The sequence below is a fragment of the Giraffa tippelskirchi genome, chromosome 8, assembly GCF_054371585.1.
Source record: "Giraffa tippelskirchi isolate mGirTip1 chromosome 8, T2T-mGirTip1v1.2.pri, whole genome shotgun sequence".
NCBI classification, from domain to species: domain Eukaryota; kingdom Metazoa; phylum Chordata; class Mammalia; order Artiodactyla; family Giraffidae; genus Giraffa; species Giraffa tippelskirchi.
Window position 1 is genome coordinate 124,373,485 of NC_137282.1, and position 275,713 is coordinate 124,649,197.

General features: G+C 53.6%; 7 protein-coding genes, 6 long non-coding RNA genes and 1 other non-coding gene across 27 annotated transcripts; 8 read left to right on the forward strand and 6 right to left on the reverse strand.

Annotated features, from left to right (window-relative positions):
- Positions 1-30,919: 30,919 nt before the first annotated feature.
- Positions 30,920-35,155, forward strand: LOC145517477 (uncharacterized). Its single transcript, XR_014062057.1, has 5 exons — positions 30,920-31,087; positions 31,246-31,359; positions 31,982-32,167; positions 32,373-32,691; positions 34,943-35,155. It is a non-coding gene; the product is annotated as an uncharacterized LOC145517477 (long non-coding RNA).
- Positions 35,156-55,353: 20,198 nt separating this feature from the next.
- BAK1 (BCL2 antagonist/killer 1) lies at positions 55,354-78,534 on the reverse strand. 6 transcript variants are annotated; one of them, XM_081519998.1, is made up of 10 exons: positions 77,966-78,534; positions 77,288-77,365; positions 75,233-75,351; positions 69,237-72,126; positions 65,794-66,890; positions 59,538-59,617; positions 58,524-58,659; positions 58,061-58,204; positions 56,794-56,974; positions 55,354-56,663 (listed from the first exon to the last, which is right to left on the reverse strand). In XM_081519998.1, the coding sequence occupies exons 6-10, from the start codon at positions 59,605-59,607 to the stop codon at positions 56,559-56,561; spliced, it is 636 nt and encodes a 211-aa protein (XP_081376124.1). In that variant the 5' UTR covers positions 59,608-59,617; positions 65,794-66,890; positions 69,237-72,126; positions 75,233-75,351; positions 77,288-77,365; positions 77,966-78,534; the 3' UTR covers positions 55,354-56,558. The 6 variants fall into 6 exon arrangements, with proteins under 6 accessions (XP_081376124.1, XP_081376126.1, XP_081376122.1 ...); XM_081520000.1 differs by lacking the exons at positions 65,794-66,890; positions 69,237-72,126; positions 75,233-75,351; positions 77,288-77,365; positions 77,966-78,534 and adding an exon at positions 64,909-65,157; XM_081519996.1 differs by lacking the exons at positions 65,794-66,890; positions 69,237-72,126; positions 75,233-75,351; positions 77,288-77,365; positions 77,966-78,534 and adding an exon at positions 62,378-62,726.
- On the forward strand, positions 62,816-68,020 carry LOC145517469 (gametogenetin-binding protein 1-like). 3 transcript variants are annotated; one of them, XM_081519983.1, is made up of 7 exons: positions 62,816-63,340; positions 64,184-64,296; positions 64,677-64,771; positions 64,930-65,074; positions 66,008-66,147; positions 67,364-67,510; positions 67,768-68,020. In XM_081519983.1, exons 1-7 carry the CDS (start codon positions 62,883-62,885, stop codon positions 67,816-67,818), a joined length of 1,149 nt encoding a protein of 382 aa, XP_081376109.1. In that variant the 5' UTR covers positions 62,816-62,882; the 3' UTR covers positions 67,819-68,020. The 3 variants fall into 3 exon arrangements, with proteins under 3 accessions (XP_081376109.1, XP_081376110.1, XP_081376111.1); XM_081519984.1 differs by lacking the exon at positions 67,364-67,510; XM_081519985.1 differs by lacking the exon at positions 67,364-67,510 and having other exon boundaries at positions 64,942-65,074.
- Positions 74,085-85,435, forward strand: LOC145517480 (uncharacterized). The gene is made up of 6 exons (XR_014062060.1): positions 74,085-74,135; positions 78,016-78,290; positions 78,539-78,738; positions 78,879-78,932; positions 84,173-84,311; positions 85,075-85,435. It is a non-coding gene; the product is annotated as an uncharacterized LOC145517480 (long non-coding RNA).
- A 1,282-nt stretch (positions 85,436-86,717) lies between these two features.
- Positions 86,718-154,624, forward strand: ITPR3 (inositol 1,4,5-trisphosphate receptor type 3). Of its 2 annotated transcripts, XM_081519912.1 has the most exons (58): positions 86,718-87,197; positions 101,457-101,527; positions 113,762-113,883; positions 115,657-115,743; positions 116,225-116,383; positions 116,568-116,666; positions 117,471-117,554; positions 118,118-118,264; positions 118,461-118,556; positions 119,084-119,134; positions 119,328-119,470; positions 120,364-120,463; positions 120,552-120,712; positions 121,310-121,451; positions 122,998-123,159; positions 125,230-125,402; positions 125,912-126,031; positions 126,404-126,586; positions 127,246-127,497; positions 127,587-127,731; positions 128,227-128,368; positions 129,028-129,227; positions 131,282-131,411; positions 131,921-131,978; positions 133,159-133,324; positions 134,561-134,725; positions 134,801-134,875; positions 135,265-135,390; positions 136,455-136,577; positions 136,657-136,857; positions 137,814-138,065; positions 138,327-138,452; positions 138,566-138,691; positions 139,982-140,102; positions 140,599-140,789; positions 141,339-141,487; positions 141,623-141,731; positions 141,855-141,945; positions 142,051-142,220; positions 143,400-143,574; positions 143,727-143,911; positions 144,274-144,474; positions 144,620-144,730; positions 145,162-145,257; positions 145,379-145,480; positions 145,558-145,644; positions 146,144-146,254; positions 146,460-146,652; positions 146,873-146,998; positions 147,378-147,550; positions 148,386-148,550; positions 149,200-149,392; positions 149,829-149,933; positions 150,020-150,147; positions 150,818-150,983; positions 151,610-151,770; positions 153,063-153,224; positions 153,847-154,624. In XM_081519912.1, the coding sequence occupies exons 1-58, from the start codon at positions 86,797-86,799 to the stop codon at positions 153,913-153,915; spliced, it is 8,328 nt and encodes a 2,775-aa protein (XP_081376038.1). In that variant the 5' UTR covers positions 86,718-86,796; the 3' UTR covers positions 153,916-154,624. The 2 variants fall into 2 exon arrangements, with proteins under 2 accessions (XP_081376038.1, XP_081376037.1); XM_081519911.1 differs by having other exon boundaries at positions 134,561-134,875.
- An 893-nt stretch (positions 154,625-155,517) lies between these two features.
- UQCC2 (ubiquinol-cytochrome c reductase complex assembly factor 2) lies at positions 155,518-181,637 on the reverse strand. Its single transcript, XM_081520003.1, has 4 exons — positions 181,480-181,637; positions 159,748-159,822; positions 158,839-158,908; positions 155,518-155,696 (listed from the first exon to the last, which is right to left on the reverse strand). Exons 1-4 carry the CDS (start codon positions 181,615-181,617, stop codon positions 155,569-155,571), a joined length of 411 nt encoding a protein of 136 aa, XP_081376129.1. The 5' UTR covers positions 181,618-181,637; the 3' UTR covers positions 155,518-155,568.
- Positions 181,638-192,476: 10,839 nt separating this feature from the next.
- IP6K3 (inositol hexakisphosphate kinase 3) lies at positions 192,477-216,607 on the reverse strand. 4 transcript variants are annotated; one of them, XM_081519978.1, is made up of 7 exons: positions 216,434-216,607; positions 206,446-206,818; positions 199,844-199,984; positions 199,171-199,378; positions 197,972-198,147; positions 196,515-196,690; positions 192,477-193,852 (listed from the first exon to the last, which is right to left on the reverse strand). In XM_081519978.1, the coding sequence occupies exons 2-7, from the start codon at positions 206,630-206,632 to the stop codon at positions 193,433-193,435; spliced, it is 1,308 nt and encodes a 435-aa protein (XP_081376104.1). In that variant the 5' UTR covers positions 206,633-206,818; positions 216,434-216,607; the 3' UTR covers positions 192,477-193,432. The 4 variants fall into 4 exon arrangements, with proteins under 4 accessions (XP_081376104.1, XP_081376105.1, XP_081376106.1 ...); XM_081519979.1 differs by lacking the exon at positions 199,844-199,984; XM_081519980.1 differs by lacking the exons at positions 199,844-199,984; positions 216,434-216,607 and adding an exon at positions 213,517-213,715.
- Positions 216,608-217,082: 475 nt separating this feature from the next.
- On the forward strand, positions 217,083-226,840 carry LOC145517479 (uncharacterized). Its single transcript, XR_014062059.1, has 2 exons — positions 217,083-217,124; positions 223,564-226,840. It is a non-coding gene; the product is annotated as an uncharacterized LOC145517479 (long non-coding RNA).
- Positions 226,841-237,591: 10,751 nt separating this feature from the next.
- Positions 237,592-254,238, reverse strand: LEMD2 (LEM domain nuclear envelope protein 2). 3 transcript variants are annotated; one of them, XM_081520013.1, is made up of 9 exons: positions 253,887-254,238; position 252,884; positions 248,590-248,665; positions 245,480-245,556; positions 244,478-244,557; positions 242,654-242,799; positions 241,577-241,678; positions 241,397-241,499; positions 237,592-238,943 (listed from the first exon to the last, which is right to left on the reverse strand). In XM_081520013.1, exons 1-9 carry the CDS (start codon positions 254,210-254,212, stop codon positions 238,793-238,795), a joined length of 1,062 nt encoding a protein of 353 aa, XP_081376139.1. In that variant the 5' UTR covers positions 254,213-254,238; the 3' UTR covers positions 237,592-238,792. The 3 variants fall into 3 exon arrangements, with proteins under 3 accessions (XP_081376139.1, XP_081376137.1, XP_081376136.1); XM_081520011.1 differs by lacking the exon at position 252,884 and adding an exon at positions 251,792-251,832 and having other exon boundaries at positions 253,879-254,238; XM_081520010.1 differs by lacking the exon at position 252,884 and adding an exon at positions 251,792-251,832 and having other exon boundaries at positions 253,501-254,238.
- On the forward strand, positions 247,684-250,932 carry LOC145517482 (uncharacterized). The gene is made up of 2 exons (XR_014062061.1): positions 247,684-247,766; positions 248,549-250,932. It is a non-coding gene; the product is annotated as an uncharacterized LOC145517482 (long non-coding RNA).
- Positions 253,904-261,183, forward strand: LOC145517484 (uncharacterized). Its single transcript, XR_014062063.1, has 2 exons — positions 253,904-254,307; positions 258,652-261,183. It is a non-coding gene; the product is annotated as an uncharacterized LOC145517484 (long non-coding RNA).
- On the reverse strand, positions 255,137-259,873 carry LOC145517483 (uncharacterized). Its single transcript, XR_014062062.1, has 3 exons — positions 258,449-259,873; positions 257,829-258,007; positions 255,137-255,249 (listed from the first exon to the last, which is right to left on the reverse strand). It is a non-coding gene; the product is annotated as an uncharacterized LOC145517483 (long non-coding RNA).
- A 614-nt stretch (positions 261,184-261,797) lies between the features above and the next one.
- On the reverse strand, positions 261,798-267,017 carry MLN (motilin). The gene is made up of 5 exons (XM_081524257.1): positions 266,965-267,017; positions 266,156-266,279; positions 263,570-263,707; positions 262,134-262,257; positions 261,798-261,811 (listed from the first exon to the last, which is right to left on the reverse strand). The coding sequence occupies exons 2-5, from the start codon at positions 266,270-266,272 to the stop codon at positions 261,798-261,800; spliced, it is 393 nt and encodes a 130-aa protein (XP_081380383.1). The 5' UTR covers positions 266,273-266,279; positions 266,965-267,017.
- On the forward strand, positions 264,963-265,035 carry TRNAD-GUC (transfer RNA aspartic acid (anticodon GUC)). Its single transcript has one exon. It is a non-coding gene; the product is annotated as a tRNA-Asp (tRNA).
- Positions 267,018-275,713: the final 8,696 nt, after the last annotated feature.

Here is a 275,713-nt window from a genome sequence, read left to right on the forward strand (position 1 = left end):
TAGTATATCTTGAGACTTATTTCCTGAGACTGAGAGAGAATTCTTGTCCAAAATCAGTTCTGGATGATGATCAATCATGATCTGTTCTCATCATCTCATTATCTGTTTTAAGAGCCTAAAATAGTGCTGGCACGTATTAGGTGCTTATAAATAGTTGTCGAATGCATTTGTAAATAAGTAGCATTTTTCTCCACTCCCCCTCATTCTCTCTATTCTCTCCCGCTCCAAATTTTTTCAGATATTTGTTAGAACATTTCATTCTATCCACCGTGCCTCTTCCTCTCCTTTACACATTTTTCATCTCTTTATCTTTTTTGTCTACATTTTAGATACTTTTGTCGGATTTATGTTATAGTGCCCAATTCTAACCTCAGCTACTTCTAACCTGTTTAACCCATCCATTGAGTTTATATTTATATGTTGAATTATATTAGTTATTTGTAATCATTGATACATAGCTAAACTTTTTCTAACATTCTGTTTATTCCATGCGTTTAATTTCTCTGTTTCATGACCAATCATTTTTATCATACTTATAGCTTGAATCTTGTAACTATTGTCTGTACTTTGAGAGTCTAATCCTGCTGTTTGTTATGTAGGGAAACTCTTATTCATTGTGGATTATTTCCTTGTGGGTTTTATAATTTTGGATTGTGAGCTCATGGTGATGGCCTTGAGACAGACCTTCAAAGGCTATTGTGAAGATTGGATAAATTAACTCATATGATGGTATGTCTCAAGTGCAGGTGAAAATGAAATCATGTTGAAAAGAGTAGATTGAAGGGCCAGAATGATCCACCAGGTCATGCTGTGTAAAAATAAACAAACAAAATAAAAAACCCACTAGAGTCACATGCTTAAGCCATCAAACCCTGGCAAGAATGACACAAGGGAATAATATCAAAAACTCTCAGACACCAAGCACTTTACTCACATTAGCTTTACACTTTATAACAACTGTAAGGATGGTGATATTCCATTTTATGGAACAGAAACAGCAAGAGGGTCATTAATTTATATCTAATTGGGGAACCCCAGTTAAGACCCAGGTCGGACTGATTGTAAAGTTCACGCTCTTTTAAATTCACTCCATTATTTCTCAAAACAATTTTTAGGGAAAAGAATAATCACTTGTACTACATATGTATTTTTTTTTGCCAGTTTCAACTTAAGTTCAGGCCAATTACCCCCATGGATCATTAAATGTGTTAAATAATTAATGAAAAGGGGAAAAGACTACATAAAACTACAAAATAATTACATTTTAAGTAGAAAAAATTTAGTTTTCATTTTTCCAATTTGGGATTTCATTTATGTACAAAAAAGGCAATCAACAAGAAGTTTACTTATGAGAAATACCTACAGCTCCCAGAATCTAATAAAAAGATAGCTGAGCTGAGCATTCCAAAACCAACAAAGCAAACAAGTGTAAATTTAATTCCTGAATAAGGAATTTCCAACATAGCCTCAACATAGATAGTTTTACATCAACAAGCCAGGCAGTTAAAGCCGATTGGTGCCAACATATTTCAGTGTTTGTTACTCAGCCCCAGACAGGCTGATGGGAATTGCCCACTGGGAACATTAGGTTCTGGGTCTGCCCATCTTGTCTGTCAAGCTCTTTCCAGGATCATCTTCCAAGGAAAAGGCAGGATGTTCAGGAATTATCAACTGTTTTAAATATTGTCAACATTCAGCAATACGTGAACCGTGAACTTCCAGATGTTCAAGCTGGTTTGAGAAAAGGCAGAGGAACCAGAGATCAAATTGCCAATATCCGCTGGATCATCAAAAAAGCAAGCAAGTTCCAGAAAAACATCTATTTCTGCTTTATTGACTATGCCAAAGCCTTTGACTGTGTGGATCACAATAAACTGTGGAAAATTCTGAAAGAGATGGGAATACCAGACCATCTGACCTGTCTCTTGAGAAACCTGTATGCAGGTCAGGAAGCAACAGTTAGAACTGGACATGGAACAACAGACTGGTTCTAAATAGGAAAAGGAGTACGTCAAGGCTGTATATTGTCACCCTGCTTATTTAACTTATATGCAGAACACATCATGAGAAACGCTGGGCTGGAAGAAACACAAGCTGGAATCAAGATTGCTGGGAGAAATATCAATAACCTCAGATATGCAGATGACACCACCCTTATGGCAGAAAGTGAAGAAGAACTAAAGAGCCTCTTGATGAAAGTGAAAGAGAGGAGTGAAAAAGTTGGCTTAAAGCTCAACTTTCGGAAAACTAAGGTCATGGAATCTGGTCCCATCACTTCATGGGAAATAGATGGGGAAACAGTGGAAACAGTGTCAGACTTTATTTTTTTGGGCTCCAGAATCACTGCAGATGGTGATTGCAGCCATGAAATTAAAAGACGCTTACTCCTTGGAAGGAAGGTTATGGCCAACCTAGATAGCATATTTAAAAGCAGAGACATTACTTTGCCAACGAAAGTCCGTCTAGTCAAGGCTATGGTTTTTCCAGTGGTCATGTATGGATGTGAGAGTTGGACAGTGAAGAAAGCTGAGCGCCATAGAATTGATTCTTTTGAACTGTGGTGTTGGAGAAGACTCTTAAGAGTCCCTTGGACTGCAAGGAGATCCAATCAATCCATCCTAAAAGAGATCAATCCTGGGTGTTCATTGGAAGGACTGATGTTGAAGCTGAAACTCCCAATACTTTGGCCACCTCATGTGAAGAGTTGACTTGTTGGAAAAGACCGTAATGCTGGGTAGGATTGGGGGCGGGAGGAGAAGGGGACGACAGAGGATGAGATGGTTGGATGGCATCACCGACTCGATGGACATGAGTTTGGGTAGACTCCAGGAGTTGGTGATGGACAGAGAGGCCTGGTGTGCTGCAATTCATGGGGTCGCAAAGAGTCGGACACGACTGAGTGACTGAACTGAACTGAACTGAAAGTGCACCAAGCATTTGGAGTTAGGCGATTTGATTTTAATAAGGTAGACTCAATTCACTATTTAAAATATGTGGTATGAGTTTATTTAAGGTACTAGTCTTGGTCTCTTGATTTAATCAACCATCCACCGACTGATTATTTGTCACCAGTTAGTACTTGTCATTTGATATAAACTTGATTCAGGGACTTCTCTGGTGGTCCAGTGGTTAAGAGACTGTGCTTCCACTGCAAGGGGCACAGGTTCAATCCCTGGTTTAGGAATTAAGATCCAATATGCTGTGCAACCAAAAAAAAGTTAAAAAAAATTTAATATGTAATCTTCACATCTCAGATTTGGCTGTAGGTTACATTTTATTGTAAGGACTTTAAAATGTATAATGCTGTTAAATAATTAACTAAGTAATTAAAGTTAATCATTAACTTTGCAAATGTATACACAGAAGAATGGAAAGATGATTTTGTTAATGTATTTAGCAAAAACAGATGATGCAAATAAGTGGAGTCTTGGGAGGTTAACTCTCTCGAACTAATTGGTCAGATTTCCATTTTGGCTATGAGTTTATTTTTGCCAGACTCTGAGAAGATCAACCACCATTACAACAAAAAAAATACTGACATTATAAAAGGATTTTGTTTTTCTAAAACAGCCATGCCATATAATCTGGATTATTTTTTCTATAACAAATGCGTACTGACCTTAACAAAACAAATTAGATGATTTTAATACTATGACAGCAATACAAATAAAATATTTTTTAAATTGAATTTTGTAATCATCTCAATTAAAAAAGTCACCTTAGAATCCCTTAAAGATAAGCCTTCTTGGGACTCTTCTGGTGGTCCAGTGCTTAGACTGCATTTCTAAGGCAAGGGGCCTGGGTTTGATCCTTGGTCTGTGAACTAAGATCCCACATGCCATGTGGCATGGGAAAAAAAAAAAACCTTCCTTTTTCAATGTCTACAGGCTATAGTACAAATTATCCCAAATGAAAACCTGCTTTCCACTTCTGCCTTAATAAAGCCACTGCCAGTTGCGTGAGGGCCACATCCCAGCTGTTTGCATCCCGTGTGAGGCTGGGATGGTGGTCCTCAAAGTCATTTCCACACTGGCCTGTGCAAGGGTTTCTCTGAGCTCTGACCCCAGGGTCAGGACTGTTAGGTGACAGGGCATATGTGTGCCACTGCACAAAGTATTCCAGGTGCCTCTCCAGAAGATAGTTTTCTATTCATATCTGCAAGCGCTGGCCAAGGATCTCAGTTCCCCAAATCCTAGCCAGTGTTGAATATTTCCTTCCCGTCTGACTTCTCTCTTTATGATTGGTATAGTGGTTATCTCACTGGAATGATTTCTAATTTCATTTACTGCATTTATCATTTCTAGAAGTCCTACTTGGTTCTTTTTCAAACCCGCCATATCGCTTTTTCTAGTTTTCTATTTCTCGCAGATGTATTCAACCTATTTCTTTAAGATCATACACTTCAGTATTTTATAGTCTGTATAAGATAGTTTCAGTGTCTAAAGTCTTTGCATGGGGCTGCCCCTAGGCCACAGGACACCTTTAAGCAAATTAGAAAAAGTGGCCCTTCAAGCACATGGTCCTCATGGCTCATGTGGTAAGGATTCTGCCTGCAGTGCAGGAGACCCTGGCTCAATTCCTGGGTTGGGAAGATCCCCTGAAGAAGGAAATGGCAACCCACTCCAGTATTCTTGCCTGGAGAATTCCATGGACAGAGGAGCCTGGTGGGCTACAGTCCATGGGGTTGCAAAGAGTCAGACACGACTGAGTGACTAACACTTTCACTTTTCTTCAAGCACAGTTTTGGAAAAGTTAGAAGATTATCAGAAAACCTGACCAGCTCTGCCAGGTAGAACTTTCCTGCACTCTGTGGCATACACATGCACCCACACTGTCACCCCCTCGCCAGTCCCTGGGTTCTGGACACATTTGCTGATGGCCAAGCACTCCATGCCACCTGTGCCCCAAGGTGGCAGGTTTGGAGTCTAGCAGAATATGGGCTTCTGGGGCAACAGGCTGGAGCCTGATTTCCTTGTGCCCTAAGTTATTTTTGACTATATGCTAGTCATTGGATTGGAAAAATTGTTTGTAGGGATAATTTGAGCACCAGGATGAAGGTAATTTCCTCCATAGAGAATTTGTTTTGCTTCTTCCAGGAGCCTGGGTACCTTGTCAATACTGAGCCACACAAAGTCAAGGCTTGGGATATCCTGGGTAACCCAGGTAAACAGAACCAGGCTGTCTTTCTGGCAGGTTGGTCCACTTCTAAATAGTTTACCCTCATCCTGCCTTACTAGGGGGAAAGGGTCTCCTGTTTGACTTCCTACCAGGCAGGCCCTGGGCTGTGATGGAGACCCATTCTTCTCAAGATGCCACCAGAAAGGAAGGTCAGCCCTCCCTCTAGTGGACAAAGCCCCTTCCTTAGTGGGACGGCAGCCTCTGGGCTGCTCCTACCTTGGTGCTGGTGACCTACAGATTGATGCTGTCTGCCTTGTCAGTTCTTTACAGAGGATGTTTTTAACATCTTATCCAGCTTACTTAGTTGTTTTCAGCAAGAGGAGAGTGTTATCCTGCTATTACCAGAAAGAGAAGTCCTGTTGCTCTAATTTGCATTTCTTTGATTAGCGGTGGATCCCATCCTCTCTTCTGAAGCTGGTAGCAGTTCGTTTCTTCTTCTGTGAAATGCCCTCTTTTCTCTCGGCCTCCTGCCTTTCTCTTGTTGATTCACAATTACGTGTTCCTTAAATACTCTAGATGTTCATCCCATGCTCATTTAATATATGTTTTCCTTGTCTGCCCTCCATCTAGTCAGTACCTTGATGGTGTCCTCCACTAAACAAAATCTTGGATTTTGACGTGGGCAAATTTTCTGTACTGTCTACCTCTAGAATTGTGTCAGTCTCATCCTTCATGACTGTTTAGACCAAGCCGGTTCTTCCAGCCGCCTTTGACCTGCACCAGGTAGTGTTCACCAAGCTGAGTCTGCAGTGTCAGCAACCACACTGCGTTGCTGCTTCATTTGTTAGCTTCCCATAAACCCCCCATGTCCCTCACATGTGTTGCTGTTAAACCAGATCCTGGGTTTAGGAAGTTAAGTTTTAGACCTTCAGGCAGAATGCAGATCTCTATTATTTTTCATCCTGATTCAGCCCACCATTCCAGGCTGCTGAGTTATTTTTGGGCCCTGATTCTGTCATCCGGTGCTTTGGCTGTCCCAGTTTCGTGCCACCTGAAACTTTGATAAATATGTCATCCATTCCCACGTCCAAGTAACTGGTGAGAATGTAGAACATGAGAGGATTCGGGCCAGAGCCCTGGACCATGTCCCTGGAGTTCTCTTTCAGGCAGCTATTGATCAATTGATGGTCACATTCCACCAAGAATGACTGAGAAGCATCTAAATGCCTGAGCCTGCTCTTTAAAAAAAGAGTGGATATATGTATATGTATAACTAACTCACTTTGCTGTCCAGCAGAAACTAACACAACATTGTAAATCAACTATATTTTAAAAATTAATATAAATAAATAAACGAATGCCTGAGCCTGGGCAATACAAAGGTGAGACTACAAAGGTGGCAAATGACATAAGTTTTCCACTCTCAGAGGGTTCACATTCCAGTGGAGGAGACAGATGTATTTAAATATGATATAAATTCTGGGCATCCCTGGTGGCTCAGTGGTAAAGAATCCGCCTGCCAATGCAGGAGACTTGGGTTCGATCCCTGGTCTGGGAAGATCCCACCTGCCGCAGAACAGCTAAGCCCGTGGGCCATAGCTATTGAGCCTGTGCTTTGGAGCCCGGGAGCCACAGCTACTGGCCCACAATTACTGAAGCCTGCGTGCCTAGAGCCCGTGCTCGGCAACGAGAGACGCCGCCGGAATGAGAAGCCCACGCATCACAGCAAAGAGGAACCCCTCACTTGCCACAACTAGAGAAAAGCCCATGTAACGACAAAGACCCAGCACAGCCAAAAATAAACACAGAAATAAAACTTTTTAAAAAAATAAAAAAATATAAATTCTAACACACTTGTTTGGTACTTTTGATTTTACATAGAACTCCCTTCAAGGGCTATCTCTTTTGAGACCTGTTTGGGATAGGCAGCCAACTGGGAATAAATGTATTTGTGTATTAAAAGATTTTTTTTTTAATTTTTTGTTTTATTTTTAAATATAATTTTATTTATTTATTTCCGGCTATGCTGGGTCTTCGTTGCTGCACAGGCTTTTCTCTGGTTGCCGCGAGTGGGGGCTACTCTAGTTGCGGTGCCCGGGCCTCTCACCGCAGGGGCTTCCCTTGTCGCGGAGCACGGTCTCTGGGGCGCTTGGGCTGCAGTAGCTGTGGCTCCCGGGCTCTAGAGCACAGGCTCAGCAGTTGTGGAGCTTGGGCTTAGTTGCTCTGCGGCATGTCGGATCTTCCTAGATCAGGGGTTCAACCTGTGTCTCCTGCAGGCGCATTCCCCGCCACTGAGCCACCAGAAAAGCCTGATTTTATTTATTTTTTAAAAAAATATTTATTTACTGGGATGACCCAGAGGGATGGGATGAGGAGGGAGGTGGGAGGGGGGTTCAGGATGGGGAACACATGTATACCCATGGCGGATTCGTGTCAATGTATGGCAAAACCAATACAATATTGTAAAGAAAAAAAAATAATAAGAAATAAAACTGAAAAAAAATTTATTTATTTGGCTGCGCCGGGTGTTCATTGTGGCATTCAGGATCTTTTAGTTGTGGCATGAGGGGTCTAGTTCCCCGACCCAGGGTCACTCCTGGGGCCCCTGCATTAGGAGCACAGAGTCTTAGCGACTAGACCTCCAGGGGAATCCAGCCATCCCACATTTCTCATGTTCTCCTGAGGGCTGTTAGGATATTAGTCCAACGCTCTGCTGAAGTTCAGGTGTCTACAGTAACAGCAGAAGTATTTCCACCAGGACAGAGACCTGTTCCTTGTGAATGTATGCAGTGCCCCTTTCTAAGTGCTTATTAATGACTTGTTCGTAATCCACTGCCAGTTTCGTTCGTGGCACTTCCTCCAAGATCTCTGAGGCAGTTCTCTCACTCTGCTGGGATGTAATTCATCAGGGCCAGAAGATTCAAGAAGACCTACAGTCCTCACTGTTTATCTGAGGAGGGCATTTACCCTTCAGACCAGCAATCGGTAGCCTGGCAAAGCCCTCTTCAGAGTCCAGTCCAGCCCCTCTGCTGCTGGGAGGCAGTAACACAGTGTTTCCCCAGCGGGAGTGGCGGGCAGGAGGGGTGTCCCTGCGCCTTTAATGAATTATGAAACTCATTAAAGCAGGTCGGGACCAGTGTTTCCTTTTACATAAAATGGAATGGATAGAAAGAATCAGAGAGCACTGTAGCTAGCAGGGGTACATGTTTTATAAAATTTCCTTTCAGTTATATGTATGTGCTCTGGATCTAAAATACATCTCTTACTGAAGGTCAGCCCAAAAAGTTTAAAAGTTACTGGCATAGTGATTAAATCGGCCCTCTCAAGTCAGCCAGGCGACTCTGGGCAAATTACTCAACGTAAGAGAATTTCCTCATCGATTAAACAAGATTGGGGCACCCATCTCCTTGGGTTGTTATGAGGATTAAATGACATAAGAAGTGAAAATTGCTTAGTTCAGCACCCGGAATGGAATGTGTACAGAAAGAAGATACTTTAAAGACAAGCGCGCCTGGCCTTGTTTCTCATTCCCAGCGCTGTTAATTTCACTTCCTACTTTCTATTTTCGGCAGTCTGGAGAAGAAAGTCTGCGACTTTCCAGCAATCCTGGATTTTATGGATATTGTCTCATCTCAGAGGGTTTCAAGGCTCATAAACCTGCTTCTTCCGCGGCTCGAGGCTGGCGCCGCCGGCACTTTAGGGGCGGTCTGGCGCGTCCCGGCCCACCGTCCGCGGTTGGGGATCAGCCTTCCGGGGCCCCTCTGGTTACGGGCTGATGATGAGTGCCTCGTTTCAAACCTAGGTTTTCTCCTTCCTTTCCCTCTGAGGGAAGCCCTTCCTCGCATCCTTGTAAGCTTCCTCCCGACTCCTCGGGTTCAAGGTGGTTCTTTCTCCTCCCAGCATCCCAGCCCCCTGGCGGGGGTGGGTGGTGGGGCAGGGGGGCGGGCTGAAGTGCGCCCCGCCCATCGCCCCGCCTCGATTCAGGCGCCGCCCTCACTGCTGTGGGGCCGGGGGTGCTGGAGGGCGCCCAGCGGTAACCCCTCTCCCGGCCCGGCCGAGGCAGGACGGTCTAACTACCTAGCCCACCTCCTCCCAGGAGCAGGCACCTGGTTGGTGCTTTCTGGCCCACGTGAAAGCTCCGCTTGCCCGGCTCATTCAGCCCCTCATTCAATCAGGGACTTCACATGAAGTGCTGAGGATACGAGATGACTAAGGATGGATTCCTGCTTTCAAAAAACTCAGTCTTTAATGCCACCCCTCAAAATATTTAAGCAGCTGGTGTGGTGGATACGGGCTTCTCAGCCTGCCAATGCAGGAGACGTGGGTTCTGTCCCTGGGCTGGGAAGATCACCTGGAGAAGGAATGGCTACTCACTCCAGCACTCCTGCCTGGAGAGTTCTATGGACAGAAGAGCCTGGTGGGCTACAGTCCATGGGTGGCAAAGACTGAGCGACTAACACACATGATAAACCATAACGAAAAAGAATATTTTTAAAAAGAATGTATAGGAATTTCCATGGTGGTCCCGTGGCTAAGACTTCTTGTTCCTAATGCAGAGGCCTAGGTTCCATGCCTGGTCAGGGAACTGGATCCCACATACCATAACAGAAGGTTCTGCATGCCACTACAAAGAGCCAACACAGCCAAATAAATAAACATTAAAAAAAAATTTTTTCTTTAAAAAGAAGGTATATATAACTGAATCACTTTGCTATACATCAGTAATTAACAGCATTATAAATCAAATATACTTCAATTAAAAATTTAAAAAATCAAATATGTCAGCGTTTATAAAGTAAGGAACAGAATCAGGATCAAAGAAATTTAAGGGGCAAAGTTTGATTTTTAAAAGGACTGGCCCCATTTCAAGGATTTTCCTCTTAAATTGTTTATAAAACAGGAACCATCCTTGTTTTTATTTTCAGATTACATATTTGGTACCACGTGTTGAGAGGGTCACAGGATGCTGGGGCATCCCTTGGAGGCCATGCTGAATGCAGCATCGTACCAACAAAGCCCTGCCTTAGAACCAAGTCCACGCCACTTCTGGAGACAGGTCCCTAAAAGTGACTGTGGGACTTTCTCTTCTCTCCACAACTAGCAAAGGAACATCACTTTGAAAAAAACTCTGCAATTGGTACATCAGTCAGCAGTGAAATGTATACTTCTCAAATATTCCAAGGCTATACACCAACTCAAAAAAAAACAAACCATGTAATAATAAAAGTTTTAATTAAACAGGTATTGTAAGCCTTTTTAGTTTTTGCTAAATGATGGATGTGCTTTTGTATCTCGTAATCTTACTTTGTATTTCCTTAATTACTAAAGATTTCAGCATCTTTCTTTTTTTTATGCTTATTGGCCACTTTTCTTTTTTTTTTAATAAAGGTCTGATCAAGTCTTTTTAGGGCTTCCCAAGTGGCTCTATTGGCACTTCATGGCAAATAGATGGGGAAACAATGGAAACAGTGGCAGATTTTATATTCTTGGGCTCCAAAATCACTGTGGATGGTGACTGCAGCCATGAAATTAAAAGACACTTGCTCCTTGGAAGAAAAGCTATGACAAACCTGGGCAGCATATTAAAAAGCAGAGACATTACTTTCCAACAAAGGTCTGTCTAGTCAAAGCTATGGTTTTTCCAGTAGTCATGTATGGTTGTGCGAATTGGACCATAAAGAAGGCTGAGCTCCGAAGAACTGATGCTTTTGAACTGTGGTGTTGGAGAAGACTCTTGAGAGTCCCTAGGACTGCAAGGAGATCCAACCAGTCAATCCTAAAGACAATCAGTCCTGAAAATTCATTGAAAGGACTGATGCTGAAGCTGAAACTCCAATACTTTGGCCACCTGATGCGAAGAACTAGCTCCTTGGAAAGGCCCTGATGCTGGGAAAGATTGAAGGCAGGAGAAGAAGAGGACGACAGAGGATGAGACGGTTGGATGGCATCTCTGACTCAATGGATGTGGGTTTGGGTAAACTCAGGGAGATGGTGAAGGACAGGGAGGCCTGGCGTGCTGCGGTCCGTGGGTCTCAGAGAGCCGGACATGACTGAGCGACTGAACAGCAAGGTGGCCCTAGCGGTAACGCAGTTTCCCTGGTGGCTCAGCTGGTAAAGAATCCGCCCATATTGCAGGAGGCATCAGTTAGATTCCTGGGTCGGGAAGACCCCCTGGAGAAGGGATAGGCTACCCACTCCAGGATTCTTAGGCTTCCCTGATGGCTCAGTGGGTAAAGAATCCACTTGCAATGCAGGAGACCTGGGTTTGATCCCTGGATCTGAAAGATCCCCTGGAGAAGGAAATGACAACCCACTCCTGTATTCTTGCCTGGGAAATCCCATCAACAGAGGAGTTTGGTGGGCTACAGTCCATGGGGTCGCAGAAGAGTCAGATACGACTTAGTGACTTAACAATAACAACAAATTATTTACTCTTTAACTTATTGGAGCTCTTTACATATTCTGGATTCCCGTTCTTTATTACATGAATTGCAATTGTCTTTTCTCATTTGTGGCTTCTCTTCTCTTTTTCTTTTTGGTTTCATATAGAAATTCTTTACTTTAACATAGTCTAATTCATCAGTTTTTCCCTTTATGGTTATGCTTTTATGTGAATTTTTAGATGAATCCTTCTTCCTAGATCATAAGCATATTCTCTTATATTGTCTTCTAAAACACTTATAGGTTTGCTTTTCATCCTTGGATTAAAAATCCTTAGATTTTTAGTGTACCTGGAATTAATTCTGAGTTTGGTGTGGGGTAGAGGTTCATTTTAAGTTATTTTTATGTGAATCCATTCTTCCCTACACTATTTACTAAAACATTCACCTTTTCTCAATTCTCTGCAGTACCACCTCTGATATCAGTCGTTCATACGTGTGGATCTGTATCTATGGCCGCTTGTCTCTGTACCAGTTCAACATTGTCTGCATTTTGTAGCTTCATGAAAAGTCTTGATATCTGATAGGCCAACTGTCCTCTCATTGTTTTTCTTCTCAAATGACGTGGTTAGAGCTGGGCTTTAATCTTTATAAAATAACTATTTGATTCGATATTTATCTAATAAAAATAGATATTTTTCTACAACCTTTCTTTAGCCAAAAATAGGTTATACATTTTTAAAAAATCTGTGCTTTACCGATCATGTGGACTTTGCGTGTCACATTCAGTTCCAAAAGAAGTTGATGTTCATTATGCGAAGAGTAGCTGAGCAGAGACCTAACGCTCTGCTCAAACATTAGGGTTGAGTGCCTGGCCCATCTTATCCTCAGTAAGAAGTGTATAAAGCACGATATTGACTTTAAAAATAGTCACAACCTGAATGTTGAGAGTTACGTTTTATTCAGTGGGGATTTTTAGGACTTCAAGCCCAGGAGACAGCATATCAAGTAACCCTGAGAGAACTGCTCCCAGGAGACCAGGGGAGGAATCAGGTTTTTTAGAAGTTTGTTACAAAGGGCAGGTAGTCTGAACATCAAAAGCATTTTTATGAATTAAAGAAAACCAGATACCTCAAGTTAAGGAATTTAACATTTTTCTATATATGGGAAGTTGCAAGAGTCTGGGCTCACTGAATTCATTCCTTTCACATGCATCTCAGCTATCTGGGGCCAGTATCCTGTGATTTTTCACATCCTGAGTTCCTCAGTGCTCACCTTAGGGAGTGGCAGCAGCTGATGGCTGCTAGATCACACAGGTATTCTTCTCCTTCCTGAGTGCCCTGGAGGGCTGGAATCGCTGATGACGGTGACATCCCTGTTTACTGCTATGGCAAGAAATATTCCACTTCTTAATAAGTAGAAATGTTTGCATCCATCTTGTGGCGTAAAGTATATCTGAAGACGGGAGGATGGAAGGAGGTCGTGGGGCTGGCGCTGGTACTGGAGGTGACATGCCACCAGCTCCTGCAGCATTTCTTCAGCTCGGGCTGGCTGAAAGGGACAGAAGAGAAAACTGAGGGGAGGGGACTCAAAGGACACCCTTCAGTTTGGCATCCCTCTCAGTCTGGGAATGAGGACAGAGAAGGGGAAGAGCTGGGAGGTGGCAAGCGATGGCTGGGGATGGTAGAAACCGGCAAAGCAAACCTATGGTGGGAAGGTAGCATGCAGTCCATCATCAGAGAGCCCAAGAGGGCCAGACACCCTCTGTCTGCATCTCCCCACCCCTGCCCAGTGCTGTGCAGGGGCCAGAGCTCACAGGACAGCTCCTGCAGCTAGCAGGTGGCAGTGATTCTCCTAGACATCACCTAGCAACTGCTCAGAACAAAGATGCAGAAGGCAGCTGGTTATTTCTCCCTTCCTTTCTCCTCCAGTTTGTTCCATCAGCTGTGTTAGACAGGATGGTGGCCAATCCTTGCCATCATGGAGTTACATTCATAGCCTGATGATGGGCCCCAAACAAGTGAACTGAAAGAACAAGGTACCTGACTTACTTGGGGGTGTGCCTCAGAAAACCTTTTTGAAAAAATTACATTTCAGCTAACCTGAAATACATCCTCCCCCACAAGCCATTTTCCTCCAGGTGCTATCCCTTTTCAGTGAGTCATTTCATCCTGGCATCACCATCTTTGTCTGCACATCGCAACCTGGCCTACTCTGGCCAAGACCCCTTCCTAAGACCTGCTGTTCTCCTCTGTTCAAGGCTGAGAGTCATGCTACCACTCCCCAAAGGGCACCACTGTTTGAGTCCCTGTCTAAGCAATCCTGTGCAAAAGAGCCGGGGTGGGCTTTTACCACTGGATATCTGGACACTGGCCTGAATGCCAAACCTACTGTAGATGTCCTGCAGGTAAGACCATCTCTTTCTCCTGGAAGCTAGGGAAGTGGGTGTAGTCTTGGAGGACAAGTCTCTGGCTGCAGGAGGACATGCAATCAGTACCAAAGGCAGTGCAGTCTCTGCAAGCCTTCAGCATAGCCTTCAGGGCTTCCCGAGGTGCTCACAGGAGCTCCGGCCATTATGTTTGTTCTCTTCTAGCTCCTCCCCACCTGCCCTGGCAACGCTGTCTCCCCCACCCCCAGCCAAGCTCGTGTGGCTTCCAGGCATCTAGAGACCTGATGCCCACTACAGTGGCTGATTCCAGAAAGGCCACAGCTATGCAACGGGAATACCGTGATACAACTGCCTCCCTGCCGCCTCCTTCTCCTCCTTCTGAGAACGTGTGTGTGTGTGGGTGCCGCATCCGACACGGAGAGGTGGGTGAGACAGGATCCTTGCTTTCATCAGGCAGGCATGACTCAGTCTTAGCCTCTAGCTCTACACACGCTCGCCGTCTGCACTCCCTCTGCCCCCGTTCTCTCTGGAACAGCTCACATGCTTCACTACCATCCTTGCACTGACACAGCCTGTAGTGAGTGGGTTGAATGGTGCCCTGCAAAAGATGCCTCCACATGCCAACCCCAGAAACCGACGAATGGTAACTAATTTGGGGGGGAAAAAAGGGTGTTTGCAGATGTATTAAGAATCTTGAGATTGTCCTGGATTATTGGGTGATCTCTGAATCCAATGGTGAGTGTCCTGAGAGACACATGAGAGACACAGGCAGAAGAAAGGGCCTTGTGGGGACTTCTCTGGGGGTTCAGTGGTTAAGAATCCCCCTGCCAATGCAGGGGACACAGGCTCCATCCCTGGTCTGGGAAGATCTCATGTGCAGGGCAACTAAGCCTGCGCCCCACAACTACTGAGCCTGAGTACCCTAGAACCCACGCTCTGTAACTAAAGAGGAGCCCCTGCTCACCCCGACTAGAGGAAGCTGGTGCACAGTCACAAAGACCCAGCGCAGCCAAAAATAAATTTAAAGAAAAGAAAGAAAGACTAGATGGCCGTGTGAAGGAGGAGGAGGAGAATGGAACTCTACAGCCACAAACCAAGGAACATCTGGAGCCTCCAGGTGCAGAAGGAGGCAAAGGGAGATCCCTTAGAGCCTCTGCAGGAGCCAGCCCTGCTGGCACCTTGGTCTTGGGCATCTGGCCTCCAGATGGTAATGATAAATTCCCATTGTTTTAAGACACCAGCTGGTAGTGATCTGTCATGGTGGCCCCAGGGAACTAATACACTACCCTTCAACAAAGCCGGACCCCAGTCCACGTACTGCTCTGAGCCGCCCAATGGCAGCGCTTGGGGGTGAGCGTTCCAGCCTCCAGACGCTCCCTTCACTCTGCTTCCCGTCTCTGCAGGACACTTGCAGGTCTTTCATGCTGGGTCCCTCATTCCTCACCCTGACTTCTAAATGCTGGAGGCCCTCAGCTCAGCTTTCACGCATCCCTTCGGTGAGAGACTTCCCTGGTGGTCCAGTGGCTAAGACTCTGCACTCCCAATGCAGGAGGCCAGGGTTTGATGCTTGGTCATGGAATTAGATCCCACATGCTGCAACAAAGATCTGGCACAGCCAAATAAATAGTATAAATAATATTTTTAAAATCCCCTTGGTGAAAGCACCCAGTCCATGACTCTAAACCATCTGCACAACAACTCTTCCGAACTTACCTCGGCAGGAACTTGACTTGGCACAAAGTAGAGGCTCAAAAACTACTTGTGGGGAGTAACCTGGTGGCTTAGTGGTTAGGATTCTGGGCTTTCACTACCATTGCTCGGGTTCAATCCCTGGTCAGGGGACTAAGACTTTGCAAGACTGTACGTATTGCAGCAAAAAATAAATAAATAAAAAATCCAAAAAATAAACAAAGCTGAAAAAAAAGAAAAATCCTTGAAGAGTGGGTCTTTTCACATAAATCGCCATTTTTATGTGTTTACCACATTCACTTTGAAAGCACTTTTAGATATCCTGTCTTGCTCTTCTCTGACAAGCCCTTGGGCACCAGCCCTTTAGCGATTTTGTGGGAGAACCCAGGTGGTGGGATCATCCACATGTGGCCTGCTGACCCCGAACCCCCTCTAGGAAGGTTCAGCTCCGCTGATGAGGCTCTTCTAGGACTTCTCTGCAGAAGGAACCAGTCAAGCGTGACCTCACCTTTGGATCATTAAGGCTGCTAAGAGGCTTTCTCTACAGCACGAGGTGGCAAAGTCTGACCTGTGGGCCATCTGGCTTGCCGCCCGTTCCTGCAGTTTTCCTGGAACGCGGCCACATTCATCCGTGTACTGACTGTCTGGCGGCTCCCACTCTCCAATGGCGGCGCCCACAGGCCTAGCGCGCTCGCTCGCTGGCCCTTTACTGAGCTTGCTGGCCTGCTCTGGGACAGATGAGCCACAGTGAAGGCTTTCCACTCCTTGTTCTGTCTGTCCTTCCGTCTCCGACATCAGTTCTTGGTTAGAGGAAGGTTCAATGTTCTTCCGCTTCCCTGCTAATCACCCTTGTGGGATTTGAACTCATGAGAGACGTGACTCCTGCTGTGTCAGTGAAGGTCTCCATGATAACTGACGACCTTCCCACCCTCCTCCCTCCTGGCCGATGCCTCTCCCCAGAGTGGAGTCTTGGATGATCCAGCAGGCGGGTGTCCGTCCATGTCTGCTCGCCCAGGATTCCCTCCTGGTGGACTCTTTGATGGGCCCCGAGAGTCCAGTTTTGGCTGAGGGCTTTTCTACACCATTCTTAAGACTTCCTTATAGTATAAATTCTCTGATGGGCAATGCCATGGGGTCGATCCCCAAAGGGCTTTCCCTACTCACTATGCGTGCAAGGCTTTCGTCAGAGTGAACACTCAGAAAAACAAAGCATTGGGAGCTTTTGCACTCAGGGGGCTTCTGTCTCCTGTGAACTCTGCGGTGACCAGAGCTTAACATGATACACATGATAGCTCTTCCACACTTGTGATGTGCACGTGGCCTACTTGGGGTGTGAACGTGGGTATGTGATGAGATGTGATCTCTCTCCGAAATCTCTCCTACACTATTTATGTTCTGTTCAGCTTCTCTCTCATGTGGACTGTTTGACCAACAATTAAAGCGATCTCCTGAGGAAAGGCCTTCCTGGCAGATATATTCCTTCCCAGAAGGCTGAGCAGCAAAGAAGTGATGCTTTTGAACTGTGGTGCTGGAGAAGACTCTTGAGAGTTCCTTAGATCAAAGCAGTCAATCCTAAAGGAAATCAACCCTGAATCTTCATTGGAAGGACTGATGCTGAAGCTGAAACTCGAATACTTTGGCCACCTGATGCGAAGAACTGACTCCTTGGAAAAGACCCTGATGCTGGGAAAGATAGAAGGTGGGAGGAGAAGAGGGTGACGGAGGATTAGATGGTTGGATGGCATCATTGACTCAATGGATATAAGTTTGAACAAACTCTGGGAGATAGTGAAGGACAGGGAAGCCTGGTGAGCGGCAGTCCATGGGGTCGCAAAGAGTTGGACACGACTGAGTGACTGAACAATAATCCTGTGTGCTTGTTGATGAGAAGAAAGGCCCTCATGTCTGAGAAGGTTCTTGCACACTTGTGACACCCGTGGAGCTTTCTCTATTGTGAAGCACGGATGGGCAGCTTGAGCGGTGGCTTTTGATGCTTTCTCCACACCCTCAGCGCTCAGACTTGTCCCCATGCAGTGTAGGCTGGGGACCAGGCCTAAGGCTCTGGCACAGTACTCGTGCTCTCAGGCCTTCCCTCTGCCGGGGACCATCACAGCACTAGCCTGAAAGCATTCCCCACACGGCTGCAGGTGTGGTTTCCCTCTGGCGGATTGTAAGAACACATGTCTGTTTCTCAGTGCTTTCTCACACCCCTCACATCTACAGGACTCTCTGCCAGTGGAAGTCCTCCGGGCTGCAGGAACGGGTGCAAGCAAACCTCTCTCCACTGAAGCTCCTCTGCCAGGCAGCAAGAGGTGACTTCCTAGTGGATCCCTTACTGTACACACTGTACTTGCAGAATCCTTTCTTCTAAGACCATTTGTGGTTCCTTGGGATCCATGAGATTCTACAAAATTAGTTCTCTGGGGCCTAACTTTTAGGGGTCCTCCCAATGCCTTCCCTCCATACCTTGTGTCCTCAGAAACACCCTGCCTTATTAAATTGATTCCTGGTCTGCTCTCACCATCTGACAAATAACACGTGACTTGATCCTGATCCTGAGCAAAAATCAACCTGAGAAGAACAGAATAATCAAGTACAACCAAGAGAGAATGACAGCTTCAGCACGCATCTTCACAACCCTGACTAGTAAGGACAGGGAATGGGGCCAAAATGGAAACCTCCAACCTCCAGACAGAGTGTAGTGGTGCTACGCGAAGAATAAGAGGGAGGAGACAGGACAGGATGAAACACATGGGGAAGAAACAGGGATGTTAGCGGATGTGCAGAAATCAAGTCCACCCCCAGCAGGAAAGGAGACTGGCTGGGAGCCAAAGGTCCTTGGCGTCTTCACCACCTGCAGACTGACCAGGCCTCAGGCCGCTGTCCCCTCTGCGCAGGCAGCTAAACCCGAGGAGGGGAACGCATGGCGAGCTGTGTCTGTGGAGGTGTCCGTCAGATTCCCACCTGCTGGCTTAGAGACCTGATCGGAGACAGACTCATCTAAATTAGCACTCCACGCTGGGTTCCTCAACATTGTAAATGGCACAAGGGAAGGAGCTGCCACAAGGTGGGGGGGGGGCTAGCAGACTCCCCCCTCACCTGTGAGTGAGGCTTTCCGTCCTCAGCTGCCTGCACGTGTAGCACCCAGGGTGCTTCCCCTTCTCCCAGGAGGAGGATCAGTTTAGGTTGGAAAAAAATGAAATTCCATTGCCGGAGTCCAGCTCCAGCAGGTCCAGGGGTTCCCTCAGGATGGACGGCGTCGGCGATACGAATGAGAGAGAAGACACAGCGAGTCTCAGTGTTTCCAAGTGTCTCCCAACTTTATTATTTTTAAGACAGCTTTATATTTTTTGTGGTATATAGAAACAAATGTAAAGCATAGAGTCATACCAATTCAGCTTAGTGGGCATACCAATTTAGCTTAAATGGGCATATGAATTCAGCTTAATGGGCCTATCAGTTCAGCTTAATAAGCCAGCAGTTTTGACCTTCATCGAAACCGTTTGCATGTTTTTAGTTACCAAAAAGCCTCATTTTGTTTACATCATCTTCTGGCCTGGGAGCCTGCTAACATCTTGTGACTCTCCATTGATAAGGGTTGATCAGTCAGAACACTTTTGTATCAGGCACAGCAGGAAAGAATTCATCAATAGAAAGTGTCAAGGTAAAACCTGTTTTCGGTAATTTACTCTACACCTTGAGCTTAACAGAAAAGAATGTGGTCCCATAAAGTCATAGAAGAGCAAGCTGAAGGTCAGCTCTAAGTAAGAATCATCAGTTAAATCTACAATTGTCTTATTATTTGTATTAAAGCCAAACTTTTGTAAATTTTTAACTATTATGCTTTCATTATATAGGCTAAATACGTTAAGAGTAAAGACATAGTGAGTAAATATAGACTAAGTAACAGTTTCATAAAGCAATATTTCTTATATTTCCTAACAAGCCTTTTTTCCTGCGAAGGGTTTTGTGCCCATAGGGGCTTTCTGTGCGGAGGCTCTCAATGCTGTTTTATTATTAAGGAGCAGTCATGTATATTAGCTCTAAAGGCACAGGCTTATTTATTAAACAAACTAATATGTTAGCAAAAGGAATTTAGATCAGCATACTCTATATCCCAGATAATTTTATTTAGGGTGCTACCATTCAGGGGCCTTGTTGATTTGAGGTTTCAGAATGATCTATTTTAGAAAGGAATCAGGAAAGGCCTTTTGCCTAAGTCATAGAAAATAAGAAGAGGTTTTTTATAGTAAACATCAGAAAGACAGATATCTTTAAGGTGAGCGCTGAGGCAGCCTTCCGAGAATCCCTGAGGCCTGAGAAGCCGTGCTCAATCATTCCTCTTTCCCATGACTCTGTCATGGGTGGGATCTCGTGGGCTGGCTCCCAGCATTCCATTCATAGCACTGAAAACAGGAACGGGGAGATAACTGATCATAACCAGCCTTAACCCTTCTGTCAATGGGAACCTGATGTGTCTGGAGGAGCCAACAGAAGTAAGACTCCCAGGGGCAGGGTCTTCAATACAAAGGCTGATGACATGAGTGCCAGGGAGGTGAGAGCAGACTCAGCACAGGAAAGCTGCCCACTGCCAGTGAGGAAAATCTCAGAACTGAACATGAGGGAGCAGCAGAAATAGCCCACCTCCATCAGAAGGGACCATACCGCTTGCAAGGATTCAGAAACTAAAACCAGCTAAACCGACACTTCAGACCACATCACTGACACATGGGTGGCAGCAAAGGCTTGGTTAGCAAGGGATGAACTGAGTCAGACCACGTTGCCCTGAGTCTCCATAACATCCTAATGGAGATTCTTCTCAGAGGGGTCAGTGCCCGTCCTCATGAGTGGAGGGTTATGGCCACGGCCTCATTTCCTCAAAGATGATCCTGAAGCACGTGGTTTCTTCCGTGCCAGGGGATTGATGCCTGAGGGGCACACCCAGATGCAGCAGAGTAAGGGGAGGCACTGAGTCTTGTGCTTATGTCTGATGAGCAAGAAGAACTCGGCTACAGAAAGCCTGGGCTCATGTCTAGGAAGACTCTTCCACAGAGAGGGCCATGGTCAGATCTGTGCGGTCAGCAAACGTCCCAGCAAAGGAAGGTCACGGCAAAAATTCTGTTTTCCTTCTCTATTCTCAACACTTCTGGTCACCAGGTGTGTGATGGGGTGGGGGTGGAGTGGGGTGTTCCTGCGTCAAGCAGTTCTCACCCCACAATTTATCTCAGTTCTGACACTGCCTCTACTTGGGACAGGTCAAGGGCTCTGTCCCAGAAGACTGCCTCCTCTTCCAACACCAGTCTCAAGTCCAAGCTCTCTGTCATCGGCGCTTCCCATTGAATAGCGATAAACCTGAGCTTCCCACGAACCCCGCCTCAGGTTGGGTTAATTTGCTTGAGCAGTTCTTGGAACTCAGAAAAGCAGTAAAGAGCCTTAAAAGATCAGAGAGAAGATACACAGGCAGAGCGCAGGCGCTTCTGCCCCGCGTAGACCTCAGCCGAGCCACCCTCCCGGCACGTGGGTGCATTCTTGTTCACCAGCCCCGAAGAGCTCATCACGTCTCACTGTCCAAGAGTTTTGAATGAGGCCTAAAATCCAGCACCACCCCCTTCTCAGAGATGTGACTGAAGGCTCCAGTCCTCTAACCACGCGGCCTTTCTGGGATCTAGCCTCATCCTGAGGCCACCTAGGGACCCCACCCTAAGTCACCTCATTAGCATAAACTCCAGTATGCTCAAAAGGGGCTCCTTCAAGCTAACAGAAGATACTCCTATCAATCAGGAAATTCCAGGGGCTTGGGGATTTCTCTGCTAGGAACCGGGCACAAAAGCCAAATATATTCTAACCGCAGGCAGGAATGCAAACCTTGTTTGAGTGGCATGGCAGGGTTTGGGGTAAAAAACCCCAGAGACAAAGCTTCCCAGACCCAAGTGCTAGGGTGGGAGCTGCCATGACCAGAGGGTGAGTACTCTGGGGTCACGACTGGCAGAGGCAAAAGTTTGGATGAAACCAAAAAAAAAGCGCTGCTTTGTACACCGACCAACTCCCATGTCCAGGGAGGGGTCACACGCACAAAGCAGAAATATTTACGGGGGTGAGGGTGGGGGTGGGGGGAAGGAGTGTGCACAGCCCCACTGTTCCGAACCTGCACCCAAACCGACTTCAGAAACCAAACTCTGAGGGTGACCACGCATCCCACCTCCCTCAAGGGGGAGTAAGACAGGCTTCACTCTTTAAGAATTTTAAAATCTACCTGTATACGCCCTAATCAGCCTCACTTGGACACTAAACAAGTAAACAAAAGTATCACAAAGGATAAATCTCTATTGGTCAAATAGATACAGCACATCTACATAGTGAAATACCACGCATTATGAAGAGAATGAGGCAGATCTCTACAGATACAGCATATCTACATGGTGAAACACCCTGCATTATGAAGAGAATGAGGCGGATTTCTATGGAAAGACTTGGAATGTTCTCATGATGCAGGAAGTTGCTGCAAGTGGAAAAGCAAGGTTCAAGTTGGTCCTTCTGCAAAATATATATTCATACATAAAATCTGGACGAATTTATTCTAAACTCCTGAAAAAAAGGATTGAGAGAAGTATTCACTTTCAACATTTTTTTTTTTTAAAACACAAAGAACCTGTACTATTTTCATGGAGATTCTCCGGCGGTCCAGTAGGTAGAACTTGGCGTTTTCACTGCTGAAGGCTCAGGTTCAGTATCTGGTTGAGGAACTAAGATTCCACAAGCCACATGGCTTGGCAAAATTTAAAAAAAAAGAAGCACCTGTATTACTATCATTAAAAAAAAAGTTTTGTTTCAAATACTTTTATTGTAGTAAAATAAAAACATTGGGATTTCCCTGGTGGTCCAGTGGCTAAGACTCCGAGCTCCCAACGCAGAGGGCCCAGGGTATGGTCCCTGGTCAGGAAACTAGACCCCACGTGCTATAACAAATGACCCAGTGCAGCCAAATAAATAATAAATATTTTTGAAAATGTTTAAAAATATAACATGAAATATATTTACTTTTTTTTTTTTTTTTTTAGATTCTGTGTTGTTTATTACTGTCCAAATACATGAAGTTCTGATGAAATAAAATCATATGGTACAGATAAAAACAGGCCATGAGAGCCCATATATTTACTTTTTAAACGGCAGCAAAGATTGATTTTTTTCACTCATGTCACGTGAGGGCTGTAATTGGCTATGGCTTTGCCCCATGGCACCCAGGCCGAGAGAACAATCTCAAAGAAGGCTTTCTCATGGTTGAACCCAAGCAGTGATCACTCTTTTTTTAAAAGTTGTGGCAAAATGTATTTACCATTTTAATGATGTGTAAGTGTACAGTTCAGTGGCATCGGGAGCATTCGCACTGCTATAGAACCATCACCACCATCCGAACTCTATAGAATTTTTTTCATCTTCCCAAACTGAAACTCCTTACTCATTAAGCAATAACTCCTCATCCCTTTTGCTTCTTGAAACTGATTGGGTGTCATTTGGGGGGGCTTTGAAGAGCTCCAGTACCATAGTCCTTTATGTCTCAGGGCAGAAAAGAAGTAAGTGAGCGGCAGAGTCGTAGATAAGAAGTGATTTATTAGAATAGGACACTGGTGAGGCTTACAAGCTGGCTGGTAGAACTTACTGGGCTACAGTTTTGTAATCAAAGGAAAAGTGGAGTGGAGGAGAAGAACTTCTTTGCCTTTCTTGAGTAGATATCATGCTTCCATCATCAGCTCCTCCTCCAGATTGGGCAGGGAAATTTTCTTGTCCCTACATGATTAAGCTAGATCCACAAATTATTGTTTTTTAGTGTATGCAGGGAGCGTGTCCTAGGATCATTAACTTACTGAGCTCACTGGGCAGCATGTAGGTCTCATATCACCAATGTTTTATTGTTTTGGTGCATATCTCATGCTTCTGTCACACGGTTTTGTTGCTAAGCAAGCCTGTATGGTTTTGTGGTTAAGCAGACCTGATTTCTTGAGTAATCATTAACTTATAGGGGTATCCCATATTTTTTCTACTTACAATCCCCTAGTGAGATTAACTAATCTTAATCACCTATTTGTCCCTGTCATTCTGAGTCCCTGGTAACCACCATTCTGTTGCAGGAAGGGGGACCCCTTCCAGGGCCTGAAACTGGGCTCTTGTCTAACACTCGGAAATGAATTGTCCGAGGAGACACATGAGCTGACAAAGCAAGAGACTTCATCGGAAAGGGGCGCCCGGGCAGAGAGCGGTGGGGTAAGGGGGCCCAGGAGGACTGCTGTGCCACTGGCTCGCAGTCTCGGGTGTCATGGTGACAGGGTTAGTTCCCAGGTTGTCTTCAGCCAGTCATTCTGAGTCAGAGTCCTTCCTGGTGGTGCACGCCTTGTTCAGCTGAGATGGATGCCAGAGAGGAGGATTCTGGGAGGTGGCTGGACATATGGTGTCTCCTTTAGACTTTTCCCGAACTCTTCCAGCTGGTGGTGGCTTATTAGTTCCGTGTTCCTTACCAGGATCTCCTGTTGTAAAGCAACTCATGCAAATGGTTACTAGGGTGTCTGGCTAGGGTGGGTGGGTGGAAGCCTGTGTGCTTCCCCTAACGATTGTATGTTCTGTCTCAAAAAATTTGATTCCTCTAGGTACCTCATATCAGTTCAGTTCAGTTGCTCAGTCGTGTCCGCCTCTTTGTGACCCCATGAATTGCAGCACGCCAGGCCTCCCTGTCCATCTCCAACTCCCGGAGTCTACCCAAACCCATGTCCATCGAGTCGGTGATGCCATCCAGCCATCTCATCCTTTGTCATCCCCTTCTCCTCTTGCCCCCAATCCTTCCCAGCATCAGGGTCTTTTCAAATGAGTCAACTCTTCTCATGAGATGGCCAAAGTATTGGAGTTTCAGCTTCAACATCAGTCCTTCCAATGAACACCCAGGACTGATCTCCTTTAGGATGGACTGGCTGGATCTCCTTGCAGTCCAAGGGACTCTCAAGAGTCTTCTCCAACACCACAGTTCAAAAGAATCAATTCTTCAGCACTCTGCTTTCTTCACCGTCCAACTCTCACATCCATACATGACCACTGGAAAAACCATAGCCTTGACTAGACGGACCTTTGTTGGCAAAGTAATGTCTCTGCTTTTTAATATGCTATCCAGGTTCATCATAACTTTCCTTCCAAGGAGTAAGCGTCTTTTAATTTCATGGCCTCATATAAGTGGAATCAAACAGGATTTGTCCTTTTGTGATTGTCTTATTTCAAGAGCATAATGTCCTCAAGGTTCATCCATGTTGTAGCATGTATCACAATTTCCTTCATTTTTAAGCCCAAATAACGTTCCATTTTTTTTGTTTGTTTGTTTATACATATATATATCACATTGTTTATCCAGTCATCTATTGACTACCTGGGTTGCTTTCACCTTTTGGCTATTGTTAAAATGATGTTATGAACATGGGTGTGCAATTCTCTACTGGAACCCCTGTTTTCAGTTCTTTTGGGTATCTACCAAGAAGTAGAATTGCTGGATCATATGGTAGTTCTATCTTTAATTTTTTAGAAGAACTGCCATACCATTTTCCACAGCAGCTGCACTAGCCCTGCACAGGGTTCCAATTTCTCCACAGCCTCGCCACCATTAGCTATTTTCTGTTTTTTTCATAATAGCCATCCTAATGGATGTGAAGTGGTATCTCATTGTGGTTTTGATTTGCATTCCCCTAATGATTAGTGATGTTTAGCTTCTTTTCATGTGCTTATTAGTTATTTGCATATCTTCTTTTGGAGAAATGTTTATTGGAGTCCTTTATCCATTTTTTTAATGGAGCTTTTTTGTTGTTGAATTGTTGGAGTACTTTATATGTTCTGAATATCTTTCAATTTTTAAAAACTTCTTAAAAAGAGTTTTGCATGGAAAATTTAACTGCAGCAGTAAACATTCTGCCATTCTAATTTCATTTACCAGGTCTTTCTCTCTTTTTTTGGCATGTGGGATCTTAGTTCCCTAATGAGAGACTGAACCTGTGCCTCCTGCATTGGAAGTGCGGTGCCTCAACCACTGGACCACTGGGGTGGTCCCCATCTACCAGATCTTGGTGACTGAGAATATCTCAAAAAGATTTCCTACAGCTGGATCAGGATCTTGGAGATTTTTTTTTTTGCTCTTTATATTGACCTAGTGATAAACCTACAAAGTATTAGATCTTCATATCTGGAGTTAAAACAGCATCACAGGAAATTCCCTGGTGGTCCAGTGGTTAGGACTCCATGCTTCCACTGTCGGGGGCACATGTTCAATCCCTGGTCAGGGAACTAAAATCCTGGGAGCTGTGAGATGCCGTGAAAAAAAATAGAATAAATAAAGCATCCAGGTGAGTTTTAAAAAAGAAAAATAACATTACAGGCTGAATGTAAAAGGAAAGCATATAAGCAAAGTCTAGCAGGAGAGCTGGTCTCTCTTAGCTCATCTTGGCCCCTCCTAAAGGCCACTTTTTTCACAAATCAGAATAGGAAACCATAGGAAAGAGACTTTGTTGCCAGGGAGAGTGCCAAGGTCCATCACTTCATAATATTACAGTTATTTTGGTTTCATGGAAAACATCCTTGGGAAAATATTTCTAGAGTGGAAAGGCAGTGGAAATTGCACTTTCTACCAAAAATGAACTGCAACTATTAATGGGACAAATTTTTTTAAGTTTCCAATGTGATCTGAGTCACCTACTGATACCACTCTCTCCTTTCACACTAACAGAAACACATTGCATTCAGGGCGAGCAAGTGCTCGCCTAACAAGACCACATCTGGGACTTTCCCGGCGGTCCGGTGGTTAGGAATCCACCTGCCAATGCAGCGGACCTGGGTTTGCTCGTGCAACACAGCTGCTGCAACCTACATGTGCTGGAGCCCGCGCTCCACAGAGCCCCCGCAGTGAGCAGCCCGCACACCGCAGCTGGAGGGCAGCCCCTGCTGCGAGCAGAAACTAAGTACATAAATAAATAAATCATTTTTTAAAATAAAAAGACCATATCTCCCAGTCTCGCTCGTGTCAGAGCTGGTTCCAGGGTATGGTTCTGGCCATGGAATGAAAGCAGGCGTCACCGGACACAACTTGTGCGGAAAGCTCTTCAAAGCTTTTGAAACGTGATACTTTGTTAGAAATACAGAATCCTAGGGAAAATGCTGGCTCTTCACCTGGAAACCGTCTACTTATATAGAAGGAAGACAAACGCCTGTGTACTAGTCAACAAAGGTATGGATGAGGAGTCCCTGACATCCACGGTCTTTGATGTAGCTTGGAAGGCTACAGTGTAGACAGTCTTATCCAAACAGGTATTTAACAGGCTACCACCTGGCTTGCTGACCCTGCTTATTAAGGTCAAAGCCCCCTTTCTGAATTCAGTGATATAGTTTGATTTCCCACATACTTTCTTAGAGGGAAAAGATGTGTGACCAACTTGCAGAAATAGTCTTGTTTGCTTGCCAGATATATTTCTCATTGTAAATCTGCAAGTTGGTTAACTATAACAGCTTGGAAGTTACATAAATGTCCAACAATAGGGAATCAGTTAAGAACAAAATTCATTATAGTGCATATATATAAGGCAATGCAGGCATTAAAAAACATGACGTAAAAGAGTAGATACTGCCATGGGAAAATGTTCACGAATGGGGATGTTTAGAAAATCAGGTTATAAAACAGATGTACCAAATGATCCCAGCTATGTTTAAAAATATATATACTCAGGGAGGAAAAAACCTGGTAGAACCTTACTAAACATGGGGTTATGTCTCGGGGTGCAGTTAGAGATGATTCGTGTCATTTTGTAATTTTATAAATTTATGTCTTTGTTTATTTTCCACATTTTCTGTCATGAACAAGAATTACTTCTACAATCGGAAAAGAAGCAATGATGTTTTTAAAAATTATCACTTGGATGACTTTAGGCAAGATAATCAACCTCCCCGTGCCAATTATTTTAACTGTAAAATAGGGATAAAAGCACTCCCCCCTTAAGGTTACCCAGACAGGTAAATGCTTCACTTACAGCAGCCCAGGCAGGCGGGCATTGCTCAGCGATGGTTAGAGGGTAGCGCCGAAATGAACACAGCGTAGTTTTGCGGATATGCCAGTCTATCTCACCTGGGGGGACCCAGCTTGTCAAACCGGCCAAGAGACCAGCAGGCTTCTCCCGCCTGTGAACAAAAGGTAACAAAGACAGAAAAGGGAGCTTGGAGCTGAACTGACAAATTCGCAGTTCTTTAGGCTGTAAAGGTGAATGTGAGTGAAGCAGCTGGAATTGGACAAATAGGTGGGGGGTTATGGCTCCCTGGAGACGGGGGACTGCCCAGAAGTACCTCAATTCAATTTACTTATTGATTGATTGGTTGATGTATAGTTGATTTACAATGGTGTGTTATAATTCAACTCATTTTACTTCTTCATTTCTGTGAATTAACCCACTTACTGGCTGCGCGGGGTCACTGCCGCTGCTCGCAGGCTTTCTCCAGCTGCAGTGAGCTGGATCTACCCTTGGTTGTAGAGCTCAGGTTTCTCATCACAGTGGTTTCTCTTGTGGAGCATGGGCTTTAGGGCACTGGGGCTTCAGTGGTTTTGGCGCATGGGCTTAGCCCTGTGGCATGTGGGATCCTCCTGGACCAGGAATCGAACCTGGGTCCCCTGCATTGGCAGGCATATTCTTTACCAAAACTGTCTACTTAGGTGGCAGAAAGAGTTCTCTTCAAAGCACTGGGTCTTAAGTAAATAACTCGGAAAACCTATTTCAAAGTCTGAGTGCACACAAGTTTGGGATCTCCCTCTCTGGACACCCTGGACAGAAAGGAAAGGCAGCAGAGATGAATTGATCTCTGACTCTCAGTCTCTTGGTCCCTCCTGAGATTCCTGACCCCATACCAGCCTGGGGGAGGGCAGGAGAGGGTCTGAGCAGAAGCTCTACATGGACTCAGCGGGTCAAGGGCCACCCCATGAGCCAGCCTCTGCTCCCCTTTCCTCACTAGACCCCAGGGGTTATGGGTCAGCCACTGGCTCAAAACCCACTGGTCCAGCAGTGACAGAAGAGGTCATGATTACAGACCTAAAGAGCTTATGAGTGGCTGGGATCAGCTGGGGCTTAAGATTGATGTGTGTTCTACCTGACAAGAATCCGCCACATTTGACAGATGGAAAACAGGATTCCATTGCATCCCCACGTTCCGTTTGATAATTTTCCTATTCAGCCCTTTTCCTTTCTTGGTTGTGAAGTTTGAGCTTCCCAGATTTGCCTCTTTTCCCTACTCCTGTCCTAACTACCAGAACTAGCGCAGAATTGCAAGTCTGACTTTGCTGGTGAAATAGTCTCAGCAAGGGGAAAAAGTTTCTCTGTTCTCCTATAGCTGCTGAAAAGCAAATACTATTCAGTATTGTAAAGCTGCTCTTGCCAAGGTTATTGTTAAGTAGTTTTTCAAGACCCCTGGACTTCAGAGATTGTTACTATTACTATATCCTGGGAAAGTGATCTTTAACTTTTAAAGTCTCTGCTTCTGATTGGTTACTTAATAATTTGTAGTCCTGAAGTCTCTAGTTAAACAGATATACAAGGTTTTCTGGAAGGTGTGATTTTTCATTCTTAAGCCAGATAATGGTCAGTGTTGGCAACCTCCTCTACTCATAAGACCGTGGAGACACAAATTAATAAAAACAATGACTTTATTGGATTTAGCTGTTAAACAAAAGTCTAGTCACTTTTTAAAAATATTTGTTTTTACTTATTTATTTGGCTGCTCCAGGTCTCAGTTGCGGCACACAGAATCTTTGATCTTCCAGCTGTGGCACATGGAATCTTTAGCTGCAGCGTGCAAACTGTTAGTTGGGGCTTGTGGAATCTAGTTCTCTGACCAGGGATCGAACCCAGGCCCCCTGCACTGGGAGTGGGAGTCTTAGTGACTGGGCCACCAGGGAAGTCCCGGAAGTCTAATCAATGTAAGTCTAATGTTTAGGTTAACCTTATCAGCAATAAAGCTACAACTGTTAAATGTCTAGTGGTTGAAGTTGTCCTTTCACCTTTAGGAAACCTGTGGAGAGTGTGAACCCAAGTTGTCTCTCTCGCACAGGAGCACATCTGTTCTGCACTACGGCCAGGGCCAATTCCTCAGCAACCAGGAGCGCCTTAAACAGCCGTGGGCTCTTGATCCTCCACGAAGCCAGGGAAGGTCTCCATCTTCAAAGGCCAAAACAGCCTTTCCTGTTGAGAGAACTCTCCAGTCCTCTTCCCATTCCCCTGGAAACAGGATTTCGGTTACTGGTCAGAGATTGACGTCAGGCTGCGGCAGTGAGAGTGACAAATCCTAATCAGGAGACCACAAGGGACCAGTGGCCAGTGACAAGGCCGTGACCCATCAACTGTGTAGAAATGAATTTTCACAGGGGTGGAAAGTACGGGTAGATAGACACGTGGGTCGGCTAAGAGAGAAAGAGACATGCCCTCATGGCTGTTTGAATCACTTCTATGGGGCATTTCTTCCAGGTTTCTTTTGGCCGATCATCTTGCTTTGCCTGGTTCTGAGTCCATATTTGGCATATCTCAGGGGCCTTCCGTATGTGCACACTCATCTCAGCCCAGGTGGATTCCAGTGGAGAGGCCTAGGAGTAGGTTGACATCACTTACTACAAGGCGACGCTCTCTCCCTTTTTGACCGTCAAGTAGCCTTTCTGCGCATGTGTAGTCAGGAAGGTCTCCTTGGCGTCAAGAATGAGGACTATGTGGCCTTTCATCTCTTAACTGGGCAGGGCTGAGCTCTTCTCTCGCTCCTGCTATTTTGGAATATCTGTTCACAAACTGTGGCTGCCCAGGCGGGGGTCCACCTATCTTCTGCCTCAGCTTCACCAAGAGGATGGAGGTGAGGAGTGTTAGAGGTCCCGTCACCATCACCCAGACAACTTTTCTCAGTCCAGGGTCAGAACAGAGACCACTGGATTCAGAACCAGCAGATTATTTGAACATGGAGGTTCTGAAAATGTGGGGATTCTTGATCCAAGACCCATTCTCAACTCTGCTTCCATTTCCAAAGGAAGCTGATGATGCAATTTCTAAACAGAGCACACAAAAACTCTAAATGCTACACTCTGCTCACCTAGAAATCCTAAGTCCACTGGGCCCTGATGAAGGTGTTAAGAGACCACCCCCCTTGAGTCTTCCTTCATAGGAACCGTGAACCAGAGTGAGACCCGAGAGAAAAAGGCTGGATAATCACTGGCAATCGTAAGATCAACCAGGAGGATCCTATGTTCTTAGAATGAGCCTATGTTCTTAACAACGGAACTCATAATGCTTTGGAATTACTTACTATAATCAGTACGAGTTGAAGGCAGGGCAAGCCAGTGGCCCCAAGACCTTCCTGCGCTCACCCATCTGGCACAGGTTTTTTGTCCAGCCCAGACACACAAGGCCTCCCCTTTTTCCAAATGGCTTAACACTTCAAGTTTATAAACTGAAAACCTTCTTTGTGAGCAAGGAAAAGGGTCAGTATGTCAAGAAATCAGGGTATCAGGGCAACTCTGCTGGGGAGCCCCCTGATCCCAGGGCCTCCATTAAGAAGACTGTCCTCTTTGTCCCTGCCGCTGGCTCCTTCCTGCAGGCTCTAGATACTCATTTCCTTCCTTCTGTCCTTTCTCCCCAGGACAAGCTGAAGACTTTCCAGATTTTTGCTTTTCTGCAGTCCATTCTCACCTAAAAAATCTTCTTAGATAAAAAATTTTCTGCTGGTCACTATGGAAATACAGACAACGGGGAGGTAAAGTCTTGTCTATATGGTTGACCCTTGCATATGGGGTTAGGGGCACCAATTCTCTGAGAGTTAAAAAATCCCCCTATAAACGTACAGTGAGCCCATACTACCCATGGTTCTGCATCTGGATATTCAACCAACAACTGATCAAGTAGTACTGCAAGACGTATTTAGGGGAAGAACTGGCTTATAAATGAATCTGTTCAAACCCATGTTGTTCAAAGGTCTACGGTATTTCTGGCTTTCATTTGTTATTTATTTGGCTGCCCCGGGTCTTAGTTGTGGCATGTGGGATCTAGTTCCCTGATCAGAGATCAAACCCAGGCCCCGTGCATTGGGAGCTCAGAGTCTTAGCCACTGGACCACCAGGGAAGTCCCTGGTTTCCCTTTTTTAGATGCTATCCTGGGCACCTCTTATCACCCATACTAAGGGTAGAGTTCATCAACCCCACTCCATTCTTAACTACTCTCTCCAACTCCTGGCGTGGGAACTCACAGTAAAAGGGGCTGGCAAAGGAGTCCTCCACCTTAATGTCCCCCCAGTCTAATCTAATTAAATCATTCTGTAACATGATTACAGTAACATAAGGCACTAAGGACCCTTTTCTTTTTTGGCTATGCCACACAGCTTGCAGGATCTTAGTTTCCTGACCAGTGATCGAACCTGTGCCCCCTGCAGTGGAAGCACAGAGTCCTAAACGGTGGACTGCCGAGGAATTCCCAGCATACATTCCTTATATTTTGGTACTCTGGAGAAATATGCTCTCTCTGGGGGCTCAGAATATACTGAGGCCGGGAAAGCAGTGTGGTCCTGGTAAGCACATCTTTTTTGTATGACTGTGTGCAAGCACGTTCAGTAGCTCAGCTGTGACCAACTTGTTTCAACTCTAAGGACTGTAGCCCACAAGGCTCCTCTGTCCTTGGGATTCTCCAGGCGAGAATACTGGAATGGATTGCCATGCCCTCCTTCAGGGGATCTTCCCGACCCAGGGATCGAACCTGCATCTCCTGCATTGCAGGTGGATTCTTTACCCACTGAGCCACCTGGGAAGCCCTTGGTGTGCTTGGGATGACATGAAAGACAACAGCAGTGGACGCCACCCGAGAACCTACCAGCTGGTCCCAGGCCTGGGATCCTGTTTATAAAGAACTGCAGGTATAAGAGAGGCAGCAACTGAGGATGCTTAAAGACTGCACACTTTCAACAGAGAAGAATCTGGAGACATGAGTCGAGGAGTAGAAATATCTTGCCTCAGGGCCAAGGAGCCCCTCAGTGGTTTCTGTCATTCCCGGGGGATCAACAAATGTGCGGCTTCAGCCAGCAGCACTCTCACCAGAGTAAGTATGTGTGCGTGCTCAGTGGTGAAGCCGGCTGCCATTTCCTACTCCAGGGAATCTTCCCGACCCAGTGATCAAACCCACCTCTCTTGCATTGGCAGGCAGATTCTTTCCCACTGAGCCACCAGGGAAGCCCTTATACCAATAAGTGAAAGTCAAAATCACTCAGTTGTGACATTCTGAAGTGAGTGGGTAGCCATTCCCTTCTCCAGGGGATCTTCCCTGACTCAGGGATCGAACCCTGGTCTCCTGCATTGCATGCAGACTCTTTACTGTCTGAACCACCAGGAAAGTCAATAAGAGACACTGGCAAATTCCAAGCCTTTTGCCTGACATAAAAATAAGTAATGCAGAAAAGAAATACAGACAGAAAAAGCAAATGCAGACCAAAAAAAAAAAAAATTAGAAACTTAAGCTCAGAGGTCTACTTAGACAAATTCTGGAAGCTCCCCAGTCCCTGAAACATTTCACAACACAGGAGGCGGGGAGGCAGAAGGAAGATCCGTTAGAAAGAAAGCACAGTTAAGCCTTCCTGTTAGAGCAATTGTGGGTCAGAGGAAAGTCCTTACTCAGTGTGATAACAATTCCAAAATTCTTGGGCATCAAGTCTATGTAGAGGGCCTCTTGAGGGGAGTCTAGACGCTTCCACTCTTTGTATCTGAAGCCCATGGCCACATCATCCAAGGTCAGGCTCCTGGAACTGGAGGTTTGTCCAGTATGGCCCAGGGTCATCCCATCACCTGCTCCGCCAAGGATCAGCAGGGTTGGAAACTTGAGAAGTGGGAGATAGACAGGGGCCACCGAAGAGGGCAGAGCCCCCAGCGACCCCAAGCACCCACTGTGAGGTGGGGCGCGGGCAGCATTGGGCGGCAAGGTCAAGGGGAGCGTGGCACGGGGGTAGAACGCAGCCAGCCTGTCCTCCTCTGCACGGATTCTATCAATGCCTGTCCAGCTGTGAAAGGCGGTGCCACCAGCGGATCGCCTCGGGCTCCGCCCGCAGCCGACTTGCGGTCCTCTCTGGGGTGCGTGGAAGACCCTGAGTGTCTGTGGGCGGTGTGGGATGCGTGGGTACCGCGGGTCTGGGCTTTAATCTGCAACGTGCTGCCCGGACGCTGCTGCAAGGCTTGGCCTAGTCACATTTTAAGTAAGTCATCTTTCAGAATACTCTTACCCATTGTAATCCCCACTGGACACCTAAAAAATAATAATAGAAACAAAAACAGCAATGATATCGCTAACATAAGGAAATAACGAGTTAACATTTTAGTGAATTTTACTCTGATGATATTCTACACATAGTTTGATGTTTTTGTGTTTTTGTCATCTCTAGTTTTCCTGATGAATTCTTTCACAGGAGCACTCCTTCTCCGCACCCATTACTGTGATCCATGTTATAACTGCCCATTTACTGGATCATCGTCCTTTATTTACTCATTCTATGTCAGATCCCCTGGATTGATCTGGGAGTGCCAGCCTTCTTCAGAGTGGCGGCACCGAGTTTGTTTACCTGTCCTGCGGGATGTGCTGAAGCTCCTTATCGTGTGTTCTCTCCATAAAGCTCTTGAGGATGGTGCTGGTTCCTACTCGGCCTCTCTGTACTCAAAGGTGGACTTCTTATTATCTATCTTTCCAGAAGAGTTTAATTTTCCTAAAGCAATTTGTTAGTTTTGGACACGTGGATCCTTTGGGTTTTAAATTTGAGTCACACTGGCTAGTAGAAAGCTTAAAGCAAGTCTTCTGGATCAAGGATATACGACTTTAGCACGTGTATTTTTTTGTACTGCTGGTGGTAGTCTTAGCCCCTCTCCCACTTTGCGGTTTTTGTTTTTTATCCTTTTGCCTTATACTTCATATTTGTTTTAAGCGGTTTTATGTTTTTTTAATTTCTAAAAAAATTATTTATTACTAATGTTTGGCTGCACTGGGTCTTCATTGCTCCCCACAGGCTTTCTCTAGTTGCAGCGAGCAGGGGTTACTCTTCCTAGAAGTGTGCACGCTTATAGCAGTGGCTTCTCTTGCTGTGCAGCAGAGGCTCCAGGTGTATGGGCTTCAGTAGTTGATGTATGCAGGCTCAGGACTTTTGGCTCCCAGGCTCTAGAGCACAGGCTCAACAGTTGTGGCCTACGGGCTTATTTACCACATGGCATCTTCCCCAACCAGGGATCCCATCTCCTGCATTGGCAGATGGATTCTTTACCACTGAGGCACCAGGAAAGACCTTAAGCATATTTTACCTTTTTCTTTGGTTTAGGCCGCTGTGCGCCCTTTTGAAACAAGGTGGTGTATAAAGGGGAGAAGGAAATGGCAACCCACTCCAGTATTCTTGCCTGGAGAATCCTGCGGACAGAGAAGCCTGGTGGGCTGCTGTCCATAGCAGCAGCAGCAGTATATAAAGCAATAAATAAAAATGCTCAACAATTCCCTAGTGTTGAAATAAACAGTTCTAATACTCCGCTCTTTGAAATTTTGTCACAGATGAACGTTTTTGACCATAAAGTGCTTTTTCTACTAAGGTTTTTTGTAAGCCAAACTCTTAGAAGATGCTGCATCAAAGTAAAGGATATTCAATGAGTATTTCTTTTTTTTAAACTAAATTTTAAAATTATTTATTTATTTATTCATGTATTTTTGGTGGTGCTGGGTCTTTGTTGCTGAGCACAGTCTTTCTCTAGTTGTGCTAAGCAGGGCCTACTCTCCAGTTGCAATCTGTGGGCTTATTATTGCAGTGGCTTCTCTTGTTGGGGAGTATGGGCTCTAGATGCCCGGGCGTCAGTAGTGGCAGCTCTTGGGCCCTAGAACACAGGCTCAGTACTTTTGGCACTCGGGCTTAGTTGCCATGTGGCATGTGGGATCTTCCCGGACCAGGGAAGGAACCCATGTCCCCTGCATTGGCAGGTGGATTCTTAACCACTGGACCCCCAGGGAAGTCCTCAACGAGTATTTCTTGAGGCTTGTGGATGCTGCCGGATAGAGAGATGATGAAGGTGAGGGGGAGATGTAACATTTTTTGAGAGTTTATTCCATGTTGGGTGCTTGCCAAACTCCTCACGTTAGTCCTGCTCTCAAAATGTATGAATATGCATTCCGATAAAAGTTACATAACCATAAAAGACAGGGCCCAGGGAAAGAGTTCCTGTTAATAAGGGCTGTCACAGATCAGGGGAAGGGTAACACTGCTAGATGGAGGTAGTCAAGTGCCAAGGAGGCAGGTATCTTAGGGACACATCTGAGAGCAGAAAAGACCATTTGTAGTTGCTTCTGTTTAAATTAATTTTTAATTAATTAAAGTTGTAAATATACAAACAAATTTTCTTTAAGTTTAACTTACCTAACTTTGATGTTCTATTTAGAAATATTATAATTTTTGTGTAAAAATTAGAGCAATAACTTGCTCCTTGATTAATGTTCAATTAGTCAGTGGGTTTGACATATTAGATTTTGCTTGAACATTACTCATGCCATTTACAAAGTTAATTAGCTTCTCTTGCATATTTAAACTACATTTACATATTTAATATACTTGCTTTTTTTCAAGCACTTCAAATGCCTCATAGGACAGATTTACAAGTCAAACAAGAAAAAAATCTTCTTAATCATGTAATAATTCCCCAAACCTATTAATTCAAGAGTCTACATGTGGAAAATCAAATTATCGTCAAGATTTCAATGCCGTTTACAAGTTTAATCAAATTATCTGATAACTTCCAGCTTCAAATCACAAGTCTAAGATAAAGTTTTGTTGTTGTTCCACTGCTAAGTCATGTCCACCCCAAGCTCCTCTGTCCTCTGCTATCTCCTGGAGCTTACTCAAATTCATGTTCATTGAGTCAGTGATGCTATCTAACCATCTCATCCTCTGCTACCCCCTTCTCCTTTTGCCTTCAATCTTTCCCAGCATCAGGGGCTTTTCCAATGAGGTGGATTTGAGATATGAGGCTCTTCAAATCAGGTGGCCAAAGTATTAGAGCTTCAGCTTCAGCATCATTCCTTTCAATGAAAATTCAGGGTTGATTTCCTTTAGAATTGACTACTTTGATTTCCTTGCAGTCCAAGGGACTCTCAGGAGTCCTCTCCAGCACCATAGTTTAAAAGCATCAATTCTTTGGTGCTCAGCCTTCTTTATGGTCCAACTCTCATATCCAAATAAGACTACTGGAAAAACTATAGCTTTGACTATACTGACTCTTGACAGCAAAGTGATGATTCTGGTTTTTAATACACTGTCTAGATTTGTCATAGCTTTCCTTCCAAAGAGCAAGTATCTTTTAATTTAATGGCTGCAGTCCCTGTGATCAGTGATTTTGGAACTCAAGAAAATAAAATCTGTCACTACTTTCACTTTTTCCCCTTATATTTGCCATAAAGTGATGGGACTGGATGCCATGATCTTAGTTTTTTCATACTGAGTTTCAAGCCATTTTTTTCACTTTCTTCTTTCACCCTCATCAAGAGGCTCTTTAGTTACTCTTCACTTTTTGTCATTAGAGTGGTATCATCTACATATCTGAGGTTGTTGATATTTCCCCCAGCAATCTTGATTCCAGCTTGTGGTTCATCCAGCCTGGCATTTTACATGATGTCAGTTCAGATCAGTTCAGTTGCTCAGTCGTGTCTGATTCTCTGCGACCCCCTGGCAGCACACCAGGCCTCCCTGTCCATCACCAACTCCTGGAGTCTACTCAAACTCATGTCCATTGAGTCGGTGATGTCATCCAGCCATCTCATTTTCTGTTGTCCCCTTCTCCTCCTGCCCTCAATCTTTCCCAGAATCAGAGTCTTTTCCAATGAGTCAGTTCTTTGAATCAGGTGGCCAAAGTATTGGAGTTTCAGCTTCAGCATCGGTCCTTCCAATGAATATTCAAGACAGATTTCCTTTAGGATGGACTGGTTTGATCTCCTTGCAGTCCAAGGGACTCTCAAGAGTCTTCTCCAACACCACAGTTCAAAAGCATCAATTCTTTAGCGCTCAGCTCTCTTTATAGTCCAACTCTCACATCCACACATGACTACTGGAAAAACCATAGCCTTGACTAGGTGGACTTTTGTTGGCAAACTAATGTCTCTGCTTTTTAATATGCTATCTAGGTTGGTCATAGCTTTTCTTTCAAGGAGCAAGCGTCTTTTAATTTCATGGCTGCAGTCACCATCTGCAGTGATTTTGGAGCCAAAGAAAATAAAGTCTCCTACTGTTTCCACTGTTTCCCCATCTATTTCCCATGAAGTGATTGGACCGGATGCCATGATCTTCGTTTTCTGAATGTTGAGCTTTAAGCCAACATTTTCACGCTCCTCTTTCACTTTCATCAAAAGGCTCTTCAGTTCTTCTTCGCTTTCTACCATAAGGGTGGTGTCATCTGCATATCTGAGGTTATTGATATTTCTCCCAGCAATCTTGATTCCAGCTTGTGCTTCATCCAGCCCAGCATTTCTCATAATGTACTCTGCATATAAGTTAAATAAGCAGGGTGACAATATACAGCCTTGACATACTCCTTTTCCTATTTGGACCCAGTCTGTTGTTTCATGTCCATTTCTAACTGTTGCTTCCTGACCTGCATACAGGTTTCTCAAGAGGCAGGTCAAGTATTCCCATCTCTTGAAGAATTTTCCACAGTTTGTGGTGATCCACACAGTCAAAGGCTTTGGCATAGTCAATAAAGTAGAAATAGATGTTTTTCTGGAACTCTCTTGCTTTTTCCATGATCCAGCGGACATTGGCAATTTGATCTCTGGTTCCTCTGCCTTTTCTAAAACCAGCTTGAACATCTGGAAGTTCACGGTTCACATATTGCTGAAGCCTGGCTTGGAGAATTTTGAGCATTACTTTATTAGCGTGTGAGATGAGTGCAATTGTGCAGTCGTTTGAGCATTCTTTGGCATTGCCTTTCTTTGGGATTGGAATGAAAACTGACCTTTCCAGTCCCGTGGCCACTGCTGAGTTTTCCAAATTTGCTAACATATTGAGTGTGGCACTTCAACAGCATCATCTTTTAAGATTTTAATAGCTCAGCCCAAAATAAATTTTAAAAAAAGGAAAAACATAGCTCAGCTAGAATTCCATCACCTCTGTTAAATTTATTTGTAGTAATGCTTCCTAAGGCCCACTTAACTTCACACTCTACGATGTCTGACTCTAAGTGAGTAACCACACCATCTTGGTTGTCTAGTTCATTAAGACCTTTTTTGTATAGTTCTGTGTATCCTGGATCTCTTCTTAATCTCTTCTGCTTCTTCTAGGTCCTTACCGATTCTGTCCTTTATTGTGCCCATCCTTGCATGAAATATTCCCTTTGTATCTCTAATTTTCTTGAAGAGATCGCTAGTCTTTCCCATTCTATTCTTTCCCTCTATTTTTTTGCACTGTTCCTTTAGGAAGGCCTTCTTATCTCTCTTGGCTATTCTCTGGAACTCTGCATTCAGTTGGGTATATCTTTCCCTTTCTTCGTTGCCTTTCACTTCCTTTCTTTCCTCAGCTGTTTCTAAAGCCTCCTCAGACAACCACTTTGCCTTCTTAAATTTCTTTTTATTTGGGATGGTTTAGGTGTTGCCTCCTGCACAATATTATGAACCTCCATCCATAGTTCTTCAGGCATTCTGTCTACCAGATCTAATCCCTTGAATCTATTGGTCACCTCCACTGTATAATCATAGGGATTTGATTGAGGTCATCCCTGAATGGTCTAGTGGTTTTCCCTACTTTCTTCAATTGAAGCCTGAATTTTGCAATAAGGAGCTCATGATCTGAGCCACAGTCAACTCCAGGTCTTGTTTCTGCTGACTGTATGGAGCGTCTCCATCTTTGACTCAAAGAACATAATCAATCTGATTTTGGTATTGACCATCTGGTGATGTCCATGTGTAGAGTCATCTCTTTTGTTATTGAAAAGCATGTTCGCTATGACCTTTGTGTTCTCTTGGCAAAACTCTGTTAGTCTTTGCCCTGCTTCATTTTGTACTCCAAGGCCCAAATTACCTGTTATTCCAGGTATCTCTTGACTTCTTACTTTTGCATTTCAACCCCCTATGATGAAAAGGACATCTTTTTTGGGTATTAGTTCTAGAAGGTGTTGTAGGTCTTCACAGAACCAATCAACTGCAGTTTCTTTGGCATCAATGGTTGGGGCACAGATTTGGATTACTGTGCTGTTGAATGGTTTGCCTTGAAAATGAACTGAGATCATTCTGTCATTTTTGAGATTTTATCCAAGGACCGTATTTTGAACTCTTGTTGACTACGGGGTCCACTCTATTTCTTCTAAGGGATTCTTGCCCACAGTAGCAGATATATTGGTTGTCTGAATTAAATTCGCCCATTCTCATCCATTTTAGCTCACTGATTCTTAAGAAGCCGATGTTCATTCCTGCCATTTCCTGCTTAACAACATCCAATTTCCCCTTTATGGATCACAGTCTTGTCGTGGCAACGGGGCTTGCATAACTCAATGAAGCTATGAACCATAACCTGCAGGGCCACCCAAGGTGAATCACAGTGAAGAGTTCTGACAAAGTGTGGTCCCCTGGAGGAGGAAATGGCAACCCACTCCAGTATTCTTGCTTAGAGAACCCCATGGACAGTATGAAAAGGTAAAAAGATATTACACTGGAAAATGAGCACCCCAGGTTGGAAGGTGTCCAATATGCTACTGGGAAAGAGTGTAGAGCAATTTTTAATGGTTCCAGAAACAATGTATCAACTGGGCCAAAGTGGAAACGATGCTCTTTTGTGGATATGTCTGGTGGTGAAAGTAAAGCCCAATGCTCTCAAGAACAGAAGAATTCAAGAAAGGTCAGAAGGAGAGAGGAGACTCTAGTCCATATGTCTTACCAAATTCCCAGAATCATTCTCACTGGAATCCATCCTGGATGAGTGATGTGTGCCATCAGGAAGGACCCTGAGTTGGAGTCATTGGCCAGAGACAACCCAGAAACTGAAACCATATACCTCAGATTGGGACTTGAGCCTTTGTGCTGGGACTCAAACCCAGCCAAAACCCATGGTACCTGGTTTCAGGCCCTAATGAAGCCCAGGTTCTTGATGTCTCGTCACAGAAAGAATTCAGTGAGAGACAAAGTGATAGGTAAGAAGTGGGTTTATTCAGATGCAGAGAGAAGCACACTCCACAGACAGCGTGTGGGCCATTGCTGAGGGCGAGTGAAGCCGCAGAATGTGGCCTGGTTAGTTTTCACGGACTAATTGATTGCATCTGCTAATAAGTGGGAGGATTATTCCAACTATTTTGGAGAAGGGGTGGAGATTCCCAGTAATTGGGCCACTGTCTACTCCTTGGTCTTTTGACAGTGCCTTGGAACTGTCATAGGGCTTCCCTGATAGCTCATCTGGTAAAGAATCCACCTGCAATGCAGGAGACCCTGGTTTGATTCCTGGGTCGGGAAGATCCACTGGAGAAGGGATAGGTTACCAACTCCACTATCCTTGGGCTTCCCTGGTGGCTCAGATGGTCAAGAACCCACCTACAATGCAGGAGACTTGGGTTTGATCCCCAGGTTGGGAAGATCCCCTGGAGAAGGGAATGGCTTCCCACTCCAGTATTCTGGCCTGGAGAATTCCATGGTGTAGTCCATGGACCACAGAGAGTTGGATACGACTTTCACTTTCACTTCTGGAGCTGTCATGGCACCTCTGGCGTGTCAGTTAGCTTGCCAATTGAGGTTCAAAGACCTGTCTGCCATCTTGGACTCATCTGATTCTAATCGGTTGATGCAGTGTCCCTGGGCTATGTCATTCTTTCCAAAGTTGTGCCTTGCCCTTTTCTCTCCTGTTACAAAGCCAGCCCCACCACCATAAAACCCAAGACTGTGAGCCACGTGGCAGAGCAGTTCTCCTGGGTCCCCTCACCCTGCTGCTCTCTGCCCGGGCACCCCTTCGCAATAAAATCTTTTGCTTTGTCAGCATGTCTTTTGATTGTTAGACAAGAGGCCATTCTTAGGCCCTGGAGGGAGTTCCCTTCCTGCAACAGACTGAGGAGCCACTCTGAAGGAGAAAAACCAGGTCTCCTCAAGGAACATTCCCCATCCCCGGAGAAGGGGGACCTGGCTGGATGTGCCTAGCTGATTTTGTTACCAAGTCCAAGGTCACTCTGCTCACTGCCCAACAGGCCAATGAATCTGAGAGATGAGGTGTTTGGGACAGAAAATGATTTTATTCAAAAAGTCAGCTGACATAAAGATGGCAGGCTAATGTCTCAAAATAACCATCTTGTCGGGGTCTGGATGCCAGTTTCTGTTATAGAACAGAGAGGGGAAGGAGTTGAGGAAGTAAAGTTAAAAGGCCATTATCTTGCAAGTATCTCTTGGAATCCTGTGTGGATCACAACACACTGTGGAAAATTCTTAGACGGGAATACCAGACCACCTTACCTGCCTCCTGAGACACCTGTGTGCAGGTCAAGAAGCAACAGTTAGAACCTGACATGGGACAACAGACTGGTTCCAAATCAGGAAAGGAGTACATCAAGGCTGTATGTGGTCACCCTGCTTATTTAACTTATATGTAGAGTACATTATGCGAAATTCCAGGATGGATGAAGCACAAGCTGAACTCAAGACTGCCGGGAGAAATATCAATAACCTCAGATATGCAGATGACACCACTCTTATGGCAGAAAGTGAAGAACTGAAGAGCCTCTTGATGAAAGTGAAAGAGGAGAGTGAAAAAGCTGGCTTAAAGCTCAACATTCAAAAAACAAAGATCATGGCATCCAGTCTCATCATTTCACGGCAAATAGATGGGGAAACAATGGAAACAGTGACAGACTTTATTTTCTCAGGCTCCAAAATCACTGCAGATGGTGACTGCAGCCATGAAATTAAAAAACACTTGCTCCTTGAAAGAAAAGCTATGACAAACCTAGACAGCATATTAAAAAGCAGAGACATTACTTTGCCAACAAAGGTCCATCTAGTCAAAGCTATGGTTTTTCCAGTAGTCATGTATGGATGTGAGAGCTGGACGATAAAGATGGCTGAGCACCAAAGAACTGATGCTTGTGGTGTTGGAGAAGACTCTTGAGAATCCCTTGGACTGCAAGGAGATCAAATAAGTCAGTCCTAAAGGAAATCAGTCCTGAATATTCATTGGAAGGACTGATGCTGAAGCTGATGAAGAAGGAATTCATAGGGCCTGGACTCCATCTTAGGCCTGTTTGTGCTAATCATGTTCGGCCACTTTTCTAATGGATTCTGAACTCTGTGCTTAGTGCCTGTGGAAACGACAATAGGTTTTTTCTGTAACCTCGGGCTTATTGATTATTGACTGTTTGGAATGTAACCTCGGGCTTATTGATTATTGATTGTTTGAACACATAACACATGAATGATAGGGTTATTGTGATTGTATTTACCTTTCCTTTGTTCATGTAAGTCACAAGGAAATTGGGTGGTGGGTTCAGACACGTACACATGGGGTATAAAAGATTTTCACAAATGCTGGTCGGGGTCCTTGGCTAAGAGGAGACTCTGCCTTGGGCCCGCCGGTGTAATAAACTGCACTTCACTATCTGCATCGTCCTTCTGAGTGAGCTTGTTTCCCGGAATGCATGGCTATAACACTGAAACTCCAATACTTTGGCCACCTGATTCGAAGAGCTAACTCATTTGAAAAGACTCGGATCCTGGGAAAGATTGAAGGCAAGAGGAGAAGGGCACGACAGAGGATGAGATGGTTGGATGGCATCACCGACTCGATGGACATGAGTTTGAGCAAGCTCGGGGAGTTGGTGGTGGGCAGGGAGTGCTGCAGTCCATGGGGTCACAAAGACTGAACTGATCTCTTGGAATGTTTAACCTCAAGGAGGGGATGTGTTAATCTCTTCATTCTTGTAGCCATTCACAGGTGGGCACCTGTCAGATTATCTCCCTGTGAGCTGAACAAAGGCACTTGTAGTTTAACAGTCAGGCAGAGGGGCAGGATTCCCTGAGGCAGTCCATTATGTATGATTGTAATAACAAAAGCACCAAAGGAAAAAAAAAAAGATTAAAGTTAAAGAAACAGATCCACCCTGGAGTCAGAATTGGCTCTTTCTTGCAACAATTTCACAGGTGTTCTGGACCAATGACTTCTGTATGCCAACTATTCTTCCTTATTCTTCTTCAGAGGAGTGTCTATTGTGATTATTCTGGCCCAGACTCACTATGGTATTTTGGGTGTGTATGAGATAAATAACTTGCCTTTTTAGATCATAGGCATTCCATTCAAGAGCTGCATTCAGACCTGATATAGATCACAAGATCCTGGACCTTGGGCTTAAAGTCATGATGGATGCCTCTTTATGGCCTCCTGATGAGCATACTTTGCCTGGAGGGAGAACAGAAATAATTGTAGTTGGAGGACAGATGGTAGGTTGATTTAACTGATGGCTCCAACTCATCACCCTTCCCTAAAGCCACATCCTTTGTCCTGTAAATTTGCGGTTTCTTGTGATAGCTTATGGTGAACGTTGTTGGACTCGTAATCTAGGAAGATTTAGCTTCAGGACCAGAGGACAGGCTTGATCACTCAAAAGCTTTTGGATAACAGTTTTATTAAAGTGAAAAAGGACCAAGAAAGCTTCTGATATAGACATCAGAAGGGGGCCAGAGAGTGCCCCCCTTGATAGTCTTATCAAGGCCTTATATGCTTTTATCAGACCCACTCCCACAACATAGGTCTTGACATAACAAGACTAGTCAGAAGGTTCTTGTTAAGGAGAAACATGTCCTCAAGCAAGATACATTATTATTGTATAATCATTAGTACAGAACTTAAGGAAAAACATGCCCTTGAGAAAGATGAGTTTTGTTGTGTAATCATTAGCTCTGGGCTTAAAGAAAATAATGTCTTACGTGACTAAGACAAAGCAATGCAGAAAAAAAGTTTGTCCTTTTCTCCTCCTCGAGAGCCCAGGACCCCTTTCTACTTCTCAAGAGTCCAGGACTCCTTCTCAACCTAAGAATTAACTCTCTGATTGGCACAACAGAAGCAGAGTCAATTTCCCCACCCTCTTTTTTGAAAATATTTATTTATTTGACTGCACTTTTATTTAAAATATGTATTTTATATAAAATATATATTATATATTTATAAAAATATATTAAATAAATAATATTTATTTATTTGACAGGCCTTATTTGTTGTACTCAGGATCTTTGATCTTTGTTGTGGCGTGTGAGACCTTTAGTTGCAGCATGCAAGATCTAGTTCCCTGATCAGGGATCGAACCCTTACCCCCCGTACTATGAGTGTGGAGTCTTAGCCAGGGGACCGCCAGGGAAGTCCCTCCCCAACCTCTTGAAGAATTAGAATTTAGCCATGTGACCTGCTTTGGCCATTGTAGTAATGTTAGCCGACTTGACATAAGTAGAGGCTAGAAAAAGTGTGATTCTGCTACTTCTCTTGCCCCTCTGTGATTGCCATGAGAACATGTGAACGTGAGGTCTTGCCAAGCTTAAGCGGCCAGAGGGACATGAATGACGCGTGAAGGAAACCGAGTTGCCCTGGCTGAGGTTATCTTAGACAAGCCAGACCTCAGCAGAACTGCCAGTTGATGGCATAAATGTATCCAACTAAGAACAGCTAAGCCTGGCCCGGATCAGCAGAATTGTCCACTTCAACTATAATCTGTGGAAAATGATAAATATTTCCCACAGACATAATAGATGATTTTTGTTTTAAGTTGCTAAGCTTTGGGATAGTTTTGTTACATAGCAATAACTAACTGATACATGGTTATTGATTATGGATGTACATTTTTAAAAGATTGGGAAAGGACTAGACAAATGTTAAGAAAAATGAATTATGGTTGATTTTTAGTTTTTTCTTCTATTATCCCTAATAACTATGTTTCCCAGTTATAATAAAAAGAAAGCAAAATAACATAATGGTAAAGATCATAGACCTCAGAAAAATCTTAGGTTCTAATATGTTGACTAAAAAAGGAGCACAACGTAAGAGTTACAAGTTAAGTTTTATTTGGTTCAAAATGAGAACTGCAGCCCAGGAGACAGCACCTCAGATAGCTCTGAGAAACTGCTCCAAAGAGGTAGTGACGGATAGGCAATGTATATGATTTTGGTGAAGGGGGAGTTCAATACAATCAAGTACTTATTTTATTAATACAAAAAGTTATCTGCTAGTCATGAGGAGCTGATGTCATCATGAAGGGCTTTAGTGCTTCTCCAAATATGAGGAGATGTAAGAGGGTCACGAAATCAGGGCCTGAAAATATGGTGGTGGTTTAGTCCCTAAGTCCTGTCTGACTCTTGGACTCTTGCGACCCCATTGCCCGTAGCCTGCCCGGCTCCTCTGTCTGTGGGATTCTCTAGGGAAGAATACTGGAGTGGGTTGCCATTTCCTTCTCCAGGGGATCTTCCCGACCCAGGGATCAAACCCGGGTCTCCTGCACTGCAGGCAGATTCTTCACCAACTGAGCCATGAGGGAAGCCCAAGTGAGGAGATGCAAGGGGAAATCAGTTCCTGAAAATATATAACTATCTGAAGTCCTGTTGCACCAATTTCTCTGGAGCACAAAGTGCCTCACTCTCCACACTGAACTCCCTTCAGGGTGTCGAAAGTCAACAGCCGCAGCAGCACAGGATTCAACCTCTGCAGAGGCAGATGACAAATGCCCTTATTGTTCAGTCACTGGCAAACACCCTTGGCAAGTGCTAGTTTGTAGTTGACAATTACAAAACAGATTTGGGTTTTACTTACACTTCTCTTTTTTCACTTAGACTCTGGAAGAGTGACTTAGTCATCCTAAACCTCAATTTCTTTATCTGCTAAATGGGCATATTTCATAAAGTTGTGAAAATTAAACAAGATAAATATAGAGTATAGTATGTACCATACATATAATATGTATTTTTGGCCCCATCACTTCATGGCAAATAGAAAGGGAAAAAGTGAAAGCAGTGACAGATTATATTTTCTTGGGCTCCAAAATCACTGTGAACAGTGACTGCAGACATGAAATTGAAAGACATTTGCTCCTTGGAAGGAAAGCTATGGCAAACCTAGACAGAGTATTAAAAAGCAGAGACATCACTTGGCTGACAAGGGTCTGTATAGTCAAAGCTATGGTTTTTCCAGTAGTTGTGTATGGATGTGAGAGTTGGACCATAAAGAAGGCTGAGCGCCGAAGAATTGATGTTTTTGAACCGTGGTGCTGGAGAAGACTTGAGAGTCCCTTGGACTACAAGGAGATCCAACCAGTCAATCCAAAAGGAAATCAACCCTGAATAGTCACTGAAAGGGCTGATGCTGAAGCTGAAGCTTCAGTACTTTGGCCACCTGATGTGAAGAGCTGTCTCATTGGAAAAGCCCCTGACACTGGGAAAGATTGAAGGCAAAAGGAGAAGAGGGTGGCAGAGGATAAGATGGTTGGATAGCATCACAGACTCAACGAACATGAATTTGAGCAAAGTCCAGGACAGAGTAGAGGACAGAGAAGCCTGGCCTGCTGCAGTCCATGGGGTTGCAAAGAGTTGGACACAACTTAGCGACTGAGCAACAACAGCAATGTATCGGACACGTAATAAAAACTCAGATTTTATTATTAGTAATAGAATATTTTTGAGGATTACAATGAGGTCCTATTTTTTGATTAGCAGTATTGACGAAATTCAGTAGCTTCAACTCAGAGTTTCTACCCTTAAATCATATACATGACAAGACAAATACAAATGCTCGAGCTAAACTCTAAGACATTCCATTCCATTTTGGTTTATAGAGCCTTCATGGTACTCAGTAAGTGTTTGTTGGGTGAGTGAAAGAAAGCATGAGTTCTTACTTGGTTTCATATTTATAGGGACTGGCCCAAAATCTATGTAAGAGGCAGACTGAAGACTTATTATACCCAGGTCCCAAAACTTAAAATGAAATGCTTTTCCTAACTAGTGGTTAAAAACCTAATGGTTAAAACCATTAACCATAAGATCCGAAGAACTGGAGATCTATATATACCCCTTATATACCTGAGAGATACCCAAGGAAAAATGAGTAACTTCCTGATGTAGTTTACAATTCAGGATTAAATACCATCTTGTAAATTGATTTACAATTTTTTTAAATTAATTTATTTCTTTGGCTGTGTCAGTTCTTAGTTTCGGCATGCTGGAATTTCGATCTTGGTTGTGGCATGTAGGATTTAGTTCTCTGACCAGGGATGAAACCTGGGCCCCCTGCACTGTGGCTCAGAGTCCTGGCCACTGGACCACCAGGGAAGTCCCTAAATACCATCTTAATAGGGGAAGAGGAGGGCTTATATAGGACTCTCAGGGGAGAGTAAATGACTTTTAAGGAAGATGAACGGGTCCTTAGGAGAAGAGATGGGAGATATGACAGTTTGTGACAAAGTTTGTCTGATACAACATGGACTTCGAGTCTCCTTTTTGAAGATAAAATAAGTCTTCTCTGGTTGATGAAACTCCTGGGGAGGGGAATCTATGACAATTCATCTAAAGAAGGATCTGTCTTTAGACAAATGGGAGGGATTCAGAGAAAGCCTTTCCCTGCATTTGCAGTTTTTCAAATGCCTACAGCTCAAAATATACCAAAGCGTCATATTTTGAAGTGGCATATTCTGCTGCCCTCCTGATGTCCAAGTATGAAGAAGCATGTTGAAACAAAGACAGGAGGAGGGTGGGGAACAGATCTGGTGAAATGTGGATTGGGGGACAGGGAGGAAGTGGGAGGGGCTCTGAAGACCACAGCACTGGGACCATCAGGTAGGAGGCAGGGGAAAGCCAAGGTCTCAAACGCCTGTCTGTTCCCACCTCTGAGAAGCCTCCTTGGCTCACCCCCAGACCTGGCTTGATGCATCTCCTCCGGGACCCCACGGCCCTGCCCTGCCCTGACACTTCTCACCTGAGTCATCATCACTGCTTGGCGCCTCCTCCTTTGTGTGGAAGCTCCTGAGGAAAGACATTGACTTCCCAGTGCCTCCACCAGGTATCAGCAACGAGGAGGCCAGTGTGATGAGCAGAGTGGATCTAGTGGATTTGAAATGGGGATTCGACGTGGTGAAGACAGTGTTTCGTGAAGTGCGGTGGTGGGATTGAGCGGGGCAGGACCCAAGGAAGGGCCACTAGTCAACCTGGAACATGGAGGATACACCCCGGGCCGTGGCAGTGCGAATGGGGAGGCAGACACAGGGTGGTGAGGAGCGGAGATGCTCCAGGCGCAGTGCTGACTCAGGGCAGCCATGGGCACAGGGGGGCTCCCGCACTCGAAGCTGTGTGCCTGGAGGGCCCTGGGCAGCAGGGAAGAGGCGGCTCCCATGGACAAAATCCTTCTAGGTCTCCCCCTGACAGGCACCGAGGCCAAGACAAATCCCATAGCATCACAGTGTGGAAACTGGCTTTCTGATATTGTGATTTATAATAAAAAATACATCTTTGGTTTTTGTCCTTATTCCTGGCACTGAACTCCTAAAATCTTTGAAATTTCCTAAGTGGTATAAGACCTATATATTAAGGTGCATTTTTTCAAATGTGCATTTTGTTATTCCTAACAAGGCCCTTTCAGCCACATCTGAGTTTATGTTAATGAGGTGACTTTTGGAAAGCCCCTACAGATGGGGGCATGTTGCCAGGGGAACCAACCTTGATTGGAGAGTTGCAACTTTCAGCCCTGTCCTCCCGCCTCTGGACAAGGGGAGAGGGGTTGGAGGTTAAATGAGTCACTAGTAGTCATGTAATGAAGCTTCCATAAGAATTTCTGAGCCATGAGGTTTGGGAGAGCTTCCTGCTTGGTGAACACCTGCCAGGTATGCCTCCACCTACCAGCAGGGTGAACACCCAAAACTCCATGGGGATAGAAGCTCTTCTAGACCTGGCCCCAAGTATCTCTTCATCTGCTTGTTCACTTGTATCTTTTATTTTTAAATATTTACTTATTTGGCTGCGCCGGGACTTATTTGCAGGAGGCGGGATCTTCCATCTTAGTGGCAGCCTGTGGGATCTAGTTCCCAGACCAGGGACTGAAGCCAGACACTCTGCATTAGGAGTGTGGCATCTTAGTCACTGGGCCACCAGGAAATTCCTCATTTGTATCTTCTAATATTCTTTGTAATAAACTAGGAATCCATTTTTTAAAATGAATTCTTTTTTAAAGAAGCATGTATTTATTGGACTGCCCCCAGTCTTAGTTACTGCATAATTTAGGTAAGGTATATGAATTCTTAGTTGTGGCACGCGGAATCTAGTTCCCTGACCGGGGATTGAACCTCGGCCTCCTGCTTTGGGAGTCCGGTGTCTTAGCCACAGGAGCACCACAGAAGTCCCTAACCTAATTAATCTAGTAAGCAAGCTCTTCTCTGAACCATTCTAGCAAATGGATCGAACCAGAGAAAGGGGTTGTTGGAACTTCTGATCTATAGCTGGTCTGTCAGAGGCATCTGAACTTGCAGTTGGCGTTTGAGGTGGGGGTCGGAGTAGTCTCCAGGGACTGAGCCCTTAACTCGTGGGATGTGATGCTATCTCCAGGTAGACAAGTGCCAGATTTGAATTAAACGGCAGGACACACAGCTTTGCCGGGGAAAGAGAAAACAAGGTCAATAAGAGAAGCCGCCACGCCCCCCGACCCTCACCTCATCCAGAGGAGGTGAGCCAGGCTGGGGGTCGCTGGTCCTGCTTTACACTGCACACTCCAGCCAAAGGGCTTCACACCATCTCTCTGCCTTTTTACGGAGCTGGCATGGGAAAGCAGCCTTGTCGATGAAGGAACACCAGGCTGCTTGGCACCAAACACAATCTAGATTCAGGGGGCCGGCCCATTACAGAAATTGTCTGAGGATGCCGGTAACTGGATACCTCTGGCCTGTGAATATTACCATGTCCCTAACCAGCCAAGGAGGGGAGCACAGAGTACTCCGATTAACCCCCAGTGCAGTGGTCAGCTGAGGTTGGGTGTGGCTCCTGTCACTGGCAGAAGGAAGGAGGGGGTTAATTCTAGCCAGTTCCATTGTTCAGGCCAGCCAAGGTCATGTGAAAATAATCTTGTCCATTACACTACACATCACAACCAGTGGACTCCCCCACCTCACCAGGATTGGATTTGGATTTAGCCTGCACTCAGCCCTTCTCGGAGAAGGCAATGGCGACCCACTCCAGTACTCTTGCCTGAAAAATCCCATGGAGAGAGAAGCCTGATAGGCTGCAGTCCATGGGGTCGCTAAGAGTTGGACACGACTGAGCGACTTCACTTTCACTTTTCACTTTCATGCATTGGAGAAGGAAATGGCAACCCACTCCAGTGTTCTTGCCTGGAGAATCCCAGGGATGGGGGAGTCTGGCGGGCTGCCGTCTTTGGGGTTGCACAGGGTTGGACACGACTGAAGCGACTTAGCAGCAGCAGCAGCAACCCTTCTCACACACAGCCCACTAGCTGTGTTACTCAGGTTCTTGGAAATCTTCTTTTTCAGTAGACATGGGAACCCACATCCCAGAGCCCAGCCCACTGCTGCCTGTGCACTGATTCACGACATCCACAGTTCAGAGATGCTGGCCATGCCAGATTCAGCTGGTGGAGTCCTCCTGGAGATTAAACAAGAAAATGTTCTCACCCTTGAGGAAGCCTAACCATCTGCTAGAAATGATTTGGAGAAATTGCTCTCCGTAGGGTCAGAGGTCAGGTCAGAGAGGGGTCAAGTCAAAATATGAGAAGGCTGGTGAGTCCAGCTTCCATGCAGCCAATCATCACAAGTGATGTGATGGAGCAGAAAACTTTGAAGAACTGTGTTCTTAGCCAAACTGCAAAAAAACCTCAGGCACTGGGCACCAGGAATGATTCCAAGACTGCAAAGGAAGAGTTGGTTAAGTGGAGCTGAGTGATATATTCATTTCCATGTTGATTTCAACATGGATGCCCACTCCGGTGTTACCCTGCCCCAAAGCGCAGAAGCACACTCACATACTCATAGGCATCCACTAGTAACTGCTTACATCTGTTGCCAAATCCCACCCTCCCGGTGGAAGGGGATTCTGTGGCTTTTGTCTCTTCAGCTATTGACTTTTTCAGAAAAGTCCAATTTCTGCCCATCACTTGATCTTGGTCTTGTGAGGCTACTCTTCTTTTGATTCATTTATACACTTTGCCAGGGATCTGCTTCTGGTCAAGGGCTCAATAGCCCAGACTACTTTTTGTTCTTAATACCTGGTAGACTGAATCCCTCATCTTCCCCCATCTTTTATACCCCAGTAGTCAGGCAGAGGAATCAGAGATCAAATTGCCAACATCTGCTGGATCATCGAAAAAGCAAGAGAGTTACAGAAAAATATCTATTTCTGCTTTATTGACCATGCCAAAGCCTTTGACTGTGTGGATCACAATAAACTGTGGGAAATTCTGAAAGAGATGGGAATACCAGACCATCTGACCTGTCTCTTGAGAAACCTGTATGCAGGTCAGGAAGCAACAGTTAGAACTGGACATGGAACAACAGACTAGGTCCAAATAGGAAAAGGAGTACATCAAAGCTGTATATTGTCACCCTGCTTATTTAACTTATATGCAGAACACATCATGAGAAACGCTGGGCTGGAAGAAACACAAGCTGGAATCAAGATTGCTGGAAGAAATATCAATAACCTCAGATATGCAGATGACACCATCCTTATAAGAGGAAAGTGAAAAAGTTGGCTTAAAGCTCAACATTCAGAAAACTAGGATCATGGCATCTGGTCCCATCACTTCATGGGAAATAGATGGGGAAACAGTGGAAACAGTGTCAGACTTTATTTTTGGGGGCTCCAAAATCATGCTGATGGTGATTGCAGCCATGAAATTAAAAGATGCTTACTCCTTGGAAGGAAGGTTATGACCAACCTAGATAGCATATCTAAAAGCAGAGACATTACTTTGCAACAAAGGTCCGTCTAGTCAAGGCTATGGTTTTTCCAGTGGTCATGTATGGATGTGAGAGTTGGACAGTGAACAAAGCTGAGCGCCAAAGAATTGATGCTTTCGAACTGTGGTGTTGGAGAAGACTCTTGAGAGTCCCTTGGACTGCAAGGAGATCCAACCAGTCCATCCTAAAGGTGATCAGTCTTGGGTGTTCATTGGAAGGACTGATGTTGAAGCTGAAACTCCAATACTTTGGCCACCTCATGCAAAGAGTTGACTCATTGGAAAAGACCCTAATGCTGGGGAGGGTTGGGGGCAGGAGGAGAAGGGGACGACAGAGGATGAGATGGTTGGATGGCATCACCGACTCGATGGACATGGGTTTGGGTAAACTCCAGGAGTTGGTGATGGACAGGGAGGCCTGGCGTGCTGCGATTCACGGGGTCGCAAAGAGTCGGACACGACTGAGCAACTGAACTGAACTGAACTGAGTCTGGTGTTCACCTTTCTAATGTGTTTGGCAATTGGTTATCACATCCCATAACCTGGGTTGTGCTGATTTTTTGGTCCTGGACATTTAAAAACCTCTGGCAATCTCACATAATGTCATTCTCTGACACACACACACACACACACAATCTGTTCTGCTTAGATTGAACTAAATCAGATTTTACAAGTGTCTTTAATCTGGGCCTCTACATCTTCAGTGTGCACAACTAGAGCAGGATATGGTTGTTTTATTTATTTTAATTAACTAATGAATTAATTTTAATTAATTTTAATGCCATTCAGATGGTTGGGCTTCTCTGGTGGATCAGAGGGTAAAGAATCCTCCTGCAATGCAGGAGACCTGGGTTGTATCTATTCCTGGGTTGGGAAAATCCCCTGGAGGAGGGCATGGCAACCTACTCCAGTATTCTTGCCTGGAGAACTCCATGGACAGAGGAGCCTGGCGGGCTGCAGTCCATCGGGCTGCAAAGAGTCCGACACGACTGAGCAACTAAGCGCGCGCGCGCGCACACCCACACACAGATGGTTAGGTCATAAAAACTTGTTCAAACAACGTACCGAGTGGTTTGAGCAAAGGAAGGATTTTCTCATCTGGGTGGACAGCCAGTGACGTAAACTAAACTTTCTAAAGAGAAGGTAAACTAGCAAACTCATGAAGGCACGCTGCGGGATGAGGGCGGGGCGGGAATTTACATTGAACCTGCGCAGCTAAGCAGGCGACAGTGTTTCCTCCCGCGGGCAGGCTGCACTGCCTCATCTCAGTGGTACCACAGACAGAGGAGTCTAGACCTCTCCGGAGGAGACGAAGCAATAATTTCAGAAGAACCACAAATCTTGAGAAGAATTTAACTTCCTTAATACTTACAAAGCCCATCTGCTCCCTGTACCCCCAGAACCCCCCCCCCAAGAATGTATTTATATTTCTCTTTTGGCAACTTCATCTTTACAGAATAAGGGGGGGGGAGTGGAAGCCTAGACACAGGCCAAAACCTTTTGGGGCTGCTCCCCAGGCCTTTCAGGAGGGCGTCGAGACCACGCAGCCGCCGCCACCACCCACCCTTAGTCCAGCTTTCAGCCGGGATTGGGCGGGCGGTGCGCCCCGAGACCCCGCCCATGAGAGGGCGCGCTAGCGCGCCCGAGGCGGCGGCGGCCATCTTTAATCCGGGCAGTCCGCTTACCTCCCGGAGTTCTCAGAGCGGTCGCGTGGTTCCCGCTCGCGCGGCGGGTAGGCGATCCCTGCCTCCCCACCTCGCCCCGTGGCTGACCTGTGCTCGAGACCAACGGCCCCAGCCCCAACCCCTCCAGGCTCCACGTGAAACCTCGAGCCAGTGTCCTGGTGACCAATGCCAGCTCCCCGCCCTCTCTACCCGGTGACTCTGGGCAGGTGCCTCAGTTTCCTTATCTGTAAAATGGGAGTTTAACAACCCTCCCCGCCACAGCTATACCTGCTGGTTGTTGGGCACATATGATAAATTCTCAGCATAAAGCTCCACAGAGTGTGTTCCATAAAAACTGTCTACGAGCTTTTCCTGCAGGAAATTTCAAGGGGCCTTGTTGCCACCACCCTTCCAGCCCCCACAGCTTGTAGGGGTCCCCTCTCAACGACTACACTCAGGACGTGGACTCTTTGAAGACCAAGTCAGAGGGCCCAGGGGATAGGCAAGATGCCCTCGGGGAAGCGAGAGAGAAGCCCGAGTCCTTTAGGACTTGCATGTGACCACTTTTGGAAAGGTGTCAGAAAACAGACCAGGGTGCCCGGGACTGGAAAGACTCCGTCGGTTTTGGAACATTTAAACGCCTCCGTGCTTGTTATTTTTATCACCCCTGGCTGCCTCCCCATAGGGACTCCCATGCAGCAGAGAACTCCTAGAATGAAAAGCCTTGTTTGCGTGCGAGCTGTGGGGGACATGGCGAAGGGGGAGCCGGGACGCTGCGTCCCAGGTGGAGCCAAGCGTGGGTGGTGGCCCCCGGAAGGGAGAATTCAGACCAGGCCTGTGGGGGTCCCCAGGCAAGGGCTGCTGTTCCACCAGCTCTGCAGCCCGAGCCTAGCAGTTTGGGGACCCCTGACCCTGTGGGAATGGGAAGCTTGCCTGGAACCCCAAGAAATGAGTAAAGTTCCTGGAGAAGGGGCTAGCGTGGGAAGGGGCCAAGGCCTTCTAGAGGGCTGGAGAAATGCAGCCAGCCCTCCACAGGATCTTGGAGGCTCCAGAGGAGACCCGTCAGTAAAAGCAGGTGAAAGTCGCTCACGCCCAGGTTCCCCCAGTCAGCCTGATGAAGAGAGGGGTAGAGGAGAAAACAAAAGGGATCAAGTCTGAGTGGGGGTTGCAGTTTATTTTCAGATACACTCAGAGGGTGGGAGGTGGCCAGCCGGCTCCCTCTACGTCCCCTCCCTGCATTTGGTTTAATCAAGAACTCCTCTCCCCTGACCTCTGAATCCCTCAGCTGTGCAAGACAGACGAGGCACTTGACCCCACCATCAGGAGGGGCTCAGGCAGGTGTGGGGTGCGGAGGGTAGAGGTTGGGGGCGGAATTCAAGTATTCACAGTTCCTGTGCATACCCCCGGATTACACTGTGCCCAGGCCAGAAGGGAGGCCCCCCGTCCTGGGGTTCCTAGTGGTGTTTCTAGCCCTTCTCTTACTCGGAAACTTCAAGATGCGCTCCCTACTCCTCCTTCCTTCCCTGACAATGACAAACCACAGTCCTAAACCCTGTAGTCCAGGCGAGGCGGGGGCCCCTCCCTTCCTCCCCTGGAGTAGGGGGCTGTGGCGAGCTCTGCTTGTAGTGACGGGTGGGAGCAAGGGGTAACACGTGGGAGGAAGAGGCCCTCAGGAGCTCTGGCCTGCACCCCACCCCACCCCGAATCCCTGAGAGTCCACCTGCAAAGTCAGTATGGGCGGGGGCGGGGGGCTGGGGGTGGGAACAGGGGCTGGGGGGAGCCGAGCAGTACCTCATCCCACCCCCTGCTCCCCCAGTCCTGTTCCCAGGGAATGTGATGCTTAGGAAGGTCCAGGACTGGGCTCCACGCCCAGCTTTCAAGCTCAACCTTCCAGAGCTGCTGAATCTGGGGAAGGGTAGAGCTACTAACCCCCATAGCCCAGATGTCCTGGCTTTGGGCAGAGTGGTGGGAAGGGAGGGGTGCCCTCCCAAGGGTATTATAAAAAGCTAAAACTGTTAATGACAACTTGGGAGAAGTGGTTCCCAGCCTCTAGCTTCCCCAAGTTATCAGTCTCCCCAGCACCAAGCAGACAGGGCTGAGGGGGTCCCAGAGAGCTAAGGGAGAGGCCACCGCCCCCCTCTGAGAGGGGGCCCGTTAGCACCATGCAGTGTTGGAACACCCGGCAGTCTGATGGATGCCCCTGGGCAAGGGCCCTCCAAAGCTGGAGTGCTCACTTAACTAAAGCTTCTGTGCTCTTAATGGGGGGCAGGGGGACACCCCTGCTGGAGGGGAGGTGAGGGGAGAAGCCAGGGCCAAAGTCCACACAGGGGTCTCAGGACCCCAAAGGGCCCCTCCAGGAGTCATGACTTGAAGAATCTTCGTACCACAAACTGGCCCAACAAAACCACAGCCAGAACTATGACTACGTTCTTGATGGGGCCGTTCCCCAAGTCCAGGGCTGCCACCTGCCAGGAGAGACAGAAGGGTCACGGGAGGAGGTGGCTGGTGGGGGCTGGTGGCTCCCGGGGCCCGGGGTAGGGCTGGGAGGGGCGGCTCCTGCAGCAGGGAGGGGGTGGCCAATGCTCAGGCACTCACCCAGCCACCCCTCTGCGCGATCCACCGGGCGATGCAGCGACGCAGCATGAAGTCGGCCACGAAGCGGGTCACCTGGCCCAGGAAGCCGGTCAGGCCGCGCTGGTAGACGTGGAGGGCCAGGCGGTAGCCGAAGCCCAGCAGAGCCACCACGCGGCCCCAGTTGATGCCGCTCTCAAACAGGCTGCGGGCAGGGGAGACGGCGTCGCTGGAGACCCCCGGGGGGCCCTTCATCCTGCTTTCCCTCTCCCATCCCTTTGGACCCCCCACCCCCATCCCCTCCCTGCTGGAAAGCAAAATGGCTTAGCTGTGAACTGGGTGGGGCAGAAGCTGCCCCAGCCTGGCCTCGATCTGGGAAGAGCCCGCGTCCCTGTGAAAGGAGAAAGCTCGGAGGGCAGATGAGTGGGGCGCTGCTGCTGGGGCTGTGGCCCCGTGCCGGGGGCGCAAAGGCACACAGGGCGTGGAGGGCAGAGCAGGCGGGTGGAGGCAGCGGGGAGATTACCTGTGGGTGCTGCTGCTGGCCTGGCAGCCCGGGACGGCAGAGAGAAAAGGACAGAAGAGGAGGTTAGGACAGTCTTGGAATCACAGCGGAGTGGGTGGTGGCCTCTAAGGACACAGGCAGGGTGTTCAGCTCTGATCGCTGATTCCATCTCCTGCTGCTGCCTTCACCCTCAGCCTCAAATCTACCCCGAGACTGACTTCCTTAACCCAGATGGTGACATCGGCTAACACCTCTAAGTGTGGACGCGGTCCTAAGCATATTTCTCCTAGTTTACGGACCAGGAAACTGAAGGCTAGGATGTGTCACGAAGCCAGTAAATGTGAAGCTAGGATTCGCCCAGGCTGCTGGTCTCTTGAGGCCAGATCACAGCATCAGGAAGTCATCTTCAGGACCCGGTGGGCTGAAGCCAGGTCCAGCAACCATCTTTGGTGTGAAATGTGGTTCCAAATCAGAACGACAGCTGTGTCCCAGCAGTGCTGGGGAGCTCTGGAGACACCCCCACTGCGAGCCCCCCCTACTACAGTCCTGATCTATCAGCTCACGTCCTCAGTCTCAGGGCTCACGAAGGCTGTGCCCTTGTGTACCAAAGATGAGGAGCCTGGGCTTAGAAAGAGAAAGACGGGGGCCCGACGCCACGCGTGAGTTAACAGCAGAGGCAGGGACAGGAAACACATCTCCCGACAGCAGCAGAGAAGCTCGCCTCCTGTCTCACAGGCAGGGCCTGGTGCGGCGGGGACAGCGCCGTGGAGGGGCGGTGGCTGGGGCTACCTGGAAGCGATCTTGGTGAAATACTCATAGGCATTGTCTGCTGTCGGCTGTAGGTGCTGCAGCATGGCCTGGAACTCCGTGTCGTAGCGCCGGTTGATGTCGTCCCCGATGATGGCGAGCTGGCGACCCACCTGCCCCATGGTGCTGGAGGAGCGGGAGGCGGCCAGTGAGTTAGGGCCCGGGCTGGCAGCGACCAGCTCCTGCCCGAGATATCCTGGCCTGGGGCACCCCTCCTGGGAAGTCCTAACCATGTTCTCAGACACGAGGGCTGGCCCCGGGGACAAAGAGCAGGCCGTGCTGAAAAGGGTGCCGGTTCTGGGAGGGGAGCAGTGACCCAAATGAAAAAGGGCAGCAGCGGGAGAAGCCCCTAGGCTTGCTCAGCTCCCAGGACCCGCACGGTGACCCTGCGTAAGCCTCCGCTTCTCTCAGCACGTCCCTGTGGGCCCAGGGGGCCGCAGCTCACCTGCTGGGTTCTGGGTGCAAGGTGACCATCTCTGGGTCAGTAGGCGCAGCTGCCCCCTCAGCCTCCTGCTCTTGCTGATGGCGGTAAAAGACATAGCTGCGGAAGACCTCCTCCGTGTCCCGGGCTACCTGCTCCTCTGGGGACCAAAGCGAGGAGTCAGGGAGGAAGTGCTCTGGGGAGGAGGATTCCCTCTGCCTGGGGACACACCTGTCCCTCCTCTAGCCCTCAGGTGACACCTAGGGCTGACTCCGAGTAGAGCTGTCTTCGCACAGCAGCCTCATGGGAGGAGGCAACCCCCCTGTTTACAGATGGGGAAACTGAGGCACGGTGTTTATGTAACTTGTGCGAGGTCATGTGCCTGGAGTGAACAGTGTGGTCAGGATAGACTCCTGGGCGTTTGGGCCTCTGACTTTTAGTGTCCAAGCTACCCGGCCGTAAGGCTTGGCTTAGGGAATATGGGAAACAGAGTTTGAAATTGCAGCCCAGGAGAGTCACATTGGGAAATAGTGACCGGCCTGGGACTGAACCCAAAGTCCAGGAAGCAGTCTGTGCTGAGTGGCGGAGCTGCCAGCCTTCCGGGTGGTCCCCTTGGAAGAGGGCACTCTCTTCCTTCCTCCCCAGAGTCTAACGGCCCTGACCAGGTGATAAGCCGCCTCACTTCCTTATTTCTCCAGCTGGGATAAGACAGCCACGCCCCACGCCTTCCCTCCGGCTGACCTATCCCGCCTGGCTGCCCTGCCTGGCTGCCCTGGGAGGGCAGGGTGTTCTCAGGCCCACCGCCCCCTCCCTCGGCCTCCACGCGTCCTTCCCCGTGCCGCTCCTGGGGCTCGGTCCTGCCTGCACCCCGGCTGCTGAGCCGGCGGGCCGCCTGTCCTGGCTGCGGAGGGGCTTTTCTCCTTTGCACAAGGCGGGTAAACTGAGGCGGGCCCCTGGGACTGTCCAGGTCTGCTCTCGCCAACCTCCTAGCTGGCCCTGGTGATTGTGGGGTGGGTGAGGGGGCAGACAGACCCTTACCCGAGGTGGAGGAGGGGTCAGGCTCGTCGCAGCCCTGCTCGGGGGGACCTGGGCCTTGTCCGGAAGCCATTCCTCAGCTCCTGGGGAGAAGAGCAGCGTCAGACTGTTGGGCGCAGATTAAGAAAGCAGAGATGGGACCAGGGGCTCTGGTGGTCCATGGAGGTGGGGAGGGCCCACTCCCGAAAGACCCACTGACCCAAGAACTTACTACTTCTTCAAGGAAGACTGGGGCTGAGAAAGGCCAGGCAGCCATGACTCCCCCTGCCGGGGACCAGCCTAGGCCCCGGGGTGGGGAGGCCACAGAGGTGCCCAAGCAGCTATCTAGTCACCTCTTAACCCCACTCCCGGGCCGGGCAGGTGAGTTTCAGAGGCGGGGTTTCCTTCCGCTGCCGCTGGGGCCCTCTGTACCCTCTCCAGTCCACGTTCACCGCAGACTCGCTACCTTCCAGCCAGTGACCCGTGAAGGCCGTCCCCGAAGATCCCACTTCCCCTCGGCTGGTCAGAGCACACCTGTTTTCCAACTCGGGCCTGTTAGCTGCACACATTTCCTGAGTGCCTGTGGTGTACTCCTCACACATGTGGGAGGAAGTGTGGGACGCGGCCGGAGCGAGGTAGCATGGCAGGGTAGGCACCATCATGCCCACTGCACAGGTGGGAAAACTGAGGCACAAGGAATGCCCCGGGCCACAGGGCTAGTCAAGCCTTCAGGGTGATCTGAATTTCCACACGTGTCCATTCTCTCCTCGGCGCTCATGTCAGGTTTGCTTCCCAGTCTGTGGAACCTCAGAGCGGCTGCTTTCCAGGGCCACCTTCCCTGCCGGGGTAGGCCTGTGCCCTTGCCCTGCCTGCCTAGCAGGTGGCCGAGGAAACCACACGTGCCCCTCGCCCTCCTGTCTCCAGCCGCCGTTTTCCTCCTTTGCCAGGTTCTGGCCACAGCCCCCGTCGGCTCAGTGAACCCTGGGCGGAGCGAGTATTTCCTGGACATAAGCTGTTTCACTTTCAGTTTGCACCCTCCTCATTTCCCCACACCCCAAAGCTGCCTCCCTCACCCAGGCGGAAAGCTCCCCTCCTCCCAGAACTCACTAGGAAGGGCCCAGCCCAGGCCCAACACACACAGCTGCCCTCTCCTCCCTGGGAGGGCCTGTGTACCATATTCCGCCCCACCCCCACAGTCAGGCCTGGGGCCATTTTCCAAAGTGCCTCAGGAGAAGGGTGGGGAGGGTCTGGCCACCTGTGCGCCCCACACCTTCACTGTCAAAGGGGCAGGGACAGGGAGAAGGGACTCACCCCTCCTGCAGCCCTTGGTCCCCTGCCTGCTTAAGACAGACCTTTGCCTGGAACCCCGCATCCTAGAAGCTGCTTCCCAAACAAGGCGCCTTTCTCCCTCCCTTGGTACCCAAATGTGGTGCCCCCCAGGACATCAGGGCTGAAGGATGCTAACTGCATCCCCACTCCCACTACCCCTCCCTCTCCCACTACCCCTGGGGCTCACTGCTGGGGATGAGGTGGAGCCTTTGAACCCGCCTCAGGGCCAGAGGCCTGAGCCGACCTGGGACTTCCTCTGCCTCCATCCAAGTGGCCAGACTTCCTGGTGGGGAGAGTCCACTGTGCCCTACCTTTTGGGTTTGCCAGGCCCAGGATGCTGCTGGGGTTGCGGGGGAGGGGGCAGATCCCGACCTAGTCTTAGGACTCCCGGGGCAGCGGGAAGCACTGTGAACGGTCTCCCGCTGCCCTTGACCTTGACTCTGACCTCCACTCCCATCCTCTGGACTGCTAAAGAACCTGGCTCTTTGGCACTCAATTCTGGGGCAGCCAGGGCCGGGGCAAGAGGGAACGCCACCTGAGGGGCAGCCCAAGGGAGCCCCGGCTGGATCGGGCCACCATCGAGGTTGCTGGAGCTGCCCCGGCAAGCTTCACGGCAGCATGCCCCTCCCCGGCGGGCTCCCCAGGGGCTCCCTGCCTCACCCCCGGCCTGGGGCTGCCCAGGGAGGGGGCACAGGCAGGACTCTCCCGGCTTACCTTCCCGGACCCTGACCCTGGCCCAGGCCCGGGATGGCCCAGCGGGGCGGAGGCCAGAGGTCGTGAGGGGCCAGGGGCTGCTCCCAGGGTCGGGTCCCCAGGCCTCGCTTCCAGGAAGGGATGTCAGTGGATCCCCGGTGTCTGGAGTGCAGCCTCTGCCGGTCCCAGCGCGGCCCTAGGGACCCGCGGGGCTGTGGCGATCATAGAGGCGCCGGCAGCTCGCGGCTCCCGTCAGCTCCCTCTAGAGGAAGTCGCTCGGCGGCCGCCGGATGCGAAGCCACAGCCTGTGGCCTGAGGCGGGTCTGGGCTTGGCGGGAGAAAGCGGCTTCCCCCCTCCTACCTTCCCCGCCCCCGGCTTTCCCCCACCCTGACTCCCAGTCCTCCTCCTTGCTCTGTCCCCTGCTCCATCAGAGTCTGTACCACAGCCAGGATGGGGAGGTTCCTTGAGCCCCACTGTGCGCCAGCCACTTTAAAAAGCCCTTTGGAGGGACTTCCCTGGTGGTCCAGTGGCTAAGACTGTCCTCCCACCGCTGGGAGGTCTGAGTTCGATCCCTGGTCAGGGAACCAGAGCCCACATGTAGCAGCTAAGAGTTCACGTGCTGCGACCGGGACGTGGTGCAGCCAAATATATAAATATGAAAAATAAATAAATAAGACCACTTTGGAACAACCCTGGGAAGCTGGCCCAGCAGAGGAACAGAGACTCGGCTGGTTTAAGGAACCTCTCCCAAGGTCACTGAGATAGGTTTATAATCAGGTGTCCAGGAATAATACTAAATTGAGATTCAGCATGCAGTTAAGACTGTACACCAGGCACCTACCTTGGTGGTCTCCACAGAGAAAAAACCCTGAATGTGACGGGCAGGTACCCAGAAAGGAGGGCACAGTGGGTCTGTGCTGCCACCTGGGCCCGTGCCAGCTGGACACTGAGAAGGGAGGGAAGCGGGAGGCAGCCGCCCGGCCGCGGGGAATGAGTGCTTCCCAAGGACAGCAGCGGCCGCAGGGGAGGACAGGCCGGGAGGAGAGAGCCCTGGGCCGCCCCCCATTCTCAGAGCTGGGGTTCCTCTGGACTCCTCTGCCTGCACCCCACTGTCTCCTGGGGCCTCCCCACCCCCCCCAAGTCCCCCACCCCAGCTGGCTCCCCAGGTCTCCTCAAACCCCTGCCCTCTCTGCGCCCAACGAATCCCCCCTCCCCCCTCTGCCTTCTAGAACTCCCGCAAGTTTCCAACTGGAGGTTTTCAATTTGAAAACTCCCTTCTGTTCTTAAGCAGTTGGTCCTGCGGTGGCTGCTGCGGCCCCTCCCTCTGAGTCAAGGACCCTCTCAGGATGGAGGCCCCCACTTCAAGGCCTCGACCCCGAATTTTGGGCCGCTCCTCCATGTTCTGCTTTTTCCGGAGCTTGGTGGGCAGCAAGCGCAGCCCAAAGAGCTCAGACAAGGCCCTGCGGAGGGGCCGGTCATGGCCCCTGAGGGGGCAGGACGCCGTCCCCTTGATGACCAACGGTCAGGGACTAGCCGGGAAGAAGGAGTCCAGGCCTCCCGCCACGCTGCCCTGCGCCCTCCCTGTGGCCCTGCCGCGGCCCAGCCCCTTGGGGCTGGAGATAGGGGACAAGGGGGCCCAGACCTCCCCCGCCAAGGAGGTCCTGAGGGTTGTGGCTCAGGGCGTAGAGGTGAAGCCAGTTCTGCCCAGAGGAGGCCAGGAGGTGCTGGGCCACCTGTCTGAGCTGGAGGAGAGGGATGAGGCAGCCGCAGGGGAGGCCTCAGGGAATACGGGGACCTCAGAAAGGTGAGGGGCTGGGGGCTGTGGATGGAGTAACTGTGGGGAAGCCAGGGTGTAAGGAGGGAGAAGGATGGGGCCTGAAGTTTGAGGACCCAAATTGGGGAGGGACCAGGGGCTTCCCTGGTAGCTCAGCTGCTAAAGAATCCACCTGCAAGGCAGGGGACCCCAGTCTGATTCCTGGGTCGGGAAGATCCGCTGGAGAAGGGGTAGGCTACCCACTCCAGTATTCTTGGGCTTCCCTGGTGGCTCAGCCGGTAAAGAATCCGCCTGCCATGTGGGAGACCTGGGTTCGAGCCCTGTGTTGGGAAGATCCCCTGGAGAAGGGAAAGGCTACCCACTCCAGTATTCTGGCCTGGAGAATTCCATGGACTGTAAAGTCCATGGGTTTGCTAAGAGTTGGACACGACTGAGCTACTTTCACTATCAGGAAGGACTCCTTGGGTGGGCACAGGACTGGGTGGCATGGTCCTTCACATCAAGGGTGGAGCGGAACCTGAAGGTGGCAGAGGGAGGCAGAGACAGGGGTCCTCCTGCAAGTGAGGGGTTGTGGATAGGAGCCCCAAAAGGACAACGGTACAGGCCAGGGACTAGAAAGGGTGCATGTGGGGTGAGCTGGGCCTCCCATCACTTCCTAGCTCCTTGCTGGGCCCCTCCCCTCCTCACCCCCCTCTCACCCTACTTTTGGGGGGAATCATCCCTTTCTGTGATGAAGACCGCAGAGAGCAGTGGGGAGCAGGAGGGTGGAGGAGCTGAGAGGGGGTTTGGGACCCCTTGGCAGGGGTTTGGGACCTTCACCACCACCTCTCGGGCCCCGCCTGCCATGCCCATCTGACTGTGCTCTGGGGTCAGGGGCCACTCTGCCCAGGCCTTGGCAGTGGAGCCGGGACACGTGCCAAGGGCCGTGGGGCCGCTGGAGTTCAGCCCCGAGGCCTTCACCAAGGAGGAGGAGTGTCTGCTTGATGGTGAGTGTGGTGGCCGCAGGCCCCAGGGATGGCCGGGGCGTCGGGCCACGGAGGACGTGGGGCAGTCTGAGCGGAGCTGGATCCCAGCTCCACTCGGCACAGGCGGTGTGAGGGCAAAAGTCGCTCAGCCTTTGTGCATCTCAGTTTCCCCATCTGCAGAATGGGAGCGTGATAGCACCTCTCTCAGAGGGCATTAGCAAGGATTAAGTGAGACGTTCTCTCTTTGTGAAGTGCCTAGAACTGTGCCTGGCACATAGCAGGTGTTTGCCAAAGGACACAAGGAAACCCGGCCCCAGCTCAGCCCTCCCGAGGGACCCGTCCTCCTCAGGCTGGGCCTCCACCCTTTGCCGTGGGCTCCCAGTGACCACTGCCCTCCACAGGTGACCTAAGGCTGGCCTCCTCCAAGGTGGGGGCAGCTCCCTGGAACCGCCTCCTCGGCTTGTACAAGCGGCTCCAGAAAGGGGCCATGGCCAAGGTCCGTGGGGCCCCGGCGCGCGGAGGCGGGCGGAGCCGGGGAGGGCCCGGGAGAGCCGGGCGGTCTCACGCCCCTCCTGCTTTCTGCTTGGGGGTCGGGGTCGGGGTGGGGGCCCAGGCTCGGGCCGCCCTCCTTACCTGCGGGGGTCACACCCTCAGTTCCCTCCCAAGGAAGGCCCGCCCCAAGAGGAGCCAGGCGAGGAGGCGGAGGAGGAGGAAGACAGCGCCCTCAAGCTCTGCGTCCCAGGCATCGTCACCCTCCCGTCGCCGCTGCATAAGGCCTTCAGGTCAACGGACACAGTAGGTGGGTGTGCTGCGCGCACCCCTCACCCCGCCTCCAGCCCCACTTGGATGGAGCGGCTCTCGGATGCGACTCCGGTTAATACCACCAGGGGGAGCCACAGGACCTGAAATGATCGCCCGGGCCGGCTGACCCGCGGGCGGCCAGTCCCCCAGACGGAGCTGGGTGTGGGCCTGGGAGGCGCGGGAGGCTTGAGGGGTGGGGGGCGGGTTACGACCGGGACTGTGGCTCCCCGAGCAGCACCCTTTCCCAGCCCAGGCCCCCCTGCACCCCCAGTTTTCCGGTCCGGTGTGCACTTGCTGTGATGGTGCCCAGGGGACCCCATCTCCCATCGCAGCCACTTCGCCTCCTGGTGTGGCGAGCAGATGGCTTAGGGGTAATGACAGCCTCCAGTAGGGTCGCCGTTGACATTTTACTCACCATGGGCCAAACCCCCTCCTGGGCACTTTTCATGAAATACTGCATTCTGACTCTGGGGTCGGTCCTGTTATATCCTGTCCACTTCCCTGTGAGATCACTGGGGCCCAGAGAGGTTAAGTAATTTGTCCACGATCACCCCGCTGGTCAGTGGCAGAGCTGGGGCTTGAACCCCCGTGGTTTGGGTTACCCCGGATTGGCACCCTGGATTTGGGGGCTGGAGGAGGCGGGGCAGGGTGGAGCACATGTCTGCCCCTCGAATGAACGCTGTCCCCCGGGAGACAGGTAAAGAAGTTCACACTCACAATGGGAGCAGGCAGCCCGGTGAGCGTCCTGGGACAGGCTGGGCGGTGGGGAGGTGGAGTCTCGTGGGCTGCAGGGGCCTGACTGGGGGTGATCAGGGGCCATGCAGGGCAAGGAAAGGTTTGGAGAGCTGGGGCCACTTTGTCTCCCTCAGATCCCTGGCAGGCTGTAGGTACCTCCTTCTGCCTGTCCCATGCCCGTCTCTCTGGCTTTCAGGTTTTGTGGAGGCGGAGCTAAAGAAGCTTCTGGTCGTTCAGCGGGAGTCCCGCCTCTGGAAGATGGGCGGCTACGACGGCCGGGAGCTGCTGACCCAGCCAGAGATCACCCTTGAGGAGGCGGGCGTCGTGGACGGCCAGGTACGCCCCCCTACCCACCACAACTCCCCGCCTGCGGGTGCCCGGGAGCCTGGGGCTGGCTGGAGACCTCCCCTCTTCATAGGCTGCTGGCCTAGGCTCCAGCCACCCCCGCCCACTGCTGGGCAGGAAGGGCATAAGTCCTTCTCCATGGTGGTATCTCCGGGAGCAGGACCCCGACCTCCTAAACACATGCTTCTCCATCTGGCTCGCTCTCACTTAGCCCAGAGTCCGTTGCTAAGGCGTCACTGCCATGCACTTGCTGCGTGGTTTGGGGCCAGTCCCTTCCCTTCTCTGGGACTCCATTTCCTCGTCTCCACAAGGAGGGAGTTTATCAGGCGGCTTGACGGCTTTCCTGCGCCTCTGTCATTCACATAATGTCGCTGTTTTTCCGTCTTCCACTCACATCCACACCTCCTCCCACAAACACACACTGGCGGCAGGGGAGTTGCCAGGGGTAACCATGGGCACCAGCCCCAGCCCACCCTCTGTGACGCTGGCCTTAAAGTTAGGCCTGTCCAGGCTTCTCTGAGTGCACACAGATAGATGTGTTGATGAAAAAAATGTGTCGATTTCCTTTCTGGGTTAATTTCCATTCATTCATCAGCTCATGCTTTCCTTCAGCGGACATCTGCCCCGCTACAGTCTGTGTAGTTTACAAAAGGAAGGAGCAAAGCCTGTAGTCGAAGTCTCTGCTGTGGCCTGACTTGCTCTGTGACTTTGAATATGGGCTTTGGTGTCTTCACCTGGAAAGGGGGCCATTGGAAGAGCAGATGAACTGAAGAGTGTGTAGCATGCGGTCAACTGCAAAGGGCACCCCGGCGTCAGGGATTATGACTCACCCCTCGAGGGTCACGGATACCAGGAATCCTCGCCTACCCCTCGTCCTGAGCCTTAGGCCATGCCACAGGGTGCCCTTGGGTGCTCTGGGGAGCCTCACCCGAAACCACACAAGTCCTGGCTCTGGTAGGGCCCCTGTTTTGGCCTTTTCCTGCTGAAGGGACCTCTTCTCCCCTGCCCCGTTCAGGGCTGCCCCCTGAGCTGGCCTGCCCCGTCCCGGGGCCTGAGCACACCGCGGGCCACCAGGGACTTTCTGGATGGTGGTGGCAAGAGTGGCCAGCACCTCACCTGGGGACCGGGCAGCCTCGGGAAGAGCTTCCTGCTGGGGGCGTGTCGGGCGTGTCCTCATCACCACCCCCCTCTCCTTGTCTGCCCTCAGGGACACCAAGCTGAGGGGGAAGGAAGCCGAGCCCCAGCCTTTGGGGAATGCTGGGGCCCTGGGGGAGGGGCGCTGAGGCCGCAGAAGCAGCACCCCGGGCTGGAGGGAAGGGTGCAGAGCCCCCTCGGTGTGGTGTCCAGGACAGAGGTGAGGGAGGGCACAGGCTGGCCGGGGGCCTGCTCCCCCCCAGGCCGGAGGGAGAAGGGCACCTCCCTTCTGTGGAGGGAGGCGGCTCCAGGCTGGTGGGCCTGGGCCAGCTGCAGGCCCCTGGGGGAGGCTTCGGAAAGGTGGCCTTGGGGTGCTCGTCTCTGGGGGTGCAGGTGGGACGTTCTGGGGGCGCCGAGCAGGGAGAGGAGAGCCCAAAGACCCCAAGACCTCTGCTTTCACCCACTTGCGCCCCCCAGCACCTGCTTCTGGAGGAGATGGATGAGATGGGAAACTGGCCTCCAGAGTGAAGCTGGCGCCGCCCGGGGTCCCTGCAGGCGTGGAGGGACGGAGCCCCGCTTCTCAGGGCACCTCAAGGAGCCCCTGGGGCCAAGGGGTCTCAAGATAACCACTGTCCGTGTATCTGCAGGGTGGGCCTGCCCGGCAGACTGCTCCCGCTCTTCAAAGTCAGGCCTGTCACATTACTAATAAAGCTCAGTTTGGCTCCATGGCCATCTGTCTGCGGAGCCCGCCCCTCGTCCTACACCAGGAACAAGCCCAGTGTACCCGGGGTCTCGGTCTCCTTCTCATCGGTGCCCAAAGGCCCCAGGCCACCCCAGCTGCAGAGCCCCGGGCCCCATCTGAGCTGGAAAACAGCGGGTCTGGTGCACCTGAGCGGGTGGGGAAGGACCTGGGGCCACAAGACCTACAGACCCTGACTTCCCTTCCTCTTGAGTTCCCAGGCCCAGCGTGGGGCCTCCTGGGAGGATCCGGGAATTCTCCAGCAGGAAGTCCCTGCCCAGCCAGCACAGGAACAAAGCCAGGAAAGCAGACGGTGGGGACCTGCCCCAGGGGCCGGGATGGGGGCAGTTGAGGGGCCCCTGGGCAAGCGGAGGTGTGCCATGGGGTGGGGGGCCAGGCCCCACCCTGCTGCCCTGGTCGGGGCCCACTCTGCCAAGCGGAGTGCTGGGCACCTCCGGGGACCCTGGGTGCAGGAAGGTCCAGACATCTAGAAGAAGACATTCCTCCGGCTCTACCGAATTCCAGAAGCGAGGGTGGGGTTGAGTTACTGGTCGTGGGAGGCACACCTTCGTCCCTGGATTCGTGGGCATCCAGCGGGAGGGAGGGCTAGGCGCAGTTTGGACACCAGGAGGTGCCGTTTGCCGGGAGGGCCGGCTGGCTCCCGGTGTCCCGGTGGGAGGCTCGCTCAGTCCCTCCCGTTCGGTCCCGGCTCTGAGCCCCCAGCGTACACGTGAGAGATCGCTCACACCGCCCCAACGCTTGTCGACACCACTGCTGTTTACAGACACACGTCTGGCCTTCTCCACGGGGCTCCCACTGGGTCTAGCCCGAGGCCTGTACAGAGCTGAAGCTGAGTGTCAGGACTCGGCAGCCGCTTGAATAATTATTGTGATTGATAACAGCAGCTGTCTGTCAGACAGATGCCAGTGCTGGGGGTGGGTAGGGGGCAGCCAGCAACCTGACCTCCCGCCCAGCCCCGCCCAGTCCAGCGAAGGTGAGCACCCTGCCTCCCACCCCCCAGCCGGGGCTCAGAGGGGAGCTTGAAGGCAAGATGGCTAGTGATTCACCAGTGGGCGGGGGCTTCCCAGCCAGGCTGCCCACCCCCTGGCATCCTTGACTCAGGCCCTGAGCTGGGGCCGGTGGAAGGGCCCATGCAGACTGTCCCCCTGAGTCAGCTGAGAGGCGGCCTCGTGATCAGATGACTCACCTGGGCCCTGATTCCTTCTTCCAGGGCGCTGGCTGGTGGGAAGCATGGGGGCCTCGGAGGGCGGTCTGTGGTTCCCCGGTGTCGTGCATGTGGACGCAGCACTCCTCACGGACCCCACGAAGAGGGTGCTTCTCTGCCTTCCCCCTTCCTGGGAGGCCCCAAACCTGGGCCGCCCTGCCCCCTTTCCTGGTGTCTTTGGGTAGGACCAGTGGCCCCTGGGCACAGGCGAGCACCACAGTGGGTCAGGGTAGGCTGGGCCCTGCGGGCAGCTCAGGCTCCATGGCTGCTCACGTGAGCCAAGTGGCCTGCGAGGGACCTCCCCAACTGGACCTCTGTTCTTGGGGAGCGTCTCAGCCTTGGACCCCCCCCTCCCTGCTCCTCTCTTTCCCTCTCTGTCAAGTGAGGGTCCTGGCACCGTGTGGTCCACCCGCCTCCCTGGGTTCCTGTGAACCCCAGAGAGGAGGGTCAGTGAGGCTGGGAGCAGAAACGGGGTCTGAGTCAACGCAGGCTTGAGGGCCCCTCCCCGGTCCCAGACGGTCCTTGGCCGGTTTCTGTGGGCAGGCCTGGCTTTATGCTCATGAGCGGGAAAGGCGAGGGTGACAAGGCCCAGGGACCTGCTGTGGCGGAAGGCCTGGGGAGGTGCGTGCAGAGGGCTGGGCCCACCCTGTAAGGGGCCAGGGGCCAGGCAGGTGTGTGCAAAAGGCTTTGGGGAAACGCTGCCAGTGCATCTGTGGGTCTGACCTGAGGCCTGGGTGGCACTGAAAGTCGTCTTCCCAGGACTTACCTGGAGGTCCAGTGTTTAAGACACTGCGCTTCCACTGCAGGGGGCACAGGTTCAATCCCTGGTCAGGGGATTAAGACCCGGCCTGCTGTCCCTGGTGTGCAGACAGCGAGGGGAGGGCGGTTGCGCACTGCTTGCAGGTTGGGTCCTGTACCAGGGGGCTTGGCTTGGGGGCGAGGGGCTCTGAAACCCCAAGAGCTGCCTCTTTCTCATATGCGCAAAGGGACCAGTCAGGCTGCTGGTGCCCTAGTCAGGTCCAAGTCGAACTGCTACGTCAGAACTTACCAGCCGCTGCCCCGTCCCGATGTCTCTCTCCTCCACCCCTCATCTTCCGCCACCTCTCACTGTTGGTAGCTGCACGTGGGCCTCTGTTTCTCTCTCTCTTACTATATATCTGGGGGGGGAAGGAGGGGGACAGAGGTGAGAAACAGCCCCTGGATCCATTCTGAGGGTACATGGGGGATGGTAGGGGCTTAAAGGAAGGCAGTAGGTGGTGGTGGGGGCAATAGGGTGGACGGAAAGGTGGGCAGGGTGAAAGGCAGGCCTGCCTGCCTGGGGAGACGGCGGGTGGGGCTCCTGGGCAGGGCCTTTGAGGAAAATGCCACCTCAAGCCCTGGTGGCAATGGTGGTCAGGATTGCCTCTTCCGGGGCAAGGGAAGGGCAGCGTCCCCTGGGGTGTTTTCCAGGTGGGAAAGGAGCTGCGGGAGCAGAGGGGAGAGGCTCCGCCAGGTGGCAGCCAAAGCTCCAGCTTGACAAGCTCACGTGACTGCAGGCAGGCCCCTGACCTCCCTGAGCCTCAGTTTTCACATCCTGGAAATGGGCGAATCACAGGCTTCCCGTGCAGGCTGAGTAAAGTGCTGTCTGGCAGGGATCAAATATCAATATTGATTAAGCACCCACCACATCCTGTTCTAGGCACCGGGGTGGGGGCGGGGAGCCGTGAACAAGACACTCTGAACCTGCACTTTTTGAGCAGTTAGGATTGCTAGTAGGATAAACAGTGAACAGAGACTGGATCCGGGGGTGGCAGGTGCTGTGAGGAAGCTGCTGGGCGGCTGTCTCAGAGGGTGGGACGGGGAGGCCTCTCTGAGAAGGTCCTGTGGACGCAGGGACCACCAAGAAGGGAGGGCAGGGACCGCGGGGAGCATCAGGGAAGGGCTTGGGGGCCCGGGGAGAAGCAGGGGCCGGCCTGGGGCGTGTGAGGAACCGGAAGTAGACCTGCTGGCCAGAGCGGAAGTGAGATCAAGAAGGAAGGAGGAAGTGACATTCTTTACTGATCTGGGTTTTGAGAGTTTATTTTTATTTATCTTAAATTTGTCTTTATCTGTCTGTGGCAGGTCTTAGCTGCAGCAGGCAGGGTCTTTAATTGCAGTTTGCAGGATCTAGTTCCCTGACCAGGGATCGAACCCCGGCTCCCTGCATTGGGAGTCTTCCCTCAGGGAAGTCCCTTGAGGGGTTTAAGCTTATCAGACCGAGTGACCAGCGGTTAACATTTTAAAAGGCCCCCTTGGCGGCTGCATAGGGAGGAGACAGTAGGGGTGAGCGGGGTGAGGCGAGGGGCCGCGCAGGAGGTTGCTGGAGTCCGGGGTGAGTTCCTCGCCGGCTGCTGCTGTTAGGAGGGCGGTGGGCGCGGCGTTGAAAGGGGCAGTGAGGAGTACCGGAGGGGCTCCACCACCAGGGGGCGACCGCGGCCCTCGCCGCGCGGAATCTCTCGGCCGCGCCCCCGCCACCGCCTCCGGGTGGGCAGGGTCGGCCTCGGGGTGTGCAGTCGGAGGAGGGCCTGCCGGCCACCGCGGGCGACGGCGACCGGGGCAGCCGCTTGGCCTCAGCAGGGCCTGTGCGCGCTCAGGCCCCTCAAATGCGTCCTGGCCTCGACGGCCCCGCCATCCGAGGCTGCCCCTGCCCCGTGAAGGTGCGCTCCTGGGCCAGATGCCCAAGGGTGGGTATTTCCATGTCCCCCTCACCCCCCACCCCCGGGTCCCCGGGTCGCGAAGGGCTGGGGCTTCCCTGCTGAAGGCAGTTCGATTTAACCTGTCCGGAGACCACGCAGAAATGACTGCCTTCCTGTCCTTGTGAAATCCACAGTGGGCACGTGGGGTCAGGGCAACCCTGCAATAAAAATCAGAGCAGGGTGTTGCTATAACACAGGTTTGGAAAGCAGAGGAAGGAGCTAGTGATTCCATCAGGGCCTAGACAGCCTCAAAGAGGAGGAGGCACCCTCTGTGACTTGGGCTTGCAAGAGCAGGAGGGATTTGACAGGTGAAGTAAGGGGAGAGAGCATGCCTGCCAGGGGGACCCGCCAGGGATGGGGGGAGCGTCCAGTCGGCACCGGGGCCCCACTGTCTGCCTCTCGGACCCAGACGGAACCGCCCTGGCCTCCCCTATCCCAGGTCTCCCTGTTTAGTCCGCAGGTATGTGAACTCGGCCCTTGGCTCCCTGCCAACCATCTCTGTACAGGTGCGATCTCGTGCCTTGGCTGGGCCCCGGATCACAGCCACACTTCCCGAGCCCCTCACAGGTGCTGCCCCCAGATCGTCCCCGCTCCTTCTCACAGCCCTGCCCATCCTATACAGCTCGACTCTGGCACCTGCTCTTCTAGGGCCCTCACAGCTCCCTGGCTATGGAACTAACAGGATCCACGTGTTCCCCTGCTCTTCCCTCCCCTGGACAGACACATCGTGAAGGCAGGCCCTGGGAGGCTTTGTCCCCAGGTCTGCGTGCCCAGCACGGTGGCTGGCACAGAGCGGGCTCAGCTCAAGGTACCAGACTGAGAGAGGGAAGGAGGGCAGCAGCAGGAGGGCCTCGAGGACAGAGCTGGAGCTGTAGGGGCCGGGTTACATGGGGCCACTCTGCCAACCTCAGCGGCTTGCTGTGTATCCTCAGGGCGGTGGGAGCCGTCGAGGGCTATCGAGCTGGGGGAGCGGCTCTATCGTGGCATCTAGGATGAGACACGCGGTGGAGGAGGCAGTGGAGGGGGGGCAGGTAGGGGGCTGTTAACACTTGTTATAGTGAGAGGTGCGGGGCTGAGCTGGGACAGAGGCAGGCAGGGTGGCCGGGCGGACCCTGGGGCAGTGCTTCTCATCCAGGGCCATTCCGTCTGCCCAGGGACATTCGGCAGTGTCTGGAGACATTTTTGGTCTGTCACAACCTGGGACAGGGTGCTACCAGCATCTCGTGGTGGAGACCTCCCTAGTATCAGTAGTATCCCTAGTATCATCTTTAAAGAAGATTATTGGGAAGACAAAATGCATTAATACACGTTCATTGTTTAGAAAAGTCGCTGATACGTATTAAGCACTAGGTAAGGTGAGTTACTGTTGCTTTTTTCTTTTTAGCCACACTGTGCGGCTTGCAGAATCTTATTTCCCGATCAGGTCAGATTGAACCTGGGCCCCAGCAGTGAAATCACTGAGTCCTAACCCTTGGACTTTCAGTGAATTCCTGAGCTACTGTTATTTTAAAACATAAACACTTAAAAAATACTAAAAAAAAAAAATAATAAAGTTAAAAAAAACACAACTAAACAGTTAATAATAAATAAGCCCTCTGTTGAAAGCCCTACACTGAATCTCCATCACCCAAGTGAGAGCCAAGTCCTTCCAAGGCCCTCTCTGTCTCCAACCTCATCTGTCTGCCCTCCTGTCTCTGTGCGTTCCGGCCATGCTGGCCTCTGCGGTTTTCTGCACACACTCAGCCCACTCCTGCCTCAGGGCCTTTGCACTTGCTGTTCCCACTGTGTTGCCAGCTCTGCTCCTAGGAATTTACATGTTTCACTTCCTTACCTACCTGATGTCTTTCCTTTGCTGTCATCGGTCACCTTCTTAATCACTCCGTATAAAGAAAAAACATCACTCTCCTCCAGCCCTCTCTGTGCCCCTCCCCTGCTTCATGTTTCTTCAGAGCACTTCCACCATCTGACACATCATATATTTAGTTTGTTTATGTGCTTGTGGCCTCTCAACTGGAACGTGAGCTCCACGAGGGCAGGCACCGTTGCCTGTTTTGTTTACTGCTCTGTCCCCAGAGTCTAGAGCCTTACTAGTACCTTCCAAATACCCTTACACGTTGCTTAAATGAATGAATGGAGTGAATGCAAAGCTCCTCCAGGACTCAGAGAGGTAGGACGGGAATGGAGGGAAGGTGGGACTGTGAAGGGCAAAGGGGGGGGCCGAATGCATCTCTGGAAGGGCCAAGGTCCTGGCACCACCTGGAGCGTGGAGCCGGCGCATCCGGCCTCCCCAGACCTCCCGCCCTAGCCCGCTGGCTGAGACCCTCCCACTGCCAGTGCCCTGCCCTACCCTCCAGACCCGAACATGCCACCTCCAGTCTGGGCGAGTGACCAGGCCTGAATAAAGTGTCCCTTCCCCTTTGATAAGCTGCCTCCTTCCAGGGGCACTCAGGCCAGGATATGTCCTGCTGCTCAGGAAGTGCCTGAGGGCCTGGGTGGGCCCCTGGAGTGGGCACTGGCTGCTGGCAGCAGCCACCCTGCCCAGAGGCCCAGCAGAGGAGCGAGGGCAGTGGCCGGGGGACCCCTGCCCACAACCAGCCCCAGCACGCACCCGCGCCTCGTTCCTTCAGCGGAAGTCTCTTGCAAGCCTGTTGGGTGCACGGCTGTGAACAGGTGGCCCTGGTGGGGATGGGCAAGGGAGGGCAGAGGCTGGGTAACAGGCTGTCACACGTGGGGTGCTGGCCTGCCTGGGGCACTTTTCCCTGGGGCCTGTGGGGACAGGCGGGGTGCTGGGGGGACATTTTACCTCTTGACTCAGGGAGGAGCTGGAGATGACGTGTTTATCTGGCTTCCCTGACCCCCACGCCCCCTCCCCCGTCTCTGCAGGTGTTTCTGTGGTTGACTGTGTCACCAGGAAGCTGTCCATGCTTTCTGGTGATTGTCCCCCTCTGCTTGAGAGCCCTGAACCCCGAGACCCCAGCATCAGACTCCCAGCCCACAGGCTTCCTTCTCGCTCAGCCCCTCCCCCCTAAAGCCCTGTCCTCCCCATGGTGCTGCCTTGACTTCCCCGTCATCCCCTGCAGAACCCTGGTCCTCAGGGAGGGGAGGACCTGGGTCCTTGGTGAAGGAGCACAATTTCTTCCAGGGAGTGGAGTAACCCTCCCACCTCCAGCCACATGCATGAATCCTTGCAGGCACACACGCTCGCACTCAAACGCCCCTGGGGCACTTGTACCCCACCCACACATACCTCTCCAGGTTACTCACCCATCCTGGGGCTCAGGGCCCGAGGGCTCCTTGGCCTTCACTGTCACAGATGGGCAGGATGGAGCTGAGGCAGGTGCAGAGGCCCAGGCTGTACACTCTCAGGGCCCCAGTCTTTGAACCTGTAGGGTGGATGCCGCCTTGAGGTCTCCTGGTGTCCCCCAGGGCCTGTAAACTGTGAGATCCCAGGTAGCACAGGGAGAGAGCCCTGTTCTGAGACATCACCTGAGCTCAGTCTAAAACATGGGCCCAACACCCTTTGCCTGTCTTCCCAGGGAGAGAGGGTCTGTGTCCTTCTCCCCTTGGCTCTGGAAGGGCCGTGACTGCCTCCATCATCAGGTACCGTGGGAGTGATGCTCTGTGACTGCTGAGGCTGAGTTAGAGAAGAGCACCCAGGTCCCACCTGCTTCCCTCTGGGATAAAGCAGCCTCCCTGTAAGAAGTCAGAAGCCACGCGGGGGTCCCATCTGCAGCGCAGGGGCGCTCCCCCTGCAACAGCACCACCTGCTGGCTGTGCCGGGAGCAGCTGTCGTGCACCCCCAGCCCAGCGGAGCCTTCCGATGACTCCAGCCCCAGCTGGCATCTTTCGGCAATTACACGGCAGACCCCCAGCAAGACCCACCTTCGGGAAGCCAGGCCCTTCCCGAATCCTGACTCACAGAACTTTGAGCAAAATGAAATGGCCGTTGTTTCACACGACCAGGTTTTGGAGAATTTGTTAGGTAGCAGTAGTCATTAGAACATTGTCCCCAGATATTTCTCGATTCTTCCCTTAGTCCTCTCCCCAGCTGTCTCTCAGGCTGAACCTGCCTGGACACTGGACTCAGAGCCCTCAGAGATGGCGGCCTGGGGTCTGAGAATGCAGGGGGGAGCTGGGTCAGGCTGCCCACCCTCCCCACGGGAGGACTTCCCGTATCTGATGGCAGTGACCTGCCAAGATCTGACAGTGAGTCTCCGGGCGGCATCTCCACTGGGTCCCTCCTGTTTGGCCAGGACAAGGGCTTCCCTCGTGGCTCAGACGGTAAAGAATCCGCCTGCAATGCAGGAGACATGGGTTCGATCCCTGGGTTGGGAAGATTCCCTGAAGGAAGGCATGGCAACCCACTCCAGTATTCATGCCTGGAGAATCCCATGGACAGAGGGGGATTCAGAGCCCCCGTGGAATCTGCGGGCTCCAGTCCATGGGGTCTCAAAGAGTCGGACACGACTGAGCGACTAAGCACATTCCCATACATAGGGTGTTCTTGATGCCTATCTCTGTGCCCATGCTGGCTCTCAACCAGGCTCAGCCCTCAGCCTCTGGCACCCCTGTCTCCAAGCCCTGGCCTCCTGTCCCAGTCTGTTAGCTGAACAAGGCAGGAGCCCAGGGTGGCCCATCAGCAGGGCTCAGAGCTGCAGGAACCTGGGGCCTGCAGGACCCCACGTCCTCTGGCCCCCAATTCCCGAATCTCCCATTCCTGACAACCTGGAAGTCCTCCCTGCTGTCTAACCTCTTTCGCTCCTGCTGTACATTTTGTCTGTTGGGACAAGGGGGAGCTAATGAATCATGGTGGTTGGCGCTGGAATCTGCTGGAATCAGGGCAGGTGCAGCCTGTGTGTGGCCCGCAGATGGTGGTGCCCAGAGGCAGCCTGTCCTGGGTGCGGAGGCCCAACTGGCTCAGGATAGAGGGAGCCAGGCCGGGCCCCCTGGAAGGCAGAGTCAGAGGTAAGAACTAGGTGGCAGCCGGAGGTGGAGGCACAGGCCTTGGTGGGTCCCTGTCCCAACTGCAAGGGTCCCCCCGGCTACCACTGAGGAGGGATTTGGGGCAGGGTCTGCGAGGGCAGAGGAGCCACCCTCTGCCAGGAATTTTCCAGTGAACAGAGTCCTTCCAGGTTCCCTCTCTGGGGCCCTCTGCAGCCTGAAGATGAAGCCGTAGGCTCTGGGGCCAGGTTGGTCTGAGTGCGAACCCCACCTCTGTCACTTGCTAGCTGTGTGACTTTGGGTGGATCTCATCACCTCCCTGAACTTTCTTCCTCTGAAAAATGGAGACACCTTAGTGGCTGTGCAACTTTTACCGACCTGTTCAGTAAAGCAATTTCCCCTCTCCGTCCATCAGCTATTTGTCTCCTTGGCTACAGTAAGCCGCAGCTTCCTCACCTGTAAAAGGAGGATGGCAGGCTAAGAAGGGAATGGCAACCCACTCCAGTCTTCTTGCTTGGAGAATCCCATGGACAGAGAGGCCTGGAGGGCTACAGCTCATGGGGTCGCAAACGCGCGCACACAGGCCAAGTGCACTAATGCAGCCAGAGCGCCACCTAGCGGTGGACGTGAGGTGTCAGCCTCGGGTTGCGGTTTTGTTTTCCTTTCTGCCCCCCACCCCCCCATCCCCGCTCCTGTTCCTCCTGCTCCAAGAGCCTGGCCTTGGGGGGCCTTCCTCTCTGCGCCCCCAGCCAACCCTGGACAAGGGCTGAGGGCTGGCTGAGGTGCTGGGGACACTTCTGGGAGTGGCTACGTTTACAAAGAGGGTGCAGAACAGCAGCAGCGCCAGGCCGAGAGGGAGCTGCTGGGCTTGGTTCTGCGGGGCCCAGCCCTTTGTCCAGGGTCTGCTGGGGGCCAGGGGCTGGGCAGGAGCCGGGCGCCGGGTGACCAGGCTTCTCAGGCCCTCAGGGAGCCCTCACTCTCCTGCCCTGTGCAGGGCCCTGCACGCAGCACAGATTTCATCAGTGTTTGTCAGGTCCCGGACTTAACCCTCCTCACCGGAATGCTGCTCAGAAGGCCCGAGGCTGGGTTTATTCACTCCCAACCAGGTGACTGGCTGCCAACGCAGGAGATGCAGGTTCGATCCCTGGGTCCGGGAGATCCCCTGGAGGAGGGCGTGGCAACTCGCTCCAGTATTCTTGCCTGGAGAATCCCATGGACAGAGGAGCCTGGGGGGCTACAGTCCACGGGGTCGCAAAGAGTCGGACACGATGAGCACAGACCAGGAGAGCCCCTTCCAGAGAGAAGCCTGCCCAGCGTCAACGGCCCAAATCTGGGGAGTTTGTGCAGTGTTGGGGCCTCAGCCCCAGAGCTGCCTTTGGAGGTTCTATATCGGGGTGGGAGTGGGGGCTGCCCTTCCCTGGGTCTCAGGCAGGCCAGGGAGCTGGGTGGGGGGTGGGAGGAAGAGGCTGATAGCTGGGCCTGGAGTCCCTCCTCCCCTCCCCCACCCCCGCCCCAGCCTCCGGCCGCTCTCCATCTGGCCAGCAGCTCCCCCGCTGCCCCCAAACAAGGGCCCCAGTGTCTGCTCCCTTCCTGGGCAAACAGCAAGCCTTTCTCTCCCTCTCCCCCTAGAGCGGAGTGCCTCTACATTGACCCCTCCCCGCCCCCTCAGAGGGCATGGCACACCCCTCGCTGAGCGACCTCTTCTGAATGCTCCAGAGACAAAGGCTGGCAAGCTGGGTGCAGGAGTGGGTCCTGTCTGCCAGGTGCAGCCTGCGGCCGTTCGGAGCTGCGGCAGGCAGCCCCGGCCCCCAGGCCTCTGTCCTGCCGAGGTGGGTGTGGGGCGCAGCTGGAGGCAGGGCCCAGCCCAGGTGGACTTGAGGTCACCCCGCTCGTCTCCTGCCAGACAAAGGCTGCTCCTGCCTGGACCTGGTCCCCGGAGGGTTTTCACGCTGGTCTTCTTTCTCAACAGGCTCACGGCATTGATGTGAGCTCACTCCTCCAAACCTGCTTCCCTTGCTGGCAGGTGAGGTGTAGGGGCCTGGACAGTTCCCCTCACGGGCCAGGGCCCCCCCTCCCCAAGCCTGGAAAGATGCAGAATTGCCAGAGGCCTCCCTCTTCTCCGGGGCTCCTGCCAAGGTCCTGACCCGGGCACCGGGATAGGGTAACCTCAGAGGGTAACGGGGAGCTGTAATCAGACAGCCTCCCCTGGAGCCTCCACCCCTCCCCCAGTTCTGACTCAGAATGGGTAGGGGGCGAGTGCAGCCCATCCTTCTGGCCAGTGGCTACTCAACAGCTGATTATTCTACTGAGGAGGAGACGCGGAGGTCTGCTTTGTGGATAAAATCCTCTGTCTCATAAACGTCTCTCCCCTCAAAAATTCACGTGGATCCATGGTGTGGGTGCGTGCTCAGTCGCTTCAGACATGTCCAGCTGTGTGCGACCCCAGGGACTGTAGCCCACCAGGCTTCTCTGTCCATGGCATTCTCCACGCAAGAATGCTGGAGTGGGTTGCCATGCCCTCCTCCAGGGGATCTTCTTAACTCAGGGATCGAACCTGCATCTATTACATCTCTTGCATTGGCAGGCGTGTTCTTTACCACTAGTGCCTCCTGGGAAGCCCTGATGTGTGGCAGAAACCACCAACTAAAAATAAATACATTTTTTTTTAAAGTCCCTTCTTTGGCCATCCTATAAAACAAAATTCCACTATTAGGTTGTCATTTCTTTAGATTTACCAGTATTTCTCTTTATTGAGAACCCTGAGGACTATGCCAACAAGAACAATTATAGAGATATTTGCTGCTTGAGCTAAAGGTTTTACAAAGTAGTTACTTATGTTATCAACAGATACTCTCCATTCATTGCCCTGCTCCAGATCCACTGTCCACTGTTCCGTGCTTGCTCTGTGTGCTGGGTGGCTGGCCTTGATGGCCTGAGTTACCCAGGCTCCCTTGTCCTCTGAGCCAGTGGGAGGCACAGGAAAGAGACCAGAGCACTGGAAGGGGAGAGGGCCAGTGATTGCTCCACTGGCTGCTTTCCAGGCCCGGACTCACCCTGGTCACTAGCTCCCGGGAGCTGCACCACCTCTGGCTGAGCCCTGAACCCTGCCCACACCTCTGCAAGTCCGTCCATTCATTAACCTCTCTTTAATCACCCACTGGGGACGTGGTGCCAGTTTTCTGCCAGGATCTCACGAACACAGCTCTGTATTCTTACGCCACATGCAGGGACACTGAGGTCCAGAGAGGCAGGCCAGCTTCTCTGCAGAGCGCTGCTTGGAGCCAGGACTCTGTGGTTGTGCTCTAGGACTTCTGCTTTTCACAGTTTGCCCAGGGAGGGGTCGCCTTATCTGCTGGCGACCCCTCAAGGCAGAGGAGGAGGAAAAATCAGGAGTCGGGCCCCTTGGATTCAGGACTTCAGAACCAGGGGCTTCGCTCTCAAGAGGTCACTGAGCGGAAGGAGGGGATCACTCTCTCTTCTGGGACCAGGGGGACCGGTAGCCACAGACTCTTTGATCTCTTTCTTCCCCAGGCGGGGACCGCGTGTTCGGGTTAGCTGACTGCATTCCTCTGTCCATTTCCTCTCTGTTTCCTCTTGCATGTGGTCAGTGGTCAGCGAATGTCTGAAATGAATGGATATGACATTGAAGGATGGGGGGTGGGGGTGGGGGGTGACCAACAGAACAAGTTCTGTCTCCTTCCAGGTTCCCTGGGAGGGTGAGTGTACGTGTGTGTGTGTGTGTGTGTATGTGTGAATGTGTGTGTGTGAATGTGTGTGTTTGTGTGTGAAGTTTGGCGGGACGGGCAACCCTGGCTGTGGCTAAGTGGTTGCTGAGGGCCGGGGTGCCCGCCCAGGGCAGCTTATGGCATGGGGAAGGAATTCTCTGGGAACCCCGGCAGGCGGTGGGTGGGGTGCCCGGCTGACTGGGCAGGGTGGCTGCTGCACTGAGTCAGCTCTTCTGGCTCAAATCTGCCTCCCCTCCCGGCCTGGCTGCTTCGTCAGGAGTGAGGGCCCGAGGAAGCCCTGCAAACAGCCTCTTAACGGCCCCAAACCCTGAGATGGCACTGCCAGTATGGGGGTGGCAGTCCTGCCCCTCGCAGGCCCTGTCAAGGAGGACCAGGAAAAGCTCCAAGAACAGTCAACACCAAAGGTGAAGTCTGGGAAGGTGCTGTGAACTTTGGTTACAAGAAGGAACCCGAGACTCACAGAGGTCTGGACCCTCTGCAGAGGCCCACAGCAGAGCTGGGGAGAAGTCTAGAAAGGCAGGTGTGGTGGTGGGGAGGCGGGGGGCACGCTGGCAACAGGGCCTGGAGTCAGAACTGGTGGCCCCTTCCCTCAGCACACGCCCCGAATTCCTTCTGAGTCCGGGGTTGGGGGGAGGGCTGAGCACCACCCCTTGGCTTCCCTCGACTCCTCAAGTCCGGATTGGACAGAGGATGGAGGTGGGTTCCTGGAGGTCTTTCTGAGGGCGCATGGAGCTTGCAACTTGGGGGGTAAGAATTTGAGCATCTTTAGTTTTGATTATAGGTTAAAGATCCACATGGTCCAAAATTCAAAAGGTTAAAAAAAGAGATATGGTGAGAAGGAATTCCCCCCCAATCCAGGCCCAGCGCCTCAGTTTCCCCTCCTGGATGTGCCTGCACTCACTGGCTCCCTGTGAATCCTGAGTTTGGGCTGTCTGACCCGACTGTCCCGTCCTCTCTGTTTTCCTTCTAGAAGAGGCCCCCTTGGGAGGTGGTGCTGGAGGAACCCAGCCATGGAGGTTAGGGCCTGAACCAGGTAAACCAGTTGCCATGAGGATGGAGGTAGCCTCCTTCCTGGGCTTGATCTTTGCCCCAGCTTCAGGTCATCCCACTGAAGCCTCTCAGGAGGGGTCAGGCCCGTCAGTTCTCCTTTCCAACCACTTAGAGCATCCCTGGAAGCTCCCACCTCCTGCCTGGGGACCCGGGGGTCTGATACCCTGAGCCAGGGCTCCCACAGTCTCCTATTATTTCTCAGGATTATTTATTTATTTAAAAGTTCTTATTTATTCAGTCTACACTGGGTCTTCTTTGCTGTGAGTGGGCTTTCTCTGGCTGTGGAGAGCAGGGGCTCCTCTTCCTTGCAGTGCTTGGGCTTCTCCCTGCGGTGGCATCTCTCGTTGCACAGCCTCTAGTTGCTGCAGTGCATGGGCTCAGCAGTTGCAGTTCCCGGGCTCTAGGGCACAGGCTCAATAATTGTGGCACACGGGCTTTGTTGCTCCACGGCACATAGGATCTTCCTGGACCAGGGATCGAATCCGTGTCTTCCTCAACGGCAGGCAGATTCTTTACCACTGAGCCACCGGAGAAGCCCTCCTGGAATAATTTTTATACTCTCCCCATCCTCCTCCTCTTTGAGAGCTCAATTCTGCACAGATTTTGTGAACACTTGCTATGTGCCAGGCCCGGTGGAGACACAAATTAACGCAGACACAACCTCCTCTATCTGGGAACTCATGGTCTAACGGGGGAGGCCAAAAAGGAGAGAGAGCATTACAATTCAGGATGGCCCCTATCTGTTCTCTAAGAGTGGGGAAACAAAGAAATTTCCGGCTAAGAAAGCCTGACAGTAGTAAGTGTTGGTGGGGGCATGGTTCAGCGGACATAGTTCTAGTGACCCATGAGAGGGTGACTCAGAAAGGCCACTTTGGAACGTAATTCATCAATTCCTAGGAGGTCGAACTGCACCTTTCCTGAGATCCAGCAAGTTCACCTTCTAAGTTCTCACTCCGGAATAGAGTTTTTAAATCCCTTTTGAACAGGTATCCTCAATAGGCCCACAGTGAGATCCAGAATATACATGCCACTCACGACACGTGACTTCCACCCTAATGGTGACCCCGAAGACATGTGACGCTGGTTACCTCCTAATCAATTCTGAGTTTTAAAAAGTGCTGATCTTTATCCTTTCAGCTGATTTCAGGACTCATGAGTATGTCTGAGTCCATAATTTGAACCAACTGCCCTAGAGACACTCACGTGTTTGCACAAGCAGACGAGAATGTTCACTGCAACATGGCTGTAATAGCGAAAACCTAGACAGGGCTTTCATGGTCACCCACCAACAGATAAACAAATTGTGATGTGGTCAGGAAGTGGGCTGTCACTCTGCTCCTTGTGCCAGAGGATACACGCGGGGCGACACCGTTCATTCAAAGTGTAAAGCCCTGCGGAGAGAGAGCGTACATTGTTTATGGATACATCTGTACGTTTTCAAGCATAAAAACTGCAGGAAACAATATTCCCAAATCAGGGTTCTCTCTGCAGGGGTAAGGGAGAGCTGGGGCAGGGTCCAGGGTAGGTGTGGAGGTGTATGTAGGGACAGAGGAGCCTGACCAGCTAGTCCATGGGGTCGCAAAGAGCCGGACACAACTGAAGCAACTTAGCATGCATGCACCCATGTAAGGAACCTCAACTGAATTTTTTTTTCATTTTTTTTTTTCTCATTTTTTAGTTTAAAAAAATATATGTTGGAACTAAACTTGCAAAATATGAAGATTTGACAAAGTTGGAGGATTGTAAGGTAGCATTTAACCAGAGGCTACCTGTAATGCTGTTTTCAGTCTTGCGCAAATCCTTTTGTTCCTTAACAGCCCCTGAATACAGGTGTGAGAAGAGCTGGCAAGCCAGCTCTCAGGAATAATAGGAATTTATGTATCTCATAAGCAGCCATTTACAACTCTCTTCCCTTCTGATATGGAAAGTAACTTTTACAATCCCCTCTCTTGAAAATGATTCTAGCCTCCAGCTTCCTGAATAACTTGTAAGATTTTTTATCCCTATCTCTGCTAAAAAGGGCTATCTTGTAAGAGAGTATATATATGCCCACAATATGTTAAATAAATGCCTTTGTTCCACCAGAGCACTGGTCCCTGTGTCTCTCTCTCTCTCCCTGTCCCCTTCAGGCTGCTCAGCTTCTTTTCTTCCTTCTTTACTTTCTTATCGGTCGACTCTGTACCCCCAAGTTCCGGTCCATTAAAGGACCACAACAGAGGATAGGTATAGGGCACTAACTCTCTTTTTGATCTATTATTTTAAATGTAATCTTATTTCTGAAAATACTTCATAATAAGACTTAAAAGATTGCTGCTCCGGGCATCCAGAGTTCCTTCTGACCATGGGACTAGAAAGTGGGGAGTGGTGGAGTGGGAGTGCATGTGGTCCTGGGGAAACGAGGTCGAACGTACTCGGTCCTTCTTAACCGGGGGAGGCCGTGCTGATGGCTTTATCCCACTGCCCGCAGGTGTTGGTATGGTAGCCACCCCATTTAACGGATGGAAAAGGAGGCTGGGAGAAAGGCCTCTGGAAAAGCGGCAGAGCTGGGCCTCGATCCCAGGCCAATGAGAATCAGCCTGCGCAGTTCACAGCACCATTCTGGAGCGGTAACCTTTGTGCCTGCCAAGGGGTGGGTGGGGAGACAGGGTCTGGTGTGCTGAGCTAAGTCCTGTAGATTTGATCATGTGGGTGATGAGGAAACACAAGCGGGGCATGAACTCACTGCAGCTGTATCATCAGTTTCTTACATTTTATTATTTTTTAACCAGCTGAACCTTTCTGTAAACAAACTCTACGTCAGAACCCAGATGCATAAAAGTGCTTCCAGTGGAGGTGATTTCTAAGAGGCAGCTGACAGGGGGTCTGGAGCCCAGGGGAGTCTCCTCTGGGAACGCGGGATGGGTACCGTGGTCCAGAGGAGCACCTCGAGGCAGTGTGTGTGTGGCAGGAGGCTGCCGGGCATCCCTCCCAGGGCTTCTCAGCCAGATGAAGGTTGCTCTCCCCACCTCTGAGTGCTCCTGGTTGGTGGAGGGACAGAGGCTCACAGCACTCCTGACCTGGGGGTGAAAGGGGGACCAGCGGGAGGTGCTTTGGGCAAGATAGGCCTGATCTCCACTTCCTGGCTGTCAGCCCTTGGCTGAGTTATGGAACCCTCCGTTTGAATCTTAGGAGAGGAAGGACATGACCCTTGGATGTGGATAGGGCAAGGAAGGCACACGTCCAGAGTGAAGCCGCTGGAGGGGGTGTTTCCAGCACATTCCTCTTCATCATCACTGTCTGGGGCAGGGGACCAGGCAACCGGCCAGGCACATAGTGGGCCCTTGATAAATGCTTGTGGAACAAATGCATATGTTTCCTCTCTGTCTGCAGGAAACACAGTGGAGTCCTGACTTCTGGGAGCAAGTGAAGCTGTTTCAGAGGCTTGCCCTTCCCAGCTGGGCTCCGGGGACAGACAGCTGAGGCTCCAGTGTAGTGCGAGGCCCTGGAGAGAGTACTGGGCAGGGGGTCAGGAGCTGGGGGTCAAGGGCTGGGCTTCTGGTTCCAGTTGCCATGTACAGGGCTGTGTGACCGAGAGGTTTGGTTCTCCTTCTCCGGGATTTGCTCATCTCTTTTTGGCAGAGTGGCCAGGGTGAGGTCTTTCCAACTGCAATTTGCAACTCATTTGGTACATTTAACAGAGCAATTTAGTGGTTCACAATCAGTATTAAAAAACAAAATGAAACAAAACAAATAGAACAGAAAATATCAGAGTGCAATCACAGGTCATAAGGGTAAGTATTGTTTTGTGAAACTATTGTTTTGCTTATATATAGATGAAGGTGCCGACAGGCCTGAGGTAAAATTGATTTGCTATTGTGGGGTCCTGGTGAAAAGACTGGAAAACGCAATCCTGGAGGCGTCCTCCTCTCTCACATTCTCGAGGTCTTTGTGGAAAAGCCACAGGCCCAGGAGTTCCTCACTCTCTCCCCCTGGGTCAGCAGCTGTCTCTGGGATCCTCGTGGCCTCATCCCTCCGGGGTCTTTCCCTCCCTCCCCCACCCCGCCCCCAGCTTCGATCCTCAGTCCCCTCCTCCCTTTCTCCCAGGGATAAGCCTTCCCCTTCCCAGGAAGGCAGAGTGGGGGTGTCGGAAGGGGGTAAACGTGATCGAATGGGTGGCACTGGGCACTCTATCCCAGAAGCTAAAATAAAAGGACTAGGAAGCAAACACCGCAGCGCCCCGGGACAGAACAGAAAGCAGGCGAGCTGGGTTCGTGCGTTTGAGGGGAGGACTTCGTGAACACAAGTTCAGCGGCAACACCGCAGCGGGTCACTCCCGGGGTGGGGGTGGGGGGCTGGCCCTGGTCCGGTCCTCGCTGGTGCTCGGGTGCGCAATTAACCAGCGAAGGTAGTTTTCACTCCTGCCCCCTTCCTTCCCCCCTTAAAAGAAAAGAAAGACAGAAGAAGCCAGGAGTTTCGGAGCCAACTCCTGGAGAGGGAGCGGCTGAACTGATTCGGAAGTTGGATCTCTTTGCACACAGGAATGCGGCGAGAAAAAAACAAAACCCACGCCATTGCTTCATTTCCCCTCCAAGCCCTAGCACTTTCTATTGTGCAATGAAAAGGCTTTTTACGTTGAGAAAAATGAATCCCGATGTGCGCTGCGAAGGAATGAGTGCGCCTCTCCACGCAAGACGGCTCTCAGCTGGGAGCGGAGTCGACGCGGTGGCCACAGGGCGGCCGCAGCCAGGGCGCTCCGGGGCACATCCTCCGGGCGCGGCTCAAGGGAGCGCCCGCTGAGGAGCCCGGGCTCCCCCTTCTGCGGCCGCCCGCCCAGCTCTCAGCGACTCGAGGGCCGAGTAGACGTTTCGGGGAACCTCGAGGGCTGAGAGCTCCCGCTGGGCCTCCTGGGGATGGCGGCTCCGCGAGTCTGGCTGGGGACCCGCCGGAGCTGGAAATCTGTCCCGGGAGCCGTCGGGATCGCGCGGGGCCGGCGTCCGGGAGGCTGGACCGGTACGCGCGAGGGGCGCGGGAGGCGGGCCGGCGCACGTGGGTGCCGGCGGGCGGGCCGTGGGGGGCGGGGTGTGGCTTCCCCGCCTCCCGGGCGAGATTTGCATGTGTGTGTGGCCACCCCAGACTTCCTGCTCCTCCGCGCCGCAGGTACGCGCGGGCCGGGCCGGGCGGGCGGGAGGCGGGTGTGCCGAGACGCGGGCACCTCCTCACCCGGACGCCACCTCCGGCTCCCGGGCCGCGCCGCGCTGCCTTCCGCTCCGGGGGCCGCCAGCCCGCCCCGGCCGCGCCGAGCGCCCGGCTCCGAGGTGCGGGCGCGCCCCGCTCGGCCTCGCGGGTCGTCTCCGCCTTCCGCACCGCGCCTGGCCGCGCGCCCCTGGGCGCCCCCACCGCCCCGCTCCCCCAGCGGGCGCAGCCATGAGCGAGATGTCCAGCTTCCTCCACATCGGGGACATCGTCTCCCTGTACGCCGAGGGCTCCGTCAACGGCTTCATCAGCACTCTGGGGTGAGCGAGCCGAGTTCGAGGGGGGCGCGGGCGGGGAGGGGGCGCAGTGGGCCCCGGTGCCGTTTGCGTGCGTTCTGCTGCCTCCCGCCGTCAGGGGACCTGTTCGTCCCCCAGCTTCAAGGAAGAGGGGAGCGGCTCGCCTCCTTCTTTTAGAGAAAGGAAGTGAAATATTTGCCCAGGTAGGAGTCGGGCGCCCCGCCTGTGTTGGCAGGAGGCGCCCCCTTCGCGAAGCCTCCACCCTCGCATGCTCGCCTTTCTTCCCCAGAGGCGGGGGGAAGGGGGGGCGGGCTGGGACTTCCTCTGCAGGTGGTCCCTGTGCGGGGGGCAGGTGGGTGGCTGTGGCGTTAGTCGGGGACAGGCATCCGGGCCTGGACGTGGCTGACTCTGGAGTGGGGCGGAATCGTGATGGTGGTGATGGTGAGCGGGTGGACCAAGAGCCCGGGGCCCTCTAGTTACGGACCTGCCGCACCTTCGGGGGGTCGCACCTCTCTCCTGCCCTGTTCCCTGTCTCTACGAGTGTCTTCGCCACTCTTTTTCCAGGCGTCCCAGGTCCCTCCAGGCGGCCCCTTCTCCCCGCCTCTCCCTGGCAATTTCCTGCGCAGCTCATCTGGCGCCCCTGGGTCCCTGGTCCCAGGCTCTCGGGAGCACTTTGCAAACATTAATTAATTCTGGCCGCCACCCCACAGGGTCTGGATGAGCAAGGAATCCGTTCACGTCCCTTGAGAGGGCCAGGCCCGGAGCTGGCATAGGGCAAGGAAAGAATTAGAGGAAATGGGTTTATCTTCTTAAGGGCAGTTGAGTGAGTCGCTGGGATTGAGGGGAGTGGTTCCTGCACCTCTCCAGCCCCGGGGTGGGGCCTGTTACCTGTGTCACGTTTTACAGTCTGCGGACTTGTGTTAAATGGTCTCACCTGCCCCACCACACCCAGCGCAGTTCTTTAGGATGAACCCACCCTCTTCTGCTGACCCGACTCATCTGGACGCCAACTGGCTACAAGGTGCCTTCTCCCCGGGGGTTTTTGAGGACAGCCTTGGCACCCTCAGCCCAGGGCGAGCTGACTGACCCTGAGCTCAGGAGGTGGGAGTCACCTGGCTCCCTCGGCGTCTTGTTGGGAGTTGAGCTTTAGTCGTGTGGGAAAGATCTCGCGGGCTGGAGGGCTGAGTCAGCCAACAGGGGGCGCGGACTGGAAACTCCAGCATACCTCGCGCCTTATCTCAGCACCTCCAGGCCTTCCCAGCCCCCTCCCCGCTCAAAGGCGGACTCCCCAGCCGTTCGTCCACTTCTCGCTAGGCTGCCTTCTCTTAGTCGGTTTCCCAGAGGATGGGAGTGGGTGAGCGCTCGGTGAGCTGACCTCCCCCAGAGATCAACGCCCCACGGACTGCCCCTCTGGCCAGACTGCCCGGCTGGCACGGAGTCAACACCTCTGATAACGCCGAGGGAAGGAGCAGAGGGTGTGGGGGGCTCTCGGGGGCAGATGGTGGAAGCCTCCTTTCTGCTGTCTGGACAGGGCTGGGGGCTTTGGGGAGATGACCATCTTCTCTGTTGCTCAGTGTTGGGGCGAGGCACCCATGAAGCACCTGTGAGATCTAACAGAATCAAGGAAAATGTTTGGCGGGGCCGCACTGTCTGGCAGGTGGGATCTTAGTTCCCTGAGCAGGGACTCAACCCACGCGCCCTGCAGTGAAAGCGGGGAGTCCCAGGCACTGGACCTCCTCCTGCCTTTCACACAGGCCTCATCCCCTTGCCAGGGATTCCCTCTATTGCTTCCTAACACAGCTCCCTCCCGCCCCGGCCCTTCCTGCCCCAGGAAGCGGCCTCCTGCTTGCCAATCTGATTCTGAGGCTGGGCCTGTGACTGCCAGAGCCCTTCTGCTCCAGGGGCTGGTTCCCAGAGCTCCCAACTTGCTGCCGACCACGCCCACCTTCCCAGACGGCATTCTAGCACCGGCTTGTGCTGGCCCCAAATTGTCTTTTTTTTTCACCTCCTCTTCACACCCCCCGATGCACCACCTGGATTGACATTCCTGGAACCTTGTCCTGTCTCTTTACCTTTGTTCCTGTATCGCCCCCGCCTTTCAGTCAGTCTCCACCTGGGTAAATCTGACCCACCCTCTCAGACCTGGTGCAGAGCGCCTCCTTTGTGAGATCCAGCCCCCCACCCCAACCCCCCCGACCAGGGCAGAATTAACCCCTTTTCCTGTGTGCTTCGAGCTACTTTGTACAAGTTCCTCTCTGATGTTAATTGTATTGTTTGACACTTTATGATTAGTTGGAGGTTTCTCTGTAGGGCCTTCTAATGCTGGGCGCTCTGCCAGGACTGACTGATGAATTACCCTGTTCATCCACTCCTGCACTGTTCTGGGCACATGCTCAGAGCACATGCTAAAGGGAGGAATGATTTCTGAACACCATGAAGCGTGGCCACTCGAAGTGTGGTCCTTGGCCCAGCAGCATCAGCATCCCAGAGAAGTTTGTTAGAAAATACATACTCTCACACCCAAGCCTGTCCTACTGAATCATAATCTGCATTTTGAGCCCCAGGGGATTTGGTGTCTAAAAGAGAAGCTCTCTGGGATTCTCCCTCTGCTCCATCCTCGCCGGAATCTTTTTGCCTCCATCCTCAGCTCTGGTCCCCCTTTACCTTCACCCTGGCTGTTGGTGCCCATGTCTGTGAACCCTGGAGGGTGATTTGATTGAGTTTCCAGGCGATCCCAATGCTCGGTGCCCAAGAGGTGCCCAGTGAGGGCTAGAGGAAATGAATTTGGTGAGGACAAGGGCAGCCTTGGTGGCCAGTGAGGCTGCTCAGCTGGGAGATGGGAAGTGCGGGCACTGGTGGAGGAGGGAGTCTGGGGCAGCCTTCAGATTCCAGCCGGGATCTGCGGGATCTGCGAGCCAAGTGGAGGAGGCCAATTAGAGCCGCCTGGGTAATTAGAGCTCCCGGTGATGATTGTACATTAACTTTAACTCTGGGTTGGAAGGACGGGAGGGGTCTGGGGAGTGGATCCCGGAGCAGGCTGAGACCTCTGGTGGGAAGGGAGAGCAGGCCCATGCATGTCCTTGGCAGGAGTGCATGGCCGGGACACTGCCTCGTCCTCCCCACCCCCTCCCACCCCGGGTGGGAGGCAGCAGAGGCGGAGGGGGGCCACTGCAGGTGAAGGATTTACTATGGCTTCTGGCCAGTGGCTGTGGGGAACTGGCCCCGAGTGCAGGATGGGGCCCTTGGGTCTCACATGCAGTTCCCTGAAGGTCTCTTTTGAGTGCCCAGAGGAGCGGCCCCCAGACCCCGTTGGTAAGCTGGGGAGTGTGGGTGGACTAGGTTGTGCAGTTGAGCTCCCAGGATGGGTCAGATTGCCTCTGACTGCCTGTGGCTGGCCCTTGGAGCACCATTTGCGGTCAGGGCCTCTGGACGTGTCACTCAAGGCTCAGTGATCACAGGGGGTGTGATCTGCTTTTCCAAGAGGGTGGGCCTTGGTGGTCAGGACCCAGGGAACGTGGAGGTCAATGTGGAGGAAGCCCCGGGTCTCAGGGTCAGGACCTCCTTTGTCACTAACTGGAGGGGTGATTTTGGCAAGGCCCTGCCTCTCAGAGTGTGTTTCTATCACCTGGGTTGTCCTCTAAGGTGCTCTGTGGCATCTGAGAATCCCTGTGTGTCTTTAAAAAAAACTCCAGTTCCATCATCCCATGTCAGACCAACTGTATTAACACTTGTAGGGGTAGGGTCTGAGGCCTACTCCTTGGTTCAGAAAGCCCATCTCTTAGCTTTCATCAGACTTCATTAAGTCATTCAGCAAACATTTAGTGGGCACCTACTATGTGCCAGACACTGTTCTAGTCACTGGGGAATCAGTGGTAACCAAGACAGAGTCCAGCCTATTCCAGTCTGTACAGTGGAGAGCTGGGAGAAATGGTCCGAAAGGGCCCTTTGAGTCTTAAGTCTCTGAGACGCCGGTAATTCCAGGAGCGGGCGCTGGCCCTCCTGTGCAGACCGAATTCCGTGGGCAGATGTCCGCACTGCCCTTGCCTTTCATTTAATTGTGATTTCACTGGAATGAGACGTTGGACTTACCCCTGTCCTGGGCCCTAAGGTAGGCTCTCAGCCTCCCCTAGGCCAATCCATACAACTCGCTGTTTTTTGGAAAATACATATATATTTTTTTTCTTTCTTAATTAAAATTTTTTTGTTTTTGTTGTGCTCCATGGCTTTCAGGATCTTATTTCCCCTACCAGGGATTGAACCCCAGGCCCCGGCAGTGAAAGCCCCAAGTCCTAACCACTGGACTGCCAGGGGATTCCCATACTGTTTTTTCCTGATTAAAAAATAATATAGGCTCCATGGAGAAAACTTGAAAAGCTAAAACAAAAAGTTATCTGTAATACCACTGTGATTATCTTGACAGCCTCTATATGGACTTTCTAGCTTTTTATGCACCCACAAATAAACATGTACAAAATGGTCAAACTGCACATCTAGCTTTATGCTGGCTTTTGGGGGAGAATGCATTAAGCTGTGTTTTTCCCATGCGTGCCGGCCCAGGAGTGTTGTGGTCGCAGAGGGCCCCACGGTATGATGTACCTCACTTATTTAAGCAACTGTAGTCTTGGGCATTCAGCTTACCTGTACATTTCTTGCTGTTCTACACAATCTACACGGAACATCCTAGTCCATACATGCCCGAACACCAACTTGTCCAGTTACCCTCTTGGGATGGGTTCCCCGAAGTGGAAGTCCAGGATCAAAGGGAAGGTGCATCTTTTTTTTTTTTTTTTCCCCTGTTCTGAGTGGCTTGTAGGATCTTACTTCCCTGACCAGGGATTGAACCCAGGCCCTCAGCAAGTGAGAGTGTGGAGTCCTTACCTCTGGACCACCAGGGAATGCCCAGGCACATCTTTTCCCTTGCTGGCTCTAACTGGCGGCCAGGCTATTCTGGCTGCCGGGAGGAGACGGAGGAGGAGGAGGGGGAGGAGGGGGAAGCAGGGGCCCATTGCCCCAGGGATGGTCACTTCACATCACCAGTCTGAGAGGACTGCCCTAGGGGTGTGGGGAATAGGACCAGTCTCTGCCCTCCAGGCTGGGCCAGGTTGGGCGTGGTGGCCAAGACAGGGAGGGTTGCAGTGGAGACAGCATCAGTGTGGGGGTTGCCCAAGGACAGAATCAGCTCCAGGGTCCCGCCGCCGGGCGGGGGGGGGGGGGGGGACGGGGGGGACGGACACGACTCCAGGGACCCAGCTGCCTGCTCCTCCTGGGCCCTAAAAGAATCCTGCTGTAGCCAGCTGCCCCTGCTCTGCCCTGCCCTACATTCCTGACCCACGTCCCCTCCCCTCCCCTCCCCTGCTTGGCCCCGTGAGGCTGTGGGTGGGTGGGGCAGAGGCTTGGGCTGGGGGTGGGGTGATTTGCTGGATTGCAGGGTGGGGTCACGGCAGCTTTTTGCCCTTCATTTGCGGGGAGGCGTCTGTGTTTCGATTACTCCTGAGTAGGTATCTCCTGCAGTCCACCCCCAGGCCTGCTCCCCACACTTCACCCGGTGTGGAGCTGGGGGCTCCTTCCTGGAAGTGGGGGCTGTGAGAGAGGAGGGAGGGAGGTCTACGAGGGGAGAGGAGGAGAGCAGAGCCCAGATCTCCAGTAGGTTCATCACAGGCCTCAGCTCCGAGCCCAGGGTGGCGGTGGTTCCCAGCATTTGTACCTGCAGCCTCCTGCATGGTGGACCTCTGGGGAAGTGGGGGTGACCCAGCAGCAGTCCACCATGACTGCTGGAGAAGAAGCTGCAGGATTTTCCACACCAGAGCAGAAAGGAGGCTGGGCATTGACAGCACAGTGGACCTGGGGTGTGGTGGGACTGGGGCTTGAAGAAAGAAAGTGAAAGTGAAGTCGCTCAGTCGTGTCCGACTCTTTGCGACCCTGTGAACTGTAGCCTACCAGGCTCCTCGGTCCATGGGATTTTCCAAGCAAGAGTACTGGAGTGGGTTGCTATTTCCTTCTCCAGAGGATCTTCCTGGCCCAGGGATCAAACCCAGATCTCCCATATTGTAGGCAGACGCTTTACCATCTGAGCCACTAGGGGGCTTGAAGAGGGGGACACATTGCAGAGGGGTTTCCACTCGGGGAGATAGACTGTGGGGACTCTTGGCTGGGGACTGAGTAGGGGAGTGAAATGATCACAGTGCGTGTAAAGGTTCATATTTGTTTGGCTGGCAGGTGGGCAGAGCCAGAAGAGACAGCGAACATAAATCTTAGCCTGGGGCAGCTGCAGGTGTTTGAGGCATACACCTGTGCATATTTGGTTCACAAATCCCTCTCCCATCACTCAGCCAGCCAGCCAGCCAGCCGGCCAGCCAGCCATCACCCCCTTTCTCCAGCCTGCAGGAGAGCCAGCTTTCAGGATCTGAGTCTAGAAATAGGGTGACAGGTCGTGAGAGGGAGAATTCGGTTTGTGTCTCAGAGATGCTGCTGCTGCTGGCAATGGGTGGACTTTCCCGAGTATTTACAGCTCTGGTCTGTGCTGTCCCTTTGACCCCTTACCACCAACTGGAGGCATATATATAATTTATAACAGCAGGGAAAGGGCCTTCCCTAGTGGTCTAGTGATTAAGACTCCACACTCCAGTGTAGGGGGCACAGGTTTGATGCCTGGTTGGGCAACTAAGGTCCCGCATGTCTCGCAGTGCTGAAAAAAAAAAAAGAGAATCATTTAGAACACTTATATATCCACCACCTAGACCTAGTCATTATTTACATTTTGCCATATTTACTGTGCTTATTTTTTTGTTGAAGTATTTCATGGTAAATTACATGCAGTGCATGTTTTTGCCTCTACATCCTTCATTTTACATTCCTAAGAAATAGGCTGTGTTCCTGTGTAACCACAGTACTGTCATCACACCAGTTAGTAATTTCCGAATAGCATCCAATGCCGGATCCATAGTCCAATCCATTCCATTGTTCTCAGTCTGGCCTTGACCGCTGGTGTCTTTAAATTAGGATCTGATCAAGGTCCATGTGTTAATTTGATTCCTAATGCTTCCTGAGTCTCCTTTAATCTGAAGCAGCGCCTGCCCCCACTACTTTCTTCCTCATCTTGATGGGGAGGCTGTAGAGGGCTCCCTTTGTGGAGTCATCAGGGCTGCCCTTGCTGCTCTGTTTCTCAGGGAGCCCCTCAGGGTCTGAAGCTGGGTGGCCTAGGCCTCAGGGATGCCCTGCGGAGGCCCCTCCAGCCTCAGTTGCTAGGTAGGTTGGACAGGCTCAGAGCCCACGCCCTGGATGGAGCGCAGGAGAGAGGCCTGGGGGTGGGCTGGTTGGCCCAGGGTGGCCCCTCTTCTGTGCCTTTTCTCAGCTCTCTTGTCTCTCCTGCTCCCCGTCCCTCTTCTCCTTGGCCTAATAGAGACCCCAGGACTTGCCAGAGCCCACCCAGCCCTGAGAGCCAGAAACCCAGGCCTGTGGGCAGAGGCAGTGCTCTGAAAGCTTGTGCCCTGGCCAAGAGTCTTTATTTCCATCTGGTCGAGTTTAATCACATTTGCTGCCTCTGTTCCTCGCTGGGGAGACTCTTGGGGTTCCCCGAGTGCCTGAGTGTCCTTTCTAGACTTAAGCTCTCTGAAAGGATGAGCCATGCTTATTTTAAAGTCCATATACACTGGTCCCTTCGGTGGCTCAGGGTGGATCCTTGGTAAAGAAAGACGTGTAGAGGTCAGGTTTATGGGTGTTTTTCTGCAGGGATGCAGAAGTGGACTGCTTTTCTCTGATGAGCCAGGGATTCCAGCCAATGAACCTGGGTTCCTTGCCCAGCATTCTTCCCCACCCCCACCAGTGGATGTGACTGAGTATTTGGGGAGGGGGAATCCAAGGCCTCCATCCACCACCAGCCTATCCCTGTGTGCTGACAGTGCTTGCTTTGGGAGTGGCCTTCCGTGGGTCTGGCCTAGATCTGTGGGGTGGTGGCCAGTGCCCTGCGCTGGGAGTCAGGAGATCTGGGGTCTGGAACTGGCTGTTCCTTTAACTGTGCGGCCTGAGCTCCTTGGTCTCCCCCTGCACCTCTCTTTCTCAGGCTAGATCAGGGAGGGGCTGTCTGGGGACCGTCCGGGGTCTCCCCAGTCTGCAGGCCTCCTTCGGCTGCTCCTCTGATAGTCGCTTGCACCACTTGGAGCTCCCTTCTTCCTCCTCCTTATCTAATCTTTCCTGGCAGCACTGACCCGCCCCACTGCCTTTTCCATGGCTTCCACCTGATCTCAAAGTCCACCCCAGGCAGAATGGGGCCAGCTAGGCCTCTGGATGCATCTGCCTTTCTCTCTTCCTTCCCAGGGTCTTGGGGTGCAGGCCCTGGGGCATTTTCAGGACAGAGCCCTCCACATCCTTCTAGAGCAGAGGGGTCCACCAACTCCTGTTCAGAGGGTCCAGGGCAGGCCTCCCCACCAACTTGCTGCCGGACCCTCCCTCTCCTCTCACCCCCTCCCCTTGCCCACCCTGCTGATCCCTCCTGGGCCCTTCACAGTGCAGGCTCAGACCCATCTTGTGTCTCCCACTGTCCTCAGTTGGCGAGAGGGTAGGACGGAGCTCCTGTATTCACAGGACTCAGCATGGTGGACAGGAGCTTCCAGAGGGTGGGGACCACACCCAGCACATCATCCCTTCGCAGTAAAGTTTTGTGGGACCAATGGAGACCTAGACTGTACGAGTGCCATCAGCTACCAGCTGCGTGGTCCAGGTGGTTCCTTTTACTCTGTGAACTTCACTGGACTGTTGTAAGAATGGGATGAGGTCTGGATGTAAAAACGATTTATAAAGTAAACGTGTTCTGCATAGTGGAGCGTCGGTTCTTCTAAGGTGATCTTGGCTGGGGCGCCCTCCTACCTTTAGTTGGTGGGGACAGACAGGGAACTCGCAGGAGCGGACGTGCGGCCGGCCTTGAATGTGGCAGGACGCAGGCGGTACAGAGATAACAGGGCTGGCTGAGCGCGGGCGGGAGTAGGCCATTCCCCAGCCCTTGGACGGAGGTGGAGGCGCTCGGGCGGGGAGGGGGACGGGGAGGCGAGGGGCAGCTTCTCCCAGGAGAGCCCGGCTCTGGTTACAGCGCCAGGTGCGCATCGGAAGCCGGACACCTGTGACCAGGCTAGTACAGCCCACACAGATGCCCCGACCTTGAGGAGAATGGGGGGGTACGGCCGGGATGTGGGTGCCAGCAGTGGGAAGGGCTCCCCCGGGGCCGCCCCCCGCGGGCTCCCGGGCTGGGGAGGAAAGCGCGGGCGCTGGCGGCTCGTCCCCGCCCCTTCGCGCCAGCCTCCTGCCGCCCCCGGGAGCGCCTGGCCCGGGCCCAGCGTCCTGGCGGCGGCTTGCAGTGGGAGGCAGGCCGGGGCGAGGCTGCGCTCTCATTCCCTGCGCGACGCGGCTGGGGCGACGGCCGCACGCGGGGAGTCGAGTTTCGCTCTGCGGCTGGGGCAGGGCCTGGGCTGGCAGGGACCGCTCTGCGGCCCCCGCGAGTGGGCGGGGCCTCGGCGGGCCGGGGGCGGGGGCGGGGGCGGGGCTTCAGGGGGCCTCGGCAGGGCGTTGGGCGACCACCTCTCCGCCTCTCGCTCTATCCACAGGCTCGGAAGTCCCGGCCGCGCCCCCTGCGGCTCCCCCTCAGTCGAAACGCAGCCGTCGGAAGTTCAGGCCCTCGTGCCTCCCTCTGGCCTCGGGTCTCCCTCTCAGCAGCCCGTCCGATAAGGGGTTTCCCGCTTATCTGTTAATGGCTTCACGGGACACCCCTCCCTTCCGCGCCCGCCCGATAGCACCTTCTTGGGATGCCTCAGTCTTGAGGAGGAGCTTCTGAGAGACGGAGGGGAGACTTCCGCGGGGGCACTGCGGGGCCATTTGGGACTTCCTAAACACCCTGCCGCTAGCTGCCTTCTTTGCCTACGGGCTTGGTGGAGGGCTGCCCTCCAGATGGGGAATAAAATGATGGGAGGGCGAGGTGCCATCCCTCAGAGGCTGCAGGGGAGGATCCAGAGTGTTCCCAGACTATGTTGAGTTTGCTCATCCAGGACCCGCACTTGGAGAAGTGAGGGAGTGGAATGTCGGATCCAAGAGGAAGTTCTGAAAGCCCCATCTTCCTGAGTCTTTTCCTGATGCCTTCCAGGAGCCCCTGCCTTTTTTTTTAATTTCATGGTCCGCACGGCTTGCTTCTCTGTTCTGGTCGCCCATACAGACCATTCCTGTCCCCTCTTGGCTGCCAATCTGGGATGTTTTCCTTTCTGACCTTGCTTGCAGTTCTCCTCCCCAGGCCACGCACCCCTCCTGACCAACCCTCCCCTTCTCTTAAGTGGCTTCAGCTTGCACTCCCCAAATGTGCCCTGCCCTGTAAACCACTGGGCATTGGGGAAGGGCTCAGTTGGAGACAGCAGGGCTTCAGAAGCTGTGCCAGAGTGGGCGGGGACAGAAGGACATCCACATAATGACCAGGCACGTTCGTGCCAGGGGGATTAGGAAAAGCACACCAGGCATCCAAACTTGCATGTCTTTTTTTCTGCACGTGTGACCCAGGCAAAGAGTTCCCAGGGAAGGGATGGAGGGTTTCTGAGGTGAGGGTGGGTTTTCCTCAGACTGGGAGGCTCTGGGGAGATGGCCTCTACAGGGCCTTATGCACTGGTCAAGATGGAGGCTGTGGGGGTACCCCAGCCTCTCTCAGTTGCCCTGACTTCCATAATGCCCTATGGCTATCCAGTACCCCCAGCAGTGCCAGGACCCAGCCCCGCCCCGGCTTCCTCCCCTCCCCTACCAAAACATACCCATCTTGCAACCCTGCCTCTCAAGGCTTTGCCAAGAGACAGCCAGCTAATCTGATTCACTAATGTCTTACAGGAAATTCTATGAATTATTCAAGGCACTGCACAGCTCTTGCCTCTTCTCTCACACCTTCTCTGATTGGCCAAGCTCTGGCCTCTCCCTTTCCTGGACAAAATCCACAGCTGGTACTATCAGTTGGCACCCATGCATATTCCTTATATCATGAACTCTTCTGAGTCTGTGACTTGTCTTCCCAGTGCGGTTTTGAACTCCCTGAGGCAGAGACCTTATCTTTTGCTTTTCGTGTGGTTCCCTCAGTAGCTAGTAAAATGATTAATTCACTCAGTATGTATTTCGAGTATGCCACTCCACACCAGACAGGTGGTCCAGGTGCTGGGGATACAGGAGGAAGCAATACAGGCACATCCCTGTCCTCATGAACCTTCCATCTCAGGTCGGGGAGGAATAGGACCCAAAATAAACTCTGTAGCAGGCCTGGTGGTAATATGGAGAACAGTGAGGCCGGCAGGGGGATGAGAAGTGTGAGAGAGAGCAGTCCACAGTTTTTAAAAGGATGGAGAGGGAGCCTGGCCAGAGGAGTGGGTCATCTGAGCCGAGATCTGAAGGAGATGAGGGAGGGGTGGAGCCAGGAAGGTGTCTAGGGTAGAGAGTGCCAGGCAGAGGGAAGAGCCGGGGTCAAATCTCCTGGAAGGTTAGAGGAGCCTGGAGGAGGGCGGTGGGCTGGAGCAGAGTGGGCAAGGGGCGGGGGATGGGGAGGAGATGAGGTGTGAGAGGTGAAGGGGTCTTGTGAGTTCTTGCCTTACCCTCTGAGATGAGTGGTTTTGGAGGTTCCCAGCAGAGCACTGCCCTGATTTGACTGACCTTTTAAAGGAATCCCTTTGCTGCTATGTGGAGGACAGGCTGTAGAGGTGAGAGGGGTGTCAGGAGACCAATGGGGAGGCAGTGATGTCCAGGTGAGAGCTGTGGGGGGCCTGGACCAAGTGGTGTTGGCATGATGAAAAGAAGTCAGATTCTGTACATATTTAAAAAATTTTTTATTGAAGTACAATTGATTTACAATATTGTGTTAACTTCTGCTGTACAGCAAAGTGACTCATTTATACATACATATTATCTTCCATTATGATTTCATCACATGATATTGAATATAGTTCCCTGAGCTCTACAGTAGGCCCTTGTTGTTTGTCCCTCCTTATATAATAGTTTGCATCTGCTCATCCCAAACTCCAGTCTCTCCATCCCTCCCTGATGCCCCCCACCCGCCCCGCAGCAACCACAAGCCTGTTCTCTATGTCTGTGAGTCTGTTTCTGTTGCATAGATAGGTTCATTTTTGTTGTATTTTAGATTCAGATTCCATACATATTTTAACGATAAAGCCCACAGCGTTTCCTCACAGATTAGCTGTGAGAGGTGAGTTAGAGGACCAGGCAATTGGAAGGAGGGATTAGCTAGATGGAGAGAGGGCTTCAAGAGCAGGAGCTCCACGTTGGGAACGTGCTGAGTTTGCAATTCCTGTGGCCATCCAAGTGGAGGTACGGAGTGGGCGGTTAGATTACAAATCTGGAATTTGGGGGAAGAGGGACAGGGGAGGTGGAGGCGGAAGTTATCAGTGAACTTACATGCGGGTGGCCAAGATGACCAAGGGCCTGAGTGCTGGTGGAGGAGGAGAGAGGATGGAGCTGGAGGCTGGGGATGAGGGAGCAGTCTGAGTGGGTCCTCACAGCAGGCCCTTCTTTCCCCTTCCTGAGGCTGCACCATTGCCTTCAAAGCCCAGCTCTGCTCCTTGCTGGCTGTGTGTCCTTGGCCGGATCATTTGCCCTCTCCATAACTCCTGCAAAATGGAAGTAATAACAGGGGAGACTTAGAAAATTAAATAATATATGAAAACATTAGAAGCAAAAGCCTGCTCGCTGTCATTATTGTTACTGTGGACTGTGTCATGATGGTGATTCCGAAGGGGAGACCGCAGGCTCCTGTCCTCAGGGAGCTCATGGTATAGACACCGCAAGGAGCCTCAGAGGAGACATGCCCGCGGGAGAGGCCAGGACCAGCTGCTGTGGGAACACGGGGCTGGGTGGGTAGGGGGACACGGAAGGAGGGAGGGCTCTGGCCAAGGAAGGCTTCACCGAGTAGCAGGGGCTGAGGATAAAAGAAGGAAAGAATGGAGGGGCTTGGAGGGGAGCGGTAGAGCGGCTTCTGGGACCACTCTGTAAGATGAGAGTTCCAGGGACCTTGGGACCAACCAGAGGTTTAGCACAGCTGGGGCAAGGAGGTTGTGAGGCAGGCTAGAGAGTGGGTGGCGGTCAGATCACAAAAGGCCTTGTTGGCCAATCCAAGGAGGGGAGGAGCAAGAGGAGGCTTTGGAATTAGCTCTGTGACTTGAGACAAATTAATGTTCAAACCCAGTTTCCCCCTCTATAAAATAGTGCTCATGACTAGCCCCCTGCGGGGAGTTGGTGAGAATTCAGAGGGGGAGGTTGTAAAGTGCTGAGATAGAGCTGGCCTCTGAAATGGTGGGTCGTCATCATCACCATCATTGTGTTAGACGCTTGTGTGGCGATGAAGAATGTTAAATGTGGGAATGGATGGATGGTTGGGTGGGTGTCCTCCAGAGACTCAGGATTAACCCCAGCCAGGACGGAAGGGAGGAACTTCAGGCCCAGGGTGACCACAGCAGAGGGTGTGGAATGGGCCTGACGGAGGCTGGGAAGGTGCAAGGTCTGTTGTCTTGTCTTGGAGCCCCAGAGGCTGTCCCCCCAGTTTGGTGTCTCATAAGTGTTTCTCACTGGGTTGTTTCTAGTCTCTCTCTGCCTGTTTCTTATCTTGTTTATCTTTCTAATTCTGTCTTTTCTGTCTCTCTGTGCCTCTCCGAGTCTCTGTCTCTTGGTCCCCTTCTGTCTACCTCCTCCATCAGCAGTTGCCTTTTCAGGTCTGGGTGGGGTCTCAGGGCCTTGACAGGAGTTACCTGGGCGGTGTGTAACAGCCCAGACTGGCCGCAGACCCCCCAGGACGCAGCTCCAGCTCCAGCCCCAGCCGGGGGGAGGGCGGTGGCAGACTGCATGTGCCTCTGTGCTTTTTGGGGGGGCTCCCCCACCCCCCCAGGGGACCTCGCCTTTTAACAGTGGCACCCGGAAAGGGGGTGACTTGATGGTATGGGATTGTCAGTGATGGAGAGAGAGGTTTCTTTCTTTTTTTTGTAGTTGATTTACAGTGTTGTGTTGATTACTGCTGTACAGCAAGGTGATTCAGTTTTACATGCATACATTCTTTATTTTTTTTTTACATTCTTTTCCATTCCAGTAATTGGATATTGAATGTAGTTCTCTGTGCTCTACAGTAAGACCATGTTGCTTATCCATTCCATATATAAAAGTTTACATCCGCTAACCCCAACTTTCCAGCGGTTTCTCTGGAGGCCTTCCTGGTGCCCTGGGCCGCCTGGGGAGGCGGGCGTCTTCTTTCTGCTGACTCTCTGCCTCGTCCCGCAGGTTGGTGGATGACCGCTGTGTGGTGGAGCCTGCGGCTGGGGACCTGGACAACCCCCCTAAGAAGTTCCGAGGTGAGTCCTCTGCGCCCCCGCCGAGTGCTGGGCGCGGACACAGCCCGGGCCCCGCGGGTGGGTTAGGCTGGGCGCCCGCGGCCCTCACGTGGTTGTCTGTGGAGCCCCCGTCGGCTGAAGGACGCCATCTTGTCAGGGTGGCCTCTCTCTTCACTTTTGTGCCGCCTGGTGAGGGGACTGGACCCCACGGTCCCCCCGGTCCCTCCTCCCAGCCCCGGTCGTGACCATGTCCCCGGCCGAGGTGGCACGGGGGCCTCCTGCCCGAGGGGGCTTGTGCTGCGGGCTCCCTCCAGCTCTGCCGTGTGACTCCGGGCGTCTGCCTCCCCGCTCTGTGCGCCCTGCGGTCCGTGGGCTCCTCCGCCCGCCCCGCAGGCCTGGGCCCTCGTGAGGGTGGGCAGATACCCTGCTGTCCCTGCGCACAGCAGGGGAAGGTGTCATTGTGGCGACTCCCTGTGAGGCTGAGACAGGCAGACGGGTCCTGGGTGTGGTGGGCAGGGTGGCAGCGGGCCAGGACGCGCCGGGCCGTGCCGCCTGTCTGCCCACGAGGCTGCTCCTTGGGGAGAGGTCAGCTGGGATTGTCCCGAGAGGGATGCGGTTCAGGGAGGGAGGGAGCAGGATTCAAGAGGGCCCTGCGGCCTCCTGGGCTGTCTCACTGCCCGCCTCGCCTCTCTGTCGGAGGCGGCAGAAGGGGTCCTCCCAGGCCGCTGGGGGCCCACATCTGCTGTTCTGCTTCCCTCGCATGCCTGCGTGGGGTCTTAGGTCCCCTTTGTCTGGCCCCATCTGGCCACGCTCCCTCACCTTTTCCCGGACCCCCCGGCCCCTCCCTGGTTCCCACCAGCACTGCCGGTGTTCCTCATCTTGATGAAGGTGGAGGTCTCAGGGTGCTCCTGCACGCCACCTGCTTGGACCCGCCCCCGTCCTGAAGTGGGGGGCAGTGACAATCAGGGTGAGGGCGGCTGCACAGCTGGCGCTTTCCTGGAGCCAGAAAGAGGAGAGCTTGCACTTCTGCTCTGGCTGAGTTCTTAGGAAGAGTTTAGGACTGGAGGGCATGGTGAGGGTCCCGAGGCTGGGCCGTGCGGGGTTGGGGAGGGGTCTGGGGCCGACCGGAGGAAGAGAAGGTGGCAGCTTGTCGCTGTGTGGAGTCAGCTGTGCGGCGTGCGGGGTGGTGGTGACGGATAGTGGGGTGTGGTGGACCGGCTTGCCCTGGAGTTCCGGGAGACAGAGTTTGGGCCCAGTTTTTGACAACAAAACCTCTACTTAGCAGAACAAGTGCTCCTTTGACTTCTTGCCCTCCTCCCGCCCCCTCCTTTCTCTTCCTCCTTATTGTCCCAAAGCCCTTGAGCAGGGCCCCCCCCAGCCTCGGGGGCTGCCCCGTGATCCCCGGAGACTCCCGGGGCGCTCAGCCTCCAGCCTCCTTCCTGCCCCCTCTGCCCTTGGCCTGGGTGTCGGGATGAGGCGGGCAGAGGCCCCTCTGGGCCCCCTGGGGCCCTGTGTGGATCTGAGAAGAGCCCACCCTCTGGGACAGGACAGGAGTCCGTGTGACCCCCTGGCTGGCCAGTGTTCGCCAGAGTGTGAGAACCTGGGGTGAGAGACGTGGGTGCAGACCTTTCCAGCTTCGGGACCAGAGTCCCCCCCCACCCAACCCTGGAGCCTGGTCTCTCACTGTTCCCTGTTTCTCCTGCAAACAGCCCTGGAGGGAGACCCCCTCCAGGGTGCGGGGGCCACGGCAGGCATCTAGAACTTGGCCAGAGCTCTCAGGGACGCCGTGTCCTGAGGCCGCCCAGGGGGTGCCTCTCCATGGCTGGGAGCTGCAGTCTCGCCCTCTCTCCCCACGGGGCAGGCACCGCCTTCCCCTGCTGACCCTGGTGGTCCCCAGGCGGGGCGGCCAAGCCCGTGAAGCCCCCACCCGGCCTCCATGGGCCTCTGGTTAGCTCCCTGCTTGTGATCTCAGCTCCGGTACCTTTCAGGGCCGTCCCAAGCCCCGACATGCTCAGGGAATTCTTTCCAGAGCAGGCAGGGCCCCAGGAGGCCCAGGCTGCCGGCGCCGCAGTGTGTCGGGCACCACACACAAGCCCGGCCTCCCTGACCTTCGTCTTGCTGCGGGGGCCTTGGGTTACAGCTCCCCTGAGTCCTGCTCTCCCAGCCGAGGCCGGGTCTGGGCAAGGCCCGTCCCACAGCCCTCTCCTCCTCCATGCTAGGCACGGGAGGCCTAGTGCAGAAGGACGCCTCCCCGTCTCCCTGGGAAGCTCCACGCTCACATCCCCGGCTATGGACAACCCCATGAAGAGTGTAGGGGTCACCTACCGCATCCAGTGGGGGGCAGGTGCTGGGGTGGGGCTAGATGAGGGCACTGCCCTGTGCCTCACACTGGGTGCCCTCCGCCCCCAGGCTCAGGCCTCTGCTCTCCCTGCCCATCTTCCAAGCCCGATTCATTGTTACTTGTATTATGATTAAGGTTCATTTCAGCCACTAAAAAGAAAACGTAAAGAGAAAAACCACACACACCCGCGTGCCCATGGCTGAGCTCAGTCAATCCTTTCTGCCGTGGTGATTTCAGGCCCTCTTCATTTTTTAAAGAGACAGCATCTTATGCCGAAGCCCCCTGCATCTTCCCCGACTTCTCCCCCTCCCCCCACACCAGAAGCAGACCCTCTCAGAAAATGGGGTACCTCATCCAGGGGCCTGTTTTTATGCTTTTGCTGCTTATATGTAGAGACATTTGTACGAGTTATATAGGGTATTCTTTTCCAGTTTTCCGACCCCATATGTTAACAGTAGCCGTCTGTACAAATCTTTCTGCAGTTTTTTCGTGCTGCACTGTTTTGGGGATTCATCTGTATTGATCCCTGTGGCTGTAGTTCATCTGTTTAATTGCTGTGTAATACTCCACTGGAGGAGTCAGCTGCAGTCCTTTATTCGGTTCTGTGTGGTGAACCTTTACTTCCTTTGCATTTTTGGCAGTTGCCAACAATGCTGCAGTGGGCACCCGCGCACACATGTCTCCCTGAGCTCGCAGGCAAGGCTTTCTCGGATGTGTTCCGAGGTGGGGTGACCCCGGTGGGTGGCATCTCTTCTGTCTCTCTAGGAACGGCCCCTGCTGCCTTCCTTGGGGGCTGTGGGCGTCCGCCCCACTCACCCTCAACACACCGTGGGTGCCCTTGCTGCAGCCCCATCCTGGTTTTGTCCTGCTTAAATGTCTTCCAGCCCGCTGGGTGTGAAATGACATCTCACTGTGGTTTTAATTTGCATTCCTCTGACTACTAGTGAGACAGAACATCTTTTCATATGTTTATGGGGTACTTAAAACTTTATTCTTCATCTTTTCTTTTTTTCCTTTTTATAAAAAGGATACAAATACTGACTCTAGGATCCAAATGAGAGCACTGGTGCCCTCTCCTGTCCCCATTTCCAGGGACAGCCCTACTGGCGAATCCAACTAGGTAATTTATTTGCCTGGTTACACCTCAGAACATCGTGCGAACATCCATCAGGAACTTGCTCTCACGCCCTCTCCCATCTCCGTTGTTCCTCTAGGTAACCACTTTCTTCAGTTTCTTCACATCCTCCTGTGGTTCTTCTTGCAAATGCAAACATATATTTAGACTCCTCCCCTTTTTCACACTGAGGTAGCATTGTTTTGGGGGGCCATACCCACAAGGCATTGGTATCCTAGTTCCTCAGCCAGGGATCGGGGTCAAAGCCGTGTCCCTTGCAGTCAAACACTGACCACCAGGGAAGTCCCTGGGGTAGTATTCTATATACTCTGTTCTATATCTTTGCTCTTTTTACTTTGTGAGTCTTGCTGTGGATAGATCCTACTGGAGACCTTTCTATATTAGTAATAGAGATCTTGAACTCTCTTTCCCTTTTTTTTTCCCTTTAAAAACTCATTTGTATCCATATTCCTGGACAACTGTGAAAACTGTTCCTACAGATGATCTAGTTTTAAGCATTTCAAAAATATTTATTTTTTAATTGTGGTGAATAGCTACACAAACTTTACCATCTTATTCAATTTTAAGTGTATTGTGTATTGTACTGTTCAGTCACTAAGTTGTGTCTGATGGACTACAGCACGCCAGGCTTCCCTGTCCTTCACTATCTCCTGGAGTTTGCTCAGTCTCATGTTCATTTAGGCGGTGATGCCATCAAGCCATCTCAATCTCTGTTGTCCCCGTCTCCTTCTGCCTTCAATCTTTCCCAGCATCAGCGTCTTTTCCAATGAGTTGCCTCTTCACATCAGGTGGCCAAATCATTTGGAGCGTTAGCTTCAGCATCAGTCCTTCCAATGAATATTCAGGGTTGATTTCCTTTAAGATTGACTGGTTTGATCTCCTTGCAGTCCAGGAGACTTTCACGAGTCTTCTCCAGCACCACAATTTGAAAGCATCAGTTCTTCGGCACTCAGCCTTCTTTATGGTCCAACTCACATTCATACATGACTACTGAAAAGACCATAGCTTTGACTATGTGGACCTTTGTTGACAAAGTGTACAGGTCATAGAAATTCCATGGCAGTTCAGTGGTTAGGATGCTGTGCTTTTATTGCTGAGGGCCCCTGTTCAATATCTGGTTGGGAAACTAAGATCCTGCAAGTTGCATCGCCTGGCCAGAAAAAAAAAAAAATGGTGTATAGGTGTACAGGTCAGTGGCATTAAGCACTCTCTCATCAGCCATCACCACTGTCCATCTACAGAACTGCTTTTCCTTTGGTAAAAATGAAGCTCTATATCCATTAAATAATAACTCCCCCTTTACACCCCATTCCCCCCCCACCATCTGACTTCCTGTCTCTATGAATCTGATTAGTATGAGTACTTCACATGAGCAGAATCATATAGTATTTGTTCTTTGGGGACTGGCATATCTCACTTAGCCTAATTGCTCCAAGGTTTACCCAGGTTGCAGCCTGGACTTCTGACCCTCCCCCGCCACAGCTCACATAGCTGTCCCTCATGTGGCTCCATTGTAATTTATTTAACCAGTCCCCTTCGATGGGCATATGGCCTGTTTCCAATCTTCAATCTTTACCATTCTCGTCAGTGTTGCTGCTGCAAGACGCTTGTCTCTCGTCACGTTTTTTAAAACTGAGGCTTATGTATTTATTTATTTTTGGCTGTGCTGGATCTTGCTGCTGCACACGGACTTTCCTCCAGTGGCAACACGGGGGTTCTCGTTGTGGTGGCTTCCTTGCTGCGGAACAGAGGCTCAAGGGAGCCCAGGCTTCAGTGGTTGTGGCACACGGGCTCTGTTGCCCCATGGCATGTGGGATCTTCCCAGACCAGGGATCAAACCCGCGTCGCCTGCGTTGGCAGGCAGATTCCTAACCTCTGGACCACCAGGGAAGTCCTCTTGTCGTTTTGTACAAATGTGACTGTGCTGCAGGAATGAAGGTGGGGGTGGTTGTTTTTTAATGAAGGACCAGTGGCGAAATTGCCGAGTCCAAGGGAAGGGACGTCTGTGGGTTCTGATCCAGACCGCAAATTTGCTCTCTGCTGGGGTGGTCCCGTTTAGTGCCTCCCCCAGCAGTGTAACCAGAGAAGGCAAACCCATTCACCCTTTCCATCATTTCTTCTGCTTGCTACCCCAGGCCACCAAATGCTGTGCTTATTCCAGGAGAGTTTTGCTCACTTGGCCCATCCCTCCACTTTCTCCCCTCCCCCAGCCCCAGCAGCATCCTGCGGCTGGTGTAGATTCTCCACTGTCACCTCTATAAGCCACGGTCACACCTTTATTTCTCATCCCATCAGCTCCTACAGTGCTTGCCTGGTATGCACCTTCTACCAGCCACGCACCCTTTAAGTTTTACATTGTTAAGGCTGAATAAGCTTTGCATTCTCTGCTGTAACCACAGTGGAGTGTTCTATAAGTTGAGTCTAAATGTTAAAGATTAGAAACAGGTGTTGACGTGATTTATACAGAGCGTATGCATAATTGTGGCTGCGTAACTATTCCCTGTGCTCTGTTCTCGTCTCGAATCCCCTGCTAGTGCTTTTCAACCTTGGCTGAGCAGAAGAACCATTTGGGATTGGGGGTGCCGGTGGGGTGTGTCTTTAAAAATGCATTTCTCTAGGCTTCACCCACTGCCCAGATCTGTGGGGGACCTGAGAGTTTGTGTTTTTTAAATCTCCCAACTCCCCAGGATGATTCTACGCAGTGGTTTTTGGAGTGTTACATACCATAGTCAGGAGGAGAAGGGGACGACAGAGAACAAGATGGTTGGATGGCATCACCGACTCAGTGGACATGAGTTTGAGCAAGCTCCAGGAGATAGTGAAGGACAGGGAAGCCCAGCGTGCTGCAGTTCATGGGGTCGCAAAGAGTCAGACACGACTGAGTGACTAAACAACAACAGTCAGTTTCCGGGAATGTCAGTTGATTTTATTTAATAAATGAATATCCTCTTGTCTGTAACCTCACCAGCCCTAGGCCCGGCACCCCTGGTCCATGCCCAAGCACACAGTCCTTACTGTAGGAAACCTCCCTGGACCCTGACTTTTCTTTGGCCTTTGATGCTGCTGCTCCTGTGAGGGTCCAGTCCCCTGCTGCCCTTACACCTTTCCTTCTCTCCGCCCTTCTGCCCTGCAGTCTGGTGAAAAGGAGGGTTCTGGCCCCTCCTGGGTTTGGGCAGGGCCACCTCTGGGCAAAGAGCGGAGCAGAGTGAAAGCATGGAGATGTGCGTAGGGGTGAACCTCAGCATTAATTTATTTATTCATTTTACCTTTTGCTCTGCGGGGTCTTTGTTGCTGTACACGGGCTTTCTCTAGTTGTGGTCAGTGGGGGCTACTCTCTAGTTGCAGAGCACAGGCTCTCGGGCATGTGGGCTTTATTAATTGCGACTCAAGGGCTCAGTAGTTGTGGTGCCTGGGCTTAGTTGCCCCGCGGCATATGTAATCTTCCTGGACCAGGAATCGAACCCGTGTCCCCTGCATTGGCAGTCAGATTCTCAACAGCTGGACCACCAGGGAAGTCTCCCACAAACATTTTAGTGGGCTCAAGTCATTCATTCATTCAATAAGCATTTTTTTTTAATTTGCATTTCTCCTCTGTTTTTTAAACCATTTAAAAAATTGATGTATAGTTAGTTTACAATGTTGTGATAGTTTCAGATGTATAGCAAAGTGATTCAGTTATATATACATATGTATGTGTATATATGGGTTTCCCTGGTGGCTCAGACAGCAAAGAATCTGCCTGCAATGTAGGAGACCTGGGTTCGACCCTGTGTGGGGAAGATCCCCTGGAGAAGGGCATGGCAACCCACTCCAGTTTTCTTGCCTGGAGAATTCCATGGACAGAGGAACTTGATGGGCTAAAGTCCATGGGGTCGCAGAGTCGGACACAACTGAGCGACTAACACGATACACTATGTGTATGTATATATATTCTTTTTCAGATTCTTTTCCATTATAGACTATTGTAAGCTATTGAATATAGGTCCCTGTGCTTTTACAGTAGATCCTTGTTATTTGTCTTCTTTGTGTATAGTAGTGTGTGTATGTTAATCCCAGTCTCCTAGTTTGTCTCTCCTCCCACCCCAGTCATCACTAACCTCACTAACCCCTTCTGGTAACCTTCACTTTGTTTTCTGTATCTGTGGATCTCTTTCTGTTTTATAAATAAGTTCATCTACATCACTTTTTTAGATCTGTATATGTGATATCATATGGTATTTATATTTCTCTTTCTGACTTCACTTCAATATGATAATCTCTAAGTCCATCCATGTTGCTGTAAATGGCATTTTTTTAAATTGCTGACTGATATTCCATTGTGTATATATACCACACCTTCTTTAGCCATTCATGTGTAGATGGACATTTAGGTTGATTCCATGTCTTGGCTATTGTAAATAATGCTGCTGTGAACATTGGGTGCATATATCTTTTTGAATTAGAGTTTTCTCCTAAATATGCCCAGGAGTGGGATCAACAAGCATTATATGTTATGTATTGTGGGCAAGGCTCTAAGGGAGGATCTGTGTAAGAGAAAAAGACAAATTTGACAAGTACTAGGTAGCAAGTTTCCAGGAAAGATAAAGAGGAATCGGGAGCAGGGAGGGATCACTTCTGGCGTCAAGTCTCCACTGGGATGCTCCAGGGCAGCCTGTGTTCTTCAGATCCAGGTTCTGACGCCTTGTGGGCCGTTAAGTCCCTGTCATGGGGTCAACCATCCTTCAAAGAATGGGATAGAATAGCATTAGGATGCATCTCTTGATTCATCCAGTGAGTTTTAAATGTGAAGCTTTTTTATTTCTAGAAATTCTATCTGGTTCTTTTTCTGCTGTGTCACATTTTATCAGTTCAGTTTAGTTCAGTCACTCAGTCGTGTCCAACTCTTTGCGACCCCATGAACCACAGCACGCCAGGCCTCCCTGTCCATCACCAACTCCCGGATGCCACCCAAACCCATGTCCACTGAGTCGGTGATGCCATCCAACCATCTCATCCTCTGTCATCCCCTTCTCCTCCTGCCCTCAATCTTTCCCAGCATCAGGGTCTTTTCAAATGAGTCAGCTCTTCGCATCAGGTGGCCAAAGTATTGGAGTTTCAGCTTCAACATCAGTCCTTCCAATGAACACCCAGGACTGATCTCCTTTAGGATGGACTGGTTGGATCTCCCTGCAGTCCAAGGGACTCTCAAGAGTCTTCTCCAACACTACAGTTCAAAAGCATCAATTCTTTGGTGCTCAGCTTTCTTTATAGTCCAACTCTCACATCCATACATGACCACTGGAAAAACCATAGCCTTGACTAGACGGACCTTTGTTGGCAAAGTAATGTCTCTGCTTTTTAATATGCTGTCTAGGTTGGTCACATTTTATAGTTTCCTGTTTCTCTACGGAGATCCTCACGCTTTCCTTGATTGATTTAAGCAGAGTTTTACAGATGATGGCTCTGTCTGAAGTCTGTTTCTAGTGTCTTGTTTTGTGGGTTTGTTTTCTCTCGTGGCGTCTGGCTCCCAGGAATTCCTGGTATCTTTGACTGTATATGGGTCATTGCATTTGAACATCTGGTCTGAGGGGTTGTGGACTAGGATGACGGTATCTTCTTCCCGAGAGGGCATGGATATCCTGTCCCCAGATTCCTGGGGACACTGCCTGTCCAAGACTCAAGCCTGAAGCCAAGCTTGAGTTTGGGGTTCCTGGCACCATCCAAGGGACTCCGTGGGGCCCTAGTTCTGGGAAGGAGCTGTTCTCTGGGGTCAACCCATGCTGGGGGTGTAGCCCTGTGAGGTTCCAGCTTTTAAAGGGAGGGTCTCCTGTTATACTTCCCACCTTCCCTGGGCCTGGGCTTGAATATCTGTCTTGTCACCTGGCAAAGCCGTCCAGGTAAGAGTTCGTGTTCTCTGGACTCAACAAATGCCCAGTAAAGTTGCTTGGGTGTTTACATACCTCCTTGGTTTCCCTTTTGATCTTCTGTTCTGGCTGGACGACCCCTCACTCAGTTCTTGGCATGTGCTAAGTTGCTTCAGTCGTGTCCGACTCTTTGTGACCCTGCAGACCATAGCCTGCCAGGCTCCTCTGTTCATGGGGTTCTCTGGGCAAGAATACTGCAGTGGGTTGCCATGCCCTCCTCTGGCGATCTTCCCCACCCAGGGATCGAACCTGCATCTCTTATGTCTCCTGCATTGGCAGGCAGCTTCTTTACCACTGAACCACCAGGGAAGCCCCTCTCAGTTCTTTAAGAAGTCTTAAAATAACACACATTTGAAAAATCTGGTTGCTTTCATCGTTTTCTGGTGAGGTGGGTCCAGAATGGATTATAACCAGGGTTCTCTGCCCTGTCAGGCCTAGAGCCTACTCATCACCTCCAGGGACAGGAAGTCCTCATTTGTTTCTTGAAACGGTGACCCCTCAATCTCTTTCCTCGGTGAGTCGGGTCAGAAGAGTGAGATCTCTCCCTTCAGGCGCCTGGGGCAGTGTCCGTCTCCCCTCCTTTTCTCCCCTGTGCTTTGGGTGTGGCGGGGGTCAGCTGGGTGGGGAGGGGCGGGTTGCACCCCATCACCAGGGCCGTGGGCTTGCGGCCCTCCCCGGCTCCAGGCTCACTCAGGGACTGGACTGCCCCCTCCTGTCTAAGCAGACCAGCCAGCCAGACTCAGAGCCTCCCTTTAATATTATAAAGTGGAATTAAAAAACAAGACAATCTATTCATATGCATATTTATGTAATATAAAATGGGGGGCGTCTAGGGCCAGGATCTGAGTGAGCCTGGAGCCCGGGGCGGGGGGGAGGTTTGCGGGTAGGGAACAGGGACAGTGTAATGCCCCAAGCATGACAAGAGAAAAAGAAGGACAACAATGATAAGCAAGTAATACACAGATTTTAGAAGGAAATCTTGAGCACAACTAGAAGACTCGAGGCAGCAGTCAGAGCTGGCCTCTGAAGCACGAGTACTGTGGCCGCAAATGCAGATGGTGGGTGCAGCCATATGATACCTTCTCTGAAACAGCACAAATTTCCCTGTGAGGTTTGAACAACACAGAGGACAACACAGATCCCTGTTTGTATCAGAGTTGCATTCCTGGAAAAGTCAGTGTTTGCTAAAAGCATGCAAAAAAGACTGTTTCTGCACACCACGCTGGGCCCAGAGCGCGCCTGCAGCCGTCCTCCTGTGAGTGGGTGGGACCCCTGTGTGTTAGGGCGCTGGCGCCTAGCATTCCTGTCCTGCCCACTACAGGCTAGCTGTGACCTCACTGATTGGGACAATAAAAATCTCCACCTCCCATTTCTAAAACACCCCACCCCCCCAACTCCTACTGGGAACTATAATGTGGTGACCAGGGGACAGGAGCCCTGAAAATTCCCATTTAGCCTGGAGAAGCAGGAGGACTTCCTGGAGGAGGTGACACCCCAGCTTCTTGAAGGTTGGGCAGAACCCTGTGAAGACATACTCTGTGCAAAGAACTGAGTGTTTCTGAAGTGACGCCCTCTCATGCTGGTGGTACCAGGGTGGGCGAGTGAGGGCAGCCCTTGGTGGCTCCATCTGCCTGTGGAATTGTCCTTTTTCCCTGCTGTCAAGGAAGTTCTGTGTTCTCTGAACTTTGCCTCACTTGGTTTCCCTTCCTGATGACCAGGGGGCTCTGCCTGCTTGTGGGCTAGGTGGAAAAAACCCAGTTTTGCTTTTAGTTTCCGGGGGCTGTAGGACTAGCTTTGACCAGAGTGGGGACATAGCCTTCCCTTAGAGGGTAGCGGGAGGGGCCTGACGGTGGGGGCACCCCGTCTCTGTGATCTGCCTCCCCGGGGGTCCTGTCTGGGTTCCCAGCATAACCGTCTTCCTCCTATATTGCTGCCGATCGGGGAGGTACAGCACTGCAGCCTGAGAGGGGTCTTAGAGGCCATGAGCTCGATTCTGTGCTTTCCTGGGACTCCCTCCTGTGATGGAGAGCTCACTGCCTCACAGCATGGCCTATGGTATTGTCAGACAGGCCCTGTCCCCATGCCAGCGTTTCATAGCACCCCAAATCCTTCCGTCTCTTCCCACCACACTTTAGGGTTTTCCAACTCATGCCTCCTTTCCATAGGTAGGAAAATCTTAACATTCTTTCTGGAGTTTGGGCTTATGAAAATCATTGACGTATCTAGTTCCAAAATAAAAACCAGCTAATAAAGAACATATTTCTGGAATTTTAACTGGCTCTGTCCTAGGTTGAATTCGCTAGAAGCAGAGCCTACAGTGGGAGATTTATGAAGAAGGGGTCCCAGGTGGAGTATCAGGGAGCCTCGCTGCTACAGGGCCGGGACCAGCCGAGCAAGGAGGTGGTTTCAGGAGAAGAGAGGCCTCAGGTTGATCCCACAGGGATCAACAGACAGTCTCCTCCTCCTACCGTGGCGTGGAGGCCACCTCTGGGATGGGGGATGTATTGATAACTTCCCAGGCAACTGTGGGGGCCAGAGAGGGATGCTGCTGTGAACTGTCAGCCGCCAGAGTACAAAACCTGGACCCAGACCTAAGGGCTTCTGATAAACCTCCCGTGGGGAAGAGGGCATGCGTCCGCCCCCAGGTGAGGTCCTGTTCTCAGACCTGCTTCCTGGTCCCTCCATTCTACTCAGCACGATCCGGGATGTTTCGGGTTCTCCAGGGGTCTTCTGACACTGCCTCTTCACCCCAGTGGGGCCAGGGGCAGTGGTGGGGGGCAGAGCAGAGGCGGGATTTGCGGGCAGGGCTGCTGGCTGGAGTCTTCCCGGAGCCCCGCGTGAACCGATCTCCCTCCTTCTGCCCCCCACCCCGCCAGACTGCCTCTTCAAGGTGTGTCCCATGAACCGCTACTCGGCCCAGAAGCAGTACTGGAAGGCCAAGCAGACCAAGCAGGACAAGGAGAAGATTGCTGACGTAGTGCTGCTGCAGAAGTTACAGGTCTGAGCGTGAGGGTGTCCACTTGCCCGTGTGTCTCACAAACCCAGGCACATGCACAGGGCTGCCGCTCACCAGAGCCGACAGGGCCTAGTGGCCGAGTCCTGTGGTTTGACCCATTCGGCCAGAGACTGGTGTGTGTCGCTGCGAGGGAGGTGGGGGGTCTGAGCCCTGCCAGAGGCCCACTCATCCACCCCTCTGTGCCAGTTAGAGGCAGGCGTCTCCTCCTCCAGGCCGGTGCAGCCCTGTCCCAGGACCCGTGGCTCAGTGAGCTGTGGACTGCCTTCAGCGGGTCTTAGCTAGGTCTTCAGCGGGACATCGTAGTGCAGTGAGAAACCTGGGCATCTGTGCATGGAGTTACTGGGCTTCTAGAGAAGTGGTTTCAGCAAACCTGATTTGAGAACTCAGTCTTAACCTCTCCCCTCATTCTGTAGAGTTGGAGCCTGGGGCCCTTCAGGGGACTAGGCCGTTGTGGCCATCCTACGAGTTGGCACAGGGCTTAGATGGTCCCTGAGTCTCTGGCTGATGATGTTGTATGGTGTGAGGGCCTGGTGGTGGCTCTCAGGCCTCTCAGTTCATATCCTGGGTGTTCTCTCCAGACCAAGCTCAGGGCCCTCAGGGCAGTCCCCATGGAAGCGAGTGTGGGAGGTTTAACCGTGGTCAGCAAGGTTGTAGCATGCTGATGGGACCCTCCCCTGGGCCTGGGGTCCCACCCCCTCCTACCACCAGGCCGGCCTTGTTTCTAGTATCCCCTTCCCCCAGGAGGTGGGTGTGGAATGGGAAAAGAGAGGGCCTGCCCCACAGCTGTGAGCCGTGCTGGAAAGAGGGGGCTGGGTGAGCTCTGTTTTACGCAAGACCATCTTCACCCCCTCTGGGGGCTGTGGCAGGCTTTTTACCTGCTGCTGCCGCAGGCCCAGGCTAGGCTGTGGGTCTGGCAGGGTGTGCGGCATTCACGCATGTGCAGATCCTCAGCACCGCATGTGGTCACACACCCAGGCACTGAGGTTTGTGCAAAGTCACGTGGTACCTGGCACGGCACCCCTGCAGCCACCCTCCCACCAGGCCTGAGGCCCAGATAACGGGACTGAGGAGATGGAAGGGGCAGAGGGACCACTGCTTTCAGAGAGAGCTGGTCTGATGGAGGAGATAGCGCCCCCCCGACAGGACCCCCCCCCCCAGTCTGATGGAGGAGGCAGCTTCCAGGCAAATGGGATAGAAGAGCCTAAAAAGGTGTCCTTAATGGGAGGCAAACCAAATCCTGGAGGACTGGAGCTGGATCCTTCAGAGTTGGATGTGGCCCGTCAGGGAAGGCTCCCTGGAGGCGGTGGGCTGGGAGCACATGCAGTGCTGGGGAGGGAGAGTCTCAGAGGAGAGGGAGGAGGAGAAGGACGTGGTGCCCAGCACACCTGCAGGGCTGGGCCAGGGGTCCTGAGTTGGGGCCCCAGGACTCTGGTGTGACGGGGAGGAGGCCCAGCCTTAGGTTATCTGCTGGGGGTGTGGGGACTGTAGGGGGCTCAGTGGTCTGTTGGCTGCCCCCCGCCAGAATGAGGTGGTGGGAAGGGGGCAGAGAGGAGGGACCTAGTGCCCTGGGCTGCCTGCTGTGTGCCCAGGCTGCCCCTCTGCACTCTGAGCCTCATTCTCCCATAGGCAGCGGGAGGAACAGGGCAGATGGCCCTGGGCGGGCAGGGTGCAGTGGCAGGACCTGTGGGTGAGGGGAGTCGTGCCCCTCCAGAGCGGGCTTCCGGGCCTGCCCTCCACCGTGGCGTGTGTCTGCAGCACGCGGCCCAGATGGAGCAGAAGCAGAACGACACGGAGAACAAGAAGGTGCACGGGGACGTCGTGAAATATGGCAGCGTCATCCAGGTGCGGGGCGGGCAGGTGTGGGCGGAGGGGCGCCACCCGGCCGGCCTGTGGGACCGACTGCCTGCCGCCTCTGCGTTTGCCGGTGCTTGTAAGCCGTGTCCACAGATGTGTGTGTGTGTGTTCAGCACGGTGGTCACCAGCGCAGGGTCTGGAGCGCCAGGGGCCGGGCTCACGTCGTGGGTCTGTGGCCTGGGCGAGTTGCTTCCCCTCCCTGGACCTCTGTTTTCCCCATCCGGATGATCAGGCCAGCGATAGTCAATACTTTTCTCTACTTGTTACAGGATTATGGGAGCTAATACGAGTACGGTGTCTAGAGCAGCGCTTTTATGTGTGATCACCTGGGTGCCAGACTGGGTGTGGTGTGTGTGCGCATGCAGTCGTGTTTGTGTGTTTGCGTCCTGTGTGTCCAAGGGTCCTGTGCACCCCCTGCTCTGATGGGCCGGCCTCCTGGGGTGACCTCACCCCCTCCCTGCCCCCCCAGCTCCTGCACATGAAGAGTAACAAGTACCTGACTGTCAACAAGCGGTTGCCGGCCCTGCTGGAGAAGAACGCCATGCGGGTGACACTGGACGCCACGGGCAACGAGGGCTCCTGGCTCTTCATCCAGCCCTTCTGGAAGCTGCGGAGCAACGGGGACAATGTGAGGATGGCCTGGGGGGCGGGCCTTGCTGGAGGCCACAGGCTGCAGCTCTGGGGGTCTTCTACAGGGTCCTTGGCGGGGGGCTGCACGAGCCCAGGCCCGTTTCTTAGGGGGCAGAGTGACCAGAGAGAAGCCCGGGGGCCCGGCCTTCCGCACCCTCACCCTGCTCCATCGGTCCCCGTAGGTGGTTGTGGGGGACAAGGTGATCCTGAACCCTGTCAACGCCGGGCAGCCTCTGCATGCCAGCAATTACGAGCTCAGCGACAATGCGGGCTGCAAGGAGGTGAGCGGGGAGGGGGAGAGAGAGGTGGGCTGAGGTAGGCTGGGACCTGGGACGTATTACAGGAGGGCCTGCACCTGACCACACATCTCTCCAGCAACAAAATCTAAACTATGAGACTAAGCGTAACAGCATGCATTCACAGTGGGGGCAATTAAGAATGGTAGGATGCAAAAAGGCCAAGAACCCACTGCTGTTTCTGAGATAGTGGGAGCGAAAGCCAGGTACTGTGCGTGATTGCTGCACGAGGCACCACCAGGGGGGCGGGCAGGCCGCCTAAGCCACGCCTCTGGCTCGGCCCCTGGAGCCACCCCCACTGTCACCCTTTAAAAGAAGAGCTAGCAGGGCACCTGGGGCTTGCTTTTGCTCCCTAGGGCTGCAACGTGAATCCTGCTAAAGCCTTGTCTGAACTGGTTGTCTGGCCTCTTATTAATTTCTGTTGATTAAAGAGTCCAAGCACCCTGGTTGGTAGTCCCGTTGGGCTGACCCCCGCAGTGGAGGAGTGTCTACACCCCCTCCCCGCAGGGTTGCTCCCTCTGGTCCTGTCTACCGCTGGAGGGGCTGGGTGGGCCTCCCCGACCCCCTTGCTGTCTCCCAGCGTCTGCCCACATTCTCCACCCCACAGGGTGGCCGCCCCAGGGCAGTGGGGCTGGGGTCTGGGGGCCCTGGCTGGGAGCAGACACCCCCTCACTGCGCTCATTACTGGGGGCTGGGCTGGTCTCCCCTCCCCCGCTCTGGGCCTTCAGCCCCGGCCCCTCCCCAGGGGCTGGGGGCCTGCCCGGGTCATAGGTCTCTCTGCTTCCTCAGGTCAACTCTGTGAACTGCAACACCAGCTGGAAGATCAACCTGTTCATGCAGTTCCGGGACCACCTGGAGGAGGTGCTGAAAGGGGTAAGGACTGGGGACACCCCTTCCCCTGCTGCCCCGCCCGCCCTGGGTCCCCCTGCCTGCACCCGCCTGCCAGGCACCCGGCTCTGCTCCCTGTCTGGCCCCCGCTCCACGCACCCCCTTCTCTGGCTCCACAGCCCCTCCAGCCCCCCACCCCGCAGGGTCGTCCCCAGCCGCCCTGGCTGACCTCTTCTCCGTCTCTGGCCTCGCACCCCCTGCTCCATCCTCTCCCAGTCCTGGCTGTGCTCACTTTGTTTTCTGGGAAGGGGGTGGGGGTGCAGTCCTCTGAGCGCTCTACACCCTCACCCACGCCTCTCCACAGTTCTGGCCCAGGCCCCCTACCCTCTGCCCCGCGCCCTCTCTGGCAAGGACGCCAGGCTGCCCGGTCAGGGCCTGTGCCTGCCAGGGTGGGCGCTCGGACACGCAGGGTTCCCCTGGCCGTGGCCGCCCTCTGCGGGGGTGGGCTGGGGCTCCGTGTGCCTGCTGGCTCTGGAAGGCATCGGAGACGGGTGGGCTCGCCCGCCGGGAGGGTCCCTGGCCGCCCTGAGCCCACGGCCCGCCTGCAGGGAGATGTGGTGCGGCTGTTCCACGCGGAGCAGGAGAAGTTCCTGACGTGCGACGAATATAAGGGCAAGCTGCAGGTGTTCCTGCGTACCACGCTGCGCCAGTCAGCCACCTCGGCCACAAGCTCCAACGCCCTCTGGGAGGTGGAGGTCAGAGCCCCACTTCCGGCCCTGGGCTCTCTGCCCCAGCCGGGTGGGAGGTCACCCCCCCACACACACACTCAGCGTCTGTGTCTCCTCTGAGCCCCTCCGCAGCCAAGGGGCCAGAGAGGATCACAGAGCCACCCACCCAGAGCCCTCCAGGCCTGCAGTGTTCTTCCCACCCATTTCTTCCTGCCTCACCCAGGTGGTCCACCATGACCCGTGCCGTGGAGGAGCTGGCCACTGGAACGGCCTCTACCGCTTCAAGCACCTGGCCACGGGCAACTACCTGGCTGCTGAGGTGGGTGGGGAGGCATAGGGCATCCTGGGAGCCCTGGCCTAGCATGCACGAGCGTGTGTGCCTGGCACATGCCTACACGCAGACACACGTGTGTCTGTGGACCCTGGTGTATTTGTGCTCATTTATCTGTTTAACCAGTATTTGTAGTCATGCACGGGTGATGATAAGTCTCACGGGTAGGATGAGGCCCCTGGTCTGTGCTAGCAGCTGTTCTAGGTCCTGGGGCTACAGCAGTGAGCCCGACCCCCAGCCCTGGTGGAGCTTACATCCCACATCCGTCTGTCCGTCACGCACGGGCTTGTGTGTATCGGGAGGGGTGTGTGTGTGTACGTCCATCTGTCCAGCTGTGGGTCTCTGGAGGGCAGTGATCTTGTTGGTGCATCTTCCAGGACTGGCATGAGTCCTGAGGTTGGGCTGGGCACCCCTGGGAGGGTAGGGGCTGCCTGCCCCAAACCCAGGGTCATATGTGGACATTGTTTTGGAACGGAGATCATGTGGATAGCTCCCCATCTTGAATCTCTGAGCAGGAGAACCCCAGCTACAAGGGTGACACCTCTGATCCCAAGACAGCAGGCACGGTGAGGACCGGAGGAGGGTTCAGGGGCCGGGGAAGGGTGACCGTGCGCGGCTCCGGGGTGAGAGGGTCAGGAGGCCATGAGACCCTGGGAAGTGGGCTGGAGGGAGAAGCCCTCTCGGGTGGGATCCTGAGTGGTTTCCGGGGGCCTGAGAGGAGGGAAGAGCTCCTGCCTGAGTCGAGGTCCCTGCCCCCAGGGCACCCAGGGCCGCACAGGTCGCCGGAACGCTGGGGAGAAGATCAAGTACCGCCTGGTGGCCGTGCCCCACGGCAATGACATCGCTTCCCTCTTCGAGCTGGACCCCACCACGCTGCAGAAGACCGACTCTTTCGTGCCCCGGTGGGTGGGCGCTGTGTGCCTGGGGTTGGGGAGTGTTGCCTGGGCTGGTATCTGGACCCCCAGTACCCCCTGCTCCTCTGTCCTTCCTTGCATGACCCGTCCCTCTGGAGATCCAGATCCGAGGCAGCTGTAGGCAGCTCACCACTGCCGAACTTGGCATGTGCCAGGCCGAGGACCCGCACCCTGGGTGCTGCCTTCTCTCCAGCGTTCTTTACAGCCAGTCGGCCTGGGGCTCAGGACACATTGGGTGCAGAGGATGGACTCCCTGACCTTTAAGGTCCTCCAACCTGGAGATTTTAGGATGGAACATCAGGAAGCTTCCTGGATGTCAGTCAGGCTTTAACATTGACCTCAGGCAGCTGACTCAGTCACTTGGCCCCGACATCCTCACCTGTGTAGTGGGATTATCGAGTTACCCATCAAAGGGCTGATGAGAGGATTAACCAATCCTTATCTGCAACTTGAGGCCAGATGTATTTGGAGGTTTAGATTGTTTTTCATTTTGAAAGGTAATTGTGTTTCACAATCAAAGACATGACTATTTCTGATGCGAGACGCAGGCATGTTGACACTGAATGGGATAAATAGTGTAAATAACCTCATGTGTCCAAATGAATCTGGGTCCTGAGCTTGCACGCGTACCTGGGCTCTTGGAACATTTGGGTCTGGGGAGAGCGGGCGAGGTGTGAGGGCCTGGGAACTCACGGCAGTTAGTGCAGGGCCTGGGGTCTCTCTCCTCTGGCTCCCCACCTGGGGGGCCGGGCGTCCCTGGCCCGCGGCCACTGGCTGTGGAGGCAGGAGGAAGACGCAGGGCAGCGAGGGCTAGAGCCAGCAGACGGCCGGGAGGAGGAGCTGCGACCCGCTCCCTGTGCTCGGCCCCGTCCCCCTTGCAGGAACTCTTACGTCCGGCTGCGGCATCTCTGTACCAACACCTGGATCCAGAGCACCAACGTGCCCATTGATGTCGAGGAGGAGCGGCCCATCCGGCTCATGGTGTGGGCTCTGGGGGCAGGCTGGGGCCAGGGGCCGGGCTGGGGCCCAGGGTGGTCCCTGGAGGCCCTGCTGACCTGTGTCCCTGCAGCTGGGCACCTGCCCCACCAAGGAGGACAAGGAAGCCTTTGCCATCGTGTCGGTTCCTGTGTCCGAGATCCGAGACCTGGACTTCGCCAACGACGCCAGCTCCATGCTGGCCAGCGCCGTGGAGAAGCTGCATGAGGGCTTCATCAGCCAGAATGACCGCAGGTGGGCCGTAGGGACAGGGTTCCAGGGGTTCCCCAAGAGCCTTCGTCCTCCTGGGGTCGACATCTCATGGACGAAGGCGTCAAAGCAGAAGCCGGACAGGGTGGCGGGGTGACGGGCGGGGACCTGCCGGGCGCTGGCTGACTTTGGGCTGCAGGCTCACTGCTCACATACTCTGTAAGAACCAGCTCTGTGCGGGAGTCTTCATTCCCCCTGTTTCACCCATGGTGGGATTGAGGCGCAGAGAGGTTCAGAGACTTGACCGTGGTCACACAGCTAGTCAGTGGCAGGCAGGATGGAAATGCAGAGCCCTTTGTACCCACGTGTGCCCTGCTGGTTTTTCTCCAGGTTGGAGTGTCCTGGGATTCTCTGTCTAGAGGGCACTTTGGAATCCAGGGTGGATGGGGGCAGGGGTGTGCGTGGACAGCAGCTCAGGGTGAGACTGGGAGAGAAGTGAAAGGCAGGTGTCAGGCTGTGTGCTGTGATGGCAGGGCTGGCATGTGGGGAAGGGCTGGTGGCCCCCAGGGGCATGTCAGGGGGTCCTCGGGGTGCCCAGGCTCAGCCCTTCACACTCCTCTTGCCTGGTGTCCCTTTGTGAAGGTTTGTTATCCAGCTGCTGGAGGACCTGGTGTTTTTCGTCAGTGATGTCCCCAACAATGGGCAGAACGTGCTGGACATCATGGTCGCCAAGCCCAACCGCGAGCGGCAGAAGCTGATGAGAGAGCAGAACATCCTCAAACAGGTGGCCGAGCACGCGTGGGGCTGGGCGGGCTTGGGGAGGGCCGGTGGCCAGTGAGCAGGACGTCTTTTTTTTTTTTTTTTTTTTTAATATATGTGTGTATTCTCTTTGTTTTTGGTGGTGCTGGGTCTTTGCTGCTGTGCATGGGCTTCTCCTCGGGCTGGCTTCCCTTGTCGCGGAGCACGGGCTCTGGGGCGTGCGGGCCTCAGTGGTTGCAGCTCCTGGGCTCTAGAGCACAGGCTCAATGGTTGCGGCGCACGGGCTTAGCTGCTCCACAGCATGTGGGGTCTTCCCAGATCAGGGATCATACCCGTGTCTCCTGCATTGGTAGGCAGACTCTTTACCACCAAGCCACCAGGGAAGCCCCCCAGGACATCTTTTTGACATGAGCTTGCCTTTTCACGTCTCCAGCTGAGCTGTGGTCTCCCTGCTGTTTTCTCATCACTTCTTTAAACATTTAAAAAAAATTATTATTATTTTTTAAAAAATTTGAGGTGTGGTTGATCTCCTCACCTCTTAAAATAAGTATTTATTGCACTCTTAACCATGTGCCAGGCTCCACCCTTAGTGCCCTGCATGAATCACCTCATTTAATCCTCCCAACCCGGGGGAAGTCTTATTAATGATTATCCCCATTTTACCCTCGAGGCATACAGAGGTTGGAGTCACTTGACGGAGTCCACAGCTATGAAGCAGTAGGGCCAGGATTTTCATGCAGATGTCAGATTGAGAACTTGTGCTTTAAACAGATCTTTTTTTCCAGATTTTTATTATGAAAAATTTCAAATGTTGAGCAAATTTTGAAAGAACAGTACAGTGAACACGCATTCGTTACCACTTTGCCAGTCTGGCTTTCTATAACTCTACATCTCCACATCACCCCTGTGTCCACGCATCTCAAAAGAGGGGGCATCTCACCTATAAACGTTTCAGTGTGTGCATCTCCTAAGGATGCAAGCATTGTTCTCTATAAGCAGAGTCTCATTACCACACCTAAGAAAACTAGCAAGAATACCCCATCCAGATCAACTTTCTGTACCTTTGCCCAGATGCCCCTTTAAAGCTCCTTTTTAGGGGGGGAATCAGGATCCGACTAAGATTTTCTCATTCCGTGTGATTCTGGCTCTTTGGTTTCTGTTCTATTACAGTTTTTCACCCACACCCAGTCCCTGAGTTAAACTTGTTTTTGGACAAGGCAGGCCTGCGTCTGATCTCTTGAGCTCTGGCCGCACTGCTTTGGCCTGCCTTTTTTCTTAGCCTCAGACCCCTGAGCTCGGCCACCCTCAGCTCTTCTCGCTGAGGCTGAGCCAGGCCTGGGACCTGAGTTGAGATTAGGATTTGCGTTGGGGAGGGGCTGGCCAAGGCCAGCGTCCGGGGGACTCCAGCTGGGAGAGGGGAGCAGGTGAGGGGTGGGCTGGGGCCATGTCCAGCTTAGAACCAGCTAGGGGTTAATGTCAGGGTGGCCTCCGGGCAGGGTCAGCGTGAGGCTGAAGGTGATGAGGGGTGTGGGCAGATGTGGGGCTTCTTCCCAACTCTCCGTGCTCCCTAGATCTTCGGCATTCTGAAGGCCCCGTTCCGTGAAAAGGGGGGCGAGGGCCCCCTGGTGCGGCTGGAGGAGCTGTCGGACCAGAAGAACGCGCCCTACCAGCACATGTTCCGCCTGTGCTACCGCGTGCTGCGCCACTCCCAGGAGGACTACCGCAAGAACCAGGTGGGCTGCTGCCCCCGGCCGGCTCCCGTGCTCCTGCTTTCCTTCACCCGCACGTGCTCCCCCAAGGCGCACCCCGGTGTGCCCGGCGCTCTCTCAAGGGGACCGGATTGTAGGCCGGTCCTCACAGCACACAGCCTGGCTCCGTCCTTTGAGGGACCTCACACTGGGTTTAACGTTCCACGGTGGCTGTCTTGAAATTCTTAATTTTTGAATAAGAGTCCTGCTACTTCTTTTCTTTTCTTTTTTTTAAAATATTACCTCTAGTTTAATTCATTGAAGAATAGTTGATTTATAATGTTTTAAATTAGTTGTACATCTGTGTTTCAGTTATACATATATACACATTCTTTTCTTTAGTATTCTTTTCCATTTGCTTTGTCATAGGATATTGAACAGAGCTCTCTGTGCTATCCATTAGGATCTTATTGTTTATCCATTCTATATATGAAAGCTTACATCTACTAACCCCAACATCCACTCCACCCCTCTCCCAGCCCCTCCCCTCCCCCTTGGCAACCACCAGTCTGTTCTCTGTGAGCTTGTTTCTGTTTCATGGATAAGCTCATTTGTGTCATATTTTAGATTCCACATATAAGTAATATCATATGGAATTTGTCTTTCTCTTCTTAATCTCCCTTAGTATGATAATTTCTAGTTGCATTCATGTTGCTGAAAATGGTGTTATTTTGTTCTTTTTTATGGCTGAATAGTATTCCACTGTGGGGTTTCCATGGTGGCTCAGTGGTAAAGAATCTGCCTGCCAATGCAGGAGATATGGGTTCGATCCCTGGGTTTGAAAGATTCCCTAGGGAAGGAGATGGCAACCCATGCCAATGTTCTTGCCTGGAGAATCCCAGGAACGGAGGAGCCTGGTGGGCTGCCGTCTGTGGGGTCGCACAGAGTTGGACACGCCTGAAGCGATTCAGCAGCAGCAGCAGCAGGTCTTGGCTGTTGTAAATAGCACTGCTGTGAACATGGGGTGAACGTATCTTTTTAAATCATAATTTTGTCTGAATATGTGCCCAGCAGTAGGATTCCTGGATCATATGGTAATTCTATTTTAGTTTTCTGAGGAACCTCTGAACTATTTTCCATAGTGGCTGCACCAACTTACATTTCCACCTACAGTGTAGGAGAGTTCCCTTTTCTCCATACCCTCTCCAGCATCTGCTGTTTGTAGACTTTTTAATGATGGCCATTCTGACTGGTGTGAGGAGGTACCTCATTGTATTAATAGTTTTGATTTGCATTTCTCTAACGATTAGTGATATTGAGCATCTTTTCATGTGCCTATTGGTCATTTGTATTTCTTTAGAGAATTGTCTATTTGGGTAGCTCTGTCCATTTTTCGATTGGGTTCATTTTTTTGTTGTTGAGTTGTGTAAGATATTTGTATATTTGGGAAGTTAAGCCCTTGTCAGGCACATCGTTTGCAAACATTTTCTCCCATTCTGTAGGTTGTCTTTTAGTTTTGTTTATGATTTCCTTTGCTGTGCAAAAGTTTGTAAGTTTGATTAGGTCCCATTTGTTTATTTTTGTTTTTATTTCTATTGCCTTTGGAGACTGACTTAAGGAAACACTAGTGCAGTTTATGTCAGAGAATGTTTTGCCTGTGATTTCTTCTAGGAATTTTATGGTGTTGTGTCTTACATTAAAGTCTTTAAGCCATTTTGAGCTTATTTTTGATGAGATGGTGTGTTCTAAGGTCATTGATTTACATATGGCTGTCCAGCTTTCCCAACACCACTTGCTGAAGAGACTTTTTGTTGTATATTCTTGCTTCCTTTGCTGCAGATTAATTGACCATAGGTATGTGGGTTTATTTCCGGGAAGAGTCTGCTATTTCATTTTCACCGGGCCCCACCAATCAGACAGGGTCCCTCCATCGTGGGGGTTTCACTCTGGCACAGAGCTAGATGGGAGCTAAATAAGTATGTTACATAAACCCGCCTCTGCCTGGGGCTGGTGTCCTCTCCTGGACCCCTTAAGCTTCCTAGGGTCTGGGGGCCCAGGAGGCAGCGTTCTGGAGCAGAGCAGGCCCCCTGTGACCCCTAGCCTGGCTGTCCCTAGGAGCACATCGCCAAGCAGTTTGGGATGATGCAGTCCCAGATTGGCTATGACATCCTGGCCGAAGACACCATCACTGCCCTGCTGCACAACAACCGCAAGCTCCTGGAGAAGCACATCACCAAAACGGAGGTGGAGACCTTTGTCAGCCTGGTGCGGAAGAATCGGGAGCCCAGGTGGGCCCCCCTCGCCGGTCCCACCCCACCACCCCGCCCCCTCCCAGCGCTGCCCGGGGAAGAGAGCCACTGACGCTGGCTGTCAAATCTTGAACTCCTTCTGCACTTGTCAGTAAACTGCCTGCTCTTTGAGGCCCTGGTGTCCCCAGCCCCTCCCCGAGTCCCCTCCCAAATTTGGCCCAGTTTAGCAGTAACAGGGTTGACTCCCGGTCCAGCAGGAGGCCCCCAGAACCTTTCCCAGCAGGCGAGTCAGTGCCCGCTGTGAGGCAGTGAAATATTTTGAATATCACTCTTCCCCTGGGCCTCCTTTTCTCTGCCCCTTGGCAGTTAGCCCCAGGGTGATGCTCCCGGGTTGTCCCTCTCCTGGGGGAGTCCACACCCCCAGCTCCAAGCTTTGGGAAGGGAGCAGGAGCAGTAAACTGCAAGCGCCAGGGAGCTGGTGCTGCCAGCTGGGGGGAGCAGGGTGGGCTTTGCCCCCTCTGAGCTCCTCCCTGCTGTCACATCCCCAGGTTCCTGGACTATCTGTCCGACCTGTGTGTGTCCAATCATATCGCCATCCCCGTCACCCAGGAGCTCATCTGCAAGTGTGTGCTGGACCCCAAGAACAGTGACATTCTCATCCAGACTGAGTGAGCTGGCTGCATGTCTCCCACTTGCGGTTCAGTCTTCCCAGGGCTCCCCCCTGCCCAGCTCCCCAGCCGCCTTAGCACCAGGGCGCTGGCCGGCTTCAGGCTGGAACAGGCACCCTGCTCTCCGCAGACACCCAGCGCCTGCTGTGCACCCAGCTCAGTGCCTGGCACAGTGTGGGGGAGGGTGGGACCACAGAGGAGAGGGAGCCGAGGCCCCGGCCTTCCCGAAGCTCGTGGTCTGTCTGGGGTCCTGACCGCCTGGGAGCTGGCCGGCCCTCAGCACAGCTCCGGGAGGGGAGGCCGGCGTGGCTGCGGTGCTTGGGGGTGAGGGCTCTGGGCCCTGCTCCGATTGATGGTGCCACGCATCCACAGGCTTCGGCCCGTGAAGGAGATGGCGCAGTCCCACGAGTACCTGAGCATCGAGTACTCAGAAGAGGAAGTGTGGCTCACGTGGACCGACAAGAACAACGAGCACCATGAGAAGAGCGTCCGGCAGCTGGCTCAGGAGGCGCGGGCCGGCAACGCCCACGACGAGAACGTGCTCAGCTACTACAGGTGCCCGGGGTGCCCCCAGCCGGCCTCGGCCAGGCCCTGCCCTGGGACGAGCCCCAGCGGCTGCTGCAGGTGCTCCTGCCTCCTCCTGCACCCGGGAGGCCAAGTCAGGTTGGCTGGGTGGCCTGAGGACAGGCTCGGCACAGTGGCCTGAAAGAAACCCACACCTGTCTCCCAACATCCATATTTAAAAAATAAGAACGCTAGGTAACACTCATCAGACGCTCACTGTCCCCAGCACTCGTCAAAACATTCATCTGATCACTCATTTCAGCCTCACAACAACCCTGAGAGGTAGGGCCTGTCATCACCCACATTGTAAAGTTGGGGGGACAGGTGTGCACGCGTGCTAAGTCACTTTCAGTCGTGCCCAACTCTTTGTGACCTTATAGCCTATAGCCCACCAGGCCCCTCTGTCCATGGGATTCTCCAGGCAAGAGTACTTGAGTGGGTTGCCATGCTCTTCTCCAGGGGATCTTCCCGACCCAGGGATTGAACCCTCGTCTCTTTGTATCTCTTGCATTGGCAAGTGGGTTCTTTACCATTAGTGCCACCTGGGTAGCATGCACGCAGCATGCACCTGTCTTTAGCAGGCCCGGGCCTGTGCTAGAAGCCCTGGAGAGCCCACCTGCCACGTCCTCACCGTCCTCCTTGCCCCGCAGGTACCAGCTGAAGCTCTTCGCCCGCATGTGCCTGGACCGGCAGTACCTGGCCATCGACGAAATCTCCCAGCAGCTGGGCGTCGACCTCATCTTCCTGTGCATGGCGGACGAGATGCTGCCCTTTGACCTGCGCGCCTCTTTCTGCCACCTGATGCTCCACGTACACGTGGACCGCGACCCCCAGGAGCTGGTCACACCCGTCAAGTTCGCCCGCCTCTGGACTGAGATCCCCACGGCCATCACCATCAAGGAGTGAGCTGGGTGGAGGAGGGTGGGCAGGGCCCGGCTGGAGTGGGAGGACCCCGGGGACCCTCACGCCTGGCCACCTCCACCTCCTCCAGCTATGATTCCAACCTCAACGCCTCCCGAGACGACAAGAAGAACAAGTTCGCCAGCACCATGGAGTTCGTGGAGGACTACCTCAACAATGTGGTCAGCGAGGCCGTGCCCTTCGCCAACGAGGAGAAGAACAAGCTCACCTTCGAGGTGGGCTGGGGCTCGGCGGGATGCTCGGCCACCCCTGGGGTGGGCGGTGCGATCCTTGACCTAACTTCCCTCAGCGTCCCTGTCAGGGTGGGGAGACCGTGTAGACTGCTGGGACTCCCCAGGAGGGAGGCTTCTCTCCTGACTCCCTGCAGAGGGCTGCCTCTTCCTGGTCCACTCACTCCGTCAGTGCAGGGCTGGGTCGCAGACAGGAGCCTCCACCCCCTGCTTCCTGCATTGCTGCCCAGTCCTCCCCGCGCTAGCCTCCTTTGCAGGCCGGTCTTCCTCGGTAACTCTCTGGGGTCAGGCGGCGCTGATCTGGGACCCTCGGGCCCATGTCCACACAGCCCTGACATCCTAGCGACGGGACTGTAGATTGTACCTGCTGAGCCCGGCTTGCGTGAGCAGGCCCCGCCCCCACGAGACCACGCCCCTTGCGAGGTCCCACCCTTCACTGCTTTGGGCTCATGTCGCCTCGGTCCCGCCCCCTCTCCGCAGGTGGTCAGCCTGGCACACAACCTCATCTACTTTGGCTTCTACAGCTTCAGCGAGCTGCTGCGGCTCACACGCACGCTGCTGGGCATCATCGACTGCGTGCAGGCCTCCCCGGCCATGCTGCAAGCCTACGAGGACCCAGGCAGTGAGACTTCGCTCCCTAGCGCTCCTTGGCCTCCCCTTAGCAATGGAAGTCCTCTCCCATTCACCCTCCTGGGCATCCTGCCTCCTGGTTCTGCTGCCAGGGGGCGTCTTGGGTCCTTGTGTCCTCCAGCCTTGGCTGGACCGGAGAGACCCCTTCTCTGAGCAAGCGCTGTGGAGACCCTGGGGTCTGGGCGAGTTGCCTTCCAACACATCCTGGTCTTGAGGGAGATAATGAGGCCCTGCCTGGGGAGCTCCCGGTCAGATGGGGAGATGCACCCTGTTATTCAGGAACAGCCATCTTAGAGGAGACACAGCCTTACTGTTAGGGAGGCATAAACTCATCTAAACAAAAAGTGCACGGAGACTGACCCCGGGCTTTAGTGCTGTCCACACATTGTCCCTTGAACCCTCGTGCTCTGGAACAGCTCTTGTGATTTTCCACTGGAGGCTTCTCACTGATCTCCCCACACTGTTCACCTTTGCCCAGCCCTCCCTCCATTTCTCAGATTTGGGAAAGCTCACCTCCCCCAGGAAGTCTTCCTAGGTTAGCCCTGCCCCTGCCTTAGGGTGGCTTTGCCCTGCAGCTGACGGAGACAGAGGTAGACCAGGTGCTCCTGTCGTACACCCTCCGTGACCCCCTTGCTGCTCCCCACCCCACAGGCAAGAATGTGAGGCGGTCCATCCAGGGCGTGGGGCACATGATGTCCACCATGGTGCTGAACCGCAAGCAGTCTGTCTTTGGTGGCCCCAGCTTGTCTGCCGGCGCCGGTGCCCCTGAGCCGCTGGACAGGAGCAAGTTTGAGGAGAATGAAGACATTGTGGTGATGGAGACCAAGCTGAAGATCCTGGAAATACTGCAGGTGGCAGGGCGCGTTGGGAAGAGGGCCGGGGGCAGGCAGCAGGTCTGGGTGGGTTGGTGAGGTGAGCCCCCTCAAGGCATAGCATCTCGTGCTGGGAGGCTCCACAAGGACCTGTTTAGCCCAGTGATTCTCAAAGTGTGGTCCGCTAGCCGGCAGCATCAGCCTCACCTGGGGACTTAGAAATGCAGGTCCTTGGGCCCTGCCTGAGATTTATGGATGAGAGATGCTGGAGGTGAGGCCCGCAGTCTGTGTGGTGAGAGGCCCTCCTGGTGGTCCTGGTGTGCACCGAGGTCTGGCTGTGTCCCCTCGTCATACAGATGAGGGAAGGGAAGTGGGGGAAGAACTTCCCTGCAGTCACACAGACTTTGAAGCAGAGCTAGAGGTTTGAGAGCCCATTTCCTCGTGGGATGGACACAGTTGGCCTTCTTGGTCTGAGACCCCCAGCAGCACTTGGGGAAGGGGCTGACGGGTCCTGAGGAGGGAGAAGGACCTTCGCTTTTGCTGTGCTGCCACCAGAGGGTGGGAAGGGTGATGTGACCTTCCTGGGGACCCCGTCTGGGCAGGCTCTGTTTAGAATAGTCAGAAGAGGGGGCTTCTGACTCCTTCTGGGGGCTGGGGGCTATCAGATCTGAGTCCTGGGCTTGGCCGGAGGCTCTGTGCCCCTTGACACAGGACAGAGGCAGTCAAAGGTGTCTGAAAACTCTTGTATCCTCAGCCCCAGCCCACAGTGGTCTCACCTGTTCCCCCTACATTCCGTGGTTCCCTCCGGCCCCTGGGAGCCCCAGGGTCTGTCTGACAGAGTGGGATGGGAGGACCACAGTCGGCCTCTGGATCTGGGGAGCTTCCTTCCTATCCCTGTCCATGTCCAGCCTGGGAAAGAGCGACTGAGTGTGCTGGGATAGGGGGATGTGTCTGCCTTGTTCTGAGAGGAGGTACCATCCCCCACCAGTGGGGCAGGAGCCAGGGACCTCCCTAGGAGGAGGAGTCTTTGTTTATTATATGTTTTATTGAAGCATAGTTGATTTATAATATTGTTATTAATTTTTGCTGTGCAGCAAAATGATTCAGTTATATGTATGTATATATATTCTTTTTATATATTTTCCAATTATGGCTTATCACAAGATAGTAAATGTAGTTCCGTATGCAATACAGTAGGACCTTGTTGTTTATCCATTCTATATATAATAGTTTGCCATATATTATCTACATATATTATATAACATATTATTTATATATATTATATATAGTATTATATTACATATAATAAAATCTGCCAACCCCAAACTCCCACTCCCTCCCTCCCCTACTGCCCGTCCCCCTGGCAAATGCAAGTCTGTTCTGTCTGTGAGTCTATTTCTGTTTCATAGGTAGGTTCCTTTGTGGTATTTTAGTTTCTGCATATAAGTGGTATTATATGGTATTTGTGTGCTTGAGTTACTTCATTTAGTATGAAGTACTAGAATTTAGTAGAATTTCTGTCTAAATCCATCCATGTTGCTGCAAATGGCATTGTTTCATTCTTTTTTATGGCTGAGTAGTATTCCATCACACACATGCATTGGTTCATTCTTTTTTATGGCTGAGTAGTATTCCATCACACACACACACACACGCGCGCGCGCGCGCGCGCGCGCACACACACACACACACACACACACCGTTTTCTTTATCCATTCCTCTGTTGATGGACATTTAGGTTGCTTCCTTGTCTTGGCTATTGTGAATAGTGCTGCTGTGAACATAGAGGTGCCTGTATCCTTTTGGATTACAGTTTTGTCCGGGTACATGCCTAGGAATGGGATTGCTGGATCATACGGCAGCTCTAGTTTTAGCTTTCTGAGGAACCTCCAGACTGTCCTCCACGGCGGCTGCACCAGCTTGCATTCCCCGGGGAGAGGAGTCTTGCAGCCTTGGTTGTGATGTCCCACAGAGTCCTGAACATCCGTGCTGGGCCTCCCCAGCCCTGGGGCTCATCTGGGGTGGCCCCTCACTCCTCCTGCCGCGAGGGTGGCCTCAGACCTGTCCTCCCCCATCCTCCCCCCCTTCTCCAGTTCATCCTCAATGTCCGCCTGGATTACCGCATCTCCTACCTGCTGTCCGTCTTCAAGAAGGAGTTCGTGGAGGTGTTTCCCATGCAGGACAGCGGGGCCGATGGCACAGCCCCTGCCTTCGACTCCACCAGTGAGCCCCCACTCCCCCTTCACCCCAACTTCAGGCTGAGGCTGCCTGACTCGATGCACCCCGAGGGGCTGCAGTCTGGGGCCACCTCTGGCCAGCGCCCCTGTCCTGCCCTCGTTTCCCAGGCTGTAAGGGCCTTTCCTCTCCATTGTCCCACTTACTCACCCCAGAGAGGGAGCAGGGCAGGGGTCGTCCCCTCCAGTTCCTAAATGGGGAAACTGAGGCCCACGGGAGGCAGGGGCTTGCCCATGACCATTGTCAGTGAGAGGCTGAGCCAGACCGGCTCCCCCAGGCAGGACTCCGCTCACACCTGCGGGGCCGTGGGCCGCCCCACTGGTCCCTGCCCTGGGCGGTTCCACCTCCACCCGCAGGAGGGGCAGGCCGAGGGGCAGCCGCCCGGCCAGTGTTGGGGATGGGTGGTCTGGGCGTCACCCTGCGCCCTCTCCCTGTGCTCCCCGTCATTCCTGCGTGCGGACAGCCTCCAGCCTCCATCTGCCTCTTACTCCCCACAGCCGCCAACATGAACCTGGACCGCATTGGGGAGCAGGCGGAGGCCATGTTTGGAGTGGGGTGAGGCCGGCGGTGAGGCGGGCGGTGTGGGTGGGGTTTGGGGGGTGATGAGGTTACAGGCTGGAGACCCTTCACGCCTCAGTTAATCTTCCTGCAGACCGTTACTGGGCCCTGGGGTGGAGGTCCCCTGGCTTTGTGCTCTGACTCTCCCTTGCCTGCCTAAATCCAGTGATAGTGGGGCTCCTTGGGGCCCAGTGTCATTCTGGCCATCCCCCTGCCTCCACTCAGGGCAGTTTGTGCCTCTGTGTATGTGTCAGGACCTGGCCCAGTAGCTGGAGGTGCGTCCCTGTGTCCACAGCAGGGGGGCCAGGCTGCTCTTCAGGGGGGTGGGCGTCACTCCAGGAGCTGGGGGCTCTTAACTATTTCTGTGCCATACCCTTGGTGTCTGATGAAGCCTTTGGCTCCCTTCCCAGGATGGAGGTGTTTTTTTTTTTAATTTTTGGCACTCTGCGCAGCTTACAGGATCTTAGTTCTGCCACCAGTGATTGAACTCAGGCCCTCTGCAGTGAAAGCACTGAGTCCTAACCACTGGACCACCAGGGAATTCCTAGAGCAGCGTTTTAAAATTCATAATGTAATGCACATAGGATTATTATTACAAAGGAAATCAGTGGCATTGGGATGCAGTTATCAAAATATTGGAGAAAACAGATTTGAAGTGACAGTTATATATGTGCTTCTTTATTAATACATGAAATAATAATCCCCACTGGGGTTGTAATTAGTATCATTCCTTTGAAGTGATGAATGTAAATGATATTTTGCAATTTCTGTAACAACTCTGAAGTGATGGGAAAACATCTGTGATTTTTTTATTGGTGAGAAAGTCACAGGTACTGCTCATTTTTCTCACTGAAGGAAATACTACATTTTGGTGAGACGTTGGTGAAAAGAAAGATGAGCTTTCCCCCCACCTCTGTTCGTGGCCTGAGCCTCTTTCTGTGAATCCCTTGAGGGAGTCTGTGGGTCCTCTGTGAGGAGTCCTGGCCTCAGCTGCGTCCCCGCGGGGCATCGTGTGGACCTCAGGGGACACGGGGATCCGTGAGGTGCTCAGGGTGGTGGCTGTTTGCAAAGTCCACAGGGGGACACAGTGCCCTGGCGATCTGGCAGGTGGCAGGGAGCCTGCGTATCCCCGGGCCCCAGGAGGCACTGACTGTCACACCCCCCTCCCTCCCTGCAGGAAGACCAGCAGCATGCTGGAGGTGGATGACGAGGGCGGCCGCATGCTGCTGCGCGTGCTCATCCACCTCACCATGCATGACTATGCCCCGCTGGTCTCGGGGGCCCTTCAGCTGCTCTTCAAGCACTTCAGCCAGCGCCAGGAGGCCATGCACACCTTCAAGCAGGTGTGCCCCCCTCCCCGATGGAGCACCCAGCCCTCGGGGAGGTGCTCCCCCCTCCCCGATGGAGCACCCAGCTCTCAGGGAGGTGCTCCCCCCTCCCCGATGGAGCACCCAGCCCTCGGGGAGGTGCTTCCTCTCCCCCGATGGAGCACCCAGCCCTCGGGAAGGTGCTCCTCCCTCCCCCAGTGGAGGACCCAGCCCTCGGGGAGGTGCTCCCCCTGCCCCGATGGAGCACCCAGCCCTCGGGGAGGTGCTCCCCCCTCCCCCAATGGAGCACCCAGCCCTCGGGGAGGTGCTCCCCCTCCCCCGATGGAGCACCCAGCCCTCGGGGAGGAAGGCCTGAAGGGGCTTCCTGGGGGCCAGAGGGTCACCCAGCCCTGGCCACGCACAGTGCTGAGTGGGCGGAAACAAGGATGGGGCAGCTTGCAATGCATCCCTGGGGTTTGGCCTTGCTGAGCTCCTTGCAGGTGACAGCACCTTGAGTCTTGGCAACTTTGATCTCCTCTCAGCCTGACTGCAGGCCTTATGTCATGTCTTATGAGGCAAACAGCATATTATAGATTGCAAACTCTATCATGGGCACCTTTGCTATTTTGCATCATGCCTGGCACAAAGTCACCTCTTACCAAGGGGACTGGCTCTGTCACTGTGCTGCCACGCAGTCTTGACAGCTCCCAGTGAGAGGGAACTGGCGTTTAACAGGTGTGCTGGGTACCAGGCACTGAGCACTGGGCTTGCATTCACGGAATTCTCCAAGCAGCCTGACAGCAGGGTTTCGACTCTCTTTCCCGCTTTACAGATGGGGGAAATTGAGGCCTGGGGGAGCTTTCCTCCCTTCACTGACCCAGAGCAAGTGAGGTGGAGATGGAGTCAGGGGTCAGGTCCTAGCCCTCAATGATGTCAGCATGCTTTGCTCTGCCCTTTTGTTCTGTGTGAACAGGTGATAGGCCACAGCAGCATGTGACATGAGCCAGTGAGTGACTGAAGCCAGGTGATGAGATAGCTCATGACCAGGGATGCAGGGGAGTCTATGGCCAATCAGGGAAAGCTTCCTGGAGGCGGTGGACTTAGAGCAGAGCCATAAACACCAAGTGAGATCTGGCTCGGTGGAGAGGAGCAGGGGTAGAGAGGAGATGCCAGGAGCAGAGAGGCCTGGACAGGACAGGTGCTGGGCATTTCTACGAGGCCATGGACCTGGGGGTGCCCATCTCACCAGACACACTCGCGGTCGACCTTCAGGTGCAGCTGCTGATCTCGGCCCAGGACGTGGAGAACTACAAGGTGATCAAGTCTGAGCTGGACCGACTGCGGACCATGGTGGAGAAGTCAGAGCTGTGGGTGGACAAGAAGGGCACCAGCAAGGGCGAGGAGGTGGAGGCCGGCCCCGCTAAAGACAAGAAGGAGGTGCGTGGGGTGTGGGGGCCAGGGCAGGGCTCCGGGGGGCCGGGCCTGGCTGACCCCGCTCCCCCGTTCCCCCAGCGGCCCACAGACGAGGAGGGCTTTCTGCACCCGCCTGGGGAGAAGAGCAGCGAGAACTACCAGATCGTCAAGGGCGTGAGTGGCTGGGTGCTGGTGGTGGGTCTGCGGGCCCCTGCCCGGGAGGCCCCATGCTGCCTCTCCCGCCCCCTCTCCAGCTGGCTTGCAGGAAATCCTCCAGCGTTCCCCAAGTGTTAAACCCAGCCCTGCCAAGGTTCAGATGGAATTATTTTAAAGCTGAAGGAGTTTAGTGAAATTCCACTTCACAGTCAAGTTGTTCTGTTGACTTTTGCGAGTGGAATCGGCTTTTCCATGCTCCTGGACTTGTCGCAATGATCGGGTTTGGTGGCCGCGGCTGCCTTCCCTCTTCCTGGCCCCGTGGGAGCTGCGGCTCTGTTGTGGTTGGCCCCGGGGAAGCCTGAGGAAGTGGGCAGGGGCTCTGGGCTCACCCTTACCCCCCCTCCCAGATCCTGGAGCGGCTGAACAAGATGTGTGGTGTGGGGGAGCAGATGAGGAAGAAACAGCAGCGGCTGCTCAAGAACATGGACGCCCACAAGGTCATGCTGGACCTGCTGCAGATCCCCTACGACAAGGTGAGCCTGACCTCTGCCCTCTGACTCCCCATGGCAGCTGCACCCTGAAGCAGGACCCAACCCAAACCACACACTGACCCCTGATGCCGACCTGACCTGCCTCACCCTGACCTTTTTACCTTGGCCCACCCCACATACTGAGACCCTTGAATCCGTCTTAGTTTTCTTGACCTTTGACCTTCCACCCCTCATCCTGATCCACTTGGACCTTGAATTGACTCCAGCCTCACCCTGGTTCATGACCTTGACCCTAGCTTCTATTTCCCTCTCTGCGCTAATCCTCATACTCCAGCTTCATTTAAAACAACATTTTTTTCATTTATGTGGCTATGCTGGGTCTTCATTGCTACATGGGCTTTTCTCTGGCTGTCTCGAGTGGGGGCTACTCTCTAGTAGTGCTCCTCGGGCCTCATTGTGGCGGCTTCTCCAGGTGTGGCACGCGGGCTCTGGGGTGCTCTGGCTTCGGTAGCTGCAGCACAGGGCTCAGTAGTTGCGGCTCCCGGGTGCTAGAACACAGGCTCAGTAGTTTTGGAGCACGGGCTTAGTTGCTCCACGGCGTGTGGGATCTTCCTGATCAAGGATCCGACCTGTGTCTCCTGCATGGGCAGGTGGATTCCTTACCAGTGAGTCACCAGGGAAGCCCACTCTCAGCTTCATTTTAACCTTTGACCTTCAGCTTCATTACTCTGACCTACGTTGACCCCAGCCTCTCCTTGACCCCCGACTTTTGAGTTTTCACCCTAGTCTTACCCTGATTGTCCCCAAGGCCATCCTGGCCCCTAACTCCAAACTCAGCCTCATCTCAACCACCGACCCCTTCCTATGACTCACTGATCTTGATCCGCCCCAGCTCTTGACTCTGACACCCCCTCAGTGGTCACCTGACCCCTTAGCCTTGCCCCCTGACTCCAGCCTCATCTCAGCCTCTGACCCTCAGTTCCTCCCACATCTCCATCTCCTGACCCGCCTTGAACCTGGCCACCTTGGGGTCCCAGTGCTGAGCCCTGACCCACCCCCACACCGGGCCTGGCCTGGGCACCCTCTCCCCTCCTCTCCGCGTCCAGGGTGATGCCAAGATGATGGAGATCCTGCGCTACACACACCAGTTCCTGCAGAAGTTCTGCGCGGGGAACCCCGGCAACCAGGCCCTGCTGCACAAGCACCTGCAGCTCTTCCTCACACCGGGGGTGAGGGCGCGGGGGTGGGGCGGCGGGCGGGGCGGGACCCCCAGACCCCCTCTCTGACGGCCACCCCGCCCGCCCGCAGCTGCTGGAGGCGGAGACCATGCAGCACATCTTCCTGAACAACTACCAGCTCTGCTCCGAGATCGGGGAGCCCGTCCTGCAGCACTTTGTGCACCTGCTGGCCACGCACGGGCGCCACGTGCAGTACCTGGACTTCCTGCACACCGTCATCAAGGCCGAGGGCAAGTACGTCAAGAAGTGCCAGGACATGATCATGACCGAGGTGAGGGTGCGCGGGGGTGCTCCGGCGGTGGGCGGGTCACAGAGGGGCCCCGGGGCGCCGGGCTGCAGCGGGGGCCACAGGGACAGGACTGGGGACACTGAGGCTGGTGGAGCAGAACGTGGGCTGCGGCCTAACAGAGCTGGGCCTGCGAGAACTTAGGTGCCTGGTAGAATGCAGGTCAGAGGCCTGAGAGAACTCAGACACTCATTCCTTCATTGGTCGTTTGTCGTTGTTGATTTACAAATCATGAAGCACCTGTTGCATGCCAGCTGTCGTGTACCCCTGGGGGAAACCACTCCAGTATGAGCTCCGCGGGCAGGAGCTGCAGTGGGGGCGGGTCATAGCTTTGTGCGCATTGCCAGGGCCCTGGTGTCTGGCATATGTAAGTTCTCAGTAAAGAAATGAAGACTGAAGGGCTGAGCCTAAATCTGGAACAGACATGCTCTCTGCCCTGGAGCATCTTACAGCCTGGGGAGGGGCAGGGAGAGAAAGGAGCAAACACCAAAGGAACTTACTCGGTGAGCCATGGGGTCTGGGAGTGCCATGTGGTGTTCATTACTGACTGCTACTGTTATATTACTGTGAAGAACAGAACTGCTGACATGAGAGGGACGCAGCATGTGCTCCTGGGGGGTTTAAATTACAGCGGGAGGACAGCATGAATCAGGCTTGTAAAGGGCTTCCTGGAGGAGGCGCCTCTGAGACAAGCCCAAGTGGGATTTCTTTCCTTAGGAGAGGAAGGAGGTCCTTCCTAGTTCTTAGCTCTGGGGTTTGATGTCCCAGCTGATGGCAGAAGGTCTGAGATACCAGCCTAGGGCCCTGAGGGCCAGGAAACCCCAGATACTCAGGCAGGGGAGGGTTTCCTGCGTGTTGGGTGCAGGCCAGGCTCCGAGCCCTGGTCCTTTCCTGGGGCCTGCTGGACCGAGGGGCCCGATGCGCCCTCTTCCCGCCCACAGCTGACCAACGCAGGTGACGACGTGGTCGTGTTCTACAACGACAAGGCCTCGCTGGCCCACCTGCTGGACATGATGAAGGCCGCCCGCGACGGCGTGGAGGACCACAGCCCCCTCATGTACCACATCTCCCTGGTGGACCTGCTGGCTGCCTGCGCCGAGGGCAAGAATGTGTACACCGAGATCAAGTGCACGTCCCTGCTGCCCCTGGAGGATGTGGTGTCTGTGGTGACACACGAGGACTGCATCACCGAGGTGGGGCCAGTGTCCACGTGGAGACGCGGGGGACGGGGGGCGGCAATGGGGACGCAAGCACGGGGGAGCCGGGCCGGGGCAGCCCCTTGGTCCTGCTCAGGGGGGCAAGGGACGGGGCTGGGAGGCGGGGAGGTGGAGGGGAGGCTGGCAGAGGAGCCAGGGGAGGTCGGGCAGAAGCATGGAGAGGGAGAGCCTGGCCGGGGCTGGGGGTTGGGTGGTGGGTGCTGCTGGCGCCCTGACCTCCCAGCCCTGCCTGCCCAGGTGAAAATGGCCTATGTGAATTTCGTGAACCACTGCTACGTGGACACGGAAGTGGAGATGAAGGAGATCTACACCAGCAACCACATCTGGACCCTCTTTGAGAATTTCACCCTGGACATGGCTCGAGTGAGTGCCTGTGGGAGTGTGGGGCCGCAGATGGCCCGTGGAGGGGGACCCGGCCGCCTTCGTCGTGGGGCGTGAGTGGAGAGGTCCCCAGGCATCGGTCTCTCCTACCCCAGGTTTGCAGTAAGCGTGAGAAGCGCCTGGCTGACCCCACCCTGGAGAAATACGTGCTGACCGTTGTGCTGGACACCATCAGTGCCTTCTTCAGCTCCCCGTTCTCTGAGAATAGCACCTCCCTGCAGGTGAGCACCTGCTGCTGGCAGCTTCGGAGTTGGGAGGAGGAAAGTCAGAATGTATATATTCACAGTAGTGCGTGAAGATGCAGCAGAAGGATAGGCACATGCATTAGTTATCAATGCTGTGTAACAAATTACCCCCAAACCACAAACATTTATCATCTCACAGTTTCTGTGGGTCGGGAATTACAGTGGGAACTACCGCAGATCAGGAATTTCTAGATTCACTTGGGTCCCGGGGTGGCCAGGGACCCATGGCAGCCCTTATGCACCAGAGACAAGGTGTGATGCTTTCCATAGTAAGTAATATGCTGCCATACCTGGCAGAGCTGAAGCAGGGGAGTCAGATGCGAAGAATCTTCCAAGTTGGCCTTGCTTGTCTGCAGAAGAGCTCTAGGCTGTGAACAGGTGTTGGACTTAAATCTCTGAGAGTCAAAGCCCCCAGTCAATCCTCAGACCTCGAGCCGGGTCACAGCACCAGAGCCCCTTGAGGAAAGAGCCTGCTACCTAATTCATAAAGAAACACCAGAAGGACAAGCAGGAAACCAATCAGAGGGCTGCCTGTAGGTGGAGGGGCTGAGGGTGGAGTAGGGATAGTGTGTCTTTAGAGCAGCAAGAAAGCACTGGGTCCCGCTCTCCTAGCCAGGATGGGCTTGTTTGACACATGGGTTTGGGCCCTGGGACCCCTCTGGGACTCGAGTGATATGTATCAAGTTTTCCCTGTCCTTACCAGCTACAGGGCAGAGGATGGGAGAGTGGGGATGAATGGATCAAGGGTGGGGGCAAGACTTCCTGAAGTATTCCTTTTTAATTTTTATTTTATTATTTATTTCGGTTGTGCCATGTGGTCTGTGGGATCTTAGTTCTCTGATCAGGGATCAAAGCCTGGCCATGAGCAGTGAAAGCATGGAGTCCTAACCACTGGACTGCCAGGGAATTCCCGAAGTGTTCCTTTTTATAACGTTTTTTTGAACCATGTAAACATTTCCCCTTTTCTTAGCATTTAATTTATTGGAAATTTTTTTAAAAGAAGGAAAGGGTCAGCAATAGAGTTATAAGCCCCAGGCCTGGACCGTGGGGAGTTCTCACAGGGCTGCCATGTACAGTTGGGCAGGTTGTGCACTGCTGAGAGGAAAGGGAGTGCCTTTTTCCAACTGGCACAAAGGCCCATGGTGGCTATTGGCGGTCCTGTCCCTCTGCCTACACCCAGACTCGGTGAGCCTGGTCCCGGGGTGCAGGGCTGCCCAGGGAGGAGGGCGGGCCAGGCTGCAGCAGCAGGCACACTGCCTCTTGCAGACGCACCAGACGATCGTGGTGCAGCTGCTGCAGTCCACCATGCGGCTGCTCGAGTGTCCGTGGCTGCAGCAGCAGCACAAGGGCTCCGTGGAGGCCTGCATCCGGACCCTCGCCATGGTGGGTGAGTGTCCCGGGGCGCTGGGCAGCCTTCACCACCCCTCCCCTCCCCTGCCTCCGCCCCGGGGAGGCCTGCCCTCCCAGTAAATACCTTATCCCCAAGTTCATCCATCAGCTGCTCCTAGGTGGTGCTCAGTAAGGCCTTCCCAGTGTCTCACTGGCATCTGGCAATCCAGAGAAGCTGTTTTCTGCTCTGAGTCATTTCGCTAGAGGAGAGTGCTGGGGGATATCCCCAAGCAGAGTTTTTTGGGCTTACAAATGGTCTCAGGCAGGAGGGAGGCTGTAGATTGTTAGGGAAGTGGGTAGAGTGGAGGGGAGGGGTCCGCATGGAGCCAGGGTGGAAGCAAAGAGGCAGGAACTCCCTCTTTTTATCCTCAAAAGGGAAGAGGGCACCTCAGTCCAAGTGGGGCCCCCAGCACCCTCAGCCCTGCCCCCTTGAGCCTGGCCCGTCTGGCTGAGCCCACGCCAGCCCTCCAGCGCTCCGACCACTCTCCCCTCAGCCAAGGGCCGGGCCATTTCGCTGCCCATGGACCTGGATGCCCACATCAGCTCGCTGCTCAGCAGTGGCGCCAGCTGTGTGGCTGCGGCCCAGCGGAATGCCTCCAACTACAAGACAGCCACGCGGGCCTTCCCCCGCGTCATGCCCACCGCCAACCAGTGGGACTACAAGAACATCATCGAGAAGCTGCAGGTGGGGGGGAGCTGCGGCAGGGCTGCTTCTGGAAGGGCCTGTGCTCGGGCTGCGTCCTTTCTGGACTGTCCACACCCCACCCCTCTGAGGGAGCTGGCTAGCTTGTTCCCTCCTGGGTGCCGCCAGGGGCAGGGGCACCATTGCAGGGTTGGCGCTCATCAAGGGGGGCTGGGACACCTCTCGCTCAAGATAGCACCTTCCTGTTTCTGTCACACACTGTCTCACTGGCTTCCTGACGGGGTGTGGTGGGTTACTGTCCTCCTGTGGCAGAAGATGGAGACCCAGAGAGGGCGAGGGGTTTGCCCAGGTCCGCACAGAGCTAGAGGAGGGGCTGGGGGAAAAGCCAGGGTGTACCAGGGGGCTCCGAGCACCCAGGCGTCCCGCGCTGTGCCGGGCAGCTCTGCGGGCCCAGGGCCGTCAGACGAGGGCAGTCAGTCTGTGCGGCCCTTTGGTGCTGGGGTGAGGGGAATGGCGGTCACGCCCTGGTCATCTCTTGGGCCTGGGCGGCCTGCAGCTTGCCCAGCGGTGACCCTGCCTTGCCCACCCCAGGACATCATCACTGCCCTGGAGGAGCGGCTGAGGCCCCTGGTGCAGGCCGAGCTGTCCGTGCTGGTGGACGTCCTGCACTGGCCTGAGCTGCTCTTCCTGGAGGGCAGTGAGGCCCACCAGCGCTGCGAGAGCGGGGGCTTCCTGTCCAAGTGAGTGCGACGCTGGCTCAGGGCCGAGGGCACAGGGGCGCAGCGGCCCGGGTGGGGAAGGCCTGCAGGGTCGGGGGCGGTGGCCGCGCAGTGGTAAGGGATGGCCCTGAGCACGGCCCCCTCCGCTCCGGTCAGGCTGATCCAGCACACCAAGGACCTCATGGAGTCGGAGGAGAAGCTGTGCGTCAAGGTGCTGAGGACGCTGCAGCAGATGCTGCTGAAGAAGACCAAGTACGGGGACCGAGTGAGTGCCCCGGGGGGCTGGGCGCCGGACGGGCCTGGCCACAAGGGGCTCAGGGCCAGGACCACCGGGCTGGATGGTAAAGGGTGAGACGGGCCACCATGGGCCTCGCTCCTTTCCCTGCAGGGCAACCAGCTGCGCAAGATGCTGCTGCAAAACTACCTCCAGAACCGGAAGTCCAGCTCGAGGGGGGACCTCCCAGACCCCATGGGCACCGGTCAGTCCTGTGTCCCCCCTGCCAGGCCTCTGGGGAGACAGTTCGCCCCAGGCCCTTGCTTCCCCTCCCTCCACGCTCCTCCCTAAGCGAGTTCCCCGCCTCCAGGCCTGGACCAAGACTGGTCGGTGATCGCAGCCACCCAGTGCCGGCTGGACAAGGAGGGGGCCACCAAGCTGGTGTGTGACCTCATCACCAGCACCAAGAACGAGAAGATCTTCCAGGAGAGCATCGGCCTGGCCATCCGCCTGCTGGACGGCGGGAACACCGAGATCCAGGTGTGCGGGGCAGGGTTGCAGGGGGCTCTCCTCATTGGGTGCTGTCCCCCCTTGCCCAGGCAGAGGACAGTGTGCCAGTTACTGAGGCCCTGTGGGCAGGCATCCAGCCCCAGGGGGCAGTGTGAGTCCAACTACTCGTGGGCGGCTCTGCCTCTCGTGTTTGCTCTAAGTCACGTGGCCCTTCTCCATCCTACACCCCTGCCCTGCTCCATCCCGGCCTGGGCCTTTTGCCCACCATCTCCGCCTCAATTACGTCCACCATTCTTGCCTCTCAGCCTCTGCTCAGGCCTCCTTCCCTGCCCTCCCACATGCTCCTTAGCCTTTGGTATCCAACTAAAAACTTGCTTTCTCCAAAAGCCCTCTCTGATGGTCTTATCTCTGTTCATTTATTCGTTCATTCATTCTTCCGATAAGTCTGTGTTGAGTGAGTGCCTTCTGTGTGCTGGCTGTTTTCTAGGCTCTAGAACAAAAGAGCCAGAACCTATGTTGCCTTAGTTCTTGTATCCTAGTGGAGACAGCAGTCCCTCACTGCAGTCCCTATGTAATATGGAGAGCACGCTAGATGGTGATAATGCAGGAAGGGGTTTCGGGAGTGCCAGGCCAGGGGAATCTTAGGAGGAGTCATTGGGAAGGCCCATGGGAGGGGAACGTTTGAATGAGGACCTGGAAGTGAGCACGTGGAGAAGTGGGGCAGGGTGCAGGGGGCAGAGCAGGCTGCGGAAGCTGTGAAGGGGAAGTAGCTCCTGTGGCTGGAGGGGGTGAGGGAGGGGTGGTAGGCGCTGGGCTCAGGGAGGCGGTAGGTCATCACATGGCCTCGTGGCCCCCGTGGGCCTGGGCCTGCCTCTGGGGAGATAGGGTAGCTGCAGGATTTTGAGCAGAGAAGGGACATGACTTGGACTTCAGGGGGACCCCTCTGGCTGCTGTGTGGGGAACTGATGGGGGGCCAGAGCAGGTGCCAGTGGGTAGGAAGCTCGTGCAGGCCTCCTGCATGGTGGTCACTGGCCCTTCCCCCTCTACCTCTGCTGGTCTCGACTGTCCCCAGCCTGGCCTCAGGCACAGGGCACCGGGGCGTCTCTGTCTCCCCCACCTTGATCCCGTAGCACAGGAGGGAGCCTCCCGGGATCTCACCCAGGCCCAGTGCTGAGGCGCCCTGCCCCTCCATCTTCCTGTTCACCCCAGAAATCCTTCTACAACCTGATGACGAGCGATAAGAAGTCAGAGCGCTTCTTCAAGGTGCTGCACGACCGCATGAAGCGGGCCCAGCAGGAGACCAAGTCCACGGTGGCCGTCAACATGAGCGACCTGGGCAGCCAGCCGCGTGAGGACCGTGAGCAGGCAGATCCCACCTCCAAAGGTCAGGCTCAAGAGGGTGACTGACGGGCCGGGGATGCAGACTGGGGCGGGAGGCAAGGTGGGCGGGCCGAGTTGTGAGCGTGGGAACGGAGGGTGAAAGCGAAGGTCTGAGCGCTCCCAGCAGCCCCAGCCTCACCAGGCCTCACCCCGCAGGCCGCGTGGCCTCCTTCTCGATGCCCAGCTCCTCATCCCGCTATGCGTTGGGCCCCAGCCTGCGCCGGGGCCACGAGGTGGGCGAACGCGTGCAGAGCAACGAGATGGGCACGTCCGTGCTCATCATGCAGCCCATACTGCGCTTTCTTCAGCTGCTGTGCGAGAACCACAACAGGGACCTGCAGGTGAAGCCCCGCCCCGCCCACCCAGGCCCCGCCCCGCCCACCCAGGCCCCGCCCCACCCCTCCCTTCACCCCACCCTGCCCCTGTCCCTCCCTGCGCCCCTCCCACCTCACGCCCCGCCCCTTTCCCATCAGCCCCGCCCTTCCCTGTGCCCCGCCCACCTCACGCCCCACCCCACCTCCGGAAACCTGCCCCTACTCTGCGCCCCCCCGCGTCAGGCCTGGGCACTACGGCATGTGGCTCCGAGGCCGGCGAAGCCCCCATCCCGGCCGCCTGCATGATCGCCCGCATGATCGTGGTCCCAAGGCGGGCCCTCCCTCCACGCTGCAGCGGCGCTGTGCGCACCCCTCCCCATACTCTGCAGAACTTCCTGCGCTGCCAGAACAATAAAACAAACTACAACCTGGTGTGCGAGACCCTGCAGTTCCTGGACATCATGTGTGGCAGCACCACGGGCGGCCTGGGGCTGCTGGGGCTTTACATCAACGAGGACAACGTGGGCCTCGTCATCCAGACCCTGGAGACCCTCACCGAGTACTGCCAGGGCCCCTGCCACGAGAACCAGGTGAGCTGTGGGAGCCGCGTGCGGTTGCGCGGACGCGGGGGAGAACGGGGCAGGCCGGGCAGGGGGCAGTCCCAAGCCCTTGGAGCTGCCACGGGTTCTGAGAGGCCCAGGGCCCCGTGTCATCCTCACCCCTGCCTGCCGCCAGACCTGCATCGTGACCCACGAGTCCAACGGCATAGACATCATCACCGCGCTGATTCTCAATGACATCAGCCCCCTATGCAAGTACCGGATGGACCTGGTGCTGCAACTCAAGGTGGGGCCCGGGGCAGCCCACGTGAGCTCGCATAGGTGTGCGTGCTGCTGTGTGTGAAGTTAGCGTTCTGTATTTGTGTGCCGTGTGGGTGTCATGTGTGTAAGCATGGGGGACGTGCAGGTGTGTGATACATGCATGCTTATTGTGCACACGAGAGCACGTGTGTGCAAATGTGCCATATGTACACTTGCTCTAGAAGCGGACATGCCCTGGGTTTATCCGAGGGCCTCCGTGTCCATGTCTGCTGTATGGGCGTGGGTGTTCTTGCCACAGAGTGGGGGAAGGAGGACTGGATACACAGCACCCTTAGCAAACCCTGGGGGTCAGTGGGGAACAAGAAGGCCATGAGACTTGTGGGCAAAGAGACTGTTACAGAGTAGTCAGTGAAGGGGTTGGGGGCCCTCAGACTGTGGCCTGTCTCCCCACCCCAGGACAATGCCTCCAAGCTGCTCCTGGCTCTGATGGAGAGCCGGCACGACAGTGAAAACGCCGAGCGCATCCTCATCAGCCTGCGGCCCCAGGAGCTGGTGAGGCTGGGCTGGCGGTCAGGTGGGGCCGTGGCCCAGGTGGGTGTGCTGGGCTGGCGGTCAGGGCCCAGCCCTCCCTGCACCCCAGGAAGAGGGCACTCATCAGTCTCTGCCCCGCCAGGTGGACGTCATCAAGAAGGCCTACCTGCAGGAAGAGGAGCGTGAGAACTCAGACGTGAGCCCCCGGGAAGTGGGCCACAACATCTACATTCTGGCGCTGCAGGTACCAGCCCGACCTCACGACCCCTGGCGGGTGGACCCGCCCCTCGACCACTCCCCGTGACTCTGCTGCCCTCCCAGCTCTCCAGGCACAACAAGCAGCTGCAGCACCTGCTGAAGCCTGTGAAGCGCATCCAAGAGGAGGAGGCCGAGGGCATCTCTTCCATGGTGGGGGGCCCAGAGCACAGGGCTGGGCGTGGGGCGTGGCTAATGCTGCGCCCGGGCGGGGCTAGGCGGGAGATTGGATGGGATAGTATCTGGGGGTGAGGGTAGGAATTGAGGGCAGGGCTATGACCTATTGGTGGGGCTGGGCATAGCTGAGACCTCAGAGCCTGGCTAGAATCTGGGATGGGGGCCGGGGAGGGGGGGAGGGAAGGGGAGCTGGCTGAGAACCCGTGGGAGCAGCCCTGGTCCGGATGTAACCGAAACAGCAGAGGGGGGACAAGGCTGCGGCCTGGTTCTGGGCCGGGTCTGGAAGCCTAGAGCAGGACCTCCGGGTGCACCTGGGCAGGGTTGTGGAGGGCCCTGACTGTCCCGCAGGACTGTCTCCCCTTTAGGGCTGGGTCAGGTCTAGCTAGGGGGGGTCACTCACTGCGGTGTAGCTCAGGGCAGGGCTCAGTCCCGGAGGCGGGGGCTGCCAGGCCTGACCCGGGCACCCCCACCCCAGCTCAGCCTCAACAACAAGCAGCTGTCACAGATGCTCAAGTCCTCAGCACCGGTGCAGGAGCAGGAGGAGGACCCGCTGGCCTACTACGAGAATCACACGTCCCAGATAGAGGTGGGGCCTGGGCTGTGATGAGGGCGGGGCCGTGATGAGGACTGGGGCCTCAATGAGGGCGGGGCCTCAGCAGGGGCGGGGCTGTTGATGAGGGAGGGGCCTCATTGGGGGCGGGGCCGTGGTGAGGGCGGGGCCTCGGCGAGGGTGGGGTCGTGGTGAGGGCAGGGCCGAGGCTCGGGGCTGACCAGGCACCGTATCCGTCCAGATCGTGCGGCAGGACCGCAGCATGGAGCAGATCGTGTTCCCCGTGCCCGGCATCTGCCAGTTCTTGACGGAGGAGACCAAGCACCGGCTCTTCACTACCACAGAGCAGGATGAGCAGGGCAGCAAAGTGAGCGACTTCTTCGACCAGTCCTCCTTCCTGCACAACGAGATGGAGTGGCAGCGCAAGCTCCGCAGTGAGAACCCCCGGGCGGGCGGGCGGGCGGGATGAACTGGGCTGGAGCTGCTCACTGATGCCCCTGACGCCCCCCTCACCTACTGGTGAGGGCCCCCCCCCAAAGGAGGGCCCCGATCATGTTTTCCTCCTGAATTGCGGCTTGAGGCTGATGGTCCCCCTCATAGGGAGGGCAGGTGATATTAACCAAGGACCCCCTTCCCTACCCCCGCCTCTCCCAGGCATGCCACTGATCTACTGGTTCTCCCGCCGCATGACCCTCTGGGGCAGCATCTCCTTCAACCTGGCCGTTTTTATCAACATCATCATTGCCTTCTTCTACCCTTATGTGGAGGGTGCGTCCACAGGTGAGGACACAGGGCTGGCAGGCGGGGGGGCCCTGAGCCTTCCATGCCCCCCCCCCTGATGTGAGCAGGGCCTTGGGGCCAGCCAGGCTCCAGGGGGACTGGGTGCCGCGTGGGGAGCAGTGCCCTCTGGGTTCTGCACCTCGTCAGGGGGGCAGACAGGGCCCGTGCCCTCTGTAGACAGTGCACACACATGTAAGGCAGAGACTGGTTTGGTAGCAGCAGCTGGAGAGCACCTCCTCCAGATGCAGGTGTGATGGGTGGAGCCCTGCAGCCAGGTGACCAATGTCTAGGGAAGGCTCCCGGAAAGGGGTGGCTTCTTGGGGTCTGTGGGGTGGGTGGGCTTGAGCGAGCCGCCCTGTCTCTGCTCCCGGGCCCCCAGGCGTGCTGGGCTCCCCGCTCATCTCGCTGCTCTTCTGGATCCTCATCTGCTTCTCCATCGCGGCCCTGTTCACCAAGCGCTACAGCATCCGCCCCCTCATCGTGGCGCTCATCCTGCGCTCCATCTACTACCTGGGCATTGGGCCCACGCTCAACATCCTGGGTGCCCTCAATGTGAGTGCCGGAGGCCCCCACCCCCCACCCCTCAGGGTTCATCACTCAGTCGGACCTGAAGCGGGCCTGCTGCCTCCCACTGGCCACTGCTCTGCCCCATCTCTCGGTCCCTGCGCCGGGATCATTACAGACCTGAAGCTGGGACCACTCTGTCTCCTCCATCCTCCTGGACAACACAGGGAAGCAGACAGTCAGAGCCAGCCAGCCAGGAGCCACTTTGCAGCACCAGCTTCAGGGCTGCTTGGTACCCGGTGTACCATAAATCAAAGATTTATGTGCTAGGATAGTTTGCTGACAGAAGTAAAGTGCCTCAAGCAAGTGGGGGGTACCTTTTCCTAACTTAATCATTGTAAAGGCCAAGGGTGTTCTTCTCTGACCTGTTTTCCTTTTCTTGCATCTTTTTTTCTGGTGGCTCAAATGATAAAGAATCCACCTGCAATGCAGGAAACCTGGGTTCGATCTGTCGGTTGGGAAACTCCCCTGGAGAAGGGAATGGCCATCCACTCCAGTATTCTTGCCTGGAGAATCCCATGAACAGAGGAGCTGGCGGTGGTCTACAGTCTATGGGGTTGCAAAGAGTCGGACACAGCTGAGCAACTCACACTTTCACTTTTCACTTCTTCCTGGAGCTGGGATCCCCAAGAGGCCTTCTCTATTTTACTCCCAGAAGCATTTCAGGGAGCATTTTCATTAATGCCATGTCTGCCATGCTGAGCAAGACCAGCTCAGACCCACTCTCCTGAAGACCTGGCCCCTGCTCTGGACCTGGCCCCAGGAGTGGTGGTTCAGGGTGGGAGATAGGGCACTGACCCCCATGCCCTGCACTTGCCTACAGCTGACCAACAAGATCGTGTTCGTGGTGAGCTTCGTGGGCAACCGTGGCACCTTCATCCGGGGCTATAAGGCCATGGTCATGGACATGGAGTTCCTATACCACGTGGGCTACATCCTGACGAGTGTCTTGGGCCTCTTCGCCCATGAGCTCTTCTACAGCATCCTGGTGAGCCGTGGGTGGGGGTGGGGCTGGGGCTGGGCAGGGAGGAGAGGCGGCTGACGCTTCCCCAGCACCAGGCCTCTTGCTGCTGGGCTGGGAGGGGAGGATTTCCAGTGTCCTCGTCTGCTGGACCCAGCCTGGCCTTCAAAACCCTGATGGCTCCTCATAGTCCCATCTCCCCTGTACAGTGGGGGTTCAAGCCTGGACTCTGGAGCCAGACCATTGGGGTTTGCATCCCAGTGTGGCCCCTCCTAGCTGTGTAACCTTGGGCAGGTTTCTTAACTGCCCGTGCATTAGTTTCCCCATCTGTAAAATGGATCATTAACAGCACCTGCTCTCCAGTAGTTGTGAGGATGAAGTGAGCTGCTGCATGACAGCCTCGTAGAGTGTCCTCACAGGCAGTGAGCGCGCCGTGAGAGCTGGCCGTCTTCCTCCAGCCGTGCTTGATGCATGCTGCTCATTCCGCCCCCATGCTTTCCCCGGGACCCCTCCTTCTTGGACTTTAGGACTCCAGGCTCCCCAGAGATGTCTCTCCCAATGGGCCCGTGGGCCTGGCTCCACCCACCTAAGCGCAGACCTCTCTGGGGGAGACGTGGGACCCAGTGGGAAGCAGGCAGCCTGTGGGTCCAGTGGTGTCCTCATTTCTGCCCTGCAGCTCTTTGACCTCATCTACCGCGAAGAGACACTGTTCAACGTCATCAAGAGTGTGACCCGCAACGGCCGCTCCATCCTGCTGACCGCCCTACTGGCCCTCATCCTGGTCTACCTCTTCTCCATCGTTGGCTTCCTCTTCCTCAAGGATGACTTCATCCTTGAGGTGGACCGGCTGCCCGGCAACCACTCCAGAGGTCCGGGGCACCTCTCCTGGGTGGGGTGTAGGGACGAGAGGCCTGCACAAGCAGAGCGCTTATCCTGCCAGGCCCCCCGTTTCTCTTCTTGGGTTCTGGGTGGGGTCTTAACTCACCAGCGTGCTTCCCTCTTCCCTGGGACAGACTTAGGGGTGGGAGAGGCTTGTCACTCTGGTTTGCAGACCCTGTGGTTCAGTTAAACTTAGTACTTGTAGGAGCTGCCCGTGTGCCAGGGCTGGGGGTGCAGAGCCCCTTCCCTGCCCTTGGAGCGCAGCCCGGCAGGGGCAGGTACACATAGACCCTTCACTATAGCCCGACAGTGGGGAGGTGGTAGCATCAGGGCAGGCTTCCTGGAGGAGGTGATGCTGGGGTCAGAACTAGGGACATGATGAGGCCAGGTCCTTGGACCTGCTGACCTTGACCCTGTCCCCTCCAGCCAACCCCCTGGGGATGCCACATGGAGCTGCCACATTTGTGAACACATGCAGTGGGGACAACGTGGACTGTGTCTCAGGAGTCTCCGTGCCTGAGGTCCTGGCAGGTGAGGGCAGTGTGTCTCAGGAGTCGGGTGCAGTGGGGTGGAAGCAGCTGGCCTGGCCGGGGTCTGAGCACGCGCTCCACTTGTAGAGGACGAGGAGCCGGACAGCACGGAGCGGGCCTGTGACACCCTGCTCATGTGCATTGTCACCGTCATGAACCACGGGCTGCGCAACGGCGGTGGCGTGGGGGACATCCTCCGCAAGCCCTCCAAAGACGTGAGTGCCCCAGCCCCTCCCCCAGGTCGCGGCCAGCAGAGCAGCCCCGTCCCCCTCCATGTTCAGGGGAGCGAGTCCCCCCCTTCACATCCCCACCCCACTGTGCACCCCCTGCTTCAGGGCGGGTACGGGGTAGCTGTGCCACCTCCCGGCCCCGTCAGCCCAGATGAGTCTGCCAGCTCACGGTGGATGCTCTGAGGGAAGACCTTGGCACCCAGGTTTCTCAGGCTGGGAAAGCCGTGAGTCAGACAGCGGGCGGGCCCCGGCCTGCAGCCAGGGTGGCTGGGCGGGGAAGCCGAGCCTCCCCGTTCGGAAGAGGCCTCAGGGTTTGGCGCAGCGTGTGCAGGCAGCCAGGCGTTCCCAGGATGATAGTCGGTCCCCAGTGGCACGAGGGTGAGAAGCTGCTCCTTGGCCAGGGGTCCCCTAGAATGAGTGAGATCGTGTGTTGTGAGGGCAGCAGAGGAGTTCAGGGCCACTTGTTCCCTCCCTAGCAGTCAGGGGTGGGCACAGCCGAGGCCTGGCCCCCCATGCCAGCCTCCTCCTCGAGGGCCTCTTCCCGTCCACGCACGTGGCCTCTAGCGGTGATTCTGGCTCTGTGCAGTGAGGTTTTCGGGGCCTTCATGCCCTTCTGGGAGCTGCTGGGCCCAGCCTCCCTGCCTCCTTCCTGCAGGAGTCTCTCTTCCCCGCCCGAGTGGTCTATGACCTTCTGTTCTTCTTCATCGTCATCATCATCGTGCTGAACCTTATCTTTGGGGTGATCATCGACACCTTTGCTGACTTGCGCAGCGAGAAGCAGAAGAAGGAAGAGATTCTCAAGACCACGTGCTTCATCTGCGGTGAGGCTGGGCTCCCGCCGGGAGGCCATGGCTGTCAGAAGCCTCAGTCCACCCTTCCTCGGTCCTGTGGCCCCAGGGAGCCCTGCGCTGGGCTGGTGGCTTGGTGACTGTTCGCTTATCCCAGAACTGGGGGGAACAGAGCCCTGCCCGAGTGTGGAGTCATCAAGGGAGCAGGAAGGAGCCTCGAAACCCTTCCTTTAAATTCTGGGTCTCAGAGGAGAAAACGAGCCTGGTCGGTGGCCTTGACCCTCTGGCCTCAGTCTGGGGCCTTTCTCCCCCCACCAACCCGTACGAAGGGCAGGTCCTCTCACGGCCCCTGTGGGTGAAGGAGCAGGGTCCCCCGTGGGACCAGGCCCCTCGTCAAGCCCTTCCCACTCCCCCAGCCCTAGGGTCCCAGCGTCTGCAGGGTCCCCATGGCGCTGTGGCAGGGCAGGGGCTGCTGCTTTAAATGGAAGCAACCTCAGTAGCTCAGAGCAGGCTGTCACCTGCCCTCATCAGCACTTGCAGCCTGAGAACAGTGCCCCCGCTGCAAACAGTGCCCCCGCTGTGTCAGGAGGCCCTGCCCGCCCACCGGGGCTCGGGGGCGGGGAGCCCGCCTTCACTGCCACCCACCCCCGCCTCCCCAGGTCTGGAGAGAGACAAGTTTGACAACAAGACCGTATCGTTTGAGGAGCACATCAAGTTTGAGCACAATATGTGGAACTATCTGTACTTCATCGTGCTGGTCCGCGTGAAGAACAAAACGGACTACACGGGGCCGGAGAGCTACGTGGCCCAGATGATCAAGGTGAGGGCCTGGGGGGTGAGGGGCAGGGTGGGACGGCTGTGGACCCTCGTTCAGAGGCAGCAGGGGGCGGGGAGCAGCTGGAGCTGGCTACGCCGGAGCCCCCCCAAGCCCCGCTGTGCTGCAGGGGGGGGTGCCTCTGGAAAAAGACCCCCGAGGATGCAGGTGGTGTCTGGGCCCGTGGATGCCCGGTGCCAGGCGACCTTGCTTGTGGCGACTGCTCTGTGGCCCTTTCTGTGGGGTCTTTTCTATCGGGGGCGAGAGAGAGAGAGGGCGGCTTCCTGAAGCCTGGGTGGTCACAGGCCGAGAGGGCGCCTGGATGAACTTCATACTGTCAGACTCGAGACAGCCACCATCACTACCGTCCAGTGTAGTAGTGAGTGAGGGAGTAAGCGGTCTGGAGGGTAGAGGAAGCCCACCGGGCCTGTCAGAGGTGGAGCACCTTCAGATTGCTGCACCGCAGAGCGTGCGCGCTCAGTCATTTCAGTCGTGTCCGAGTCTTTGTGACCCCCATGGACTGCAGCCCCCCAGGCTCCTCTGCCCATGGGATGCTCCAGGCAAGAATACTGGAGGGGGTTGCCATGCCCTCCTCCAGGAGATCTTCCCAACCCAGGGATCAAACCCACGTCTCTTTATGTCTCCTGTATTGGCAGGTGGGTTCTTTACCACTGGTGCCACGTGGGGAGCCCACACAGCAGAGAGTTTGCAGCCTCTAAAAGGAAAGAACAACTCGGGAGGGGGTTCTGTACGTCTTTTGGGTCTGTATTGGGACTGGTCTTGAGTGCAGGCATGTCAGCCTGAGAATTCAGCTTGCAACAGGTACCCCCCTCACTCTGCCTCAGTCTCGGGAAGTGTGGCTTCGCCCGAGTGTCAGACGCCACTGCCCCCGGCAGAGCCCGCCCCCTCAACGTGCCATCTGTCTGACTCTCTCCTTCCTGGGGTGTGGGGCCCGCTTGCGGGGCGGGGCGGGAGGAAGGAAGGAAGGAGAGACGGGTCTGAGTACAGAGGCCCGTCCTCCGCCTCGCAGGGTGAGAGGAGTGAACAGAGGATCCCAGCGCTACAGCAGGAGACACAGGCTGACGGAAGTCGGCCTGTCTCAGCGCTGCGCTCCCTGCCTGCACAGGGTCACTCTGGCCCCGGGGGGGGACGCGGGTCAAGTCAGATTGTCCCATGACACGTCCCTGGGGAGTAATTCGGCCACGGGTGTGGCAGCAGGCTTCCCCCACATGACTGCTTTTCTAGAGGCCTTCCTGGGCTGGGCCCGCGCGTTCACCCCAGGGGGGGATGTATTTCAGAACAAGAACCTGGACTGGTTTCCCCGGATGCGGGCCATGTCACTGGTGAGCAGCGAGGGGGAGGGGGAGCAGAACGAGATCCGCATCCTCCAGGACAGGCTCAGCGCCACCATGAAGCTGGTGTCCCACCTCACCGCCCAGCTCAACGAGCTCAAGGAGCAGGTGTGCCCCCCACGTCCTGGCCCCCGCTGGCAGCCCCCGCTGGGGCTGAGGTCCCAGCCTGCCTGCCTGGGGGCGGGGAGGGTGTTGGGGCCTTTCTGCTTCCTCTGCCCCCTTCCTGCTGGTCCTCCTCTTGGGTCTGGGGTGGCAGACGGGTCCCTGTGGAGAGCTGGATGGAGGGGAGATGAGATGGCCCCGACCCCCACGCCCCTGAAGGGCAGACGGGCAGGGCCGAGCGTGACCTCGTGCAGGTGTGGGGCCTCCCTTGCTCGCGGCCCCTCACCCTCAACCTGCAGCTGCTAGACGCTGGCCCAGGCGCTGACGGGTGATGAGGAAGTTAGGGCCTCCTTCCGCTTCTCAGCACCCACTCTTGCCCAGAGTGTCCTCTGCGCCATCTGGCAGTGACTGACTAAACAGTCAGGCGGCCCCTCTAATAGATGGAGCGCTCTCCCAGCTGCACCAAATCAGTGGTTTGTGAGGCGCTGAGGACCAGGGTTTGGGGCTGACAGCCCTGCTGCACCCTGGGGGCCCTTGACCCACTGCCAGGACCGAACAGCAGCTGGGGCCGCGGGGAGGGTGGGCTCTGGGCGGCCTGACCCGACCGCTGGCATCTGTTTAAACCCAGATGACGGAGCAGAGGAAACGCAGGCAGCGGCTGGGCTTCGTGGATGTGCAGAACTGCATGAGCCGCTGAGCCACCACGGGAGGCCCGCCGGCCACAGCAACACTGGAGCGCTGAGGCTGGGTGCCCACCCAACCACCGGCACCCACTCGGCCAGACCCCCCAGGCCAGCCTGGAGGGGAAGCTACAGAGCGGACAGCCCTACCCAGACCGAGCCCCTAAAAGACCCAGAAACTCGCTGGGACTCGCTTACCTTAGTGCCTTAGAGGAAGTCAGTCCTCGCACAGGACTGTTGCTTTGTCCCTTAAAGCAGTTACTGACATTGCTTCATATTCCTCCTGGTGGGTGATCAGGAGTGGGGTCTCTGTACTCCAAGCACTACATTTTGGTCGCTGCCGCCTCTGGCGGGGCGCAGTGATGCTGTTGCTAGTGATTTTAGGGCTTTGTTATTTAACTTATTCATGGTGCCGGCTCGGCCCTTCCCAGGGCTGCGCCCCTCCCCTGGGCCCCAGACCTGCTGTAGACCGTGCACAGACCTCAGTGTCCGAGCCCGGGCCAGCCTCTCGGGCACAGCTCAGGAGGACGGGAGGCTGCAGCATGGAGCCTTGCTCCTCCTGGGGACAGCCACACGCCCAGGGGACTGGGCTGGGCGTGTCAGGAGGGGCTGGTTTCCACTGCCTGTTTTCTCCTTTTGGTGTAATGTTTTACAAATCCTTTAGCCCGAAAACTAATATGTTAATTGCCTTAAATAAATTAATAAATTTAGTCCATTAGAAAAGGATGCCGGCTCCTGTGCTCCTTGGGGGCCGGTGGGAACATGGTGCTGGCAGAGGGCAGCCTGAGCCCTGCCTGCTGGCCTGGCCTCACCATGCACTCTTTGGGGAAGCTGAGTGCCGTCCTGTCTCAGTGATTCCGGGACAGAATGCACCGCAGTGTAACTGGTTTCTGTCATCATCCTCTGTATTTTATTTTATCCAAAACACAGGAGGCCAGGTACAGAGGAGGTTGAGAACCCACTTCCACTTCTCCCAACAAGGGGTGCTGTCAACCCTGCCAACCCCTCCTCTCAGCTCTGCTCTTGACAAGAAAGCTCAAGTGGGACCGTGACCGTCCGCGGGTGAGCGCTGAGGCTGTGGAGTAACGAGGTGACCTGCGGCTGTCCCCGCCGGGGCCTGCCATGTGGCCGCCCCCAGCGTTGGGCCGACTCGAGCCAAGGCCCCAGCCGGCCCGCCGGCCGCTCTACCCTGCCCCTCGGGCAGATCTGGGACGCGGCTGTTCCGCGAGGCAGGGGCGGAGGGCTGAGCCCTCAGCCACAGCGCGCCACCGCTTTCTGTTGACGGGACAGGATGCCTTCTTCGGTGCTTACCGCTATGTTTGGCTCTCCCCCAGGAGCGCCTACAACAAAAGGGAGCCCGAGATCTTGCCAGGAGCCAGGCAGACCCCCGCTGGCAGGTGGGGCCCCTGTGGCTGCGCAGGAAGCACCTTGCCCAGAGGCCCAGTCACCTTCCCCTCTCAGGCCCAGACGCAGACCCGCGCTTCCTCTCCCAGGGACGCCCGAGCCTGACCAGTGGGCGGGCGGATGCTCAACCTGCATCCCTTCTCAGGCCGCAGCTTTCTTTAGAGAAACAAAGGCTTCCTTTTTGTGAAGGGCAGACGAGAGTCCTGAACCAGGAGGACGGGGAAACCAGGGCGTTTTATTGATGGCAACATAACACGGCTCCACGCTTAGGTGCGCGGGCGCGATAAGGCCCGCACCCAGGCTTTGTGCTTTTCCTCGGGGTTCCCGGGGGCAAACTTCTTCTGCAGCTTCTTCCACATGCCTTTATTTATCTCCTTAAACTCATCCAACGTATCTGCAAAAGGAGAAGACAACAAAAAAATGGTGAAGTGTAAAACAATCACACAAGCTGGCCCCAAGGGCTTTCGCCGTACAGGCATGCCTCTCTTCAGAGAAAAGGACGCGCAGCTCCAACTCCTGAGAAGCGAGCCAAGCCGGGTAACAGACAAATAACGTGAGTGTGGATGAGCCCTGGTGTGCCCGAGACCGCGTCCTGATAGCGGCCTCTGCTCACGTCACCATGCGGCATCCAAGCAGTGCCCGCTCCACTCCACGTGAGCCAGGACACAGTGCTGCTGTGTCAGCTTCGCAACCCACGCGCCCTGAGGCTCATCACAAAACTCAACCTGAGCCACAGAGGCCTGTCTCCGTCGTACAGATGTGGGGGCTTGAGAAAGAGTGGGGTAAGGGAACCTGAGCAGTCTGCATGGCAGGAAGCGGCAAAACTGGGGTTTGACCCAGGCACTTAGGTCCACCCACACTACGAGGATGAGCGGACACCCTCAACTCCAGGAGGCAGCTGGGCCCGGGCCCCCGTCCCCACCCACCATTTCCACACTGGGTCCCCTCAAGCAATCAGGTTCCTCATCTCTGAGCCTCAGGTTCCTTATCTAAGAAGTGGAGACATAAACACCTGCCTCAAAAGTTGTGAGCTGTATTTTGTAATAATGTTATTTATTTCTGGCTGTGCTGGGTCTTTGTGCTGTGCGGCCTTTTCTCTAGTGGCAGTGTGCAGGCTTCCCATTGGGGCGGCTTCTCTTGTAGTGGAGCGCCAGCTCTAGGGCTCATGGGCTCTGGAGCACAGGCTCACAGTTGTGGCTCATGGGCTTAGTTGCTCTAAGGCACGGGGGATTTTCCAAGATCAGGGAGAACCCGTGTCTCCTGCATTGCTTCTGCACTGACAGGATTCTTTACCATTGAGCCACCAGTGAAAGTGAAAAGTCACTCAGTCGTGTCCGACTCTTTGTGACCACATGGACAGTCCCTGGAATTCTCCAGGCCAGAATACTGGAGTGGGTAGCCATTCCCTTCTCCAGGGGATCTTCCCAACCCAGGGATCAAACCCAGGTCTCCGGCATTGCAGGCGGATTCTTTACCAGCTGAGCCACCAGGGAAACCCCAAAAGTTGGGACCTTTAAAGGAAATAATGGAGGTGATGTACTTGGCACCTGGCCCACATTCAAGAAAAGGTAGCCATCTTCACAGATGTGAAGGCAGCAGGAGCCAGTCGGGCCTTCATTTAAAAACATACATCCACCCCTCCTCCCCACCCCAAAGCAACCAGGGCAGGGTTTCTCAGTCTCAGCACCAGCGAGGTTTAGGGCCAGGAAGCTCTTTGTTGCGGGGCAGACCCGGCACTGTGGCAGCATCTCAGCCATGACCCACCGGACAACAGCAGCAAACTGCCCCTTCCCGCCTGCCCCTTCCCATGACAACTAACATGGTCTCCAGACGCTGCCAGAGTTTACCGGCGGGGCAAAATCTCATCCTGGTTGAGAACCACTGGTCTAAAGTCTCTCCAGGGCTAAAGTTCTATGATACCTAATTTTACTTCTATTTTAAATTTAGATTTTCACATTAATTTTCATAGCCTGGATTTCCATCTCTTAATGAAACTTATGAAGAAAAAGAATAGCTGTTCTGAACAAAAACGTAACTTACATTATTACAATTATTGTCAGTGGACTCTTGACTAAATTAGGACCTGCACTCTACCCCAGCCATGAGCCCAGCATCCTACCCCGACTTTTCCAGAAGTCCAGGTTGCCTTGTGGGGCACAAAACGAGATGCCGTGGGCTCCCTGTCCCGACAAGCCCCGAGGCTCCTTCAGAGACTCCCGGGACCCCACACCAGGGTGGACACACTTAGGACCAAGACTGCAGCCACAGTTCAGACTCGCCAGGCCCTCAAACCCTCACTACGAACAGTACAAGGTGTTCTCCTACCCTGTCAAAGCAAACATTCGGTAAACTCATTCCGCAGAGTCACAACAAAAAGATGAGGCTTGCTGTGAAAGCTAATTATTAGCCAATTTCCTAAGGCTGAGCTCCCCGCCGTCCCAGAACAAGCTGCGGCACAGGCCAGTGGTGGGAGGTCTTGCGTCTCCCCCTCTTGGTGTCCCTGTTCTCCCCCAACCCAGCGTCCTGAGGGTTAGCAAAGGGCAGAGGCTGAGCCTCTAGAACTCCTTTCCATTCTGATTCCAAGTTCAAAGTTTGCTTAAACTCTTTGGGGTCCTCACAATGACACTGTGCATTGAAGCTTGTAATTACATGGGCCTGGGGACATGGGGGTATATTCATTTGGATATATATAAAATTGCCAATAAAGTGATTCTGCCTGGCCAAAGTATCTTTACCCCAGTTTTTCACACAATGGCAGATGACACCACCAGGTTTTAATCTGTTCAGAAGGCTAAGAGTTTTCTGGAAACCTTAGTGGCTGAAGGATACCAGAGAAATAGGAAACAGAAATTTCTAGAGTACCAGAAGGCAAATGTTTCAGGGCCATGCCCTCCCAGAAAAGGTTAGCCTATTTTTATATGTGGTGTCCTTGGCAATAAAAATAGTAATTTTCCAGAACCTGCCTGTTTCAACCCAGGCTCCCCCTGCCACCACCCGCCACCACCCGCCACGTGCCCCTCCAGTGACAATAGAGATGGGGAAGAAGGAGGGGCTGGGCGAGGCAGGGTATTTCCTTTCTTGTTAATCAGAGTCTGTCAAGGACTCCAAAACAAACCTAGTTAAACCCATATCTAACCCGAAGCCCATGTCTCTGTACACGTCCACTGAATGGCTTTTTGTTTTAATTAAAACCCTCATTGTTTATAAAGCCCTCTTAGGACCATAAAAATAAAATTATTTTCCTTCCATCCTGATTTCAACTACTTCCATTTGGCAAATACATATTCCCCTGTTCCCTGCTGCCCAGTCTTGAATTTAAAGGCTCTGAAGATAAATTCGCTTTTTTTAAATAATGCCTTTGACCTTCTCCATATTCTATGACCAAAAAACATGAGGCCTGTAGCTTCAGAATTTCCTGTAGGCTAGTCCACAAGACTTTCCATCAAGCAAAGCTGTCTTATTAGATGATTCCCCTTGGGCACTCAAAAACCCATTTGCAAACCAACCAGAAGCAGCAGGAGCTGCGCTTTCCATACCTGTGGACAGGATCAGCTTGTACTCTTCCAGGGACAGGCCGCTGAAGCTTGTGTCTCTGGGGCGAGGGTACTGGTCACAGAGGCAGAGAGGGAGGGATGGGAGAGATTAGTTCCACAGCACACCCATGGCCCAGACCATTGTGGAGAGAAGCGAGCTCTCAAGGGCAGTTCACAGGCCCTGGGTGTCCAGAGGCCAGAGGGAGGGGAGCAGCGCCACCTGCAGGCCACACCAGCTCCGTCTGGAGCGGGCAGCTCTGGGGCGGGCACGCGGCTCCAGGGCGGGCACCCGCCTGAGCCTCTGGAGCCCCAGGCTGGGGTCGGGAGGGGCCGGGCCAGGCACCTGAGCGTTTCTAACCAGCCCCCAGGCAGTGCCATGCTGCTGCTCATGGACCATACTCTGGGTCATGAGGATTTAGGAGAAATCCCCTTTTCAGGCGGACTAGGCCTTCGGCTGTGCGTATTTGTGGAGTTACTGAGCACATTTTTCAAGCCTGGGGAAGAAACACACTTAGTGGAATTTGACAGCAGACTTGTCAGAGCTGAGGAGAGGCCCAGCGTTTTCTGACAGGACTTCCCAGTCACCTCAACTTTGTCACCAGTGTGGAGAAGACCAACCAGCTCTGTCAGGAGGGTGGGAAAATCTGTGTGAGAGCCAAAAGCTGTCAGACACACCCAGAAGCACGCCCTGCCATACAAAACGTGGCTTTTCTTCAAAATTACAAACAGCTTTCATGTAGGTGACCTAAAAGCCTCTACCAAGTGCCTTAGTTGGCTTGGCTGAAATTACTGGTTACATTCGAAAGTAGCAAAACCACAATTCTATACAAAACATAGAATCAGATTTCACTCACTTGTATTGGCTGTCTCCAGTCAGAGGGCTGGGAACAGAAAAGACGGTGGCCCACTCACCTTGTGTTTGTAGTAGTTTGAATGGAGCCGTGCCAAGCTCTCGTACATCTGATCACAGGCCTCAGGCTCTGCAACCTGAAAAACAAAGAACCCCCCAGAAAGTGAGCAAACGAGCCCTGCCCCCACACCGGCCTGCACCCTGCACCTTGAGGAAGGACCCCATCTAAGTCACGCTTTCACAGGAAGCAGGCCTGCAGCTCTGCGCTGGCTTCTCTGACCACAGGTCCTGCTAGAAATCTCCTTTTTGGAATAACGATTCCACCTCAGCAACCCCCCAACCTGCAGAAAAACTCAATCGGCAAATCAACACTTGTGGGGCACCTGTGATGTGTGAATCAGCAAGCCACCAAGGTGGGAGGTACTGCAGTAAAAATACAATGTTGGCAGGAGCGCTGAGGGCAGTGCGGGCCGCGGGCAGTGCAGGCCGCAAGAAGCCAGAGGCGGCGAGTTCCCGTGTGCCCAAGTGGTCAGCAGGTGGTGGCAGTGGGACTAAACAGGGTTCTGAAGAATGCACGGGAGTTGGGGAGAGTGCAGCGGGCCTTCCCGGTGGAGGGGGCGGTGTGCACGGGGCAGAGGAGGCAGGGGCTGCCTATGCCCCGGACCAGGCCACTTGGCAGAGGGCCTGAGCGTGCAGGGGAAAGAAAAAGAGCTTTGTGAGTTAAACCTTCAAAACACAGATCCTCTTATGAAAGGCAAAAAAAAAAAAAGCATCTGAACTTTCATCTGTGGTGAGGAGGAAGCTGTTGAATTTTATAAGGAAAAAAACATGAAGAAAGCAGTGTTTTAGGATGAGACAGGTGAACTGAGGAGAACCGAGAGGGAGAGTCAGTTAGGCGCTGTGAGGAAGGACAGGGCCCGGCTCGCAGAGGGATGCCTTGCAGACAGAGAGGAGGAAGATGGCCCCACTGGGAATTCCAGGGAGGAAGGGCTACACACGGAGGAGAAACGGGTTTTCCCCTTTCATGCCTCTTCCTAGTTTTCCCTTCCTTCTGCCCTTGCCATTATTTAGCTACAGTTCCTTGTATTATTCTGCCAAGAAATCTGAAAGCTCCCCAGAAAGAAACTTTCTCTTCAATGTTTTCTCCCAGAATTCAAATGATGGATTTTTCCAACTTAAATTCTTTCTCGAAGAAGAAAGAGCATAAATAAATCAGTAGTTAAGTGTTTTAAAAAAGGCAGCTCTGCTTCTGTCTCTGTGTGCACGTCAGATAATGTCCCCACTTTACAGTGGACAAAAAAGACAATCTGTCACCGAGTTCTCCTCGCTCCATTCCCCCGTTCAGGCCCCTTATCAGCAGACCGCCCAGGTGGCCACCTCACCAGAGAAGAGGTGAGGGGCTGAGGAGGCAGCCAGTGTTTGCTGAATAATAACAAAAGGCACTATTTGAATGGATCGGGGTTAAAGGGCTGAAAAGAAAGAATGGATGGAAAAACAGGAGGCTGGTGACTGAGTTCTGATTCCTTGAGGCGGTGCTTTCAGAGAATGTCCAGCTGGAAAAGAATCTGCAGCAGGCACTTTGCAGGAAGAGCATTTTGAACGTTCTGTCTTTGGCAGGGCATGCAAAACTCGGAGCTAACCAGACGGCAGATGGACTGAAGGCACGAGGTGCAAAAGGAAAAAGAGAGTGATACCAGCCAGACTTCTAGCGACTACTGTGTGGACTGTCACAAGGTCATCGGATGGATGTGTTCGCTTCCAAACCGAAGAGAAATCCGGTATGCCCAGCCCATGCTGGAGCAGGTGTGTGTGGCTGTGGGCAGCAGCGGGATCAAACCACCGTGTCTGGATCCCATCACTTACGAGCTCTGCGGTATCGGGCAAATCACCCTCTCTCTCCTGACACTTAATTTCCTGAGAATAATGACATTTTATGATGTCATTATATGACATTATGTCATTATGATGATATTATATGATGACATATAACCACAGACCCATGAGCAAATTCAGGACATTCAACGTTGACCCAACACTTCTATCTATCCCAGCGTCTATATTCCAACTCTGTCAACTGTCTCAGTAAAAATCCTGTAGGAAAAAAGTACTTTAGGCCCAGGCTTGCCTCCAGCACTACCTGCCACATTTCTTTCTGTTGCAGCCAGGACACCTCGGCCTTTGTTTTTCCTGTACTGACATTTTTGAAGCATACTGGCCAAATTAACCTTTCTTTTAAAAGAAAAGATAACGATATTCCCTGTTTCTGAGGGTGATGTGAGAATAAGTGAGGTAAGGCCTGGACTGCTCTGAATTCAGGGCCTAGGACGCTAATGAAGGTGGTTACTATCAGTAGTAAACAGTTACAGTAAAAACTGGCCTTCACTGCACTACCTACCGGGCGAAAGAGAGAAGACTTCAGGCTGACCCCGGGAAAGCGGAGTGAGGGTGTGTGGAGGGCCCCTGATGCCACTAGCGGAGCCAGGAAGACCCCCCTAGGGTCCTGGCGAGGGCAGGCAGTAGTCCCCAAGGGACGGGGCTCCTCCAGGCACGGGGCCGGCTTGTGCCCACGCTTAGGGGCCAGCAGTGAGGACACAGCAGTGGATCAGTGTTGCTGCTGTGACTGCGGGGTGTGGCTGGAGGTGGACGTGACTACCGAAGCTTTGCTCCGGCCCTACTCGAACCTCCAGTCCTGACCCTGATGGCTCTCAGTGGGCCCCAAGTGCGCCGCGGTCACCCCAGCGGAGATCACACACCGCCCCCATCTCTGCCAAGAGAGCGGCCGCCTGCAGAACCTGTCCTCCACCTGCAGGCCCCGCGTCCTGACCTTCCCCTCCTACACCATTGACCACTGTCCCACCCCAGCTCTCACAGCGCTGCCTCTGGTCAGCACCCCGCCCCGGCTCCCCCACCGGGCACAGACCGCCAGCACGCTGCGTCCTCACCAGTCCAAGCCCCCACCAGACCCTCGCCCTTGGGGGTCTCGCCAACAGGAGTCCCCTCCTGCCCCTCCTGAGTGTGACGGTGACGGCAGGCTGCAGGCCTGCTCAGCCACCTCCTCTGTACCCTGGGCGGGGGGCAGGGTGTCCCCTTGCTGCCCAGCGCTTCCCACCTCTGACAGGGCAGGAGGGCAGAGGGGAGGGACAGAGAGAGGAAGGGGTCACCCTGCAGTACACCATTCAAACAACAAGGTGACCCTCTGGGTTCCCTCGACCTTTCAAAAGTCTTTCAGTATTAAAGGGACAGTCTCCCAGATACTTTCCGTAAAGTCTGGAGCTCACTGAATAATCTGAGAATCACCTCTAAATGACCAATCACCAAAAAATGAACTTGCCACTCAATTTCCCATCTGAGGTCAGAAGATGTCTATACAAGGCTGTAAAGGTAGCTCAGTGGAAGTGATAGGAGCTGAGGTGTGGCCATTTCTGGCCAGTTATTGCTGCCTAAGCAGAGATGGAGCCATGGCCAATTCTGGGTTCCTAGTCACACCCAACCCAAGCTCAGCAATTACAAAATAGTCTTATTTACTACTTAAAAGTACATCAATAGAAATAATTCTCTAATTCTGGAAGCCTTACCACATATCTATATCCTACACTTTATTCACAGATTCCAGCACAAACACTGAATTCTGAAATACAGTTTTCCCTGATGAAGTGTACTGTGCACTTTAAGAAACATTCTCATATACAAGCTTTAAATTACCTGATTTTGCATTCATACCTAATGAGATTACAGACATTTTAGGACTAATAGCAGCACTGGGTGTGAAAAAGGCAGCAAGAGATATCATGAAAAACCCAGCTCTGCTCCCTGAATGCGAGTAAAATAGATGTTCAACTGACAAAGTGTCCTTTATGGCTCTGTTTTCGCTCCTTTTGCATTTCCCCTGCTCAGTCGTCAGTAAATTTCTCTTTACCATATTAAACTTTTACACATACAAATCTACATCGTTGCCGCAGGCACTGATTTCAATTTTCAAAATTGAATTTTGGGTGGTGACAGCGATTGGTACAGCGGCCCCTATTCTAGTCACACAAAGGGATGCATAAGCACTTTGGGAAAGGGTGCTGCAGATTGCTTTGCTAATTAAGGTAGGGCTGGATTCAGTCCAGGGGGATCTATGAAAAAAGGTTTTCATGACTTGGTAATGAACTTCTGAAATGAGTTCATTCCGTTATGGGAGTCTATTCCCTTGAGTTCAGTTGAAAATCTTTCTTGAGCACCTACTATGTAGAGTGCTCTGCTAGGCGGCTGTCATAAAGACCCAGCCTCGGCTCCAGAGAAGTTGACGATCAAGGTGAGACAAGATACACACACATTAAAAATAAAAAGTGACCAGGACAGAGTGTAACTGAGTGCCAGAGTTACAGGAGATCAGAGGCAGAAGCTAGTGACGAGGCCTGGTTCCCACGGCCGGTGCGGCAGGGAAGGTTTGGGTTTCACCGCAGTGACTGATACAGTCAGAGACCCTCACTTTGAAGAGTACAGACTTCAGAGCTGGACTCGGTGGAATGGGGATCAGAAGGACTGGGAGGAAGAGGCACGAAAAACCATGGGGACAAGGATGGTCCAGGGTCTTAAGGGGCACCAAGGAGTGCTTCAAGGCCTGGGAAGCCACCAGATTCTCAACAAGCCCTGTGTCTGTGCTTTCATCCACAGGGCACTAGGTTCTCAAAGGTTAAGAACCACTGAGGGGGCTTCCCTGGTGGCTCTTCCACCTGCCAATGCAAGAGACACAGGTTCGAACTCTGATCTGGGAAGATCCCATATACCAGAGAGAGACTGAGCCTGTTCACCACACTATTGAGCCTGTGCTCCACAGCCTGAGAATTGCAACTCCTGAGCCCACGCACCACAAGCCCTAAGCCCACGTGCCACGACCCCTGAACACCACGCGCCACGACGCCTGAAGACCACGCACCACGACCCCTGAGCCCACGCGCCACAACCCCTGAAGACCACGCGCCACGACCCCTGAGCCCACGCGCCACGACTCCTGAAGACCACGCGCCACGACGCCTGAGCCCATGCACGACTCCTGAAGACCACGCGCCACGATGCCTGAAGACTACGCACCATGACCCCTGAGCCCACGCGCCACGACCCGAGCCCACGCACCACGACTCCTGAGCCCACGCACCACGACGCCTGAAGACCACGCGCCACGACTCCTGAAGACCACGCGCCACGACTCCTGAGCCCATGCGCCACGACTCCTGAAGACCATGCGCCACGACCCCTGAGCCCACGCGCCACGACCCCTGAGCCCATGTGCCACGACTTCTGAAGACCACGCGCCACGACTTCTGAAGACCACATGCCACGACTCCTGAGCCCATGCGCCACGACTCCTGGAGACCACGCGCCACGACTCCTGGAGACCACGTGCCATGACTCCTGAAGACCACATGCCCTAGAGCCCATGCTCGGCACAAAGAGAAGACGCCACAATGAGGAGCCTGTGCCCTGCGCATAGAGAGCAGCCTGGGTTTGCTGCAACTACAGAAAACCGTGTGTGGCAACAAAGACTCAGCACAGGCAAAAAAAAAAAAAAAAAACACTGGGGGCAGAGATCAAGATGGCAGAATAGAAGGATGTTGAGCTCATCTCCTCCCACAAACACATCAAAAATATCTCCCTGTGGAACAGTTTCACAGAATACCCACTGAACGCTGGCAGAAGATCTCGTATAACCAAAGCTGTAAGAACGACCACCACATAACTGGATAGGATGAAAGAAAAAAAAATAAAAGGAATCAGGACAGGAGGAAGCTTTCATTTCAAAGGGAAAAGGTTCCCTTACTCCGGGAAGCCCCTTCACTGACTGGAAGGTCCACCAGGAAGACAGGGGCCTCAGAGGAGAGTGCAGCGGCCGGCCTGTGGAAGGCAGGACAGAGGAAGGCGAGCAAGACAGCGCAGGCTACCTTGAAGCACTTCCCAGCCACCCAAGACACACGCCTGCTGGTGTGGAGAATGGCTGGGGCTGGAACTGGGCCTTCAGAGGACTCACCCGGGCTGTGCAGAGACAGCCTGAAGGGCCTGCAGTTGGTCTGAGCTGCAACTGCTGGGGGCGTGGGGGTGGGGGGTGGGGTGCATGTCAGGATAGAGCCTAGGTCTTCCACAGAAGCCACCCCTTCAACGTGGGGGGGGGGTGGCAGTGCCTCCACAGCAACCTTGTTCTCAGGGTGGCAGAGTGGGCATGGCTTTGCCCCATGAGCTCCGGGAGGGTGCAAGTGCCAGTGGACCGCCCACACGCGGAGGCGGGGCTGAACTCTGAGCTGCTTCCTGGCAGGCGAGTGACCAGCAGATTCATGCCGGCAGCAGCATCTAGGGGACATCTGAGCTGACTACTGGCACTCCCCTCGCTGAGGCAGGTCTGGTGCCAGCAATAACAAACGTTGTGGGCATGCATACACGGAAGCGGGGCTGAAATCTGAGCTGATTACTGATATTCCCACAGCAGACGGGGGGCCAAGGGCAGTGCCGACACCAGTGTCCTTTGAGGGCATGCACAACAGGTGACAGCAGGCGTCACAGAACACATGTCCAGGGAGACAACTCCCGGGGAGGAATACACAGCAGCTCCTTTTCCAGTGGGAGCACGCCAGTCCCACCGACCTCACACCACAGCTTACAACTGGATCTGGGGCTTCTACTCCAACTGGGGATTAGACCCTGCCCCTAACAGGGCTGTGACAGCCACAGAGCAAAGGAGGCCCTGCCCAGCATCCAGGGCAGGCTGTGGTCACAACATCAGTCACACTGCCGTCAGGGGGAGATGGGCCAGCACACTGTGAGGAATGAAATGCAGATAACTGTAACAAGGAACTAGGAACTAACCTCAGATAAAATGGCAACCCACTCCAGTATTCTTGCCTGGAGAACTACTTGGACAGGGCAGCCTGGCAGGCTACAGTCTGGTCCCCAGGGTCACAAAGAATCAGACACGACTGAGGGGCTAACATACACAGTTAGATATGCAGATGACACCGCTCTAATGGCAGACAGTGAAGAGGAACTAAAAAGCCTCGTGATGAGGGGGAAAGAAGAGAGTGAAAAAGCTAGCTTAAAACTCAACATTCAAAAAACTAAGATTATGGCATCCAGTCTTCATGGCAAATAGGTGGGGAAAAGGTAGAAATGTTAGGGGAAGCACACTGACTCAAGCCGCCCACTCTGGCCAGGCACCACAGCTTTATGACACGAGGTCCTGGTAAGGAACACGGAACTAACAAACCACCACCAACAGGGAGAGTTCGGGAAAGGTCAAAAAGGGACACCACGTGTCCAACCACCTTCCAGAATCGTCCTCTCTGGCATCCATCTCGGCTGAACAGGCATGCACCACCAGGAAGGACTCTGAGTCAGACTGACTGGCTGAAGACAACCCGGAAACTAACCCCGTCACCATGACACCCGAGACTGCGAGCCAGTGCACAGTCCTCCTGGGCCCCCTTTCCCCACCGCTCTGCCCGGGCACCCCTTCCCGATCAAGTCTCTCGTTCGGTCAGCTCAGGTGTCTCCTCGGACAACTCATTTCCGAGTGTTAGACAAGAGCCCACTTCAGGCCCTGGAAGGGGTCCCCCTTCCTGTAAGAGAGACAGTGGCAGATTTTATTTTCTTGGGCTCCAAAATCACCGTGGACGGGGACTGCCGCCACAAAATTAAAAGACACTTGCTCCTTGGAAGAAAAGCTATGACAAACCTTGACAGCGTATTAAAAAGCAGAGACATCACTTTGCCAACAAAGGTTGGTATAGTCAAAGCTATGCTTTTTCCAGTGGTCATGTACGGATTTGAGAGCTGGACTATAAAGAAAGTTGAGCGCTGAAGAATTGATCCTTTCGAATTGTGGTGCTGGAGAAGACTCTTGAGAGTCCCATGGACAGTAAGGAAATCAACCCTGAATTATTTATTGGAAGGACTGATGCTGAAGCTGAAGTTGCAATACCCTGGCCACCTGATGCGAAGAGCTGACTCACTGGAAAAGAACCTGATGCTGGGAAAGATTGAGGCCAAGAGGAGAAGGGGACCACAGAGGATGAGATGGTTAGATGGTATCACTGACTCAGTGGACATGAGTTTGAGCAAACTCAGGGAGACGGTGAAGGACAGGGAAGCCTGGCGTGCTACAGCTCAAGGGGTCACAAAGAGTTGGACAGGACTGAGTGACTGAACAACAGACATAAAGAAGAGGCGATCAAAATCAGAGAACTCAACTGCCGAGACAAAAACTAAGCTAAAGGCAATAAATAGCAAACTAAGTAATGCAGAAGAATGAATAAGTGATCTGGAAGACTGTCAACTACAAATTGGCATTTGCCAAGAGCATTTGCTAGCAACTGAACAACAACACAGGCATCTGGCATCTGCCTCTGTGGAGAACCCCGGGCTGCTACAGCTGCTGACCTTCAACATGCCCTGAGGGGAATTCAGGGTGGAGAGTGAGGCACTCTGTGCTCCAGGGCAACTGGTGGAACAGGTCTTTAGATAGTAAGGTGTTTGCAGGAACTGATTTCAGGATCCCAACCCTTGCATCTCTTCATATCTAGAAAAGCACTAAATCCCTTCCTGGTGACATCAGTTCCTTATAACTAGCAGAAAACCTTTTGTAAAGAAAGCACTTAATTGCATTGAACTCCCCCTTCACCAAGATCTTCTATATTGACCTTCCCCACTGCCTCTTTGCAGCAGTCTCTCAGAGCTATCTGAGGTGCTGTCTCCCGGACTGCTGTCCTCATTTTGCCCCAAATAAAACGTAACTTGCAACTCTCACGTTGTACATCTTTTTAGTCAACAAGACAAAATAATGGAAATATTCAGTTACAACGGCAGACAGAAAGACAAATTAAAAAAAAAAAATGAAAGCAACATATAAGACCTATGGGATACAAAGAGTGCCAATCTATGTATAATCAGGATTTCAGAAAAACAAGAAAGGGGATCAAAAATATACTTAGAGAAATTATGGCTGAAAACTTGCCAAACCTGAAGAAGGAAACAGATATCGAAGTACAGGAAGAACAGAGGTTCCAAACAAGATGAACCCGAACAGACCTACACCAAGACGTATGATGATTAAAATGGCAAAAGTTAAAGATAAAAAGAGGACTCTTTAGGGCAGCAAGAGAAAAACAAGAGAGTAAGTTACAAGGGGACCCCCATGAGTGTATCAGCTGATTCCTCTCTAGAAACTCGGCGGCCAGAAGGGAACAGCAAGATATAGTCAAAGTCCTGAAAGGCAGAAACCTGCAACCTAGGGCACTCTACCCAGCAAGATGATTATTTACAATAAAAGGAGAGATACTAGATCTCTCAGACAAGCAAAAACTAAAAGAATACACCGATACTTAGACCTATCCTGAGAAGAGTATTGAAAGGTCTTCTCTGAATAGAAGAGAAGCAAGAACCTACAGGAAAGGGAAAATCACAACAGAAAAAGCACAGTGATTGTAGATCACTTAAATAAACCAAAACATACATTAAAAAAACAGAAAAATAATTTGTGAAAGCAATTATAACCACAATGAACAACAAAAGGATAAACATGAAAATGTAAAACAGCACATTAAAATTACATCATTCTTACTTGGGAGAGTGGAATAAGAAAATATGCATCTTTTGTTTTTAATGTGCTTGAGCTTATACGACTACTGGTATAAAGCAAGCAGATACCATCAAACCACAAAAGGAAAAACAAAAAGAAAGGAACAAAGAAGAAATATAAAATCAACTGGAAAACTAGGTTTAGAATGGCAATAAACACATACCTATTGATAATTACCTTAAATGTCAATGGACTAAACGCTCTGATGAAAAGACATAGAATGGGAGACTGGATAATAAAACAAGAGCCTACCACATGCTGAAGACCCACTTTAGGGTGAAGGATAACCACAGACTGAAAGTGAGAGGATGGAAAAAACTATTTCACGCAAACAGAAATGACAAGAAAGTGGGGATCACAGTATCCTATCAGACAAAATAGACTTTAAAACAAAGGCTATAAAGAAAGATACAGAGGGACACTATATAATGATAAAAGGATCGATACAAGAAGATATACTTAGTAATATATATGAACCCAATATAGGAGCACCTAAACAAATAAAACAAATTCTAATAGACATAAAGGGAAAAACTGATGGGAATACAATACTAACAAGAGATTTTAACACCCCTCTGACATCAACCAGTAATGCTGAAGAAGCTGAAGTTGAACGGTTCTATGAAGACCTACAAGACCTTCTAGAACTAACACCCCAAAACGATGTCCTTTTCATTATAGGGCACTGGAATGCAAAAGTAGGACTTGGAGTAACAGGCAAATTTGGCCTTGGAGTACAGAATGAAGCAGGGCAAAGGCTAACAGAGTTTTGCCAAGAGAACGCATTGGTCATAGCAAATCCTCACAAGAGAAGACTCTACACATGGACATCACCAGATGGTCAATACTGAAATCAGATTGATTATATTCTTTGTAGTCAAAGATGGAGAAGCTCTATACAGTCAGCAAAAACAAGGCCAGGAGCTGACTGCGGCTCAGATCATGAACTTCTTATTGCAAAATTCAGACTTAAATTGAAGAAAGTAGGGAAAACCACTAGACTATTCAGGTATGACCTAAATCAAATCCCTTATGATTATACAGTGGAAATGACAAATAGATTCAAGGGATTAGATCTGATAGGGTGCCTGAAGAACTATGGACAGATGTTTGTGACATTGTACAGGAGGCAGTGATCAAGACCATTCCCAAGAAAAAGAAATGCAAAAAGGCAAAATGGTTGTCTGAGGAGGCCTTACAAATAGCTGAGAAAAGAAGAGAAGTGAAAAGCAAAGGAGAAAAGGAAAGATATTCCCATTTGAATGCAGAGTTCCAAAGAATAGCAAGGAGAGATAAGAAAGCCTTCCTCAGCAATCAAAGCAAAGCAATACAGGAAAACAATAGAATGAGAAAGACTCGAGATCTCTTTAAGAAAATTAGAGATACCAAGGGAACATTTCATGCAAAGATGGGCATAATAAAGGACAGAAATGGTATGGACCTAATAGAAGCAGAAGATACTAAGAAGAGGTGGCAAGAATACACAGAAGAAGTGCACAAAAAAGATCTTCACAACCCAGATAACCACGATGGTGTGATCACTCACCCAGAGCCAGACATCCTGGAATGTGAAGTCAAGTGGGCCTTAGGAAGCATCACTACGAACAAAGCTAGTGGAGATGATGGAATTCCAGTTGAGCTTTTTCAAATCCTAAAAGATGATGCTGTTAAAGTGCTGCATACAATATGCCAGCAAATTTGGAAAACTCAGCAGTGGCCACAGGACTGGAAAAGGTCAGTTTTCATTCCAATCCCAAAGAAAGGCAGTGGCAAAGAAGGTTCAAACTACTGCACAATTGCACTCATCTCACACGCTAGCAAAGTAATGCTTAAAATTCTCCAAGTCAGGCTTCAACAGTACGTGAACTGTGAACTTCCAGATGTTCAAGCTGGTTTGAGAAAAGGCAGAGGAGCCAGAGATCAAATCACCAACATCTGTTGGATCATCAAAAGAGCAAGAGAGTTCCAGAAAAATATCTACTTCTGCCTTAATGACTATGTCAAAGCCTTTGACTGTGTGGATCACAACAAACTGTGGAAAATTCTTCAAGAGATGGGAATACCAGACCACCTTACCTGCCTCCTGTCTCATACAGAGAAATCTGTATGCAGGTTAAGAAGCAACAGTTAGAACTGGACATGGAACGACAGAACTGGTTCCAAATTGGGAAAGGAGTACATCAAGGCTGTACATTGTCACCCTGCTTATTTAACTTATATGCAGAGTATATTATTCGAAATGCCGGGCTGGATGAAGCACAAGCTGGAATCAAGATTGCTGGGAGAAGTATCAATAACATCAGATGTGCAGATGACACCACCCTTGTGCCAGGAAGTGAGGAAGAACTGAAAAGCCCCTTGATGAAAGTGAGAGGAGAGTGAAAAAGTTGGTTTAAAACTCAACATTTAGAAAATGAAGATCATGGCATCTGGTCCCATCACTTCATGGCAAATAGATGAGGAAATAATGGAAATAGTGAGAGACTTTATGTTTTTGGGCTCCAAAATCACTGCCGATGGTGTGTACGTGTGTGCTCAGTCACTTCAGTTGTGTCCAACTCTCTGTGACCCCATGGACCATGGCCCACCAGGCTCCTCTGTCCATGGGATGCTCCAGGCAAGAATACTGGAGTGGGTTGCTATTTCCTTCTCCAGTGATAAAGTATGAAGTGAGTGAAGTGAAGTTGTTCAGTCGTGTCCAACTCTTTGTGACCCCAGGGACTGTAGCCTACCAGGCTCCTCCGTCCATTGGATTTTCCAGGCAAGAGTACTGGAGTGGGTTGCCATTGCCTTCTCCAGCAGATGGTAGCTGAAGCCATAAAATTAAAAGACACTTGCTCCTTGGAAGAAAAGCTATGATCAACCTAGACAGCATATTAAAAAGCAAAGACATTCCTTTGCCAACAAAGGTCCATCTAGTCAAAGCTATGGTTTTTCCAGTGGTCATGTATGGATGTGAGAGTTGGACTATAAAGAAAGCTGAGCGCCGAAGAACTGATGCTTTCGAACTGTGGTGTTGGAGAAGACTCTTGAGAGCCCCTTGGAGATCCAACCAGCCAATCCTAAAGGAAATCAACCCTGAATACTCATTGGAAGGACTAATGCTGAAGCTGAAGCTCCAATACTTTGGCCACCTGATGCAAAGAACTGACTCATTGGAAAAGACCCTGATGCTGGGAAGGATTGAGGGCAGGAGGAGAAGGGGACGACAGAGGATGAGATGGTTAGATGGTTAGATGGCATCACCAATTTGATGGACATGAGTTTGAGCAAGCTCTTCGAGTTGGTGATGGACAGGGAAGCCTGGCATCCACAGGGTCGCAAAGAGTTGGACACGATTGAGCAACTGAACTAACTGACTGACATAAATGGACAGATCTCCCAAACAGAAAATCAATAAGGCAACAGAGATACTAAATGACATAAGAGAACAGTCAGACTTAACTGATATTTTCAGAACAGTACATCCAAAAAATCAGAATACACATTCAAGTGCACATGGAACATTTTTTAGGATCGATGACTTACTAGGACATAAAAGAATCTCAACAAACTTAAGAGGACAGAAATTATTCCAAGCATTTTTTCTGACAATAGTAGCATGAAACAAGAAATCAACCATAGAAAGAGAAACGGGGGGAAAAATAAAGATTACATGGAGACTAAACAACAGGAGACCGAACAACCAATGGGCCAATGACGAAGTCAAAGAGGAAATTAAAAAATACCTTAAGAAAAATGACAATGAAAATGCAACCAGACAAAATCTATGGGATGTGGCAAAAGCAATTTTTGGTGGAAAGTTCACAGTGATGAAGGCATTTCTCAAAAAACCAAGAAAAATATCAATTAATCTAACATACCACTTAAAAGAATTAGAAAAAGAAGAACACACAAACCTAAAGTCAGAAGAAAAGAAATTGAAAACCTCTGGCTACGCTCACCAAGAAGAAAAGAGAGGGGACCCAAACAAAGTAAGAAATGAAAGAGGAGAAATAACAACTGACATCATAGATATAAGAAGCCATAAGAGGATACCATGAACAATTATCTGCCAACAAATTGGACAATCTAGAAGAAATGGATGTTTCTAGAAACACACAGCCCACCAAAACTGAATCAAGAGACAGGTGATTTGTTTTGTTTTTTGGTTGCACTGTGTGGCTTGTGGGATCTTAGTTCCCTGACCAGGGATTGAACCTGGGTCATGACAGTGAAAGCTCCGAGTCCTAACCACCGGACCACCAGGGAATTCCCAAGAAGAAACAGAGAATTTGAACAGACTGATCACTAGAAGTGAAATAGAATCTGTAATATAAAAAGCTCCCTGCAAACAAAAGTCCAGGGCCAGATGGCTTCGCTAGGGAATACTACCAAACATACACAGAAGAACTTATACTGATCCTTCTCAAATTCTTCCAAGAGACTGAAGAGGGAACACTCCCAAAGTCATTCTATGAAGCCACCACCTCTCTGATACTAAAACCAAAGCCACTACCAAAAAAGAAAATTATAGGCCAACATCTTTGATAAATATAGATGTAAAAATTCTCAACAGAATACCAGCAGGACTTCCCTGGTGGTCTCGTGGTTGAGAATTTGCCTGCCAATGCAGGGGACACAGGTTCAATCCCTGGTCTGGGAAGATTCCGCATGCTACGGGACGACTAACCTTGGGCGCCACACCTACAGAAGCCCACATGCTTTAGAGTCCGTGTACCGCAACTATGGAAGCTCACACGCTCTAGAGCCTGCGCTTCTCAACAAGAAGAGCCAGTGCAATGAGAAGCCCACATACCACAACTAGAGAGCACTCCCTGCTCACCAAAACCAGAGAAAGCCCGTGCGCAGCAAGGAGGACCCCGCACAGCCCCTGCTCACCAAAACCAGAGAAAGCCCATGCACAGCAAGGAGGACCCCACGCAGCCAAAAACAAATAAATAATTAGTTAATTAAAAAAAAATACTAGCAAACCAAATCCAACAACACATAAATAGGATCATACACCATCATCAGGTTGGACTCATCCAAAGTTAGTAAGAATGGCTCAACATAGGCAAATCAGTGTGATACACCCCATAAACAAAAGACAAAAATCACATGATCCTTTCAATAGATACAGAAAAAGCATTTGATAAAATTCAATGTCCATTCATGATTAAAAACTCCTATCAAAGCAGGTATAGAGGGAACATATTTCAATATAATCAAAGTTTACTGATGACAAACCACAACGAATGTAATACTCAACAGTGAAAAGCTGAAAGCCTTCTCACTAAAATCTGGAACAAGACAAGGATGCCCACTCTCACCACTTCTATTCAACATAATACTAGAAGTCCTAGTCACAGCAATCAGACAAGAAAAATAAAAGGTCTCCAAATCAGAAGGGAAGCAGTAAAACTGTCACTGTATGAAGAAGATATGATCCCCCATACAGAAACCATAAAGGTTCAACACAGAAACTTCTAGAGCAGATAAATGAAATTAGCAAGGTAGGGCTTCCCAGGTAGCTCAGGGCTAGAGAACCCGTCTGCCAATGCAGGAGCCATGGGTTTAACCCTTAGGTTGGGAAGATCCCCTGGAGAAGGAAATGGCAACCCATTCCATTATTCTTGCTGGGAAATCCCATGGAAGAGTAGCCTGGCAGGCTAGTCCACCGGGTTGCAAAAGAGTCAGACACGACTTAGTGACTAAATGACAACAACAAAGCAGGGTACAAGATTTAACGCACAGACGTCAGCTGCATTTCTCTACACTAACAATGAAACATCAGAAAGTTAAAAAAAAAAACCCTTTTAAAATCTCATCAAAAAACCCAAAAAACATCCTAGGAATAAACCTGGCCAAGGAAGTGAAAGACTTACACGCTGAGAACTATAAAACATTGTCAGAGGAAACTGAAAATGATTCAAAGAAATGGAAATATATCCCATGCTCTTGCATTGGAAGAATTAAAATTGTTAAAATGGCCATATTCTCCAAAGCAATCTACAGATTTAATGTGACCCCCATCAAATTACCCATGATATTTTTCACAAAACTGGAACAAATAATCCTAAAATTTATCTTAAACCAAAAAATTGCCAAAGCAATCCTGGGGAAAAAGAACAAAGCTGGAGGCATAACCCTCCCTGCCTTCAGATAATACCACAAAGCTACAGTAATCAAAATAGTATGGTATTGGCATAAAATCTGACATATACATCAGTGGAACAAAGTGGAGAGCCCAGAAATAAACCCCCCTCCCCAACCCCCTGGGATCAATTACTCTTCTACAAAGGAGGCAACAATATACAATGAAGAAAAGACATTCTCTCTTTAGTAAGTGGTGTTGGGAAAGCTGCACAGCCTCATGTAAATCAATGATGTTAGAATACTTCCCCATACCACATGCAACAAGAAAACTCAAAATGGCTTAAAAAGTTAAACCTAAGACATGATACTATATAACTCCTAGAAGAGACACAGGCAAAAGAAAAAATAAACAAACAGGACCTAATCTAACTTACAAGCTTTTGCAAAGCAAAGGAAACTATAACAGAATGAAAAGACAACCTGTGGACTGGGAGAAAATACGAGCAAACAACGCAACCAGCAAGGACTTAATTTCTAAAGTATACAGAACAGCTCATACAACTCAACAATAAAAAAACATACAACCCAACTGAAAAATGGGCAAAAGACTAAATAGACATTTCTCCAAAGAAGTAATACAGATGGCCAACAGGCACATGAAAAGATGCTCAACATCATTAATTATTAGAGAAATGCAAATCAAAACTAAAATAAGGTATTACCTCACAAGAGTCAGAATGGCAATCATCAAAAAGCCTACAAATAACAAATGCCGGAGAGGGTGTGGAGCAAAGGGAGCCCTCCTTCACTGCTGGTGGGAAGGGAAACTGGGTTAGCCACTATGGAGAACAGCAGAGAGTTTCTAAAAACTAAAAATAAGACTTGCCATACGATTCAGCAATCCCACTCCTGGGCATATACCTGGAAAAGACTAGAACTCTTCATTAGAAAAGATACGGGCACCCCAACGTTCACAGCAGCATTATTCACAGCAGCCAAGACATGGAAGCACCCTAAACACCCATCAACAAAGGAGTGGATAAAGACGACGTAGGACACACGTACACTGGAATATTATAAAGAAAGAATGAAATAATGCCATTTGCAGCGTCATGGATGGGCTTAGAGATTACCACCCTAAGTGAAGTCAGTCACAGAAAGACAAATATCACTTATCTGTGGAATCTAAACAATGATACAAATGAACTTATTTACAAAACTAAAACAGACTCATCTACACAGAAAACAATCTTATGGTTACCAAAGGGGAAGCAGGGGAGGGACAGATTAGTTTGGGATTAACAGATACACAGTACTGTACCTAAAACAGATAAACAACAAGGACAGACTACACAGCACAGGGAACGATGTTCAGTATCTCGTAACAACTCATAAGGGAAGGGAATCTGAAACAGAACATTTATATGTATAACTGAATCACTTTGCTATATACCTGAAACAAACACAGCACTGTGCATCAACTATACTTGACAAAAAAGAACTGACTACACTAAGGCCAGTTCAGGAGGCAGTGGGGCGAGGCCTTCGCTGGGCTGGAGCAGGTGCTGGGGTCCGGTACGGGGGGGACACAGGCGATCAGAGAAGAGTGAAGCCTCACCAAGCTGCACTGGTCCAGGAGGCAACAGGCAGACCTCAGATCTCTAAGGGGGACCCACTGACAGTGGTGGACAATCTAGATCTCCAGGAGGTGCCTAGACATGAACATGCCTAGAAAACTGCCATGCCTTGGTCTAAACACTACCTTAACTCCCCTTCAGCTCCATCCAGAACTAGGGCAGAGAAAGAGACGGAGATACCTGCATTCCCTCTCAGCCTTGATTCTCTTCACAGGGGCTGCTTTGCAGTGGGCTCAATCTTACAACTAAAAAATGGCACCATCCGCCCTCAGCTCATTCCTCAGTAACTACAGAGGAGCCACACGGTGGGTGACGCTGGATGGCGGCACCTGCCAGCAGTCTCCACGGAGCCGCAGACCCAGGCCTTGACTGATGACTGAGACAACAGGAGAGAAAACCTTTCAGTTCCCCTCTGAGGAGGTGGATGCATCCCCTACATTACCGCCACCCCCAAAAAACTTCAACTCCTTTCAAACGGGGCTGCTATTATTTCAACTTGGATATTTAATAGAAGAACCCCCTGGTGGGTGAGCCCCTTCCTGGGTGGCTCCTCTGAGCTGAGCCCCATTCTAGTTAAGTGGGCGCTGCCAGGAAGCCGCCTGTGCACCTAATGAACTCATTAGAAGGGCTGGCGCCTTCCCTTGTACTTAAGTCAACAATTACTGTTGTTTTGCCACCTTCCCCCGTGTTGTGCTTCTTTTATTAATCTCTTGGTGCTGCAGGGAACATGCACTCTCTTAAGGAAACTGGATTGAAAGGAGGCAAAATCCATAAACACTCACCTTAAAAAACTGCACAATAGAACAGAGGATGAAAGAGGTGTTAAGTGTGTTCTCTCTTCCCACCAATCCCTCCCTCTTGGTGGGCTGAGGGTGGAGGGGACCACCAGATTCCCCAGGGGGCAGCTGCAGGGGGATAAATGGAGGCAGCCATTTTGGGGCTCTGGTTTCGGGTCTGAAGGGTGAATTTGCTTTCTAGGGTTCCGGCTTTCCCGTGCTCGCATTCCACCTGAGGACGGTCTTTCCCCGTCCGCGCTGGGGAGGGAGGGGTTGGGCGAAAGAAAAGCAGGTGGGTAAACAGAGAGATGTTCCATTCTTTGCCCAAACTGTCATTGGGCCAAAGAGGTTCTGAGCAGGAAACGAGGGGAAGGGAGGGCTTGAAGTTCAGGGAACAAGACTCCTTTCTAACAAGAAGAAACAACTTGGGAGGAATAGACTTGGGAGGAATAGGAGCTGAGGAAAGATCTGGCACAAAGGAGACCATGCTCCCTTGTCCCGCCGCTTAACTCCCAGGGAACTCCAAATGAGTTACTTTTCTGATTTCATTTCTTTGCAAAGTGAGAATGGCAGCGGTGACCTCACCTCAGTTGCACTGAGGATTAGACTAAATGAGCTCACGCACACAAGTGTGCCATGTGTGCGCTCAGCGTTACTGTCCAGATGCAGGGAGCCACGAGGCCGAGAGCGGGCCTGCCTGTCCCTCCCTCGACGGGAACAAACACGCGGTGGGAGAGCTGCCTCCCCCTCCAGTCCTGTCTTTCTGGCAATCGGAAAAACCAAGGGGGAGAGCCACACCGGTCAGCTGACTGGGTCGAATGCCTGCCCCTGGCTGACCTTTCTTTCTCAAGGTCTTTACAAATGATCCGGGGCTGTCAGTGGGAGTGACTCAACGCTGTTCTCAATTCCAGCAAGGGACTACTCTTTCTAAAAATTACCACAAAGATTTACTAAGCCTGAGAGCATTCTCAGGCGACATAAGGATGAGGGACCACGACAGTGGTCCTGAGTAATGTGCCTGCTGCCATCGTGATGCACTGGTTCACTCTGCCAGGGACGCATTCATCAGCTGCTCGGGAACCATCAACTGAGCCATGAGCCGCATCTGCAGCCGTGACTCAAATCTGTGTGGGCCTTCTACTCTTCAGAACCATCTCCCTAAGTGATGACAAGGGATGACAACTCCAAAAGAGAAAGCTCAATCCTCCTTTTCTGGCTCCCCTTACTCTAACAGTCAAGTAGGTGAATGCCATACTCTCACCTTCCCAGGGTCAAACCCTCTGCTGGCTGGTTTCACCACTCGAATTTCATCAGTTAAGTCACGTGCCTGCCCAACCGTAACCTCCCTGGTGATAAGGACCAGGTTCTGTCCCTCTTCTGCCATTCCTGCAGTTTCCCACAGAGTGAGCCCTCAAATTAATTCTCACCTCTCAGGACACAGAAATACTCCCTTCTCGCTCTTCACTACTTCTCTCCATCTAGATCTGCTACATCTACAGCTATATTCAAATGATTTTTGTCTCATGAGCCATAATTATAATTTATTTACCCATTCATTCACTTACTGAGTGTCTTCTATGTGCCAGGAGCTATGCTAGACGCTCTGGGGAGAAAGATAAAAATAGCACCGTCTCTATTCTCAGGAAGCTCACACTGAAAATACACAGGGAGCAGAGCCCTAGAAAGACTATGGGATTTGCAGAGTTGGTAATAGTTATGACTCCTGCCTTCAAGATCTTTATACTCTGGGCCAGCAACAAGTGTGAAGGCCCTCACTGTTGTGAGGCCCTCACCCCATTCCCAAAGCCCTGAACCAGACATCCCGTCAACGCCCACCACCCAGTCGGCACTCGGTTTCTATGATGCCACTGGGCATACTGTTCTTGTTCCGTCAGGCAGGCTGGCTTGGCTCTGGGCTGGGCTAAGTTGAAAAAAAGCAACGTTCCTGCTTTGACAGGTTGTGGCCAAATTTCAAAAAAGTCATTCCTTCAGGATGTGTGTGTACGTACATATCACATCTCATGTATCTGACCTCTTGCCTGAGTCCCAGGCTCAAATAGCCCACTGTCAACTTGACATTTGCACCTGGAAGTAAATCAACTTCGCAGCTCAAGTTAAACACGTCTAACACCAAATTCAGGATGCTCTTCCCATACCCCACCTGCTCCTTATCTTGCTTCTTCCTCAGCTCAATAAAGGGCACAACCCTGCACCCAGTAGCTCAGGCCAAAACAATGTAGCCTTGGTTCCTCTTCCCCTTTGCTGCTGCTGCTAAGTCGCTTCAGTCGTGTCCGACTCTGTGCGACCCCAGAGACAGCAGCCTGCCAGGCTCCCCTCTTCCCCTTTACCCTACATCTAATACATCAGAAAGTCCTGCTGATAGAACCTTCACATTGCAACCCCAATCTGGCCACTTCCATCTCCTGTGCTGTCATCTTATATCCAAGCCACCACCATTTCCTGCCTGGGCTACTAGAGGAGCCTCCTCTCCAGCTGTTCCTATTCCTGCCTCCCTATAATCCATTCACTCATACAACCAGAGTGGTCTTAAAAAAAAAAAGAGAGAGTACATTAGGTTACAACAGCCCGCTGACTAAGCCTCCAGAATAGCTTCTCTCTTGTATTTATGATAAAATCCAACTCTTAACCAGAGCCTGCCTAGAAGACCCTATGATGCCTGGCTTTTGTCTTCTTCTGACTCACACCTCTTAGCAAATGCCATTTCACTCACTAACCCTTCAGCCACTTGGGCTTTCTTTTTGCTTCTTGCCTCAGGACCTTTGCACCACCTGAAAGAACACCGGGCGTGTTCACTGTTGGCTCATCCTCTTCCCTTAGGCCTCATCTATGTCTCAGCTCCTCAGTAAGGCTTTATCTATCATACCTAACATTACCCTTTTACCATGGTACTCTATCTCAGACCCATCACAGTACTTATCTAGACTGTTCCTATGTCTACTTGCTTACTGTGTCCTGAACTAGGACGTAAACAAATTTCATGTGGGCGGGACCTCATCTAATTAACTGCTGTCTCCCCAGCACCTGGCACAGTTCCTGACGCATGACGGGTGCTCCATAAGCATGTGCTTTGTGAATGAAAAAATCCCGGAGCCGCAGCACTGACCTGGAGGAGAGCAAGAACACAGGTCCACTACTCACACACAGGGGCACAGCGTGAGGGCTCAAACCTGCAGCACGGGTTACGGGGGCCCAGGAGACACACCAAGACTTAGCGGGCGTCCTGCGGAGGTCCTTGGACATCAGCTCAGTCACTGAACAACACTCCGAGGTACTGGCATCGTGTCGGGGAGCAACAAGCCTATGACTGTCACCGCCTAAGACTGGTGCTGTGGGACTCAACCTGGCTGCACCCTGAGTCATAGAGAGCTTTTAGAAACAGAGGCCCTAGAGACTTTGATTCAGTAAGGCCGAACGGTCCCAGGCTACGGGATTTTTAAAAGCTTCTTTACGAGCCTGCAAAGTGCAGCCGGGTGCAGGCGCCGAGCACAGGCCAGCGTCCCCGCTCTCCGCGGGGCCTCGCGGCGTTAGCAGGGTCCCGCGCACGTGCGGCCGGGCAGCAAAGGCGCGCGCATGCGCAGGCCCGCCGCCGCCCGCTCGGGGCCCCGCCCCGCCTCGTCCTCCTCTCCCCTCGCCCCGACCGCCTCCCGCCACAGGCGGGCCCCACAGCCTAGTCACCTGGGTGTTTTCTCCCTCCCGAAAGGCCTGTGCTACCCGCTGCCGCAGATAAGCGCCCAAGTCCCGGCCCCGTTTGGTCTCGTCCACTGGCCATTCCTCACAGAGCTTAAGAAACCGCCGGTAGCGGCTGGCCGCCATGTTAGGCCCCGCTTGACTCCGCCCCTGAGGGAGGAGTCGGCGCGGACAGACGGCGCTTGCGCACTAGGCGTCGCCAGCTTCCCGAAGAGGCGGGCCGGGAGGGACGAGCGAGCATGCGCCGCTGGGCGGCGCGCTTGCCGCTCCGAGGGGAGGGCCGCCGCTCGCTTGCTTCTGCAGGTTAATTCAGTCTTCCTCCTCCAGGAACTAGCCTAGCTCCCAGGGGCAAGTCACGCGTGGAATATCCTAGGGACAATTCTGCTCCTCTTTTGCAGTGACTGCACAAGCTCCAGACTAAAACAATCTTCCTCTGAGACCTCTGCTAATTTGCATAACTGATTATTTTTGCATGTAAATACAGGTTGTTGTTCGAGGAAGATGTGTTTGGACTTAACCACGTGGCAGGCACAGGTGGCTCGAAGCCCGCACAGCACTCCCTCTCCTCGCCCTTCTCGCAGCCCCTGTACTTGTCGCTACCACGTGGTTCTCTGCCACGACTCCTTGAGTGTTCCTCAGCCCTCGTCCCTTTCCCCCAGCTCCTATTGGTAGCCTTCTGATGGCCCCCTCCCCAAGCCTGCCACTTTTCCCTGCTTGAGCAACATCAGCTGGGTTGATTCAATTCGAAAAACTTGTCTTACCAAACCGTCTCCTCTACATCTCCAGCTGCATGTCATGTCCTGATTTTTTTTTTTTCTTCAAAAGATACCCACCCTCTTTCAGATTTTCCTTAAGGAAACCTGAACCTCCTTTTACATTTTTACTGTCCTGCATTTGGGCTTCCCAGGTAGCTCAGTGATAAAGATTCTGGCTGCCAGTTCAGCAGATGCCGGAGAGGTGAGTTCAAGCCCTGGGTGGCGAAGATCCCCAGAAAGAGGAAATGGCCACCGGCTCCAGTAGTCTTACCTGGAGAATCTCATGGACAGAGGAGCCTGGCGGGCTACAGTCCATGGGGTCGCAGAAGAGTTAGGCACGACTGAGTAAGCATGCACGCATGTGCACATGACGCTTGGCTTCCCCTAAATCTCTTCCTTCTCACCTTGCCTAATTTTAGAGATGAGTCCGGGAGACGCCTGCCCCGAGTCAGGAAGTGAATACGTAACCAAAACACAAAGTTAAAAGGGACAAGGGCTTTAATTGAAGTGTTAGAGAATACTAGGAGTTTGTAGAAAGAAATAGTATTTCTAGTTGTTCAGGACATTAGTGGGAGAAAGATCAAGGATTGCTCTGGAAGGATATAGCGTTTGGACTGGGCCTTGAGGATGTTTAGGATTTGGATATGTAGGAATGGAGGGACATTCCCTCCGTAGCAAGAGCCAGGCCTGGGGAAGGAATGGGAGAGAAATGAAGAGGAAGAAGGAAAGAGCAGTGGGTGGTTTTAACAGGGAACATCTCTGAGCTGAAGTCATTAGGGGTGAAGACCTGTGAATGAGAACCTTTGGGGACCCGGGGTGTGTGATGCTTGAGGTGAGTTCAGTGGGAGTGGAAAACGAGGCATCAAAGGCACTCCCAACACATTTCCAGCCCAACATTCCCTCCTGGCTCCATCCTCACCATCAGCTGTATTTGTAATAGGGAAGAACAAATCTGACTCCTTATTGAATCTATTTCTGTTACTTTAACCTTTGTAGCTGCAGTAAGTCTCCTACAGATGACCTCATTCCATTCCGAGAGTGCATTCATAAGTCCAACAAAATGGCCTAGGTACCCAACTAACACAGTAGGCTATGTAGCACTGTACTATAATAGGTTTATAATACTTTTCACACAACTAATATGTTAAAAAACAAACACAAAGAAAGCATTTTAAATCTTAACAGTACAGTACCTTGAAAAGTACAGTAGTACAGTACAACAGCTGGCATACAGGGGCTGGCAGGAAGAGTTACTGACTGGAGGAGGGAGAAGGGGTGGAAGATGGTACAGCTGAAGGATCGTCAGCAATAGGAGATGGGCCTGTTGTTCAGTCACTCAGTCGTGTCCTACTCTTTCCAACCCCATGGACTGCAGCACTCCAGGTTTCCCTGTCCCTCACTGTCTTCCGGAGTTTGCTCAGACTCATTTCCATTGAGTTGATGATGCCATCCAACCATCTCAACCTCTGTCGTCTCTTTCTCCTCCTGCCTTCAATATTTCCCAGCATCAGTTTTTTTCCAGTGAGTCAGTTCTTCCCATCAGGTGGCCAAAGTATTGGAGCTTCAGCTTCAGCATCAGTCCTTCCAATGAGTATTCAGGGTTCATTTCCTTTAGGACTAACTGGTTGGATCTCCTTGCAGTCCAAGGGACTCTCAAGAGTCTTTTCCAGCACCCCAGTTTGCAAGCATCAATTCGTTGGTGCTCAGCCTTTTTTATGGTCCAACTCTCACATCCATATATGACTACTGGAAAAACCATAACTTTGACTATATGGACTCTTGTCAGCAGAGTAATGTCTCTGCTTTTTAATATACTGTCTAGGTTTGTCATAGCTTTTCTTCCAAGGAGCTCTTCCAAGGAGCATGAAATCTTTTAATTTCGTGGGAGGGCATGCTGCAGTTTCAGTCACTCACACCCTGGGCTTGAAATAAAGATACCACACTGCTGCAGTCTGTATAGTGCTGCACTGTAAGGTTCACAAAAGCACAAGCACTTGTAGAGGATGCACGCATGTGACAATGTATGCCAGACACATGGACTAACGTATGTGATTGGACATGTGAACGGGGTTCACAACTTGAACATTCGTATGTAGGGGACTTACTGTATTATTTTTGCTACAAGTGGAGTATTGCCTGTAGCCTGAAATATATAGGATAGTCCATTGTCAAGGCTATCTTTAAAGGTATAACACTTTTTCATTCATATAAAGATTAAAAAGTTGCAGAACAGAGAAAAACATTTGTCTTGTTGGAGGTTTATAGGAACATTGTGACAAGACCTTTGTGGACAGCTTCAAGAACAAAGGATTCTGGCACCAAGAAGTTTGCAGCAACCAACCACATCCCATTCCATTGTGGTATAAAAGAAGCCTGAATTCTAACTCGGGGAAGATGATTCTTTGGGACATTAGTTCACCATCTTCTTGGTCTGCTGGTTTTCCAAATAAAGTCACTGTTCCTTCCCCCAACAACTCATCTCTTGATTTGTTGGCCCGTTGTGCAGTGACCTTGGACAAGGGTAACATAACCACATAGTTTTGATGGCTGCCCCGAGGTTCAAAGAGTGGGGTTATATCTATTTACTATCAATATGAAGCTCCAGGCACCTAGGGCTGTGTTGGGTGCCCCGAGACCTTGTCATTCTGCCTGAGGCCCTACACGGCTGTGGCTTTTGAAGAACACTTGGCCAGCCAACAGCTGTCCTGGGACGCAGGGACTGAGTTCCCTCTGAAAGAGTAAAAAGGTTTTCACCCAACTTGAGGCACGAAGATCATGTCATCTAGTCCCATCACTTCACGGCAAATAGATGGGGAAACAATGGACACAGTGAATTTTTGGGCTCCAAAATCACTGCAGATGGTAACTGCAGCCATGAAATTAAAAGACGCTTACTCCTTGGAAGAAAAGTTATGACCAACCTAGACAGCATATTAAAAAGCGGAGACATTACATTGCCAACAAAGGTCCGTCTAGTCAAGGCTATGGTTTTTCCAGTAGTCATGTATGGATGTGAGAGTTGGACTATAAAGAAAGCTGAGCGCAGAAGAATTGATGCTTTCAAACTGTGGTGTTGGAGAAGACTCTTGAGAGTCCCTTAGACAGCAAGATTAAACCAGTCCATCCTAAAGGAAATCAACCCTGAATATTCATTGGAAGGACTGATGCTGAAGCTGAAGCTCCAATACTTTGGCCACCTGAGAAGCCAATAATAATGTAGTCATTAAGCAAAGTCAAGTAGCTTTAGTTCCTCTTCAAGAGCAATAGGTAATGTTTTGACCTATATCTGTGAGCTGTTTTATAGACACTGAAACCCCCACCAGATGGAGGAAGTTACCTACATGATGACCAGACTGTAGCCATGAATTTAGTGGCCACAGTTCTGAGAACTGGCCTCCAGGAAATGGGAACACGCCGACCATAGAACTGAAGATTCATTGTAGTCAATCAAGATGGCGCTGATGAGACCACTGACGACCCGTCTCCAGACGACTGTCAGCGCTGGCCGTGTGATTCTGCGTGTAGCCCCCCTCAGCCTATCAACGCTCTTGCCCACTGGCTGGCTGTCAGTTGGGGACGGGGTGGGGTTGGTCTTTGGACAGGCATCTGCCCTCACCCTCCCCGACCCCTGATGCTGGCATCCAAAACAAAGCAAACTTGCCACCACCTTGGCCTCTTTAATGGCTCTTGAGTGGTGAACAGCTGGACCCTACTTTCAGTTACAGACCCATGGGTTTTACAATTAAGTGGGAGGAAACAGACAACAATCAAGCAGACACACAATAACTACAATAATAAAACGAGTAGTGTTTTCTATGTATTCAGTCCTTTCATAAATGAACAAGATAATCTCAGATGTGATAAATGCTAGGGAAGGGAAGGGTCAAGTCAGGGTGCTGGGTCCACAGTGACTGGGGCAGAGGTCTGGGTGACCTGGAGGGGCTTGTGTTTGAGAGACTGAGTCTTACAAGGGGCAAAACGACTCCCAGGTAGAGGGGCAGCAAAGGCAAAGGCCTTCCTTCGGAGCAGCCAACCTGGGGTGGCTATTTAACCACTCTGAGCTTCGGCTCTTCATCTTAAAATGGGAATTAGCATGCTAGATTGACATGAACTGAGTATTTTCTGTGTGCTCGGCACTGTTCTAAAGGCCTTCCTATTGACTTATTTAGTTCTCATGGTGGGTTCCACTTTTATCCCCATTTTACAGAACTGGAAACTGGGGCACAGAAAGGACAAGGACTTGCCAAGGTTGCCAGGTGGGGCAGTGGCAGAGCCTGGACTCGAGCCCGAGCTGGCTGAGCCCGGAGTCCGTGCCCTCGCTCGTCCTTCAGGTGCCTGCTCAGGCCTCCGGGCGGTGTCGCTGCTGTGAACAGTGTGCAAGGTGTGTTTCCGTATGTTCTGTGGTTTCCCAGGGGGAACTTGGGGCCTCTCTGGCCTTGTTTCACCTTGTCACCCCCGCCCCCCATGCCTATGGGTGTTTGCAGCCAGAGTCTGGGCACACTGCCCTGTCAGTCAGCGGGCACCATTCTGGGCACATTAATAGGCACTGTCTGGAATGTGGCTTGGCAGTGCCAGCCCTTCAGGGAGCTGATGACCATTTCAACACCCACCTGCTGGTTGTCACTCATTCCACACTGAATGCAGCCTCCCCTGGCTCCTTGAAAACCCCCAGCAGGGCTGCACCTCCCAATCCATTTAGAATGGGTATTTGGGCCTCGTGGAGCCCTCCCAGCTCTTTATAGAAACGAGGCATGATCGGGGGGAGGAGAGCAGGTTTTCAAGTCATAATGATCCCAGTCATTGAGACATCGAATCGCACATTGAAATCGGTTGAAAGTAAAAATATCGTTTTGTAATGCTGCTGTTAATAATGTAAACATTAAAAGTGAATTAAATGCTTAGCTGTATTGTGGGGCACAATTGCCTGGTTTTTCTTCTTTCAGCTTCTTCAACTGGAGGAAATGATTGGCTGCAATACCCAGATACGTTAGCACAAAGAGCTGGTCTGGGCTTGCACTGGGGAACCTCGTCATGTGATGCCCCTGGAAGTTATGCTGGCAGCAAATTGCTGCCTTTTTCTGGAGATGACCTTATTATTTTTCAAGCTATGTAGGTATTGGAGGTGTGCTGGGAGGGGCTAGGGTCTTAAGTTGCAGCCGAATATCCAGACCCCTTGGCTCTGTTGAGGTCCCTGGCCATCTGCCCCAGGGACCTGCCTCCCTGCTTCACTCTGCTCTCTAGTCAACGTCACCTCAGAGAGGCCCTCCTTGGTCTCCAGCCAAAGTAGCAACACCCTCACTTTTGCTTCCCTTTGGCCTCCAAGGGGCAAAACTCACTCTTGGACAACAGGGCCTGGTGAGTAGTCATCTCTTACCAAAGGAATCTGAGGAGAAAGGACATCAGAATAGACCCAGGTCTCCCAGCCCACCAGTCCCCACTCCCTCTTTAGAGGTTTTAAGGAGACAGGTGAGGGGCAAATCAGCCCAGGGAGATGTCTGACTTTTGTTCCTGGATGAGCTCTCAAGACTCCTGTCCCATTTCAGGGCAGCTTGGTGACAGAAAGGAGGATTCTGAGTGAGGTCTGGTGGGAAGGACCCAGCCCCGGTGCAAGCCAGCCTGCCTGGCCAGCTCCCGACCGGGCAGCTTCCAAGAGCTGCTTGTCTTCCTCCCTTCCTCTTGAATTCCTGGCAACCACGCTTTCATTTTTGTTCTTTCCCTCATCTTCTGTTTTATGTTTTTGGCCACAGAGGATGCAGATTTAAATCAAAAGTCCGAAGTTCAGATCATCCTGAAGAGCTGCTGATGAGTGGTCTCGCCTTGCTGTGTGTTTTATTAGAGTGCCTCCTGCCCTCTCCAGCACAGTCTGAAAGGCGCTGAGCATCTGGGAAGAGTAATGGGGCTGCCAGGGTGCTGCCCAGAGGCCTGGGCCTCCCTGATGACATTGCATTATGGAAAAGCTGTAATAACACTCTGTGAGCTTCCTCTTCCATCACACGGGGGACGTTGGTGGGCGGAGGTGGGGCTGGCTGACTGTGGCCCGGGCTGCCCTTGTGCCTGCCACCCCAGTTAGCAGGGGCAGCGCGATCAGGAGCAGGTGCTTTTCCACATCATCTGTCTTGAGGACCAAGTCAGAGGCCCCGTGGGGCAGATGAGGAAACCGAGGTCATGGAGACGCTAAGCCCATCCGCCAGTGCTCTGGCACACTCGTTATGTGAGGAGCCGGCTGGAGGAAGGAGCTGGATTGGAATCACAGCCCTGACGCTGCCAGTCCCCTGCTGTCCCCACATGCCCCCCACTTACTGTTTATGCCTCTTGTTTCTCCCTCCATAGGTGAGGTGTCAATTTGATGGGAGGATCATGGAGAAAGAGGTTACAGTAGAGACTGGCTAGGGTCCCATCAAATCCACTTGCTCCTTCTACGCATACAATTAAATGACTCTCCTCCTGCCCCCTGCCTCCCCCGCCCTGGGCATCTGGGTGGGGCCACAGGATGGGTTCTTGCCCTGGGGATGTGAGTGTGCTTTCTCTGTGCTGTCGGCTGGCTTTCCGGCCTGTGGTTGAAGTGGTGTCACAGAATGGAAGCAGCCTGGGTCCTGCGATGACTGTGTGGAGCAGAGGCTGTCTGCCAACTCAGGCGGATTGGAACATTGTTTGTAAACGGCCTTCCTTGACTAATACCTCTGTGTTTCTCAGTTCAAAAAGAAGAGAGCAAGACTTCCCTGGTGGTGGGGGGGCTAAGACTCCCAGCTTCCAATAAAGGAGGCCCAGGTTCGTTTCCTGCTCAGGGAACTAGATCCCAGATGCCGCCAACGAAGAGTTTACATGCTGCAACTAGAGAACCCACATGCTCAAACTAAGACCCAGTGCAAATAAATAATAAATATTTAAAAAGAAGAAGAGAATGCGGCTAGTGGTTAAGAACCTGCCTTGCGATGCAAGGGACATGATTTCAATCCGTGGTAGAGGAGCTAAGATCCCACATGTCACGGAGCAACTAAACCCTCGAGGAGCAACTACTGAGCCCATGCCTGGCAACGGAAAATCCTGCATGATGCAACAAAGATCCTGAAGATCCTGTGAGCCAGAACTAAGACCCAACACAGCCAAGGAAGGACATAAATATATTTTTAATAAAAGGAGAGCTCCTCACTCTGTGTAAGAGAGGCTCTTACGGTGACCTAGGCAAGATTGAGCAGAGAGGCAGAAGGTTCAAAGGCCCTTTCTAGCACTCACGTTGTGGGGTTTCTTCATTTCCGTCTTAATCTCCCCTGGTGCCCCATCTTAATCTCCTACGGCTGGCACAGGGCTGTGCCCTGAGCAGAACGCTTGATTCCCCGTTCCTGTGGCTGTCGCTCCTTGTCCTGGAACACTCATCCTTCTTCCTCATCTTTCAGTCCTGCCTCCCTTCTAAGGCACAGCTCCAGCACCACCTCTGTGATCACCCCACGTGGCAGGGAGTCCTCACTGCCTCTCCTGTCCTGTGTAACCCTCTGGGCAGCTGAGCCGAGGGCCCCCATCCCCCACTGAAGCACCAGTGATCTTTTCATATGAGGATCTTCAGTCTCTCATTAAATCAAAAGGTTCTTATGAATAGCATCGCCATCCTCACACTTCCTGGTTTCCTACAAGGCTCTAGCACCGTGGGGCTTGTACCAGGCACTTGGAAAATATCTGTTGGATGAATGAATGGAAGGCGAGGACAGATGAATGACCTCACACACAAATGAATGAGCTACTCGGCCAGATTTCCAGGGGTCTCCACCCTCTGGGCTCACTCCATCTCTCTACTTCATCTCTACTCCCAGCCACAAAACCCCACTCAGAATGGGCTGGTCTGTCCACAGACTCACCAGCCCGCTGGACCTTCTCCTCCCTCTACTCCCCATCCCCACCAATGCCCCAGCCCGTTCCCACTCCTGTCATCCTTCAGGGCCCAGACGAAGTCCCACCTTCTCCAAAGGTTTCTGTGACAACACCACTCTCCGCAAATCGTTCAACTTTATTACAGGATTGATCATCTGTACCACACGGGTTAATTCACTGTATCATTGGGTATGTCCTACGTGGTTTGCGATCAGTTCATTTGTGTTTTTCTTGCCTCCTCAACTAGAATCTAGCTCCCAAGAGCTGGATCGTCCATAGCACTTAGCAAAGAGATCAGCAGGACACAGCCGAGCAGGACAGGCATGCACTTGCAGATTGCTAGGTACCTGGGGCTCCCTCACCCTTTGGCCCTTTTTCAGTAAACACAGATTGGAGAGCAAATACACATATGCCCATCTCCTTCTCCTCTCCGCATCTTTCTGTTCTCCCCCTTCCCAGATTTGCAATACTTGAGTGGACTCATTCAGCTGAGTTGCTGAATCTGCAAAGCCTGGAACGAGGTTCAGACCGCAGTTGCCCCTCTGAGTCCAGGAGTCTAGGAAGAACAGTCTAGAATGGTGGCCAACTTAGCCCCTTGCAGCAAACTGCACTTTTGTTGGTGACGTGTTCAGGAGGAGGAGCGAATCATTTGGGCTGGACCTTGGAAGAGTTGCAAAGGAGGAAGAAGGCCACCGTGAAAGGGACCGTGGGATAAAGAGGTAGCAGGACATCACATTGGCAGGAAGACAGAGCCACCATGGAGACCAGCTGCAGCGTAGTTAGCCACGTGGGCAGCCAGCCCTAAAAGACTTAGATTCCAGGGACTTCCCTGGTGGTCCAGTGGTTAAGAATCCAACTTGCAATGCAGGGGACATAGGTTGGATCCCTGGTCGGGGAACTAAGATCTCACATGCCTAGGAGCAACTAAGCCCACGTGCCACAACTAGAGCACCCACACAATGCAACAAAAATCCCAGGTGCTGTGACTAAGGCCTGACGCAGCGAATAAATCAATAAATACCAAAAAGAAAAAAAAGACTCAGATTCCAGCTGACATTCCCACCTCACCCTCAGGCAGCTCCCAGAGCACCCAAGGCTGAGAATGGGGACAGGAATCAGAAGCTCAGCCAGGGAGTTTTGGACTTGGTTGATGCAGTACTAATTTCTCAACCAAGGAAGTGGCCCAGAAAAAGCAGTATTTTGGGCTCCCTTTCATCATTAGGAAATACTTCGTTTTCAGCTGACTTCTTTTTGCCACACAGCATTTGTTGTTCAGTCACTCAGTTGTGTCCGACTCTTTTCGACCCCACGGACTGCAGCATGCCAGGCCTCGCTGTCCATCACCAACTTCCGGAATTTACTCAAACTCATGTCCATTGAGTCGGTGATGCCATCCAACCATCTTATCCTCTGTTGCTCCCTTCTCCTCTTGCCCTCAATCTTTCCCAGCGTCAGGGTCTTTTCCAATGAGTCAGTTCTTCATATCAGGTGGCCAGAGTATTGCAACTTCAGCTTCAGCATCAGTCCTTCCAATAAATATTCAGGGTTGATTTCCTGTAGGATTGACTGGTTTGATCTCCTTGCTGTCCAAGGGACTCTCAAGCACCACAGTTTGAAAGCATCAGTTCTTTGGTGCTCAGCCTTCTTTATGGTCCAACTCTCACATTCATACACGTCTACTGGAAAAGCCATAACTTTGACTATATAGACCTTTGCAGGCAAAGTAATCTCTCTGCTTTTTAATACGCTGTCTAGGTTTGTCATAGCTTTTCTTCCAAGGAGCAAGCATCTTTTAATTTCATGGCTGCAGTCCCCATCCACAGTGATTTTGGAGCCCAAGAAAATCAAATCTGTTACTGTGGTTTGACTCAATTTTCTCACCAAGGATGCAAGGCATGAACCTCAGTCACAACTTTGTGGAGGCCAAAGATAATCAGGCAAGCTACCTTGCTTGGAAATCTATACAATGTAAACTAAAATGTAAAGAAGTGTTTATTATCCAGGCACTCTTTCTTTCTGCTGGTGTGGATTTTTTTTTTTTCTTTGTGGGAGGGGCGGAGAGGCTGCGTGGATTTTTGAAAGTTGATTAGCTATGAGAATACAAAAATTGTTTCCTTTTGCATTGTGTAAAGTTCACATGAAGAGACTACTTACTCAGGTCTGGTGCCTGCCTTGTGATACACGTACATTATTTTATTAGCCATAATTTCTCACCCAGGTTCCCTGAAGGACTGCAGGAAATCGCTGTACTGTTCTTGTGGTGGTATAGTCACCCATAAATTGGAAATACCGTACAGTGTGATGATCAGAATCAACAAACAGAAAGGGTAATAAGGCACATCAAATAATCACTGGTGACCTCAGCAGTTTTATTAACAAATTTATTTCCCTAATTGGGTAACATATCTCAGTGCTTGACTCGAGGGCATTGTAATAGGTTTCTACACTGCAGGAGAAGGAATTAATTAGAACCGTTTGCTCTCGGTTCCGTATTTACACTGTCCACCCGTCTTGTAAACATCGCACCTGGTTTCCTGGGTCCTCCGGGAAATCTCTTCTGACTCCCCCACCCCCACCCCCAATAAATAAATAGAAAGCAGAGAGTGTAAGTTCACATCTTCCTTCTGCGCGGTCCACCCCCACTGGAAGCTGCATTTCATGGTCAGAATCTGGCAGAATCATCACTTCCCGTAGAACCTGCCCTTCCATGGGCAAAAATGGGGAAGCTGGAGTCTTGGTTTGCCAGTGCTGTGTCTGGGGTTGTCCTTGTCCATTTGGAACCTGGGGTCAGAGCTGGCGCGATGGAAGCTCTGTCTCACGTCTCCCTGCCCCACCTACAGCTCTGAGGAAGGTAAGAGAAATTACTAGCCTCTGTCTGCCCTGGGAGCCAACAGCCCACGCAAGCAGAAAACCATAAACTCGGGAACTCATTCTTCTAGGCTTCTTCAAGTAAGTTTTTTTTTTTCCCTCACAGCTTGTGAGAGTGCAGCATGACAACAAGAAAGTGTCCTTCAGCACAAGTGCTGCGAAATCTCTCTGTGACGCTGGCCCCTAACTCCTCTGCAGCTTTCCTTACTCCAGAAAGGCACCTTTTCATCCTCACGTGCAGCCTGTGAGGGCCAGCATGAGCACAAGATGCCAGAGTACGTGCATTACCTCCAGAGCTGGTGTCCTTAGCAGCCGTTAGTATAGCCTGTCACGTAGAGAGATGGCTTTTGAACATAGATATAATTATTACAGACACATCTCAGGGGTGTCTAGACTACCAATAGGTCCCCTTGGAGAGCTCTTCTCTGGAAAAGTCCAGATGGGCCCAACAAGTCTCATTGTCCCTCATGAATACCTTGCAGGATCTGGATGAGGTTTTCCAGGCCAAAGATATAGCCTGGATCTGGTCCATCGTAGGTGGTGTGTTCATTCCAGGAGCCTTTGTATGTTGTGTGAGCAAAGTCAATCATCCGGATGTCAACTTTGATGACGTTGCTGCCGTGGGGCGTCTGTGGAGTCTCCTGCCCATCATAGATGATGAGGAGAGAGCTAGAATAGAACCGGTATGAACTCTGGCTCCTGATGACTGAGAGGAGGGCCCGGAGCTGGTGCTGGATGGGCTCCAGCAGCTCGGTCTGGAAGCGGGTGCCATCATGCAGGAACTGATAAAGCGCTTGCCTGAAGCCCTCCACTGAGAGCTTTCTTCCATAGTACTTGTCTTTGCAGAGAAAGTGCTTCTTATCGGTTTGATAAACCTTACACGAAAAAGAAGATAGAAAATGTTAAGAGTTGCAAACTTAAAAAAAAAAATCACATCTGCTACAGAGGCAGCATCACAAGCAAACTTAATACAGAAACACATTTCTAGAGATGCCGAGCAGGAATGGCTGCCGTGACTGGCAAGAACAATCTTTCACCAAGCACCAGTGTAAATTTTACACTTAAAAGTGTTGTCTGTGCAAGCTGTTAATACAAATCCAAGGTCCAAAGATCCTTCATCCTACAGAGGTGACCCTCTGCCCGTGAGGAAAAGGTTTGGATCTCCTTTCTTGTGAATTTCCAATGTCAACCGCCAAATCATGATTTAAGTCCTGGCTTCTGGCCCTCTTCAAACATTAGCAAACCCAAGCCAGAAAGCTTTAGTGGGAATCTGAAATCACAGCCAATGGCCTTGGGAAGCCAAGTAAATTAAAATTTCCCCCAACAAAGTTTATGAAGTCCTCTCTCTGCAGATTCCGAGGAAACTGGAATGGCTCCAGGGATGGAGTGGGGTGAATTGTTGAAGATGGAAAGACAGGCTAGATCAGGTGTGCCTGGAGTTTTCAGGTGGTGGGTGACGTTGAGGGGAGCCTGGATGGGGCGGGCTCTGCGGGCTGGTGGCGCCTCTCCTTGGCACCAGCTCCTCCCTGGTCCCCTGTCACGTCTTGGCCACCAGAACGAAGCAGATGGAGGAGAGATGCTGAAGGGGAGAGAGTGGCAGCCGCTCCCATCTCACTCAGATGGCAGAGGCAGGACAGAGGTCAGTGGCTGGCATGGCCAGAGGGTGGACTTGGCACCCCTCCACCTGGGACACCTGGGAAGGGCTGCCTGTACCTGGCCATGACAGTTTCTCAAGTCTTCCCTGCCTTCAGATTACATGGTATCTTTACAGAAAACACGAGAGGAAAAAATAATCAGAAAGATACGATAGACTTGGTGTTGCTTGTGGAGGGCTGAAGATCAGCTGCTAAATTGGCCTGTCCTAAACACAGGATAGGCCTCTCTTTCCAAATAAATCAGATCAATTTCAGAAGGTTTGAGGTCCAGAGAGAAATTCCATTTACACCACAACGCATCACACTCCATCCTCTCGAGAACTACATTCCAAGCTTTCCTAGGGACATCTGTGCCTCAAATTTATAGACTCGACTTCCAGTTTCAAGGGGTGGCAGTTTCAATTAAGGAAAGCAATAGTGTTTACCATCAAATCCATGTCTGGTTTTGCTTTGAGTAGATAGATTCTAAGAGGGAACCAGTAGAGAAAGTTTATTTCCCCCTGTTCTCCTGCAGCCCCAGCCACAGGCCACATCAGAGCAGCAAAAATGAAGCATGGAGTCTGGGCAATAAGAAGTTAGCCATTCCTTTGCTGGGCTTTGCAGCTTACGACCTTACCACTTTATTAACCAGAACAGGCAGTAAGAAGCAGCAGAAAAGGCAGAGTAAGAAGAGGAATGGCTAATATGGATTTGAAAAGCTGACTGCCTCCCAGCATCTGAGAAGGAGAGGGTTCAGCTTCATCATTCGAGAGAATGAGGACCCCACGGAGCACACAGGGAAGCTTTCCCTCAGCTGTCTCCCAGCCCTGCTCACACGCGGTCATCAAAGGTCTGCTCTCAACATGGGCAGGACTCACGTGGCCAGGGCGGAAAGTTCCAGCTACCAGAGACCCTGAGATGAGTTTAAAACTGGTAGTTTTAAAATTTTTTTTTTTTAATTAAAAAATTTTTTTAAGTTTTATTTGAAAATTTATTGATTTACAATGTTGTGTTGATTTCTTCTGTTTAGCAAAGTGATTCAGTTATATATAGAGATTCTTTTTCCTATTCTTTTCCATTATGCTTTATCACAGGATGTTGAATATAGTTCCTTGTGCTGTACAGTAGGACCTTGTTGTTTATCATTCTATATATAACAGTTTGCATCTGCTAATCCCAAACTCCCAATCCTTTCTTTTCCCACCGCTACCCACCTTGGGAATCACAAGTCTGTTCTCTGTATGAGTCCATTTCTGTTTCATGAGTTCATTTGTGTCATATTTTAGATTCCACATATAAGTGATATTACATAATATTTGTCTTTCTCTTTCTGACTTACTTTGCCTAGTATGATAATCTCTAGGTCCACCCATACATCTGCAAGTGGCATTATTTCATTCCTTTTTATGGCTTAGTAGTATTGCATTGTATATATGTTCCACATTTTCTTTATCCACTTATCTGTCAATGGACATTTAGGTTGTTTTCATATCTTGGCTATTGTAAATAGTGCTGCTATGAACATAGCAGTGCATGCATCTTTTCGAATTACTGTTTTGTCTGGGTGCATCCCCAGGAGTGGGATTGCTGACTCATATGGCAGCTCTACTTTTAGTTTTTGAGGAACCTCTGTACCATTTTCCATCATGGTTACTCCAATTTACATTCCTCCCCAAATGGTGGGATTTTGACACCACTGTACTGAAAGGTGCTCTTTAAAAAAAAACCCAGCATGTCCTGGATCAGGAGATGTGTTTCCTTGGGGAAAGAGGTGCCTGGCCACTGCCTCTGTTGCTCCTACAAAGTGAAGGCAACGGTGTCTGGTTGGGGGACACCCTGCCTCCAGCGGACCTCCCGGGATGCCTAGTCCCATGGTTGCCCACCCCCCACCGCCCCCACCTACCTGCATGCCGCAGATGCGCATGCCCAGACGGGCCGAGGTACTCTGCGCACACTTCCTCATGTGGCGGGCCTTCTTCTCCTCCGAGGCATCGTCTCCGTGCTGCCGGGTCCCCATCTTCAGGTCTAAGATGCAGGGATGCTTGTACTGTGACACGACGTTTTCCAGCAACAGGAACCCTGGTCGCGCCGGCATTAAGGAAGGCTTCCTGGGACACAAAGGCCACTGCCCCGCAGGAGGTGGTCAGCGGGCCTCTGAAGCCGGCTGGAGACTCCCCCCACTGAACCCCAGCCCTTCACCCACATTTCTTTTACTACAGACCAGCCTATGTCACTATGAAGAATTCAAGGCATTGACTTTGCAGGCTGCTCTCATACGTCCATTTTTTTAGGGAGAGTTTATTAGGATGTGAGCTTCTTTTCCTCTCCCTTTTTGCTCTGAGGTTGAAATTTAAATGCAGGCGTGAAATCCCTGGCAGGCCATGCCCAATTTACATTTTATGGCAGAAAATCAGAAGGCTAAAACCTCAGTCACTGAATGGGCCAGTACCTTCTGGGAGAAGGGCCTTGATGTTAGCTTCAGAGATGAGTTGCAGGAATGTTAATTTCAGCCGAATAATTATCCTGCAAAAAGCTTCTTAGGGATGCAGATTGCAGATGTCTTAGTAAATATGGCAAAACCAGCCACCAGCTTGTGGGATGGAGCTCAGGGGTGACACAGGGGTCCTTCCAAGCCTGAATATGCTCACTGAGTTTGTGGCAAGCTGAGGGGGACAGGGGAGTACCTCTCCTAAGGGTCCACCCGGCAGGTCTCTCCCTAAGAGAGGGGCCATGTTACATTCTCACCCATCAGCTCCGTGACGGCTGTGGGGAGGATTGGGAGCATAAAAAGGAGGTTGAGGTGTGGGGACCCACCCGCTCAATGAGTCCCCCCGGCCCCGCCTCAGTGCGGCAATCATATTTCCTAACCGCCAGCAGAGACCCCAGCCCTGCCCGTCCGCACGCCCCAGAAGGCAGAGACATGACCAGTGACCCAACAGAGACACTCAGTTCACCACCCCCTCACCATCTGCCTTCCCCAGCCTCTGACTTCTCTTTGCTTTCCTGGTGGTTCAGCAGGTCAAGAATCTGCCTGCAATGCAGGGGACACAGGAGATGCAGGTTTGATCCCAGGGTCAGGAAGACACTCTGGAGGAGGATATATTCGTGCCTGAAAATCCCCCTGGACGGAGGAGACTGGCGGGCTGCGACCCAAAGGGTTACGAAGAGCTGGACATGACTGAGCGACTAAGCACAGCACAGCTCTCCTCCAGGGCCCTGCTTGGAGAGCTGTCTCTCCCCCGACCCACCTCTCCCTTGGCCCTGCCTCGACACGTTTGTCTCGGTCACCCCCTCCTTGCCCCCACCTCCCCCACAGCACCGTGCATGGTGGGCGGGCGGGTGGGCAGTGGGCGAGGATACGGTGCCGCTTGTTCTCCGGGTACTCGGCACACAGGCGACTCAGGTGGGCCTGGTGGCAGTGGAGGCCCCACGGGTTAAAGCTTCCCTTCTCCGTCAGGTTCCCATTCGCGTCTTCCACCAGCGAGGGAACTTGGGCCTTGAGGTGGAGCTCGGACCTCAGGAGCGCCGTGGCCGGGCTGTGGGTGAGGGGAGCACAAGGCGGTCAGGACCCCCGTGGCTAGCAGGGCTCTCTTGGCTGGACCAGGCTGTGGACTGCTCCTGCCTACCCTCCAGGATGCCCCCCAGGACCTCGGAGTGCCCCCCTGCCCCGCTCAGGCCCCAGGCCCCAGGCCAGGCCAGGCTGCTGGCCTTGCAGGGTCTCTCTAAAGTCCAGAATAACTCACACAGTATAGACGGGACGACCCCGCCTGGGATCAGGAAGCTGGGGGTTAGGCTGTTCCTGTGGCCTCCGGGGTGAGAACCACAGATGCACGGTCCACCCTCTCTCCTGCCCTCTACATCTCGGCTCCCCCGTCTGCAGCAGGGAGATAATACACACCACTTCCTGACGCCAAGCCAGGGGGCTTAATTAGATCTGCTGCGCTCCTTGGGGAAGGGAGGTACTTTCGTTGTATTAGCTCCCTTTTGTTTCCCATAAATATTTAAAATTCCCCAGGGATCCTTTTCTTCCGAGAAAGGTCAGCTAACACCGTGAGAGGTTTCGGAGACCTCTCCAAGGACCTCTGGTGCCCTGAGCCGCCTGCGTCTCCAGGGCCCCCTAGGCACTTGGTTGACCTCTCTCCTCACCCCATCTCGACTGCTAAGGAAGAGCATTTCCGAGAGGCATTAGCCACACTTTTCCTTTATGTCAACTATTCTGGGGCTTCTGCTCTGCGCACATCCCCCCTCCAGATACACTCCATAGTCTCAGTGAAATAGATATTTAATTAAACAAATACACACTGAATGCCTTCTCTGTATAGGACTCGGCATGCATATCCCCTTTCGAGAAGAAATGCATTGAAATCCTCCCTCCGGAAATTCCCTTCTTTGGTCACATGGGTTCTGCTAGACAGAGCCCTCGTCTGAATTTCTCATTTTCTCTGCTCTGGCCCCAAAGGGGAGCCGTTGGCCTTGGCACGGGCATGAACAGTGCTGGTCCCAGCTCGGGACGCACAGCCTGGCTTCTGGGCTTCTGGCATCCTGCCACGTGGCCTCACCTCTCTGTGAGCGAGTGTGCCAGCTGGGGGTGCTGCCACTGGGCGAGCGGGAGGGTGCCACCGCCAGGGGTCTGCTGGAGGCTCTGCCATATGGCCACCGCTGCCGACTCCGTGGAGACCGTGAAGGGCCCCCTGTTCTCAGTCAGGGGGTTGGCAACCAGGCTGAGACGGCCACGGCTGTCCTTCCGGAGGTGCACGGTGATGGTGCCTGCAGAGGGGGAGGGGTGGACATGGTGCGATGTCCTTTCGGACCACAGTTTAATGGCAGTGGTCAACCTGCCCCCTTCCCCGGCTCCTCTCTCTAGAAAGCGCTCCGGGGACTGGCCTGAAACAGATCCTGCTCCAGAACGAGCCAGAGCCGTGGAGCCTGCCAGAAATGGCCTTGGGCTGATGCTGGCACAGCCCCTGCTTTGCGGCCTCTCCCCACCCCTTCATGCTTGAAACAGGGCAGCTGCGTGCATTTATTTCATCCTTGCATTGCTGATCCTCTGGGTGCAGCCCACATCACCCAGGCACCCCATGGCACCCCATTCGGGCCCAGCCTTGGGGGGTCTGAGCTGGTCCTCTGCAGAGAAGAGCCCCACCTCTGAGTAGCAGTGAGGGAAGTTGGGGGGGGGCATATCTCATTCTGCCTCCTTCATCACCCTTGGCTTCTCCTCCACGTAATCGTTACCTGAGCAGCTTCTTCCAAGAAGCCTTCCTCTAACAGCCTCCTGCCGCCCGGGCTGCCCCTTCCTCATCCTTCCCGCATCCCTGGCTTTCACACTGAGACATGTCATGCACAGCCCATGAGGATTATGGGCAGAACGTGGTTCTTTGATAGAAAATAGAAGGCATGTGAGATTTTTTCCAATGGTACCTCCTAACCACCAGTGTTTGTTTGGCCACGTCACAAGGCTTGTGGGACCTCAGCCCCCCAACCAAGGATTGAACCTGCAGTTCTAAATGCTGGACTGCCACGGAACTCCCTAGCCCCTGGTGTTTATGATGCAAGCATGGCCTCCTCCTCTGGACACTGGCTGTGATAGCAGAGGATGTGCGGACACCCCAGGAACCCATGCACTAGCCGGGTTTCTCCTTTGGGACGTTGGCCAGGCCAGGTCATAGGCTCTGGCCCCACATTCATGGCTCTGTGGTCATCCCCTGCGGACTTCTTGCTCTGATGGCAGGGTCCACGCCTCCCTCCGTGGGGCTTGGCATCTAGTGGGTGCCCAGCCTTGCCAGAGTTCTGGTGAAGATGGAAGGTACACATGGTCACGGCCCAGGAGACTGTCACATGAGTGGTTTTATGAAAACTGGCTCTCTGTGAAGTCCTTGCTTCCCCCTTCTCCCTGCAGCTGGTGCTGCGAGGACCTCTCTTTGCTCTTTCACCTACCAACCTGCTCTCCATCTCTCTCCACCCTGCTTTGTGCCCGAGGGGCTGACTCTGGCCTGTACCGGTGGCTTCCTCGCCTGCTAGTTGGGCTAGTGATAGATGGGGGGAGAGGAGGAGAAAGGTTGGGACCTTCAACCCTCGGGTTCCCTCCCTGCTGCCCGTGGCTCTGCCCGTGGCTCTGTGGCCTCCTTCTTGCCAGGTCAGCTCCACCATGCCCTCACTTGGCCTTTCAGGCCCAGGGGTGCTTTAGCTTTCCCATCCTGCTGGTCCCTGGCTGCCTCACCATCCCTCATTGTTCCCCCTCATCTCTTTTTTGTTGGCCACGTGGCATGCGGGATCTTACTTCCCCAACCAGGAGCTGAGCCTGCGCCCCTTGTAGTGGAAGCACAGTCTCAACAACTGGGCCATCGGGAAAGCCCCCCCAGTTGTCCCCTTCATCCTGTGTGCAGTTCTGCCGATAGACCCTTGAAGAATACTCTTTATTTAACCCCCTGGCAGGTGCCACTCGTTTCCTGCTGGGACCCTGACAGGCGGGAGGGTTGCCTGTGATCGCATCCCCCGGGTGTTTATTACCTCCCCCAGGCACTTGGTCGCCTTCTCAGCCTTTCAGTGGTCATTTCTGCTGAACCAGCCGCCTCAGCGGCTGCTTTCCCTGCACACGGTCCTGCCGGGCCCTTCTGGGCTGCTCAGCGCAGAGGCTCCTTTTCAGGACTGCTCTGTCATTTTGCAAGTCGCCCTCCAGGCCCATCCGCGCCTAGCTCAGCGGTCTCCCTGGGCCAGGCCTGTCATCTCGGTTCCCGGAGCCCTAATTCTGCGGCCTGACGGTGACCTTTGTTTCCCTCCAGTTCCTTAAAAATTCTGCTCTTCCTTAGCTCATCCCAGGCCCTAGTATCCCGTGGAGTAATTGAGATGCTAACGGTCACAGCGCCCTTGAACGTGGCATTCTGTCATCCACCTGGATGGCAGCCTGCCTCCTGAGATGGAGCCCACCGACGCTGTTCTTGCTGGTGAGAGTAGGGGGCTGGTGGTGGCTGGGGACACAGCACAGAAGTAATAACCGCTGCCTGGTCTTTTACACCTACTATGTGCCAGTGTTATGTGTGCTTTGCTTACTGCTAAGTTAGTGTCTACTGCTAAGCCTGCAAGGCGTTGACTGTGGTCTCTGAGGCTCAGAGAGATTGAACAACTTGCCTCAGGTCACATGGTCGGTAAGGGGTGAAGGCTGTGCCAGCCGTGAATGTGGGAGAAGGAACAGGCTGCCACACGGAGCCCAGGATCTCTCGGGAGAGTCAGGGTGGTCACGCTGTGCTTACCCGAGCGTGGCTGATGAGGACACTCCTGCTGTGTCCCCAGTCACATTTGGCTGGTCATTCTGTTCCGCAGGAGCAAACAGGCCACAGAGCCACCACCTCACGAGAGCCAATCAGTGTCAAGCCTGGGAGCACCGAGAAGCCCAGGACATGATGCTTCATTTCCAGCCTTGACCTTGCTGTGCTCGTCCCAGGAAGGAGCCCCCCGGCCCAGGCCCCAGAGCCCACCCTCCAGGTGCCAGGAAAGGGGAAGCCCCAGCCCCTCTGTGCTGGTTCTTGGGGAGCTTGGAGCCTCCTGGCTGCTCGGGGAGGCAGGAAGGTGTGCCGGCCAAAGGCAAGGCCCTTTCAGATCTCACAAAGCTCAAGTTCCTGGCCGGCGGCCCCCCGGCCTCTCTCATTTGTGAGGCTAAGGTGACAGGCCTGCCAGAAACCAAGTTCCTGGGGAGCCCTGGGCCCACGGGGCCTCCCTGGAGGGACAAGAAATGTGACCTTCACCTGCTTCTCCAGCTCTTGCCTGATCTCATCTGCTCTGAGTGTCGAAATAGATGGAGGTTAGCAGAGGTGCAAATAATGCCAAATCAGTAAAACCCAAAAGTCATTTCTATTTGTCGTGTCGTCAGCGTGACCCAGCCAGACTCCTGTCTCTGCCTTCTCGCTCCATCTCCCTGCGCACCTCTGCCTGGCCCGTGTCTCTCTCTTCCTTCCCTCTCTCAGCTCAGCCCAGCCCTTCCCTCTGAAACCTGGGCCCATTGCACAGAGTGTTGTACTAGTCGCTCAGTCATGTCCAACTCTGTGCGACCCCATGGACTGTAGGCCGCCAGGCTCCTCTGTCCATGGGATTTCCCGGACCAGAATACCGGAGTGGGTTGCCATACCCTTCTCCAGGGGATCTTTCCAACCCAGGGATTGAACCCAGGCCCGCTGCACTGCAGGCAGATTCTTTACCATCTGAGCCACCAGGGGAGCCCCAGAGCTCACAGTGACCTTGCAATCTCGAGTTGCCTGTCCTTGACAAGAGCAGCCACTCAGTGGGATTCAGACTCCCTGAGGTTTGGATCATTCCTTTGTCAAGAGCCTTGTTGGCCCCAGACTGGCCTCCAGTTCATCTTGGCTGTTTCAGACACCCACGGGCTCCCAATACATGGCTGCCCCTGCCCAGCCAGGTGGGTGGGAGACCCCAGCCCCATCTGCTTGCTCACCAGCCCCCCAAGCACCTAGACTGTGACCGTGTCAGCTGGGCAGACAGGAGTGCTCCCTGACACACCCAGAGCATCTCAGCAATTCCGATTTGGCCGAGCAGCTTCCGTGAATATTCTGTCATGGATTTATTTTTAAGCTCATGAGGACATTAATTCGCCGACGTCTGTAATATGAATATGGCTCATCCATTAACCAGCTGGACCTAGGAGCGTGTCCTCGCTCACCCGAAGCCGAGGGGAAGAGGGACACAGTTTCAAGACGCTCTCATGCCTGAGAAGTCCAGGCACGCTCCGGGCCCCGGGAGGCTGCCCTGGGGAACGCAGTGCCTGCCCGGTACCCCAAAGCCATCAGCGTGCAGGCGTGAGATGGAAGAGGGTGGGCTCCGGGGTGTGTGGCGGCCACGTCAGCAACGGCCCCTCTTTCCGGGCTGTTCCCATCAGGATGGAAAGGGAGACCCCTGCAGCGGCCTTGTGGGCATTCAAGTCACTAGCTAAGTGACCCTGGGCAAGTCACTTCCCCTCCCTTGCTGGGCTGGACGGCTCCAAGCACTGGCGTCTGAGGAGTTGGCTCTCCAGGGATTGTCACTGGAGGATCTGGGCTGGGGGCTGAGAGGCCACACTCAGGAGCCAGACTTGAATCTTGGCTCTGTTCTACTGGCTGTGTGGCCTGAGGCAAGTTGGGTGACCTCTCTGGGCCTGTTTCTTCCCCCATGAAGTGGGGACAATGGGAGTACCTTTCTTAGAGTGTTGTCAGGGTTGAACAAGTCAATCACAGAAAAACTTTTAGGCTGTTCGGCACTGAGTAAACGCTAAAGGTTGACCAATAGTACTTTTCTTGATTTTTTTTGGTGGGGGGGCTGCATTGAGCCGTCTTTGGGATCTTAGTCCCCAACTAGGGGTTGAGTCCACGGCCCCTTGCAGTAGAAGTGTGGCGTCTTAACCACTGGACTGCCAGGGGAGCCTTGGCGTTACTTTTCCTATCGGGGGAAGGAAGAAGCCTGCACAGCCCGAGGCCCTTCAAGGGACCCTCTCCCATGCCCAGACCCGAACTTCTTCCCTCCTGCCCCAAGGGTCTGAGGGCACACAGGCCCCACTTCTGGGCCTTTTTCTAGTGTCTCCTCAGATGTGTGTTTCCTCGGGCGGCGCCTGCACCCTGGCGCCGGGCGGCCCGTGGTGTGGCGGACGAGGGGATCAGCGTTCCTCCTTCGTCCAAGCCTCGCGTTTGGGTGTCAGGCCAGCCGGTGGGCTCCGCCGCACCTTCACCCGGCAGCCCGGCTGCGTGGTCTCCCCTGATGGACGTCCTGGGTCTCCCCGACCTGGCCCCTCCGACTTGTTTGCAACCATTGTCTCCTGAGTGAGGCCCCCGGGCAGAGATGACACATGAAGTGAGGACTCAAATTAATCTACGGAGTTAGTGGGGCTCCGAGACGGGGAGGGGGAGGGTACCAGGATGGGCCCAAGCTGAGAGGGACGCGAGGCAGAGGAGGGGTCTGGACAGCTGACCAGTGCCCGAGGCTCCCCAGAGTGGGGCTGTCCTAACATGGCCCACCCCAACCCTGGAAGACAGCGCAGGCAGACAGGGAGCGAGGAGGGCCCTAGGATGTGGTTGCCCTTCCACTTCCATGCTGTGCCTGGGGTTGCCTTGGGAGCCGGTCTCAGCTCCAGAGCTGCGTGGGACCAGTGGGGACTGCTGCGAGCAGGAGGGCACCCCTCCTGAGATCCAGCCGCCCCTTTGCTGGCTTGAGTTCTCTCGTGAAGGGACAGATGTTAACTCCAGCGGGTGCTCTGACAAGATGGGTGGCGGCCCACGGCTGATGGGCAGCGCTGGTCAGCAGCCCCGGAGGGCCCCGGGGAAGCTGTGCACCAGCCGTCACCCCGGCTCTTGTGTGTCTTGTCTCAGACTCTCAGGAGGTCCTGGCTGCCCACGACTGAAGCAGTGCCCAGGGCTCAAGGCCTTGGGCCCCTCTCAGTGGGTCTGAATCTGGATGCTGAATACAGATTCCTGGGCTCTGACCCAGGGATTCCGATTCACAGGTCAGGAATGGGGCCTGGGAGCCTGCATTTACACACACACACACACACACACACACACACACACACATCAGTGATTCTGGTAAAATTGCTTGACCCCAGATCATACTTACGAGAAATGCCAGTGTATTGGGTTGCCCAAAATATTCGTTTGGGTTCTTCTATAAGGTGATATGGAGAAGGCAATGGCAGCCCACTCCAGTACTCTTGCCTGGAGAATCCCATGGACGGGGGAGCCTGGTGGGCTGCAGTCCATGGGGTCTAAGAGTCGGACACGACCAAGTGACTTCACTTTCACTTTTCACTTTCATGCATTGGAGAAGGAAATGGCAACCCACTCCAGTGTTCTTGCCTGGAGAATCCCAGGGACAGAGGAGCCTGGTGGGCTGCCGTCTATGGGGTCGCACAGAGTTGGACACGACTGAAGTGACTTAGCAGCAGCAGCAGCAGTAAGGTGATGTGGAAAAACCACAATGACTTTTTTGGCAAACCAACAGATGGGTCCCATGCTCCCCAGTTTTCTCCATCTTTGAAATACAGGTAAGTTTTTAAGTGACTTGTCTGAATGTTATCATCGCTTTCACTACAGATGCTTGTACAACAAGGGCAGAAAGTTGAGATCACAGGTCTAAAATCCTTTAAAGGAGGTCTTTTCTCCGAGCATTCCTTACTTTGTGGGGTGGCGACTGGCAGAGTCATGCCCTGAGCCCTGCAAGCCACTTTTACCAAAGACTGGGGGTGGACACAACAGCCTGCCCCATGTATGCCAGCGGGCGCATGGAGTGCCCACCCCTCCCCCCTGGGGGCCGGAAGCAGCAGTCCTCCCCACGCAGCCTTCTCTCCCCAGACCTTGTGCTCAGATCCGGAACACACACTGGGGGAGCAGCCTGCACCCCGGCTTTGCCCCTGGATGACAATGGGGATTCTGGTTGCCCAAACACACTGGGAACCGGCTCCTCCATAACCTGTCCCAGACCCAAGGCTCCCACCATCCACCTGGGTCACTCAAGGGAGGTCTCCACCCGCCCTGTGTGTACCAACCAGTCAGGACCTGGGCACGGCGCACCTAAGGCACAGACCAGAAAGCCCCGTCAAGGTGGGGTGGGGCCCCATTCTCAATCCCGCAAAGACTGGTGGCTTGAGCTAATTTACAGAGGATGCCAAATGGCATTATACTCCAGGCCTGGGGGCTGGAAGAGTTCAGAGAATGGGGGCGGTGAAGGCCAGCGGCTGTGCAGAGGAGCAGGTCTCTGTGGCAACCCTTCAACACACCATGGTGCTTGAGGAGGCAGTGGGTGCGTACGGAGAGGCCTGGCCCCTTGGGGGGGCACCGACTGCAGGGGGCTGCCTGGACACTCACCTTTGTACTGCGGGGTGAAGCGCTTCATGGCCAGCGGCAGGGACTCGTAGAACCTCTGCTCCTGGGAGATGAGGGGCTTGCACACCGTGTGCTCATCATACTTCATCACGCTCAGGTGCCCCCCGACCTGGTGCAGGAAGGGTTCCAGCGGCACATCGGGGGCGTCCACGCTGTCCTGCACCACCATGCTCCAGTGTAGGAGGGCGGGGTGGCTCCCTGCCGTCCACAAGAGGAGGGAGGGTCTGGGGCTGAGGTCGCAGCTTCTGGACAGAAGGTGGGGTGTTAGCAGTCCTCAACTTTCCTTTTCTAGGCCTTTCCTGTGGTTAGAGCACAAGGGTCTTCCTGGCTGAGGGCTCTCGGCAGTGGGGGATCCCTGGAAAACAGAGGAGAAAGGGAAGGGATGTGAGGGAGACTGTGTGTGTGGAGGAGGCATCTGAAGTCCCCAGCCACACCCCTAGGTGTTAGACAAGACTGTAAACAGGCATTGATTTCTTTTGGAATCATCTGTTACAAGCAACTGCTAATAGTTTCCGCCTTGGGGGAGCAGGGCTGAGAGGGAGACTTCACTAAATACTATTTACAAGTGCCTTTTGAATTTAAATATTAAAACATTAAAAAAACAAGCAAACAAAAACTCCAAAAGACAGTCCCTAAGGTTACAAGCTTTCAGAGTGTAGCGAGCATGTCCGAACTGCTCCTGTCCCACGGCTGGCCTTCCCCTTTGGACACTTTGGTCCCAGCCCCAATGAGAAGAGAGTCCCTGCCGGTGGGGACTCACCATCCTGCAGGGGCTGGAGGGGTGCGGGAACGCTTTGTTTTGATATAGCATATACATAAGCTGGGCACCATCTGGGCCCCACAACATCATTGCTGTGTGACCTGGGGAAGTTACCAAACCTCTCTGGGCCTCAGTTTCCCCATCTATGGAATAAGGTAACAACGATACCCACCTCGCGGAGTTAGGGGTAGAACTGAGATATAAAGGCTCTGAAAACATTAGCCCAGTGCCTGGAGCTAAGTGTTCAATAAATGTGATCTATCATGATTATTTCTAGCATTATTGCTCCGGGGATCAGATTTTCTTACCAGCCCTGGGAAGGACAGCTTTATCACGGATGCTTGCAAATGAGAAAAGCCTGGGCTTGCTGGGGCCTGCCTCAGGCCAGGAACAGAGGCAGAAGTTAGGCTCCTGATTGGGTCCCCCACCGTCTGCTTGCCTGTCACCCTCTATGAGGTCCGGCTTGCCAGACCTCAGACAAACGCTGGAAACTTGGCCCCTAAAGACATCCTGACTTTGGGACTTCGCTGGTGGTCCAGCGGTTAGGACTCTGAGCTCCCAGTGCAGGGGGGCCCAGGTTCGACCCCTGGTCAGGGAACTAGATCCCACACGCGGCAACAGAGTTCACATGATGCAACTGAAGACCCCACGTGCTGCAACTGAGAGAGCCAGCACAGCCAAATAAATATATTTTTAAAATATAAAGATATCCTGATTTTGTCTCAGTAGAGAGCCAAGGAGACACTGTCAGGGGAAGCTCTTGTGGCCGCATTTGTCCTGTTCGAGAGGACAGTCCTGCGGTGGTGCTGTCACCATGGAGTTATTAATACTCTCCTCTGCTAGACTCCCGGCCGAGGATGCAACCAGGCCGGGCAGTGCTGGGCATGATCAACCCTCTTAACTGACCTTCGGTCCAGACCATGGGCATGGCTGGCTGCCTCCACATGCAGCAGTACCTATCACTTTGTTCAGGCCCCCAGCTCAGAGAAGTCCCACCATCCACTTGGACCTCCAGCGCCAGGAGGCATTGAAAGCCTCTGCCTGGCCTGTTCACACCCCTCCACGACATGTTCCTGAATTGGTTTCTGCTCGGCAGGCCATAGAGTCCCCTCAGAAGGGAAAGGGGCTGTCTTCTGCCTGTTCTGTCCAATTGCTATGCCGGATGCACGACTAAAGCACAGCTAGAGAGTTTGGGGGTGCTGGGGCAAGGCCTTAGGGTGGGAAGGACTGGGGCCTGATGGTGAGGGATTTCCCCAGCCCTGCTCTGAGGACCCCCCCTGCCCACCACCACCACCCGAGGTGAGTCCTCCTTGGGATCTGTCCCAGGAGCTGAGAGAAGTCGGGAGGCATGTAAATGTGAGTAGAATCAGGAATGGGTTGATTCTTTCAGTCTGGTTATCGGGTAAGATGTCGCAGTTGCTTGGCAAACCTAATCCTCCCTGCAAACTCGGCCGAGGCAGAAAGGAGGAAGGAAGAGAAAAACCAAGGTGGCCCGACGCCTGTCCTCTCACTGGGCTCACTTGGGTGCCAGCCTTTGCCAGCTGACCTGTCCCCAGGTCAGGGAGGCAGAGGTGCTGCTGGAAGGCAGAGGGACAGCCTGCTCGTGAAGTTTATTTACAGCCTCTCCCAGAAGGAGCCGAGGCCCCGGCCTGCACAGTCTCCCCAGGGCCCAGCGCTGGCCAGGTGCACACTCAACTCTGCGAGCCCAGCTCTGCCCAGGGAACCCAGGTGGCATTCCCAGCAGGCCCTTGTGCAGCCACACAGGGCAGCCCCTCACCCTTCTCTCCCCTCACCCCCTGTCTCCCGGAGGAGCCCTAAGGACATAGATGTTACCTTGCAGTGTGTTGTGGGAGGAAATGATAACAATAAATGGTAACAAGCACAACACAGGCAATGTTCCAGGTGTTTTAGGTACATTCTCCCATGTGAGTCTCACAACTGCTTGATGAGGGTCTTAGTAGTATCAGCCCTTTATAGGTGAGGAAAATGAGGCACAGAGAGGTTCAGTAACTTGCCTGTGTGTGCCCAGCTACTAGGGGGAGACCAGGGATTTGAACGCAGGCACACCAGCCCAGAGCATGCTCACCCGCCGTCCTGCGGAGTCAGGAAGTTGAGCCCCAGGGAGCCTGGGACTTGGCCAAAGTCACTCCCAAGTCACTAGCTGTGATGACACAGGCACTCGGGTCTTCTTGTCCCCCAGGCCTGGTTTCTCCCTGATACCCTTTGGCCAGCCCTCCCCCACCTGCTACAGTGAGTGCGCGTCCCAGTGGTGGCTGGGGTCCAGGGCGTCTGCAGAAACCAGCATGAGGGGTCAGGTGAGGCCCCCTGGAGCTGGGCCTTGGTACTGGCCTGCGTGGGGCTGAGGGAGCGTCAGCTGGATCTGAGAGGCACTGTCGTCCCAGAGCCTCCCCATCCCGTCACTGCCACCTCCACGGTCAGATGTTCTCAGGGGCCCTGGCCGAACCTCCTCAGGGAGCCTGGATCAGCCAGAAATCCCTCCAAGATGGCCCCCACACAGCAACGCAAACCCTCCTGCCCCCAGGCTTGGCGGCAGCTTTTTAAAACCGCTGGACTTGAAGCTCAGGGAAACTGAGGCCCTTCTGCTTAAGGGTCACCTTAGGGTGTGGCTTGGGGGATGTCTAAGGGTTCTCCGGCTCCTGCCATGTGGCCTGCAGTTCTGACGCAGATTGTGGGAAGGGGTGCCGGGAGGATGGGGGGGAGCGGCGGGGTCGGGGGTGGGACAGAGGGGCGCGGCGGGGTGGGGGGGGGACAGAGGGGCGCGTGGGGGGGAACGGAGGGGCACCGGCGGTGGGGGGACGGAGGGGCAGTGGCTTAGTCCCCTGGGCTCCTGCAGCAGGGCAAGTGGGTTTGCTGCCGCCCAGGGAGCCACTCTGTGGCTTCCCCAGGTGCTGACGCTGACTTTGGATTCCCAAAGAGGCTGAGGTTTCTATCGGTTGCTGTGGGACCGAGCTAGAGAAGGCCTCCATTTCCCCCATCCCTCCTGCCAAGTCCAAGTGAAGAATTCAGGCTGACAGAGCTTTCTCAGGCACTTCAGTCAGTGGCCAGAGCCTTGACCTTGAGCAGTGCCTCTGGCCCGAGAGCACGGGTCTGCCCCAGGCACCCCCACCAGCTAGCTGAGACCCCTGGGGTGAAGCGAGCCTTGGTTTACCACCCACAGATGATGGAGCGCACAGGCCCGTTAGTAGAGCCCGTTTCCCGGCATCCTCAGCGCTGGGGCTTTGTCAGCACGTGGGTGGTGCCCGGGACCCACTCCTGTGACTCAGCCTGGGTGCTGGGAGGGCAGGCGAGGTGCTCGCTGAGGCAGGACCTCACGGCCCCTCTGACACACCGAGGGGCTCCCTTAAGTGCTTTGCGGGGAGACACAGGGCCCTCTCCCCAGACAGCAGCCCAGACCTCCGGCCCAGAGTCGGTCCTTAGTGCTCCCTGGGAAGGGAGAGGCTGAGGGAAGATGAAGGAGGGGGGTGGGGGGAGGGCGAGGCACCCCCAGCCTGTGGAGATTAGAGCCCCGGCCCTGGGAACAGCGGATAAACGGCCCCAGATCCCTGTGTCCTCCTGCCCCGTCGCTGGGTCGTGTCCTGAATGAAATGACTCCAGGACTCACTCCAGGAGGACTCAAGGGGCGAATTTCTCTAATGGGGCGCGGCCATGGAGCTGGGTGTCACTGCGGAGGCCTGAGTGACGGCCAGCCCGCGCTGGGTGGCGAGACACTTCCTGGTCTGAAAAGAGGGTCACGGACAGCAGGGCCTGCCGTTGTATTCGGCTCCCGGGGTGGTGACAGATGACAGCAGCAGTGAAGCCAGACACAGGTACAGAGGACACCCATCGAGCTGAGGTGGAAGAGGGCGTTGTGGCTCAGGGCTCGTCACCGCGAGTCAGCGCATGTTAGTTCCTCTTCCTGGGAGACTTTGTCGTGTACATAACTTTCCCCACAGGCTTCCCAGGTGGCGCCAGTGGTAAAGAACCTGCCTGCCAAGGCAGGAGATGTAAGAGACACGAGTTTGATCCCTGAGTTGGGAAGAACCCCTGGAGGAGGGAATGGCAACCCACTCCAGGATTCTTGCCTGGAGAATCCCATAGACAGAGGAGCTTGGCGGGCTACGGTCCACTGGGTCACAAAGAGTCAGACACGACTGAAGTGACTTTAGTGCACACACACACAACCTCTCCCCACAGGCTACACTGCAGTTCATTAAAAATTACAGAAGGTATTCCACGTTTAGAACTTGTCTCTCCCTTTTTAGGGAAGATGGCAGGTGAAACCGCAAAATAAACTTGTAACGGTTCAACTTGGTCTAAATGGGTCATGAACTCGATCTTATCAGAGGCTGTCAGCTCCTTGTATCTGGAAACTAGCTGGTTGACTGTGGTTATTGTCAAGACTGTTCACAAATAGTCTGTTTTTTTTTTCCTGCAGGAATATGGTATGACTGCACTTCCCTTGTCCTCTGAAGGCACGTTGGCCAAGCATGATTTGCTTTGGCTAACGTCACGTGGATGGGAGTGACAGATGCCACTTCTGGGAGGAGCATTTAGAGTAAGCAGTGCCCTGCATACACTTTGCCTGGCCAGGGTGATTTGGGAAGCACGGTCACTTCCTGAGTGACTGTGCATGACAGAGAAAGCAATCTGGGTTATATTAGGCACTGAGGTTTGGGGATGTTTTTGTCACACAGCACAACCTAGTCCGTCCTGACTAATTCACCAGCTTACAGCCAGATACCCAGTATGGAGCAGCCTCAGGCTTGAATACATCCTGTATGTTGTAGCCACTCCTGTGAAGCATCCACTGCAGACCACTGGCCTTACCACGTCCCCCTCTGTTTCTCAGAATAATTTTCAGATGGAGACAAGTGGAAGAGCTTTCCCAGGGTCCAGAGAGTGAGCACCGGTGCTGGAATTCAGCCTCAGTGAATCTGTCTCCTTTTAAAGCTGATGCCACTCTGCCCCACCACGTGGTCTCCCTTCTAAGGGAGGGGGGCCACTCTGGCTCACTCTGGGAATCCTGAGACCCGAGTGGGGCCCAGGCTCCTATCCGAGACCCTCTCTGTGCTGTGAGCCTCAGCTGCCCACATCAGCAGCGGGAGGCTGCTGGGAGCCCGCACTTGGCCGGGCGGCGGGGGTGCCATCCCCGGGGGCAGGGTTCCACAAGGAGCCGGGCAGTGTGGATTCACAGTGCCAAGGGTGGAAGACTCCCATCCATGGGCCACTCAAGCCCTGACCCAAAGCCACACCATCAGCACCAGCAGCATTATCTGCAGATGAGAAAAGCAAAATCCACAGCTTGTGATCATTTTTCAAATGTATCTAAATGCTTCAGTGTTTACCAAAATACAAATTCATTTAAAGGCGTTATTAAGTTCCTAGTAGTTTTTATCATCATCTATTTTCTCAATCAACAGATACTAAAAGTCTAATGAATATTGCAGAGGGATTCCTAGGGAACAAATTAGGTTGAAAAATGAGTCCTAGTTAGAAAGGTCAGAAGAGATGCTGCTGAGGGACCCAGGCAGGGGTGTGAGACCGAGGAGATGGAGGCTGGGCCAGGAGCTTGAGGAAAGCCTGTTTTAGGGTGCGTGTGTGCAGGGAGCAGCAAGGAAGGGAAGGACAGGCAGGGAGACAGGACCAGAGGCAGGGCTGAGCAGGGAGGCAGAGGTGGGTGCTGCTGGGGTCTGGGCAGAGGAGGTCTGACCCCCCAATCAGTCTAGGAAGGAGGGGGTTGCCTGAGAACACCAAGGTATGAACACTTTCAGGACCACATCTCAGTAGATCTAAGGGGGAGAGGTGCATTCTGGGGAGAAGATAATTAAGAAACAGCTTGTGGCAAAAGAAAACTGCAAAATAAAACGTGTCGGGCAGCAGACTCAGAAGCAGCATGGTTTATGGCCTGCCCTCTTGCCTCTGAAGCTCTAAGGTATATTTCACAGGCCGGTTGGAGCCAGAGGTTTGGTACAAGTACCACTCAATGTCTCTGTGATGCCCAAGGGAGCATTTTTTAATCTATTAGAGATGAGAGGACCCAAAAACCATTTAAAACCACTTAGGTTGGAATGGGCAGGAGAATTTTGGAGTTGCTCACATGGCAGAGGGCTGTGTATCATCTGGGGCCACCTGAGCTTGGAAGGCACAAGATTATTTTCTGGGGAGAAAAAAAAATCCAAGTTTTTAAATCCATTCTAGAAATGACTCAAGGGCTGTGGGGTGGCGAGCCCCACGGTCTGCACGGTCCCAGTCTGGTGGGATCAATACCGACTGCTGGGGATGTCACACATCACCTTGTCAGTTGTGGCTGAAAGATGTGGCTTTGGAGAGCATCTATTTCCTGGGGAAGGCTTGATTTCCAGAGTCACAGAGCAATACTTCATTTTCCTGACTTATTTCTGAGCCGATGTTATCCTTTGAGGGAAGATATTCTTCCCCGTCTCCTTTTCTCTTAACATTTAAAATCTCCCAACGTTCCTCCAGCTTGAGGACCTAATGCGATTTTAATACAGCTATTATTAGTTTAGAAGCCCTTCAGCCCCTGACAAATGTCCGTAGCAGCAGCGACGATGTTCTGAGCTTGCTGTCAGGGCGGGAGACGCATGGGGCAGAGATGACTCAAGAGCCCAGCGCTCCTGGAAGGGCTGCTGGGGCCAGCGGGGGTGGGGAGGGGTGGAGCGGGGAGGGCTTCTGTCTTCCCAACCGCAATGGAGCCGGACCTCGTGACAGCACCTCGGGACCTCGACCCCTCCATCCCCCGGGCACCCTGGGCACCTCGCCTACAGCCCCTCCCAGGCAGGCTTGTTTCCTGGGGACCACTCCCCCGGGAAGCTTGGATACTGGAGAAGCTTGGAGGGACCTTGGACCTTCCTCCCAGGGTCCTGGATATCGCTAGACATCCAGACCACGTTTTCCCGCCTCTGACACCCTTCCCCACACCTTTCTCTAAGTCACACGACCAGCCACCCGCCTTACGAGCCAGAGATAGATGGTCTTGTCGTTGGTTACTATGGAATCTTTAGGACTCTAACAAGAGATACGTTTTTTAAGGTCAAAACACAACAGTGGGGGTGGAACAAGCCGACGTGTGTGCGTGTGTGGTCACCGTCCTTCAGGCTGTGGAGCTGAGCTGGACAAGTGTGAAGGGTGAGGCTTTGCCCAGCAGAGGGCAGCAGCAGACGGGCCAGAACCACCCAGAGAGGAGGCGCTCGGACCAGCAAGCGCCTTGGCCCAGCGACTAGGGGCCCTTCTCCAACGGCCCTGAGTTTGCTCGGCCTGTCCGCAGACAGCTGGGACAGCCTGAAGGGCCGGTGAGGCGTGCTGCTGAGGAACGGGGTGCCTGGCTCAACTCACAGGGGAAGGGCCTCAAAACCAGAGATGGGGGCCCGCCGAGGAGGTGGGGCGGGGGCGCTGAAGGGTCTGGCTGAGCAGAGCAGAAGTGTCTTCAGCATCTACACCCCACTGGCTCCTTCCCCCGGGATGGGCAGACCCCATGCCCCCTTCGTCTGCCAGCCGGGCCGGCCTCCCCCACCTGCTCCCTAAACAAGCTGGTGCTTGATGCTCATAAAGTTGATTGCTGTTCCCCGGTGGCTGCTGATGAACAAGACAGCAACCACGTGGGGAGGACATCTTGGGCGCTGTGCTTGGAGCTGGAGGACGCAGGAGCAGGCTGTCGACCACGGCGGGGTGGGGGCGGGGGGGTGCTCAGCCTGGCCTGACGCCCCCAGGGTGTCCTGGGGCAGAGCACTGGGAGGACCCCCGGGGGCCCCTTTGCAGAAGAGGGGTTTCTCAGATCCCTGATAAGAAGCTGACTTTGTGGGGGCACGAGGGGGCGAGGATGCCTGGACGCGGCGCAGTGGGGCCCGGAGCCCTGGGTCTGCCTAGACTCCCCGCCCCTTCCCCTCCGGGCCTCAGTCTCCCTCTCTGGACTGAGCTGCTGAGCCAGCCCTGTTCTTACCCTCCTGTGGGGCAGCTGGCCTTTCAGTTCAGCCGGTCACTGTGCTGGGGGGAAACGGGGGCGGGGAGCATGGGGGTTGGCTGAGATGCTACCAGATTGAAAGCGGGGTCCTCCCCCCGCCCCACTGGACCCTCGTCTAAACAAAGCATTGAACACCATTTAGGAGCAACTGGGGAAACTGGGACGTGGCCTGGACGTAGCCATCCTTGGGGAGCCAATAGTATCGTCAGTGGGGTAAAGCACTGGGGTTACATAAGGACCTGAACTGAGGTGCTTTGAGGAGAAATGCTATGACGTCCATAGATTACTTCAAAATATCTTAGCGTTAGAGAATACAATGAAGCAAATGTGGCAAAATTCAGACAAACTGGGTAAATCCAGCCGCAGAACATGCAAATGTTCATTGTGTCATTCCTTCTATTTTTTTCTTGTAGGCTTAAAGTTTTTCATAGTAAAAAGGCTAAAAAATAAACCAGTAGCTCTGAAAAACCCGACTTTTTCCTGGTGGGAGCCAAATCTCCCGGGAGGGACCCACCCTGAATGTTTTCAAGGCCCCCAGAGAGCCTGAGGCCCGTGGCAGACTCAGATTCAAGTCTCAAGTTCCCTGGGGGTGGCCCCAGGAGAGGCCATGGGGAAAGGGCCCCTAAAGACTGCCCCTGCCCGGGGCAGGGGAGGCGGAGCCTGGCGGTGACAGACTTCCGTGGCCGCACTCCATCCCACCCCTGCTCCACGGAGGTGCCCAGGCCTGGCCCCTGCCTGTAGGTGCTGATGTCAGCCGGTCCCAGGGCCCCTCCCGGCTGCTGGGACGAGACGAGCCGTTCCCGGGGCCCTTGCTGCCCAAAGCTCCTGGGACAGCTGCCCCAGCGTGAAGGGTTAAACCCAGCGAGGGCTGGAAGATTGGCTCCAGCCCCTGTGCCTGCCCTCACAGCGTCCCCGAAGCCCAGCCCTGCCACCTTCAGGAGCCCAGATTCCAGAACAACATAGGAGGGGGAGGGGGGTGACTCCTGGGGGAGGGGAGGGCAAGGGGAGAGGAGCCAGTGACAGAATTTCTATGCTGCTGAGCTGTGCCAACAGCCCCCATGCCCCCAGCACAGACACACACAGACACACTGGTGGCCCCACGGGGTCGGTGGGGCTGACCTCTAGTCGGGGGGGTCCACCCCTGAGTCCCACCGTGTGAACAGGCCTCTCCCCCCGCCCTGGCACCATTGGAGGCCCCCCTGCCCACACTTATTTCCCGCGGCAGCACTCACCGGAGCCGCACCCCTGGCGGGACCACGGGGCTATGCAGGAGACAGGGGTCCAGCGGAAAGGGGTCTTCCTCGTCAGTGACCGCCGACCATCGTGCTGGGCAAAGGCCCTTCCCAGTGCCCGTGTGGAGAAGTCAGCATCCACAGTAGCACTGGTGGAGAGGTCTGCCCAGACTCAGGTCTGCCCGCAGGGCTGGACTGCAGAGGTCTGGGGCGGGGGGGTCACCTGACCCTTGGGGGAGGGCTGGCAGGGGCTGGCTGGCTGGGCAGCTGTCAGCTGGTGTCGGGCTGCTCTGGGGCAGGGCCAGAGGGTCTGGGAGGGAGAGGAGGAAGGGGAGGAGGGGTCTGGATGGATGTCAGGCCCTGGGCACCGAGGGCCAAGTGCCTCAGGCCCCCGGTTAGCTTTTGATTCCCTGTTTATGGGGTCAGGCTGGCGTAGGGGTCATGTTCTCCCTTCCCCTCGCCTCCCCACCTCCACCCCAGTCCCGACAATGTCACTGCCAGTTTGCCCTGAGCAGCGGCTGCCAGAGGGAAGGACAGTCTTGGGCAAGACATTCATTCAACAGTCAGCTTGAGGACAATCAGTGCTTCAGGTGTTTTCGAGGCCCTCGTGGGTACTGGGTACTTCGCTAGGCTGAGCCAGGAACCTGCCAGAACAGGGCCTGTTGTCAGGGGATTACAGTCAGGGGCTTCGGTAAGTCATAGGGCAGTTCCAGGATAAGTGTTTGGTGAGAGGACAGGGGCTTGGCGGCGGGGGGCCGGGGGGCGCTGCGTGCTGTCACCAGGCTGGGGGAAGCAGGGAAGGTATCCTGGAGGAGGTGACCTAAGGAGAAGGAGATCTGAAGGAGAAGGAGGGTCATCGGGTTTGGTGTGGGGGAGTGTGGCGAGGTGAGTGCTCAGAGGGGTGGGGTGGGGTGGGGAGGGATGCCTTACAATCCTCTGTCCTCAGCTTCTTGGGAGGCTCTCAAGGGCTTCCTGCCAGAGCGAGCCGGGCTCGCTGTGTGTGTAGAGGGCTCACTCTGGCCTGCTTTGGGGAGGCCTGGATCACAGGTGGACAGGCAGGTGCTGAGGTCGCAGCTGCTGTCCTCCAGGTGCGTCCTGGCCTGGCAGGGAGAGCGGGCGCGCGGTGGAAGCAGCGGGTGGGTTCCTTAGATGATGAGGAGGCAGGCTGGACAAGGTCTGGGGGCGGGAGCAAAGGACAGGGACTCAGCAAGCGGCAGACTTCGGGTCTGAGTGACGCTGGACCAGGTATCAGGAAAGGTCTGAAGTCCGCCCTTCAGGTGACGGCAGCCAGCCTGCACTTCTGGCCACAGTGCCTCTGGGTGCCGAGCGGTCCACTCGCCCTGACCCGGGCCCATCCCTTCTCTGTGTGTGAGCGCTTGGTCCGCTGAGGCTCTGCCCAGTCCCCTCTGCCAGCTTCCCTCTTGGCGGGTCCTGCCTCTCTCTCACTCTGGGCCACATCCCCCGGGTCCTGGTTCCCCAGGGCCCCCTCCTCCACCTCCTGGTCTGACAAGCCCCTCCACCCCTCGCAGAGCTGTTGCTGCAGCACCAGGCACCTGGCTTTCCCCTGTGCCGCTCCTGCATTTCCCTGTGTCCATGGAGCCCCTCTTCCAGACAGTCTCCCTCACTGCTCACTCAGGGCAGGGGGGCCGGGGGATGAGGCAGGGCTAGAACCCAGATCTCCTGATCCTCCTCCTAGAGGCGTTCTTGGTCCCTGTCCACTCAGTGCCTGCCGCGGCCACTCTGGGGCCTGGCGCAGCATGTGCAGCTCAACAGATGTGTTATTGGCAGAAAGAGGGGGCTTGGGGTCCCCCCCGACCAACCCAGCTGCCCTTCTTGCCGATGAGCTCTTTTCTAGATGCCCCCGCGGGTCCTCCCCTCCCTGGACAGGGATTCCTGGAGCGCCCTGAGGCCTGGTTTAAAGCAGAGTGAGAATCCCAGGCACCCCTGCCCTTTGCTCCCCAGCCCAGGCTGACGAATTGCATTTCAGCGGGGAAAGCAGGTCCAGCTAAAAGGCTGGGGTCTGGTTACCTGGCCATTACCTCCTTTCCTTACAGCCCTCCCTCATTCCTGTTTCCTTCCTGGCTGGGCTCAGATTGCTGTTTGGGAACCTCGGAGCCAACACACGCTGAGCAGGGGGGCCCCTAGAGGGGTGGAGGGGAGGGCCCACCATGGCCCTGAGGGGCCGATTCTGGGGGAACCCAGGGCCTCAGGAGGGTCAGTTCACCTTCCAGTGGCTTCTGTTTTTGCTTTGTTGTTGTAAAGAGCAAGATGCCACACTGACTTCTCATTCACTCATTAATTGAACAACATTTTTGAGCACCTAGGATGTGATCTAAGACACAGCAGTAACCAAAAGCACCCATGATGTGGTCCTTTCTGTTATGCAATCGGAGGCCGCTCTATTTCTGTTTCCTGGCTGCAGCCAAGTTCTCTCCGTGGTCACTTTCCCGAAGCTTGGCCTTGCCTGCAAGATGCCTGCTCCCGCCTCTTTCCACACCCACGGTCGGGACCCTGTGACGCCGGGCCTGGTTCCTGTCTCTCCTCCAGGAAATCAGCCCTGACCAGCACCCGAGCTCTTCTGTGCACCGAACATTCCAGTCTAGTTCTTAGCAGCCACCATTTGGGGGTAGAAAGTGCCTGGGCTTATAAGTATGTTCCGGGCTTCCCGGTGGCTCAGATGGTAAAAAGTCTCCCTGTGATGCAGGAGACCCGGGTTCGATCCCTGGGTCGTGAAGATCCCCTGGAGAAGGGAAACACTCCAGTATTCTCGCCTGGAGAATCCCATGGACAGAGGAGTCTGGCAGGCTACAGTCCCTGGGATGGCAAAGAGTCGCATAGAACAGAACGACTAACACTACTGCCGTAGGCACACTGCAACTATCTGGGGCCCATCCTCACCTCAGAGGGGAGGGCTGGTCCCTCCCTGGCTTGCTCCCCTTCACCCATCTGCCCACAGCCTCCCCTGACCTTTTCAGGATGCCCCTCCCCCGCCCCTTCCCCGCTGCCTGGCCCAGCAGTTCATCCAGCTCCATGTCTTGTGGATTTCATGTCCCAGACTGGTGACCTCTGCTCCATCTCCACGGCCGCCACCCTGCTGTTTTCCGCATGATGGTTCTATATGCCACCCTGCTGTTTTCCGCATGATGGTTCTATAGCTCTTCAGGCTGTCCTCCCTCAAGCCATCCTCCCCAGACTGACATTTTAGAACAATTTGGGTCACGTCACTTACCTGCTTAATACTCTTCAGTGACTCCCGGTCCTAAGAAAAAAGTCCAAATGCCTCTCCCTGCCCCAGTTCAACTCTGTGGTCCAGCCACACCTTGCATGGGGCCTTGGTACCAGCTGTCCCTTCTACCTGGGATGCCCTTCCTTCATCTCTCTGCCTAGTTGACTCCTCTTCACCCTTCAGAGGCCAGCGCAAACATCACCTTCACCAAGAAGCCCTCTCTGACCTCTCTGATGTGGGCCACCAACTAGTACTTTTCGTACTTGTGTGATTATTTGCTCCTGCATGTTCTCCTTCCTCGAGGACAGTGACTTGGCTCATTTTGTTTGACAGTATGTCCCCAGCATGTAGCTCAGTGCCAGTCTCCCGGTATACATGTTTGATGAATGAGTGAATGGGTGAACTCATTCTGAGTCTCTGGCTTCCCCTCCCAGCCTCTTCCTGTCTCAGCTCTGGCTCTCACAGCTGGGGGTGTGTGGAGTCATGAGCCTTCAGGGCCTTTTCCTGGCCCTGGGCATGGGGTCCTCAGGGGTCATTGTGACAGCCCTCCTTAGCAGCTCTCCCCATGACCCAGTTTTCTTGCTCTGGAGACAACAACCCTCGGTATTCCAGGCCATGTCATCACTCCTCCCACAGGGTAAACATCACAGTGCCACGGATCCTGCCAACCCATCCAGTTTCCAGAAAAAGCCCCTCCTCTGCCCCTGCACGGGCCCCAGCTGGGTATCCCACCCTCTCCTTCCTTCCCTTCCCCCTCCCTGGTGGTGTGGTGTCCTCCAGGACAAGAGTGCAGACCGCTTCCTCCAACACTCCCCCTCTGTGTGAGGAGCCCCATTATACAGGCAGGAACATCGAGGCTCATAGAGGAAGCACCCTCAGTCTGTGAGTCCCTCCACAGTCTCTTTCTGTCTCTCTCTTTCTCTTCCTGTCAGTTAGGGCTTGGGCTGTCTTAGCTTTTTATTCACTCCCTCATTTTGTAGCTTTTTATTCACTCCCTCATTTTTTCTTTCTTTGCTGTGCTGTGGGCTTGCAGGATCTTAGTTCCTCGACCAGGGATTGAACCCCGGCTCTGCAGTGAAAGGATGGAGTCCTAGCTACTGGGCCATGAGGGAATTCCTAGTCTTAGCTTTTTCTGTCTCAGGTTTTTCTTTTTCTCTCACATTCTCTTGTTCCCTTTTCTGTTTCTGCTGATACTTTTTGTTCTCATTCTGCTGTGTTCAGGCCGTATGTGAGTGTACACATGTGTGTGTGCGTGCGTGTATCTGTGTGTATGTGTGAGTACAAGTGTGTGAATGTGCATTTTGATGGGAGCAGGTGTGATCCAGGTGTGGGTGTGTGAGCAAGTTGAGTGGGGGACAGTCTGGGCTCAACAGGAATGTCCTGATTAGCCGGCCTTTGGCACTGGGTTCTCTGCGGAGGGCAGGGGAATAGATTTTGCCCAGAGACTTGGGCCCTGAGGGACCCCACATAGGCCCCAGGTGCCCCAAAGGGAGCCACAGAGGAAGGTTCCGGACACAGCGCTCCTGGGCTTCCTTTGAGGCTGGCATGTGGCTCTCGCTCGCCTGCCTCCCCAGGTCTCCCAGACTCTCCCCGAGCCGCCCAAGCCCTCTGGTATTTGGCCGCCTTGTCCATCAGCTGCAGCTCCCTCCCTAGAAAGCCCGGGATGAACCACATGCTGAAAGATGGCGCTGGTCGCTGGCAGCTTCTCACAGTCTTGGGAAGCTGGGCAGCTGGCATCTGCCCCCGAATTGGGTCTGCACTGGGCAGACTGCCTCGCCTCCCACCCTGACCCCACCTGGAAAGGAACTTGTAGCCTGGATCCCATCCCGGACTCGGCATCACGGGTGGCCTGGGCTTCTCTGGGATTACCAAATGGCTGATGAGCTATGACCTATGGGGCTGCAGGGACCTTGACTGACCTTCCTCAGCCTCCACCCGCCCCCCCAGGGAACCCAAAACTTTGAGGAGACTGCACCCGTCAGGGCAGATGCTAAACCCTCTGGCAGTCGGCTGGGCTCCATTGACAAGGTCGCTGCAGGAATATCACCCGCCAGTCCCGGAATGAACATCAGGGGGAGGCGAGAACGCTGAGTCAGGGGTGGGGGAGATGCTAGGGAGCCCCCAGCGTGGCCACCCCCCAGCAGCAAGCTGTCGGGGGCACCTGCTCTTCACACGCACACATTCCCTCATCTGACTCTCACATCCAGGGCGGAGTTGGGGCCATTATACCCTCAGTCACAGCTGAGACACGGAGGCCCAGAGAGGCTGCGTGACCTGGTAGAGCTGGGGTTCGAACATGGGGCCCCGCTCTCAGCTGCTAGCTTATTCACCAGGCAGCCCCACGGTCACACCCGGTGGTGCAAGGATACCCCCCTATCGAGGAGGGGCCAGATGCCTGAGTGACCCCCCACTCCCCCAGGCCAGGTCTGGGCTGGGGAGGAGGCAGGAGGGAGGTGTGGCCAGGTCCCCACACGGGGACACAGGCAGGGCACGCGACACGGGGCTGGTTATGTCCCCAGCTCACATGTGGCCAGGCCTCAGCGAGGACTGCTTCCCCGGACAGCACTCAGGAGGGTGGATTCTCATGGGCTGTCAATCCAAGAAAGAGCCAGTGTGTGACGAGGACCGAGATTCCAGTTACATGTCAGGACTCTGGGGTCTGACTCCTCTGGCCTTCACTCGCAGGAAGTCTCCCCAGAGGCCGACATCAAAGGCCACCAGAGGAAGGCGCCTGCCCTGCCCTGAGCCCCGGAGACTCTGCCACTGTTTGTAGAGTGGAGGGTGGCCCTCCTGGAGGGGACAGGCTGCTGCCGGCCTTCTGGGCATGAGAGGAGGGGCGTGGGGAGGGGCTGTCCCAGAGCAGCCCCCCAGAGGGTGAACCCACCATTTGTGCCTTTAGGTTTCACAACTTCGTTGTTCTGCTGGTCAGAGCAACGCTTTCCAGAAAGAAGTGAAATCTCAGAACATCCGAGCTGGAGGGGCCCTCAGAGGCCACCAGCTATAATCTTTTCATTTTACAGTGGAGGAGAGACAAAGCAAGGCTGCAAAGAGATGAAAGGTCTTGCCCAGAGTCACAGGGCGGTCAGTGGAAGAGCCAGACTTGAACCTGCAGCCTGTGCTGCAGGGGATGGGGGCTGGTGGAGAGTGTGGATGGTGAGGTGCACACACCTGGGTTCAAGTCTTAGCTCTGCCATTTCCTGGTCATGTGACCTGGGATGAGCATCTCAACCTCACCGAGCCTCAGTTTGCTCATCTGTGAAGTGGGCACAATTTTCTTAGGGCTATTGTGACGTTTTGATGACGTTGTACAAATAAAAAACGTTTAGCACAGTGTTTGACACAAGGTATCCCAGATGTTGGCTGTTATTGTTATAAATGCCAGCAAGGCCTCATGTGAATGGGCCTCAGTTGGGGAGGGGAACCATAGCGACCACATTTTCCAACTCTGAGTTCAGCTTCATGCCCTGAAATGGTTATATGGGGACAGCATCCCAGAATATTTGAATCTGAGCCTGTCCCCCCAATGCAGGACATGTGGGTACCACTGAGGCATGAGTGAAGTGCTGGGGAGTGTAAGGAGGGCGAGGTTAATCGGCTTGCCATGGGCGCGAGCTTCAAGGCATCCAAGCTGGACCTTGAAGGGCACATAGGCGTTCTGGGCAGAGAAGAGAATGGAGGGAACCGCAAGGGGAAGAGCATCCATGGAAGTCCAGAGGCCTCGGAGAGCGTGGAGTTCCCAGAAACCTTCAGAGTGGCTGGAGTGCGGGGCGGGTGGACAGTGGAGAGAGGACCCCTCGTCTCTCCCCAGTTTGAGAGGTGCTGCATTTTGACTATGAAGCCAGGACCACAGTTCCTGGCAAGGGCCACCCTTCAGAGCTAACATAATTTTTCTGTCATTTCACAGATGAGGAGCTGGAGACCCGCAGAGGGGGTGGCCTCCTGGGGACCCCAGCTGAGCGGGTAGAACCAGGTAAAGGCCCACTCTCAGGCCAGCTGTGGGTGGTGGGAGCAGGGGAGGATTGACTTGGGGAACTGGGGCTCTGGGGGTGATGGTCTGGTGCTGGCAGGAAGGGCCGGCCTGGGCCTGTAAGAGTGATGGACAGGGGTGACAGCCGGGGGAGGCTGATGCACATTATTTATGGCTGTTTCTCCACTAGCCCTTCAGGGCCGTGAAGGTAATTGAATAAGTGAGCGTGAGCAAACGTGGGCGATGGTTTAATTGTGGCAGAAAATGAAGCTGGTTGCAGCTGGGGCCCGGCAGCCCATTACCGTCGCCCGTGGTTTCTGCTGAGCTGGGCACATTGGGCTGGGCGGCCATCCATCCTCGGCCCGCCCCCGCCTCGTCCCTGGGCGGCCCACCCCAGGCCAGCAGGGCCCCTGCAGGCTGGTGATCGGGGAGTCTGTTCTTTCGGCAGCTGCTCCCCAGGCCCCTTTCTCTGCCCCAGAAAGGCCCTGGAGGCTGCTACAGGCGGCGAGGGGCCTTGGAGGATCCGGGAGGGCAGGGGCGAGGCCTGGGCCTGGTGGCAAGAACAGGGGGGTTCAAATCATGACATTTGGCACAGAATGCCAACAGACACTGATAAAGCCCTTGTCAAGTGCGGGGCACTGTTCTAACTACTAGTTGTTATCAGCTTGGGTTAATCCTCTGATCACCCTGTGAGGGAAGTGCTCTTTTATGCCCGGATTTCACAGAGAAGGAAGCTGACTCCTTGCCCTGGATTGAGAAGCTCTGAGATTCTGGGGGGCCTGATGTGTGAGGGCTGCTGCAGCAGCGATGAGAGGAGGTGCAGTGAGGACCTGACCATGATGGTCCCGCGGACCTCTGCAGGCTTTCTCTTCCTCACCACTTGCCCTATTTCAGCCTGGTTGGCCACCTGCTGCCTGCCCCTCTGAGCAAGACGAGGGCAGAAGCCTGGACCCCAAGTTCCAAGGTGGGGGGAGGCCCTCATAGGCCTGGCCAGCTCACCTCCAGAGCTCTGGCCCTCTGGCCTTTGCTCGTGACCTTTCCAGCCCTCCTAAGGAAGCAGAGAAAATTAGCCTTGGGGGACTTCTGGTGGTTCAGCGGCCCAGACTCCATGCTCCCCATTCAGGAGCCCTGGGTTCAATCCCTGGCCAGGGAAGTAGATCCCACATGCCACAGGTAAGATGCGGCAAAGCCAAATAAGTAAATAAAAAGAAATATTAAACAAGAAAGAAAGATAATTAGGCCTGAGATGTGAGTAGTCAGTTCACCCTCCCCAGCAGTGGGGCAGCCACAGTGGCCCCAGCTTGATCCATGCCAGGAAGGGCGGTCCAGCTGCCTGGGGGGCCAGGGCAGGGCTGGGGGCTGGGTCTAGACCTCAGGGGTCCCTGGGTTTCCTGCATTTTATCTGACACTCCCACTCTGGCACCACGCTCACCTCTCACGTGGGGGGCACCCATCCTCTCCGTGCACCCAGGCTGCGGTGGGGCCCAGCCGTGGGGCAGGGCCGGGCTGTCGGCCTCGAGTTGGACCTCCTGGCTGCCCTGCCTGTGCCTGGAGCTTGGCTGCCCAGATGGCCTTGGGCGACCACTCCCTCCAGCCTCCTGTCACGGCTCCTCTGTCCTCCCCGCTGGGGCAGGTGACATACTTGCCGCAGCTGCCCCGAATTTCCATGGCCTGTGGGCTGTACGACCGCGTGCACGATCCGGCCCACTCTGAGCGCTGAGGCACGGATCTGTCTATCGGCTTCCTCTTCCCCGCAGCCTGCATCCTCCGCCCAACTGTGCTGTGAGGTTTTTGAAGGCAGAAGATCCTGTCCTTTTGCCTTTCACTCATTTGTTTATCCAGGCGGCACCTTCCACGTACCAGCGTTGTGCTGGGTTTTGGGACTTTACAAAAATGAATCAATAATGCCCTTGCAGTTGGTCCACACGGTGGAGTGAACACTGGTCCACAATCCCCACTAAATGATGGCAAAGCGGGCAAAAAGAGGCGCTACAAGGACAGGATGAGCCAGGAGAGGGCTGCAAGGGAGACTCAGCTTTGGGAGAGGCAACTGACAGCTAGCTATCCTCACTTTGGGGAGGGCCCACCATCAAGGGATTCAACAAGGAACAAGCAGGGAGGCCTCTGAAACGAGGCAGCTTGTCCTCCTGATGCAGGAGAATGGGCTGAAAGCCCAGAGTGACCAGGCTCCGGGCGCTGGCAGCGCGCTGCTTCTAGACCCAGGCACTGCCTGCAGGTCGGGGTTCCCACAGACAGACAAGAGAGAGTGCCGAGAGGCCCAGTCTCAAGGCCAAGTCTGGAAAGGCGGTCTTAAAGGATGACTTCCACCAACGTGAGGATAGCAACCAAGAAAACAAGCAAGCCTGGGCCCGGCAAGCCAGGGTCCGGAGTTGGAAGGCGGTGCAGGGGAGGCCTAGGACCCCAAGGTTCTGTAGGGAGAGTCCCGCCCGCAGAACTGGTCAGATTACCAAAGGGAAGTGACCACCTCGAGAGGAGGGTTTTTCGTTGTTGTTGCTGTTTTTGCTGAGCCGCTCAGTTTGCAAGGTCTTAGTTCTCTGACCAGGGATTGAAGCCAGGCCCTGGCAGTGAGAGCGCTGAGTCCTAACCACTGGACCTTCAGGGAATTTCCCCGAGAGAAGGTTTAAAGTCTGGTCAGAGGCTCTGGCGTAGATTGATGACGGGAACACAGAAATTTGAAGGAACAAATAAACAAAAAGCCTCAAAAGGCAACTTGATTAACTTTAGGAAACAAAGAGTTTTCTCAGAGAGAAAATCTAATCCGGAGACACTGTATGATTCAGATTCAATCATATCGACATGCTGTAGCAGGAATGTACACCTGAGATGCTGATTTCATAAAAATGGTAGTAGACGTTTAGAGGTTGGGAGGGGGAGGGGAAATGGGTGATGGAGTACTTGAATCTTAATGGGATGTAAAATTCTAATCGACAGTAAGAAATCAGTAGATAAAACCTAAAATAGAAAAATCATGAATTTGTAGTATCTGTACGTCAGGTAGAAAAGAGACACCCAAGAGCAGGAGAAAATGACCAAAGGAGGTGAAAGCTGGCCTGGGGGCGGGCAGGGGCAGGTTTCTGCATCAGCCGTGTGAAATACTGCTTGATTCTTAAAATTGTGTCCACGTGTGACTATAAAAGTTAAACTTACTTAAAAAGGAGAGGAGGATATTTTGCCACCATTTAAAAAGAGAAAAGGAAAGGGAAGGAAGAGGCCCCCAGCATAAAGACCTAATGCACCAAGGCGGGCCCCCCACTCCCACCCCCGCACCCCCACCTCCGGCTCAGCAGAGGCCGGCAGGTGGACCCGGGCGGGTGGGCGGCTGTGGAAGCAGAGGGCCAGCTCACGGGAGGTCCCAGGCAGATGTCAGTGTGAGAAGCTAATCCTCGCTAATGGGTTCATTGCTCCACCTCTCAGATGTCACAGGGCCCTTCAGCAGCTTCTGGCAGATTCTCCAAAAATATTCGCTGGCTGGAAGCAGTGACCCTAAATCAGAAAAGCAACTCCTGGGGGATGCAGCTCCGCGCACCCTGGGGAGGCATGGGGAGGCGGTGGAGGCGTGCAGGAGCCGGAGGGTGAGTGCAGTGGTATGTGTGTGTGTTGGGGAGGGACACGTGTGCACGAAGCACGCACAGCTGTGTGCACAGGAGTGTACACGAGCCTGCGGGTGTGCGTGCCTGCGCACGTGTGCCTGGCGTCTGGTTGGAAGGCTGTGGTCTGTTCCGTCCAGTCTCACTCCCCGACCCCGGGGGCCACCCTGGGAGATGCGCCTCCCTCCCCAGCAGGTGTCCGTGAAGCCGGGGGGGGGGGGGGGGGGGGGGGGGGGGATCCCGGGAAATCCGCTCCTGCTCGGCCCTGTGCTCAGCTGCTCAGCCTCCTCACGTGTTTCTCCTCCAGGAAGCGTTCTCTTCCTTCCTTGGACAAACCTACTCGGAGGTGAGGCTCTGATGGGCTTGTATGTTTAAAAAGGACAAAGTGTTAAGCTAAAGGAATGAATTTTTAATGGTGGGATTTCAGGCCTTTGTCTCTCAGGAGAGGTCCTGTTTGTTTTGGCTTCGGTTGGTTTTGTCAGGGAAGTTTCCCTGCGTCCCTGGTGCCATTCTGAAGCCCCAGGCTCCCTCCTGGACGCTGTTGGCCAGGGCCCTCTCCCAACGGGCGCCACAGCGCTCCCTGGGGTGGGTGTGTGGGGGGTCATCAGCTTCCTCTGGCTCCAGAATGGGCCCCCGGCAGGGAGGGTTAGGGTTAGGGTGGGCGCACGGACCCTCTGCTTGCCTTCAGCCCGCCCCTTTCCCTCCCGCCCAGCCCTGGCACACCCCCCCCAGAGGGAGGTGGGAGGCATTCCGGGGGGCCAGGAGTGACCTGCACCCCCTCCCAAGCGATGGGGGCCGGGCAGAGGGCAGCACGACCACCCTGAGTCCGGCCGACGGCGATGACACCCGGGCTAGCTCCCCTCGCTCCGTCGGGGGCGGCAAGCGCCTTCTCTGCGGGGGAGGCCTCAGAGGGGCCCCGGGAAGGGATGAACCCCTCACCCACCCTCAGCCCCCAGGGGCCCACCCAGGGGCTCTGTGTACCCACTCAGGCTGCAGCGGCTGTATCGTCCCCCGACTCGGTACTGACTCTCAACGCAGCGCAATCGCCTGCCCCCTCGTCAGTCCTGGAGGACAGGACGGGAGAAGGACCACCCCTGGGGACACGGCTGAGTCCCTGCCCCTCCCTGGACCTGCTCTCCTCCTCCTCAGGCTCCTGGCCCTGGGAGGCCCCCAGCAGAGCTGGAGGAGGGCCCAGTACCAGGGGGGAGTGGGATGCCAGCCCCACCTGGAGATCAGAGCTGCTGGTCGGGTCAGCTGAGCCCATCTCTGGCCACCTGAGTGACCCTTCTGGGGGGCTGGGCCTGGAGCGTGGGCTCCTGGAGTGCCAGCGTCACTGTTCTGGTCTCCCCAGTCTGCCCAGAGCCCCCTAAAGCCCACTGTGTGTCCAGCCACGGGACTCCTCATCTGAAGCCTCCGAGCTTTCCTTCCCCCTCCACCACCACCCGGCCCGCTGGTACCAGGACTGCCCTGCAGGACAAGCCTCAGCCTGGGCCAGAGGCAAGGACTCCTGACTCAGCGGTCCCTGCTGTCCCCACAGCCAGCGGGGAGGTTGCGGGTGCCTCCCCTCCCTCCTGCTGTGCTGCTGACCCCTGCTGGCCATCCTCACAGGCCCCTGAAGGCCTCCCCTCCCTGCCCAGGCATCAAGTCACAGGGCTTGAATACTTCCCGGGACAGGGAGCTCATCACCCCCAGGCAGCAGCCTGCTCCAGGCAGAAACGCTTCAGCTTCTGAGACAAGTCGTTTGTGATGAACTGATATCTGAACACTGGTTAATTCCATCTGTTTACACATTTTCATCATCCTCATCATTATCAATATTGTCTACGTACCAGCACTGTCTACGTACATGTCAGCGAACCTTCATCACTTGTGGAGTTGGTGCCTGTGTCATCTCCATTATATACTGATAGATGGGAAACCTGAGGTCCAGAGGAAGTGTGTCACCTAAGTGTGTCACACGGCCAGGAAGTCACAGAATCTGGGCTTCTGATCCAGAGCCCAGGCCCTTGCCAACTAGGGGTGTGCCCATCCCCGTTCACCATCTGCTTAGCTCCCCTCTCCAGCACGTTCTTACTTCTCTGCCAGGGGCCACTACCCCACATAAACGCACACCTTCTCCCCCAGACACTGCAGATGGATCATCTCCTCCTGAGTTGACCCAGAAAGTCCTCCTGAGACAGCCAAGGGGTGCGGAAGGGACCCTCTTCCCCAGGTATCTTCGAATAGAAGAAGGGAGGGGGTAAGGGGTGGGGGAGAGGGGCCCTATTCAGGGTTCTCATGGGTCAAAATTCTTGGTCAAGCTTTAACCAAGAGCTGGCCTAAAACAAACAAAACAAAATGAAAAAAAAATTGAAAAAAAAAGAGCTTGCCTAGCGTCACGCCATCTCAGTAAAGGGCAAAACCTTCAGACTCTTCTAGTTCCATCCATCTATTCCACGCTAGCATATCTGTTGTGTGCCCATGTAGCCTCTGCTTACATACCTCCAGTGATGGGGGGCTCATTATCTACCAAGGCAGTTCAAGGCTCAAAATATCAAGGGCCTTCCTTCTCCTACAGAGCCAAGGTTTGTCTCCTTGAAGTTTCTGCTCACAGGCCCAGCCCTGCCCCTCATGGGTCATCAGAACTAGCCTAACCCTTCCCTTATGATGTTTGGAGCAAGGGACCATATTCCTGCTGAACCTTCTCTCAGCAAAACCCAAGAGAGGGGGCCAGTAAGAGATCCCTCAGAGAAAATGAGAGGTTCCCACCAGACAGGAGTACGACATCCCACTCCCAGTCCTCAGCTGAGCTGCCAGAACTGTGAGCTGGACTGTGTTAGCTTTGGGGTGGAGGGTGGAGAGAGTTCTTGGAGTAATCCACCCACGTCCGCACCCCCCCACCCCTTTGGAGGGTCTGCCTCTTGCTGGGATGTGTTTAAAGGGAGAGGCTGCCTGGGGGTGCCCTGGCCACAGGAAAGGGGAGACGGGCATGGGGACCTGATTACCAGCTGGACAGAGAAGAGGGCAATCAGGCTTGAGCTGCCTAAAAGGTACCTGCCCAACAGGATGGCCTGACCAAACCAGGCTTCAGACTCACGTGCTCAGACTCCCAGTCCCGCTAACCTCAAACCTGGGTGGTATACCTTTACTGACACAGCCACTGTCGACTTCTCCATTGCCTCCCATAGACCTGACCATCAGCCCGTGGTCCCAAAGCCCTGCTGGAACTTAGCCCCGGCCCCCTCTGTGTCCCCAGTTCTGCGCAGTCAGGCCTGGGGCCCCAAGTACTGGCATCTCATTGTCTTCCTCCTGTGAGTTGCTGTTCCTCACCCATTCCTCCACACATGAAGGCAGGGCACAAATAAATCAATAAAACAGAAATAAACACGTTTGTCCCTGTTAAGTTTCATCTTGTTAGATCCACCCCATCGCTCTGGCCTGTCAACTTCCCTTTAGATCCCAGCTTTGTCATCTGGCATATTTGTCATCATTCCCCCCACCCGTGTGGCATCTGCAAATTTGATAAAGTACATAGAGCGGGTGTGTCTCAGACGAAGCCTTCTCCCCCAACTGGGTGGCTGGAGCACAGTTGTGAATAAGCGCGTGTCTACACACACACACACACGTACGCATGCACACACACACTCTTCTCTCTGTCTGTGCCCCATCAGCCACCTTCAAGATCCTGGGGGCGGGGGGGACCCTGGGCACCTGTGCCCCCACCAAGGACCTGGCACTCGGCAGACATTGCTGTGCATATGGGAGGATGGGACACTCTGGGGACCTCTGCACCTTCTCACCTCCCCTGGCCATTGTTCTATCAACCTCTGACCTGCCTGTGCCCTGCCAGCCTCTTCCACCAAGGTCTTGGCTCTCCTGGATGGCTGAGCAGCCCTCCCTGCGTCCCCTGCTAAACATGCAGTGCCTCCCCCCTCCTCCAGATTGTGATGATGGCTACCAGCATGGAGCCAGCCCGACTGCCTGGGGTGAGGACTCCTTCTCCCCTGCACCTGCTGGGCAGCGGCCCTCTGATCCTTCTCTTCAGGGGACCCCAGACTTCGTCTTTGCAGTAATTGCATAGCAGGGGTAGCCAGCTCAGAAAGATCCAGATCCTCACTGTAGAGGCCTGTCAGACACCACTTTGGCAGAATGAAAAAAAACCCCAGGGCCTAGACCGACCTTCCAGAATCTTCTAGTCCATTCCCAGCCTCCAGGCACTGGATGTTGGATTGGCGGGGTAGAGGGACCAGGCAGTTTCCTCCTCCTTCCCTACTGTGACACCAGCTTCTTGTTCTTCCCTCCAGAAAGGTGGCAAAAGTTAGTTATGTGTAGTCTTCAGCTGATGCTAGTAACAGACACCCCCCGATTCCCGGTGGCTGATGCCAACAGCGATTTCTTACACTATCACACCGTGGGTCTGCCCGAGATCCAGCCTAAGCTGTTGTTTCTCCAGGACTCAGGGTTTGGCAGCAGCATTGAACCACAGCTGAGGAAGTACAGCAGACCCGCACCAGCTCTCAAAGCCTCTGCCTCCCAGCACCATTGTCAGTTTCATGTCATTGGCTAATGCAAGTTACATGAAAGTGAAAGTGAAAGTCGCTCAGTCGTGTCCGACTCTTTGTGACCCCATGGACTATACAGTCCCTGGAATTCTCCAAGCCAGAATACTGGAGTGGGGAACCATTCCCTTCTCCAGGGGATCTTCCCAACCCAGGGATCAAACCCAGGTCTCCTGTGCTGCAGGCGGCTTCTTTACCAGCTGAGCCACAAGGGAAGCCCACGGTCAGGCCCAATTTTCAAAGAGAGTAGGGAAGTGTGATCTTTTCTTGTGGCGGGAATTTTGGCAAATGACCTCAGTGATTCTTCTGCCCACTAGCCGACCCTGTCCCTCAGAGCGGCCTGAGTTCCCACCATACCACTTGGATGCTGGCTCTCTGGGTCCAGCGTCAGCTGCGCTTACCCTTTCCTCTCCGCCGTCCGTGTGCCCAGGATGTGGTCCTCATCTCTCATTTCTGCTCCTCGGTGCCTGTCTTGTCTTTTCTCTTCCCGCCTTGGCGTGCCACCCCTTCCTTTGAGAGGCCCTCCTCCCACGTCCTGCCTGGAGAATCCTGTGGACAGAGGAGCCTGGCAGGCTACAGTTCACAGGGTCGCAAAGAGTCGGACACGACTGAGCGACTGAGCACACACCTCCCGCCTCCTATCTCCAGAGCTGCGTGTGGGGGTGTCCTCTGGCCCAGGGGAGGCCCCGGGCTCCATCCCCAGTCGCTGGCCAGGAGGTGGGCCCCACTCACGTCCGTCTGAGCCCTTCTCATCTCTCCTTCCCTCTGATGTCCCAGAGCGGCCACCAGGTGGGGGAGCCCTCTGAGAACATGTGGCCGCAGCCAGGCCCTGGTGCTCCCCCTGAGCCTGGATGGAGCTCCGGGGCCCCCTCACCCTTGCCTCTCCAGGGACTGGCTTCTGTGAGCGCCTGCACACACCTGGTGCCCAAATTTGTCTGAGCTTGTTTTTGTCACTTCCAGCTACAACACACACTCCTGGGGACCTTGTCCATACCTGTACCTGTTCTGTCACAAGCAACAGACCACCCAAAATGTAGTGGTTTTGTGTGATAAAATTTCACAGAAACACATACACACACAGTGCATGTCAGACTGGTGAGACCTAAATAAGGCCTGTGGCTGAGTGAATGGTGACTCTCTAAAGGTCAGTTTCCTAGTTTGGACAGGGTACACGATTCTGTGGGGTCGCTGGAGGAGCTGGGTTGAAGGGTACAGGAGAAATTGTGGTACTGGTTTTGTAACTCTTTGTGAGTCAAATGATTTCAAATGAAGAAGTTATAATAATAACACAGGGACTTCCCTGGCAGTCCAGGGGTTGAGACTCCACCGTTCCGCTGTAACGGGCACAGATCTGATGTTTGGTTGGGAACTAAGATCCCCGTATGCTGCACGGCACAGCCAAAAAATTTAAAAAGTGAAAACAACAGACTTAGTAGCTTAAGACAACACCAAGCATTTACTCCTGATCCTGTGATTTGGCCACTGCTGGATGGGGATGGCTGATCTCTGCTCACCTGGCACTGGGGCACCAGCTGGGATGCTGCACCAGCTGGGGCTGGCGGGCATCTGTCTCCCCACAAGGTCTTTCCAGTAAGCAGCTGCGCCTCTTTATGTGGTGGCTCCAGGCCCAAGAGGGTGAAAGCGGAAGTGACAAGGGCTCCAATGCCTCTGGTCAAAATTAGCCCATGCCCCTCTGGCCACATTCCATTGGTCAAAGCTGACCCAGGGCCAACCCAGATTCAAGGAAGAAGAAATAACCACTTGGATGTGTGTTTTCTGGGTCCAGTGTGGAATGTTCTTCCATGAAACAGAGGAAGTGGCAGAGAACCTGTGGCATCTTTAACCCAAGGCTGTCACTGATGTGCCAGAAGCTTCTGAATTTGCCCCTGGGGTTCTGGTCCAGCCTCCTCACTGGGGATGTGGGGATGGAGGCTGGAGAGCAGAGGGGTGTCAGCCACACAGAAGGGTGTGGGTTTAGGAGTAGAGCTGGACTGCTAACCCAGGGCTCACCCCACATTCACCCCAGGGACTCCCCAGTTCCACACAGTGCAGCCTCACCAGCCTGGCATCACTGCTTGGAATTCTGTTTTGCACGTGCTGGTGTTTGCAATCAAAAAGTTCAGCGGCCCTTCCAGTGTGCTTAAATTAGTCCCCACGAAAACCAAATCATTTCATTTGCAGAGAAGGGCTTAATTGCAAGGGGAATGAGGCAAAGGGAATTCTGTTGCCTGTTTTCATTGAAGAAAATTACTGTACTTTCCCCTGTCTTCCTTACTAAACAGAAGCAGCTTAGAAACTGGGCTGTAATCACCAGTGATACCTCTCCTATCCTTTCTTCTTAGAGCCTGCTCAGCAATTCCTGGCTCCCGAGACCCTGCTCCGGGCCATTCTTGCCCGCCCACCTGGCAGGGCAGCCTGATCCCAAGTCCTGGCGCTGGGCAGCATCTCCCTGGTTTGGCTGGAGTCTCACCTTGCCCCTGCGATGTTGAGAGGATTGTCTGTGATGTTACTGGGGCCTCAGCCAGGGACTGGCCTACGCTCTTGGCAGGAGGAAACATCTCATCCCTTTCTTCAGAAAACACATGAAGTGGACTTCTCTGGCAGTCCAGTGGTTGAGATTCCATGTTTCCAAAGCAGGGGGCGTGAGTTCGATCCCTGGTTGGGGAATTAAGATCCCATATGCCACAGAGTGGGGCAGAAAAAAAGAAAACACATGAAATCTGCTCCAAGCGCCTGCTCACCGGGCTGCAGAGAAGCTCCACTCTGAAAGACGGACATCCCCATGAGCATCTTACGCAAATCCTAGGGCTGGTCATGCACGGATGTGAGAGTTGGACCATAAAGAAAGCTGAGCGCCAAAGAATGGATGCTTTTGAACAGTGGTGTTGGAGAAGACTCTTGAGAGTCCCTTGGACTGCAAGGAGATCCAACCAGTCCATCCTAAAGGAAATCAGTCCTGAATATTCATTGGAAGGACTGATGTTGAAGCTGAAACTCCAATATTTTGGCCACCTGATGCGAAGAGCTGACTCATTTGAAAAGACCCTGATGAAAGATTGAAGGCAGGAGGAGATGGGGACGACAGAGGATGAGATGGTTGGATGGCATCACCGACTCAATGGACACGAGTCTGGGTAAACTCCGGGAGTTGGTGATGGACAGGGAGGCCTGGCGTGCTGCGGTTCATGGGGTCGCAAAGAGTCGAACACGACTGAGTGACTGAACTGAACTGAGGGCTGGTCTGCTTTAGTGTCTGGCAGAAGGTAGGGAGACTGGGCCGTCTGCACCTTCTGTCCTTTGATGCTGTGGGCTGGCAGGTCCTTGGAGCTCGGTCCCACAGGAGGAAATCCAGCAAACAGACCCCCTCCTGCCTGGGGAAGCTGGTTCCCTCTCTGCTTCTCTGCTTGAGAGCCCCACCCTGCCTCTGAGACTCCAGCCCGATTCCCTCTGTGGCCAGTGTTTCCCTGGGGAGGGGCTATGGGCCCTTCAGGGAGCCAGGGAACTGGCTGGTAACCTGTAGCAGGGAGGTGCGTGAGGAAGCGAAATGTGCACTTCTGGTGTTGAGAGAGAGGCAGGAGGGCTGGGCCTAGAGAGGGCAGGGTGGGGGTGCGGCCACAGTTCCCCGTGGGGATGGCAGTCTGGAGATCAGGGTCAGGGTCGGGAGCGGCAAGCACAGAGGCTCAGAGGCAGCAGTGGGCCTGGGAGGGCTGCAAGGTGTGTGGCCCCAGGGGAGGGAGCAGCAGGGGGGTGGGGGAGCCTCCAGGGTCCCTGCGAGGTCCTGGTTTCTTGTCTGGAACGAGGTGGTTCCATTCCGTTCTGGCAAACCCTCAGCAACACAACAGATCTGAGCACAGGTTCCCCTTCTTTGGAGAGGAAAAGAGAGGCAGGCTGTTTAGGTTCAAACCCTGGCTCCGTTACCTTCCCGACCTCTCCGAGCCTCAGTCCCCCCCCATCCCCCAGGAGGGGGTAACAACGGCACCCACCGCCTGGGGGCATCATAAGCGCATCACGAAGCTATCATGTGTTGACTAATTTTATCATGTCTTTTAAAAGAACTTCCTCTGCTACAAGGATACACTGATTAGCCCCAGTTGGTCCTGAGAAGGCTGGGTCCCCACCTCCACCCCCTGGAAACAGCACCAGCCCCTCACTCACTCACCCCTCACCCCCCGCCCTTCTCCTGGGGACCCTCTGCCCAGACCCTTTTCTCTCAAGCTTGCTCTGGGATGGGAGTGCAGAGATGACCCGGCTGCCCAAGAGGCGCTACTTGGAGACGTTGGGCTGACTTCCTGAGTAACTGCTCCCCTGATCCCCGCTTTGGTGGAGGCCGACAGGATAATGGATTTGAGTCCACACACCTGTCTTAACAAAAGGGGTTTTTTTTTTTGAGGCTCAAAGTCAATGGTGTATTAATTAAGGGGGAACAGCTGCTACCGCAGTTCTTATGGTAAGTCAGTGACAAATGGCTGTGTTTACCTTTTTCCCAAGTAGAGACTCTGGAAGGTGGCCTGGAGCTCCTGGGTGGATGTCCACGGGCGAGATTTGTGGGGTACCCCTCTCCTTCCCTCAGTCCTCAGGCTTCTTTACTGGCACCCCCCGAGCCCGAGAGGGCCGTCCATCACCCGGTAGGACAGGGCTGCGGCCTGGAGAGAAAGGGAAGGGACCCCGCAGAGCAGTGGGAACTTCTCAACAGTGGGCCCCCACCCAAGATGCCCTCAGACTCCTTCCTCAGGCAAATCCCACCGCCTTGTGCTGCTGCTAAAACGGTGGGGGGCCGGGGCTCGGCCCTTCAAAGCCCAGAAAGGCTGTAGAGCTGAGTGGAGCTGCCTGCAGGACTGAGGACGTCGTCGCTAGCTCGCTTGGCTGGGGCCTTTGTGCCAGCGCTCTCCACCATAAAGGAAGGGGCTGGGCGGCGGGGGCCTTTTGTTATTTCTTTTATTTTGATCTTGCTCCTGCTCTCCAAACAGCTTCACAGAAATAGAACCTCACGTTAGCTCCTGTCTCAACTTAAGACAAAACCCGGCAGTGGGGAAAATCTTGCACTGAAAACCAGAAAAGGGAAGATGGGTTTGTTTTTTCCTAGGTTGTATTTCTGGGTCCTTGACTATCAGTTTACCCACCGAGTTTCAGCTGATGGGAGGCTGGCAGGATGGTGCTAACCTGCCAATTGCGCCCGTGTGGCCGGGCTGGCAGGGCAGTGGAGCAGCCTTCCTCCCAGGCTGACTTAGGAAGGCCCACTGCACGTGGCGCTGACCCCACTGCCAGCAGCTCACCTGCTGTGCCCCCAGGGTACAGGCAATGCTGGTAGCGAGCGGCAGGACCCCTAAAGCCCTCCCAGCGACCCTGACTCCACTGGGGGGACTCCCACACATCCCGGGTTGTTCTCCCCAGTGACCAGCCCCAAAGAGAAAGTTTGCCATCAACGCCCACCTCCTGCCTCCCTGGGAGTCACCATCAGTGGCCGAGACACCCTGTCCAACCTCACCCGGCTCTTTCTCCCCACCCTAGGGCAGGTGCCCAGCACCTCTGGGAGCCTCTGGGGCCTCGAGGCAGGCAGAAGTGGGGCAGGAGAAAGTGGTCCCCGCTCCTTACTACCCAGAGCCCAGGCACACATCTTTTGAGTTCAGCCTGCAGGGCAGCGTCATCACACCATGTTATAAAGGGGAAACAGAGGCTCCAAGGTATGTGGTTTGCCTGAGGCCGCTCCGCCTTCTCTTGTAGACCATGTCTCCCTGGCCAGCGCTTAATAACCCTGCACGTTGCCTCTCCTTACACATTGCTTTGAGGGGAGAGGGAAAGAACCACGGACGAGAACCACATCCATTTTTAATAAGTATTTATTTATCCAACAGTTTCAGCCCTGATAGTGAAGCCTGCTGCAGTTTCTTCTGGCTGGAGCCTGCTTATGAGACCTGCTTTGCCACGGGGCAGACGCTGGGATTCCAGGCCCGCCCATCACCCCAGACATCAGAGGAAATGAGAGAGTATTGCTCAAATGAGGGAGACTGGCGCTTTATTATGGAAACAAAAAATACCAGTAAGACCCGAGAGAAGTGCTTAATGCCTTTTGGAGGCAGCTGTTCCGTCTCCTCGGCTCGCCCCCTCCCCTACCCGCCGCGGACCAGAGCACGCGGAGATGCGGCTCGGCGGGAGGGGCCCCGGCCCTGAGCTCATCAGGCCCCCCGAGGGTTTGGAGGCGCTCTGCTGGCGGAGAGGGCGGGGCGCTGGGGCGGCCTCACCCCGCGCCCGGACCTGCGGCCAAGGTTCCGGAAATCGCCCCGGGGTGGGGAGGCGGGGTGGTCACCGTCAACCCAGCGATCCTCACCCACCGGGAGTTCCAGGCTCCGCGGGTCCGCGTCGGGGTGCTGCCTCGCGCGGGGCCGCCCACTTGGCGGCAGCCCGACTCGCCTCTCTGCGGGGTTCCTTCCGGGAGGTCACCCCAGCTGCTCAGGCCCCCCAGCCAGAGCCGGCGTGCACCCAGGCTGTGTCTAAACAGTTCTCTAGGGTACTTAGTTCTAACTTCCAGCCCCTTCCCCTCAGGATCACAGGCCCCACCCAGCTAGAGGAGGCTTTCTCCCTCACTCCTGGGCTCCCCAAAGGCACATGAGCAAGCTGCTCCCCAAGCCCTGCCGCCCCAGCCCGCCACCCCAAACCACCTCCCAGGGGCGCGGTGGGCCCACTGGGCGCACACTTGCTCTGCAGGGGCTCATGGCCTCTGCACTTCTATTTCTTCATGAAAAACCAACTCCTCTCCTCTTTCTGCCAGCAACACTGGGCAGAGAGGATGGCCAGATGCAGAGGCAGCTGCCCCCTGGCTCCTCCCCTTGCCCTCTGAGGACAGTCATGTTTTCCCATGGAGCCTGTCTAGTCTCTGCAGAGTCTCACACCTTTGGAACCAAGGTCAGGAGGCGGGTGAGTCAAGGCAAGTGTGAATTCAGCACCGGCAGGGCATGGCCTTCTCGCGTCCCGGAGGGGACTGGCCTGGGACAGGCTGATTAGGTTCTGACCCCTGCCCAGGGTTTATCGCTCTGAGTCAGAGAAGGAAGAGGGCTTAGTCCATCTCCACACCAGCATATCTTCCCCGGCCACACGGTGGGACTCTGTCTGGATCCGGGATTCATTGGAGGCCAGGAACTCCACCGCCCGGTCCCACACCCGCTTCATGCGCCTCCTGCAGAGAGGGGGAGGGGAAGCTCAGGAGGCCAGCAGGCCCAGGGCTGCCAAGGGAGGTGGGCTGTGGATGCACTCTGTACCAAAGCTGGGAGCGCAACCAGAATTTATCTATCTGCGGGAAGAGTGGTCAGGTGCTAACAGGACTCTTGCAGAGGAGAGAAATTTCATGAGCCCAGAGAAATGCTTTCTCAACCTTCTCTGCTCCAAAAGCATTCAATTAGAAGGAGCTGAAAGGGGCTGCAGCCCCCCCACCAGAGGTGTCCAAGTGGGGAGACTCTTGCTAGGACTTGATACTGCGGTAGGCCCGCTGCCCTCCTTGTGTGGGCTGCATTTTAATGTCTCGTGCGGGCTAATTAGAGAGTGACCACTGGGCTGTTGAGTCCAGACTCCACAGCACTTCAGGGGATGGGGCTAAACTAAGCCTCTAGCGGGGGAGGCCTGGACGCTGGAGCTGCCTGTGGAAACAGAGCCACCAGGTCGGGCCATCTTTGCAGTGACCAGAGTCCCTGCTCTTCGGGGTCCCCGGGGCCCTGCACCCCCTCAGACAGCCTCCTGTTTCCTCTTTGCTCCTCTAGACCAGACAGGAAGATCCCAGGGTGGTGGGGGAGGGCTGCTTTGATGTCTACCCTTTGGTGAGACCCGGCCTCAGGTCTGACTGCAGACCACTCCCCAGCACCCCAAGCATGCAGTGAATATGGGGAGGTGTGTGGAGCAGGGCGTTCAGCGAGGAGTGTAAACGGAGGGAAGCTCCGGAGGTGGCCTGCGTCAAGAGGCAGAGCGGGGTCTCGGGGCTTTCTTCCCAGGGGGTCAGGTCCAAACCCCAGGGCTGTCCAGCAGTCCTCACTTGACTGGTCTGGCCCTGGCCACACCGCCCTGGGGACTAAGACCTTCACGGCGGGCTCCTGAGCGGGGAGGGACAGTGGCCTCACACAGTCCCTTCCCAGGCTGCCCATTACCAGGTGATGAACAAGCTCTTCAGATCTCCCTCAACCGCCCACAAGCAGGCCCTCTCCACAGGGCAGCGTGCCCACGCAGGGCTGACAGGAGCTGATGTGTCCCCATGAGCCAAGGGCTTGGCCTCCCCTGAGAGCTGGAAGGCTGCGGTGGCCTCGTGTGGGGGTCCAATAGCTAGGATAACTGGTTATCCTACACTGTGTCAGGCTGCCTGAAGCTCCTGCCTGTCACCATCCCGGGGCTGGGGTGGACCTGAGTGCGCCTCAGCATCTTCACATCGGAAAGGGGCCTTTACAAGCTTTGCTCCCCCAGCTCCTCCTGGACTGGCAATCACAGAGCCCAGCCCTGGAACACAAAAAGGGCACCAGCCCACGGTCTCCGAGCAGGTTCCCGAATGTCTTTGTGCCTCGGCGTTCTCATCTGTAAAGTGGGGTCCTCACTGTCCACCCCCCCAGGACCATGCTGAGGATGGAGCGAGAGAGCTGTCCCCATGGAGGGCTCAGAGCAGTACCCAGTTCAGAGCAAGCGCCCAGCGAGGGTGACTGCTTAGCACCACCTGAGAGGAGAACTCGGCCCAGTCTGAGCCCACACTGCGGTCGGTCCGCCCTGCTGGCCACCTCCTGGGACTCTGTCCCCCGATTCTACCCCACCTCTGGTTTTGTCAGGGATCCATCCAGCATTTGCAGGCCACATGGACAGAGGTCCTGGAGTTGCACATGACAGTGGCCTGCCAACTCCTCCCACGAGCCGTGTGCCTGGGAAGCTGAGCCCATTCACTGCTGTGAAACTGTTTCCAAGTAGAGGCGTGTGCATTCGTGTATGGGAGCTGGACTGTGTTATCTTAGGTGAGACGTGTTTCTGACTGTGCATCATGGCTAAAGACGTGTGAAAAACAACCTCCTTTTCCTCGAAATTGGTTCAAGGAGGGATGAGTCACTGGCTGGTGGAACCTCAGGGTGTCCCCAGAGGCTTCTGCGGATGCTTTCCCTCGCTCAGGAGCGCAGCAGGGGGCCCACCTCCCCTCCACCGGCTACAGGGCCAGCGCCGCTCTGCCTGTCGGCCACCACTCTGTGCCCACGAGGACCTTCCGCCAGCTGACAACATCCACTGAGGGCAGGAGCAGGACAGTCCCAGAGCGGTGGAACCAGAGACCTGACCGTTCTGTCCCTGACCTCCATTTGTGGAGCCCATCAGGTCCTTCCCTGCAGAAGGGTCCTCCCCCCTTCTCACTCAGCGGGGAGAGGAGACCGAGGACTCGCCGTCCAGAGCACCCCATCAGTATCAATGCTGACGGTGCTGCTGTCTCCACAGAGCAGCGGGCCCACGCCTCTGTACTGCTTGTCCGCATTCTGCCGTAATGAGTGATGGCGGGGGGCAGAGGAGGGGATGGAGCCTCAACCTGGAACCCCGGGGCTAAACCGCCCCCGCCCTGCATGACTGGCCCGAGGTCCCGGCCTCCTCCCGTGGCACTTAGCGAGGTCCGACCGGGGAACTCACCGGCTCTGCGGCGGGATTAGGGTGTCACGCACGTGCAGGATGCCCACGTACGGGTAGCGCTCCATGTCCTGCTCCCAGTCCACGTAGTGGTCCTGGACCACGTCTGTGGGACAGAGGGTGCTGTTTAGGGTGAGGCCCCTGGGGGGGGCTCCAGCAGCCCTCTCCCTGGGGACCACGCACCTATGATTTTCTTCACCATCTCATACATGGCCTGCTCCTCCTCTTCCAACTTCCGCCACCGGTACTTCAGGAGGATCAGGAGCCCCCACAGGAAGGCCAAGCCTGGGAGGGGACAAACCACAGTGAATCCAGCCCGTCGCTTTCCCGGACAGGAGCCCACCGGCTCTCACAGGGCGGGTGGCTGTGCTGGAGGCTGAGGGGGTGGCGTCCCTACTGTGTCAGACCTGGGCTAGCAAGCAGGAAATGGAGGATGGGACATGCGGGGTGGGGAGGGGGGGACAAGCTGTTAAGCGGTCATCTTCCTCCCTCCGGCTGTCACCAGAAAGGCGTCTCTCGTCCTCCTCCCAGCCTCATTCCGGGGCTTTCATCCTCTCCCTTGTGAACCAGAACTTGCAATTCATACATATATACATGCCAGGCCCTTTGTATTTGAGATGCTGCTGCTGATAATGATGTCTGTTCCTGCCTGTGCGGGAAGGGAGCCGTGTGCACGCCCAGATGGCCTGTGATTTGTAAGCCGGCTCTCTCTGCCGAGTCAGGCGGCTTCTGTGACATGGCCTTCCGCCTTCAGAGACACCCCAAGGTCTCTGCTCAAAGGCAGCCCCTGATGTGGGGAGACTCCCCTTTGCTGCTGAGCGCCCTGGGCCTGGCTCGCTTTCATCAGGCGCCTGCAGCTCCCCAGCAGGTGCTTACATTGTTCAGGGAGTAAAATCAGGCCAAGCTCCGGCTGCGTCTTCCCCGCCGTGCGGCCTGCACTCGGGAGCTCTGGGAAGGACGGTGCCCAACTCCAGCCCAGGCCGGGTGCCCCTTCGGGATGCTAATGGCCCCCACCCCAAATCAAGATTTTCTAGTTAATCTTTGTGCACCAGCTGCCGGGTCTCCAAAGGAAAGCTGACCAGGGCAGTGGTGGACTGGATCATCTCCTGTTTCACTAGACAGACCTCAGGTTCACTGGGCAGAAATGAACTCTGCGGGCCTGGGTTTCTAGACCTTGTCTCCCATGCTCCGAAGTGTGGCTGAGCTGGGCTGCCAGGAGGCGCCGTGGGTGGGGCAGGGGGACAGGTCGGCAGGACTTACACCAGAAGAAGATGAGCAGGTTGGTGACAGCTGTGAGCAGAGCGCGGCTCAGGCGGCAGCCAACACCCATGCGAGGGCGCGAGGACTCCAGGCAGACCACCTTGTCCACCGTGGTCACCAGCTCAGACGGGTCTTCCCCTTTCAACCTGAGACAGGACACAGGGCTATAAACAGGTTCAAAAGCCTGGAGGAGCCGCCATATAAGCCTCACTTTCAGCAGAAAGAGGAGGAAGGAGGGGCTGGGAAGCCTCCACTTGCTGATAAAATAGACTTGGTACCCTGGCTGCACTCTTTCCAGAAATTTCCCACGTTGGCTACTTAGAAAGAATAAAGCTTTAATGGTGGCAGCAGGCTTGAACCCCTGCCGCTAAAGTGACGCCCCCCTCTGTTGGGTCGTTGACAACCCCTCTCAGCATGCGGAAGATTAAACTATAAATTGGATTCCCACCTCCCAGCACAGAGAAATGGAAACGTTTAAGGAATCGCTGGCTTTGCGAGGCACGGCGAGGGACTGAAACCATCTGGGAGGGGGTGCTTCTTCTTGGCAACGAGGAGGCATGTCAGCTGTTTAAGTGCAGAGGCCACGGAGCGCCACGAGGCCTCGGGGCGCCACGAGGCCTCGGAGCACGAACAGGCCCGGCTCCCAGAGGCCGGACCCCAGCCCCAGCGAGGGGGGCCATCGGGACCCTGGGAGATGCCACTGACCCCCATCCTTCTTCTAGGAGGCGACCAGCCCCTGCTCCGGACTGCACAGTGGAATGGCTGGTGCTTGAACTATCAGGATTTCTCATGACCCACTTCTTTTTAAGAAAATTTTTTTACATTGAAGTATAGTTGATTTACAATGTCGCGTCAATTGCTACTGTACAGCAAAGTCCCAGGACCTGTTTCTAATGCTGGTCGTGGGGGCTGGGCTCCAGCCAGGCTGCACCCTCCAACAGGAAAAGGCGGTGTCATCATTCCTGTGTTGGCAGCTTCAGCGTGTGCTGCTGAGGATAAAAATCCGTATTCTTTGCCTTTTCTAACACTAGGGAAAATCACTCAGCCACTCAGAGAAGCTTTATTATTTTTTTTTAAAGCCAAGGAATTCTAATATTGCCATGCATCCAGTTATCAAGCTTCAGGCTCAGCTGCCCGAGGGGCTTCTGCTGGCTGCACTGCTGATGGAATTAGTAATTTGAGTGGATTAGAGAGGAAGAGAACAAAACCCCAGAGTGTGCTTTAATATCAGCAGCTGTAACGTGAAGGGAGACCTGACAAACCCTGAGGGGTGGGAGGGGGTGACGAGGCACGGTCTCCCCAGCAGGGGACTCCGTGTCTGCAAGTGGCGGTGCCCCCACCCCTGGGCTGAGGCGCCAGACGGGGGTCTTCCAGGAGGGTGAAGAGTGCACTGTTCCTGCAAACCGCGCTCGCCAGGGACAGAAACAGGCCAACCGCCCAGCTGGAATAAAACCCGGTCTCTCCATTTACAGTTTCCATCCTGAGTGACACCAACATACAGAATCGCCTCATCTACAAATGAAAACTAGCACCAAGGAAAGGCAGAGCAGAAAAATGCCTCCTCCAGCAAACCATGGGGGCCAGAGACCGAAAGGGGCACAGCCTGAGGGACTTGAAACAGGTGCAGCTGGACTGCCAGGCAGTCACCCTGACACCTGGGTTTTCGCATCTCATCTTAAACTGCTCCTCCTGCGGCACTGCTGACACGTCTCCCTCCGCTGCCCAGCTTCAGGCCCGGCCCTTGACGACTCAGCTGGGAGACTCGGTCTCCACCTCCGGGCCCCAGACGCCAGAGCCGCTGGGCAAGGACAGGGCCTCACTCACCAGATGCCCACGTCCTTGTTACTGCTCAGTATCCAGGTCAGTGCGGCTTCAAACTTGGTGGAGGAGCTGCTGGTCAAGTTCTGTGGGAGGGGTGGGGAGATTAGCGCTCCGTCTGGGCAGAGCAGCGGGATCGCACTGGTCCTGCTGGGTCGCGGAAGCCCCCTCCGTGTCCTGTGCGTGCCCCCAAGCCCCGCTCTGCTAAATGCACAGCAAACTGGCGGGATGCCGATCTGGGGCAGATGATCCCAGAGAAGGGGCTGTAACTGGAGGAGGAGATGTGGAGGTGCCCACGGGAAAACCGGGCAGGTCTGCGGCAGCCGGGGGAATGCAATCTCCTCAAGGATGGCGGTGCCAGGCCAGAGAGCAGGCGGCTCATCTGGAGGGACGTGAAAGAAGACGTGGGGGTGGGGGCCCTCCCTGCAGCCAGAGCGGGCTGTGTGGCCTTGGGCAAAGGCCCTCCCCTCTTGGGGCGTCCAGGTGAAACGAAAACTGGACGAGGTGACCCCTTGGGTTTCTGCCAGTTCCAAAAATCTGTAATTCTGTCATCCTGAGGCCACATCGAAAACCAAAAGGACCCGGAGCAACCTGGACGGTAATCCTGAGGGGGAAGTGAAATGGCAGGTGAAATGTCTTAAATAAGCTGCTGAGAAGGGGAAAATAAGCCAGAAGAGGAGCAAGTCACAGGGCCGCTCGGGGAAGGGGCAGGGCAGCGGCCCGGTCAGCTGGCTGGGGGCAGCGGGTCAGGAGCAAGCTGCCTGCAGGCTGGGCCCTGGTTCAGCTCACCCTGGGTCTAGTCACCTCCCTGATGCCTTAACTTCAGGGAGCCGAACACACAACTGCGTTAAAAAAAAAAAAAAGATATTTTTTTTAAAGGGAAAGCAAACAAGCCAAAAAGCAAACACAAAACGAAGAAAAAAAAACAAAACAAAACGCAGGGCTTGAAAGATCAATACAGAAGCACCAGGGCCTCCAGGGAATGGACGTGCACGGCAGCCGACTTACTGCTATATATTCCTGGGCTTCCATGACAGGAATGCATTTGCTCTTTAGCTTCTCTGGATTTCCACATTCAAAATTACCTAGGAGGGGAAAAAACACACATTCAAACACAAAGATGAGGTGAAAAAAATTCACCCGGCAACCGACTGAACACGGCAGCAAGAATCAAGCCATCAGCTCTGACGGGGAGCGTGTGGCCCGCCGGCCCTGACAGCTGTGGGGCATCTTCAGTGTGCAGCAAGATCAAAAGCCACTCAGCTTGGATGGATGCCAGATCATTAAAACCTGACCTGCAAAGCAGTGCAGCGATTTGCATTAAATGACTAAAAAGCTGCCCAATACCAAGGTCTGTTTGCAATTGATCCCTAAAAGGATCAGACAGACAGCTCTGGAAGGTACTGGGATGGGACTATAAATAAACGTAGTCTGGGAACAAGAAAGGCAGGGAGGCCGCTGCACTGCGGGGTTTCTGACTCATGACACAGGCTGGCGACCTAGAATGCCAGGTTTTGAGGGTCCCTGGGGAGGAATGTGCAAGGAAGAAGGGGGTCTGCGCGCTGGACCCCGGCACGGGGCTCCAAAGCCCTCTGCCGAGCACCCTGGGCAGCCGGCTCCCACTCAGGGTGGAGCTGGGAGCCTCGCCCATCGTCCTGCCCAGGCTTCCAGGCCCGGCCCACGGACCACCCCCTCTGAAAAGGCCCCAGCCATGGGGGACTCATTTAGCCAAATCGGCTGGCCCTGGGGCCCCGCCACAGCCCTTAGCTCCCGATCACCCACCGTGGCTCACCCGCCGGCAGCTGCTTTACCACGAGACCCCGTGGGAGCAGAGGCTGGGCCTTAACCCCTCACCAGCCTGACTGCCCTCAGCCTGGCACAGCCTGGGCTTCAGATGGCCAGTCTGTATGCATCTGTGTGCTGGGGACAGAGTGGCTGAAGATAATATCACAAAACTCCTGAAAATGAATTGAAGCCTGCTCCTCGCCCCCAGCAGCCAGATCTTCCTACTTCAAAGCTGGCCTCGTCCTTCCGGGCCCCCCGAGACTCAGCTGGCTTCTCCCATGGTCCCGCCCAGCCCCAGGCTGCCCTGCCCTGCTCAAGCTGCAGGGACCACTGCCAAGGCCTCCCGGTTTCCTCCTCTCCCCTTTCTCATCCATGTTTGGTCAACAAAGCTTTGAAATGATCCTGCTTAGACGACACTCTCCACTCAAAGCGCTGCCTTCCTGCACCCGGCTCTGTCCGACACTCCCCTGCTCCAAGCCTCCCTGGCCTTCCCTGCCTGCAGGACGGCGCCCCGACGGCCTGGCCTGGCAACCGTGGCTGACCGGGTGAGCCTCACTCACATTCCCCGTTTCTCCTTCTTCATGCAGCTAACTGCTTCCATACCCGACTCTGTAATTTCCTGCCTCTTTGGCCCTGCCTTTCCCCAACAAATACATATCTAATCCCACCTGGGCTTCACGGCCTGGCACAGAGGCCCCCTTCCCTATGACACTTTCCTGACCACTCCAGCTATAAAAGGCACTGTGCCTCCCAGAACTTCTAGCCTCTTGGTTCCCATCCACCAGCATTTTATATCACCCCGTGGTCAGCGGGGTGGGTGGCCTGTCTCTTCTACTGGACCACGGGCAGCCTGTGGACAGGATCCTTGAGTCACCTTGTATCCTGCAAAGGCCAGCTCAGTGCCCTGTCCATAGCTGACCTCCAACAGGGGGTAGGGGACGGCGTATGGCCAAACAGAGCCTGCACTCCTCTGCAGCCTGTCTCAGTGAGAGGCAAACCCTCAGAAGACAGCGGGTACCAGGCCCCTTGATGACAAGAGCCAGGACCGCATATGGAGGATGGGAGGGGGGAACTGCCTACTAGGATCCATAGTTTGAGAGTGGAGCTTCTCAATGCTCTCTCCTGGGGGCCTCAGCACACCTCAGCCTTTGATGCAGTGGGTCTGAGATGAGCCCGAGATGCTACATTTCCCACAGCCTCCTGGGTGACACTGACGCTGCTGTCCCTGGACCACAACCGGGTCACAAAGGTTTCAAACAGGTCCTCCAGCCAGAGTCTATATGCCAAACACCTGGGCCATAACTGACTATGATGCTGTGAGCCCCAACCCCGCCTCTCCTCCAGGGAGCTCACAGAGGCCCCCATGACCAGCCCCATTCCCCCCGTAGTCAGGAGGGAGGAGGTGTGGAGCTGAGGCCCACAGGCTTGGCCCTGAGGGCTCAGGGCCGAGTCCAGGTCCACTCAACCTCGACCTCCCAGCGACAACCTTAGACAAGGGCTGGCCCTGCAGGTGAGTGGCGCCCCTGAACCTCCCGCAGACTGATGTCCGATTTTTGTGATGAGGACCCTTAACACAGGCACACGCCGGGCAGTCACCCATGTCATCAATGGTTCTGAGAGCCTCCTGGGTATCAGGAGGGGACACAGTATAATGCAGGGCAACCTCAGGCCTCAAGGAACATGTTTACCAATGGAAACAGCGGCGGAGATTCCAGACGGAGGCGTTTCCAAGGGGTGTCTTGGCAGGGGGTTGAGAAGGCTCTCCTCTAGAGAACAGCACTTGGCTTTCATTTAGTTAAGAAAAGATAGACCTACGATCACTCAGTCAAACGGGGAGACTGAGGCCCTGAGATGTCAGGGACTTGTCCAGCATCCCACAGCCAGGGGGGACACTGGGATCCGGGACACCAGGACCCTGGAGGGTGGGACGGGCCTGAAGGTGCTCGGTCCACCACCCAGACCACGTGCTGCCTGCAGAAGCCTCTGCACCTGGCCGGGCCAACCACCTGGTACAGGGAGGCTGTCCAGGTTGGGAGTCCTGGACTCTGAGATGGCCTGAGGCCTGGTCCCTTCCAATGCAAGATGGACCCCCAGAACATGAGGTGGAGGGCGTCCCAGAGAACATGGTGCACCTGCTGAAAGGCCTACACGTGTGCCAGGACCCCTGGGACCTTCAAGAATCTATGTTTTGCTCAAATGCAAGGCTTAAACGGGATGTGCCTATGGGGGACGTGGGGAAGGTGAGACGTGGCTTCTGGGAGACACCCACAGCATCTCGGCCTCGGCCCACAGCCCGCTGACGAGGAGGCTCGGTCCTTGGGAAACCTACTCACCCGCCTGGATGGCCAGGAAGTTGTACAGCTCGTGCAGCAGCTCCAGCAAGGCCGCCTTCTGCTTGGCCTGACAGAACTGGAAGGGCATAGGACACACGGTCAGCAAGAGGGGTGGGTGAGGGGCCTGCCTGTCTGCTTTCACCTCAGCCACACTGTCAAGAGCTCAGCTGCAAGGACAACCTCATACCTTAAAACAACAAAGACAGCAAATTCTGCCAAGAGGTGGGCCCAGGGGTAGGGTTGATAAATACCAGGTTAACTGACTGAAAAGAACACCATGAAAGCAGAGGTAGACTGACAACAGACACAGTTAACAACCAAGGGTCTGACATTCTGGAGGCTCTCAGGCCCCGGCCCCTGGGTTCCTGCTGGGATAGAGGCCATCAGCCGTGGAGTGCAGGGGGCAATCGTGGGCAACGCGGCACCTCGTCTCCACGGAGGGCAAAGCCAATGCTGCACGATGCGGTCCGGTCTCCCCCTGGGCCACTCCCGTCAAGTGTTTGGAGAGTCAAGTATCTACAGTCTGCCTGTGGATTATCTACTCTGCTGCAAATGTTTAATCTTAGATTCTTCTAGAAATGGAAAATTTAGAGGAATCTAACCTATCGGGAGGAAAATGTCACCTGTGTGAGGAGAGGCACGCCCGCTCACCTGCTCCTGCAGCACCTGTGACAGCAGGGACACCGTCCAGCTCGACTTGCTGCATTTGGAACATTTAAAAAAGGCTGCTTTTCTTTGAGAGTGGATGACAGGCTGGGTGCTGTGCTGAGTGGTCTGTATGTGAACCCTGAATCCTTAACACACCCCTCCCTGCACCCCAGTTTCTCAGGTGAGTGGCCCAAGGTTTAGAGACCAGAAGTGGCCACTAAGACCCCACAGCTCATAAGTGGTGGAGCCGCATGGGAGTGTAGCCAGCGCGCACCACCCCTCCCGCAACCGGGCACAGCCCGGACCAGAAGGCGGAGGTCTGGGTTCCAGACCTGGCTCTGCAGCTAGAGAAGAAACCAAGATTGTTTTCCTTCTCGGGGCTCATGTGCTGCCCCGATCTAATTTGGTTTTGAATAGTCTCAGAGGCCAAGCTTTGTCCCCTCATGTGGCCTAAAGGCCCTGATGTCTTAACAAGGTACCAAATGATGTAACCAAGATCTATGCACAAGACTATAAATGTCCAAAACAACTCACATGCCTATTAGCAGAGTCAGAAACCCCAACTACTTTTTAAAGACGATTTAATGATATCGGCAAAGCTGATAACTTTCAAATATAACTGAATATGCAGAGATTCCAATTCTATAAACACATACATACACAGAGAGAGAAGGTAGGAGGAGAAGCTCCCCAAACATTAATGGTGATTATCTCTAGGTGGCAGAACCAAGGGTGATTATTGTCCCATTTTTCGAACTTGCTACACTAAACATCTATCATTGTCACAATAGGGGAAAAAAACCAGGAGCAATTAATACTGTTCCGAACTCACAGACATTTAGCAAAGCAGGGCTGAAAGGACAGAAGGTACCAGACAATGCGACAGCCTGATTAAGATAACACACCCACTGCCAGCCCATCCCCAGGGTTCCCACAAGACAAAAGCAGAAACGATGACAAGACCTGCAGAGAGCTGAGACAGGGAAAAACACCTGTCTCTAAAACCCAAATGCCCCTCTGGGTTTTGGGTGAGCTTGAGCCACAGAAAGTGTGAGGCTTTCAACAAGTCACTCAAGCTGAGAAGTACCCCCTGAGCCGCCTGTTCCCGTGCACATCCTCCCCGAAGGCCAAGCGTGCCCCCACAAAAGCTCAGGGCAGCAGAGCCCAGCACTGAGCCTGGAGGGAGCCCGCGAGTCCTGGTCTGGGACCTGCCTGGCCAGGCTGGGCACGTCTTTAGCAAGGAATGGACGGTGCCTGACGGCTCACACAGCGGGGATGAGTGCATCCCCCACTGGGGACGACCCCGGAGGGAATCTGCCCTCCGCCGTGGGTCTGACACACTCACAGGTGTGCAGGACCAAGAAGCAGAAGCCAGGGAACCCGTTTCTAAACAGATGACAGATGAAACTAGAATCGCCAGAGAAGTCTCCGAGAAATGAAAGTTTTGTTCCCGTTTTTGTTTTCTGTCTTCAAAAGTCTAGTTTCCCCTTATGGCCGTGTTTCTGGGCCACTTCCTTTAATCATCAACTGCAGTTTTTACGATAGAAGGCAGATTAGACTTATTATGAGTCTGTTTTTACAAAACAGTAGGGAAGCCAAGATGTCTGGTGGATGAAAGCAATAAATACTGGTAATAAACACACCCTCAAATATGACACAGCAGAAGCCGAAGAGAAATAAAACCGCTTGTCTGCATCAGGATGCCACTTCATTAACGTGGGTAACGTGGGCCTGGGGATGAGTGTGTGTGGTTTCTTTCCCGGCCACCTCCCCCTGCCCCCAACTGCCAGAGATGTGCCCTGAGGGCTGGGGGAGGCCTGGAGTTGCACACTTAATAATTAGACTACTAAGTCATGCCCCCTCTGGCAGCACAAGGCTCTGCCTGGCAGGATTTATGACCTGAAAATTTACAGCCTCTATCTTCCCCAGACTACTACCTGTTCTGGTGCGTCCCAGCTCCTTGCTAATGCTGTTTTCATGACTCGTAAATGGACAGGGCAGCTCACCTTCCCCAAGTATTATTTGTAAGGAACATTAAAGTGTCACAAAACCAATCTATAGACTAAGAGAACTAACTCCACTTCAGATGTGTTTAAAACAACCCCTTGATGATGTTTCAAATCAGAACAGCATTTTCAGAGCCAGAGAGGAACAACCTAAGAATGTGGAATTGAGAACCTGGCCTCCTGGTGCTTAAAAAGCTGCCCGCCCTTCCTCCTAAAGCCAGGGAGTTCTAGAGGTCCCTCAACCACCACCCACTGCATCCCCCCAGATAGACTCAGGCAGAAGATCAAAGCCCTCGATGCTCAATTGATGGGAGAGCTCCTACAAGTCAGGGGTTGGATCCTGGGAGCTCAAATTCTGTTTCAAGTACCCCTTTACTGCCACAATTGAGTCTGACACGTACATCACAGAACACGATATGATTCTGGTACGTTACAGGAAGCACTCCTGAAAATGACCCTTTTATGATCTTTTTCTGGGCAAGTCTACCTCCTGATGGAGGCTACCGTCCTTGGGAGGAATAGCGAAAGCTAGAAAAACTCAAACTCACCTCATCTGTTTTTGTCTCACAGTCCACTGGCAATAATTTCACTGAGACCAAGAAAAGAAACAGAGGAAATTAAAAGTGTGGGTTTTGGAAAAGGGTACAGAAAGGGATCATTCTCAAAATTCAGAGGAAGTAAAGCATTACCAACATAAAGGTGGGGATTAGAAAGATATCATCTAAATGAAACATTTAAAAAATGTAGACAGTAAAATGTAAAGGGGTTCGCAGTCCTGGGTTAAGAATTAGGACACTTGTTTTCTAATCTCAGGGAAAAATGATAGCCACAGGATATTGGGTAACTACTCACTTAACCACTCTGAACCTGTTTCTTCATCATAACATGGGATCACTAAGGCCTTCCTAGCTTAACTTAAACTCCTTGTCAAACAAGACAACATATATGGTGGTTCTGTAAACTGTAAACAATGTTATGTTAAACATGATTAATACTATCATGGGAGGGGAATTCTGGGTAAATTCCCAGTATTTATCCAAGAGCTGTTGTCTTAAAGCATCTCAGCAATAAGTATGACAATATACTGTGTTTTGACATCACCAATGTAGTTACAGTTAGAGCCAGTACAGTTACCATGACACTCATGGGTCTACTTAATTTCTCTAGCAAGTGGATAACCTGCTCTCATAGTCAAGAAATTATCTGAGTGTGTGCATAAGTCTGGGATCCCCGCGCCCATGGACTTCCTCATACACCCAAATAGCCATCCGCTGCAACAGCTAAGACATAATTTAGCTTTTCCCTGAATTCTGGCTGTTCATGCTAGGCATGGAAAGATGTGGCCTGGGCTCAAGGCTGGGAATAGTATTAATCACATTCATTCTTTGTCAAGACTACTAAAAGCTGGTGAACTCAAGGGTCACTTTATACTTAAATTTATAAAGAAATGATCACCCTGCTGTTTCTTATTAGCCTAGAGCCTAGAGAATTCTGGAAGAAGCTAATTTCCCTTTTAGAAAACACACAGATCCTTAACTATTCGTTAACATAATGTATCTGGCAGATCTCATTCTGCCAGGTCTCAGCACAGAACTAACTGTGGACAGAGGCATGATGGGAATATCCTTGAGTCACAGGACCCTCTCTTTACACATTCCATGAAGGTGCTGGAAACAGTGATAAATGCCACCATTTACATCAGTTTAAACTCTTTAAAGGCTCTTGCACACTTGTCTGAGGCAGGACTAGTATAATCTCCTTTTGACATACAGTGGGTCCTGTGGGCCAAAGAAGGAGGATATGGCCTTTTTGGTGCTGCAAAGCTGGGACCCCAATCAGAACTATCTTTGAGCGGGTGACCTGGGGCACTAGCATGTGAAGGAGCAAGGAATCAAAAGGGAGGGCAGAACTCAAAAGGAGTGGGGGTGGGCCTTTAGAGGGTTGTGTTAGAGGGCTTTCTCTAGAGAGGGAAAAGTAAAAGTGACTAGGGAAAGACTGCTTCTAGCACGTGGTGGAAAGGGAGATTAGTAGGAAGGGCTAGGTCCGAAAATAAGAATAGGAGGAAGTGAAGACAGAAATGATTGCAGATTCAGGAATCTCACAGCTGGAGGAAGGAAAGTCTTAAGTCTGGAGGGAAAAAGGTGGCCAGAGCTATCTAACAGGCCCGGGACGTGCGGCCTGGCGCTGAGAGGCCCGGGGGTCGTTCCGGGGACACCCGCGCGCCCAGCGCCCTCCCCTGCGCCGGCCCGGGACGTACTGTTGTCCTCCGCCTCCTGCGGCGCCGAGGGCTTGCCTATCTTCACCCAGAGGATGCCCAGGAAGACGAGCAGCAGCCCCAGGCTGGCCCAGAGCAGGAGCCGGGACAGGCAGCGCTCCAGCCGTCGTCCCGCCTCGGGCCGGGCGCGCGCCGAGGCCGCTGGGCCGGCTCTCGTCGCCCGCAGGCCCGGGCGCGGGTCGGGGCCGAGGAGGGCGGAGGGCGGCCGTGCCGAGGCCGGAGACGCGGCCCACCAGCGCCGGAGCCTGGGGCTGGCGCCCGGCGCGGTCCTGTCGAACGGCCGGCCGTCCTCGTCCTCCTCGGAGCTGCCCCGGGCCGAGGCGCGGCGTCTAAGCGGCGCGGGGCGGGCGAGGCCGCGGCTCCCGGACCAGGAGGCCGCGGGGGCTCCGCAGTCGCCGTAGGCCCCGGGCGTCGCGTAGGCTGGGCCCGAGGCCGGCGGGGAGAGCCAGGGTTCCGCCCGCGGGGAGGCCGCGGCGGGCCGGGCGCGCAGCGGCGCCTCCTCGCGCAGCCGGGCCTCCTCGCCCCGAGCCCGGGCCGCCTCCCGCGGCCGCTCCTCGCTGCGCAGCCGGGCCTCGCCGCGCAGGCGGCGCAGCTTGTTGCGGTAGACGTCCCGGGTGGTGTCGGTGATGGGTCCCGGCTGGAAGCCCAGGGCCTGCAGCTCCCGCCGCAGCTCCAGGTCTGACAGGCCGGCCATGGCCAGGACGCCGCCCCGCGGCGCGCGCCGCACCCGGAACTGTTCCCGCCCGCGGCCGCGGCGGAGCGGGCGGGGCTCCGCGCCATGACGGGAAGGTCAGTGGGGGCCGCCATATTGGGAGGTCTGTGACGGCCGACATGTGGCCATGATGGTGAGGTCAGACTCGGCCTCCCAGGGCCACCATGTTGGAGAGGTCTGAGGGCTTTTTTGAGGGGGGGCGGGTATTGTTTTTGGTTTCCTTTTCTCTTTCCCATCTTGCTCACTCCTTCTTCCTGTAAGACCAAGTGGTCTTTTCTCTGAATCCTTCACCCTTTGGTTGTGTGGAGGCATGGTGGTGGTAGTTTAGTAGCTAAGCCGTGTCCAACTCTTGCGACCCCATGGACTGTAGCCTCCCATCTGTCCATGGGATTCTCCAGGCAAAAATACTGAAGTGAATTGCCATTTCCTTCTCCAGGGGATCTTCCTGACCCAGGAATCGAACCCACGTCTCCTGCATTGCAGGCAGATTCTTTACCGACTGAACTAAGAGGGAAGCCCTTCAAGGGAGGCATGGTAGGCACTCTATAAAGTCATGTTGAATTGCTTAATGGTGACAAAACATTGCCTGCCATATGAGTAAGCGAAGGATCTAGCCACCACGTTACAGCCATCCCCACTGGTGAGCCCTGAGGGAACGCAGGGTGGAAGCAAGGCATGCCCACCATCTAGCAGTCATCAAACTGCAGCCACCCTCATGGTGCAGCTTGAGGAAACTTTGGATGAGAAAACACAGGATACTAGCTCCAGACAACTGAGGTGCATATCAAAGGAATGATTTCAGTGAGCTTACTTCCTTATATCTTCCCAAACATAGAAAAGTGCTAAATCTCTTACTTTGAGATATCTGATTTTCTTTTATTGACAGTAATCGTTTGTCACGACTACCTGGTATTGTTGCAAAAACTCATATCGTGGCTTCCCCTCTTCCTCTTCTGAACAGTTTCCTCGGGGTTATCTGAGAGGCTGTCTCCTGGGCTTACAGTCCTAAGAACATCCACCTAATAAAGTATAATTTTCAACTTTTAGGTTATGCATTTTTTTGGCCAACAATGGTGAAAGAGGAGCCCTACGGAGAGTGGGGAGACAGAATCCTCTGCTGCTCTCTGTGCTTGGGGAGGGCTTTGTTTGGGTCATGGAGTAGACCCCAGGCATGCTCTGGGACCCAGTACAACCTAAGGTCATGGTTGGCTGGCCTCTGTGTTTTCCTGGCTTTTCAGTCACTGACATCGAGCCCCAAGGAGGTGCAGGCCCTGCTCTCAGCCAGATGTTAGCCCAAAAGGAGCTCCTGCCATCCCATCATGACACCACATCCCATCATGAGGGCAGAAGAGGCACATGCCCCAGGGCTCTGAGGGGCAGTTCAGGCCAGCAGGAGGAGGCTGTGTGGTCAGATAGTGAGATTTTGATAAGGAGTGATAGGGAGGGTGAGGGGCTTCCCTGGTGGTTCTGATGGTAGAGAATCTGCCTGCAATGTAGGAGACCTGGGTTCGCTCCCTGGGTTGGGAAGATCTCCTGGAGAAGGGAATGGCTACCCACTCCAGTATTCTTGCCTGGAGAATCCCATGGACAGAGTCCATGGGGTCCCAAAGAGTTGGACATGACTGAACAACTAACACTTTAACTTGGGTAGGGGAAGTCTCCTGGTAGGCTGCAGTCCATGGGATCGCGAAGAGTTGGACATGACTGAGAAACTTCACTTTCATGCATTGGAGAAGGAAATGGCAACCCACTTCAGTGTCCTTGCCTGGAGAATCCCAGGGACAGCGGAGCCTGGTGGGCTGCCGTCTATGGAGTCGCACAGAGTCGGACACGACTGAAGTGACTTAGCAGGGGAAGTCTCCAGAGATGTAGGCTTATGTCGCCTGTGGATTTAGGTAGGGGGTTCTCAAGTCCCAGCTCCAGCAATAGATGTGTGATCATATCCAATTAACATTTCTAGCCTGTTGGCTAGTAAACCTCATAGGGTTGCTGTGAGGATTAGAAGAGGCAATTTGTATAAGGTGCTCAGGACCCTGGGCTTCCCAGGTGGCTCTAGTGGTAAAGAACGAGCCTGCCAATGCAGGAGACCCAAGAGATGAGGGTTCCATCTGGAGGCTGGGAATATCCCCTGGAGGAGGGCATGGCAACCCACTCCAGTATTCTTGCCTAGAGAATCTCAGACAGAGGAGCCTGATGGGCTACTGTCCATAGGGTCACAAAGAGTCAGACACGACTGAAGCAACTTAACATGCACACTCAGACACATGTGTCATAGTGTTTGTACATAACCCATTTGTTTGCAGCATCAGTGCTGTGTGGAAACTTCCACCTGGCAAGCTGTTTGATTATATGAAGCTCTTAGCAGAGAAACCCTGAAGGAAAGCATGGCGGGTAACAACAAGTGGAAGTAACACTGTGGTTCGCGGTCTTCCTCGCACCTCCCTCTCCCTCTTTGTATTCCTTCCACATGGATCACCAACTACCTTTTCCTAACGCTTATTGGCAGCCTCATAAGTTCCATTCCCTTTCCATGCCTCCAGTTCAGTTCTCCCCTTCCCCCAGTCTCCCTTCCTTCACTACAGTCCCATTGCCCACCCCCACCTTGTCCCCACCCTGGGCCCCAGGGTTTGCATTCCCACCACTTGCTCTATCGTGGGACATTTATCACTGGTCACACTGGGGGGAAATGACAGCCTCCACTTGGTCAGGCTGCTGAGTTAGCTCCGCCATCGCCCCCCGCTCAGCTGCTCCCATGTGGTGTGATTTCTCTCCCCAAGTGTTGTTTTCCTCTCCTCTGCCTGTGTTTGCACAGAATGCCAGGAATTTGATATAGTGATTGCCTAACACACATACCACATAATAGTATTTTCTTTCTTTCTGAAGCACTGTTTGCATGACAAATGAGTTGGTAACATTTGTGCCTCTCCTTGCAGCTGTGCAGTTCAATATATAAAGAATGAGCCTTTCAGCATCAATACTGGCCCTGTGTATTCTAAGAGGGCTTGAAACTGGTGCTTAAACAAACTTAACATTACAGTGTTTTGCAGAGTTATGGTCTATTTCCACACAGTGGATCTTGGGGAGATTTAAAAAGACACTGAAATGGAGCCATCCCCAGGGGTGGTCCCCAGTCTGGGCTCTGTCATCCTTCTTGTGTTCGGGGTCTTGGCTGCTGCTACATATACCCAGGGCCAAGTGACCCACAGCCCTCCTCCAGCCCCACCTTGACCCTGTCTTCCCTCCAGCCTAGAACCCAGCATCTTTGCAGCAGTTCCCCCACTCCCACCCCCACACTGATCCACCTCTACCCGCCTGGGTCTAGCAGGACTTTGGGGTCATGTGCCACCACTTAGAGCATATTTGCTGATCAAGCTTCCTTCCCTCCCATCCCCAAGAAGAAGCCTCAGAATCTGAAAAATTCAATCAGGAAAAAAAAAAACTCATGAAAAAAGAAGTAAAAATCTTAAAGGTCAATGTTCCTCCAGGTCTTGGGCCTCTGCATTCTCCTCCTGAACTCCCCACTCGAGTCCACCCCCTCCCTCAACTGATAACCCTTCAGGGTCCTCCCTCAACATTCTCCACCCTCAACGCGCTTTACCGGCTTCAGTGAAGTCAGTTTGGTCTGCTTTCCTCCGCTGGCCGTCCCCCTGCTTCCACCACTTGGTCTCCGTGCTTCTTTGGCACCACTGCCTGGGTCGAGTCTCGAGCCGCCCTTGAGGCCCCTGCAGGCCTTCTCGGATCCACCCTTCTGTGTCTCTTCCGGTTCTGCTGCTGGGCCTGTATGGGAACACACATTTCCAAGAAGAGGGCAACACTGCCAAGTCAATGCTGTCCTGCGTGCCCTCCTTTCTCATCACTTTGTTGTGGGTTTTTTTGAATAAGGCGAGCAGCTCAAGCCGCTGAGGCTGTGGTCCGTCGTCCTGATTTATTAAAGGCAAAAGTGGGAAAACAAGCTCCAATGTCTAAATCTACTTTGTAACCACATCCACACATTTAGTGGAGATGAGGGGCTGCTCTGAGGACGCTCTGAACTCCCGGGGAGCTGCCATACTGCTTGCCCTTCTGCTGACCTCTCTCTGCCTTGGCAGAGCCTTGTAATAATAACAGCCATAAATCTTTTAGTGGGTTCCTTTCTCCTTCTCCTCCTGCAAAAAGCCCTACACACATTTATCAGGTCCTTAAGGATGCGCTGGGACCATGGACTTGCCCTTGACCCACCTTGTCCCCAGCCCCAGGATCCCTCTTGGCTATTCTGGGCTTCCTTTGAACCACAGCATGGGTGGCATCACACTGGGGTGGGGGCCCTGGGAAAGTACAGCTGGAAACAGACGATGTGGGTGTGATTTTCAGCTCAGATTTGGACTGGGATGGCCCTGGGTCTGTCCAACATCTTGCTACCTTATCTTAACCTATCTCTCTAGGTCAATGAAGGGGCAAATAGAGTCACAAAGAAGCATCAGAAAGGGATTAGTGAGCAATTACGTCACCTGCTTTTCAACATCAGCTGAAAACTGAACAAAACTCCCACTCTTCTGGACACTTTTACACTTTGATATCTGTGAGTAAGAGCTCCTTTAGTGGCATGAAATACATTCTCCGATGTCAATAATGAATTGTGTATGAAGAAAAATGTAATGCTTTCAGAACATTTTCTTTTGGGCTTTGTCCATGATTAGATTATACTAAATTATAGAGTACAGATATCAAGCAATTACTCTTTGCTTTTAACTGTTCAATTTCGTGGCAGATCCACGTAGTGCAGTAATTATAAAATCACACCGATGTGGTTACTGAGAAAATGCCTCATCATCTCTGTCTTGTGAATCTAGGCTCAGGTCGCCCTATGAATTACCTGTGGTCCTAAGTGTACAAGTACATTTCAGATGCAAACGGGTAATCTGTAACTCTCTGTAATTGCCAGGTAACTGGAGAGATTCTTGCAGGTTTTGCTGGATAACCTCACCGGGATGCGGGGAGAAGGGGCACCTTTGCCCTCCTGGTTCCTCTGGGCACTTCCCCTGTCTGATGCTGCTAGGTCCTGCTCTAGACATCCTCTAGCTTTAACCAGGAGTGGGTCTCTCTTTACTTCTGTTTTGTGGAAACATGATCCTTTTGTCCTTGGCTCAGCTCAGAACCTCCCCAAGCTACCCCTCTATCCTCCAGTTTTAATTCCTTCCAAGACTGTGCCTGTCCCGTAAGCAACTGAGTCCGCTCTCCTGGAAATGGAGGCGCTTATTGGAGAAAAAGAATTATTTGAGCCGATGGCGAGAAATCGAACACTGGCAGGAGGAGGAAAACCGAACAAGAAAGGCGCCGACACTTCTAAAGAGGTGGCCAGGGCGCCGTGCATACAGAAGCAGGCGGTGGCTGAGGCCCAGTTCTGGCTCATTACCGGGAAGCACAGCAAAGGCCGCCGGGTGAGCCTGGGGGACAAGCCGGCTGCGGCGCGGAGCTTCCAGCGGGACGGACAGCACCCTTGCACTTCCCAGGTGCTGTGCTTGCTGAAGCAATTCCCACTGAAAAAGATGCAGACCGGGACTTCCCTGGCCGTCGCAGGGTGGGGGGCTCCAACCCTGGCGGGGAAATTAAATCCCGCGTGCCCCGCGGCAGAAAAAAAGGATGCAGACCATCTGGGGTGAAATCTCCTAGGAGTCTCATTTCCCTCCGTGGCAAACGTTTCAATACTGCTGTACAACCCTCAGGAGCTTCGATAAAATCCCCCAGAGGGTGCGGGGACCCTGGTCCCAGAAATGGGCGCCCCCTGCTGGTGACGGGGCAAGGTGGGCTCACTGTCTGGGCGGACCCCAGCAGAGGGCGAGGGGAAGGCGTGAAACTGAGACGGCGAGAAAGCGAGCCTTTTGTTTCTCTGCTTCTCGGAGTGCGTTACTGACAAACGGAGGAACTTAAGGGAGCTGGGAAGGGCGAGGAGGGGTCCTGGATCCGGTTCCTGCAATCCCACGCTTTAGAGCGAGATTCCTGTGTCTTTTCCTCCGCACCCTCCGACGTGCCCTGCTGCAGCCCTCTCTCCCCATTTATTAGCGGCTGTCTTGGCAGTATTTCCCGGGATCTCGCAGCTGTGCTTGGGTTGATCAGTACGTGCATCGGAAACTGTGTGAGCCTGCATAGTGCAGGCTCTGGGTCCTATGTAAGGTTGGGGGGAGAGCGTGCAGAGCACCCCAAACGAGGGTCCTTTTTAGGGCTGGAGTTCTGTCTTCCTTCAGCTACTAATCCAGGGCTAAGCCCTTAAAGTGGCTGGGGCGGGTGGAAATTCCGTGTGGGCACTGTTTAATTGCTGGTAACCTATGGATGGAAGGAGCTGTGCTTCCTATATGGCCCCAGTTTATAAATAAATGAACATCCATTAAGGTAAAATTAAATTACAGTGAAATTTCCCATACAGTTTTGTTTAGAAGGCAGAAATAAGTGGGTTGGCTGTGTAATTCTGCCGCAGATGCTGGAGCGTGTAGTCACGTGATGATAATAATAATAGTAATTTGCTTTTTGCTGGTGTCCCCGTCCCCCATATCTCAAGGCAGATATTACCACCTTGCTTTCGAAAAGGCTCATTGAGGTTCAAGGGCTGGCTAGAAGTTACCCAGCAAGGGGTTGAGTGCAGAGGCCTTAAAACGCTTTGGTCCATTAGACCTCAAGTCAGTAAACAGAAAATGGACAAGTATGCAGGAGACCTGAGTTCCAGTGCTTGTTCTGCCACTGGCTCAGCATGTGGGCAAAAAATGCTATTTCTCTGGCCTCACTTTCCTCATGTAGAACAGAAGAGCCCATGCAAATCTTATTCCATGGGTCCCAATATTTGATCATAGGCACACGCTTTACTAATATATGCACCATTTATGGCCAAACCCTCTCTGAGCTTTATTTCCCCCTTTATGGCATGACCAGAATCTGACCTTTGTAAAAAAACTAAAATAGTAAATAAAAGAGTCATTTCTGTATATTTCATGATTTATTTGCTGGCAGGGGATTTGTTTGGGAAAGGGTGTTTTCCTTCCAAATCCAGTGGACGAGCCGTGCACATTTCTGGGGCCTCTCTGGGGGGGGGGGGATCCAAGTTCTGTCCACCTTCTCCCCTGAGTGGCCTGTCACTGGGCTGCTGGAGAAAAGCAAAGGAGGTTTGCTGCTCAGAAGGGTCAGCAGATCTGTTTATGAAACCACCTTGTGAATCTGTCTGCAGGTCTGAGGAAGGAGGGGAGGTCTGGCCAGGTTTGCCTCCAGCTTTCTGTGTTGCCTGGGGCTAGGAATTTAACCTCCTTGCCCCCAAACAACACTTCCTCCTCCCTCTCCTCTCTTCCTGGGGACTAGGAGAAGAAATTAGTAGTTGTTTGTCAGATAAGACCTAGCTTTGCACCAGTGACTCAGGCTGACCTTGACTCAGGCAATGCCAAATGGGGCTGAAGACTTCGGTTGGCAGAATGAATGGGGGGGGGTGGAAATTGCAGGTTTTTGTGGCCAGTCTGCCCCAGGATTTCCTTCAGAGTCACCACCCAGCTTCGGGGGCGTCTGGGGAGGGAAGGAATGGATCTCTGCAGGGGGAGGCTTGAGGCCGTTGTCACTCGTAATCCCCTGCCAGGCAGCCGTTAGGGGAAGGGGTCTGGGGCCTGGAGATGCCCCTGGCTGGGGAATGGGGCTCCCCGCCTGCGACGGCTGTTTGAGCCCCGCCTCCGCGTACACCACCGCCCCTTCCCCGCGCCCCCCCGCGCCCCCCCGCGCCCCCCCGCCCCGCGTGACTAGGCTTCCCTCGGAGATGGGGTGGGGTGGGGGTGCTTGCAGGAGAAGACAGCTTCTGGTTCTCAAGGGCAAAGCAGAAAAACAAATGACAGCCCCCTGAAATCCTGCTGGGCTGCGCTGCAGGAGATCAACCCGGAGACGCCCGCCCGCCCCGTACCCCGTACCCAGTACCGTTCCGGGAGGATGGCAGCACCCTCCCGCAGCAGCCCTTCCAGGGTGGCCTGGCACTTTTCCAGCTGCCTGGAGTTCATCCTCATTCCAATTCCCACAGGAGCAGTCAGCTGTGAAATAAGGCAGCGTTCACAAGAAGGGAGCGCAAGCCGTTAATCCCTGGGTGCCTACAGGTGGCGGGCTGGACTGCGAGGACCACCGCCCCCCACTCCTCCCCATCCTGGCGTGGGTGGGAGGGGTCTGCTGGGAATTCTGGCCCCTCCCCTCAACCTCACCTGGGGCCGGAACCTGAGACCAGCCCGGAGGCAGGAGGGAGGATCAGCTCGCCTCCCCTGATGGGGAGTCTGGAGAAGCAAATGCCCTTCCCCTTCTCCTGAATGATAATAGCTAACACGTGGGAGTCTTATTAGGTGCCAGGTGTCCGCCTCTCAATAATCCCATGAGGTAGAGGCTATTAGAGTTCCCATTCTGCAGATGAGGAAACTGAGGACAAACAGCAGTTGAGTCACTTGCTCAGGGCCATACAAGGCTCCCAGTAGCAGAGGGAGAGGTGCACCCAGGGGGCCTGGTGCCAGGGTCCATGCGGGGACCCCTAGGCCACCCTTGGGTGGAGGAGCTGTCTGGAGGCTCTCCACCCAGAGGGGTGGGGGTGGGTCAGAGCCAGGGGGAGCCAGCTGATCTCACCAGCACCCCCAGAGCTTCCCAGTTCTGTGGTCTTGCTGCACAAGCCAGCGGGCAGACTCGCAGACCCCTTGACCTGGAGAGCCGTAGTGGAGGAGTCCCAGGCCCACTCCTGCCCCTCCTACCCAGCTCACTGGGGGTGGGAAATGGGCTCAGGAGGCCTGGGGGACAGCCTTAGGGGTGGCTTTGCAGACTCAGGCTTCCAGCCCTGCGTGCCGGCCCCGTGCTGTGGGAACCGTCTTTTCTTACTTTAAAACGAAGAGGCTGGACTGGATGACCCAGAATGGATCTCATGGTTCTGGTGGAAGGAGAGGGGGCAAGAGGTACCCACTCCAGCTTGGAACCGTCAGCAGCCTCCCAGGCATCTTGCCCAGCCTCCCAGGCCCTGCTGGCCTCTTTGCCCCTCAGACCCTCCTGGGCCTCTAGGGCCTCAGAGCGGGGCCTCTGCACTTGCTCTTCCTTCTTCCAGGATGTTCTTGCTCTAGCTGTTTGCATGGGTGGCCCCTTCTTACCTTCCAAGTTTCAAATCAGGTGCCACCTCCTCTCCCTGGGGAGAGAATGGGGGAGAGGCCTCCCCTCCCCTCCCCCGCCAGCCCCACCGCCTAGCCTGCCTCTTTATTTGGTGCCTGAAATGATTTCTTGTCTCATCATGATGGAGCTGGTCACCTGAGTGTCTAGTTCACAGAACATTCTGTGATGCCCAGGGGACCATCCCCCACTGGGTTTCTCTGCACCCCCTACCCCCGCCCCGTGTCTTCTGCTCCCCTTGGTAACTTCCTGTGTTTCTTCCCAGGGCACCTCGGGGTCCACAGGACCCACCTCCTCTGACCTCTGCTGTACACTCAGAGATTTCTTTTGCCCCTTGTACCTCTCCTTTTCCTATGGGCCAAGCACAAAATCGTGTAAAACTCACCCTCTCTCAACCACTCATAGCCCTTTGGGGTTTCTATTCGGAGTGCTAAGGGGCCTGACCCTCCCCCCCAGGCCAAAAGAACTCCCTTTCCCAGGCACCTCTCTCCCAAGGTGTCTCAGACACCCGATGACTTCACACAGTCCTCGGATTTGCCCACCACCAAGTCAACCCAAAGAGGAATCCTTCCTTTGTAGTTCAAACATTATACCCAGGTTGTTAATGTTAATTAAGTTAAGATGTTAAAAATAATGGCCGCCCTTCCTGCATATTAAGTATGAAAATGTGTTTTTCATAGCAAAGAGCCTATAAAAAAAAGATGGCAAGACGGCCCAGCCTGTGAGGGCGCCATGGGGTGGCCCAGAAACTGGAGTCCCTGGGAGGTGATTTATAAGACGCAAGACAAGGAGATGAATTATGGAAAAAGGAGTTTGCAGCTTCTTCATAAAAATCCCGGTGCCTGGCAATTACGAGGAGGAAACCACAGAGCAGATAAATGCCAAGCACCCTCTCACTGCCATTTTGCCAGTTCGTGTAGCACCGAGTTTGGCTGTTCCTGTCCAGCCTCTCATCTTGCCGGGCATCCCGCTTGCCAGGCCCCCGGGCACTGAGGTCAGACACAGCCCGCTTCTTTGGTTTCTCTGAGAACGTTCTGGGGGTTCAGCTCTGGGCCTGCCCCGAGCAGTGGTGATTCTGGGACAGCTGGTCATCTTTTCCGCGAGGGAACCGAGTGGTAGGTGGGAGGAGGCAGGTTTAGGGAATCTGCTGCATCTCTTTGCAGCCCGCTGTGTTTTCTCCTCCTCTGAAGGGGAGCTGGGTCCAGCCTGGCCCCTGTAAAGGATGCCTGCCCGGACAGAGCTTGTCGATGCAGAGGCTGCACCTCAGGACCGTGTGACCCCTCAGAGCACTGACTTGTGTATGGGTCCCTGTTGGAGCCTTGGTCTCAGACACATGGGACACAAAAGTCCCATCCCTTCATCTCACTGAAAAAGTCACTGGGCCGGTGTTGGGGGTGGGGTGGGCGGGCGGGGACATTTCTAGTGGTCCAGTGGTTAAACTTCACCTTCCAATGCAGGCGGTATAGGTTCGATTCCTGGTCAGGAAGCTAAGATCCCACATGCCTTGTGGCCCATAAAACAATGTTGTAACAAATCAATAAAAACTTTGAAAATGGTCCACATAAAAAAAATCTAGAAAAAAAACAAATTAAGAGAAACAGGGAATTCCCTGGTGGTCCAGTGGTTAGGACTCTGCCCTGTCATTGCCGAGGGCCTGGGTTCAATCCCTGGTCAGGGAACTAAGGTTCCACAAGCCGTGCTGCTGCTGCTAAGTCGCTTCAGTCATGTCCAGCTCTGTGCGACCCCATAGACGGCAGCCCACCAGGCTCCCCCGTCCCTGGGATTCTCCAGGCAAGAACACTGGAGTGGGTTGCCATTTCCTTCTCCAATGCATGAAAGTGAAAAGTGAAAGGGAAGTCACTCAGTCGTGTCCAACTCCTAGCGACCCCATGGACTGCAGCCTACCAGGCTTCTCCGTCCATGGGATTTTCCAGGCAAGAGTACTGGAGTGGGTTGGCATTGCCTTCTCCGACAAGCTGTGCAGCACGGCCAATAAAAAGAAAAGAGATGGAGAGACAAAGGTGGAAAGGCACTCAGAACTCCGTGACATCTAAGGTAAAAGGCCCAGGGAGGCGGGTCCAGCAGCCCAGTTTTCCACAGGCCCCACTGCCTAGGTTCCACTAAGCCTGCCCTGTTTTCTTCTGGGCTCTAAAGGGAAGGAGGCTTTGGCCGCCAGTCCCTGGAAAGGCACCTTCTTTCCCGCTCGATCATTTGTGCCCACCTGTCCCTCCACCCTTCTCTGTCGGGTCCCCCAGAGCAGGTTCCCCTCTTCTTCACCAGCCTACCGTGTTTTCTGCTCCCCTGAACTCGGTGCATACTGTCAGCATCACTTCTGGACAATTAATCACGTCCTGTCTTGTGACATCTCCCAGCTTTGTTTTCTATCATGAGTGAATTTTTCATGTTGATGCCTTGGCTCCCGAGCCAGCTCCTTGAGGATGGGAGGTTCTGAGATTTCCTTGTGTGTCCGACCTCTCACCCGGGGTGGCCCTCTGTGCTGCAGAGATGGTCTGCAAATACTTATTGGCTTGTTAATTGAAGACTTCCCCCGAAAGGATGGGCAGGGGTAGGAAAAGATGTCACCTGTGGAAGCCACTGACACCTTTGTGGTACTGGTGAAGGAGCCAAGGTGCTGGGGGGATGGTTGGACCCTGGGTTATCTGGAGTCCTTCACGCTCACCTCAGTATCTCTGGCATATCTGATGAAACGTGGGTTTACGGAAGGGATGCTTGTTGTTGAGCAGGCTTGTGGGTCACCTTGGCCACACTGGGGAGGCGGGCAGCCTGGGAATATCTTACCTGCATTCTCTGGACTTCACCATAGGTGAAGATGGGAACAAAGGCTTCCGTCTGGGAGGCCAGCATGGCAGCTGCGTGCACTATCAGCAGGACAGCCGTGGCCTTGTGGGACAGCATTCTGGAGCTGGACAATGACAGGGAGCCCCTGTCACCCGGTGTAGGGCTCAGGGCCAGACCACTGCATCGGAGGCAGGAGCCCTCAGCTCTGGTCCATGCCCCACCTGGGGCTGTGTGACCTTGAGCAAGCTGCTTACCCTCTCTGGATTTGGGCCTGGTGTGGGGCTGTATCAGAGGAGCTCAGAGCCCCTTCTCTACCCCAAGCTCCCGAGAGAGGCCGCCCTGCCCCCTGCCCACACCGGAAAAGTATCATTCCACTTGTTGGCCCTTCCCTTTGTTACTGGGGAGGTCTTCTGGGGTCAGCTGGGCTAATGAAGCAGGAGCAACCCCATATTGCAGATACAAAACTCTTAGATTATCAGCAGAAGCAAGCCCCAAGATCCAGAGAGCCCTGCCTGCTCCCTGAGCCATTTAGGATAAGAGGGGTGGATCCAGGCCCATCCGGTCCTGCCTGGTGGTACCAGGCCAAGACCCCAGGTCTAGAGAGGAAGGGGTGGAGACCCTCTGCCCAGGCGGAGCAGAGCCGGATGGAAAACTTCAGCTTGGAGCAGCACAGAAGAGCAGGGCAGGGTCCTGCCCCTCCAGCCAGCACTGGCTCTGAAACAAGCGCCTCCCCAGCTCCAGCAAGTCTAGCTGCCTGCTGGCCGCCATCCAGAAACAACCTCTTTCCTGTAACACCGCCCCCCCCATACCCAGTGCCACCAGTGCTGGCAAGGTGCCAGCATAAGAGCGTGTGGCCGGTCCACATCCCAGAAGTGGGTGTGTCGGGAATGGCTGGCGGGACCAAGACGGCCAGGGAACAGGTGGGCGTTGGGACCACCAGCGTGCAGAGCTGAGAAAGGGGCGGGGTCAGAATGGTGCTGTGGCCGGGGGCGTGGCCTGCGGGGCGCCAGCCTGGCTGATTCCTTACACTAGCACAAGGCGTCCCATTTCAGCCTGTCTCCACACACTCCTCACACCCGCCTGGGAGCAGGTGTGACCCGGGGAGGGGAGGAGACCTGCGGAGGTGAAGGGACCCATTTGAAATCAGTAGGGGCTAGAGGCTGGCCCTTCTGAGGCCTGGTGCACGTGGCCTCTGGCCACAGAAGAGGGAGATGGGGACTGCAGGGGACAGGACTCCGGAGGGGGGAGGGAGGCCGGGGGCAGCCTCTGCTGCAGCAGGGGTGGGGGATTACAGGGTTCAGATATGGAGCTTCTGGGGGTCAACTCGGGTTCCCATAGCCCTTGGGCGGACTGGATTCCATTGGGAGGAGAGGGTCCTACTCCAGACTGGCCCCTGAGCTTCCGTTTGGGTCGGACTTCGACACTCCCTTTCGATAGAATCTTCCAAGGTTGCGAGCTTGCACCTTGCCTTCCACCAGGACCCGTCTCCTCGGTCATCCGAAGGTCCCCCTGCCTTCCTGCTCTCTTCCCGCCCCGTCCTACATGGTCTCCCCGTGTCGCTAAACTCCAAGAGCGAGAACTCGAGGGCTCAGACGGCCAACGCCTGCCATTCTGGGGGAGTGGGAAGGACCACCCACCCGCTGAAGACCGCCTCTCAGAAGCCGAGGCCCCACGCTCTGTTGAGGGGACAGGGCATGGGTGAGGAGGAGGGCTTCAAGTCGCAGACCCCCTCCCCCTGCTGCAGAGTCTCTGGGCCCCCAAACCCTCGCGGAGGAACCCGCTGTATCACACGGCTTGTGCTTCATTTCCTTCGTGGAGAGGCTACAGATCCCTTTCCATTCCGGTGTTCGCATTTAATTCACTCCATAAGAGTCAATAAAAACGTTAAATAAAAAGGGCAAACATCCAATTGCTGCTCACTTTCGTGATCCAACTGGCAGCCGGCATGTCATCTACGTTCGTTTGCGTTCTGCGCACTCAGGGTGGGAGCGAGAGCTTTTTCACTGTAGGATGAGCTGCTGACTTTGCCTTTTTCCATCCCTGCGGCTGGGGCTCAAGCGCTTTCGCCAAGGGTGCGGCGGTCTCTTCTTCCCGCTGGTCTTGTCCAGCCACGCCGTCTCTCCCCGAAGGTCCCGGCTCTTTGGTTAGCTTTCCAGAGCCCGGGCTCCACGCCGGGCGGGACGACCCTGCATCCGTGCCGGGCCCTGGGTTGGGTTCCCGGCCTGCAGTTGATGGCCAGGTCTCCGGGCACCTTCTCTTTTGCCGGGATTCGTATCCCCGCCTCCCCCGCTCCACCCTCCAGCCCTGCCTGCTGCGTGCGGCTTTATCTCCGCTCTGGAAACCCAGCTTGGGGCGCTCGGTCTGAAGCTCAGGAAGGTACGGAAAAGCTACAGAGTGCCGCAGGAACAGTGGGCTCACCCCAGAGAGCTCTGGACTCAGCGGGCTCCGCTCACACCCCATCTTTGGGCTCAGGCTGACCACCCCCAGCCCCGTCTCTGACTACTCACAGGGCACTCGCGGGCTAAGTGGGCAGGGTGCAGCTCTCTCTGCTTGTCTGCTGGGGTCTGGCTGGTCCAATGGGCCCTTATATACCCCCTGCCCTCCCCTTAGAGTCCATTAACCTTTGGCCAGAACTTTGGGTGCTCTGGGTGAGGAGTCTGGATTCCTGGGACTCATAGAAACAGTGGGCAGGGCTTGGGCATGTAGGCCTTTCCCGGAAGGCCTTTTGCTCCAGGGGCAGTCAGGGTGTGGTGGGGGCCAGCCCCGCCCAGGATGGCACCCTCCTGTCCACTTAGAACTCACCTGCCACTCAGAGGGTCATTTTAATGAAAGCACTTTCTTTTTTTCATTACTTAAATATATAATGTTGCTGAGAGTCTCCAGGCAACTCCAGTGATCAGATTCTCTGTCAGCCTGTCAGAGTGCTGTACTAAGGAGATAACTTGTCTTCAGCTTTTCCCCTGAAGCCCCTCATGAAAGAAAAGATGCCAGAGTGTGTGGCAGCATTTCAGCAGATTTGTGAAAAGAAAATGACAGTCCAGATCCAGGGCCGTGGAGGTCCAGAGTCTCCGTGGAGGGCCAGGGAGGGCATAATGCATACAAAAGGTTTGTGGCCTAAATGGGGGTGGGGGGTGGGGTAGGGGCACCTATCCAGGAAATCTTTTGTGGTAATTGTGTCATCAAAGTATGTTAGAAAGTGTTAGCTGCTCAGTCGTGTCCGACTCTGCAACAGCATGGACTGTAGCCCGCCAGGCTCCTCTGTCCATGGATTTCTCCAGGCAAGAACCCTGGAGTGGGTAGCCATTCCGTTCTCCAGGAAGTCTTCCTGACCCAGAGATTGAACCGGGCTCCCCTGCATTGCAGGCAGATTCTTTCCAGTCTGAGCCACCAGGGAAGCCCATGTATTATCAAGTGGTAGCTTGAAAGACTCAAAGAGGGAAGAGGGAAACGCGTTCTGGAGCCGGACAAGGCTGCCCACGCCGGTTCCTGAACGTGGTGGCACCTCCGGCAGCCCTCAGGGAGCGCGCGATGCCTGTGTTCTAACAACACCTCAGCAACACCGTGAGGCTGCTGCTCTTGTTTGCCCCGTGTTGCTTTTGTTGTTTAGTTGCTCAGTTGTGTCCAATTCTTTCGTGACCCTCCGGACTGAAGCCCACCAGACTCCTCTGTCCTTGGGATTTCCCAGGCAAGAATACTGGAGTGGGTTGCCGTTACCTTCTTGAGGGGATCTTTCTGGCCCAGGGATTGAACCCGCGTCTCCTGCATTTACAGGAGGATTCTTTACCACTGGGCCACCAGGGAAGCCCTTACCCCATTTTACAGAAAAGGACACTGAGGACAATTAAATATCTCTTCTGCAACTCTAAGGCAGGATTTCTTCATACAAAGGTCAAGGCTGGACGTGGCCAGGTGTGGCAGAAGGAGGGAGTGGGGGTTTCTGGGATGCAGGGCGCACAGGTGCCGAGGATGGCAGGATGGGGGTGTCTCAGAAGGTCCACTGTGGTTGGAAGAGGGTCAGGCTCGGACCTGAGGATGGGGCCTTAGATACCAACAGAAGGATTTAGATTTAATGGGGGAGGAAGTTGGGGGCCCCCCCTGTCGTCCTGGAGGACATATGACAGACGTGTGGTGGTGGAGGAGCACTCAGTGTTGGGGTGTAGGTGCTGGAGCAGGGAGAGGCAGGGTGGGGGGGCCAGTGGAGAGGTGGCTGGGCAGACCAGGGTGAAGTCCTGAGATTTTGGCGGGCAGAGGCCGTTCCCTAGGTGAACCTCACTGGTCATTAGTGACTTCCGGAGAGGCTGCCCCAAACATCTGGAAGGGGACTGCTTCTCCACCAGGAGCCCCATCCTATCCTTCTTCAGTCGGCTCCGGCTTTTGCCCTCTGGGAAAAGCAGATGTTTGCCAACCCAGATATCTTCTAAACTCCCCATTCAGCAGGGCTTCCCACCAGCTGGGTCTCTGTGTTCTATTCCTGATGTGAGGTTACACCTCCCTCTACCATGCGGCGTGGGTGGCACACTTGTGCACTGGGTGTCTGGAGTCCGAGATTTATCTCAGAGGAATTAGAGCGCAGAATGCTAGGGCTTGGAACTGAACTGCCATTTCTTAACCTGATCAGAGTCTCACCGCCCCTGTTTCAAGGGGGACTTTTTAAAAATTTTTATTTATTTTTAATTGAAGGATAATTGCTTTACAATATTGTGTTGGTTTCTGCCATACATTAATATGAATCAGCTATAGGTATACATATGTCCCCTTCCTCTTGAACCTCTGTCCCACCTCCCACCCCATCCCACCCCTCTAGGTTGTCACAGAGCCCTGGTTTGAGTTCCCTGAGTCATACAGCAAATTCCCACTGGCTATCTATTTTACATATGGTAATGGCCTATAAAGAAAGCTGAGCCCCGAAGAATTGATGCTTTTGAACTGTGGTGTTGGAGAAGACTCTTGAGAGTCCCTTGGACTGCAAGGAGATCCAACCAGTCCATCCTAAAGGAGATCAGTCCTGAATATTCATTGGAAGGACTGATGCTAAGGCTGAAACTCCAATACTTTGGCCACCTGATGAGAGGAACTGACTCATTGGAAAAGACCCTGATGCTGGGAAAGATTGAAAGCGGGAGGAGAAGGGGACGACAGAGGATGAGATGGTTGGATGGCATCACCGACTCGAGGGACATGAGTTTGAGTAGGCTCTGGGAGTTGGTGAAGGACAGGGAAGCCTGGCGTGCTGCAGTCCATGGGGTCGCAAAGAGTTGGACACGACTGAGCAACTGAAATGAACTAAACTGAACTGAACTGAACTGAATGTACATGTTTCCACGCTACTGTCTCCGTCTGTCCCTCCCTCTCCTACCCGTCCCCCACCGCCGCGTCCACAGGGCTGTTCTCTATGTCTGTATCTCCACTGCTGTCCTTCAAATAGGTTCATCAGTACCATCTTTCTAGATTCCATATATATGTGTTAATATACGATATTTGTTGTTCTCTTTCTGACTTACTTCGTGTTGTATAATAGGCTCTAGGTTCATCCACCCAAGAGGTACTTTGAAGACAAAGTTAGAGACCTGAGGGCTGAGAAGGAACCCTCCCCAAGCTCCTGTGAGACATGTCAGCATCTGCATCTCCAGTGCCTCAACCAGGGGCCAGCCAATATGGGTCAAATCCAGCGTGCCCTCTAATTTTATATAACCTGTGAGCTAAGAGTAGGTTTACATTTTTAATAATTTAAAAAATCAAAAGGAGAATAATATTTAGTGGCAGGTAAATTGATAGGAAATTCACTTTTCCGTGTCTATAAATAAAGTTTTATTGGAACACAGCCATACTCCTTCTCTGTTTATAGTCTATGGCTACTTTGGGGCTGCTTTGCCGCAGGGTCGAATAGGTGTGACAGAGATATTATCACCCACAAGGCCAAAAATAGTCATTATCTGGACCTTACAGGAAAAGTTTGCTGACCCCTAGACCTTAACAGTATCTGGAGTGTGAAAGGTGTTTGATACGTAATAAATATCAGCCAGACATCACATGTGTTAGTTTTTAGGTGGTCTCTCAACAATTCTATGAAGCTGGTGTGGCTATTATTCCATTTTATAAGTGGGAAAACTGAGGTTAAACAGCTGGCCCAACATTATGCAACTATTGAAACAGCAGGACCAGAATTCAAACTCAGGAGTCTGACTTCAGAATCCACTGTGCCTTTTCACCTCTCAGTGTTTGACTGGCGAGCACGTGAATGTTTACAGCTGGGGCAGGCCATAGCAGAGGTCAGGCACACATTCTCCAAACCTGTGGCTCTCCGTAACCCATCCCTCTGGCAAGTCATCTGACCCTGATGCAGTCCCAGTCGACTGACACGGACACATATATGTGGTTCTCTTGTGTTCTTAGGTTTGGGGAGGCCAGATCTGGACCCCAGAAGGACTGCAGCTGGGGTGGTGGTGGGAGCTAAGCCTGTCTGCCAAGCACGGGGGGAAATGTGAAGCTGTTTCCCCCACCCCTTCACACTCTGCTGGGCCAGTCTGGGCTCCGGTCCAGGGACACCTTCAAGACACTCTGTCTGAGAAATGATTAGGAGTCTGGGAACCGGAGACAGGCCTGCAGTGAGAGATGGGGAGAAGGGAAGTGCTGGAAACAGTAAATAACCCGGGATCAATTTTCTGGGCGTAAATAGCATTATCCTGAATCGCTCCTGTGATTCAGTGCTTCTGATCCAAGCAATTTGCAGGGTTACGCCGTGATATCTGCAGTTTGGTGTGGAAGGAAGACAAGTGGGGGTTCATAAAGGGCTACTCCTTGTAATGCAGAGGTGGCGTGGAAGGGGGCGTGGGAGGGGGCTCACGGTCTGCGAGGGGGTGATAAACAAGGTTAGCACCAGCGTCTGCAAGGATGAAGGGACCTCTTGTCCAGGCTGTAGATCTTGAATGTCAGCCCTTTAGGAACCGACTCAGCGGGAACACCTGGGCTCCCCTTGCTGTCAGATGCCTTGACCTCAGTGTGTATTTCCCCTGTCACAGTTATGCTTCAAGGATGGAGAGGTGGCTGGCTAACAAGCCTGATAACGACTCCTTTGTCTTTATCATGTATACCGTCTCTCCCTCCAAAGGTGCGATTAGTGGCTGTTTCTCCTGCTAGAAACTGGGCAAAAATAAAACGAAGGCATAATCCGATGTTCTTCATTCTCCAAATGGGAATTGCCCCGGATGTGCAGCGGGCCAGGCTGAGGGGAGGCGTGAAAACCTAACCCGAGTCAGAGAAAGGAAGTTCCCAAAACCCAGAGGAAATGACTCAAACCGTATGTGGGCACTTGACTGCCTCATTCCCCCATGTTGGGCAGAGGTATTAGCAGCGTAGCGCTCCCTCCTCATGACCTTGAAAATATTGTTTGCCGGCTCCTTGCCATCACATCTTCATTAATGGCCTGGAACAGGGAGGCAACAGCATGTTAATTAAATCTGCAGCTGAGACTAAATTGGGAGAGGGAGTAAACATCAGTCGCACAGAGACCTGATGCAAGGAGACGTCGGGAGGTTAGAACTACAAGCTGGAAACGGGCAGGTGAGCTGCTGGACGTGTGTCATCAAGGCCCCGAGGACACAGCACAGAAGATATGGGTGGCAGGGAGGGGCTGGCAGAGAAGGAAATTGCACCTGGGGGCCCATCGGGGGAGGTGTGCGGCTCAAACAATGCCCTCAAAGAGGCAGAGGATGCCGTCTAGAGGATGGCGGAGTTCAGGTGAGCAGAAATAGCCCGGGATTGATGAGAGGGCCAAAGCTTACAGCATCAAAAGGTAAAATGAAAGGTTTCCTAAGGTCAGATGCCCAGGACAGTGGTAAGAATTAAACGTGCCCTGCTTACCCTGCCAAGGCCAAGGACAGGCAAAGAACCTGGCTTCTCAAGTGTGGGAGCTGTGATTGAGGGGAAGGATAGCTGTTGCTCCCCCTTCAGTTCCAAGCCCTTGATGTTCCCCCACGGAGCTGGAGCTGTGTGACTGGGCTCATGGGCAAAAATCCTAGCTAACGGGCATGGCATTTAAAACTAGGGCAAGCAAAGCACTGAGAGATGTATTTTAGGCAATGACTGTGCCCTGGCCCAGGAGACACGGGCTTTGGTGACCTGTGGGGGTATTTTTATGCTTTTCCTTCTATGGCTCAGGGTCCTTTTTCAGAACATCCAAATGATTCATTGAGAAATGATACACAGCAGACATCACCGCAGCCCAAGAACCCCTGGTAGAGAAATAGTGCCGATGGAGAGGAAAACATGAACATGCAGAGGGTAGACCCTGAATTAACTTCTGATTTGTTGAGTTTCTTCTTTGTGTGTTATATCTGCTACTTGAATGAACATTCCCATATCTCTGGTCTCCCGTGGAGTCCACAGGATGCCCACAACTTGGACCCGAAACAATCCGATAAAATGCTATTCTATTCAGTTCAGCCTCATGGACTATTGACAGTGTGAACAGAACCTGGGGACTCGGCTGAGTTTTACAACAGCATTCCTGCCGACTTCCTGGTCAATACATCCCCAGGTGGTTAATATACTCCTAGAAATGTTGCAGTCACCAACTTGCTTCTGGGTTCCCTTTCTATTTATGGGGGTTTATCACGAAAGCTGCTGCTGTAAAACTCTAAGAAGAGGTCACATAACTTTCCTTCCAGGGACGGTGCAGGTTTAGCTAAGAGCTGGGTCTGTGACCTGGGCGGCCATGGAATCTGTGCCTTCTGCAAATTGAGCTTGGTGACACCGGGTCACGTTTTTACTGAATTTTAACTATATGTATTTAAATTTTCATGGGGATGATGGATATGTGTGAAGAGAAAGCAGATGACTTCGCAAGTGACATATTCATTTTAAGGAAAGATTGGCCTCTCGTAAGCTGAAGCGTGTCCTTTCTCTTCAACCCCTTCCAGGCAGGCAGCTCCCAGATCCCTGATCCCAGGGCACGGAGCGCTAGAACAAGGAGGCAAGGACAGCTGACACATTTTCATAAATGATTAGGGAAGTCGGTGGTTGAGGAAAGTTTGTGCTCTCATGTTTAAGAAGAAGTCTTGGTATAGGTTTTATGCCATGTGGAAGGGAGCCAAAGTCATTCCAAATGTCAGCCTAATCCAGGGTAGATTCAGGTAAAAGGCACTAGCTGTCCAAACTTCTTCTCTTCCATTGCATCAGTGACCCTTAGTCGTTGACTCCCCCACATCTGCTGGGTTGATGCTCTTTGGATTTGGGGGGCTGCCAAGAGCTGTTAATGGGAGGGGCGGGCCACATGCAGCCTCTGCCGTTGACAGTTGTGGCGGTCAGGCAGGCATCTTCTTACCAGCCCGCTCTGCAATGGCAGGGAAAGGAGGGTGGTGGAATTCTGTTTTCTCTGTGGTCGGTCCAGTGTTCGGGCTAGGTGGCCAGGGGGGTCTGGGCAAGTGTGTAGGAGGGTGAATTCACTCAGGAATTCAGGGGGCATTGTTTCACTGTTAGAGGCCTCTTTATTCACAGCTCTGGGCTCTTCATGGATGTCCGGCTGAGCAGAGACCCGGTCTCCCCCGACAATGAGCATGG

Coding starts and splice junctions, on each gene's coding strand:
- BAK1 (XM_081519998.1), bottom strand. CDS start 59,607: ATGGCTTCCGGACAAGGCCCAGGTCCCCCCGAGCAGGGCTGCGACGAG. Junction 58,205..58,523: donor TTGCACCCAGAACCCAGCAG/GTGAGCTGCGGC, acceptor CCGCTCCTCCAG/CACCATGGGGCAGGTGGGTC. Junction 56,664..56,793: donor TCGCGCAGAGGGGTGGCTGG/GTGAGTGCCTGA, acceptor CTCTCCTGGCAG/GTGGCAGCCCTGGACTTGGG.
- LOC145517469 (XM_081519983.1), top strand. CDS start 62,883: ATGGAGGCCCCCACTTCAAGGCCTCGACCCCGAATTTTGGGCCGCTCC. Junction 64,772..64,929: donor AGAAAGGGGCCATGGCCAAG/GTCCGTGGGGCC, acceptor TCACACCCTCAG/TTCCCTCCCAAGGAAGGCCC. Junction 66,148..67,363: donor CGGGCGTCGTGGACGGCCAG/GTACGCCCCCCT, acceptor GTCTGCCCTCAG/GGACACCAAGCTGAGGGGGA.
- ITPR3 (XM_081519911.1), top strand. CDS start 86,797: ATGTGTGTGTGGCCACCCCAGACTTCCTGCTCCTCCGCGCCGCAGGTA. Junction 143,575..143,726: donor GGCAGATCCCACCTCCAAAG/GTCAGGCTCAAG, acceptor CTCACCCCGCAG/GCCGCGTGGCCTCCTTCTCG. Junction 145,258..145,378: donor GCCTGCGGCCCCAGGAGCTG/GTGAGGCTGGGC, acceptor CTGCCCCGCCAG/GTGGACGTCATCAAGAAGGC.
- UQCC2 (XM_081520003.1), bottom strand. CDS start 181,617: ATGGCGGCCAGCCGCTACCGGCGGTTTCTTAAGCTCTGTGAGGAATGG. Junction 159,823..181,479: donor GGGAGGGAGAAAACACCCAG/GTGACTAGGCTG, acceptor TTTGTTTTTCAG/GTTGCAGAGCCTGAGGCCTG. Junction 155,697..158,838: donor CAAGCTGATCCTGTCCACAG/GTATGGAAAGCG, acceptor CTCCTTTTGCAG/ATACGTTGGATGAGTTTAAG.
- IP6K3 (XM_081519978.1), bottom strand. CDS start 206,632: ATGGTGGTGCAGGACAGCGTGGACGCCCCCGATGTGCCGCTGGAACCC. Junction 198,148..199,170: donor GCACACTCGCTCACAGAGAG/GTGAGGCCACGT, acceptor CCTCACCCACAG/CCCGGCCACGGCGCTCCTGA. Junction 196,691..197,971: donor CCCGGAGAACAAGCGGCACC/GTATCCTCGCCC, acceptor CGGCGCGACCAG/GGTTCCTGTTGCTGGAAAAC.
- LEMD2 (XM_081520010.1), bottom strand. CDS start 254,212: ATGGCCGGCCTGTCAGACCTGGAGCTGCGGCGGGAGCTGCAGGCCCTG. Junction 251,833..253,500: donor GCAGGAGGCGGAGGACAACA/GTACGTCCCGGG, acceptor TCTTGGTCTCAG/TGAAATTATTGCCAGTGGAC. Junction 241,500..241,576: donor GATGGTGAAGAAAATCATAG/GTGCGTGGTCCC, acceptor TCTGTCCCACAG/ACGTGGTCCAGGACCACTAC.
- MLN (XM_081524257.1), bottom strand. CDS start 266,272: ATGCTGTCCCACAAGGCCACGGCTGTCCTGCTGATAGTGCACGCAGCT. Junction 263,708..266,155: donor GTGAAGTCCAGAGAATGCAG/GTAAGATATTCC, acceptor CTTGGCCCATAG/GAAAAGGAGAGGTACAAGGG. Junction 262,258..263,569: donor GCAGAAGACACGGGGCGGGG/GTAGGGGGTGCA, acceptor CTTATTTCACAG/CTGACTGCTCCTGTGGGAAT.